The 243,793-nt window shown below is 58.5% G+C and overlaps 20 protein-coding genes, 1 long non-coding RNA gene and 4 other non-coding genes across 33 annotated transcripts; 18 read left to right on the top strand and 7 right to left on the bottom strand.

Moving 5' to 3' along the window:
• The first annotated feature begins 4,071 nt into the window (after nt 1-4,071).
• Nucleotides 4,072-11,244, top strand: TNFSF12 (TNF superfamily member 12). 2 transcript variants are annotated; one of them, XM_045984641.1, is made up of 7 exons: nt 4,072-4,314; nt 4,472-4,522; nt 5,057-5,132; nt 5,794-5,847; nt 5,932-5,967; nt 10,210-10,334; nt 10,494-11,244. In XM_045984641.1, the coding sequence occupies exons 1-7, from the start codon at nt 4,156-4,158 to the stop codon at nt 10,743-10,745; spliced, it is 753 nt and encodes a 250-aa protein (XP_045840597.1). In that variant the 5' UTR covers nt 4,072-4,155; the 3' UTR covers nt 10,746-11,244. The 2 variants fall into 2 exon arrangements, with proteins under 2 accessions (XP_045840597.1, XP_045840598.1); XM_045984642.1 differs by having other exon boundaries at nt 4,073-4,314; nt 4,475-4,522.
• Nucleotides 11,245-11,500: 256 nt separating this feature from the next.
• Nucleotides 11,501-14,465, top strand: TNFSF13 (TNF superfamily member 13). 2 transcript variants are annotated; one of them, XM_045984645.1, is made up of 7 exons: nt 11,501-11,570; nt 12,464-12,693; nt 13,057-13,141; nt 13,268-13,315; nt 13,460-13,578; nt 13,808-13,946; nt 14,167-14,465. In XM_045984645.1, the coding sequence occupies exons 2-7, from the start codon at nt 12,487-12,489 to the stop codon at nt 14,274-14,276; spliced, it is 708 nt and encodes a 235-aa protein (XP_045840601.1). In that variant the 5' UTR covers nt 11,501-11,570; nt 12,464-12,486; the 3' UTR covers nt 14,277-14,465. The 2 variants fall into 2 exon arrangements, with proteins under 2 accessions (XP_045840601.1, XP_045840600.1); XM_045984644.1 differs by lacking the exon at nt 11,501-11,570 and having other exon boundaries at nt 11,587-12,693.
• A 1,015-nt stretch (nt 14,466-15,480) lies between these two features.
• Nucleotides 15,481-23,435, top strand: SENP3 (SUMO specific peptidase 3). Its single transcript, XM_045984640.1, has 11 exons — nt 15,481-15,618; nt 16,492-17,218; nt 18,010-18,249; nt 18,336-18,447; nt 18,946-19,093; nt 19,239-19,286; nt 19,883-19,960; nt 21,985-22,122; nt 22,280-22,363; nt 22,463-22,513; nt 22,900-23,435. The coding sequence occupies exons 2-11, from the start codon at nt 16,504-16,506 to the stop codon at nt 23,008-23,010; spliced, it is 1,725 nt and encodes a 574-aa protein (XP_045840596.1). The 5' UTR covers nt 15,481-15,618; nt 16,492-16,503; the 3' UTR covers nt 23,011-23,435.
• Nucleotides 21,080-22,893, bottom strand: LOC123929222. Its single transcript, XR_006815901.1, has 3 exons — nt 22,613-22,893; nt 21,791-21,873; nt 21,080-21,352 (listed from the first exon to the last, which is right to left on the bottom strand). It is a non-coding gene; the product is annotated as an uncharacterized LOC123929222 (long non-coding RNA).
• A 709-nt stretch (nt 23,436-24,144) lies between the features above and the next one.
• Nucleotides 24,145-30,002, top strand: EIF4A1 (eukaryotic translation initiation factor 4A1). Its single transcript, XM_045985874.1, has 11 exons — nt 24,145-24,230; nt 25,533-25,581; nt 25,984-26,116; nt 26,544-26,683; nt 27,683-27,851; nt 28,121-28,230; nt 28,359-28,502; nt 28,582-28,719; nt 28,810-28,899; nt 29,154-29,233; nt 29,349-30,002. Exons 1-11 carry the CDS (start codon nt 24,208-24,210, stop codon nt 29,491-29,493), a joined length of 1,221 nt encoding a protein of 406 aa, XP_045841830.1. The 5' UTR covers nt 24,145-24,207; the 3' UTR covers nt 29,494-30,002.
• On the top strand, nt 26,151-26,285 carry LOC123930373. The gene has a single exon (XR_006816084.1). It is a non-coding gene; the product is annotated as a small nucleolar RNA SNORA48 (small nucleolar RNA).
• Nucleotides 26,995-27,133, top strand: LOC123930374. The gene has a single exon (XR_006816085.1). It is a non-coding gene; the product is annotated as a small nucleolar RNA SNORA48 (small nucleolar RNA).
• On the top strand, nt 27,897-28,029 carry LOC123930382. The gene has a single exon (XR_006816093.1). It is a non-coding gene; the product is annotated as a small nucleolar RNA SNORD10 (small nucleolar RNA).
• On the top strand, nt 28,941-29,082 carry LOC123930355. The gene has a single exon (XR_006816068.1). It is a non-coding gene; the product is annotated as a small nucleolar RNA SNORA67 (small nucleolar RNA).
• A 597-nt stretch (nt 30,003-30,599) lies between the features above and the next one.
• On the top strand, nt 30,600-32,682 carry CD68 (CD68 molecule). The gene is made up of 6 exons (XM_045985875.1): nt 30,600-30,810; nt 30,888-31,303; nt 31,461-31,580; nt 31,705-31,777; nt 31,881-32,051; nt 32,334-32,682. The coding sequence occupies exons 1-6, from the start codon at nt 30,765-30,767 to the stop codon at nt 32,465-32,467; spliced, it is 960 nt and encodes a 319-aa protein (XP_045841831.1). The 5' UTR covers nt 30,600-30,764; the 3' UTR covers nt 32,468-32,682.
• Nucleotides 32,683-34,205: 1,523 nt separating this feature from the next.
• Nucleotides 34,206-37,979, top strand: MPDU1 (mannose-P-dolichol utilization defect 1). Of its 2 annotated transcripts, XM_045983725.1 has the most exons (7): nt 34,207-34,359; nt 35,895-35,960; nt 36,150-36,282; nt 36,579-36,664; nt 36,783-36,901; nt 37,066-37,176; nt 37,292-37,979. In XM_045983725.1, the coding sequence occupies exons 1-7, from the start codon at nt 34,257-34,259 to the stop codon at nt 37,412-37,414; spliced, it is 741 nt and encodes a 246-aa protein (XP_045839681.1). In that variant the 5' UTR covers nt 34,207-34,256; the 3' UTR covers nt 37,415-37,979. The 2 variants fall into 2 exon arrangements, with proteins under 2 accessions (XP_045839682.1, XP_045839681.1); XM_045983726.1 differs by lacking the exons at nt 36,783-36,901; nt 37,292-37,979 and having other exon boundaries at nt 34,206-34,359; nt 36,579-36,722; nt 37,066-37,180.
• Nucleotides 37,980-38,047: 68 nt separating this feature from the next.
• On the bottom strand, nt 38,048-40,528 carry SOX15 (SRY-box transcription factor 15). The gene is made up of 2 exons (XM_045983727.1): nt 38,894-40,528; nt 38,048-38,377 (listed from the first exon to the last, which is right to left on the bottom strand). The coding sequence occupies exons 1-2, from the start codon at nt 39,424-39,426 to the stop codon at nt 38,209-38,211; spliced, it is 702 nt and encodes a 233-aa protein (XP_045839683.1). The 5' UTR covers nt 39,427-40,528; the 3' UTR covers nt 38,048-38,208.
• A 393-nt stretch (nt 40,529-40,921) lies between these two features.
• FXR2 (FMR1 autosomal homolog 2) lies at nt 40,922-55,358 on the bottom strand. The gene is made up of 17 exons (XM_045985786.1): nt 54,908-55,358; nt 49,233-49,285; nt 48,779-48,872; nt 48,096-48,167; nt 47,851-47,999; nt 47,514-47,607; nt 46,947-47,063; nt 44,712-44,882; nt 44,451-44,529; nt 43,813-43,922; nt 43,526-43,612; nt 43,006-43,228; nt 42,648-42,845; nt 42,358-42,558; nt 42,167-42,262; nt 41,927-42,027; nt 40,922-41,617 (listed from the first exon to the last, which is right to left on the bottom strand). The coding sequence occupies exons 1-17, from the start codon at nt 54,986-54,988 to the stop codon at nt 41,522-41,524; spliced, it is 2,022 nt and encodes a 673-aa protein (XP_045841742.1). The 5' UTR covers nt 54,989-55,358; the 3' UTR covers nt 40,922-41,521.
• An 11,360-nt stretch (nt 55,359-66,718) lies between these two features.
• SAT2 (spermidine/spermine N1-acetyltransferase family member 2) lies at nt 66,719-68,449 on the bottom strand. Of its 3 annotated transcripts, XM_045983802.1 has the most exons (6): nt 68,024-68,405; nt 67,850-67,901; nt 67,655-67,738; nt 67,461-67,562; nt 67,233-67,273; nt 66,719-67,097 (listed from the first exon to the last, which is right to left on the bottom strand). In XM_045983802.1, exons 1-6 carry the CDS (start codon nt 68,087-68,089, stop codon nt 66,930-66,932), a joined length of 513 nt encoding a protein of 170 aa, XP_045839758.1. In that variant the 5' UTR covers nt 68,090-68,405; the 3' UTR covers nt 66,719-66,929. The 3 variants fall into 3 exon arrangements, with proteins under 3 accessions (XP_045839758.1, XP_045839756.1, XP_045839757.1); XM_045983800.1 differs by having other exon boundaries at nt 67,655-67,901; nt 68,024-68,441; XM_045983801.1 differs by lacking the exon at nt 67,233-67,273 and having other exon boundaries at nt 66,956-67,097; nt 67,655-67,901; nt 68,024-68,449.
• Nucleotides 68,450-69,327: 878 nt separating this feature from the next.
• SHBG (sex hormone binding globulin) lies at nt 69,328-72,464 on the top strand. The gene is made up of 8 exons (XM_045985454.1): nt 69,328-69,646; nt 69,808-69,899; nt 70,063-70,252; nt 70,567-70,728; nt 70,952-71,114; nt 71,251-71,387; nt 71,848-72,055; nt 72,297-72,464. Exons 1-8 carry the CDS (start codon nt 69,533-69,535, stop codon nt 72,443-72,445), a joined length of 1,215 nt encoding a protein of 404 aa, XP_045841410.1. The 5' UTR covers nt 69,328-69,532; the 3' UTR covers nt 72,446-72,464.
• Nucleotides 72,465-81,131: 8,667 nt separating this feature from the next.
• On the top strand, nt 81,132-87,398 carry ATP1B2 (ATPase Na+/K+ transporting subunit beta 2). The gene is made up of 7 exons (XM_045986664.1): nt 81,132-81,845; nt 83,619-83,747; nt 84,102-84,206; nt 84,300-84,505; nt 84,734-84,790; nt 85,557-85,655; nt 85,775-87,398. The coding sequence occupies exons 1-7, from the start codon at nt 81,734-81,736 to the stop codon at nt 85,937-85,939; spliced, it is 873 nt and encodes a 290-aa protein (XP_045842620.1). The 5' UTR covers nt 81,132-81,733; the 3' UTR covers nt 85,940-87,398.
• A 4,929-nt stretch (nt 87,399-92,327) lies between these two features.
• TP53 (tumor protein p53) lies at nt 92,328-106,494 on the bottom strand. The gene is made up of 11 exons (XM_045985156.1): nt 106,338-106,494; nt 96,358-96,459; nt 96,196-96,217; nt 95,870-96,106; nt 95,331-95,517; nt 95,132-95,244; nt 94,828-94,937; nt 94,425-94,561; nt 94,257-94,330; nt 93,814-93,920; nt 92,328-93,268 (listed from the first exon to the last, which is right to left on the bottom strand). The coding sequence occupies exons 2-11, from the start codon at nt 96,429-96,431 to the stop codon at nt 93,187-93,189; spliced, it is 1,143 nt and encodes a 380-aa protein (XP_045841112.1). The 5' UTR covers nt 96,432-96,459; nt 106,338-106,494; the 3' UTR covers nt 92,328-93,186.
• Nucleotides 106,495-107,258: 764 nt separating this feature from the next.
• On the top strand, nt 107,259-117,488 carry WRAP53 (WD repeat containing antisense to TP53). Its single transcript, XM_045985154.1, has 10 exons — nt 107,259-107,965; nt 108,118-108,216; nt 108,477-108,588; nt 115,175-115,263; nt 115,485-115,575; nt 115,683-115,815; nt 116,369-116,577; nt 116,791-116,894; nt 117,021-117,155; nt 117,242-117,488. Exons 1-10 carry the CDS (start codon nt 107,586-107,588, stop codon nt 117,486-117,488), a joined length of 1,599 nt encoding a protein of 532 aa, XP_045841110.1. The 5' UTR covers nt 107,259-107,585.
• Nucleotides 117,489-119,099: 1,611 nt separating this feature from the next.
• On the top strand, nt 119,100-125,299 carry EFNB3 (ephrin B3). 2 transcript variants are annotated; one of them, XM_045983793.1, is made up of 5 exons: nt 119,100-119,730; nt 121,917-122,209; nt 122,404-122,496; nt 122,607-122,711; nt 123,962-125,299. In XM_045983793.1, the coding sequence occupies exons 1-5, from the start codon at nt 119,609-119,611 to the stop codon at nt 124,540-124,542; spliced, it is 1,194 nt and encodes a 397-aa protein (XP_045839749.1). In that variant the 5' UTR covers nt 119,100-119,608; the 3' UTR covers nt 124,543-125,299. The 2 variants fall into 2 exon arrangements, with proteins under 2 accessions (XP_045839749.1, XP_045839750.1); XM_045983794.1 differs by having other exon boundaries at nt 123,140-124,099.
• Nucleotides 125,300-131,103: 5,804 nt separating this feature from the next.
• On the top strand, nt 131,104-210,408 carry DNAH2 (dynein axonemal heavy chain 2). Its single transcript, XM_045985130.1, has 88 exons — nt 131,104-131,202; nt 132,880-133,062; nt 136,364-136,425; nt 138,240-138,410; nt 146,047-146,275; nt 146,861-146,971; nt 147,136-147,374; nt 148,476-148,667; nt 149,228-149,385; nt 149,804-149,891; nt 150,478-150,683; nt 151,033-151,162; nt 151,390-151,572; nt 152,310-152,524; nt 161,197-161,343; nt 162,098-162,254; nt 162,461-162,700; nt 162,954-163,142; nt 163,341-163,488; nt 163,918-164,110; nt 164,492-164,692; nt 164,779-164,935; nt 165,242-165,416; nt 165,791-165,954; nt 166,334-166,495; nt 166,597-166,700; nt 168,016-168,172; nt 168,302-168,384; nt 168,497-168,677; nt 169,029-169,167; nt 170,556-170,773; nt 171,059-171,160; nt 171,486-171,611; nt 171,879-171,989; nt 172,221-172,409; nt 172,727-172,830; nt 172,935-173,124; nt 173,609-173,789; nt 174,237-174,364; nt 174,631-174,783; nt 175,099-175,224; nt 175,961-176,179; nt 176,359-176,476; nt 176,644-176,780; nt 177,258-177,395; nt 177,496-177,654; nt 180,339-180,491; nt 180,609-180,700; nt 180,915-181,113; nt 181,221-181,445; nt 182,208-182,312; nt 183,038-183,226; nt 183,332-183,417; nt 183,560-183,690; nt 183,787-183,936; nt 184,203-184,370; nt 184,621-184,781; nt 184,919-185,058; nt 186,054-186,186; nt 186,288-186,427; nt 187,598-187,808; nt 188,148-188,264; nt 188,424-188,565; nt 189,238-189,407; nt 189,523-189,639; nt 197,170-197,334; nt 197,833-197,958; nt 198,106-198,254; nt 198,379-198,445; nt 198,566-198,716; nt 198,880-199,028; nt 199,165-199,298; nt 199,403-199,547; nt 199,701-199,900; nt 200,893-201,019; nt 202,537-202,723; nt 202,811-202,959; nt 203,078-203,261; nt 203,457-203,647; nt 207,437-207,628; nt 207,764-207,948; nt 208,196-208,424; nt 208,502-208,653; nt 208,771-208,885; nt 209,284-209,460; nt 209,568-209,642; nt 209,810-209,960; nt 210,099-210,408. The coding sequence occupies exons 2-88, from the start codon at nt 132,894-132,896 to the stop codon at nt 210,251-210,253; spliced, it is 13,533 nt and encodes a 4,510-aa protein (XP_045841086.1). The 5' UTR covers nt 131,104-131,202; nt 132,880-132,893; the 3' UTR covers nt 210,254-210,408.
• Nucleotides 210,409-211,482: 1,074 nt separating this feature from the next.
• LOC123929361 (basic proline-rich protein-like) lies at nt 211,483-222,820 on the bottom strand. The gene is made up of 8 exons (XM_045984924.1): nt 222,810-222,820; nt 222,414-222,708; nt 222,217-222,272; nt 221,535-221,939; nt 213,252-213,306; nt 212,660-212,853; nt 211,960-212,127; nt 211,483-211,705 (listed from the first exon to the last, which is right to left on the bottom strand). Exons 1-8 carry the CDS (start codon nt 222,818-222,820, stop codon nt 211,483-211,485), a joined length of 1,407 nt encoding a protein of 468 aa, XP_045840880.1.
• Nucleotides 215,146-232,643, top strand: KDM6B (lysine demethylase 6B). The gene is given in 25 exon segments (XM_045984719.1): nt 215,146-215,290; nt 217,837-217,953; nt 222,834-222,953; nt 223,194-223,334; nt 223,427-223,568; nt 223,787-223,885; nt 223,991-224,210; nt 224,297-224,389; nt 224,473-224,634; nt 224,717-224,779; nt 224,781-224,918; nt 225,014-225,358; nt 225,458-227,634; nt 227,722-227,848; nt 227,953-228,058; nt 228,870-229,075; nt 229,193-229,257; nt 229,340-229,411; nt 229,499-229,647; nt 229,807-229,921; nt 230,031-230,218; nt 230,344-230,485; nt 230,768-230,894; nt 230,996-231,166; nt 231,279-232,643. Coding segments are annotated over 21 exon segments (4,926 nt in total). The 5' UTR covers nt 215,146-215,290; nt 217,837-217,953; nt 222,834-222,953; nt 223,194-223,334; nt 223,427-223,431; the 3' UTR covers nt 231,303-232,643.
• A 133-nt stretch (nt 232,644-232,776) lies between these two features.
• On the top strand, nt 232,777-233,949 carry TMEM88 (transmembrane protein 88). The gene is made up of 2 exons (XM_045984720.1): nt 232,777-233,121; nt 233,229-233,949. The coding sequence occupies exons 1-2, from the start codon at nt 232,912-232,914 to the stop codon at nt 233,496-233,498; spliced, it is 480 nt and encodes a 159-aa protein (XP_045840676.1). The 5' UTR covers nt 232,777-232,911; the 3' UTR covers nt 233,499-233,949.
• A 404-nt stretch (nt 233,950-234,353) lies between these two features.
• NAA38 (N-alpha-acetyltransferase 38, NatC auxiliary subunit) lies at nt 234,354-235,419 on the bottom strand. Of its 2 annotated transcripts, XM_045986413.1 has the most exons (3): nt 235,042-235,323; nt 234,668-234,851; nt 234,354-234,510 (listed from the first exon to the last, which is right to left on the bottom strand). In XM_045986413.1, exons 1-3 carry the CDS (start codon nt 235,120-235,122, stop codon nt 234,398-234,400), a joined length of 378 nt encoding a protein of 125 aa, XP_045842369.1. In that variant the 5' UTR covers nt 235,123-235,323; the 3' UTR covers nt 234,354-234,397. The 2 variants fall into 2 exon arrangements, with proteins under 2 accessions (XP_045842369.1, XP_045842368.1); XM_045986412.1 differs by having other exon boundaries at nt 234,668-235,419.
• Nucleotides 235,420-235,620: 201 nt separating this feature from the next.
• Nucleotides 235,621-239,233, top strand: LOC123930155 (cytochrome b5 domain-containing protein 1). 2 transcript variants are annotated; one of them, XM_045986411.1, is made up of 5 exons: nt 235,621-235,937; nt 236,041-236,117; nt 236,458-236,472; nt 236,876-238,021; nt 238,097-239,233. In XM_045986411.1, the coding sequence occupies exons 1-4, from the start codon at nt 235,736-235,738 to the stop codon at nt 237,104-237,106; spliced, it is 525 nt and encodes a 174-aa protein (XP_045842367.1). In that variant the 5' UTR covers nt 235,621-235,735; the 3' UTR covers nt 237,107-238,021; nt 238,097-239,233. The 2 variants fall into 2 exon arrangements, with proteins under 2 accessions (XP_045842367.1, XP_045842366.1); XM_045986410.1 differs by having other exon boundaries at nt 236,254-236,472.
• Nucleotides 239,234-243,793: the final 4,560 nt, after the last annotated feature.

The following is a 243,793-nucleotide window of genomic DNA, read 5'->3' as shown; positions in this document are numbered from 1 at the left end:
AAAGTACAAGGCAGCGAAATCCATGACTTACGCACGTGTCTCTGGCTTCTCCTGTGCTCATCTTCTTGTTTGTTTGTCGGTCTGTGCGTGCTCTTGGTTCTCGTGGGCGTGGTGATCGTTGGTGACATTTCATAAAGAAAGACTAAGGTCGGGGCGCCTGGGTGGCTCAGTGGGTTAAGCCGCTGCCTTCGGCTCAGGTCATGATCTCGGGGTCCTGGGATCGAGTCCCGCATCGGGCTCTCTGCTCGGCGGGGGCCTGCTTCCCTCTCTCTCTCTCTGCCTGCCTGTCTATCTACTTGTGATCTCTCTCTGGCGAATAAATAAAAAAAATTAAAAAAAAAAAAAAAAGAAAGACCAAGGTATCCTGTGTTTCCTCTGCTGGTATGTAAATTATACTATTTTTCCTCTAGGGTTCTCTCTGGTTGGAAATCCTGCCTAGGAATTCTTCGTGGATTAGGATAGGATACACATCCACTGGGGGGACCTGGGGAGCTCAGGGGGTTAAGCCTCTGCCTTCGGCTCAGGTCATGATCTCAGGGTCCTGGGATGGAGCCCCATGTCAGGCTCCCTGCTCAGCGGGGAGTCTGCTTCCCCTCCCCCTCTGCCAGCTCCCTCTGCTTGTGCTCTCTCTCTGTCAAATAAATAAATGGAATCTTAAAAAAAAAAAAAAAGGAGACACATCATTAAGAGCTTCCTTTGGAGTGGAGAGGGCTAGTGATCAGCTCGCAGCTTGTGGATCACCCCAAAAGCTAGAATAAAAAAACATTTGTTCTGGATTGCCAAGGCTTAACTTTCCTCGACAGTTGGTTCTTCTAAGTCTTCGGAGACAAGCCGTCCGCCACTCTGTCCGAAGGAGAGAAATGCCTTCTGGGTGAGGAGGGGAAGTGGGGTCGTCCGCAGATGCTGTTGGCCTGTCTTGCAGACTTTCACACGTTTCCAGAATTTCACTCCCACCTCCCCCATTTTCCTTTGCCTGCTGATTGGGGAAACTGTCCCTCTTGGGCAGGCTAAGCAGGAAGGCTCCACTGGCAAACCCCCACTGTCTTTGCAGTTTTGCTTCTTTTTGTATTCTCTACCTTTCCATGAGGCGGGTGTGGAGACAAAGGACCCAGAGTCCGAAAGCCTGTTTTACTTTCTAACTGTTGCACACGCTCAGCATCCAGACAGATGGAGGCTGTGGTAACAGCTCACTCGTCAAACTCAGTGGAAATCCAGGAAATATTTATTGAGTACCAGGGTTCTGTCCCAAAGGCAGGATTTGCTTGTCTTTTTATTTTTATACTGTTTTAGTAATCTCTGCACCCAACTCGGGGCCTTGAACCTGCAACCCCAAGATCAAGAGTCTCATGATCCACCAACTGGGCCAGCCGGGTGCCCCTGCATCATCCCTTTTTCAGGTCATTTGAGTGCACCCCGATAACCCCCACATAGCGAGAAAGCCCAGAATAACACGGAGACACTTGGGGTGCCTGGGTGGCTCAGTGGGTTAAAGCCTCTGCCTTCGGCTCGGGTCATGATCCCAGAGTCCAGGGATCGAGCCCTGCATCGGGGCTCTCTGCTCAGCGGGGAGCCTGCTTCCCTTCCTGTCTCTGCCTGCCTCTCTGCCTACTTGTGATCTCTGTCTGTCAAATAAATAAATAAAATCTTTAAAAAAAATACAAAATAAATTAAAAAACCCACGGAGACACTTGTATGAAAAGGCAAGTCACAAGCTCAAAGCACAAAGAAACTTAATCAGCGCTGTGATATTACACAGATCCTGAAACTGATAAGAATTCCCTCCAGGCTTTCCACCCAAGTGTCCCGGGCTTCTTCCTCTTCTCCCTGTTACAAATGTCATCCGCCAGAATCCCAAATGAAGTATTTATCCCGTTCAGTCATTCCAGAAATACTTAGAGTGCTTCCCCGTCCGCTAGACATCGCGCCAGGCTCTGAGGATGAACAGAAGAGAAGACATATGTGGTCCCTGTCCCCTCGGAGCCTTTAGCTCAATCACCCAACAGATGTTTATTAAACATCCATTATGATCAAGTCGTTGCAGGGGGACAACTGAAGCCACCGGCCGGGGACACTTACATCTCTGTTAACATGACTGTACTTGTCTTCATTGGCATGACTAGTACTGGAAGAGATGCTTGCCCAGGAAGATGAATGTTGCCAATTAACTTCATTGCTTATTCCAGCAACTTCCTGAAAGACCCATCAACTCTGATGGAAAACATCAGCTGACTCTCGGGCCCCTAGCTAGCTCTGTCTGTAGGACTGTTGATCTCAAGGTCCTAAGTTCAAGCCCCACCTTGGGTATAGAGCTCATTAAAGAAACAAAAACAAAACCCAAACCCCACAATCAGTCAGGGATGCCTGGCTGGCTCAGTGGGTAGATTTGCAACTCTTGACCTCTTGGTCATGGTCATGACTTTGAGCTTCATATTGGGCATAGAGATTACTTTAAAAATCAGCTTATAAAATACTTAAAAAATCAGATTTTCAATAGAAGTATTTATCAAGTGACAGTTTACACCTTAAGACTGTTTGAGCCCCTCCCTTTGCTCTGTAAATTCTCCATGATTCTACGGTAACCCTTACCTGCCCTAATCAACCCCCGGCTCTTACCCCAGCTCGGAATGACCTGCTTTCACAACGTCTCAGTAAATTTCATGGGTTTGCCCACCATCTTCCTAGGAGGGTTGTAAGACCTTTGGGTCTGACAAAGTGCCAGGAACATAGTGAATACAATCCTCACAGATTTTTTTTTTTTTTAAAGATTTTATTTATTTGACAGAGAGAGGCACAGCGAGAGAGGGAACACAAGCAGTGGGAGAGGGAGAAGGAGGGTCCTGCTGAGCAGGGAGCCCAATGTGGGACTGGATCCCAGGACCCCGGGGTCATGACCTGAGCTGAAGGCAGACAACAACTGAGCCACCCAGGCGCCCCCAATCCTCACAGATCTACATTGTAGGCACAGACAACAGAAACCGGGAAATATGTCATTTTTCCTTTATAGTGTCCATGGGGAGATGGTAGCCGGATGTCATTACAAATTGTGCCCGCTGAGAAAGAGAGGGCACCAGAGGGGACAGCAGGGGCGGTTCGGATCCTCATGAGAAAAGATGGTCTGGAAAACTCTCCGAAATGACTAAGTGGGGAAGAGGGTGGTCTGAGTGTGCCAAGTAAGGAGAATAAAAGTGTTGAGGGCAGGGGGCGAGGTGGGCGGGTGGTGAGCGGATTCCAGAACGCAAAGGAAACCAACCAGGCCAGACTGCGGGAAGAGGGCAGGAGCCTTTCCAGAAACTTCCTCAGCCACAACCACCGCTTCACCAGGGCTAATTACTACTCTCGAAACACAGTGGGTTTCTGATACTTTTCACTGCAAATGTGCGGAAGTGAACGTTCCAGGCGAAATGCTTTTCTGAGGCTCTTACTGCTCACACAAGGGTTTTCATGTCAAAAGGGGTCCGGCTTTTGCAAGTCCACGCACCGGGCCCCCGGGGCCCCGCCGCGCTGGCCGGAGCCCTCTGCGTGTCAGAAGCGGCCCGCGGGCTTCCAGAGCTGCGGCGGGGGCCCCCCGCTCACCGGGGCGGCCCAGAGGCGAGCTCTCGCCGGCGCAGGACGCCGGGGTTTTCGGCAACTCCCAACCGATCCGCCGAAGGAGCGAGCACATGACTCGCGTGAATGATGTCCTCAGGCTCTTTTCCAGTTTCGTGCGCGGAAGTACCGTCCTCCGGGGCCCCGAGAAAACCCAAACGGCCTTCGGCCCGAACCCGGCTGCCGGGTCATCCCGGGGGCGGAACAGGCCCCGTCGGAGGCGCGGGGGTCCCGCCGCCTCTCCCTCCCCCCGCCCCCTCCCCCCGTACCGGGGCTGGGTGGAGTCCCCCGCTCCAGCCGCCCGGCCGGCCCTGCGCGCCCGGGGCCCCTCCCGCCAACCCGGGCCCCGCGGGCCTCCTCCCGGGGTCGGCGCGGCGCGCGCGCTCGGCCGCCCGCGGCTCGGCGCCCCCGCCGCGCCCCGCTTCCCGCGCGCTCCCCGCCCGGGCGCGTCCGTCGCCCCTCCCCCTCGGCCGCCCGCCCCGCCCGCCGGCGCCCCGGCCCCCGCCCCCGCGGGTCCCGGGCCCCGGGGTGGGGGGGGGCGCGGCGAGGCAGGCACAGCCCCCCGCCCCCATGGCCGCCCGTCGGAGCCAGAGGCGGAGGGGGCGCCGGGGGGAGCCGGGCACCGCCCTGCTGGCGCCGCTCGCGCTGGGCCTGGGCCTGGCGCTGGCCTGCTTCGGCCTCCTGCTGGCCGCCGCCAGCCTGGGCAGCCGGGCACCGCCGCCCGCCCAGGTGAGGCCCCGCGGCGCAGCCCTCCCGCGGCCAGCCGGGCGCCGAGTCTGCGGCGCGGCGGACCGGGCCGGGTGGGCGGAGGGCACGGGGCCAGGAAGATGGGTGGAGGGTGCAATGTCAGGTGGAGAGGGACGGGGTGACGCTGCCTCCTTCCCAGCAGGAGCCTTCCCAGGGGGAGCTGGTGGCGGAGGAGGACCCGGACCCGCCGGTGAGTGGCCGTGGGTGCCGGGCGCGCGCGGCGGGGCGTGGGGAGTGTGCGCGAGCCCGGGACGCGGGGTGTGCCCTGGCGGTGCCAGCTGCGTGTGTGCGGGGGTGTGCGCCGCCGTGCGGGCGGCGGGGACACGGGGAGAGGGGGAGGGTGCCGCCGCGTGAAAGGGGTTTGTGTCACCTGAGTCCTTAGTGTTTATTGGCTGGGGGGACGACGTGGGGGTATGGGATGGGGGGAGCCTGTCGCGGAGGAGGGATGCTGGCGATGCGTGCGGAGTGTGTGCCCACCGTGCACGCCGACGGGGTGTGGGCGCCGCAGGGTCTGTGCCGGGTCTGTGTGCTGGGGCGCTGGGGGCGCGGGGTGAAGGCTGGGGCCTGACCCCAGGACCCGGCCTCCCCTTGGCCTCCCCAAGACTCCGGTGCCTGCCGCTGGCTGGTGGTGCCTCTCCCGACCGGGGCCCCCTGTCGGTCTCGGTTTAGTCTCTTCGTGGCCTCCCGCAAGACCCAGCTTCAGTCCTGCCCTTAATGCCCCTAGGAACTGAATCCCCAGACAGAGGAAAACCAGGATCCTGGGCCTTTGCTGAAGAGGCTTGTTCGGCCTCGCAGAAGTGGTGAGCGCCCCTTTCTTCCACCTTTAGGAGTAATCCTAGTGGCCAGTGGCTTCTGCACTCGATGCTTTTGTTCACCCTAACAGCCTCATGGAGTGGGCAGAGCCAGCACCATCCTCCTTACTTATGGTGGGGATGGGGAAACTGAGGCACAGATGGGGTGTTGGTGGGGGTAGAGGTCAGAGTCCGGCAGCTGATCATTTCTCTCTGAAGCCCCTCCCATCCCTGGACCGATTCTCTCTTGACACCCTACGCTGGATATGAAGGAGGGGGTGGCCCAGGATTAGGAGCACCCCTAGGGTCCTGATGGAGACAAAGTGGGGGAGGCAGAGGCGGGAGCCCCGGGAAGCAAAGAGACCCGTGAATGGGACGACCAGGTGAGCCTGTGTCCAGGTTTGCGTGGGGCTGTCCCGGCTCCTGACGGTTATCTCCCTGCGATTACTAATAGCAACCGTTTTGCTCTCAGAAACAACCCAGTTTGGGTGATAAACAATGCAGTGGGTCTCCTTATGGAGGGGGGTATAGCCTGAGGCTCTGAGGCCAGGAGTCTGGACAAGAATGAGGATGCCGGGGCTCTGAGAGCAAGGCAGGGCTGGGGAGTGTCTCCGGAGCCCGTAGAATCAGGGCGAGCTATATTCCGCATCTCTCTCCCCTTGATTCTCAGCACCTAAAGGCCGGAAAACGCGGGGTCGCAGAGCAGTGGCCGCGCACTATGAAGGTGGGTGATGGGTGAGCCGTGCCCAGGGAGACGGGGCGGTAGAGGGACGGGGCAGGTCTAACAGCCCTTTCCCATGCCTTTCAGTTCACCCACGACCGGGACAGGACGGCGCGCAGGCCGGTGAGACCGCATTCCCACCCCTGAGCTCTCCCCTGACCCCCACAGCACTGGCCTCCTGGCACAGCCGCCCCTCAGAACCTTTCGCTTCCCACTGCCCTCCCTGCCTTCAGCCTGGGAGCCCCAGAAGCCAGTTCGAGAAAATCTGCAGGGCTCGCTTCTCTCAGCTCCCAGACCTGCTCTCTGTCTTGGTCCAGGCAGGAGGACCCAGGGCTCCCCACACCCAGCCACCAGCCCTCATGCTTGTGCAGGAAACATACCTGATTCTTCCCTCTTCTTTCCAGACCTACGCCCCGCCGTGGATTCTGTGCATCTTCACACTCTGACTATTTTTCTTAGAATGTTTCTGCTGTGCTCCTTTTGCATCCCCGCCGCACCTCCCACCTCAGCACCATGGCCTCAGAACCTCAAACCCGGTCTCTAGCCCCTTCCCCATCCCTTTGCTCTGTCCCCCCCTATGTTGTCGAGCTAAGGTTCTCCAAACTCACTGTCCTGATTCCATTGCTTCTCTGCCTGCCTGCATTCTCTCCGGGGTCTGGTCTCAACCCTTTTGCCCTGCACGCTCTGTACCACGTCCGCACTTGGCCTGACACCCCCTCCTAGCCAATGTGCTGCTTCTGGGTCTTGTACACACTGTGCGGTCACCTGGAATGTCCTTCTGTGGGACAGGCCGTGAGGCAAGGTGGGAGGCTGGCTTGGTCTAGGGGGCCCGGCAGCCGAGACGGAGCCAAGTAGATGGATCCGGTGTGTGGCTGGAAGGTCGGGCTTGCTTACGTGTTGGATGTGCAGGGGAAGGGAAGGAATCAAAAGCGACTTCTCGATTTGTCACTTGGGCATCCTTGGGCATAATGATGCCATTTATGGAGGGAAGAAACAGGTTGGGAGGTACGTGGATTAAGAATGGGATTTCAGATCTACTGAACGAGTGGAGAAGTGATAATAAATGAGTGAGCTCCGTGGACAGACGGCTGGACAGAGTCAGCTGGTCAGGACCCACGGCCGTACAGATGCTGTTCAGACCTCCAGGGTTAGATGAGGCACTGGGGGGAAGAGGGACCCCAAGAGTGAGGCCCTGGGGCTCCGAGACATCCCGGAGCAGAGCGGAAGAGGAGAACCCGGCAGAGACGGGAAGAAAGCCGGGGAGGACAGTGTCCTGTGATCTGCGAGACGATGTGGTCTCACCAGCGAGGGTGTGGCTGTCTGCGCCGCATGCTGCTGACGGGTCACATGATTTGACCGTGGGGGTTTGGTGACCTTAAAAGGCAGCTGGTGACCTTGGCCAAGGCTGTTTCAGTGGTGCAGTTAGGATAGAAGCCAGTGTCGTTGGGGTGAGGAGGAATGGGAAAGAGGAATTGGAGACAGGGATGGCCCTTTCCAGAAGTTTCTCTGTGATGAGCGGAACAGTGGGCCGGTGGCTGGAGGGAGATGTGGATGGAGGAAAAGTAGGGATCTTAGCTAACATTTACTGAATGTCGCATTCATCTAGACTTCCCAACGGTCCTAAAAGGAAGATACTCTGATCAGCTCTGTTTTAGAGACACAAGTTACTTCACCTGCCCAAGGCCATGACCATACTTGGTGGGTCCAGGATTTGAAACTCCCCAGAGTATGCTTGTGTGTGGACATGCCCGTGCTCGGCGCAGGGGTGGGTGGGGGGGACCCGTACGGCAGGGTCCAGGAAGGGGGCAAGGGGAGAGTTCCAGAACGAAGGGAGAGACACAGCACCCGGCATCACAAGAGGGTCAGTGGAGAATGTAAGCACAGGTCCGTTTTGGGCTCTGGTCAGGGGGAGGTGAGGGTACCCTTGTCTGATGACTTCTGGATCCTTCGGAGAATGAGCAAGATGGGCAGAGGTGCGAGGAGAAGGGGTACAAAGTCGCTGCCTCCATGAGTGCCAGAGCAGGGGCCGAGGGGAAGCGCAGGACGGCTGCCGGGCAGTGACGAATGTCCGTTTGGGGTCCGTGGTTGTGACATGGAGGGACACGGTGGTCCCGGGCACACCATGCCCTTCAGACTCCACCAGCCTTTCCTCCAGCCGCTTCCACGGTGGGGAGTGTCCTCCCTCCTCTCCCCCTGCTCTGCACACCCCAGGCCAGCCCTCCTGCCCTCCAGAGGAGTTGAGTAACCCGGACATTCATTCCTCCGCGGCCTGAACACACACGTGCTGGGAACCTGCTGTTTCAAGGACGGGGCTCGGCACCTGCCGGCAACGCCACCCAGACCTAGTCTCAAACAGTGACCGTCTGGGAGAGGAGACGAGCCTGTACATGTGGGAATTACAGTTCGCTGTGACAAGGACAATAAGGAAAGCAGCCAGAAGTGCGCGGTGACCCAGAGGAAGAAAACTTTACGGTGGAGTCAGGGCCTCCTTCCCCGAGAAGGGGCGGGGGGGGCTCGAAGCATGAGTCTAAGTTGGACAAGGGCTCAAGGACCTTCCGGGTGGAGGGACCCACTGGTGCCAGAGTCCCGAGCCGGGCGACAGCAGGGCGAGCAGCTCTGCTTGGAGACAAGTGCTCGCGGACAGCATGGGCCATGAGCTTGGAGAACAGGGAGCCAGGCCACAGAGCGAGTCTGGAAGTCATTCTGAGGTCAAGGCAGGCAGAGGCAGGCTGCCATCTGCGTTTTAGAAACCTCACTGTGCGGTCCTTTGTCGGAGCCAGCAAGAAGGCGCAAGGGGGAGTCCGCTCGGAGGAGGGACGCTCGGAAGAATCCCAGCGGGAGTGGCAGGGGCTGGGCCAGAGGAGGGAGACAGGGTCCCCCCTGCAATGCAGGTGGCAGACTTGTAGGAACTAGAAATTGGGGACTCAGATGGGTGGGGGTGCGGAAGGGCTGGGGAAGGCAGCTGCCCAGGAGAGCGGCGGTGGATCCCGAAAAAAGCCAGGGGCGTGGGCCCCGTCGGCCGACTCCCTCTGGCCTCCCACCAGTGTTTGCGGGGCGCCCACTCGCAGGGGTCCCGGTGCTGCGTGCCACGCCACAGTGGTGAAAGAGACCGTGGTTGGACCCCACACTTGCACCTGCGTAAATAACCCGGATGATTGCCAGTGTCGGGGACGGGTGTGAAGGAGACGGTGGCCGGGGGCGGGTGGTGGCCGGGGGGTGGCCGGGGGGTGGGGGAGGCAGGGCTGGGGGCCAGGGAGGGAAGGGCTGTCGCAGGGTTGGGATCTCGGTATCTGCAGGGGTGGGGTGGGCAGGCAGAGTGAGGGCAGGAAGACAGTGGGAGTCCTGTGATAGACCCAGGTGGCCCAAGGGGGACCCAGGAAGCCACCTGAGGTCACTGTCTTGTTGCTTGTCGTCTTCGCCATGACCTTAGCTCTAGATGGCTTTACTTTTTTTTTTTTTTTAAGATTTTATTTATTTATTTGACAGAGAGAAATCACAAGAGAGGCAGGCAGAGAGAAAGGGAAGCAGGCTCTCCACTGAGCGGAGAGCCCGATGTGGGACTCGATCCCAGGACCCGGAGATCATGACCTGAGCTGAAGGCAGCGGCTTAACCCACTGAGCCACCCAGGCGCCCTAGATGGCTTTACTTTTTGCTACCGTTTTATCGAGCTGCACTTTACGTACAATCCACCCGCTTCGAGGGTGCCATTCGGTGGCGTCTAGGCTTTAGTTCACACAGCTGCAGCCATCAGCACGGCAAGACACCCTGTGCCCGTTAGCCAGCACCTCTGTTTCTCCCAGCACCGCCCCCCAGTTCTGAGCACCCACCGACCTACTTTGTCTCTACGTATTCATCTGGAAATTTCCTAGGAATCTTACGTGTGGTCCTTTGGGGACTGGTGTCTTTCACTTAGCACAATGCTTTCGGTTTGCCCACCGGGGAGCAGTTTTCTCTTTTATGGCTGCATAATATCCCAGTGTGGGGCTCTCCCACCGTTTCCTTGTCTGTGCGTCGCTCAGCAGACATTTGGGGACCATTTTTTTATATTTAATGCTCGTAATCCCAGCCCCGTCTGATTCGAGGACGGTATGCGGACATTCTTAAAAAGAGGCGGACAGCAGAGGCACAAAATATCAAAGCCCCTGGCACTTCTTCCATCTGACTCTTGTCCCCGGCCGTGGCGGGTGACACCTTGCTCCTCGCCGCCCTGGTCGCAGACACGGGTCAACATGGACCACGGGCTCCCCGGCCTCGCGCCAGCTCTGCGTCTCCTGGGTAACCGGGGGGGGGGGGCCCAAGTCTTCGGTCCTCACCGGGTGTCTGGGGAGCGTGAGGAAGTCCTGATCTCCGATCACCCCCCGCAGGTGTGGACGGGACGGTGAGCGGCTGGGAGGAGGCCAGAATCAACAGCTCCAACCCGCTGCGCTATGACCGCCAGAGCGGGGAGTTCCTCGTGGTGCGGGCCGGGCTGTATTACCTGTACTGCCAGGTAAGGCCCACGCGCGGCCGCGGCGCAGCAGGGACCGGGGGCCAGAGGAGGCGGTGGGTCAGGGCCAGGGCCAACGGGCTCCCTGGGTCGCCGGGGCTTGCAGGAAACCGAGCCTTGGCCAGCGGGGGCCTGGACTCTGCCACCTGCGCCCGCCGGCAGGTGCACTTCGACGAGGGGAAGGCGGTCTACCTGAAGCTGGACTTGCTGGTGGATGACGCGCTGGCCCTGCGCTGCCTGGAGGAGTTCTCGGCCACGGCCGCCAGCTCCCTGGGGCCCCAGCTCCGCCTCTGCCAGGTGTCCGGGCTGCTGCCCCTGCGGCCAGGGTCCTCCCTGCGGATCCGCACCCTCCCCTGGGCCCATCTCAAGGCCGCCCCCTTCCTCACCTACTTTGGACTCTTCCAGGTGCACTGAGGGGCCCTGCTGGGGCCCCCACCGTGGCTCTCAGCGCCCCCCCTCCACCGTACTGCCCCCTCCGCTGCTCCCCCCGCCCCCCCCCACCTGCCCGCCCTCTGCGGGCAGCTTGGACTTGCTCATTTCATTTCCGCCCCACGTAGAGAATCCCCTTCTCCTCTGACAGCCCCCCAACCTCACTAGCTCCTGAATCCCTGGTCATTCGACACCCCCATGTGTCTCCTGACTCCCTGCCCTGGCCACAGCCGCCCCAGGACACTGTGTCTACTCTACTCTGGGTGAGGATGGGTCCCCAACCCCCCCCCCCCCACTTTGGGCACTAATCACGGCTGGACAGGAGGGAGCCCGGGGACTAGGCCAGGGGTTCGCAAACGCGAGGGCTGAGAGCAAGACAAGCTCCTTCCCTGATAACTCCCTGTGGATTTTTAAAAACAGATATTATTTTTATTATTATTGTGACAAAATGTGCCTAAGCGGATATTAAAGACAATAAACCACGGTCTCTCTCTTCCTTGGGCCTTAGGGGGCGTTTCTCGGGGTTAGTGGAGGGCCCCGGGAAGGGGGTGCGGGCATCCCGGAGTGGGGTGCGGGACGGCTGGCGTGCTGGGGCAACGTACGGGCTGGGGAGTGGGGACCCGCCTGCTTCTGACCCCTGAGGCATGAGCAGAGAGTGGAAAGGCAAAGTGCCAGGAAAAAAAATCAATGTCTGCCCAAGGTCCAGCAGCAGCTGCCTCATTTACCTAGGAGGCCGGCTTCCTCCTGCGGGTACTCCCCGGCTGGGAGGAGCAGGGCCCTTCCTCTTGGCAGCCTCGGGACGTTCAGCAGGTGCTGGCGCAAGCCCCGGCGGGGATGTGGGGTGGGAGCAGGCCCGACGGGGAGCTCAGGGGCAGGAAGCCGGACGCTGGGGCCCGGGAACGTGCGAGCCCGGGCCCCTGGGTCCAGGGAAGGAATCTGACAGTGGTAGGGTGCTTGGGGCTGTGTCCCTCTCTCTCTGACCAGGCCCCTTATGTAAGAGCTCTTCTCGGGAAACAGGAAGTTCTCCCTGCCAAGTTCAGCGCAGGGAGTAGTGCCGGCTTCATTCCAACACACCCGGCCTGGCCTTAACCCCAGAACTCAGCCAGTGTCTTGCTTCCGCGACCCTGGTTCTCCTTCCCATCTACCCCTTGCCCCTCCTTTTCCACCTCCAGTCATTCCCAGAGGTCCCCCCTGTGGCCGACCTGGAGGGTCTTCACCCCCTCACCCCAGACCCCCGAGGCTGCCCAGCTTGCCCCTCCATCCCTGCTCCTGGGGCACCATGGCCTGGAGCCAGCACCCTTCCCTCCCCCACTTCTGGGGCCGTCCCAGGGTTCCTGTGCTCGGCCGCTCCTCCTGGGTGTCACTGGCAGTCCTGTCCTTCCTAGAGAGACTGGCACCAAGTTTTCCCGAGGCCGGAGGAGGGTGTGTGTGTGTGTGTGTGTGTGTGTGTGTCCGTCCGGAGGGGGCGTCTCGAGACACCACCGGCCCCACGGCGGGTTTCCAGGAGCGCCAACAGTGCCCCTTGCTGGCTCTCCTCCTCCTTTTTTCATTCTCAAGTTCCTTTTTATTCCTCCCTTGCGTAACACTCTTCTTCCCCTCTGTACCCCCACCCTCCCCACCACCTCCCCGCCACCCCACTCCCGAGGCCGCAGCCTCCGGCGGGGTCCCCCGGCTCATGCCAGCCTCGTCTCCTTCCTTGCTAGCCCCCAAAGGGCCCCCGGGAGACATGGGGGGCCCGGCCCGAGAGCCAGCACTCTCAGTCGCCCTCTGGTTGAGTTGGGGGGCAGCTCTGGGGGCCGTGGCTTGTGCCGTGGCTCTGCTGACCCAACAAACAGAGCTGCAAAGTCTAAGGAGAGAGGTGGCGCGGCTGCAGAGGGCCGGAGGGCCTTCCGAGAAGGAGGAGGGGCATCCGTGGCCGAGCCTCCGGGAGCAGGTGAGTGAGGGGAGGGCGGGGGGTGGGGGGAGAGAAGAGGATGGGTGCCAGGGCCAGCTCGGGGCCTCCTGGGTCTAGCCCCGCGGTCTGTAAAGTTTTGAGGAGGTGCAGGAGAGGGTCCCAGGTTTGGAGGTCAAGGGAGCAGCCATTCCAGGAAAGGAAATTGTTAAAGATTAATGCTTCTCGCGCCTACCAGATCCTGGAGGACAGCCAGCACCAAGACTCAGGTCGCTGGGGAAAAGTGTATGAGTGACGTGTGGCCCCCCTGGGACACGGTCGGTGGTGGTGGGGGGAGCGTGGCAGGAAAAGCTGTCGCGGGACCCTCGCTTCTTAGCCTAACCCTGACCCTCTTTCCACGAGCAGAGCCCCAACGCCCTGGAAGCCTGGGAGAATGGGGAGAGATCCCGGAGAAAGAGAGCAGCGCTCAGGCATAAGCATAATCAGCAGAGTGAGGAGGCCTCCGGGGTGGGGTGCGGCAGGGGTGGGGGAGATCAAACCGCAGGGGGATCTGGAGCCAAGGCGAGAGGGGAAGGGACAGGTGGGCACGGCTTAGCTCTCCTCCTTCTCTCCGCAGGGAAGCACTCCGTTCTGCACCTGGTCCCCATCAACATCACCTCCAAAGGTGAGCACTAACTTTAAATAATGGCTCCGGGGGAGGGCCAAGGTCAGGGAGCTTTGGGGCTGGCAGCCGGGCCCAAGAGACTTCGGAGGTGAAAAGTCTCGGAGAATGCCCAGAAGTCCTGACGGCCACACTCCTCACCTCCAGAGGACTCTGACGTGACCGAGGTGATGTGGCAACCGGCCCTTAAGCGTGGGAGAGGTCTGGAGGCCCAAGGATATGTTGTGCGAGTCCGGGACGCTGGAGTTTATCTGCTGTACAGTCAGGTAATCCCACAGATACCCCAAGCCTCGTCTGGGGGCTGAGAGGTCTGTTCTCCGGGGGTGGGGGTGGGGGGTTGGATGCCCTGGTACTGAACGTTCCCAACGCCGCTGTTCGTACCAAACTTCAGAGACCCTCCTTCCTTCCTTGGCTCCCTCGTCCGGGCTCCGGAGGCCTCCCAGCCCTGAGCCAGGCTTTCTCACTTCCTTCAGCTTCTCCTTCATTCCTGGCCAGGTCCTGTTCCATGATGTGACTTTCACCATGGGTCAGGTGGTGTCTCGGGAGGGCCAGGGAAGGCAGGAGACTCTCTTCCGCTGCGTCCGAAGCATGCCCTCCAACCCAGACTGGGCCTACAACAGCTGCTACAGCGCAGGTGAGAGCCCCGAGGGCAGCCAGGGCGCGTGTGAGAAGAGCAGGGTTGTCTCTGACCCCTGGGGAGGGGCGGGGACGTGCGGAAGCCTGGGCGGACAGGTGGATCTGGGGGAGGGATGCAGGCCAGGAAGGAGGAGGAAGGCCGAGCTGGAGGAGGGAGGGAAGGCGCGGGGAGTCTGCGAACGGCGCTCCACGAGTGTGAATCCTCTCCCGTGTCTCAGGTGTCTTCCATCTGCACCAAGGGGATGCTCTGAGTGTCACAATACCCCGGGGAAGGGCGAAGCTCAGCCTCTCTCCGCACGGAACCTTCCTGGGGCTTGTGAAACTGTGATTACGATACGGACGGTGGTTTTGAGTTCGGAAGAGGACGGTGGGCGCGAACTGGAGACCGCCGAGAGGGAAGAGGAGCAGCGGCCTCTTCTGGGTTTGACGGTCACCGATCTCCGCCCCCTCCTCTTCCCGTCCCACCCCCACCCCCTAGACTTTGATTCCGTGGATATTAAAGAGGTGTGATACCGTGCTTTTGTCCGCCGTGCAGCCCCACATTCCCGCGGGGCCCGCTGGACCGCTTCCAGCACAGCACCCCCACCTAGCGGCCGCTCCGGAGAACCGACCCGCGCCGGCACCATCCGCGAAGCCTCCCTCCGCCCGCGGACTCGCGGTTCCCCGTGCCACAACCCCTCTGTGCCACCCGCTGCCTCCTCGCTCCGCCGAGAGCCTCGCCCCCACTGCTCTCCCCAGCGACGGGGCCCCCGTTCCCAGCACTGTCTCGGGGAGTGTTATTTTGCGGCCGTCCGCAGGGGTACCCTTTGCGGCCACGTTACTGCTCGGGCGCCAGGTTCTGCCCTTCCTGCTCGCCCCTCCCCCGGCTCGGCGCGCCCCTCCGAGCCCCTCCGAACTGGAACGAGGGTCCGCGGAGCCTTGGGTAAATCGTGCGCCCCACGCCGGCCTGCCTTCACTCCCCTGGGCTCTCCTTTCTGCTCCAGACCCGCTCAGACTTCAATAAAAGAGAATATACGGCTCCCACCCCCCTCGCGCCCCTGCCTAGCCCCGGGATCTCCCCGCCCTCCCGGCTCGCTCCCCGGCGCGACCCCTGGGATCCAGGGTCCGCCACCCCGGGGTTCGAGCCCGCAGGCGCTCCGCCGCGGGACACGCAGCGGCGATGGGGCAGGGGACTGGGGGACACGCAGGCGCAGACGCGAGAGAAGTGCGCTCGCCGCGCGCGGCCAGGAGCAGCGGGCGTGCGCAGGCGTAGCGCCGCACGGGGCTCCGGGGGCGGGGCCGGTTCCGTGGCGTCCACGCTCTCGGGTAGGCGGGACTAGGCGCGTGCTGGCCGCGCCGGCGCTGTTCGCCGGGTGTGACGCACAAATCGTGCGCCGCCAGCGCCGGTGGGCCTGGGGCTCGCGGGAGGGGAAGGAGGAGAAGGAGGAGGAGGAGGAGGAGGAGGGGGAGGCGGTGGAGGTGGAGGCAGAAGCAGAGCAGGAGGCGGCCGCGGCGGGGCGGCTCGGCGGCGCAGCGCGCGGCCCAGGACCGTTGGAATCCTGAATTGAGAGGGCTGCGCCTGAAGACAGCAGGAGTGGCGGGGCCGCCACCGTCGCCGAAGAGATGAGCCGGGAAGCTTGAGGCCGGAGACGCCCGCCCTCGGGCCCGTCCGCCCGGCTTCCCCGCTCCCGGTGAGGACGCCCCCTACCCTTCCCCCAGCTCTGCCGCGGCCTCTCCCAATTCGGGACCTCATTCCCACCTAATGGGGGCCCAGGAGGTCCTCGAAGGGGCTTCTTAAGGCCCTCGGGCGCCGAACTGTCCTGAGCCTGGAGGACCAAACCGGCGTGGGACGCATTCTGGCCCCCGGGAACGGAGCCGGAGAGGGGGCTGGGCCAGCCAAGGCTCACGCGGCTCAGTTCTGTCCCAGCGCCCTAATCCGGCCGCCGAAGCACCGACTGGGTTCTCTTTCAGTTTCCTTGAACATTCTTCCGTTTTCTTTAGATTTTACTCTTTGATCCATAGCCCTGGGATCCCCATTCCCTCCTGAGACCTCCTGATTCGACCTGAGCATGCCCATCCTCTCCCCGCCCCAGCCCCCCATTCATTCCGAGGTCGTAGAGAACTCTGTTCCCACTCCAGACCACGGTTTCCTTGTGGAAGTTGTGTCCTCCTCGGTTGTCTCTGTATCACGTCAAGGTTCTCGGGCTGAGCCATGCCCCTCCTTAGGCGCTCAGCTAGGAAACTCTTGGTGGTCTTAGGTAGAGAAGTGGAGCCTGGAAATACTGGGTTTAAGCTGGGGATCTCAGAAATAAGATTCTGGAGGCTTGCTGCTTAGCCACAGTCTCCCTTGCCTCTGTCTGGCTGGGGGACGGATGATGACACGGACTCTAACGGGCCCCTTGTGGACCGTGTTAACCGAACAGGTCGGCGGTCTGTAGGAGTTTTGCGGTTTTTTCCTCTCTGATTGTTCACATCTGATTCCAGTGATGGCGCGCTGAGGAAGAGAGGCGAGATCTTCGGGTTCAGGGTATTTGGATCCTGACACTCTGACCATTGTTTTACAGGGCTACTGGAAGATGAAAGAGACTATACAAGGGACCGGGTCTTGGGGGCCTGAGCCTCCTGGACCTGGCATAGCCCCAGCTTACTCAAGTCCCAGGCGGGAGCGTGTTCGTTGGCCCCCACCCCCCAAACCCCGACTCAAATCAGGTGGAGGGTTTGGGCCAGATCCTGGGTCAGGGACCACAGCGCCAGCCAGACGCCTCCCTGTCCCTCGGCCTTCTTTTGATGCCTCAGCTAGTGAAGAGGAGGAAGAAGAGGAGGAGGATGAGGATGAAGATGAGGAAGAGGAAGTGGCAGCTTGGAGGCTGCCCCCCAGATGGGGTCAGCTGGGAGCTTCCCAGCGGCCTCGCCCTCCCCGCCCTACTCATCGAAAAACCTGCTCCCAGCGCCGCCGCCGAGCCATGAGAGCCTTCCGGATGCTGCTGTACTCGAAAAGCCCCTCGCTGACATTCCACTGGAAGTTTTGGCGGCGCCACCGGGGCCGGCGGCGGAGCCTCGCACACCCCAAGAACCATCTTTCACCCCAGGAAGGGGGTGCGACACCGCAGGTGCCATCCCCCTGCTGTCGTTTTGACTCCCCGCGGGGGCCGCCTCCACCCCGGCTGGGTCTGCTAGGTGCTCTCATGGCTGAGGATGGGGTGAGAGGGTCTCCACCGATGTCCTCTGGGCCCCCAGTGGAGGAAGATGGATTAAGGTGGACTCCAAAGTCCCCTCTGGACCCTGACTCTGGTAAGGTGGGAGTGGGTGGAGGGAGGGGCTGGGGAGGAAACGGAGCCTCTGGCGGTGGCGACACGTGGGCTTAAAGCTAGTGGGACGGCAGAGCGAGGGGGGTCCAGGAGAGCTGGGAAATGTCTGAAGCTCCACTCTGAGTGGGAACTAAGTCTGGGGAGATAGTCAAGCCTGGGATAGAGAGTCCCCGAGTGGGTGTTCTGTGTAGAGATGAGAAAGGGAGGACGTGCGGTTCACAGAAGTCAAGACAGCCTTACATGCTTGAAATCCCTCTTCAGTTGCCCTTCCAGAATAAAGGGGCGTGTCCGTTTGCAAAGGGCGCCACCCTCCCGGCGGCGGCATGGGATTTCTCTGAGTAGTGGGCCGTGCCACCTGTAGTGTAGTGTGGCGCACACACACTCAGAATGTTTCTCTCGGGGACGGGACTCTCAACCAGACAATTTCCGGCCGTGTTTATGAGTCACTGGATGTTTATCGAATGTGTGCAGGGCGTCCTACTAGGCACCAGGTCTGCAGCGGTGGTAGATATCTCCAAAGGTTAGATCTCGCTGAATCGTAGTCGCATCTTGCTTCTGCCCTGCGAGTAGCAGAGTAGCACGTCTTCTTTTCTGTTCCTTTACAGCCTCAGACGTGCTCCTTTCATGCTTGAGATTCCATTCCTTAGCGTTTGTATTCGTCGGTCCCGTTTCGGTTCATCTTTGTCTGACGCCTGGTGCATCATTTGACCTTACCCCGCTGTTCTTTGATCCAGGCAACCTTCTCATCCCCACCCTGTTTCCCCTGTCCTGCAGGCCTCCTCTCCTGTACTCTTCCCAACGGCTTTGGGGGACCCCCCGGGCCAGAAGGGGAGCGGGGTCTGGCACCCCCTGATGCCAGCATCCTCATCAGCAATGTGTGCAGCATCGGGGACCATGTGGCCCAGGAGCTGTTTCAGGGCTCAGATCTGGGCGCAGCAGAAGAGGCAGAGCGGCCTGGGGAGAAAGCCGGCCAGCACAGCCCCCTGCGGGAGGAGCATGTCACCTGCGTGCAGAGTAAGGGACCCTAGAGGGCCCAGTCTCTTTCTCCCAGCCAGCTCCTAAATCAGAGGCCTCACCCTCTCCTCCTTCCCTCCGCTCAGGCATCTTGGATGAATTCCTTCAAACTTACGGCAGCCTCATCCCCCTCAGCACGGACGAGGTAGTGGAGAAATTAGAGGACATTTTCCAGCAGGAGTTCTCTACACCTTCCAGGTGAGGCAGAAAAGCGGTGCTTTCAGAGGCGGGGGGCTGGGACCTGAGGGTAGGAGAGAATGCTGCCGCCTTTTCTCCCATAGGGATGTGCTTGGGAGGAGGAGGGGAATCTGAGGGCAGAGTACCTACCAAGCCCCTGTAAGCTGACTGCGTTGGGGCGGGTCTTTACCTGAGCCCCCAAATACTGCGTACACCTGACATTCCTGTGCCTCTTTCTGCAGACTGGGCCTTTAGCAGGTCCTCAAAAGGACACAGGACCCAAGAAAAGGTTTAGTTTTTGTTCGTTTGAAGTAGGCTCCGTGCTCAGTGTGGAGCCCGGTGCGGGACTTGAACTCGGGACCCCAAGAACAAGGTCTGAGCTGAGATCGAGAGTAAGACGCTCAACCGGCTGGGCTACGCAGAAGGGATTAGTGTAGGTTGTTGCTCTGGGCAGTAGAAAGGACTTCCGTTTGCCCCAGCACCCTGTCTCTTGTGTGACTCCACTCTCAACCGCCTTAGGAAGGGCCTGGTGCTGCAGCTGATCCAGTCGTACCAGCGGATGCCAGGCAATGCCATGGTGAGGGGCTTCCGGGTGGCCTACAAGCGGCACGTGCTGACCATGGATGACCTGGGCACCTTATATGGACAGAACTGGCTCAACGACCAGGTGAGGAGCCGCGGGAACACGGGCCCCAAGGGGGATTTAGTGCAGAGTAAGGGACCCTTACATGAGGGTGTCTGAGGCCCTCTGGGGGGAGCCCTGTACCCATGCTGCCCCCTGCATGGCATGCTGCCTCCCGTCTTCTCCCCAGGTGATGAACATGTACGGAGACCTGGTCATGGACACGGTCCCGGAGAAGGTAGGCCTCACCTGCCCCAGAAGAACGGCTGCGGTTCTAAACAGCCTTTTCAGCCCCTTTTACTGCTTTACCCATAAAGACGATCTTTGTTTTTGGGGAGAGGTGGTAGAAGGCAGTGTGTTAAATTCAAATCTGTAATTTTCTTTTTTTTTTTTTTTTAAGATTTGAGAGAGAGAGAGAGAGAGAGAGAGAGAGGGGTGGTGGGGGAGGGGGAGAGACTCTCAAGCGGAATCCGTGCTGCTCGTGGAACCCAGCAAGGGGCTCGCTCTCTTGACCCCCCCCCCCCAGGTCACGCCCAAGCTGAAACAGAGAGTTGGAAGCTTAAGCAACTGCGCCATCCTGGTGCCCCTCAAATCTTTAACCTTGATCCTGAACTTGCCTATTCTTCTCCCCAGCGGGAGGTGGTTTTTCCCTGGGGCTAAACGCTAAGATAAGGCTGAAAAGGACTTGGTTTTTGACGCCGAGTGGAGGGGAGTGGAGGTGGTTGAAACTGGCCCTTGGAGCCTTCATGAAATGGAGCTGCGCGGGCAGAGGAGACCGGGCAGGAGGGCCCGAGCTCTTTCAGCTCCAGCCGCGCTCTTGTATCCCTGGCACAGGTCCATTTCTTCAACAGTTTCTTCTATGATAAGCTCCGTACCAAGGGTTACGATGGAGTGAAAAGGTGGACCAAAAACGTGAGTTACCAGTTCACACCGACGTGTGTAAAGCCTTGCCTAGAGAGAAACAGGGTTCTGTTTTCTAGGACCCCTTCCTCAAGCCTGTTCACTCAGTCTTTTGAATACAAACAGTCTTGTCGGGGGTGGGGGGGGTGGGGGAGAGTACCGATGAAGGCACAAGGATTCAGTATTAAATAAGGACAATTTCTTGCCTTTATGGAGTAAGAGTAAATAAGTAGGTAAAATTTCAGCTGGTGCTGGGTGCTCGGTGCTGTGATTAACGGACAAGAGTAACACAGTAGCATGGGGGGTCTGGGAAGGCCTCTTTGCTGAGACTCGGGTGATGAGAACGCCGCTGTGTGCAGATCTGGGGGAGAGCGGTCTAGGCAGGGGGAGCAGCACATACACGGGACTGAGGGCGAGAAGGGGCATTCGAGGCACCAGAGGTGTCCTGTGTGGTTGGAGCACAGTGAGCGGAGGGAATAGGGGAAGATAATCGGTCAGGATGGGGAAGCAGATCTTTATGTGCCTCGAGAAGCCACTGAAAAAATTTAAGGAGGCCCGGAAATCCCTCACGTTTTGAACTCCCGTTTCAAGAAGATTGGAAGCGGGACAAGAGAAGCGGCCAGACTAGGAGGGGAGTACGGAAGTCCAGATGGGAAACGTGGGCCAGAGCGCCAAGGGCAGAAATAGGTTTCTCTAGGACGGACGGGGTTTGCAGTTAGAGCTGGTAGTCCTTCCTGACGGGTTGGGCATGGGAATGAAGAAAAGCCAGGAAATCGGGGAGGCCTGGGTTGGTAGTAGAAGTTGCTGGGGAGAAGAATTAGGAGGGAGCGCATTTGGTGAGGGGGGAAAGAGTTCCTTTCTCCCCTCTAGTTAGTTTCCCTGCCCTTCGGTCAAAGGCCAGGAAGTCTCTACAGGGAGCTGGGAGTACCCACCGGCTCCAGCATTCTTCAGCCCCCAGGTTCAGGGGCTTTCAACTCCATGAGCCGGCAGCCTGCTTCTCCCAGTAGAGGCGGGGTGATGCCCAGCATGAAGAACTTGGCCGTCTGCATTCTTTTTTTTTTTTTTAAGATTTTATTTATTTATTTGACAGAGGAAATCACAAGAGAGGCAGGCAGAGAGAGAGGAAGGGAAACAGGCTCTCTGCTGAGCAGAGAGCCCGATGTGGGACTCGATCCCAGGACCCTGAGATCATGACCTGAGCTGAAGGCAGCGGCTTAACCCACTGAGCCACCCAGGCGCCCGGCCTTCTGCATTCTTGTGTTGAATCCCACCTGTGTCCTTTTTCCCGTGACCTTCAGCAAGTTGCCTTCCTCTGCTGAGGTGCAGTTATCTCGTTCTTCGGCTGATTGTTAACAACTCCCGCGTAGGATTGTGTGTTAACGGGCCGACCCTCCGCTGGGAAGCCTGCAGTTGTTAGCGTATTGTGGGTGTTAACTGATTGAACCCTCATGGGGCACAGAGGAGGTGCGTGCCGTTATTTTTAGCCTCTTACGCTGTAGAGAACCGAGTTATAGTGAGTTAACTGCGTAGCTTGCCCATGGTCACAAGCTAGTGAATGGAGGAGCTGGGTGTGAGCCCTGGCGTCCGGCTCCAGAATCCTGAGCCTGGGTTCATAGCTGCTCAGCCCTGGTACCTTTAAAGATTTTATTTGACAGAGAGATCACAAGTAGGCAGAAAGGCAGGCAGAGAGAGAGGAGGAAGCAGGCTCCCCACCCAGCAGAGAGCCCGATGCGGGGCTCGATTCCAGGACCCTGAGATCACGACCTGAGCCGAAGGCAGAGGCTTCACCCACTGAGCCACCCAGGCGCCCCAACCCTGCTACCTTTAATGTGTGGAAAGTACCTGGCCATCCTGGGCTCTCCGGTGTGGTCCCTGATAGGACCTTTGACCTGCCTTCTCCCGCCGGAGTCCACGTACGCTGAGCCCTGCCGTACAGTGGAGCCGCTGGACATTGTGTGCTCGGCCACTTGGCTGCTTGCGTGCGCCTCCACTCCTCCCGTGCTGTCTGACCTGACCTCTGGCACTGCCCCCCTTAGGTGGACATCTTCAATAAGGAGCTCCTGCTAATCCCCATCCACCTGGAGGTGCACTGGTCCCTCATCTCTGTTGACGTGAGGCGGCGCACCATCACCTATTTCGACTCGCAGCGCACCCTAAACCGCCGCTGCCCTAAGGTCTGAGAGGAAGGGGACAGATGGGAAGGACGTGGGGAGGAGAGCCAGTGGCAAGGCATTCTGGGCAGAAGGGCGGCCTTGGGGCCTGGGATTGCCATACTCTGGGTTCAGTCGGGAAACATAGGGCATCGCTTCCTCCTTTTTTCTGTCTCTGCAGCATATTGCCAAGTACCTACAGGCAGAGGCAGTGAAGAAAGACCGGCTGGATTTCCACCAGGGCTGGAAAGGTTATTTCAAAATGGTAAGTGTCTGGGGGGCGCGTGGTACGGGGTCATGAGAGAGGTGTGATAGGAAACAGAGTTGAAGCCACATGCCTGGGAGCCTTCTTTTTATTTTCTAGAATGTGGCCAGGCAGAATAATGACAGTGACTGTGGTGCCTTTGTGTTACAGGTAAGTAGACAGCAGCTGGGCTGACAGTTGGGGAAGGAGGTGGGGAGGCCCTCTGGCCCCGCGATCTGGCTCACAGGCACTGGACGAGCAGGGACTGACCTTGTGTGTTAGAATGCAGAGATGCGCACGTCGTTGCTCTTCTCGTGGCTTCCCCATCCCACATTGGGACTGGGTCCCTTGGTCCTTGCTCTCTGGCTCTCACGTAGGTCTCCCAGCTTCCAATGCTCGAACAGGTTTAGAGTCAGGCTCCTCTTGTCTGTGAAACGTGGAAGTTCTTGGATAGGCCCAGTGAGCTGGATCTGGCTCCAGGAAGCACGGAGCCCAGGTCCTGGCTTGGGGGGCTGCCCCGCGGGGGGGTTCTCACGGCCTGCTTTGTTAACACCCAGTACTGCAAGCACCTGGCCCTGTCTCAGCCCTTCAGCTTCACCCAGCAGGACATGCCCAAACTCCGCCGGCAGATCTACAAGGAGCTGTGTCACTGCAAACTCACTGTGTGAGCCTCAGATCCCAGGCCTCAAGCCCATTGGTCAATGGGCATGGGGACTTGGGGGACCCTTCCTTCCCGAGGAACTCCAGTTCCTCTCTTGCCTCTCCCCCTCCCAGTTCCCTATGGTTTTTCATATTTAAATGTTTTAATTGACTTCTGTATTTTTTTTTTCTTTGAGAGAATACTTGTTGATTTCTGATGTTTCGCGGGGGGGTGGCCATGGAACAGCCTCTTCTCCCTCTGCCAGGGAGGAGTTGGGCCTTGTGGCCTGGGTGGGGCGGTCATCCCCCTTCCCTGTGCAGGGGCGGGGGCAGGAAAATCTGTGCTGGGGTGGTGGGCGGGCAAAGGGAGTGTGCCTGCCAGATCTTCAAACTTTGTTTTATACGTCTATATAAACGCCACGGTCCTGCTCTGCTCAATAAAGGATCCTTTGGAGATGCGTCGTGCTGGTCTTCCTTCTGGAGGCTCTGTTAGCCACCGCTCGGGGGTGCTGAGACCCCGCGGGCCTGCCTTCCGTCGTGGGCTCGGGCAGAGACGAAGCCCCCCCCCCCCCCGGCAGGGAGGCTGGGGCTGCAGGGGCCCGCGCGCGCGCTCAGGGATGGGGGAGCTTCGCGGCGGCACCCCCAGACGCGCGGGGGCTCCTCCTCCCCGCCCGGGGCTGGCAGCGCGCCTCCGGTTTCCACCGTCTCCCGCACACTCGCAGCGGCTCGGGGCGGGGTCCGGGCTACCTTCGCGTCAAGAGACGACAAACTAAACCGTGGGTCCGGCGCTCACCCGCAGCGGAGGCGAAGGGAAGCGGCGGTCTCGCGAGCCCGGAAGTCCCTGGAGGCCGAAGCCTCGCCCCTCGCGCGCGATAGGGCCGGCCAGGCCACATGACCTGGGAGCTCTCGCCTCCGCACGTGTAGGGGCGCTGGGCCCCAAGATGGCTGCCAGGCCTCGAGGCCTGACTCTTGTATGTCACTTCCGCACCGGCGAGAAAGGCGGGCCCCACAGCCAATGGGGCTGCGGGGCGGGGCCTCGCCTGGATAGGCGTTCAGGTTGTCCAATGGTGGCGGCGTGCCGGAGAGCCTGCGAACTAACGTCACGCCGAGTCGCGGAGCGCCGGCAGGCGGGGCCGAGGCGGCCAAGCCAATGCGATGGCTGGGGCGGGGTCGGGCGCTCTATAAGTTGTCGATAGGCGGGCACTCCGCCCTAGTTTCTAAGGATCATGTCTGCGAGTCAGGATTCCCGGTAAGAAACTCTTTTGCAAAAGGTTGAGGCTGCTTGCCCTGCCGCTTCCTTCCGAGGGCCCCGCGGGGTGGGGGTGGGGGGCAGCCGAGTCCCACCGCCCCGGGCCTCCTCCCCCCGCCCCGCCCCGAGGTTATGCGGGACAGCCAAGCCGGGAGGCCCGGTCCCGGGGGTCGAGGGGGCAGGGCCGGGGCCTGGCCGGCGAGCCGGGACGTCCCGGTGTGCGAGGCCCGCCGGGAGGCCGCTCCCCCCACCCCATCCCCCCGACTCAGCGCGCGAGGCTCCGGCGCCCGAGCGCCAGGCGGGGTCGCGACCCGGAGTGGGGGACGGCGGCAGCGACGGCGGCCGCCAGCGCGCGTGGTCCGGGCCAGCGGGTCCGGGCGCCTCTCCGGCGGAGGGAGGGCTCGCGCGCTCGGGGTTCCGGGGGGCTCCGATGGGACCACTCGCTGGAGCGGGGGGCGCCCGGGTGCTCCGAGCCGGGCGCTCGATCGCGCGGAGAGCCGGGGCGGGGCGGAGGAAGCCGGCCGTTCAGTGTGCTGGTTTTCTTGACGGCCAGGACCGAGCCTGACCCCGAGGAGCGGCCGCGTGAGGCACCGGGAGCCTACCCGGCGCCGGGCGGGCGGGTCCATTTTGCCGCACAAGCCGGGCAATTGGCAAACTGCGGATGGGCAGGTCCACTTTCCTTCGGGGGTGAGCGGCCTGAGGTATGGGAGGGCGACGCCATTTCGCGACGGGGGCGGGCGGGCTGTGGATTGTTCGTGGCGGGGGGAGACGCCGCCGGGTGGTCGAGGGAGCGAGCACATGGCGGCCCGTGGGGCTCCCCTCCCCCAGCCCGCTTGGCTGCTGAGTGTTGTGCAATCTCCCCCTTCGCTAGCTCGGCTGGGGCTCATTGTGCGCGAGGCCGCCACCGCCCGCGGCCTCCCACATCCGGGCACCGCGAGGGGGGGAGCCGGGCTGGAGGGGGTGGGGGAGGGCGCGGGCGGAGTGACGTGGGGGGAAGGGGATGTCCTCCCCTCGCAGCCGGGAGGTGAGGGGCGGGACTTCCGGCGCGCCGGGGCCGCCGGGGGGGAGGCGCACGCGCTCGGGGTCGGAGCGACCCGGCCCGGGACACGTGGGCTCCCGGAGCGCGGACCCCCCTCCGGGCCCCGGGAGCGCGACGGCGTTCTGACTCGGTGGAGGAAGGGCTGTGTCCCCGGGGAGCTGGCGGGGTCGGCGTGGGAATGGAGGCCGACGGCGTGGTGCGGGCCAGCCGGCCGCGGGGAGGGTTTCTCAGCGTCTCAGTGGGCTTCTGCTTTCCGCCAACAGATCCAGAGACAATGGCCCCGATGGGATGGAGCCCGAAGGCGTCATCGAGGTGAGCTTGGGACCTCTGCGCCCCTGTCCCTGTTTCTGGGAAAGATGATCTCCACCGGTGTCCCTTAGGCTCCGGAGCGCGGTTGTCCCCATCCCGAGTAGACCTGCCCCGCCCCCGCCCCAGTCCTGACTCCTTTCTGGGGATTCGTTCCAAGTATCTGCGTCCCGGAGCGCGTACAGCAGTTCGTTCGGCCTGAGTCTGGTCTTCTGCACGGTCTGCTCTCTGGTTTACAAGGGGACTGGCACTTTATGGGGATTTCCCGGACCTTGTGTCCGGGACCCACCTGGCCTCCCTGGTGGGAGGAGAGGTGGGGGCTATGATGCTCTCAGTGAGAACGAAGATTGCTCCTCCGCGCTGGAGCAGAGCGTGGTCTGTCCTGCCATTGGAAACTCTGTCCCACAGAGCAACTGGAATGAGATCGTTGACAGCTTTGACGACATGAACCTTTCCGAGTCACTTCTCCGTGGCATCTACGCCTATGGTTTTGAGAAGCCTTCTGCCATCCAGCAGCGAGCCATTCTTCCTTGTATCAAGGGTGAGGACGCTCGGCCCCAGCACAGGTTCTGGACTGTCCCTGACCTGGGTAGAGCGGCACCTGGTTGGTGGTGCTCGTCTCATATCAGTCAGGGACAGAGCAACTCCTTGTTTATCCCAGCTCGGCTTTCGGTCTGTGCCCGTGTCTGGTTCATGCCCTGGACACACGCATTGCTGGTGTGATCTCAGTAAGGGGTTTAAAGCAGCTCGTATCTGTGTTTCTAGGCCAGCTCGGTGCGGTACTGAGGGAGCTAGCGATCTGGTCTAGTTCACGCTGTTCCGCGTGGGCGCTGCACAGCGCGGGTGGAGTCTGAAGCACTTGATGCTCGCCCCGCAGCCTGCTGGGTGCTCGCTGATGGAGCAGAGCCCTGCAAGGTCTGATCGCGAGAGGTACCGCGCTCACGTCCGATTCCTGCTGCTCTGTTTAGGTTACGATGTGATCGCTCAAGCCCAATCTGGGACTGGGAAAACAGCCACTTTCGCCATATCGATCCTGCAACAGATCGAACTAGATCTTAAGGCTACACAGGCCTTGGTCCTGGCGCCCACTAGAGAGCTGGCTCAACAGGTGAGCAAGTCCCTTCCCGGCCGGTCCTCAGGAGGCAGGGAGAGGTGTGTTCCCCGCGGATCCCCGCTCATCAGAATGAAGCACGGGCTGGGGGGACGGCTAAAGGGGCCAGCGCGTGAGGTGAGGAAATAAGCCAAGGGCTTCGGGATATCTGGAGGCTCTCGGGGTTAATTATAAGCTCTCTCTTGCCCAAACACAATAAGCATTATTTTCTCCACCCATTTCCTGAGTCAAACGAAAAGGTTGCGAGGTGGAGCCTGGCTGGCCGGGCAGGTTTGGTGGCTGTTTGGTGAACAGAGCCCCTGGCGATGGGCAGGTGGGTAGAGAGACACCTCGGCAGTGGTGGTGCGCTCCTATCAGCTGAGGGCAGAGCGGACGCACAGCCCTTTGTTTATCCTAGCTTGATGCCTGTGTTGGTGGCCAGAGCTGTTTCATGCCTGGGGCACATAAAACCCTCACGGTAGACTGTTTTCCCAACTCATGGAGGAGAGTGAGTTAGAAGCGGTGATCTCTTCAGTAGGACAGTTGCGTGGAGAAGTCAGGGTGATTCTACGCTGACTGGAATCAAAGGTACTGCAAGCTAGGGAGAGTTCTAGAAGACCTTTAGAAAGGTCTTCCTGTGTGTGCAGAGGATGCTTTTCTAGAGACTACACATGTCTCCAGCACAGGTCATGTGGCCGGCATTCGCTAGGACGCAGGTGGATGGCCTTCTGTTCCTAAGACTGGTGGCTACAAGGCCCGACGAAATGGGTTGCTGGTGGCCTAGGAAGGGGGTTACTGGTGAACCCTTGGGTTTGTAGGAGCCAGACACAGCTCAGACCCTGAGTCTGCTGCTTATGGGCAGCGTGATCTTAAACGAAGCGTCTGCCCATTCCTGGTCTGAGCAGTGAGTGTAATGGTGCCCCGTCCGGGTTGGAGAGCAAGCGTTACGTCCCAACCGTCTTCAATGGGGCCTGGCTCTGGCGCAGCTCACGTAGGGGCGCTTGTCTCCGGGTCTAGATACAGAAGGTAGTCATGGCGCTGGGAGACTACATGGGCGCCTCCTGCCACGCCTGCATCGGGGGGACCAACGTGCGTGCCGAGGTGCAGAAGCTGCAGATGGAGGCACCGCACATCATCGTGGGCACCCCAGGCCGGGTGTTCGACATGCTGAACCGCAGATACCTGTGTGAGTCCCGTCCCCCTCCCCGTCCCCCCTGCGCCGGGCTGCGCTGCTCTGTGATGAGCCCATGCGTGTCATCTGAGCCCGCTTCCCGTCCTGAGCCTGGGGGAGTGTTCTGCTTCCCGGGGCTGCCGGCTGGCTGAGTGGGTCGCGGGCGGAGGATCAACCTTCATCTCCTGAGAGCAGAGCTCTTTTCCCTTTTCTGTTGCTCATCGGGAAAGCGTGAAGTTTTCTGTCATCCTCTCATTCTGGTCTGCTGGTGTCTTTCTCGGTAGCTCCCAAGTACATCAAGATGTTCGTGCTAGATGAAGCCGATGAGATGCTGAGCCGCGGCTTCAAGGACCAGATCTATGACATATTCCAGAAGCTCAACAGCAACACCCAGGTGAGCGGCAGCTTTCCGAGCTCCCGCCGCAGCCTTTGCGCGACATGTGCTTGGTGTGACGCCAGAGGTGCCATTGAGAACGCTGGGGTCTCCCCTTGAGCCTTCTTGGGCACCGGCTTCCTTTGCAGGTGGTTTTGCTGTCCGCCACAATGCCTTCCGATGTGCTCGAGGTGACCAAGAAGTTCATGAGGGACCCCATCCGGATCCTGGTCAAGAAGGAGGAGCTGACCTTGGAGGGCATCCGCCAGTTCTACATCAACGTGGAGCGAGAGGTGGGGCCCGGGGCAGGGGGCGGGCCGGCGGGCGTGCGGTTGGGTATAGCCCCTGACTGGTCTCCCCTCCCCCTCCCAGGAGTGGAAGCTGGACACGCTGTGCGACTTGTACGAGACCCTGACCATCACGCAGGCGGTCATATTCATCAACACCCGGAGGAAGGTGGACTGGCTCACTGAGAAGATGCACGCCCGGGACTTCACGGTGTCCGCCATGGTGCGTGGCCCTGGCGTGTCCGTGCCTTACAGCTAGCTGCGCCCCTGCGCCCGCGGCCCGTGACACGTCCTCCCCTCTGTTCCGCTCTAGCACGGAGACATGGACCAAAAGGAACGAGACGTTATCATGAGGGAGTTCCGCTCGGGCTCCAGCAGAGTTCTGATCACCACCGACCTGCTGGTGAGTGGGGGCGGTCGCTGGGCGGGGAGGAAGACAGGAAAGTCCAAGCTGATTCCCTCTCCAGGGGGCCCGCTCGTGCCCCTCTTCCGGAAAGTAGCAACTTGGAAGACGATCTGGCACGCCTGAGGCTGCTCCAGGACAGGGCACGTCTGTTCCTTTGTCTGCCTTCGGCTGCCTACACTCACTCCCGCCCCTCTGGCTCGATGGTGTCCCTTCTTTGCGCTCTTGCTGACAAGTCTTCTCCCCTGACCTAGGCCAGAGGCATCGATGTGCAACAGGTTTCCTTAGTCATCAACTATGACCTTCCCACTAACAGGGAAAACTATATCCACAGGTAAGCTAGATCTGGAATGTTCCCACAGCTTGCCCTGAGCTAAAGTTCTTTTCTCCTCCCTTTCCCCTATCATCCCTCCCGCTGAGATGTTCCGGTTTTCTACCTTTGCCACCAGAATCGGTCGCGGGGGTCGATTTGGCCGGAAGGGTGTGGCTATTAACATGGTGACGGAGGAGGACAAGAGGACTCTCCGGGACATCGAGACCTTCTACAACACCTCCATCGAGGAGATGCCCCTCAATGTCGCTGACCTCATCTGAGGGGCTGTCCTGCTACTGGGCCCCCCAGGCTTCAGTCTGGGGTGCTGAAGAGGAGCAGGAGGGGGGAGGGAAGGGAGCCAAGGGATGGACATCTTGTCATTTTTTTTTCTTTTTTTTTTTTTTCTTTGAATAAATGTCACTTTTTGAGGCAAAAGAAGGAACCGTGAACATTTTAGACCCCCTTTTCTTTGGGGCAGGCTCTTGCTCCAGGCGCCGTCTCTTCTCCCAAAAACACTAATCTGTCCGAAACCTAGTCAACCTCCAAACCCCAGAGGCTTTCCCCCACCCCAGCTGAACGCCTCTGAGGATCCAAGGGGCCACAGTGTCACTCAGCCTCATTTGCTGGACCAAATCTGGAGAATCCCTGAGTTCAATGACCCAGGGGATTGTCCCCAGGTGGGGGGAGCAGGGGAGGAAAAATGGTAGCCATTTTTACATTGTTTTGTATAGTATTTATTGATTCAGGAAACAAAACACAAAATTCTGAATAAAATGACTTGCAAACTGCCTGTTTGGGCTTCTCATTTCTTGCCTCCCCTTCCTTCCCACCTGCTGCTGGCACGTGTGGCTGCGGCCCCCACCTCCCAGCTAGTCGTCACCACGCTTCCAAATTGTGCGGGATGGGACGCTCGCTGCCCCGCAATGGGCCGGACGCCAGGCGCCAGCAGAATCATAAGCGCCTCACGTGTCTCAGCCAAGAGGAAGTGACAGAATAGAAACCTTTCCCAAGGGTGCCAGGGTGGCTCAGTGGGTTAAGCCTCTGCCTTCGGCCCCGAATCTGGCTCTCTGCTTGGCTGGGGGTTGGCTCCCCCTCTCTGCCCACTTGGTGATCTCCCACTTGGTGATCTATCAAAATCTTAAAAAAAAAAATTACCCTTTCCCAACCCTTTGGCTTGCATACCCTATTTCTGGGGAACATTGGGGTATGTGTCCCCACTGGTTTTATAATCCCGTGGGACCTCCAGCAGACTTTAGATACGTTGTTCCCTGGGGAACAGCTGCCCCCAGATTCCCATCTACACGTGACCTTTTGAAGGCTGGCGGCACCCACTTGGGAAACCAGGGCAACCCCCTCAATGACAAAGGTCAGTGACTCAGGGATCAGTGGCTGGGGCTGAGGTGCCTGAGTCAGGCTGGGGGCGGACCCCCGGCGTGACGGGAAGTCAAACTCCTAATTCCTCCTTTTCCCAACCGAGGCGGAGGGCTAGGGTTGAGCAAGCAGCGGGTGCAGACAAACCCGACCCGGACAGCCCGGGTGAGGCCCGTCTGTCATGAGGCTCGCTGCGCTCTTCTTGGGGGCCTTGGGGCTGCTGGCAGGTAAGGAGAGGCCCGAGGGGAGGGGCCCCGGGAGGAGCCTGCCCGCGGGCCGCTGACCGATCTTCCTCTGCTGAAAGCCCAGGGGACGGCGAACGACTGTCCTCATAAGAAATCGGCCACTCTGCTGCCGTCCTTCACGGTGACCCCGACGGCCACAGAAAGCACAGCAAGCCCGGGGACCACGAGCCACAAAACCACCACCACAGGCGCCACCAGCCACAAGCCCACGACAGCCACTCACAAGCCCCCCACCACCCCCAGCCACGGAAACACCACGGTTCACCCAACGACGGGCAACAGCACCACCGCCGGCCCCAACATCTCCACCAGCTCCCCCCACCCAGGGCCCCCGCCGCCCCCGCCGCCCAGTCCCAGCCCGGGGCCCCAGAAGGCCATAGGAGACTACACTTGGACTAATGGCTCCCAACCCTGCGTCCGGCTCCAAGCCCAGATTCAGATCGGAGTCGTGTACCCAACCCAGGGCGGAGGAGAGGTAATGCAGAGAGACAGCGGAGGACCAGAGGGACAGGGGCGCGAGGCCACCGGCTGCGGGGCAGAAGGGGACGTGCAGGGTGGGCGTGCAGAGTCGGACAGGGAGCCTTGGCTGGCGCGACCATGTTCTCACAGCACGCTCATCTTAACTTCCGCAGGCCTGGGGCATCTCGGTCCTGAACCCCAACAAGACCAAGCCGCAGGGGCGCTGTGAGGGTGCCCACCCCCGTCTGCTGCTCTCGTTCCCCTCTGGAGAGCTCAGCTTCCGATTCGACCAGGTACCTCACCCTCCTCCCTGCCCCCGCGAGCCCTCCTCCCACCCAGCCCTCGCTGCGCTCCTGACTCGGGTCCGAGGCCGCCGCTGTCCCCGGCCGCCCTGAGCCTTCCCGGTCACCTCCCCAGGACCCGTGGCAGGACGCGGTCTACCTGAGCTCCGTGGCTCTGGAGTACAACGTGTCCTTCCCACGGGCAGCGCGTGAGTAACCCGCCCCCTCGCCGCGGGCCCTGGACGTCCGGGCTCCTGAAGGGACAGCAGCCGGGGACGGGGACAGAGACCTGACCCTTCCTCGCTCTTCCAGAATGGACCTTCTCCGGTCAGAATTCATCCCTTCAAGCTCTCCAAACGCCCCTGGGCCAGAGCTTCAGCTGCAGAAACGCGAGCGTCGCCCTGGCGCCGTCTCTGCGCCTTGACCTGCTCGGGCTGAAGGTGCAGGCTGCTCGGCTGCCTCCCTCGGGGGCCTTTGGGCCAAGTAAGATCCCTCCTTTCCCCCTCGGACAGCCCCCCTGCCCCGGGCCCAAAACCCTCCTTCCTACACCTTGAACTTCCCTTCCTCTCTCCGGCCTGCCATGGCTCTAAGGCAACCGGCCCACTTCCTCTGCAAGACTCTGGCCTCCTCCCCTTTTGTTTAGGGCCCAGAGTCTTCTAGGGGAGCCCCGCGCCAGCCTCCCACTTGCCAGCGTGCCCCCCGCGGCCTCCTCCCTCCTGGGCCTGGGCTCCACCATGATTCCTGTCCGCCCTCCCTCTCTGCCAGGTTTCTCCTGTCCCAGCGACCAGTTCAACCTGCTGCCCGTTATCATCAGCTTGATGGCGCTCAGCCTCCTCGCCCTGGTGCTGGTTACATTCTGCGTCATTCGGAGACGCCCACCCTCCTACCAGGCCCTCTGAGGATCTGTCCCAACACCAGAGGACACCACGGGGCCCGCCGTTCTCCCCACTCAACTGACTCAGAAACAAAAGTTATCTTCCCTCTCCGACTTCAAGATCACCAACAAGAGCAAAGCTAATGCCACACAGAGGGACAGAGGAGAAAGATGTTCGTTAGATGTGACCCGTTTCTCCTCTCCCAGCCCCAGAATAATAAAACCTGCCCTAACCTCTGCCCTCAGCTTCCCCTTTCTCCTCAGGATTCAAAGCCGCTGAGGGTGGCTCACACGCCTTTCTGCGCCGTCCAGGGCTGAGGCTCAGGCAGCCAGACCGTCAGGTCACAAGTGACCCCATGCCCTCATGGGTTCACCCCCCCAAAGCCTGGCACAGCTGGTGTGCCATCCGCCGGGCCCCCCTTGTCCTCTCTCCGGGGCCTCTGGCTGCTCCAGCGCCTCCTGCCCTCCAAGCCAGTTTTGCAATCACAGGTGAAGAAGATAGCAATGGCCAACGAGCGTGGGTGGGAAGGTCACACCTGGGTCATTTCCTTTCCAAGGGCTATGTGGGACCTCCTCAGCAACAAGAATGCTCTGCGCTGCCCGCCGTGGTCCGGGGAGGGTTGCACGCATCGATCAAACCCTCCTGCACCAGGGATGCTCCTATCCCAGTGCGGCAGCAGTGGGTACTCTGACCTCCACCCACAATCACCCTCGGTGCTCCCCCAGTAACAGAATACCTCCAGCCAGGGCCGCACACCCCCAGCCCCGTGCGGTGTACCTTGTGGGAGCCGGCGGCTGCCCCAGGCCGGTTGCCCCACTTCACAGGAGCCCACGGTACAATCGCCGGGGGGCCAGGATCGGGCCCTTCTACCTGCAAAGGCCCTATAAGGCCAGAGACCTGTCCCACTGCGAACAGCCCCACCACCGCGTCCCCGGACTTCCCAGGTGACCTTGCTGACTATGGCAAAGACCGGCCGCTCGACTTCATGGTCTGTGCGGCGGGCGCCAGGCCTGCCTCCCCCAGGATGGCTGGGAGCCCGAGTCCCAGCGCGGGGGACGGAGGGCATCGCTCCGCGGTGCTGGGGGATCGTCCACGCTGGCCCTTCCCAAGGGGCGCTGCTGGGCCCGGGGCCTCGCTGGCGCGCTCGCTCGGCACGCAGCCGCAGAGGGTGCACGGGTCGGCGGGTGGGAGGGAACTCTCGGCCCCGGGTCTCGCCTTCCTCCCCCGCGGCCTCCTCTTCCGCCTCACCGTCCCGGCCCAGCAGCTGCGGGCGCACCCAACCGCCAAGGCCCCGGACGAGCCGGGGGAGGTGGAACAGGGGCCTGCGCGCAGCTCGGCGCCTCCGGGGGGCTGCCTGCCCCAGGCTGTCCTGCTCCCGCCGGCGCCCCTCCCTCTGGAGACGTCGAGACAACAGGAGACAGGGAGCCACGGCGCCCCCACCCAACGCCCTTCGGGAGACTCGAGTGCCTTCTCTCTCAACTTCGAACAACGTGGAGTAGGCCGGGGGCGGACAAGATGGCGCCGCGCAGCAGGCGCGGAGAAAGGCAGGAGGCTCCGTGTTGCCTCCGAACTGGAAGTGTAAACAAAGGCGCGATAGGAGGAACTGCGCAAGCGCGCAGCCCGAGCACGCCGTAAAATTCGAACAGGGAGGTTGCGTCTGAAACGTGGTCTCTCGGCGAGACCTATTTCACGCTGCTGAAGCGGGTGTGGCTGAAGAAAGAGCGGGGAACAGGGAGGGCGGAGGCCCAGATCGCGCATGCGCAGCGTCGGTCAATGGCGGCCAGGAGAGACGGGCGGAAGCTAGTTTTGCAACATGGCGGCCGAGGCAGACGGCCCGTTCAAACGGGCGCTGGTACCGCTTCTCTTACCTGAAAAATGCTACGACCAAATTCTCGTCCACTGGGACTTGCTTCACGGTGAGCTTTATTCGGCCTCCTATCAAAGCTCTGCTCGAGCGCCGTCGGCCATCAGTGGCGCGCGACTGCGGCCCAGGCGGCGGCCTCCCCTGCCGGGCTGAGCCGGGCGGAAGTCCCTGCTGAGGGGGCGGAAGTGTCTCGGCCTCCATAGACAGGGGCTCGCCTTGTATGGGCGGGCCGCGGCCGGGAGGGGTCGGTGGGCGGCGGCGGCGGAAATACTTCTTTATGAGAGTGAGAGATGGGAAGACTCGAGCAGCACGAAGCAGAGTCACAGCCTGACTATATCTCGTTCCCGTCTCCAGTACATCGATAGGATCCCCGGGTCCTGGGATGGAGCCCCGCACCGGGAGCCTGCTCCTGTCTGCCACTCCCCTGGCTCCTGCTTTCTCTGTCAAACAAATAAAATCTTTAAAAAGATGAAAAAGGATGAGTAGGCCTTGAGCAGATGCTTCAAGGCCTCTGAGGAGTCTGGGCTCCAGGAGCACTTCAGGGGCGCCTCCAACCCTCCACGTTTGCTCATGGTCTGAGCCTGGGGTGATCCCGCAGTGCCCCGACTGCGAGGCTCCCCTCGAAGCCCACTGCGGACGTCGATTCCCGTGGGAGACCGGCCCAGCCTGCCCTTGTCCCTTCCTGGTCCCCCACTGTGTGCTCCCGGGACCCGACTGGGTCGAGCTCCTTGGGCTACAGAAGGTGTGGGCCAGGGCCTACCTGAAGGGTAACGTGAGGTCCCTGAGCAGGGGGCAAGGGAGGAAGGGTTCAGGAATGAGTGGATTGGAGACAACTGGAGTGGATCGCCTGGGTTGCCCAGATGAGGCGAATGAACGATCTGTGGACTCCTGGGCATTGCTCAGCTTTGCACAGGGAAGCGATGGAGACTCTTGGAAGTCACACCAAGAAGTTTTTTTCTCCCATATTTTTATTTGACAGAGAACGTGCACATATACAAGCAGGGGGAGCCGCAGGGAGAGGTAGAGCAACATGGGGCTCGATCCCAGGACTCCGTGATCATGACCTGAGCCAAAGGCAGACGCTTAACCGACTGAGCCACCCAGGCACCCCGACATGGAGCAGTTTAGATGTAATCCTCACGCTAAAGCCTGTTTTGGAAAAGTCAGCTGACAGTGATAGGATTTGGAGCAGGAAGGCCCGGGCCTTTTGCACCCGCCACCAGACAGCCCCAGGCTTCCCTGTGTGGGTCTGTGTGGGTCTGTCCAGGTCTTTTTTTTTTTTTTTAATTTTGTTTATTTATTTGACAGACAGAGATCACAAGTAGGCAGAGAGGCAGGCAGAGAGAGAGAGAGGGAAGCAGGCTCCTTGCTGAGCAGAGAGCCTAATGCAGGGCTCGATCCCAGGACCCTGAGATCATGACCTGAGCTGAAGGCAGAGGCTTTAACCCACTGAGCCACCCAGGCGCCCCATCTGTCCAGGTCTTAAGGAGCAGTGGCAACCCACCACAGCGTGAAGAGCCTTTAGCCCTGGGCTGGGTTCGAGAGGTGTCCGTTCTGTTCTGTTTACTCCTTTTTTTCTCTTCTCAGTCCCCTGCCTCAAGATCCTGCTCAGCAAAGGCCTGGGTCTGGGCGTTGTCGCTGGGTCACTGCTGGGTACGTACTTTGTACCTTATCTTCTTTCCCTGCTGTCAGGTGGAGGGCGGACAGCTGAGATGCCAGAAACTGGGTGGGTCCGTGAACCGGAAGTGGAGGTCCAGGCTTCCCAGGCCGCTGCCTGGCTGGGGTGGTATGCTCCCGAGGGATGCACGCCCCTCATCCCTGGCCTTCTCTTCCTGTCTCTAGTAAAACTGCCGCAGGTGTTGAAAATCCTGAGAGCCAAGAGTGCCGAAGGGTTGAGCCTCCAGTCAGTGGTGCTAGAGCTGGTGGCGGTGACGGGGACCATGGTCTACAGCATCACCAACAACTTCCCGTTCAGGTGAGGGAGCCCACCCTGGGTCCCCAAGGGCGAATGTCCACACGTCTAGTGGGGGGTAGGGCGGGGCGGGTAAAAGGGTGGCCAAGCTTAAGCCCTTCTGGAACCCTGGCCGTCTTCTGTGGTCGTGACGAGAGGAGAGCACACCACGGACGGCCAGGACCTAGACGGAGTCTGTCCGGTGGGGGCTGAAGGACGGGGGGTCATCAGGGAACTGTGGCCCCACATGGAGGGCCATGGCGGCTTGCCCCGCCCCTTTCCAGACCCGCCTTTCTTCCTCCCAACTCTTGACTCTGCAGCTCGTGGGGTGAAGCCCTGTTCCTGATGCTCCAGACCGTCACCATCTGCTTCCTGGTCCTGCACTACAGGGGACAGACCGTGCAAGGTGCTGGGGTTCAGCCGAGAGCAGGCTGTGGCTCTTGCGGGCCCTGTCGGGCACTCCGGCCTGGGGAAGCCCGAGCACTGGAGAGGCTCAGCGGGACCCCTTACCTCCCTGACCCCAGGTGTCACCTTCCTAGCGAGTTACGCGCTGCTACTGCTGCTGCTGCTCTCCCCGCTGACGCCGCTGGCCCTCATCACCCTGCTCCAGGCCTCCAACATGCCTGCGGTGGTCGTGGGGAAGGTGAGGACCGGGAGCAAAGGAAGCGTGCAGGGTCGGGGCGGGGCAGGACCGCACAAGGAGCCGGGCGGGAGCCCCACGAGTGGGGGTGCGGGTGGACCGGCAGGGGCTGGCAGCTGTGACGGACACGGGGAGAATTCAGATGCCACCGTTCCCTTCTCCCCCAGCTGCTCCAGGCGGCCACCAACTACCAGAATGGACACACGGGCCAGCTCTCAGCCGTCACCGTCTTTCTGCTGTTTGCAGGGTCCTTGGCCAGAATCTTCACCTCCATTCAGGTGAGCGCCTCTTCTGCCCTCCAGGGGGCCCTAGAACCCTGCCCTTGCACGGTGGCGGGCTTGACGCGGCTCCTTCTCTGAACACTTTCTGGGTCCCTGGCGGTCTCTCTCGCAGGAGACGGGAGACCCCCTCATGGCGGGCACCTTCGTGGTCTCTTCTCTCTGCAACGGCCTCATCGCCGGCCAGCTCGTCTTCTACTGGAACGCAAAGGCCCCCCCCAGGAAGAAAGAGCAGTAGGGCAGAGCTGGCTCCTGGACGCGGTCTGGGTCTCTTCCAGTCGTCCCCCCAACCTCGGGGTCGTTCCCATCCGGACCAGCCTGCTGGTGGGACCTCTCCTCGTTCTTCATTCCTCTGCGGTCCTGACAGCCTTGAGCCAGGGTTTTAGTGGGAATGCATGTCCTCGGAAGGGACGGCCGTCAGGATTTCCAGGCTGACACTGCACGGCCCTGTGCGTGTACTAGTAACTCATTTAATCGTTCGCACACTTCTCCAGCAGCAACCCCCAGCTATTTAGGTATCTCTGGGGCCCAAGTCGGCCCTGAGCTCCCCCAGCTCCCCCTGTGGCCCTAGAGGGCAGAGTCTGCTGATGGAAACATCTGGGGGCCTGGAGCTTCTGCCTCCCTCCCCGGACCTGGTTGGGACGGCCTCCAGGACCCCAGTGCTGGCTGGGGGTGGGGCGGGGGGATGGAGAGTGACTCAGGCAGGGCCGCAGGGTGGGGTGAGGCGGTTCCTGCTCTGGCAGGTCCAGGCGGAAGGGAGTGGAGAGTGCTGGTTCCTGCTGCAGTGAGGGGGGAACAGACACGGGGCAATAAAGACGCCAAGACGTGGTTTAATTGTAAAAACTGTGTTCATCCTACAAAAAAAGTGTGTTTTCGGGGGGAGGTGGCAGCGGAGATGGGGACCATAGCACAGGCCTCCTCTGAACTGGGGTCCAACAGAGTTCTAAAGGAGGGTTTGCAGCTTGGGGGTGGGAGGTTCCGGGTGAAGACAAGAGGAGGGGGCCCTTCCTGGGAGGTCCGTGTCCACCAGGGTTAGAGGTGGGTCAGGGGCAGGGGCGACCCGGACAGGGGAGAGTTGTACGGAGTGGGAGAGCCTGGGGGGAGGTAGGGGCTGTAGTGGGGGAGCAGCTCTCCCTGGAGCCGGGGGTTACTCTGAGGAAGGGAGCACGGCGAGGTCGTCTCGGGTTTACAGTGGGAAGAGCTGCAGAGAGAGACAGACACCGGGGTTAGAGCCTATTCCAGGCTGGGAGGGGCCGGCAGGGCCCCCCACTCACAGGTTGGGGGGCTGGACCCGCTCTGGGCAACATAGGTACGAGGCCCCTGCTGTCCGGGCCCCACTGGATGGTGCCGTCAGGAGCAGACCCCGGGACAGCTTGGGAACAGCGGCGCGGCCCTGTCGGGGCACGCTCCGGAGGGCCAGCTTGCGTGCTGCGCCTGTTTCCCTCTTTTGGGGCGGGAGGCCAGGAAGGGGCAGAGTTGGGCCTGGCCGCTCCTTGGCCTGCGGGCAGGGAGAGGAAGCCGGGTCACAGGAGGGCCAGAAGCAGGGAGGAAACGGGAAATTCAGGTAACTAGAAACAGGATCACATCCTCGGGGCCAGCACTGCGGGGATGGGATGGAAACCCGGGGCCACCAGGGCACTGGGGAGTCCTCCCAGCTGGCTCCCCGCGACCCCAGAGTGGCCCCTGCCCTTCCTCAGCCCGCTTCCCAAGCGCTCACCCGTATCCGCCGGGCAGGTAGGCTGTGGAGTAGTTGGGCGGCTGGTACCCAAAGCCTCTGCTGCCCTGGGTGGTCGCGAACCCGGGGCCCCAGACCGGCCCGCCAGCAGCCACGCCGCCGCTCCCCGGGCCGAAGTGGGGCGCCGCGGCGCCCGAGCTCTTGGCCTTGCGCCGAGGCCGGTACTTGTAGTCGGGGTAGTCGCGCAGGTGCCGGGCGCGGAGCCGCTTGGCCTCTTCCACGAAGGGCCGCTTCTCGTCCTCGCCCAGCAGCTTCCACTGCGCGCCCAGGCGCTTGGAGATCTCCGAGTTGTGCATCTTCGGGTTCTGCTGCGCCATCTGGCGGCGCTGCGCGGAACTCCACACCATGAAGGCGTTCATGGGCCGCTTCACCTTCTCCAGGGGGAGCCCCCCGGAGACCCCTGGGCTCCCGGCGCCCTCCCGCTCCGGGCAGCCCGAGGGCGAGTTGGCAGGAGTCGCGGGGGCAGGAGGCTGCAGGCTCCAGACCTGCTCGTGGGAAGGGCCGGGAAGCGCCATGGGGGCGTGGGGCGGGGAAAGGAGGGGAGCCTCGAGAGGGCGTCCTGCACGCCCTCCCCTCCGAAGCGCAACGTCGGTGCTCAAACCCCGGGTCTTTAAAATGCAAGTATCCTCCTAGTCTCGAGTCGTTCCAAAGGAACTCGTGTCCCTAAAAAGTAGGCGTCGTCCCCAAGTTCAGAGTCCTGAGAACGGAGCCCCTGCTCCCAACCAATGAGGCGCACCTGGGAGAGCCGCCGCCGGACACCCGGCACGGAGCAGGCTGAGCGCTCGGCTCCCCGACGCCGCGAGGCGTCCGGCCCAGCCCGCCTGCCACCCAGGCGCGCCCGGCCTCCGAGCGCCCCGAGCAGTCCCCGGGCCCGGCCGCCACAGCCCCTCTCACCTGGTCTCAACTTCTGCGGCTGGCGGGTGGGCCAGACCCGGGAACGGCTTTTAACCAGACTCCTCCCCCCTCCCTCCCCGCAGACCGCGCCTCCTTAAGGGCGCCAACGTCCCCCCTCCCTCGGGCAAACCCAGGTGTCGCGTTCTTCCCAGCCCCCAACACTCCCCTCGGGGCACCACGCCCCCTCCCCACCCAAGACCCAGATGTCAGGCCTTCCAGCCCCGGGAGCACGCCTTCCCCTCCCTGCTGCAGCTCCGGCAATTTAAAGTCAATTCCTGCGCACAATGGGATGGAGCACCGGGGAATCAAAAGCCCCCAGGGTCACAACTGAGCGAGGAGGAAGTTGGGAACACCCCACCCCCTACCCCAACCCCTTTTCTAGTGCCTACTGCTCCTCAAAGCCCTGACCTGCCCCTGGGCTAAGACCATCAGGAGGCAGGCTGGTTCGGTTTCCTGAGTCATCCCAGCAGGTGCTCAGGTGGTGATTCAACCCCAGGTCCAGGTGAGCAGACTTAAGCCCTCCCGACGCTGGCCCCCAAGCCTCGGTTTCTCCCCGCAGGGTGCCCTCTGCAAACCTGAGTTTGAGGACAGGGAGCCCCCCAGGCCCCAGGACAACCCCCCCTCCACCACCCCCGGAGCAAGGGGTCAGCGGCGTGGGTCCCTGAGAAGGAGCCTGGACCCAGAGCGGAGGGCGGCCCCCCCTCCCCCCCGAGCCTCAGAGGGTCTCGAGGGAGCCCGGATCCCCGTTCTGCCCCAGGCCTGGGTAATCCGATTAGGCAGCCCGGCCTTGGCTCTCAGCCCTTCGAGGGACCGGCTCCAGCTCCCGCTCGAGCACCCCGCAGCAGCCCTACCTAGCCCGCTGTGACTCAGGGGAGAGGAGCGGCCCGGCCCGCTCCCTCTCCCAGCACACCCGGGGGGAGGGGAGAAGCACCAGGACAGGCCACAAGCCATTGGGCTCCAGACTAGAAAGGGACCTGGGCCTGGGAGACAGGAATGCCAGGAATTCCCAGAAGAGAAAGCAGGTGGGGAGAGAAAGGAAACGAGGCCGGGACAGGTCCATCTGAGAAGAAACTGACGGACCCAGCTGGGGACAAGGAAGGTGCAAGGAACCACAGAGCCATTTGGATTTTTTTATTCTCTTTTTAAATACTGTACAGTGAAAAATAAATACGCCTTCTCATCCACCAGACAAGGTTGGTCCCCCCTCCCCTGGGGGACCTTGTCACCCCCCTTCATACACACCCCTGGTTCTACTCCAAAACCTTCCCCATGCCTCCCACCCACTCACACCCTTACTATCCCCGTCTTCCACAGTGATGAGGCCCCAGAGATGGGGGGTACAGGATGGGAGGAGGGATAGCAGGGGAGCCCCCCTGAACTGTCGAATCTGGGTGGGTCGAGGAGCACCCCGCACCAGCAGGCGGAGGATGGGGGTGTTCAGAGAGATCGGGGCGTTAGAGGATAAAGGCACATCCAGTCTGATGGGGAAGGAGAGAGGCTCCCCTCACCCTGGGGGTAGGGCGGACAAGAGGGAGGGGGTATGACCCTGTTACACACCCCTCCACTAGCTCCTGGAGGTTGAGGGGGACCCAAGCTGCTGTGCCACCCCCCTCCCCCCTAGATAGAGCAGCTCCAGCGCAGGTCGGTCGGGCCTGGGAGGGCCACGGTGTGGGGCAGCAAGCGAGACGGAGAAGGGAGGGATGCGGGCCAGAGGTTTTATGAAACCCCGTTCACCAAACTACCCAACTCCAGGGGCGCGGAGAGCTCCCCATTCTCTGAGGGGCCCTTAGGAAGCTTGCTGACAGAGTCGCCCTGAGGGGAAGTGGGAAAGAAAAAAGGAGAGGAAGCGAGGAAGCCGGTCAGTAGAAATCCAGGCCGTGCCCCCCACCATCCTAGTGTTCCTGGCGGCCGGCACCCCTGGGGGGCTGGTCCCAGCACTGCCGCTCTAGCGACTCTCAGAGGAACCCAGAAAGTCCGAGCCAAACCTCCCTCTGTCCTACCACACCTTCCCTATTCCACACGCTTAGCCTAAACGCCATCAGACACGGGCTCCTCCGCCAGTCCCCTGCACGCCTGCCCCAGGAGGAAAGCGCGGCGGGTACGGGGACCCCGCCTGCCTACCTTCTGTCCCGAAAGAGAGTCCTCTGAGGGCTTAGTGCGTTCCAGGGGGGGCCGCTGGCGGCTCTGAGACTCTGCTCGGGAGATGTAGTCAGCCACGGTCACTGCGGGAGGCAGAGGACCCAGGGTTTCAGAAGGAAGCAGGTTTCCAGCTCTCAGACGCCCGCTAAGCCCCAACCCCTGGCAGAAGGCACCCCGTTCCCTCTGCCCTGGGGAAGGATGCGGGCACCGGCGTTCGCCGACCTGGCTGACGGTCCCCACTGATGGAACCATCCGTCCGGTTCCCACGGTTACGGCGGCGGCGGCTCCGGTTCCGACGCTGGGGTCTCGAGTCATCTTCTGTGGGGCAGAGAAGACCCAAGGGGCGCATCTCATCTCCCGTACCTCACTTCCTGCCGGGCTCGACCTCTCTAGACCCCCGGCGCAGCCCTTACCCAGGCCATTCTCTGTCATGCTGGGCCCGTCGGATTCCAGGCCTCCGTCCATGACAGTCCGGTCCTCATCCGTGCGGCGGCGGCGGGAGCGGCGGCGCCTGGCACTGGCTGGGGGGGGTTCCCCAGGCTCTGAGTCAACTGGGGGCTCTGGTTCAGAGGTGTCCAACAGGCTGTAGGGATTACTGTCGGGATCTTTCAGCACTGGTCGGAGGAAGACGAGAAGGCGGTTACGGGGCGTCTGCCGTCCCTCCTCCGGCCCACACCCCCAGCTGTCCCACACTGACTGGCACCTGAACTGATAGACGAAGCGTTGTATCTTGTGGCAGGCCGGGGGGCAGCTGGGGGTCCCCTACCCCGGCCCCCGATCGGCCGCCTCCGGCTTTCCTCTCCCCGGGTTGGGGGGTCCCGGTCACCCGGCCCAGCTCGGCTGGGCTCCTCCCTCTTCTCCGATTCGGTCTCAGAAGCTGTGGATGGGTCCGAGCTGGGGCCTGAAGGACACGGTGGGCTTCAGTCGGGGACCCTCGTCCCTGCCCGGGATCCATCCCGCAGCCAGTCCCACCTTCAACATGTCTGTCACCCCGTCCTCGAGATTCCACCAGGCCTGTAACGCCCCCCAAGCCCCCCTGCAAGGCCCGCAGCCTCGCTTACCATAGGCAGGCCCGCCCGTCCTCCGGCCCCGGCCGCGGCCCCCGTAGCTGCCCCCATAGGTCCGCGTGGCGTGGAGGGAGGAGGAGGAGCTCTCGTCGGTGGTGTAGCCGGCCTTGTCACTGCCCCCGCCGCCCCGCCCGCTGCCGGGAGGACGGAAGCCCAGTCCTATCTGCCGGAGCTGCTCGTCGATCTGCAGCCTCTCCAGGCGAAGCTGCTCCACCTCCTGGTGGGGCAAGGACAGAGAGAGGGACCAGAGGAGTGACTGGACCCGCGGACAGCCTCCCTCACGCCTGCTTCTTCGCCCTGACCGCCCCCAGCGACCTAAACTCTTAGAAACGTGACAAAGACGTGGGCTGAACAAGGAACACTACGCGACCCAACCCCACGGCCCCAAATCCCTGCTCCGAGGTTTCCGCTGTCCTCAGAGACAAGCGGGGCACCACCGTCCTAACCCCGTCCACCAGCGGCCCCGGCCTCCTCGCTGCACCCAGACCCTCCCGCCCCCCGGCCGCCTGGGTACCTGCAGGTAGGAGAGATGGTACTCCAGCAGGGCCTGGGCGTTGCTGATGCTCTCCCGGGTGCCCACGAATATGAAGGGAACCATGCCCTGCGGAGGAGACAGGGCGGAGGGTCAGCGGGACAGTCGGGCCAAGTACCAACACCACCCCGTCTCCTACAGAAGCTCCCCCAGGGGCATCACTCTGGGCTCTGCGCCTCCCATCCCCCACACCCCGGGAGCCCGCAGAGGAGGACCAGAGGACGCTGCCATCGGCTTCGGGAGGCGTCCTCAGGGGCAGTGCCCCGTACCTCCTCCCTGGGGTTCTTCTTGTCATTGTCACCTTCTACTCGAACTCGCACCACACCGGATTTATCCACGATCTCCTGGATCACTTTCCCGTTCTTTCCAATCACTTTCCCTGCATGGGTGAAGGAGGAATTAGGTTTTGGGTTTGTTTGTGTTTAAGAAAAAGAGTAAAAACAGAAAAAAATAGGGACGCCTGGGTGGCTCAGTTGGTTAAGCAGCTGCCTTCGGCTCAGGTCATGATCCCAGCGTCCTGGGATCGAGTTCCCGCATCGGGCTCCATGCTCGGCGGGGAGCCTGCTTCTCTGTCTCTGCCTGCCACTCTGTCTGCCTGTGCTCGCTCTCGCTCTCTCTCTCTCTCTGACAAATAAATAAAATCTTTAAAAAAAAAAAACAAAAAATAGAGAAGATAAACAGTCTTCCAGCTCCTATACCCGGATTCTGTTTAATTGTTCTCCTTCTAAGTCTCTGCTGATTCTCAGGACAAAACGCCACAATCCCCAGAAACCTGTTCGTCCGTCTTTGTCACTCTTCTGACGGACTGTCCGCTCCACCCTCGTGACACTGGAAGGCCCCGGGGGTGCCAAGCCCACCGCACTGGTCCCGCCGTGCTCTCTCCTAGGCGCACACACCCACGACTCACCAACAAGGTTCCTGGGCACTTGCACGGAGTCCTCGGAAAACTCCAGGTAGCTCCGGGCCTGTCGGCACGCCTCGGGAGTCTACGAGGGGAGGAGACGGGGGCTGTTACTCAGCCCCTGACCTTCCTGCCTCTCTCTGCCTTTGGGAAAGTGTGCTGCCACCTAAGTCGGGGAGGTCCCCGGGACGCGGACATCCTCTCCACTGAGCGCTCGCCCCTCTGTAACACCCCAAGGGCCCTCAAGCACAGCTGTGTTTCGCTGACCTCTCCATAGATGCGGAAAGTGCAGGTCTCTTCGCCCAGCTCGATGGCCGTCACCCCAGGTACTTTTCGGGCCTGCTGGATGTTGGCACCGTGAGTCCCGATGGCCAGTCCCATCAAGTCCTCTCGCACGGTGAACTCCTCCTGGAAGGCGGCCGCCAACTGCTTACTTGTCTGAAAGGAAAAGGCACGGTGGGTTCCCAGCGGCGGATCCCCAGACACCTGGCCCGGGCACCTGGCGCTCTGCAGGACCTCAAGGAGAGAACAATGTGTGGAACCGAACCAGAACCACCCTGGATCCACTGACCCCCGGGACCCGTGTGGAGGACTCAGGAACCGTTCTTCCGCCCCTACCTGCTGAACACCCATGGCTTGGCGGGGAGGGGAGGTACGTGAGGGCGGAGTTTGGGCCGGAACCATGGCTCTAATCCGACCTGGTTATGGGATCCAGAACACAGCACACTCTCAGGGTCTCTACTCTGTCATCTGCTAAACGGTTACGCCTGACTGACCGCACATCCCAGACTCTCAAGAGATTAAATAAGGTTGTAATGAATTAAAACTAAATAAAATGTGAAAGGCCCTTTCGCAAAGTAAATGCACAAGTAAAGAACTACATTACTCGAACCAAACTCGTATCAACTCCCAAAATAGTAAGCAGAAAGCAAGGGGCTGAGAAAAGCACAAAAGGAGCTACGGAACGGCACGCGCCACTTAATTTCCACAGCGGGGAGCTCGGGCAGGAAGACAGGGAAGGTTCTGGAAGAGGGAGTCCTAGGTAAGAAGCACCAAAGAGGAGAGAGATCTGAAAGGGGACGCTGCCGATCCCGATCCACTCCTCCTCACAAGACGGAAGAGACTGTACTACGGCAAGGGCTTCCCTTAGCCAGGAAGAAAGCGGACACAGAGGGACAACGCTGGGTGTTCAGAACAACTGGGTCACGGAGGGAGAGATCTACAGTGATTTACAAACGTCCTATGGAGAAGTCTGCCAAGGGTTTTATTCCTTAAACTGCCTGATGGGTACAACGGTACCTACCATGTCTATCTTTTTCCCTTACATGGGCGGTATTTCAGAATAATTTTAAAAAACGGGGGCGGGGGGGGGGGGGAACAAGCTCTCTCAAAATCAGACTTTGCACCAGTGCTGACTTGGCCATCTGTACTTTCTACGAGAGTTTTAAAACTTATTTATCTGAGAGAGAAACAGAGAGGCAGGGGAGAGTGAGCCAGCACGAAGAGGAGGGACTGAGGGAGAGAATCTGGACAGGCTCTGTACTGAGCGCCGAGTCCAACGCGGGGCCCAGTCCCAGCACTCTGAGATCATGACCTGAGCCGACTGAGCCGCCCAGGTGCCCCGTATCTGGCACTCTGTAGCCGCTGATCAATACAACCAGGTCCCAGGCGATCTGAAGTCTACTTTGGTCACCAGGGAACCAGAGCAGACATACTGTGTACCATGTCGGGGTAACGGTGAATTTTTAACTGCCAGCGCCCTGAGAAGTAGCGTCCCGGAGAAGGAAAGATCGCCACGCTCCACCATCTGCACAGGCTCAGAGAAAAGCCCCCCCAGATCAGGTCTCCGGATGAACAGAAATGGATGGGCGCACACACACCCTACTCGTGTGGGACAGGACCGCGCCTAGGGGAAGGGAATCGGACCTTCCTAAGGTATCAGAACTCAGAAAGGCCTCGGAGAAATGTTGTGGTCTAACTACCTCACTGTCACAGAGATCAAGCTGAGTGGAATCAAATGATCTGCCAAAGCAAGACGTGGGATTTCACGGCCAGAGAGGTCTTTCCAGCATATAAACAGTTCTCCAATATACCCCGCCGAAGCGGTTTGATTCAGAAGTGACCTGGGGGAGGTGACCTGGGGAGATGACCTGGGGGGGGTGGTGTCCTGGGGGAGGCCGCTGGAGGTCAGGACCACCCCCTCCTCTTCTACTTCTAGAAAGCGGCCCTGGTGGACGTGTTGTAGCCACCGCGCTTTCAAGCAGAATTTCCCTTGATCAAAGGGCGCCGTGGTTAAGAACAGAGTCTGAAAACAACCGTACTACCGGAACCCGACGGAGCCCGGCATCTGGAGAAGTCTGGGCTCAAACAGCAGACCCAGCTTTAAAGGCCCAGAAAGACCTTCGTCTTTTTGTTCTGGGGACACACGAGCCGGGGTAGCGGGTAGGACAGGCAGGGGTGACAACGGCGCCGTTCAGCACCAGCAGCGCGGCCCGGGCTCACCTCCAGGTGCTTGGTGGCTTCTTCGTTGCGCGACATGAGCAGCAGCTTGGTGCGCAGGCTCCGGAAATGCATGTCCCCCAGTAGGGACGCCCGCTTCACAGGCGCTTCTGTGGTCGACTGGGGAGAAACCAATGGAAAAGTCATTCAAACGGACCTGGAACACACACCGGGGAAGGGCGGGAGCTGGGAATTAGGACGCCTGAGTCTCTGGGAGAGGACAGGGGTTAAGAAACGAAACGAGAGAAGAGGAAAATCATCGTCAGTCTCACAAGGGCCTACTATCTGGGCACCTAAGGGAAGGGACTTTAGACGGGAGAACTGTACGGTGTATCTCCTGAGAGCCCAAATACACAGGCCCGGTCCAGCCCAGACTGTGCCGTGGTGGCCAGACTAAGAAACAAAGGCAGGCCAGCCAGGGGACTACCCGGGCCCGCAGGGTCAGGAGCTGTAAGAAGCCTTCTTTGACAAACAAGCACATCTGAACTCCTTCCGTTCTACAAAGGAGTTCAAAGGGGAGAAGGAAAAATCACTGAAGGGGTTTACGTGCGAGTCAGGCAGGTAACTCACCAGGATGAAGAGCTCACTATTCGTGATGTTGAGAAAGATGCAGTTGGCGCCCAACGCTTTCTTGAACTCTTTGTGGACGTTTTCGTTGGAGCAGCTGCCGAGAAAGAAGGGTGCTCAGCGGCACAGTGCGGAGTGGGGGGAGACAGGGACAAAACCAGAAAAGAGGAAGGACCGCAGTGAGAGAACAGGGCTGAAGAAAGCAAGGAGCTGGGAGCCAGCAGGGCTTCGGAGGCCCAAGGGAGCAGGAGGGAAGACGGACACTAGGAGTGGGGCCCGGGAGAAGGAAGGGCAGACAGGAGGACCGCCAAGGGGCCCTGCCCCGACATCCCTAACTCACGCCTCTCTCAGATCCTCAGGCACAGCCATGGTGACCTTGAAGAAGCTGCCTTTGGTTGCGAGGGGATTGGGATTCACGGGCCGAAGCCGTTCCAGGGTGACAATCTCATTGTACGTGGCATCGCAGGCAGCATATTCGATGACATAGAACTGGCAGAAAGAAAGAAGGGAAGAAACAAGCGTGGATGACCTGCAGGTCGGCCTCCCGCCTTCCCGTGACGACAACACGCACGTCCCATCACTCACATCTCCCTTCATCATTCGCACCCGGGCCAGCCACCAGCCGCACGGTTCTTGCTCGTTGGCTCGAGAGTACACCTGACGGCGGAAAGAGAAGAGACACTGAGCCATCTCAGAACATCGGAACGAGACAGGCGTTCGGACACTTGGGAGACCCATTACACAGAAACAACGGGACACTTGAGAAAGGAGCTCACTGAAAGCCAGAGGGCGCGGACACCGGAGACGGAGGGAAAGTGACTGCCCTGAAACGGGGAAGCTCCCGACAGTTCGACCACGACCGTGACCAACGGGGAAGCGGGGTACTTCTCCTGCACAGCCTACCAGGCCGGGTGCAGCAGCTTAGCGCGGGAAGGAAGGAGAATGAACCAACCAGCAGGGAGCCTCGGACACTAGAATCAGGGTGAGGGAGACGCGGAATCCTGGAAAAAGTGACATTTCTAAAGGGCAAAGCACGGGCGCCTGGGTGGCTCCGTTGGTTGAGCAACTGCCTTGGGCTCAGGTCATGACCCCGGAGTCCCCGAATAGACAGCATCGGGCTCTCTGCTCAGTGAGAGTCGGCTTCTCCCTCTGAGCCTCCCCTCTCTCATTCTCTCTCTCAAATAAATAAAACCTTTAAAAACTAAATAAGTAAAAACGAGAAAAAAAAAAAAAAAAAAAAAAAAAAGGGTGGAACCGGCGGCCCTTACCTCCACTTCATCCCCTTCTGTGATCTCTTTATCATAGTCGGCTGGAGGCGGCAGCCGGACGTCCCCGAAGGGAATCTGTCTCTCACTCTGCCAGCTGCAGGGGAAACAGGGACACGAAAGCTACTCAGGCTACTGTGGTTGTCCATGTCTTCAGGAAGGGGTTACTGCCTCTGCTGGGCAATTCCCACCCGCCCTGGTGATGAGAGGCTACATTCCAGGCCCCGCCCCAGAGTGGTGTCTTTTCTTTCCCTAGAATCTAACTAAATACTAAGTCAAACGTCCCCCACCCTCACCAAGGTTTGGCCCGCTCCTCTCCTGGGATCCATATGAGTTGGCCACCCAAAGCCCTGGCTCTCCCCAGCCTATTACATGCCTCATAGGACTCAGCTGCCCCCTCTTCTCCACTCTCCTTCTAGGACCTAGTATGCTGGATTCTCTATTCCCAAGGTCTTACTTGTTTTCAAAGTAGATGGTGACAGAGTCTTCATGAACGTCCTTCACAAAGCCCTAGGACAGATTGTAGAACAAAGTGAAAAAGACAGACAGACAGACAGACAGTGGCAATTTAACACCACCAAGGGCACAGAGACAGAGACCGTTACCTTGAGTTTTAGACAGGGACACAAGCCATCCAAAGACAAGGCCAGAAAAACCCGTACTGGGTAAAGAGTAGGAAGGGGCACGGAGGCAGAGACAAAGGAAACGATACTGACATGGCGTGAGAAGTGGCAAAACCCAGAGTAAGATGACACAAATTCAACAGAACCACCGCGCGCCCGAGAACAGCCTGGAAACAGACAGGTCTACTATGGCTCCCAGAGGGGCCTCCCTATCTTTCTGCCTCCTGTTGTGCTGAGCAACTTGCCAGAGTTCAATTAAAATGCCAGCCACACTCAGCAAGGCTAAGAATATCCCATGAGAGTGCGAGGCCGTCCTGGGACACCTAGAGGACAGCAGGCTCCGCCGAGAGAGACAAGGGTCTAGCTCCCCAGCGGCAGCAAGAGGCCTGAGCAAACCTGGGCCTTCATGGGTCCTACAGAGCACTCAGAGCACTGATGATGTTCAAAGCGATGACCACGATTTACAGAAGGGAAAGCCAGGACTTTGGAGATGTGAGATTTCTTAATGCTAGACTAGGACACACTACTACGAATCTGAAAAAGATAAAAGAACCCCCAACTCAGACGACACGAGAAAGGAACAAGGACGCCTGCATATCCGGTCCACCTCCTACTGTCCATGTCCTCACTGAAGAAGCCAAAGCTATGGGCTCAGCTGTGCTCCTGATTTTTCTACCTTCTCTAGTCCTCACACACTTAAGTTCAGGGATCGCTAATTCTGAAAGTCCAAGTTGTCAATCTGTTCTTTTACAACTGAGCTTTTGGCGTCCTAGCTAAGAAATCTTTGCCGAATCCAACCCCACAAAGCTCTCTCCTATTTCTTCCACAAGTTTCATAGTTTTTATTTTACATTTAGGTCTACGGTCGCTTTGATTTAAATTCTGTACGTGGCGCAAGATATGATCAGAGCTCATTTTTTACCCACGGACAGCCAGTCTGAGCACCACTTGTTGAAAAGACAGCCCTGTCTCTACCGAACTGCCTTTTCACTTCTGTCAAAACCCGGGAAGCACAAATTACTGTATTACTGACAGAAAGCAGATCGGTGGTTGACAGGACTTTCGGGAGTGACGGAACTATCTTGACTGTGATGATGGTGTGACACAGCTACAAAGATACGTAGACAGGGATCTGTGTCAAAAACCTAACAAATCACACTTTGAACACATCTACTTCATTGTTTCTGTCTCCATAAAGCTGTTAACAAAAAGCGAGGGGTTGGGGCACCTGGGTGGCTCCATGGGCTGAAAGTCCGAGACTTGGTTTTGGCTTCGGTCATGATCTCAGGGTTGTGGGGAGCAGAGTGCTGGGCTCCAGGTTCCGAGGGGAGTCTGCTCAGGACTCTCCCTCTCAGCCCCATCAAGTAAATAAATCTTTAAAATGAAAAAAATTGGTGGGGTGCCTGGGTGGCTCAGCAGGTTAAAACCTCTGCCTTCAGCTCAGGTCATGATCCCAGGGTCCTGGGATCGAGCCCTGCATCGAGTTCTCTGCTTGGCAGGGAGCCTGCTTCCCCCACTCTCTCTGCCTACTTGTGATCTCTGTCAAATAAATAAATAAAAACTTAAAAAATAAAATGAAATGAAAAAAATTGGTGTTTCGGAAGGCTAACACACAAGAACTCTTCCTGAGCTCAGCCGCTAGGCACAACAGCTGAGCTTGGGAGAAGAAACGCGGAAAGCGCACACCCGCATCATTCCCACCCCAACCAACTGGTCAAAGGTGGGTTTACCCCACTGCTGTTGGCTTGCAGTGGGAAAATCTAACCCCGAATTTTACTCTTGCTACCAGCGGGCCATCCTTTTCTTTCGGGATCAGATCTCATTCTGGTCCCTCGCTAGGCAGACCTTTACTGTGGCCCAAGGTGCCCGGCCTCCTCCTCAGCCAGTGCTTCCCTTTCCTCTCCACTCCCCAGGTTTCCTCCGCTCTCGGTTCCCTGCACCCCGCCCATGCCTACTACTCCGCACACAAGTCTCCTGGGGCACTTTTGTCCCTCACTAGTGCCCGAGACCTTCTTCCCTTTTAGGTTCTTCTCTTAGCTCCTTCTTCATCGTCTTCCTCCTTCCCATAACCTTGAACATGGCATCCCTTTCATTTCTCCCTTTCTGAGGGTCTGTCTGGATTTCCAGAAACATTTCAACCAGCCTCTTCCGCTGACTCTATCCAATTCTTTCCCCCAAATGCCAGTCTCCAAACTGGAAAAACCGTCTGAGTTAGCTATTCTCAAAACATTTCAGCCATGAGATAAAGGGAAGAGATAGAAGAAAATCTTGTCTGTTTCTCTGCGAAGAGGTTCCCGTTCCTGACCCGCTCCCTCACGGAGGATGCGCCCGAGGCTCCAATCCAGCTCTCCCCCAACATGCCAGGGTTGGCCCCCAGGCGGAGAGAGCACTAACACCCCGTTTTTGTTTTCGGTTGCAGCTCCCATGATCCATCCCCAAGGCAGAAATGCAGAGCTCGGAATGTTTTCCCTCCCATTACTCCGCAGTTCAACCGAACGCCACACTCTTCCACTTCTCAGGTCTCCTTCCTTCACGTGTTCTCCAGAACAAGCTTTCTCCTCAACGTCGTATTCCCGCCTAGTCGCCGCTTCTTAACCTCACCCACATCACCCGTGTTTTCCCTCCAAAGACACCAGGGGTGGAACGTGAGTCCACGCTCAACAAGGGGACAGGCAGGTGAGGCCAGGGGCAGGTGAGTCAGTCTAGAAAGCCAACGAGATCCAAAGAACGACTCAATTCGGTGGCTGCGGCATATCCTGGCTGTGGCTTACAGGGCCTAACCAGAAAGAGGGAGAGTGGCCCCAAATTTCCAGATACCCAGATAGGAAATTAGTCCCCACCTCCGCCCTATCTTCTAGTCCTGGGCTCTCAAAAGAAAGGAAGGAGTTCTAGGAGAAAAGCTGGATGGATCTGGGTAAAAACCAGAGGTCGAAGACGAGGATGTTACACTCCTTAAGGCAGGAATGGGAATATGGTATCAGTCAAGGTCTGCGAAGCCGGATGACTGCGCCCTGAAAGGTGACCAGACACTTGGGAGAATACAACTTAGAGAGTAACACAGTATGCCGGCAGAAAAGGAGGCAGGCGGTGGTGGGCCAGCCACTGGGTAACGGAGATCCCAGACCTGCCACGTGCAGGGCCTTCGTGGAAGAAGAGGCACAACACGACCCAATTCTGAGACAGGAGAAGGGGCCTTCCCAAATGTATAGTTCCAGAAGCAACGTAAACACTTCTTGACCCACACCAAAGTTTGCTGAGTCATGAATATTAAATCAGTAGCAAGGTCAGAATGGCCAAGTATCTATATAGCACTGAGAGTTGAAGAAAGATTAGTTTGAATTTAGGGATTTATTGTTGTTTTTAACTGAGCCACAAGGCAGAAAATGCTAATGTGGCCACAACACAGAATCCACATCACCTGGCTTTCAGCTCGACTCCGAACTCAGCTTTCTGATTCAAAGCATCCTGTCCCTAATTCACCCAAGTTTATCACTGCCAGAGCCCACAGGGGAAAAGGGAAAGATTCAGAGAGATTCTGTCGGACACGTACACATGGAAAGGGAAACATCTCCCTTCCCATCCATCCCAGTTAATCCGAAGTGGATACCAATCTTTCCCAGCTCTGCTTAGTGCCTGCTTCCTAGAACAAAACCAAATCTCATATCTCCATCTCCAACTCAATTTAAGAACCCAGAATTGAGGGGTGGGGCACACCCAGATGAAGGCCAAGATACTGGGGGAAAATGGTTCTCAAATCCTACGAGGAAGGGCATTTCAACAAAGGCAACACCGAGTCTGAAGGAAAAGGATACAAGAGACAAACGTGATCTATCAGAATCAGAAAGGAATTAGAGACTTTTGCCAAAGAAAACAGAAACGCTAAGGAGGCAGCTAGAAGAAAAAGTATTCTGAGTTAGGAAAGTATGCAGAAAAGAGTGATCAGAAGCTTCCTCCAGACAGGGAGCAAGGCGGTTCCTGGAGGGTATACGAGTTTTAGGTAAAAACTCGAAGACTTAGGTTGACAGGATAAGTCAAGACAGAGAGATAACGGTTGCCACAGGCGCTGAAGAGAAAAAAATCTGGTGAGGGAAGCCGGGCCGAACTGGAGGCGTTTAGGGTGGGTGAAAAATCACTACCCTCCTCTGACCCGCGGAAGCCAGGGCAGAAGCCTTCTACAGCAAGGGCGAAGACGAGACCCTTCCAGTGACAGGACTTCATGGGGAAAGAGCTGGAGAAAGTCACCTCCAAGGGCATGAAGGTGGAGAGTCTTTTACAGGAGAAAAGGCCCGAAAGGAAGTGGAAGAAAGGGGGCTCTTCTCCCTCGGGATAACGAGGTACCCCAGCTCCGGCTCCTCGGGGTAAAATGAGAAGACAGGAATCAGAGAACTCTCTGCCACGATGTCAAGCCTAAAGTCCAAAGAGGTTCAAAAATAATGACAGTTACACAAAGAAGAATCCCTGAGACGCAAGAGGGGGGTCTCACTGTCTGGCTTCACCCAAATGGGAGACACCATCCTGGGAAATGACTTTGGAATACAGAAGGTGGCAGTAACAGGACTTCTAAGGGACCAAATCCTGGCAAGGGAACAGTGGAGGCGAGCAGGGACCCTTTGAAGACGGATCCCCTCCTTCAGAGAAAGGTTATCACTCCCAAACGGAGCGAGTTGGCCAGAAGTATTCGAGAAGCCGAAATCCTTCACAAGACCGCCGCCTGTGATCCCCTGATCAGAGATTACAAACGTGGGGCTTACCCTGCTCCAGAGAAGAAGCTACGGGGAGGATCTAAAGACAGCTGAGGTCGCCCCCCGGAGAACCCCGCAGGCCAGCTGGCGGCGGGGTAAAGGGGTGGGGTGAGAGACTTGGGAAAAGATGCCACCTTACGGCTAGGAGGCAACTTGACGGCTTACAACCCAGAGTTGCTGAGGTCAAAGATAGCAAATGTCATAAATGGATTTTGACCGTTTCTCCTTGGGTTGGGAGCAGAAATGCAGCATGGAAGTGGGGTGAGCCTTCCAGAGCCGGGAGTCAGAGGCCTCTCCGAGCGAGATGAAAGGATCTAATATGGGACGGCCTTCCCAAGGGGGCAATAGGGAAGAATAAAGAGAATTCTCCATGTGCTTGGACCGCGGTGGGGGGGCGTGATTAAGGTCTAAGGTCTGTCTTCCACCGGGGAAACAAGTCCACGAGAAGCTGGGAAAATGGGGTCTCCCGCGTGGGGGGGCCGGCGGGGGGGGGGGGGATGCGGACGCTGATCCGAGCACAATAATGCCCCGACGTTCGTTCTCTCCGAGACCGGGGTGCAGAGCAGGTGTAACCGACAGAGGGGCCGGAAATACGAGGAAGGGGGCTCACTTGCAGAGGTCTCCCCAGCAGGACTGCGCGCGGGAGCGGGGTCTGGGGCTCGAGGCGTCAGGACTGGGCTCCAGAAGCGCGATCCCGCCCTACTGCCCCCCTCCCTGGCGGGAGCCAGGGGCCGCACACGGGTGTCCCCAGCCGGCGCGCCGCCTCACCTTGTAGAAGGCCCCGTTGGAGCCGCGCACCTCGACGGGCAGTCCCGGCTCCACGTCCCCCCCGGAGGCCAGGCCGCCCATGGCGCCGCCGCCGCCGCCGCCTCCGACTGCCCCGGCGGCGGCTGCAGCGGCGGTCTGAGTCCGGGCCGGGCCAGGCCCCCGGCGTCTCCCCGGGGGAGGAGCCGGAGGGGGAGCCGCGGGGGGCGGGAGCCTGGCCGGCCCCACGGCGGCCCTGCCACAGCCAACGAGCAGGGGGCCGGGGCCGGGCCGCTCCCCGTCCGCCGCCGCCGCCTTGGTCTCCGCCACCGTGAGGGAAACGGCCGCCGCCGCCGCTGCCTTCGTCACCTCAGCTTCCGCCTGCCGCCGCCCCCGCTGCTGCCTCAGTCCCGGGACCCGCTGCTGCCGCTGCCGCTCCACGGCCTCCACCTCCCCCTGCCGCCGCCGCCTACTGCGCAGGCGCACCGTGCACCCGCCCGCCGCGCGCGGGGCCCCGAGGGCCACGGCGCAGGCGTCAAGGCTGGCGACCCAGCTCGCGCTCGCCAGCGCATCAGGGCTTCCACACTCCCTTTCGCTCTCGCGCGCCCCCTCCTGGTCGCTTGCTCGCGCCTGCGCAGAACGAGATGCCTCTCTTTCTTCGCCACCCCCCCCTCCCCCGCCCACATCTCTTCCTTTCCCCGCCCCACAACACTGAGAGCTGACCAATCGTGCGGAGGGAGGGGCCGAGCCCACTCGGTCGGATTGGATTTCTGCCGCTCCTGGTCAGGCCACACCCACTTCCCCGCCGCCAGCGTCCCCGGGCTGGGGCATGTTCTGGATGGGCATGCGCCTGGGTGACTGCTTGGTCACTTTCCCCACCTTTGTCTTTCTTGGTGCGCACGCTCCAAAGGAAAAAAAAAAAAAAAATTAAAAAAAAAAAGAAAAGAAAAGAGGAGTCTAAAGGCCAAAAAAAAAAAAAAAAGGAAGACAAAGCCTGGGGCGCATGCGCCGGGCTTAATCGCGCTCACGCTGGTGTAGACTCTTAGGAGCATCTCTAACTCCCGCTGTAGATTTAAGAGCCGCGTTCCTGCCCTGAGAAGTCGGTCGTGCGTGCAATGAAAGGTTAAAGGATAATTTCAAGGCGGTACCAAAAAGCAAAGGCAACTTAGATTAGCGCAAGATTTGATGTCCAAATGCTGAGGAAATTCAAAATAGGAAAAAATATGGAGTAAGAGGGTAGTCCCGAACTAAGATAAGAACTTGGGTTGTAGAGATGAATATAAAAGTAGCACAGAAGTTAGAACCGTGTTGCGCATTTAATCACTTAGCAAGTATGTATTTCGCCCTCACTGCGTTTCCAGTGGCTGTGTGCTAAGCGCTAGGGATGCAAAGACACGATGTCAAAACAAGGATTTTATGATGCCTCGGGAAGGAGGGGACAAGCAAGTTAAACCAACTCACAAGTAAGTGCACAGGGTTGGACTGAAGGTGTGATAGAGATAAGGACTCGGTATGAAGGGAATCCCGAGGAGACAATGATCCGGGGTTCTTCCAAGAGCGGGGGGAAGACGAAGTTTCAAGAACTGAGATGTGAGGCCTGAGCTGGAGGAAACATGCGGTAAGAGTATTCTTTTTTTTTTTTTTTAAGATTTTATTTATTTATTTGACAGAGAGAGATCACAAGTAGACAGAGAGGCAGGCAGAGAGAGAGAGAGGGAAGCAGGCTCGCTGCTGAGCAGAGAGCCCGATGCGGGACTCGATCCCAGGACCCTGAGATCATGACCTGAGCCGAAGGCAGCGGCTTAACCCACTGAGCCACCCAGGCGCCCCCGGTAAGAGTATTCTTGAGCTATTAGGAACACAGTGACGCAGACGAGCAGAAAGACATATCCTTTGGGGAACCACGACTAATTCGAATAGCGTTTGGCTTGAAGTAAGGAGCTGCCAGAGGGTAGCCTGTGAGGGACTTAAGGAGAAAGGCTTTTACTTTATGAATTCCAAAGAGTCCCTGAAAGGTTTTAAGCAGGAGTGTCTTTCTACAACTGTGTAGAATGGATTAAAAAGTAAGGGTGGTCTCAAGGTGTGAGACCGGTGAAAAACCATTGTGATAAGAAAGATGCTGATGACCTTGGAGGAGGGCTGTGGACAACAGAAGTACACAAAGATTGGGGCCTCTTAAATATGCTGTAGAATCAACAAGAATGGGTGGTGGGGGTGGTGTGGGGAGGGTTTGGGAACTGGTGAAGAAGTGGGAGGACCCCAAGACAGCTCTCAGATTTATACTTAGGGTCACTGAGTGAGTGGTGCTGCCAATCATGATGAAAAGAACGGCAGGCGACAAAGTTTTGGATGACACGATGCTGACTTTGAGTTTGCTGTTGCTCTGAGTTTAAGGGTCCATCGTCTACATGGACATCCCTTGTCTTCAACAGACTTCTCTTTCAACTTAAATGTAATTTCTTTAGCCTTCCACTAGGCCTTCTACCTCACACTGCGAAAGCATCCTACATGTACTCATCATAGTTGTACTCTTTTTTTTTTTAAGATTTTATTTTATTTGATAGAGAGAGATCACAAGTAGGCAGAGCAGCAGGGAGAGAGAGAGAAAGGGAAGCAGGCTCCCTGCTGAGCAGAGATTCCCAATGCAGGGCTCCATCCCAGGACCCTGAGATCATGACCTGAGCCGAAGGCAGAGGCTTTAACCCACTGAGCCACCCACGCACCCCCATGGTTGTACTCTTAATAATTTGTCCAGCGTCTGTCATCTGCCATGTAAGACATCAGAGACTGGGTTCCGGGTCTGTTTTTGCCCACCATTGTATACCCAGTACCTAGCACAGTTCCCGGCATGGCAAATATTTTTTTTTAAGATTTTACTCATTTATTTGGCAGAGAGAGAGAACGAGAGCACAAACAGAGGGAGAGGGAGAAGCAGGCTGTCCGCTGAGCAGGGAGCCTGACATGGGGCCTATCCCAGGACCCTGAGATCATGACCTGAGCCGAAGGCAGACACCTAACCAGCTGAGCCACCCAGGCGCGCGTGCACACACACACACACACACACACACACACACCCAGGTTGGCTAATATTAAATGAAAGGAAAGGATCAATGTTCTGCACGTCAACGGACACACAGGGATGTGGTTCAAAGAGGTCTTGGTTAGGGAGGTGGAGGCAAGAATCATCTAATGTATTATTCATAGTTAAAGCTATAAAACAAAAATCAATCTCTAAACAGAAGTGTAGAATGAGGAATGAAATGGTCCATGACGGAACTTGCAACTACAGCAGTATTTAAAGTACTTTACTTTAAAGTAAAGCAGTATTTAAAGTATTTAAAGCAGTATTTAAAGTATTTAAAGTATTATTTAAAGAGTATTTAAAGAGGTGATTTGGAGCACCTGGGTGGCTCAGTCAGAAAAACATCTGCCTTAGGCTCAGGTCATGATCCTGGGGTCCTGAGATGGAGTCGCATGCGGAGTCCGCTTCTCCCTCTTCCACTCCCCCTACCTGTGCTTGTTCTCTCTCTCAAATAAAATCTCTAAAAAAATTAAAAAGAAAAAAAAAAAGAAAGAAAGAGAGAGAGAGAGAAGCCTTCCAGAATCTCTGGGCATCAGTAAGTGTAGGGAAGGAGAGACAGTAAAGATGGAGAAGAGCCAGCAGCAATTCTGACAAGGAGAAGGACAGAGAGTTTGAGTCAACAAGAAGAGCAGATTATCAAACGTGCTGGCTGTGAGACTGAAGAGTTTGGGTTTGGACTCTTATTTTTTTCCTAAGAGTTTGTGTATTTATTTGAGAGAGAGAGAAAAGGAGTGCACGAGAGGGGTTAAGGTCAGAGGGAGAAGCAGACGCCGCACTGAGCAGGAAGCCCGATGCGGGACTCAATACTGGAATTCCAGGATCATGATGGGATTCCAGGATCATGACCTGAGCCGAAAGCAGTCGCTTAACCACCTGAGCCACCCAGGCGCCCCTGAGTTTGGACTAAAACAATTGGAGTGACTGAATTTTGTTTTAAAAGTGGCACCCTCGGGTGCCTGGGTGGCTCAGTGGGTTAAGCTGCTGCCTTCGGCTCAGGTCATGATCTCAGGGTCCTGGGATCAAGCCCCACATTGGGTTCTCTGCTTCATGGGGAGCCTGCTTCCCTTCCTCTCTCTCTGCCTGCCTCTCTGCCTACTTGTGATCTCTCTCTGTCAAATAAATAAATAAAATCTTTTGAAAAAAAAAATGGCACCCTCACGGACTACCAAGCCTCTGACACCAACAATCCGTTCAGGTTTATGTTTTGTCCATCTGCTGTAGTCACTGTCCATTCAGGCAGAAGATGGGAGTGGGAGAACGGGGAACAGTGTTTCAGACAGGGGAACAGCTTGTGCGGGTGGCCCAGAGGGGGAGCGCGCAGCGCTTCTGAGGTACTTACAAAGAGTCTAACATGGTGAGAACCAACTAGACAGGCAAGCTCACGGCTGGAAGGGTTGGGCCTGAGCTTGGAGAGGCTGGAACATGTTTAGAAGTTTGGATTTTCTGGGGCACCTGGGTGGCTCAGTGGGTTAAAGCCTCTGCCTTTGGCTCAGGTCATGATCCCAGGGTCCTGGGATCGAGCCCCACATCAGGTTCTCTGCTCCATGGGGAGCCTGCTTCCCTTCCTCTCTCTCTGCCTGCCTCTCTGCCTACTTGTGATCTCTGTCTGTCAAATAAATAAATAAAATCTTAAAAAAAAAAAAAAAAGAAGTTTGGATTTTCTGCTGAGAGCTGTGGGAGCCATTGCAGATTTTTCAGCTAACTTCTGGCTGGACAAGCAAGGTGTGGCTTGTCTTCGGACTTCTAAATACACAGAGATTTCGAGAAAGACAGAAAGATGGGTAGGTCAATAGAAGAATGTTGGGAAGTTACTGAAAGTGGGGACTATGTGAAAATTTACATGCTGAATGTTGACACTTGACCCAGACTTCTTCTTCACCCGGCTCTAAGGATATGGACAGCCAGACTGATGCCCTCCGACTGGGGGTCTGGAAGAGTCTTCTGAGAAAACGCATCAGGTGAGCCAAAAGACCTAGAGATACCGGCCTTAGGGGTTCCTCAAAGAAATGGCCCAGTGGATCGCCCTATAGCGATCGTCCCCACGCCTGCCACATACACACACACACAGTTTCTGATCGTTCCTTAGTGTCCCAGTCTTAATTATGAGCACGCAGCTGAGGACTACCTGACATTTGAGGAAAGTCTCTTAAATGAAAGAACTTCACATCCCACAAAAAAAAATAAAAACAGAAAAAAAAATAAAAATTTTTTAAAAGTAAGAAAAATAGAAGAAATAAAGACTGTGCAAGAAGAAAAGCATTTAAAAACAAAAAACTACAGGGGATGGGGCGCCGGGGAGGCTCCGTTGGTTCAGCTCCCGGCTCTTGATTGTGGCGCAGGTCATGATCCCAGGGGTCCTGAGATCAAGCCCTGTGTGAGGCTGCCCACTCAGCAGGAAGTCGGGTTGATATTTTCTAGCTCCCTCTGCCCCCCCGCCCCACTTTGTGCGTGAGCACATTCTTGCTCTAAAATAAATAAATAAAATCTTTAAAAATATATTTAAAAATAGGGGCGCCTGGGTGGCTTAGTGGGTTAAAGCCTCTGCCTTCAGCTCAGGTCATGATCCCAGGGTCCTGGGATGGAGCCCTGAGTCAGGCGCCCTGCTCAGCAGGGAGTCTGCTCCTCTCTCTCCCTCTTTCCCTCCGCTTGCTTGTTTCTCTCCCTCAAATAAATAAAATCTTTTTTTTTTTAAGATTTTAGTTATTTGACAGATAGAGACAGCCAGAGAGAGAACACAAACAAGGAGAGTGGGAGAGGGAGAAGCAGGCTTCCCACAGTGCAGGGAGCCCAACATGGGGCTCTGAGCCAAAGGCAGACGCTTAATGGCTGAGCCGCCTGGGCGCCCCTCAAATAAATAAAATCTTTAAAAAAAGAGCTCTTAGAAATTAAAGACATGGGGTGCCTGGGTGGCTCAGTGGGTTAAGCCTCTGCCTTCGGCTCAGGTCATGATCTCAGAGTCCTGGGATCGAGCCCCGCATTGGGCTCTCTGCTCCGCAGGGAGCCCGCTTTCCCCTCTCTCTCTCTTCCTGCCTCTGCCTACTTGTGCTCTGTCATATAAATAAATAAAATTAAAAAAAAAGAAATTAAAGACATGAAATCAGAAATAAAAATTCAATAGAAGGGTTGGAAAATAAAATTAAAGAAATTTCCCAGAAAGCTGAGCAAAAAAAGGAGATAGAAAATGCAAGAAAATTAAAGGTCTGGCCCATGCCATTAAACATCTGAGAAAAGTTCCAGAAAGAAATGACAGGAACATGGAGGGGATGAAAAAGTCCAAAAAATGACTACATATATACATATACATATTTTTTTTAAAGATTTTTTTTATTTGTTTGCAGACAGAGATCACAAGTAGGCAGAGAGGCAGGCAGAGAGAGAGGAGGAAGCAGGCTCCCCGCAGAGCAGAGAGCCCGATGCGGGGCTTGATCCCACGACCCTGAGATCATGACCCGAGCCGAAGGCAGAGGCTTTAACCCGCTGAGCCACCCAAGTGCCCCATATATATTTTTTTAAGATTTTAATTATTTATTGACAGAGATCACAAGCAGGCAGAGAGGCAGGCAGAGATAGAGGGAGAAGCAGGCTCCCAGCTGAGCAGGGAGCCTGATGCGGGGCTTGATCCCAGGACCCCAGGATCATGACCCAAGCCAAAGGCAGAGGCTTTAACCCACTGAGCCGCCCAGGTGCCCCGACAATATATATTTTTTAATTTTTTAAATTTATTTTTATTCATTTATTTTTTTTACGATTTTATTTAATAAAAAAAAGGTTTTATTTATCTTGGGGTGCCTGGGTGGCTCAGTCATTAAGCGTCTGCCTTTGGCTCAGAGTTCTGAGATCAAGACCCATGTAGGGCTCCCTGCTCAGCGGGGAGCCTAATTGTCCCTCTCCCCCTTCTTCTTCCCCTCCCTCCACTTGTGCCCCCCAATAAAGCCTTTTTTAAAAATGTTTTTCTATAACTGAAGAAGATGAGCTTCTAGATTGTAAAGACCCACTGGGTCCCCACTAAAACATTCTCATGTAAGATTTTAGAAGGCTAGGAAAAGAGAAGATCCAAAAAACTGTGATTGGGTAAAGAGAGAAGGAAAATGAAAATGGGCTTCATACATTTCATTTTCCAGAATAAGAAAAATTTCAGGCTTCTTAACAGCAACACTGGAAGCTTGAAGACAATGGAGAAATGCCCTCAAAATTCTTACTGCAAATTATTTCCAACCTAGTGTTTGATACCCAACCACAATGTCAACAAAGCATGAGAGGAGAACAAAGACATTTTCAGACTTACAAGGTCCCAACAAGTTTTTTAAGTTTTTTAAAGATTTTATTTATTGATTGGACAGACAGAGATCACAAGTAGACAGAGAGGCAGGCAGAGAGAGAGGGAGAAGCAGGCTCCCTGCCGAGCAGAAAGTCCGATGCAGGGCTGATCCCAGGACCCTGGGATCATGACCTGAGCGGAAGGCAGAGGTTTTAACCCACTGAGCCACCCAGGGGCCCCAACTTTTTAAAAGTTTTTATTTAAGTAATCTCTATACCCAACATGGGGCTTGAACCCACAACCCCAACACCCTGAGATCAAGAGTCTCATGACTTTCCACTGAGCCAGCCAGATGCCCCGAAGTCCCATCAAAATTATTTCCCAAGCACCCTTTCCTAAGAAGCTCCATCAAAATAAACTGAAAAAGATAAAGAGATATGTTGGAGATAGGTTGCAGGAAACAGGAGAATAATCCAAGAGGCGAAAAGGGAATCCCAAGATGGGTGTGGAGGGAGATCCAGCAGTGTGGACTGAAGACCAGCCTGTCGCGGCTAGAACAGGTCTAAAGGCTCTGTGAGAAAATTCTCAAACAGAAGAGATAAAATTCCTTACTTGTTTGTATATCCTTAGAACTCATTAACACACGGCGCCTGGATGGCTCAGTGGGTTAAACCTACACCTCCCACTCACGTCATTATCTCAGGGTCCTGGGATCGAGTCCCTCATTGGGCTCCCTTCCCCCCTCTCTCTGTCTACTTGTGATCTCTCTCTGTCAAATAAATAAATAAAAATCTTTGAAAAAAGAACTCATTAATACAACTAAAGGAGAATTTGGGGATAAGTTAGAGTACACAGAAAACGAACCACCAAACAAACATAAAGGACAAAGCAACTATTAACTGCAGAAAAAACAAAAATGGTTCGGGAAAGAAAGACAACTACGTCTCTCTGCATGGTGGGGCGCCCGGATGGCTCGTTCTGTTAAGTATCCAACTCTCGATTTCAGTGCAGGTCATGATCTCAGGTCAGGCTCTGTGCTCAGCATGGAGTCAACTTGAAATTCTCTCTCCCTCTGCCCCTCCCTGTGCTCCCCCTCTCTCACTCTCTAAAATAAGTAAATAAAAATCATTTTTAAAAAAAGCTATCCATAGGGCACAACTGTAAAGAGCACTTGCATAGTCATAATACTTATGATCTCTCCCTATCAAATAAATAAATAAAATCTCTTTTTAAAAAATGGCACCCTCACAGACTACCAGAGCCAACTGGAATTATGATATAATATTGGAAGCGTGGAATGATGGGAAATGGGGTTGGGATGATGGTGGAGTTGGAAAACAGAGTTAGCGGTGGGCAGTCAATAGCTAAAGTCTGAAACAGAAGGGAGGAGAAGTAGCAACATTGGCATGCTATTTTTAGTCGGAGATACACAGATGAATCCAAGACAAAACATAGTAGCACAATTCAAACATTCAGTTGAGAGTGATTGTCTTTAAAAACCGAGGGAGTTGCAAGACTGCTGTTTTTTTTTTTTTATTAGCCTCACAGAAGTATTTGATTGTTCATGTAATATAATGTGTATCTAGGATAGGAAAAAAAGTACTGATAAGCTCATGGAAGGGGGCAGTTCCAGGAGAAGGTTAGTTAAGACACTGCGGCAATTTGCAAAGATGATAGTGGAAAGAGACATAGGGATGTGCGTGGATTTGAGAGACGTTTTAGGTACGTTTTCTCTATGCTCCCCCCTTTTTTAAAAAAGATTTTATTTTTTTAAGTAATCTGTACACCCGGCACGGGGCTGGAACTCACAACCCCAAGCTCAAGAATTATACGCACCACCGACTGAGCCAGCCGAGTGCCCCTCTATGCTCCCTTTATTTTTTATTTATTTATTTTTAAGATTTTATTTTATTTTTTTTTAAGATTTTATTTATTTACTTGACAGACAGAGACTTTAAGTAGGCAGAGAGGCAGGCAGAGAGAGAGGGGGAAGCAGGCTTCCTGCTGAGCAGAGAGCCCGATGGGGGGCTTAATCCTGGGACCCTGGGATCATGACCTGAGCGGAAGGCAGAGGCTTTAACCCACTGAGCCACCCAGGTGCCCCTCTATGCTCCCTTTATTTTTTATTTATTTATTTTTAAGATTTTATTTATTTACTTGACAGACAGAGACTTTAAGTAGGCAGAGAGGCAGGCAGAGAGAGAGGGGGAAGCAGGCTCCCTGCTGAGCAAAGAGCCCGATGGAGGGCTTAATCCTGGGACCCTGGGATCATGACCTGAGCGGAAGGCAGAGCCTTTAATGCACTGAGCCACCCAGGTGCCCCTATTTTATTTTTAAATATGTTATTTATTGGGGCACCTGGGTAGCACAGTGGGTTAAGCATTTGCCCCTTGTTGGGTTCTCTGCTCAGCAGGGAGCCTGCTTCTCCCTCTCCTTCTTCTGCCCCTCCCCCTGCCCATGCCTGCTTGCGTCTGCTCTTTCTCTCTCTCCCTCTCTCTTGTGCGTGTGCGGACTCTTAAGTAAATAAATAAAATCTTTTTAAAAACATCCGTTAAAAAAAATAAATATTTGATTTAAGAGAGAGCCAGAGTTGCGGGGGGTGGGGGGCCGCAGAGGGAGAGAGCACCGCAAGCCAGACTCCTTGCTGAGCACAGCTCCCCAGCCGGCCAGAACCAAGAGTCAGATGCTTAACCGGGTGAGCCACCCAGGTGCCCCTCCATGTTCCCTCTAAAAAGCCCTCCCCCCCAGCGCCCTCCCCTTTGTTCTAGCTGCCAAGGCCAGAACCCAGGTCCTTATCGCTTCACAAGGATCAGGCCCAACATCGAATAGAATCAGCTGGCAGGAAGCTAATGAGGTGATGGGCGGGCAGGAGCCGGAGTGAGCTGGACTGGGGACCTCGGGTGAAAACCGGCCAAGACGGGGTGGGGAGGGGCGAGACAAGAGAGTAACGTGAAAACCTTAAGTTCCAAAAGCCAGGGCAAAACAAAATGGGGCAAGATAAAATTTAGCAATATTGCTTCCTCCTTTATGCCCTTTTCTTCTGCGTTCACTTTTTTTTTTTTTAAGATTTTATTTATTTATTTGACAGACAGAGATCACAAGTAGGCAGAGAGGCAGGCAGAGAGAGTGAGAGAGAAGCAGGCTCCCTGCCGAGCAGAGAGCCCGATGCGGGACTCGGACCCCGAGATCATGACCTGAGCCGAAGGCAGCGGCTTAAACCACTGAGCCACCCAGGCGCCCTCTTCTGCATTCACTTTTAAAGTATTCTATTCTGTTTTTGTTTTTTTTTGAAGACGTGACACATGGGCATGGCACAAAATTCAGGAAATTCAAAGCGCTAAGTGGGAAAAGCTGTCCCCTGGCCCCTCGGACCCTCTCCTCAGAGGGGACTACATTCCCTCGGCTTGTTTGTGCGTTTTTCTGCAAATACTGCATTCTGATGCAATTTAAGGTTAAGAAAAGCATCACTAGATAAATCGATCACACGTAAAAGCTATAAATCCTGGGGTGCCTGGGTGATTCAGATGGCAGAGCATGCGTCTCTTGATCTCGGGGTCGTGAGTTTGAGCCCCATGCTGGATGCAGAGCTCACTAAAAAAAATATATATATATATATATATATATAATCCCATTTCTACTCACTTAGCGAATTATGTGCATATACGGACATTGAAAAAAATCTGAAGGATTGATACCAAAGGGTTAATAGCGGTTAGGGAACTAAGGCTCTGGATTCTAATTTTTTTTTTTTAAGATTTTATTTATTTAGTTGACAGAGAGATCACAAGTAGGCAGAGAGAGAGAGAGAAGCAGGCTCCCCACTGAGCAGAGAGCCCGATGCGGGGCTCGATCCCAGGACCCTGAGATCATGACCTGAGCCCAAGGCGGCGGCTTAATCCACTGAGCCACCCAGGCGCCCCTCTGGATTCTATTTTGATGTTACACGTCCATTCCAGTTCTCCTACCAGAAACCCACAGCGGCTGTGTAATAAAATATTACGAAAGTAGGACAGGAGCTTGTCTCCCTTCTTCTCTCCGTGGGTCTAACGTTCTGTTCTGGGTTTGCCGAACTGAAAATAAGGACTTTGTGACTTCTGAAAAAGAAAAATTGCTGGTGAGCTGAACTGAGTTTTGGGAGTGGGGTGCGGGGGAGTTGAGGCAAGTGTTCCTTCCCAGTACCGTCGGGACTCCACCAGCAGGGGGCGGCCTGCTCTCGGTGTTGAGCCACTGGACGGGCCTCAGTCGGGGGTCCCGCACCTTGTAGTCCAGACAGGAGGCCTCCGTCTGGGTCCCAAAAGGAGACCCACCAGCCTGATGTGCCAAGCTGGCTCCTTGCTCTTCTCTTCTCTATACACTACAGCCAATACGCTGGCCCTCTGAGGTTGAACATGGTCTTGGGCCCACCTTTAGGGCCAGAAGCCACATTCCCCACCCACCAGGAGACCAGAACATTCCAGAAAGGTCTCCGGATGGCTGAACTTATCGAGTCACGCACTGGCAGTCATTCTTCTTTATTTTTCACCCTCCGCAAGGAGGTGGGAAGGCCTCTTCCCCAATTCAGCTCTGTCCATATTTTGGGTATAGTTACTCCCTCTCTTCCTTCAGAAGCCAGCGCCGGGGGACACAAGTGTCTAGTGTCTCTGCGGAGTGCTTGGGGGGGGGGGGGGGAGGAGAAGGTCCACCACCGAGATCCGCAAGGAACGGCCTCACTTTCCCGCCAACTTCCTCATGGCCTCTCTGTCAAAGCGAAAGGCGTGCCAGCCCTCAGCTTCAGTCAGATCCTGGGCTCCCAGGCCCTTGTACAAGGCCATGGCTCTCTGGTTCCAGTCCAGGACGGCCAGGCGGAACTGGGAACAGCCCTGATCCAGGGCCACCTGTGGGAGAAGACGTCGCTGACTTTTCCTTCCCGAAAGGAAAAGGCTTTCTCACCCTGCATGGTGACCCCCGTGCCTCCCACTCGTGCTCGCTTTTCCAGGGCCAACCTGGGGGTCCCCCATCCCTCTCCTCACCTGCGCCACACTTCTGATTATTTTGGAGCCAATCCCCTGACCTGTTGGGGGGGGGAGAGAAAACAAAAAAGGGGCGGGAGTGGGGGGCGGGGGAGGAGGAGGGGTTGTTTCCGTCGAAGGCACTCAGAAGAGGGCATGAGGCTGGGGTTAGGGGGCAGGGGATGGAGGCGGGGCTGGGTCTGGCTGGCTTCCCCCCCCCACACCCCCCGCCCGGCCCCACTCCGGTACCCCGATATTCCGGGGTCACGTAGATGTCTTCCAGATAGACGGTGCGCCCCTTCCACGTGCTGTAGATGAAGTAATACAGCCCATACCCCACCACGCGCGGCCCTGGGATGGAGATAGAGGAGGGCACTGGGCGCCAGGGACCGACCTCTGCGAGCTCCCGGGCGGGGGACCCCCGGAGGCCCCGCTGCTCTTACCCTTAGGGTCCCCGGGGGCGGGAGGAAGGTCTGCCACCAAACAACGGTAGAGAGGATTCTCTCCGAAGCCATCCGCTCTCAGCGCTGCGGAGGTGGGGGTGCGGCAGAGAGACAAGGGCCTGGGTGTGCGCCCGCCGGGCCCGGAGCTCGGGCCCGGGGGACCCCTCCCCCCTCCTCCGCAGCCTGGGCCCCCACCTTCTTCGCTGATCTGCACCTGGTCCGAGAGTTTCTCGTACTCGGCAAGTTCCTGGCGCGGGGACAGCGGCCAGATCAGGGCCGGGGCCCCCGACTCCCCGCGCCGCACCCCTCCCCCGGCCGCGCCGCCCGCACCCCCTCGGGGGCCCCGGGTTCCCGGCCCGCAGCCGTCACCCGAATCAGCCTCAGGATCTGTCCACAGTCGCCCTCCTCCGCCTCTCGGATCCGCACGGAAGCCATCTCGACCCCGCGGGCTGGGACTGAAGTCCGGGACCCTCCCTCCGCTCCGACGGGGTTGGCAGGGGGCTAGAAAGGGCCTACGCGCCCGGCCTGGACAGCGGGGGGCGGGGCGCGGCGGGCCGGGGCCGCGGGAGTGGTGGGCGCGAGGGGGCGTGCTCTGCGCGCCGCACCCCTGCACCCGCCGCGAGTGGGGCAGTGCTTGGCGCCCCAGGGGCGCCGGGGGCGAGGAGGGGGCGCCTCTCCGCGCCGCACCCCTGCACCCGCCCGGACGCGTCCCGCCAGCCAATCAGCTGGCAGAGCAGGCCCGCCCCGAAACCCTAGCCCTGCCCCCCACCGCCAGCCCCGTGACCGGGCCCCGGGCAGGGGTCAAGGCTGGACTGCCCGCCCCCTCCCTGTTGTCTCCTGGGTGTCCCAGCCTCTGTGGGTGAAACCCGGCCGTTCAAAAGTCACCTCCCCCGGCCTTCCCTAAGTGAAGTGTGCAGTGATTTTCGGCCGTTCTCGTCGCTCTTGCTCACCCACCCAAGGGGCCCCGCGACTCTGGGTGATTCCTGAGACCCCCCAGCTCTGAGCAGTGTCCTAGGGGTCTTGAGTAGCTCTGGTTGTCCCCTCTCTCGGGCGCTCAAGATTTTCAAAACGGGTCAGGGAGAGGTCGATGCGTTTCTACTGGTAGATGCCACTAAATCACACTCGGGGACAGAACCTCCCTCCGAGGCCGGGGAAGAGCTCAGAGCGTGCGTCATCTCAATGAATCCTCCTTCCAGTGAACCCCGTAAAGCAGATACTACTTTTCACATTTTAAGAACAAGGACAGTAGCAAGCATGGTGGAATGACTTGGCCAGACTCACCCAGCTGGATGTTTGGTACTGGAGGTCTCAGCTGTAGTCCCCGCCCCCCTCTCTTTAAGGATCTTATTTATTTGAGAGAGAGAGAGCTTGTGGGGTGGAGGGGCAGAGAGAGGGAGAAGCAGGCTCCCCGCTGAGCAGGGAGCTGAAGTGGGGCTCGATCCCAGGACCCTGGGATGGTGACCTGAGCCCAAGGCAGACACTTGACCCACCCAGGCGCCCCTTGGCTGTAGTTCTGACAGAGGATGCTTCTCAGGGTGCAGGGACTTCACGAGGGGGGAGCAGGTAGAGGCAGCCTGGGGGGGGGGGGGCAGAAGGCTTCAAGGAGCCAGGTCAGGCTCTAGAGGTGGAGAGGGGAAGAGGGGTATACTGGTCTAGTTCATAAACAGTCCTGGCAGGGGGAGTGTAGTGGAGGAACTCAGTCCCTCCCCCAAGTTGTCATCAGAGGGGTCAGAGGGGCCACAGGGTCAGTGTCCGGTCTCCTGCCCCCCCTTCGTCCCCCCGAGCAACCTTTAACCCAACACCAACTACAGAAAGGCTGTCTGCCCCCACACATTCTCCCTGGAGTTCCCTGAGCCACAGAGAGGACCGAAGCTGACCATGGAGGGCAGAGGCCCGCTGGCTACATCTCCTGGGTGGCTGTCGCTGCTGCTGCTGCTGCTACCACTTCCCAGCCACCAGGAACGGGCCCCGAGACACAGTCTCTCCGCCCAGGTGCAGCAGTCTTGGAATGGGGTGCTCCGTGCACACGCACGTGTTTAAGCCACCTACACTTTGGCTTCTGCCCCCGCCTTCCTTCCCTCCCTGCCGCCCTGCCTCTCCGTCCATCTCTGGCCAGTCCTAACTCTACCTTGTTTGTTCTTCTCCTGAGACAGAGGATCCAGGATCCCCCTGCTGTGCACCTCAGCAGTGGCTCAGGACAAGAGCCTATCACCATCATGACTTTTGACTTCACCAAGATCAGGAAGTATGAAGCTCACCCAGCCCCTTGCTGGAGTCCCGACCCTACCTTCCCTCCCTCGGATCTTCTCCTTCTCCTATCTCCCTCCCTGTCCCTCAGCCTCCCCCTCCCCACTTTTACACCCAGAGGGCGCGCTGCATGCACAACCTTTCCTTCTCTGTCCTTCCAGAAGCTTTTCCTCCTTTGAGCTTCAAACCTGGGATCCAGAGGGAGTGATTTTTTACGGCGACACCAACCCAGAGGATGACTGGTTTGTGCTGGCACTTCGAGATGGCAGGTCCGAGATCCAGCTGCACAACCAGCTGGCGCAGGTGACTGTGAGCGCTGGGCCCCGGCTGGACGATGGCAGGTGGCACCAGGTAAGCCGGCTCCGGTCCTGAGGGGAGGTGTGTCCTGAGCTGGTCCGCGGAAACGCAACAGAAAGGAGTTTTCGGGCATCTCCTTCCCACGGTCGCCTTATTCAATCCGCACACAACCTCCATGGCCTCACTGTGCCCGACCCAGTTTTCTGGAGGGCCGTCCTGAGGCTCATGGCCCGAGTGAACCAAGGATGCTAGCGGACTCCACGAGTCCATGTTTTTTCTGTGATATGCGGCTGCTCCGGAAGAAGGGGGCGGAGGCAGCCCCAGGGGCCTCTGATTGGGTTCTGCTCCTTCCTCCTTCCTCCCTGCAGGTGGAAGTGAGGGTCCTGGAGGACTCCCTGCTCCTGAGCGTGGATGGGGAGGAGGTGCTGCGCCTCAGACAGGTGTCTGGGTCTCTGGCCAGCAAACCCCAGCCCATCGTCAGGATTGCTTTGGGAGGACTCCTATTCCCTGCCTCCAGCCTCCGTTTGCCGGTAAGGACATCACAGGGTTGGGGGCTGACCGAAGCCTCCCTCCTGGCTGGCTAGGTGACCGTGGGAGTCCAAGGCCACATTTTTCACAAGAGCTGCTGGCACGTCAGCTGCGTGGGAGAAGCCAAGAGCTTGTGTCTCGGAGGGGAATCAACTGAGGCGGACAGGGGCTCCGATGTCTCGATGACGCCATCCCCGCTTCTTCCCTTCTCTCCACCGGCTCCAGCTGGTCCCCGCCCTGGACGGCTGCCTACGCCGGGGTACCTGGCTGGACCCGCAGGCCCAGATCTCGGGGTCTGTCCCTACGAGGAGCCTCAGGAGCTGTGCCGTGCGGTCCCAACCTGGAACGTTCTTCCCTCCAGGGACACGTGCAGAATTCAATCTCCAGGGTAAAGGCTGCTCTTCCCTGTGCGGCTAGCTCTGGGTCTGCCTTCCCCCGCCTCCTTCCAGCCCCGGCTGCTTCCGTCCATGAGTCCCCAGGCTTGAGTCCTCACGGGGATCTCTTCTCCCCTCACCACCACCCAGACATTCCCCAGCCTCATGCAGAGCCCTGGGCCTTCTCTCTGGACCTGGGACTCCAGCAGGCAACAGGCTCTGGCCACCTCCTTGCCCTTGGGACCCCAGAAAACCCTTCTCAGCTCAGCCTCCACCTCCAAGATCAAGTAAGGGGCGGTGTGGGCTGTATTCAGCGGAGCCCGGGAGCAGTGGGTGGGGCAGAGGGGGGGCCGGGGAGAAGGGGGACTCCAAACTGTATGTTAAGAAAACTTAAGGTGCAGGGGGGCGGGGGGGCAGAGACACATCTCGAAGCTGCCCACAGCAAGCAAGTGACATTTTATTTATTTATTTATTAATTAGATCTTACGGTTAAGGAATCTCTATACCCAATGTGGGGCTCGAACTCACAACCCCGAGATCCGGAGTCTCATGCTCTGCCAGGTCAAGCAGCCAGGCACCCCTACAAATGGCTTTTATCTAGATTGTATTGACTTGAGAGAGGTGTGGTTTATGGAATATCAAGCCGGGGAAATTGAGGCAATAAAGGATGGGGCCCCAGGGAGTGGATGTGGTTCATTCTTTCCACCCCCCCAACCCCCCCCATTCCCTGTCCCGCACACTCCGCAGAAGGTGGTGTTGTCCTCTGGGACGGGGCCAGACCTGGATCTGCCCCTGGTCTTGGGACTCCCTCTTCAGCTGAAGCTGGCTACGTCCGGGGTGGTCTTGAACCAGGGGTCTAAGAAGGAGATCCTTGCTCTGCCCGCCTTGGACTTGGCCTCCCTCCTCAAGCTCTGGGTCCGGCAGCAGGGACGCCTCTTCCTGGGGGCTTTGCCAGGTAAGACGGGGACATTCGCACACCGTGGGAAATATCTAGAGGGAGAGAAAAAGACTGGCAGGTGCGTGTTCTTAGGGGAAGGAAATCTCTGGAAACGGAGAAGAAAGGCCACAAGAAGAGAAGGGATAAGGGGCAGCGGGAGGAAGTGCTTTAAAAAACTTAAGTCAGAGAGCTGGGAAAGTGGGGGGCAGCCTGTGGGTCCAAGTTGCCCTAATGCCCCCTCTGGGCCCCCTCTGTGTAGGAGAGACCTCTTCTGCCTCCTTTTGCTTGAATGGCCTTTGGGCCCAAGGCCAGAAGCTGGACATGGACCGGGCCCTGAGCAGAAGTGAGGACATCTGGACCCACAGCTGTCCCCAGGGCCCAAACAATGGCACCGACACCACCCATTAAACCCCCACCTAAGAATCCCCTTGAATGTCTCTCATTCATTACTCAACCATGGTTCACGGTACCTTTGCAATGTACCAGGCGCCCTGCTGCGCAGTGGGTTGTACTGATGAGGAAAGGACACCCTGGTTCCTGGCTTCTTGGCGCCCACGGTCCCCCGCGGGAGGCAGGCATCCAGCAAAGACTCGCAAGTAAGTGGATGATTGGAAACCGGTAAGCGCCATAAAGGGAGGCATCGTGAGAGCTTGGAGAGACCTTAACTAGTCTGGGGTCAAGGCAAGGTTTCCCGGGAGCTGTGACTTCTCCGGCTGAGATTACAGCAGCACCAGGACACACACACACGCACACACACACCACATACAGGTTATTTTCTTCCCCAGGATTTACTCCCTGTGGAAGTTCCACTCCCCCATCCCCCCGCGTGGACCCTGCGTGGACCCAGCATGGAAGCTCAGGGTCCAGAGGGGAGGGAAGCAATGGAATTCTGTCGTCCCTGCGATGGGCCACTGCTGTGCAAGGAAGGAGCAGCAGGGGGTGCGAGAGAGCCATAGAGACGGGGGCAGGGTTCTGGGAAAAGGGGTAGAAACAGCAGGGAGGAAATGAAAAAGGAGCAGCGCCCAGGGAGAAGCAGCCTGCATCTCTCCCCGTCTTGGTCCACTTGCTGCATTCCCCGACGAATTCGTCTCTTACTCCATTAAACAAGAGCTGGTTTATGCTGGTCCCAGCTGGGAAAAACAGATCCAGGAACAACTCTGCCCTCAGCCCCCAGACCTCTGCAGAGTCCTGGTGTCCCGGCCCCTACCCAGGCACCCTTCCGTCTCAGCCCCTAGCTTCCTGGGAAGCCTTCAAGCCCAGAACCCCCAGCCCCCTAGAGAGCCCTGGGGCTCCATCCCTCCCCACCTCTCAATCCCCATCCCCTCTCTAGAGCTGATCACCCATCCCCCATCTCCAGAACCCATGGGGATCCCAGCCTCTTGGCTCCTAAAAATGATTTTCCTACCAGTCACCCAGGCAACAGGGTGAGTCACTCACTGGACCGCTGTCTCCTTCTGCAGGGATCAGCCAGGACCTAAGTGACCCCAGGGTAAGGAGGCTCCAGGAGAGCCTTTGGGGATGGAAGTCACAAAGCCCAGGCTTCTCCTTGGACCCTCCCAGTCTTGACTTTGGGGGTCTACAGCTGCCTCCAGTAGGTGGAGTGTTCTGGAGAAGCCTGAGCAGGGCCAGGAAGCCCAGATTCAGCTCGGGTCCCCTGGGCCATCGGATGTGTCCATTCAGGTGGTATTTACTGAGAGCCTACTGTGTACCAGGCACGGTTCTAGGCACTGAGGATGCATTGATGAAAAAGACAGACACAATCTCTGTTCTTTTTTTTTTTTCCTTTAAATTTATTTATTTATTTTTTAAGATTTTATTTATTTATTTGACAGAGAGAGATCACAAGTAGGCAGAGAGGCAGGCAGAGAGAGAGGAGGGGAAACAGGCTCCCTGCTGAGCAGAGAGCCCGACATGGGGCTCGATCCCAGGACCCTGGGATCACGACCTGAGCCGAAGGCAGAGGCCTTAACCCACTGAGCCACCCAGGCGCCCCTATTTATTTTTTTAAAGATTTTGTTTTATTTATTTGACAGACAGAGATCACAAGTGGGCAGAGAGGCAGACAGAGAGAGAGAGAGGAGGAAGCAGGCTCCCTGCAGAGCAGAGAGCCCTATGCGGGGTTCCATCCCAGGACCCCGGGATCATTACCTGAGCCGAAGGCAGAGGCTTTAACCCACTGAGCCACCCAGGTGCCCCTTAAATTTATTTATTTATTTGAGAAAGAGAGAAAAGGAGCATGAGGTAGGGAATGGCAGAGGGAGAGGGAGACGGAAACCCTAGCAGACTCCCACTCAGCATGGAGCCCGACATGGGCTCGATCCTATGACCCTGAGATCTCGGACCCCAGCCAAAACCAAGAGGCAGAGGCTTAAGGAAGCCGACGACACCACCCAGGCACCCCCACCATCCCTCTTCTTACAGAGTTCACGGTATGGGGGCAGGGGCAGAGAGCCCATGAAGAAGAAAAACGAGTAAGCAAGATCATTTCAGACAGTGGTTAGTGCTGTAAAGGGAATAAGATCCTGTAACGTAAGAGAGGACAGGAGTAGATGGGCAGCACTCTCTAAGGTCAGGCACGGCCTCTCTAAGGTAGTGTCACTTGAGCAAAGACCTGAATAATGAAAAGAAACCAGTCCCGTGGGGGCCCCAGATGGGAGCCAGTGGGCAGGGTTAAAGGACCCCGAACACAACTGGGTCCCCATTGAAGGGTGGTTCTGAGCAGCAGCCTCCTAAACTCTTGTCTCCAAGGATTGTCCCAGGAGCTGGCTTTTCCCTCCTCCCTGCACCCCAGCCCGTCCGGGAGTCTGCACCCCCCAACCTCTCTTTCTCCAGTCTGCCCTAGATTTCGGGATTCCTGATTACCGTCCAGAGCTGTCTACACTCTTTCATTAAGACTGACTTTGCTTTGACACACAGGCTGCCCCACCAAGGGCACCTGCAGTGCCTGCCCAGTGCCCCTTGGCTCTCCCACACCCCTACAGATCTTTCCAGAGCTTGGCATATACCCTGCAGCTTCCAGGCCCGCTCTGTCCACTCACCCCACCCTGGGTCCGCCTGTCTCTTCCCTCCCACCTTCGCCTTCTCCCTCCCTCTCCTTTCCCTTCTTTTAAGCCTTGAGTACTGGCTATCAACCATATGCCAAGCTATGTCAGGTAGTCCATGGGGACCCCCAAGATGACTAAGTCTCACTCCTCGTCCTGGAGAACCAGAGTCTTGGGAGAGAGGTAGGCAGAAGAGTGAAGTTTTTGTTTGTTTTTTTTTTTTAAGATTTTTATTTATTTATTCGACAAACAGAGATCACAAGTAGGCAGAGAGGCAGGCAGAGAAAGGAGGAAGCAGGCTCCTCGCTGAGCAGAAAGCCCAATGCGGGGCTCGATCCCAGGACCCTGAGATCATGACCTGAGCCGAAGGCAGAGGCTTTAACCCACTGAGCCTCCCAAGCACCCCCAGACCGGTGAAGTTCTTGAACAGAGACCTCTATGAAGTGCCAGGGAAACTGGCTGTGAGTTCTACCGAGGGTCGTCGAAGAGGGGAACCACCGAACGTTTGACCTTGAACAAACGCCTCAGTCTCTTGACTTTACATGATCCCCATCTCTAAGAGAGGAAAGTTCCTCTACTCCTAGGCTTGCTGTGAAGATCTCATGAACCTCAGAGCCCAGATTCCTGGCCCTGAGCTTGGCCTAGAGGAAGCGGTCTGTATATGAGAGACGTTGCATCCTTGGCCATCGTTAACCTCATGCATAGTTCTTGAAATTGATGTCTGACCTTGAGGGTATAAAAGACAAGGAAGGGCGTGCAGGGCCGGGCTGAGACGGGATGAGGGCAGGCTGAGGAGGCTCCTTGGGCCACGTGGTGAGAGGCCTTGTATGTGCTGCTGAGGAGCTGGGGGGGGGGGCTGTGGTCTGGTCAGTGGTCAGTGGCAGAACATCTGTGTTTCTCTCCTTTTTTTATTTCCCCCAGTTGTGGCATAAAATGCAATTAACCATCTTTTTTTTTTTAATTTTTTTTTAAGATTTTATTTATTTATTTGACAGAGAGAGAGAGATCACAAGTAGGCAGAGAGAGAGGAGCAGGCTCCCCGCGGAGCAGAGAGCCCGATGCGGGGCTCGATCCCAGGACCCTGAGACCATGACCTGAGCCGAAGGCAGCGGCTTAATCCACTGAGCCACCCAGGTGCCCCGCAATTAACCATCTTTTTAAAAAAAAAGATTAACTTTATTTATTTGAGAGAGAGAGAGTGAGCTTGGCAGGGAGTAGGGTGATGGAGAGAGAGAAACAAGGAGACTCCGAGCTGAGTGCAGAGCCCGACATGGGGCTTGATCTCGTGACCCTGAGATCATGACCTGAGATGAAGCCAAGACTCGGACGCTCATCCGGGGGCCCCACAATTGACTGTCTTCTAAAAAAATTTTTTTAATTTGACTCTGTTGACTACACTTTACCATCTTAACTATTTTTATCGCTCAGTGGCGTTTAAGTTTCTCAGTGTGGGGCACCCATCGCCGCCATCCATTTCCAGACTCTTCATCTTGCAAAACTGAAGCACTGTGCCGTCCAATAATAGTGCCCACCCATATCTGTGTGCTGGAATTCTCTTTCTTTGTTCCTGTCTCTGCAAAGACCTGTTTTGTTGGGAACAAGATAGCTGAATCCGTGGGATTTGGGAGGTGAGAGGAGGTTCAAGGGGGCACAGACCTCATGACAGCCGCTGGATTGGGGGGAGGGGGTGTGGGAGGTCTTATTCATTTCCTCCTTTCTGGAGATGGCTGGGTTTCAGGAAGAGGCTGGAGGTTTGTAGCGGCTTTTATTTTTTTTTTTTTTTTAAGATTTTATTTATTTATTTATTTATTTGACAGACAGAGATCACAAGCAGGCAGACAGGCAGGCAGAGAGAGAGGAAGGGAAGCAGGCTCCCTGCTGAGCAGAGAGCCTGATGCGGGGCTCGATCCCAGGACCCTGAGATCATGACCTGAGCCGAAGGCAGAGGCTTTAACCCACTGAGTCACCCAGGCACCCCTTGTAGAGGCTTTTTGACCCTCCCTCCCTTCCTTACCGTATTTCCCTGTGAATACTAATGCTGCATTTGGTAGCATGCTCCCTCCTGCCCGCATTCATGCTGACCCGCACCTAGAGGAGAAGAACATCATACATGGCTGCCACAGGTGCCTTTGGCCTCACACCAAAATGCACAGAAGGCGTTCATTCTTTTCCAAGGGAGCCCGTGTACAGGGCAGAAACAGAGCCAGAGGTCTGGAGCCTATCCCCAGGCCATGCGGGTTGAGGACAGCAGCCAGGTCTCATCTCTCCGATGGCGCCTGGGTCATTTCGATGCTCCTTGCCTGATGAAAGAAAGAACGAGTGACCTCACCTGTGGTTTTTGGAAGGAGCCGTTCCATGCTGAAGCACAAGTCAGCAGCCAGACTTTTATCTTCCATAGCTCTGTGTGTTGCTTGGGTGTCGGAGGACATATATATGAAGTCTAAGGCAAAAGGTCTGTTCTCCACATGCTCGGAGTCTCATTAGAAAAGGTAAAATACAGGGTGCCTGGGTGGCTCAGTGGGTTAAGCCTCTGCCTTCAGCTCAGGTCATGATCCCAGGGTCCTGGGATCGAGCCCCGTCTCAGGGTCCTGGGATCGAGCCCCGCATCGGGCTCTCTGCTCAGCGGAGAGCCTGCTTCCCCCTCTCTCTCTGCCTGCTTCTCTGCCTACTTGTGATCTCTCTCTGTCAAATAAATAAATAGAATCTTAAAAAAAAAAAAACAAAAAACGTAAAATACACCATGAGAGCTTTCAGCCCAGTTACCCCAGACGAAAACCCAGGCATTGGACTTGACTGCTCTCTTTCTGTCACCCCATGGTTCCTTCCAATGTAGATCCTGAACCTTTCCTCTTGTCTCCACCTGCAAACCCGCTGCCCTCATCTAGGACATCCGTGTCTCCTGTAGGGACTCCTACGAAGCCTGCCCCACTGGTCTCCTTGCTCCCCATGGTCCATTCTCCACGCAGCAGCCGTGGTGATTTCCATGAAATCTCATCAGGTCGCCTCCTGCTTAAAACCCTAGAATTAGGGGCGCCTGGGTGGCTCTGTCAGTTAGGCATCTGCCTTTGGCTCAGGTTATGTTCCCAGAGTCCTGGGACTGAGTCCTGCGTGGAGCCCTGCATCGGGCTCCCAGTTCGGCGGGAGGCTTTCTTCTCCCTCTCCCGCCGCCCTTCCTGCTCCCCACTCTGCTCACTCTTCTTTCACTCACTCTCTCTCTCTCTCTGTATTTGAGAGAGAGAGAGAGATCACAAATAGGCAGAGAGGTAGGCAGAGAGAGAGAGGGAAGCAGGCTCCCCACTGAGCAGGGAGTCTGATGCTGGGCTCGATTCCAGGACCCTGAGATCATGACCTGAGCCGAAGGCAGAGGCTTTAACCCACTGAGCCACCCAGGCGCCCCTGTAAATAAAATCTTAACCAACCAAACAAACCCTAGAATTACTTCTGTGTTGGTTGCATTAATCCAAACTACGTTCTAGACCCGTATGATCTGGTTTTTGCTTCCCTCTGGGATCTCTTGCTGTACGGATCTTGTCTACCCTCATCGTAGGCCAGCTTTCGCACTATACTTCTGTCCTCCTGGAAGGAAGAATCTTCTCCCACAGGTCCCCGTGGCTCCCTTTGGGTTACTTGGGTCCCACACTGACCCTTACACCCTTCAGTAAGGCCCTCCTGGACCATCCGGGGGCTGTCTGGAACATTACCCTGTTGTATTTTTCCTGCAGAATATTATCATGCATTATTTTATTTGTTGGCTGGTTTTTATTATTTGTTGGAATGGGAGTCCTGGGAGCACAGGGACCAGAACAGAGCCTGGCCCTAAGTTAATGCTCGTTAGCTACGCACATCGAATGAATGAATGGGAGGTGGGGCTGGGCTCGGGAGGGCAGACGTCCAGGATGCGGGAATGAAGTGGACAAAGGTGTGGAGTCAGAAGGAAGCACAGCCTGTCCTGGGAGTGGCCGGCTCCGCTCCAGGGGACGTCGCGTTGGGTCCTAGTGGGAAAGGAGGCTGGGGACACAGGCTGGGTCTATATTGTGGAATGCCCTGAAGGAGACACAAAAGAATCAGGACTCCGTCTTGCAGGCTAACAGGAAGCCATTGAAGACCTTTGAGCTGAGGAGTGGCCTAATTAAAACTGTATCTTGAGAAAATGAATCCAGAGCCTGCTGCGGAAGGCACCGAGGCAGAACCAGCTGTATAATTTGCAGGACGGAGATGTGGGATCCCCTGTTCAAAAAGCAGGGGGGAAAGTTCCATTCAAGGCACTGAAAGAGAAAATGTTTTCCTTTCTTTTTGACATTCTTTCCTTGAGGTCTCAGGGGGCTTTTGCTGTTTAACGTTGTTTGAAATAAAGAAAAACTACCATTTTTCTACCTTTGGCTTTCTGACGAGCACAGAAAGACTGAAAGAAAAGGAATTATGGGCAGCTCAGCGCTCCGCTTCCTTCCATGGCATTCTTTCCAGCTGAAGTGCTTGGCTGAGTCAGGAAGTAACTAGCTCTACCGAGAACGGTTAGAATACCATGCCTCCGTCACCCATGTCTTCTAGAACGCCATCTCCTTCTTTCTGTGTTCCAAGTAAGGTTGGCTTGGAACGTAAAGTGTGGCCTCTCGGCTCTCGGCCACGGGGTGGTGCAGGTGTGTGTATAACGCGCTAACCTTATTGCCTCTGGGCACACGCACACTCCATTGTCCCACTGGACTCGTCTTGTGAATTACAACTCCAAAGATAAAATCAGGCAGAGTTACAGGATACTGACAGCAGAGCAAAAGTCTCTTCTGAGGGGCCCTTGGGTGGCTCAGAGGGTTAAAGCCTCTGCCTTCGGCTCGGGTCATGATCCCCGGGTCCTGGGATCAAGCCCCGCGTCGGGCTCTCTCCTTGGCAGGGAGCCTGCTTCCTCCTCTCTCTCTGCCTGCCTCTCTGCCTGCTTGTGATCTCTCTCTGTCGAAGAAATAAATAAAAATCTTTAAAAAAAAAAAAAAGGCTCTTCTGAGCATCAGCCCTGTTTGAGCAGATCCCAAGTCCATGAAGCTGGGGTCCGGGGAGAGCGTTCCAGGGGGAGGCTGACAGTCGGGAAAGGTGTTGTGGAGGGCTAGAACCAAGGATGGTGAGCGAGAGTTGAAAGCAGAAACAACTCTTCAAGGGAAAGTGACAAAATTTGAAGAGATAAAAAGTGACAGATAATGATTCTTAAGTTGAGGTCTCTCGAGGCTCCCGTACCCACTTCTAGTCTGTGGGTCTCTTGAACCCCGGGAGAACTGTGACTTTGCCTCCCCAGGGCTAGAGTTGCATAAGGTCTCTTGCAGGTACTTAATAAATGTTTGTCAACCCACATGGGTAAGTGGGGAAGGGGGCTTCAGACATGGGGGCGGGGGAAGACAGGACACCTGAGCAGATCTGGATCCAGGGCTGGGGTCCCAGGGCAGTGCTAGGGGTCAGGAATGTGGTGTCTGGAAGGACTTTGCCCAGAGAGTGGGTGGGGACCTGGGGAAGCTTCTGGGCTTGGAGAAGACCAGGGGCTGTGGAACTTGTGAAGGAGGTGGGAGGGGGGGCGGTAGCTGCTCCCCAAGGGGGATTTCCCTCCTGTGGGGACCTCTCTCCATCTCTGTGTGGCCTGTTCTAACACCCTGGCTGGTGCCTACTGTTGGTCCTGGTCTCTGGCTCTTTCTCTATTCCTCTCACATTTGGCCCTGTCGGTCTCCGGATCTCAGTCTCCAACGGCCTGCCTGGGGCCCCTTCTCAGCACAGATCGGCTTCCCTCTTCCGCCCCACGCCTCTCCGGGGTTGTCGTTCCTTCCACTCCGCCGCGACACGCCCTCCATCCCCTCCATCCACCTGATCCGGTCCAGTACCTGGGGTGGGGGCAGGGGAGAGACCTCCCGGTCCCGAAGAGGCGGCAGGGGGCGGACCCAATCCCTCTCTCCATATTTGCATATGTATGAGGTCGCCCGGGCCAGCGGCGAGGAGGCGGGGCTTCTGGGGGTGGGAAGGGGGCGGACACCCCCACAGCCGCCGAGTATAAAGACCGCGCGCCGCGACCGCCGGCCCCGCACTGCTGAGGAGCGGAGCCTCCGCCTGGGGGGCCCCCCGTCCCTGGCTGTCCCCCAATTGCGCGTCCCTGCCCCACCCCCCGTGGCCGCGCCACCACTGGTGTGGCGGTCTCCGCTAGGCGGAAGAGCCTTGAGCGGTCACCCGGCCCCTCTCCATAGCCTCTTTGCATCTCGGATTTCGGGGCAGCCCCCTCCCCCACCCTCCCTGGCCTCCTTGCACCCCTATTTTTTTCTGCGTTTCGCTTGGGTTTTGCAGCCGTCTGGTTTTGCATCCCTTTTCATTTTGATTCTAGAAGGTTTTTTTGGGGGGGGTGAAGCTGCACCGCACGCCTTCCCCTTTCTATCCTCCCCTGATCTGACAGTCCCCCTTTTCATCGCAGCTGGGGGCCCTAGGATCCGTGCATCCTACGCCGCGCTGTCAGCACCCCGCAGCGCGCGGCCGTGCGCCCCGGAATTAGCAGCAGCTGCCTATCTGAGGAGGGTCTCCCTCGCCCCCGCTGCCTTTGCTCCCCGCGCGTTCCGGAGCGTGGGGGAGCTTCTGCGCGCCGCACCCCAGCTTCTCCGCAGCCCCCCGCCCCGCGCGGGACTCGCCCCCCGCCGCCAAGATGGTCATCCAGAAGGAGAAGAAGAGCTGCGGGCAGGTGGTTGAGGAGTGGAAGGAGTTCGTGTGGAACCCGAGGACGCACCAGTTCATGGGCCGCACCGGCACCAGTTGGGGTACGCAGGGCGGGCCGCACGAGGGGCGGGGCGGGGGTCCTCCGGGCGACGCCCGGGGGGCACCGGGTCCCGCCGGTTTGGCCCCAGCTCCCTTCCCAGGTCCCCGGCGTCCGGCCCCCCTGCCGGGCTCCGGCCTGGGAGGGGGCCGAATCGCCGGTCTAATCTCCCCGGCCGGCCGCTGCGGAGGCGGAGAAAGTAGGTCACTGCCGCCTTCCCGCCCCCCGCGGAGCCCCCTCGCGCGGGGGGTCGCGGGCCGTGCGCGCGTGTCCGCGCCGTGGCGCTCGCGCTCCCTCCCGGGGCAGGTCCGCTCCGCACGGCCGCCCCCCCCTTCCGCAGAAGAGCGCCCCTTCCCTCCCTCTGGCTCTCACTAGCTAGCCAAGCCCGTCTATTTTTAGCTCGTGCCCATCCCCTGGACCCTGGGAACATTCATGAGGGGGCGGGTCTTGGAGAGGTGGGGAGTGTGGGGGGTGGGGGTTCTTCACAGCGGAAGTTGTCAGTATCCCACTGCTGAACATTTGGAGCTTTGCTGTGCGGCTTTGTGGGTGGGGGGCTGTTGAGGAGGGGTGGCCCTAGGAGGTTTTGGAGATTGGATATTCGGCTCAGATGTCGCAGGCGGAGGGAGGAGTGGATGCTAGTGGTGGTGAGAGGCGTACATCATTGGGCAGAGCGTGTCTGTGGGTCTGGGGTGCCTGGAGATCTTCCCAACCCATAGCAGGACTCTAGGTGTGTAGTCGGGGGATCTGGTGCTGGGCTTGCGGGCAGGGTTGTGGCATTCTTCCAAAAGGGATTGTGAGGCTGGGAAGTCTAAGGGAAGCCTTGAATCGGGGACCCTGGGTGACACAATTTGTAATTCATCCACACCCAGTGCATACTATTCCCATCAGTGCCGCCCCCCACCCCCCCTCCCCGTCCTGGGGCCCTGGAGACGGGTCCAGGGTAATCCTTGCCTTGGGGGTAACTGGAAGCCTGGCCCCTGGGATTGGAGGGGTCCCTGACTGCTTGGGGAAATCTGGAGAAACTTCATGGGGAACGAGTCTTCTGAGATGGAAGGATTGGGGGTCCTGAGTGGTAGCAACAGCAGACATCCTAGGCTGAGGAGGGACGGAGTTCCTTGTCACATCCACCAAGCACCTGCTCTGTGCCAGGAAGGCTCTGGGACGGTCCACCTTTCCTCTCCGCCTCTGGCTTGGGGGCTATGCGTAAATTGGGGCTGGTTGAAGGTTCTGCACAGCTGAGAGATGTCGTGGGTAGGCAGGAGCCATGTGCAGGGTCTCTGCCGTTTGAGGGTGAGGGTCTGCAGTCTGAAGGATGGGCTGAGAGTTTAGGCGTGAATGGTGGTCAGAGTCGGCTTAAAAAGTCCTTTTTCTGGATGGATGGCTTTAAGCATGAGGACCCATGTAGCAGTCACAGACGTGGTGCCTTTTCAGGGCCATGAATGGTCGAGAAGTTGGAAGTGTAATTGGATGCAGAATGACTGTGGCCTATACTTGGGGTTGTCCCAGCAACGAGAATTTAGGTCTCTTGTGGCCTCGGCAAGGTTGGGCTTCACTGCGCCCTAGGACTGGAGGGGGCTGGGAGCCATGGCTGGAAGCCAGATGCAACTGCCTGTTTCTAGCTTGTCTCATTTTGCTCCCAAGGGAAGGCTCTAAGATGTCCCCAAGACTCTGTGACCCGTCCCCGTGCTGAACCTCGGAGAGAGAGACCGGTGTGTGGGGGATAGGTGAGGTCATCCCGGGAGCCTTGAACCTGCTGACCCTGTTTCCTCCTCCCTAGCCTTTATCCTCCTTTTCTACCTCGTCTTCTATGGCTTCCTCACGGCGATGTTCACCCTCACCATGTGGGTCATGCTGCAGACGGTCTCTGACCATACCCCCAAGTACCAGGACCGACTGGCCACGCCAGGTGAGTGACTCACGCTTCCCGCCAGCCATTAACCGGTTCTGTGCCCCCCAAACCTCCAAAAAAGACCTTACGGCCCCCGGGAAGAACTCACAGTTCGCAGAGGCTTGGTTCTGGTGAGCCGAGCCCTCAGGGGAGTGCTTGAAGTCTGCCTTTCTTCCCGTTGCCTGCAGCCGAGAGTTTTGTGACCTGGAAAGGTGCCCTATGTTCCCGGGAGATCTTCCTCCCATGCAGCCGATCTCTCGTCTTCACCCCACCATCCCTCCCCCTGCTGCTCCCTGGGTCCACCTTCTTCCCTCTGTGTGTGGTCCCTCCTCGTAAATACGTCCTCTCCACTCCTGCCCTGGTGGGCTATAGGCTTGATGATTCGTCCCAAGACCGAGAATCTTGATGTCATTGTCAACGTCAGTGACTCCGAGAGCTGGGACCAGCACGTTCAGAAGCTCAACAAGTTCTTGGAACGTGAGTGTGGCGGTGTGGGAGCTCGGACAGGGCATTGGAGGGCCCAGGAGGCAGAACAGCAGGCCCATGACCCTCTCTCTTCCACCGCCTTAGCTTACAACGATTCCATCCAAGCCCAGAAGAACGATGTCTGCCGCCCGGGGCGCTACTATGAACAGCCGGATAATGGGGTTCTCAACTACCCGAAGCGTGCCTGTCAGTTCAACCGAACCCAGCTGGGGGATTGCTCCGGCATTGGGGACCCGACCCACTACGGTTACAGCACTGGGCAGCCCTGTGTCTTCATCAAGATGAACCGGGTACGTGTGACCTTGATTACTGCGGAGAAGGCAGAAGGACAGGGCTGGGACCACCCTCCGCTGGCAGATGCTTCCTTTCGCTGGGGCTCCTGGGCATTAGAGAGATTTGGGGATGATGTTTGAGTGGCCGGGAGAGCAAAAGAGGTAGGCCGTGGGAGGCTGAGACGTGGGGAGGGAAGGCTGGATACGTGTGTCTCGGCCAAGCTCATCCCTCTCTCCTCTCTCCAGGTCATCAACTTCTACGCAGGAGCCAATCAGAGCATGAATGTCACCTGTGTGGGGAAGGTGAGTTTTTCTGGCCCTGCCCACCTGTGTGCCCTTCGTGGTTTCCACGTAATTCATGGATCTCTCCCTATCTTCTTTGCTGTCAGAGGCCCCGTCACTATAGGGACAAGGGGGTAAGAGTGAGTCCCCATGTGGCTCAAACTCCCCAGGGGCTACCCCCACCCCCCCCCACCGCTTCTCTTTAGGATGCAGGAGCCTCCCCCATCTGACTCCACCCAAGCCTCCGCCCCTGGCTTCTATCCCTAACCTCCACCTTCTCATCTAGTCCCTGATGACCATGACTTCCGCTCTCCCTCCTGGAGCTCACCTGTTCCTTCCTCAGTACTTTCTCAGCGTCTGGTAGTTAGCCACACCTACCTCGACTCAGTGACCTCGGACCCCACCTCCGTCGTCTCTAGAAGCTTTCTGTCCCTTTTCACTCCCACCACGGCCCCCTCCCCTGCCTACCGAGCCCTTACTCATGTGTCTGTTCTCTCTTGGCTCTGCTCCAGAAACCGATTCCTGAGACTGGGGTAAGAACGTGGTGTGGGAGCGCCGTGGGGGGCGTCCGGATCATTAGTGCCCTTCAGGACTTCCCAGTCTGATGGAGGAGGCACACACACGCAGACACACACACACACACACACACACACACACACATGGGCTCACAGCCCAAGGGAGACTGATCGGAGACAGAAATTATTTGGGCTGAATGAAGAGCAGTCTGGAGAGCTCTTGGGTTCCCGGCGCCCCTAACATGTTCCCCCCCACTCCTGTGCCCCCACAGCGTGATGAAGATGCTGAGAATCTTGGCAATTTTGTCATGTTTCCTGCCAATGGCAACATCGACCTCATGTATTTCCCCTACTATGGCAAAAAGTTCCACGTAAGTCATGATGGGAGGCCCGGACTCGTGGCACCCCTAGGGGAGCAGGGGTGGGTGGTTCTTGGGGAAGAGGCTGAGTCGCGGCGATCCTGGACCTTCGCTCTCCTCCTCTGGCCCAGGTGAACTACACGCAGCCCCTGGTGGCCGTCAAGTTCCTGAACGTGACCCCCAATGTGGAGGTGAACGTGGAATGCCGGGTGAATGCCGCCAACATCGCCACGGATGACGAGCGGGACAAGTTCGCCGGCCGCGTGGCCTTCAAGCTCCGTGTCAACAAAACCTGAGGCCCCTTCCTCCTGCCCCCACCTCTTTCCTATGGATGCTTCTGGAATGTCCCTGACCCTGCCTGATCCCTCCCTCACCCGCCCCAAAGGTATTTTTTATAACAGAGCTATGACTTGTCTGAGTCCCACCCCCCTTTTCTTTACTCGTGAACCCTGCCTGGTGATGGCCATTTGATTCCTGGCCTCCTGTCCCCGCCCTTCCTCTCCCGACTCCAGCTCGGTCAGAGGCAGGGAGATGGGATCCCAGGACGGCCCCAGAGGACTCAGGAGCTGTTCTGGTTCTGTTTTAGCTGTGAGTGGGGTGTCTCCACCCCTCCTGTCCCCAGAGAACTAGAGAAGATGCCTTCCTGCCCACCTTCATACCCGCCCACTTTCACACCTGCCTTCACACTCATCCTCCTCTCTCACACACACAGACGCACACACACTCGCATCTCAGTTCAGCCCCAGCTTGCAGACACTCCATTCCCCCTCTCTCTGTGTCTCCCGCGCCTCCTGCCTCATCCACACAGTCCCTGCCTTGGTGGCTTTTGACGTATCCTGCTCCCCCTGTGGCCTGTCCCCACATCCTCTCCAACCCCCTTCCCTCCTCTGAAAGACAACTGTTTGTCATCCAGGACGAGGTGGCTCCGTGGCCTTTTCTGTGTTTTCTGGCACGTTTGTCTTCCCACCCTCTGGTGACGGCGTGCGCTGGGAACCAGGGTCTGGTCGAGGAGTCCCTATTGGTTCTTGAAAATTCTCTTCCTGTCACCCAAATAGGCACGCCCCAGAGGGATGGGGTTGACCTAGGCTGAACGTCCACTTTGTTTTGGCTGATGGCTCACTTCTCCCTGTTTGTTTTCCCAGAATATCCTTCAAGTTCCACTTCCCTGGAGCCCTGGGGGAGGGGCAGCCGTTTTGGCCGGGTCCCCAGTGGCCACCTTGGAAACGCCAGCTGGCTATGGGACCGTTTCACCTCCTTCCCCTCTGGGCCCGAGCTGCCCCCACCAGCCTCTCTCCAGTCTCTCTTAGCACGTTAGCAGCTCGTCCCTAACTCCCTCCCTCTCCTCCGCCTGTCAGCCCGAACGTTGCAAACAGCCGCTCAGTCTAGGCTCTGAATGTCTCGGTCCCCACCTCCTCCAGACCCCTTGGCGTTTTGAAACGACCCATAGTGCCCATAGAACGTTCCACGAGGGGCCTTTGGTGTTGTCCAGCAAAAACGCCCTTCGTCTCCGCCCTCTCTAACTGTCGGTCTCTTTTCTGACACGGCCGCTCCTACACCCCACCCCCGGACGGACCCTTGCCCGCTTCCCCTCTCGCTGGATGGGAGTCTCTTCTTGGTTCCCCGTGTCCTCCTGCATTGCCCTTGCCCCCACGGTCTCTGCGCAGTTATACAATGCCTGTGTCAGATCTACTGTAAAAAGAGGATAAAGTACAATAAAAAGAGCAATTCTGTATATAAATATATATCCTACACGGAGCCCTGTGTGCAGGCTTGTTCCTTGCTGAGCCTTCGGAAGCGCTCTGGGAAAGGGAGAGGGGGTGCTGGGTGGGGGTCACTTGGGGCTTGCCCAGGCCTCCTTCCCAGCTCTGGCCTCACCGTCTGGTGTCCAAGTCACCAGATCACCCCTTCACCTGCACCGTCTTTGAGATCGCTCCACACAAGTGGGGGCAGGAAGCCCACACCCCTCTGTACAGCGACGATACTTAGGATGCGCCTGCTGTATGCGTTCTGGGCACCGTGAGGACACACTGATGAAAGAGGCAGAGTTCCCGCTCCCAAGGAGCTCCCCAGTTTAACGTGAGAGGTGAGGAGCCCACCAGACACTTTCCCACCAGGTAGACCTCCACAAACGTGCTTCCGGGAAGGGGACAAAACCAGCCACGACAAAATCCAGGGCGGTCAACCGCCTTCTATCAAGGGGCCTCCAATGGCAGGTTTCTTAGAGGCTTAAAGGATGGGGTGTTTGGGGGAAGAGAACATAGCATCGGCAAACGCCCAGGGACATGAGAGAAGCTGACCCGAAGAAACAGATCTCAGAACCGTATGAATCATTATGATCCTAATTTTGCATAAGCATGTATCCACAGAACTGTGGAGAAAAGGATGGGCGGGTCCGTATAACAGTGTTTATTGTGACCTACGGGGATGGGTCTGGAGCCAATTTTTACTTTTCTTGGGGTTTATTTTTGTTGGTCTAAGAGTTAATATTTGCCATGAAAACTACCTTTATTACACAGACACATACACGCAATTTTATCACGAATGCGTCCTACGCACCAGGATCGCTGGGGTCTGGCGCTGGTTTTGCCCGTTTGTGCAAAATTGCATCATGTTAGGTATGTTTGTGCATTCCGCTTTCTTCACTCAGTCAATTTCTTGTGCCACTATTTCACCTGGTAGAGCTCCAATTAATATATATATTTTAGACGGCTGTGTAATATTTTGTCTGTTGGGTTGTTCTTCCCTTGTTCATCTGTTCAAGCTCCTTGATAGCTGTAGATACAAAGTGTTTTCTGCATTGCAAAAATTCCCTCCAAGCCATTAATCTGGCTCTCTGTTAAGAAGCGTTAGGTCTTCAGATGGTCCAACATGCTTGGCTCTTTTGTGGTTTCTGCATTTCCAGTCACTAGGATCTACTCATATTTTCTAGACTTTTTTTTTTTTTTTTTGGTGGGAGCAGGATTTTCAATTCATTTAGACTTCTACATTCACTTTAATCCTTCTTGTGTGTGTGTGTGAGTGTGTGTGTGTGTGTGTGAACTGGGAGTCCAATCTTCTTTTTTTAGTTTTGTCAGTTTCACTTTATTTTTCAAAAATCGAGGGTGCCTGGCTGGCTCAGTCGGTAGAGCACGGGGCTCCTGATCTCAGGGTGGCCAGCTTGAGCCCCAGCTTGGGCGTAGTTTACTCAACAAAAGAATTAGTTTTTAAGGGCTCCTGGGTGGCTCAGTGGGTTAAGCTTCTGCCTTTGGCTCAGGTCATGATCTCGGAGTCCTGGGATCGAGCCCCGCATCTGACTCTCTGCTCAGTGGGGAGCCTGCGCCCCCCCCGCCACCGCCTACTTGGGATCTCTCTCTCTGTGTCAAATAAATAAATAAAATCTTTTAAAAAACGTTTAAAAAAATCTGTAATTGAGTCCCATTGAGTTGAAATGCCCCCTTCGGCCGGATAAGAGAAGTTCCTGTGTACCGAGATTTGCTTTCGGTTTTGTTACTTGTCTATGATTGCACACAAGCCATGTTGGTTTGATTTCAACAGTTTTAGTGTTTTCTGAAATCTAGCAAGGAGACTGGGTTTTCCTCCATTGCTTTTTAAATTTTTTTTAAATTAAATTAAAAAAAATTTTTTTTTTAGTAATCTCTACCCCCAACATGGGTTTCAAATTCATGACCCTGAGATCAAGAGTCTATTCCCTTCCAACAGTCAGCCAGGTGTTCCCGCCCCCTTTAAAAAAGTTATTTATCTCTTTAATTTCTAAGAATCTAATCTCTACACCCAACATGGGGCTCAAACTCATGACCCTGAGATCAAGAGTCACAGGCGCCAATGACTGAGCCAGCCAGATGCCCCACTCAGCGGTAATTTTTGAGAAGATAAAAATATACATGTGTATAAAGATTTTATTTATTTACTTGACAGAGTCAGAGCAAGAGAGGAGACACAAGCAGGGGGAGTGGGAGAGGGAGAAGCAGGCTCCCCGCCGAGCAGGGAGCCCTACATGGGGTTCGATCCCATGACCCTGGGATCATGACCTGAGCTGAAGGCAGAGGCTTAACCCACTGAGCCACCCAGTGGCCCTGTCCATCTACTGTTAATCCCAACAATTCTCTACCCTGGTCTCTTGAGTTTTTGGGTACATAACCATACAACCAAAATGAGAAAGAGATTTCACCAATACTGATTTTTTTTTGATCCTCTTGAACATGTTGTAACATTGTCAGTAGGCATGCCTGCATTGTTCTTTATTTTAACTGAAATTATCTTAGTGTTTAACCATTATAATAATACCTCCTGGTATCCCACTACCTTTTTTTTTTTTTTAAATTTGAGAGAAAGAGTGAGAGAGAGAAGGTCAGAGGGAGAGGCAGACTCCCCATGGAGCTGGGAGCCTGATGTGGGACTCGATCCCGGGACTCTGGGATCATGACCCGAGCCGAAGGCAGTCGCTTAGCCAACTGAGCCACCCAGGCAGCCCCCAACTACTATTTTTAATTAAGATTTTTTTAAAGGAGTGGATGCTGAAATTTAATCAAATTCCTTTCAGCATCTGTTGATATGATCGTATTTTTCTTCCTTAATTTGTTAATGTAATGAATTATGTTGATAGATTCTCTACTAAACAAACTTTGTAGTCCAGGAATAAACCTTTACAGTGTTAACTTCTTCTGATTCTTTGGTGCATTCTGATACCATTTTGAGAGTTTGGCATCTACGTAAGTTAATTTAGCTTCTGGGTTTTTACAGTCTTTATCAGGTTTTTCTATTAACGGAACCACAGAAACTTTTCATAAATTGGAGATTTCATTCTTTTCCTGTGGCACAGAATCGTTTAAGTAGCATTGGACCAATGGATGGTCTTTGCTGTGTCTTCCTCAATAAGCTCTGGACTATTTTTTTAAATTATTTTTAATTTTTATTAAAAATTTTTTCAAAATATTTTGAGAGGGAGCACAAGCAGGGGGAGCAGCAGGCAGAGGGAGAAGCAGGCTCCCCACTAAGTAGGGAGCCCGATGCAGGGCTTGACCCCATGACCCTGGGATCATGACCCAAGCCGAAGGCAGAGGCTTAACCAACTGAGCCACCCAGGAGGCCCTATTTTTAATTTTTTTTTTTTAAAGTTAACCTCTATGTCCAACATGGTGCTTAAAGTTGTCACTGTGAGATCAAGAGTTGCGTGCTCCACCAACTAAGCCCCCCAGGCGCCTTTCTTTTCTTTTTTAAATTAATGGTTTTTATTCCCCCTAAGCTCCTGCTTTTGGATTTACCCTTTCAACCAAGTTTGCTTTCTCTTCCAACAATTTGTATCTTTTTTAGGATGCAGCTAGGTTCCTTTTCTTTCTTTCTTTCTTTCTCTTTTTCAGAATAATAAAAGCATTTGTGGCTACGCATTTTCCTCAGAGTACATCTTTTGCTCCGTCTCATAGCTCTGGGAACCCTGTGTTCCTGCAATCAGGGAGGTAAGTTGGTTAGCATTCTGGATCGCAGTGGTACTGGGTTTAGGCTTTGAGCTTGAGGGCAGAGGCTGCGTCTGCCACAGGCAGGGACATGGGAGTCAGGGGTGCTGGACGCTGGTCAGAAGGGAGCTCCAAGGTGACCCATCTAGCAGAGTGAGGAGACGGAATGAGTTTCGAGAGCTCTGGTTTGCCAAGGCAGGAGCACCGTCTCTCAAGGAGATGGTTCCAGGTCTCCTGGGGAGTGTTTGGCATTCCCCGGTGAGAAAGAGAAAGAAGGCAGTTTTGAGGCCAGGGAGGCTGGATCCTTGCGGCAAGCCATGATGCTCCCACAGGCACTCGAAGCCTGGTTGATAAGGCTGGGAAGATAGTGGCCTCAGAAGCCTTTCCGGACCTTAGCGCCACCCCCCACCACACACCTTTAGGGAGGAGGTGGGCCAAGCCATGTTCCCACTGTCTGGCCATCCCTCCAGGCTCTGGCTTGGCCAGCAGCGGGTGACGGGGAGAGCTCGTCCCCAGCCCCCCTCCCTGGGAGCCAGCAGCACCGAGGAATAGGACAGGCGGGGGTGCTGGGCTCCCCAACCTCAGCTCTCCTCCCTACTCCAAGAAGCCCTTTGAAAGGTTTTCTTGGCAGAGTTTAAAGCTTCAATTCATTGAATTGCCTGGCGTCAGGCCCAGTTTGAGGGGATGCCGGGAAGGCCCCGGCCCCACACCCCAGCCCTCACCTTAGCCGCCCCCACTTTCCTGGGACCCCGGCTGGCAGGCCGCCCCTGCTCCCTCTCTTCATGCGACGGCGCCCGCCGCTTTTCCCCTCGGGGACCCAGGTGTCCTGCTCCTCTCCTGCGGAGCAGATGGCGACCCCAGAGGCTCAGTCTTGCTAAATCAGACATTTAAATCCCATAATCCTTGGTGAGAGGTTGACGGAGGGGGGCAGCGGCCCAATCCTAGAAGCAGGGGCAGGAGAGAACCTCGTGCCAGGCCTGGCGGGAGGGGAGGAGGGACAGTTGGTTCCCGAGTTATGAATGGAGTCCCCCCCACCCCTTGTTGTCATGCAGCCCGCAGACTGACCCAGTCTCCGGCTTTTGTTCTCCTCCGGGAGCCCCGGCCTTGGGTGCCCCCCAGCCCACGCTCCCGGGACACTCAGGTGGCTGTCTCCCAGCGTCCCCTCCTTCCTCACCCCTGCCATGCGGCAGGCCCCACGCAGCCAGCCCAGGTGCCCGCCCTGCGGACGCACAAGTGGTAATAAGTTTTATTGTAAAATGAGACATCGGTACAAAAAGGGGATATAAAAGGGGAAGAGGAGGAGGGGGTACGGGTGGTGAGTGCAGAGTGCAGAAGAAATTCACCCCGAACCATGGCGGGGAGGCAAAAGCCCTCGGCAGATACAGGCCCGACACCGGGGATGGAATCAGTCCTCCGGGCTGCGAGATGGGATGAGATGCTGGGGTGCCGGGGCTCCCCAGGAGGCTAGACAGGATTTGGCCGGGCCAGCAAGGAGGGGACCCCTCGCCAGCTGCCCCCGTCACAGAAGCTGTCACCCCACCCACCAGCAGGGACAGGGAACCGACGACACCCACGAAGGCACCAAGGCACAGGCACCATGGGAGAAAAGGGCTGTTTGGGGGGGTCAGACATACATCATCTCATTCACCCTCACAACGAACTTCGTGAGGTAGGTACGGTTATCAGAATTTTATAAAAATGGGCTGTGAAATTAGGAAATTTCAACCACTGGCTAAAACGGTAGAGAACTGGGCTCAGAGCCCAGTCTGTGATGGCTTCAAAAACGCACCTGACTTTCAGGAACACTTTCCTACCTTTCCCATGGTTCCTCACAGTAAAAATCTTTAAAAAACAAGCTGGATCGTTCTACGTCCCCCCCCAAACAACTGACCTTGGAGGCCACCTCCTTTAGGAGCGCGTTAGGGCAAGGCGGATGGAAGAAGCCAGGACTTCTGTGGGGTACACCTGTACCAAAGCAGTCAACACACCAAGCAGGTGTTCCCAAGTCCCCAAGATGCCAGGGAAGGAGGGCGGGGGGTGGGGGGGGGAAGGGTCAGCGGGGGCGGGGCGGGGGCCGCAGGAAGCCGGGGACATCAGTCTGAGTCGGGCCCCTCTCTCTTGAGCATCGGCTTTTTATGGCGGGAGGTAGACTGCCCCTTCTTAGCCTTCAGGTGGCTGTTGGGAGACAAGGCGGGGACAGGCGACATCAGCGAGTGGGAGGCTGGGGCTCCTTGTCCTAGGTGTTGGCTAAGGGGAAGTTCAGTGAAAACGGCGGCAGCCAGCTGCACTTCCCTGTTTTCTCTCCATCTTCCCCCATCCCCTCCGACAAGCAAGGAAACGGAGCCCAAGTAGGGCAGTTGCAAGGCCACACGGACCTGCTCGTACTTGGCCGGGCTAGGGGGGGTCTGTCCCGACCCCGCTGTGTCCAATACTGCCGCATGGTCATCAGGCCCCTAGCTGAGACCCCAGCTCTGAGCTAGAGGTTGCTGGAAATGACAAAGAGGTACCCCACTGTTCACCCCTTGAGGGGTCTGGGGACCTCCCAAGGCTGGAACGGGGTTGCGGGATCCACCTGTGGGAGACTGGAAGCAAGACCATGGGCCCCACCCTGAGGGCGTCAGCTCCCTTTGACCTTGAAGGTAGGATGAGAATGGACTCCTGTGGCTTTCCAAGGTGCGAAGGCAGGGGACAGGGGCTTGGAGAGTACCGTGGTCACTCACCTGGAGTGAGCCCTGCTTCCCTCTGGCTCCTTTCCGTTCAGGGCATCCTTCAGCTCCAAGGCCTCATTCAACTGCCTGAACATGTTGTAGCGTTCAAGGCCACGGATCTGTGCCGGGGAGGAGGGGGAGAAAAAAGCGTGAAGGCAAAGCCCAAACACCGGTGGCCTGAGGTAAGCTGTAATCCGCAGCGAGGGAAGGCTGTCCCTTGAAGGCAGGGGGCCTAATTGCAGGCAGAGCCATTCAGAAAAAAGCCAGCATTCTGGGCACGGGGTTTGAAACCCATCTTCAAGCCGGCAGTATTCACTTCCAGGATCAGGGACAGGAGCAGAGGGAAGGATGGACAGAAGGACCAGGGCCCAGCCTCCCATCTGCCCCATTCAGTTTTTCTTCCCTCCTCCGGTCCCGCTGAGTGGGAGCCTGCCCGTCCCCCCGAGACTGGGTACCTGAAGGGTGAAGTACTCCCCATCCAGCCGCTTCTTCTTTTGTGGGGGAGACGAGCTGGTGCTGGGAGGCAGTGCTGGGAAGGAGGGGAGGGAAGACAAGAGAAGGTGCATTGGGAGCCGAACTGCACCCTCCTGTGCTCCCCGCCTCCTCTAGTCCTGCCTGCTCACCTCGCTTGGTGCTCCCGGGGGGCGGCTCGGGGCAAGGCTCCCCCTTCTTGCGGAAATTTTCCTCCTCTGTGCGCCGGTCTCTCCCGGGACAGGCACAGACGCGTACCTCGAAGCTGCTCCGTCCCAGCACGTTACCGCTACCCCAGGCAAGAAGACAGAAGCAGGCGGCAGTGAGGGAGGGGAGCCCTCTCATCGAGCCCCCCAAAATCCCAACCGCCCTCATCCTCTGTGGAGCCTGAGCCAGAGGAATATGAAGAAGCCACAGGGCCAGAGAGGTTCCGGAGCCACAGAAAGGAAATTGGGGGAGGCGGAGGGCGCGAGGGGGGCAGCCGGGAAGAGTCCACGTGTGGGCACGGGAATGAGCGGGAAGGACAGGGGTCAGTAAGGCAGGAAGGGGCCTTACCTGGAATCTTCCAGAGTGATGATGGTGAGGATGGGCCGGCGGTTCATGCCCCCCATGCAGGAACTGTTACACATGTAGTTGTAGTGGACGGTGGTGAAGTCGGAGCCCACCTGAGACAGCAGACAGGCCCGCAGTCACTGCAGGCCTCAGTTTCCCCCACCGCGGAATGGGAAGGACCCATCTGGCTCTGCAGCCCTCAAGGGGCCGTGGGGAGGTTGAGTAAGGAGGAGAAAGCCCCCCTATGTCCCACCCGACGAACCCCTCCAGCCCTGCCCTCCCAGAGAGCTCAGACACCAAAGCGGACCTCGGGCGGCTCGTAGGGCACCACCACACTCTGCCGGAAGGTGTTCCTGTCATCCAGGTACTTGGCCCGCAGGTTTCCCTCCACCCGGATGAGATGCTGAGGCGGGGCCAGACCTGCAGGCAGAGCCATCGGGGAGGAGTCAGGGGTCTGAGGCCTCGGGACACCGGCCCTGCGGGGTCTGTGCCCCCGCCCCGCTCACCATCACTACTGTCCGAGCAGCGCTCGTGGTGGGGGCAGCGCCGCACCACCTCCGTCACGAACTCCGACTTCTTGTAAATGGCCATGGCCCGGACGCAGGTGTCGGCTGGGGGCGGCGAGCTGACCCACAGCTGCACCGGGCAGGTCTTTGCCAGCTGGCAGAACAGCTTGTTGAGGGAGGGGGAGTACTGCAAGGAAAGGAGAAGGGTCAGGGGACGGACCAACTGCCCAAGCACCCCCGGAGGCCGCGAGCGGAGTGCGGAGTGCGGAGGACGGCTAGACACCGCCGGGCGGGAGGGTCTGCATCCTAGAAGCTTACTTTAAAGAACCAAGGGCTGAATGAACAAAGGAAACCGAGCGAGAGATCCAGGGCCCCATAGGATGGGAAGGGCGAAAGCCCAAGGTCCTGGACTAAACAGATCAGACTGACAGCAAGTGCAGACTGGAGAGGCACCCCAAAGTCCTGAACAGAAAAAGCCAGGGGGCGTGTGGCCAGGCACCCAACGTTCACATGGAAACCGGCCCCTGAGGGCCACTGACCGTGCAAGTAACAGACTTGGCTGTCCCGGAATGCAGGAACCCCAGACGGAACCCATAGGCGCCAGGGTAGGTCTTCGGGGAAGGGACAAAGGATGACAGGGGCCAGGACGGGGCGGGTCCGGGGGCCGCGGGCGCAGGAGTCGCCGGCATCCTGGGAGCGTCATCGGACCCTTCTCCCAGCCAGTTCACGCCTTCTGACAGCAGGATTTCATCCACTGCGGGGGGCAGCTCGGAAGACTGCAGGTGTGGAGACAGGAGTTGGAGGGCCAGGTCCCCAGCCCCCGGCCCCACAGCCCCCCACCGCCCGCCCCACATCCCGTCCTTACCAGAACATTGTTTTCAGGAAGCCTGGAAGACAAGAGCAGGAAGTCAGCGCTGGCTTTTGCCCCCCCGCCACGGGCTTCTATCAGGGGGCTGGGGACCGGGGTGGGTGGGCAGGACGGGCGGGATGGGGCAGTGGTGGGGAGCCTGCCCCGCCTTCCACTTACAGGTTCCACAATTCGGAAAATGTCTCCTGGCTTAGAGGGGGGTCGATGGTGAGCTCGGACTGTGGGTCCTGCATCGTAGCTCCTGGGAATGGAGTGTGGCCACTGGGGAGAGCAAAGTGGGGGTTCCAGTTGAGACACACCCAACCCCGGGACCCCCAACCCTGAGGCAGGGCGGACACCTCCACCAACACCATACCGGGTCCAAGATGCCATGGCCCCGGCCTCAGCCTCCCCAGGAGCCGGGGGGGGGGGGGGTTGCGCCTGCCCAGCCCCTCGATGGCGCAGCCCAGCCCCTCTGTCCTCAAGGCACAAAGATAACCAGAGAGGGAATTCCAGGATTCCCAACATGGGGTCCACAGCCTTCCTGAAAGGGTACCCTACTTTTTTTTTTTTTTTAAGATTTTATTTATTTATTGGACAGACAGAGATCACAAGTAGGCAGAGAGGCAGGCAGAGAGAGAGGAAGGGAAGCAGGATCCCCGCCAAGCAGAGAGCCCCATGCGGGGCTCGATCGCAGGACCCTGAGATCATGACCTGAGCCGAAGGCAGAGGCTTAACCCACTGGGTCACCCAGGCGCCCCAGGGTACCCTACTTTTGCCCTCCGTCTTGGTAATAAGGATGAAGCATGTCAGCCCACATCCCCACCTGACCCCCTTTATCACGAAGCTTCCTGAAGGACCGCCATCTCCACTCCACCCCGGCTCAGGACTCCCCTGCCTGCCTCTCTGACCTCATCTTCTAGCACTCTCCAGCCACTGGCAGCCTTCTCTGGTACCAGACACAGCCGGGTTTACCCCGCGCTGGTGGTTCCCTCTACTGGGAACCCTGGGGTCGGCCACTGTCTCGGCGGAGGCACGTTCTGGGACCTCATCTTCACAGCTCCTCAGGGGTGTTTGCCCAGGTCACCCAAAGACTGCCGGGTCGGGCTCCCTGACTGCGGTGAGTTCCCAAAGACTGCCGGGTCGGGCTCCCTGACTGCGGTGAGTAGGTGAACGGCTGTGCCCAGGCCGTGAGCCGGGGTTGTCCACGGAGCAAGCAGTTCACAGGGGTGGTCCCAGCCCCAGCCCGGGCACTACCAGGCTATGCTTCCACCGCCTCCTGACATCTCCCCCAAGTTTGACATGAGTTTTGTGGAAAAAACACGCCCCCTGTGGATGTCCCTGTTCATGACCTCTGTGTCTTGTAGAGCGGGGACAAGCCCATCACCGCTACCCCCGCGGCTCCTCCCATGATCACCCTCCCCCACCCTCCCAACATTCACCTGCTCCTGGGCCTGATTTCTTATGTACTCAAGAGTTTGTGAAATCCATTCCTGTGTGTGAATTCATTTGTCCCGAGAACCACACTGGCCGCCCTAGGCAACCTCCCCCCAACAGGTGACCCCCACAGGTGAGGAAGCTGCGTCTCAGAGAGAGGGGAAGGGATCCGCCCACAGCACGCACACAGGTGAACGACTGAGCTTCTGTTAAAAATGACCATTCAGGAGCGCCTGGGTGGCTCAGTGGGTTAAAACCTCTGCCTTCGGCTCAGGTCATGATCCCGGGGTCCTGGGATCGAGCCCCACGTCGGGCTCTCTGCTCAGCGGGGAGCTTGCTTCCCTTCCTCTCTCTCTCCACCTGGTTCTCTGCCTACTTGTGATCTCTGTCTGTTAAATAAATAAACAAAATCTTAAAAAAAAAAAAAAAGTTCTCCAGTGAGGAGGTTGGCAAAGGGCTCCTTATCACAGCCGCCAACGCTAACTGGCGGGAGCGAGGGATGGACAATGCCCATGCAGCGAGGAAGGCAAGAGGGGGCAGCAGGGGGAGTGATCCCAAACATTTGCTTGGTGGGGAAGGACCAGGACCTCGCCCCCCCATCAATGATCAAAAGAACTTTGAGATTTTTATGGAAGGGAGCTACAGAAGTCAAAAGCCGTGGGTTTCACATTGTACTGTTACCTAACATTTGCGGGCCAACTTCCCCTACCCTAAGGGCTAGCCTTTCGGCTTTCTCACATACAGGCATGGAGTTCTGCTCATCTCTGTGTGCTCAGTGAAAAGTACCCAGGACCGGAGACAGGAGCAGTAGGCTAGGCCTGCATCCCAGGCTCACCACCTAATCGCTGTGTAATTTAGGGAGGTTACTTAACCTCTCTGGGCCTCAGTGTCCTCTGCTTTAAAATAGTACCCTACTTATTATGGGTGACGTGCAGAGCTGAGACGAGTGCCTGGTACATAATAAGAGCTCAACAAACGTGTGTGTTTACAGGACTGTCCCATTTTATTAGTTCTATACTGTAGACAGAATCACTAGAACACCTTTTCAGAGCAGGTTCCTTCCCAGGGGTGAGAATCAAGGGCCATTAAATTTTCCAAAGCTGAACCAGACTTTCCAAACGGTTGGGGAGGCAGGACCATCCCTGGTGGGAAGGCCACCAACTCCGCCAAGACTCTCCTCCGAGGCGCCCAGCCCACCACGGTCCCAACGACTGGGGATGCTGATCATCCCCCCAGGGGCCCACTGCTCCCAGTGGCTTATCCCATTAATCCTCTCAAGAAGCCAGTACCCTAGGTATCATCTTCAGCTGCAGAAACGCAGGTTGAAGGAATGAACTCGCTTACCCAGGTTCAGAAACCTCTCCCTGGGCAGGGCGAGGGATTTGAATCTGGGCTGTCCAATGCCACACCCAAGCTCTAAATAATTAGGCTTCTAAATACATCCAGAGTCTGGTGAAACAAACTTTCTTGGCTGAAAGCTATGACCGGAAAACAAAGCGCAAAAAACCAAGATGATTCTGCAAAGTAATAGGGCAGGGTCTGGCAACTTACTATTTCGCAAAACCATGTCTTGGCAGACCCCCACAGAAGACTGTCGCGTGGGGAAGCATCACGAGTCTTTCACAAATACGTTGATGCCAGTGCTCTTCTCCGGGAGATGATGAGAAAGTTACTGTGTATCGGTAGGGAAACACCTACTACATGAAATGCCCGGAAGACACATTGCAGTTTGAGGAGATGAATTTACCTGTGTATATGGAACTAGACATAGCTCAGACACAGGCTGATTAAAAAATAGTTTGCAGGGGGACAAAAAAAAAAAAAAAGCCAAATACAGTAATATAAGTATTTCATGTGAATTACAAATGCAGAATGACTGCATTTGACCCTTGAACAATGTGGCAGTTGGGGGCAGCGTCCCCCTCTGCTGTTGAAAATCCATGTGTATCCCTTGAATGCCCCAAAATGTAACTGCTGACAGCCTGCTGCTGAGCAGAAGCCTTACCGATAACATAAACAATCAAAGGGCGCCTTAGTGGCTCAGTGGGTTAAAGCCTCTGCCTTTGGCTCAGGTCATGATCCCAGAGTCCTAGGATCGAGCCCGGCATGGGGCTCCCCACTTGGTGGGGAGCCTGCCTCCCCCTGCCTCTCTGCCTACTTGTGATCTCTGTCTGTCAAATAAATAAGATCTTTAAAAAAGAAAAACAATCAATTAACACATATTTTGTATATTTATTATATACTAGATATATTTTAAAAATTTATTTATTTATTTATTTAAAAGATTTTATTTATTTGACAGACAGAAATCACAAGTAGGCAGAGAGGCAGGCACAGAGAGCCCGATGCGGGGCTCGATCCCAGGACCCTGGGATCATGACCTGAGCCAAAGGCAGAGGCTTTAACCCACTAAGCCACCCAGGCGCCCCTATATATATTTTTAAAAATATTTTATTTATTTAACAGGGAGAGAGGGAGAAGCAGACTACCTACTGAGCAGTCCAATGAGGGGCTCCATCCCAGGACCCAGAGATCATCACCTGAGCCCAAGGCAGATGCTTCACCAACTGAGCCACCCAGGGACTCCTTATATACGATATTCTTAAGGTAGCTAAAGACAGCGGTGCCTGGATGGCTGTCAGTGGAGCGTCTGCCTTTGGCTCTGGGATGGAGCCCCCTCTTCAGGCTCCCTGCTCAGGGCAGAGCCTGTTTCTTCCCCTGCTCCTCCTCCTTCTCATGTTCTCCCTCCCTCTCCCTTTCTTAAATAAAGAAATACATACATAAAATCTTAAAAGAAAAAAAAGTAAGCTATAGATAATACTATAGATAATCACAAAGAAAAAAGAAAGACATTCACGATACTGTATTGTATTTATCCGAAAAAAGCCATGTGTAAGTGGTCCCATGCAGTTCAAACCCATGCTGTTCAAGAGTCAACTGTATTTATTGCTTACTAACATATATATGTGAAAATATGAAAGGCAAGAATAAAAACAAACTTACAAAGCTATGACAGTGAAGCTCTCAGAGAGGGGGGGATACGTATGCTCATGGGACTCGGGGTACTGGTCAAAGGGTTCTAGCTTGATTAACGAAGAAAAATAAAAAGGATGGTATTCATACATTACTTGTAGATTAAAACAGGGACACGTATAAGAGAAAATGTTAAATGTTATAATTATTTGGTGAGACTATGAGTGTTTTGTTATTCTCATCAGTGTTTTTCTAAAAAAAACAAAAAAACACCTGAAAAAGAAAATTGCATAAGACCTATTATGGATAATTTCAAACACATAAAAAAGTTAGAAAACCATTTGACTACACTTATGGGTCTTTTCCTGGGCTCTCTTCTGTTCACGGCTGTTGTCCTACAGTAGCTTTATAGTAATCTTGAAGTCAGCGAGCTGAAGACCTCCAACTTTGTACTACATTTTCATTTTGGAATCAGCTTGTCAGTCTCTACAAACAGACCTGCTAGGATTTTGATTGGGCTCAAATGAAATGATTTTGGAGAGCCTGACATCTCACCAATATTGGGTGTTCCATCCATGATTATGGTAGTCTGTTATTTAAATCTTCCTTAAATCCACACAGCAATAGTTTGCAGTTTGAATATAGAATGCTTGTCTGTCTTTTGTTCAATTTACCCCCCGGGTACGCCATGTTTTTGGGTGCTTTGCAGGTGGTGTCGTTTTTATAATTCATTACCCGACTTCAGATTCAATGGTTGCTATTATATAAAAATATAATTCATGTATATTGCTTTTGAAATCTCTGACCTCGCTAAAATCACTATCACTCGTGGTAGTTTTTCTTTTCAAGCTTTTATTTTTAAAGCAGTCTCCACCTCCAACGTGGGGCTCAAACTTACAACCCCGAGATCAAGAGTTATACGCTCTGACAACCAAGCCAGCCAGATGCCCCTCATGACCGTTTTCAATGGAACTTCTATGAGCCTTTTTAATACCTTCGGTATAGTATTGAAGGGATGAGAATCAAATTCTTTCCTAGTTCCTGATCTTAGAAAACAAGCATTCAGTCTGTCACGATTATGTGCTGATGGTAACTTGATTGGGGGTGCCCTTGATCAGACAGAGAAAGTTTCCCTTTTCCTATTTTGCTGGGAGGTTGGCTTCTCTTTTCTTTTTTTTTTTTTAAATATTTTATTTATTTATTTGACAGAGAGAGAGGTCACAATAGGCAGAGAGGCAGGCAGAGAGAGAGGGAGAAACAGGCTCCCCACTGAGCAGAGAGCCCGATGCGGGACTCGATCCCAGGACCCTGAGATCATGACCTGAGCCGAAGGCAGAGGCTTTAACCCACTGAGCCACCCAGGCACCCCACCTCTTTTCTTTTTTAAAACACGAATAGGTGTTGGATAATGTCAACTGCTTTTTATGCATCTGTCGAAATGATCATAGGATTTTTATCCTTCAATCTTTTTTTTTTAAAGAGTTCATTTATTTACTTATTTGATAGAGAGTGAGAGAGAGAATGACAGGGGAGAAGGTCAGAGGGAGAAGCAGACTCCTCCTCATGGAGCTGGGAGCCCAATGCGGGACTCGATCCCGGGACTCCGGGACCATGACCTGAGTCGAAGGCCCAACCAACTGAACCACTCAGGCGCCCCTATCCTTCAATCTTTTTTTTTTTTTTTTAAAGATTTTATTTATTTATTTGACAGAGAGAGATCACAAGTAGGCAGAGAGGCAGGCATAGAGAGAGGAAGGCATAGAGAGAGGAAGGGAAGCAGGCTCCTTTCCGAGCAGAGAGCCCGATGCGGGACTCGATCCCAGGACCCTGAGACCATGACCCGAGCCGAAGGCAGCGGCTTAAACCACTGAGCCACCCAGGCGCCCCTATCCTTCAATCTCTTAATGTGGCAAATTACACTGGCTGATTTTTAAAACCTTAAAACCTTACTGCAGTCTAGAGTTTACCTAGAGATAAACTCTACTTGGTCAGGATGTATCTACCATTTTTATAGATTATCAGATTTGATTTGCTAAGATTTGTCAGATTTTTGCATATATATAAATACTAGCAAGAATGTTCTTTACTTTTTTTTTTTTTAAAGATTTTATTTATTTATTTGACAAAGATCACAAGTAGGCAGAGAGGCAGGCAGAGAGAGAGAGAGGAAGGGAAGCAGGCTCCCTGCTGAGCAGAGAGCCGGATGCGGGGCTCGATCCCAGGACCCTGAGATCATGACCTGAGCCAAAGGCAGCAGCTTAACCCACTGAGCCACCCAGGCGCCCTACTTTTTTTTTTTTTTTTTTAAAGATTTTATTTATTTGACGGAGAGAGATCACAAGTAGGCAGAGAGGCAGGCGGAGGGAGGGGGGAAGCAGGCTCCCGGCTGAGCAGAGAGCCGGATGCGGGGCTCGATCCCAGGATCCTGAGATCATGACCCGAGCCGAAGGCAGAGGCTTATCCCACTGAGCCACCCAGGTGCCCCAAGAATGTTCTTTACTTTTAACATCCTTGTCTGGTTTTGGTATCAGGATTCTCAGGATATCATTAAATTAGTTAACTAATCATGAAATTAGTAAGATTGGTATTGTTTCTTCCTCAAATGTTTGAAAAGAAGAACAAAGAAACAGAAAATAGGGGCACCTGGGTGGCTCAGTGGGTTAAAGCCTCTGCCTTCGGCTCAGGTCATGATCCCAGGGTCCTGGGATCGAGCCCCGCATCCGGCTTTCTGCTCAGCAGGAAGCCTGCCTCCTCCTCCTCCTCTCTCTCTCTCTCTCTGCCTACTTGTGATCTCTGTCTGTCAAATAAATAAATAAAATCTTAAAAAAAAAAAAGGATTTAGTGGGGGAAAGGAGGGTTGTTTCAATCAGTGGAACTAGAAGAATATGATACCCATATGGGAACCCCCCAAAAATAGAACCCCTACCTCACATCATGATAAAAATTATCTTAAAATTAATTAGTTAATTAATTATGGCTCACAGACCTAAGTATAAAACCTAAAACTGTAAAGGTTCTAGAAAAAAAGTATCTTAGAGTATCTTCATGATGTTAGGGTCAGCAAAGATTTTCTAAACAGGTCACAGAAAACGTTTGAAAGAAGATGAATCTTCTGTTGCTCCTTCTTAGACCCTGACAGGCAAGCAACAGGTCAGGAGAAAACGCAGATATTGACAAGAGACTTATCCAGAATATATAAAGAACTGCTCCGCAGTGGAACACAATTTATAAAAACAAATAAGGGCGCCTGGGTGGCTCAGTAGGTTAAGTCTCTGCCTTCAGCTAGGGTCATGGTCTCAGGGTCCTGGGATGGAGCCCTGCATCAGGCTCTCTGCTCAGCAGGAAGCCTGCTCTCCCCCCCCCACTTGTGATCTCTCTCTGTCAAATAAATAAATTAAATCCTAAAAAAAAAAAAAAAAAAAAAAAAAGAAAGCAAACAAATCAACCAAAAAAAAAAAATGGGGAAAAGATTTGAAGAGCCTTTTCCATGATGACATAGGAATGGCCAATAAGCACGTGGAAACTTCTCCCAGCTAAGAGGATTGCAGATTAAAACCACAATGGTGGGGCACCTGGGTGGCTCAGTGGGTTAAGCCTCTACCCTCAGGTCGGTCAGGGTCTCAGGGTCCTCGGATCGAGCCCCACATCAGGCTCTCTGCTCAGCGGGGAGCCTGCTTCCCCCCCCCATTTCTCTGCCTACGAGTGGTTTCTCTATCAAATAAATAAATAAAATCTTAAAAAAAACCAAAAACCCACAATGATGCGCCACCTTAGAAAGACTGACAAACCAAATGTGAGGAAGGACGGCTCTTGCTGGTGGGAATGGAACACGGGACAACCACTGCGAAATATGAGAATTTAAAACATCAAGTTTAGATCTCCACTCCTACCGAGCAATTCCACGCCCCATGCCCAAGCAGTTACCCCCAAAACAGACAAAAACAAACAAAAACAAAACGTGAAAACATAGGACTACGAAGAGAATTGTACAAGAATATTCACAGCAGCTTTATTCGACATAACCCCAAAGAGGAAACCACTCAAATGGTCACCGAAAGGAGAACGGATAAACGATCCACGCTTTAGTCCTGCGATGAAATGTGCTAATACAAAGGACCAAGAACACCGACACACGACGGACAGGTTCAGGGACACGGAGGGACATCGCAGGCCCGGTGCTGCCCGCCGGAAGCCTACGCCAAGAAGCACAAACGGCGTGGGTCCATTTACACGACGCTCTCCAACCGGCAAAACCCGTGACGGAACTCAAAGTAAAGCCGAGGGTCTGCGGCTGACTGGGGAGAAGCACGAGCACCTTCTCGGGGGCGATGAGAACGTTTATTTTGACAGGCTGGGAGTGAGTTGCCAAAACTCGTCTAATTGCAGTGGGTGTAAATGCGGCCTCGATTTCCGAACGAGCTGCACAGACACAGCGCAAGCACAGGCGGGCACCGAGCAGGTGCGCAGCAGGTGCGCAGGTGAGCGGGCTCAGGCTGGAAGCACCCCGCCGGGAAGGACGCACGCGCGGGAGGCCGGACCGCCGCCCCTCCGGCTCCCTTCGGCTCCCTTCGGCTTCGCTCGACACGGCGGGCCCCGCCCCCTCCAGGTCCGCCCCTTCCGCCCCCAAGACGTTCGCGCTGCGTCGGAAATCGGAATGGCTGAGCCCGCGAGCCGGATGCCAAAGAGACCGGGTCTCGGCCACAAACAAACGGCGCGTCGTCGCACTGTCATCAGTCAAGTGTCAAACGCACCCGCTCTCTAAAACCCCCGGGGCCTGCCGCCGGCGCGCTGTCTGAGAGCCCCGTCCCTCGCAGTGGTCGCGTCCGCGCGGCGGAGCCGGCGGGGCGGAGCGCACCATTCACAGAGGAGGAGGGACCGAGGTTTGCGTCCAAACAGACCCTCCCTCCCGCCCAGACTGACAGCGGAGTGGTCCGGCGAGGGGGCAAAAAAGTAGAGGAGGGGGTGAGCGGTTCCCGTCCGCGCGGAAGCGGAGCCCGGCTCCGTGACATCTTCTCTGCTTCCCCGCAGTCGGGGGACAGTGAGCCGCTCCGGAAAAAAGAAACCGGAAGCGCTGCGGCGCAGGCAGGAGTGTAGAGGTGCAGCCGCACAATAACGGGGCTCGCGGGCCTCCCGGGCCGGGCCGTGCCCCCGGCTGCGCGGGCAGGGCTCGCGTGGGGCACTTCCCACTCCCGCGACGGGCGGTCCGGCCGGGTTTTCTCCGTCCGGCGGAGCCGGGGCCGGCGGGGAAGCCCCCTCCGGGAAGGACAAAGGTCCGGAAGTTAGGGGACCTCCGCAGCTCGGGCTTCCTGCATCGGCCCCCGAATAACCACAGCGGAATGGAGCTCGGGGTTCCACCAGAAGGGGGGGGGGCTCGGCGGTCTGGGGCCACGGGTCCCCGGAATTCCGAGATCCGAAAATCTCAGATCCTGATGCTTTGTGCGTCTTGTTTCAGGGCTTCCCGCACCCAGCTCTGGGAGGGGTGGGGCGGCGAGGCACCCCTTAGGCCGCTGCAGGTCCCACTGTCCTGTCCAGCCGCGAGTCCGGCTGGTCCTAACACCCCCATCAACGCCACCCAGGCCTCCCCGCACTGCATTCCTAGCCTGTTGCCGCCAGCCAAACCTCCAGCCCCCCAAAGCACTACGTCCCCAGTGCCCCACCCCCAGCCCCCCATGACTCTCCCGAGCTGAAAACACACGGAGCCGAGAGCCGGTGACTCAGAGGGGACTCATCTGGCTCAGTCAGGAGCTTACCCGAACCTCGGGGGAGCGTGTCACCGTCCCGGGAAGCACGCTCCGAGGCCGGACGCCCGGTGACCCCGGAGCCCAGCGGCCACCTGCGCCCAGGATCGTGGCTCTGGACTTTTGAGAGGCTCAAAACTTTTAGCGCCAGTCGGAGCACATGGGAGGGGAAAATCCCAATCCCAGCAACCCCCGCGAGGCTCCTGGCACAAAGCTGGACAGTCGCCATGACAAGTAAGGGCACGCCGCTCGCCGGTGGGCGGAGGCGGTGGGAATGGAATCCGAGAGGAGGGCGGGGACACAGTCGGGCTTCGCGCAGGGCGGGTGCTGTCGCCGCTCGACGTTGCGGGTGGGGAATTTCGGCAGGCGGGAGCTGCGAGCGCAGAGTTGGTGGACACCATTTTAGAAGACTCCTGCCACCGTGTCACGTGCGAAGGTGGAAGGAAGAGGGTCCTCTGCACTTGTCATTTCTCTCCCGGCAGCTAAAACGTCACCTGTTAGGAAGGACTTCCTCAGTATCCGAATCCAGCGAATTCCTTCAGATGCTCTGCATCACCCCATCCTGCTGACTTTCCCTCATAGCCCCAACCGTTCTCCGCAAAGATTTCTCCTCGCCTTAAACTCACAGCAGCGTGAGCCTTAGGGGCAGAGACCTTGTCTCCCATCTTATCCATTGTTATCTCTCCCTGAACGAATGAATGGAAAGAGATCGAAGTCAGGAATTTGGTGGCATGAGAAGCAAAACAGGGTCAAAACCTGTAAAATCAGATACAGCGCTCGCGCCCTCTGCCGGTGAGGGGGGCAGTGGGAGCTTTAAGAGTGCGCGACCGAGACTGCAGGGGCCGCTCAGACACTTCTCGCCGAGGCAGAAGCTCTTGGACTACAACACCCGGCAGCCACCAGGAGCCCCGCGGCTCTATGGGAACGAGCCTGCGTGACCTGTTGCGTGCCTGCCCCGCCCCTCCCGTGGGTCGCCCGCGAAATGTGATCGGGGATGCGGAGGGCCAATGGAAAGGTGAGGCCAAATCCCGCGAGAGTGAGGGGCTCTCGGCGACCGGCGGGGCTGAGGAACGCTGTGCTTGCGGTCTCGCCGCGTCCACCGGTCTGGCTTGCCTCTCGGGGGTCTTCCGCGCCCTCCCGGAAGAAGGCGGAAGGCCCCGCGGGCTCTCAGGTCTGCGTCCGGGAGCCGAGCGAACTTCGGTGTGAGTCCAGCGGGACGAGGGTTGCGGCCGAGTCCGGCGCCCGCGCTTCCTCCGCAGCATGAGCGCGCCCGAGGCGCCCGGGTTGGCCGCGGACTGCCTTGCTGCGGACCAGGCCCCCGCTCCGGCCTCCCCGGCCGACGGAAGTACGGATCCCTCCCTGCTGCGGTCACCGTCCCCCACCGGGGATGACCCGCCGCTCCCGTCCGCGGATCCAGCGGCTGGTTCCCAGGAGGCGGGGGCGGGCGGCTCCGCTTCTGCCTCCCCCGCCCCGGAGGCGGGCCTCGCTTCTCCTCGCGAGTTGAGCCCTCGAATCGAGGAGCCCGAACTTTGCGAAAATGTGAGCCTTCCTGCAGAAGAGTCGAACGCGCCAGAGTCGGGGCCGGGGGAGGCCGGGGAAGGCCTGTCTGAGGACCCCGCCCCGGAGGACGAGGGATACCCGTAAGTGGGGATGGGGGCCGTCGCGGCCAGAGGAGGTCAGGAGTGGGAGATGCGTGGAAGTGCACCACTCGTCCTTGGCCCCGCTTGTGCAGGCCCACTTCCTCCTTGCTTGCCGACCCCCTTCTTGTCCCCCTCCCCCATCTTCCTTCCAGTACTTGGAACTACAGCTTCTCCCAGCTACCTCGGTTTCTCAGTGGTTCCTGGTCAGAGTTCAGCACCCAACCCGAGAACTTCTTGAAAGGCTGCAAGTGGTAAGTTAGGATAGTGGGGCCGGGAGATAACCGTAGGCATGATTTTCACCATAAAATAAAAACCCCAGTTATCTGGGAGAAGAAGTAAGAGGTCCTCTTGGACTGAGCTCACGTTTCGTGTAGAGTTCTGTGTCTTCTGCTTTCCTCAAGGCCTTGCGCGGAGTGGGAGGCTTACCTGCACCAGGCATAGGCTCAGTCTTAGCCCTGCGCTTGGAAGGTAGCGCCCTGTCCAGCTTTCTAACTCTTCCCTGTTCCCACAGGGCCCCTGATGGTTCCTGCATCTTGACCAATAGTGCTGATAACGTCCTGCGGATTTATAACCTGCCCCCTGAGCTGTACAGTGAGGGCGAGCAGCTGGAGTATTCGGAGATGGTAAGGGCAGGAGCTACCTGTGCCCCTCACCGGCTGCTGCACATTTTGGTCCCTCACGTGGGTGGAGAAAGTTGCGTCCATGCGTTTCTTGATCACACACAGGACGTTTTTGCGTGTGTGCACACAGGTGGCACTTCCTGTCCATGCTGTGCAGATGTTTAAGAGGCGTCCAGCTTTCCTTTAGTCGGGAATACGTGCGCTCCGTAAGAGAGTAGCGGCTTTCTCAGGCTAGCGTTTCAGTGACTTACGGATGTTTATGGAATCGCTGCTGACGTATCAGTTACTGTATCTGCCGCTGGGATAAAGGGCGGAACGTGGCAGATGAGTTTCTTTCTTGCTTTCCCGTGGGGAGCTCGATGACACACGTGCAAACCGATAAAGAATGAGGTTCATCCTGCATAGCGATACATGCCGTGGAGGAAAGAAACGGGATGAGGAGGGACTGGCTGGGGGAGATCACTTTAGGTACAGTGGTTAGGAAAGGGCCCTCTGAAGAGACGTTTGAGCGGAGACGTGAGGGACGGTGCGATGAGTCACGTGGAGGTCTGTAGAAGGAGCCTCGCAGGAAGAGGCAGCCGCACTACCGAGACCCAGAATGGGGCAGGAGCTTTGTGTGTTCAGGGAATAGAAAGGAGGCCGGTGTGCGTGGAGTGAGGCCAGTGAGGGGGGAATTGAGGATGGATGCCGTGGCCCTCGCTGTGTTGCATCTGGTGGGTCGGCCGTTTGGAGTTGGGAAACCAGAGGAGAGTTTTAAAACAGAAGAGCGAATGATGGTGGAAGTTTAAAGAATGGATCATGGTCAGCAAAAGTGAAAGCGTTTGTCATGGTCTGGGTGAGAAGCAGTGGCGGCAGGAGAAAGGGCGAGGCGTGGATGGATCCGAGGTGTGTTTTGTAGGACTTGGAGGTGCAGGGAAGGAGGCAGTCAAGGGTCCAGGTGTTTGCAGCCGGGTAGGTTGACTCAGGAGGAAATGGATAAGAAGACGTATGGGGGCAAGTCAGGGGTCCTTAGATCTGTGAAATGTGACGCTGAGGGAGACGTTGGGGTTGGGGGTGTCGTTTGGGAAGCGGAGGAGCGTGTGGATGGCACCGGGTGTTTTGTGAACGGATCCAGTCTGGAGCGTAGCTGGGGATGGAGGAGCCTAGCAAAGCCCCAAGCGCTCCAGCAGATGGAGTGGAGGGCAGGAGGGGCGGCAGAAGCAGCGGCAAAGAGTCAGGTGTAATGCTGTTGAGGCTGAGACAAATTGAGAGAATGACCCAAGAAGACAGTGACCTTGGCAAGAACATGTTCCAAGGAACGAGAGCGGCAGAAGCCGAGTAGAGAGCGGGGAAGAGAAGGTGGAGACAATTCTTTGGAAAGTTTTCTTGTGGAAGGGAGTTGAGAAGTGGAATGGTGACTGGAGGGAATGTGGGGCCAAAGAAGGGCTAATGGGGTGCTTCTGCAGGGTCGGGAACAGGCCGGGAAACAGGGGAGAATTGGTGCTGGGAGGGGCGGGGAACAGGTCCCTGAGCGGCAGGCTGAGGACAGGATCCGCAGCGGAGCAGAGGACCTTGTTAGATGCAAAGTCCTCCCCCAGAGTAGGAAGAGAGGCAGCTCCCTGGTGGTTGGAGGATTTCCACATCATCTCGCTTGGCATAAAGGGAGGTTAGCAGTTGAAGGAAGCAGGTGCATTGGGTAGCGGAGAAGGTGTGAATGATTGGTCCTGGAGATGGTACTGTGGCTGTTCTGTGTTCAGCGCCCCCTGGAAATTCGCTGCCACTCGTCTAAAGGGAGGCCCCGAGACTTCATTGTGCACCTGTCTCTCCGCAGCCAGTGAACGGGCTTATTTTCTCGGTTGGTAAAGTGAGGATGGGCGTCATGGCGCCCAGCTCACAGAGTAGCTGGGAGAATTAAAGGAATTAACGTAATATGGACGAATCGGGGCCTGTTTTGTATTCAGTAAATGCTAGTTGTCGGTATTAGTTGAGTCAGGCCTGGAATAAGGGGCTCATGGGGCTGGGCTTGGCGGCAGAGAAGGACAAGGGGGTCCTGAGAGCCTCTGCGGGACGGGCTGTGTAGTTGGTTGTCTTGAATGTAAAGCAGGCCAGGAAGTGGACTGGAAATGCGCTCTAGATGAAGCAGAATAATTGTGGCGGAAACAGAGCAAGTCAGCTGGGTGGGCGGGAGATGGTAGGCAGAGGCTGGGGTGTGACAGGGCGGGGGACTCGGCAGTGGGAATGGCGGCCAATGACAAGGGAAGGCCGTGGCTGCCGGTGCTCCCAAAGGCGAGCCCCTGGGAGAGAGCAGTGTTGGAGGGACCCACTTGGTCTTTCGATGATTCCTTTGGTGAACACATTTTTGTGGAGCTCATTCTACGTGCCGGGCCCCGTTTCAGGTGCTCAGATTAGTCGGGAACACGGACACACACAAGTCCCCGTCCTCTTTGCAAGATGGCTAATAATCCAGGGCAGGGAATAGGGAAAATAGAAATGAGCCAGTAAACGGTTTACCTGGCAGGTGCCGTGAAGAAAAATAAAGCGAGCAGGGGGACCGGGCCGCGGACTGCAATTTTAAAAAGCACAGTTGGGAAAGACCTCGCTGTTAAGGTGACATTTGAGCAGAGATGTGGAGGGAGGGAGCGAACCGAACTGACATCCGGGGGTAGAACGCACTGGGCACGGAGAGGACTGAGCTCTCGGGTAGCAGCGGGAGTGAACGTCACCGAGAACCTTGGAAATCTTTGGGGAGTGAGGCAGGGAGCGGGTCCCGCCTCCCTGCACTTGCCCCTGGTTCTTGAAACAGAAACCAGTGGGGTCTCGGGGCGGGACAGGTGTGCTGGGCTCTCCCGCAAGAGCCCAGGAGCAGGGCTGTTGAGAAGAGCGTCTGGAAACGTGGCTGGCTGGGAATGGATCGCACCGGCCGGTTTACGAGGAACGGGAATGCTCGAAAGGGAGAAAGCCGTAGTCATCAGCCACCGCTCTACAGAAGTCAGCCCTTACCTTTACCTGTCCATTTTTTCCAAGCTTGTACCCCTTGGAAGCCTTCTCCAAGGTCGTGAGCCTGTAGACGATGGTTGTATGGCCGCTGTTTTATTTCTTAACAGTCGCGTCCCAAGTGGTCTCCACGGTCTGTGTCCCCGTGTCTGATGCTGCACTGGGGGCCTTGGGTCAGTCATTCCCGTACCCAGTCCCCTGTTTCAGACAGTCGGGTTTCCAGGAGGTTTGTATCATAAATTGTCCACTGGCCACCTTCGCGTGTTTTGATGGACATTCTTCTCATAAGAGAGAGATCTTATGAGCAAGAAAGACCCCGGGTCGGTAGCTTTGGTATTTGCTTCGTGTCCTGCGGCACGGAGAGCAGACGTGTTTTCCAGAGCTCTCGTGCCCTTTGTGTTGGATACGCTGTTAGCGTGAATGTCCAGGCCCGTCACAGCTCCGCTCCGTACAGAATCTCACTGGCTGTGTCTACAAGCTTAGTGTGTGCAAATGGACAGTTATCGGGCAGGGACGTTGGGGGAGGCCTAGTTGGAATGTTCCCGATACGCGTTTCTTCGTCCCAACGTAGTCTCCTAATTCCTCTCCTCCCGTCTCTGACTTTTCACAGAGCTTTCTGGAACTCCCGTTGCTAACTCCCCGGCCTCGGCCCTGAGTGTTCTCCCTACCCTGGAGATCTTGCCCAAGGCCTTGCCCTCTAGCCCTACCCAGGGGAGACCCCACATCCTCTGTGCCCTGCATATCTCAGGTTCGGGGTGGGGGCTGTCCTCGTTCCTAGAAGCTGTACTTAGACCACTGTGCCCTTCCCTCGTAAAGACTTTTCCTTCAAGGCTTACATTGTCTGACTCTCCTTCATCCACCAAGGACAGGGGCACGTCATGGCTTTCCTGTGCACCCCAAGTCTTTCCACCATCTTGGTGACTTGGGGTATCCAAACCAGGAGGCCGGGTCTCATGCTTTAATCTTTCTTTTCCCTGACCCCCCCCAACCTCCAGCTAATGGCCAGATTCCATCGAGTCCCCCCAGCTTTCGGATCCATCTGCTTCTGCGCACGCCGCTGCCCCTGCTTTAATTCAGGTCTTATTATCGGGGCCTTATGTTACTGGAACAGTTTCCTGTCTTTGCTCATTAAGACGTTTGGCACTGACTGCCGCTGATACACTGGCTGCCGGGGAGACAGGGGTGAGCCAGACAGGATCCGCGCTTCCTCAGACGGGAGCGGTGCGGGGTGAGGGGCACGGAGGGCTGTAGGAACCTGGAGCGGGGCAGCTTGCTCTGCTGAAGGGTTAGGGAGGGCCTCCCCGTGGAAGAAGCGTCTAAGAGACCAGAAGGGTGATTAGGATTCAACCAGAAGAAGTTGTTGAGGGAGGTGAAGGGAGAACCTTCCAGACCTGGACACGAGTGAAAGTCTGCAGGTCGAAGGTGGGGTGAGTTGGCACCTTCTGGGGACTGGGAGTCAAAACGGGAGGGAGATTTTATTTTATTTGGATTTTCATTTTTATTTATTTTTTATTTTTGGGAGGGAGATTTTAGAGGAGTGAGTCCGGAGGGATGAGCTGTGAGAGGGGAGCAGGGGATAGTCCCCTCATAAGGGGTTATATATATATATATATAAAATCTCATAAGGAGGTTAAGGCTCGCACTGAGGGTATGCGGGCTCGCTAAACATTTTAAGCAGGAGCGTGTTGCCGGACAGAATTCCAGCTTGGCACGGTCTCTGGAGCGTGCACCTGGCTGCAGCGTGGAGCGGCCTGGAGTACTTGCCACATCGTCGTGACACGGGCAGGACGGCAGCGGCTTGGCCTGGCGCCGGGAGGGAGCGCACGTGTTCTGGAGAGCCGCGGGAGGCGGGCCTGGCAGGGCTTGTGTCGCCAGCAGCTGTCCGGTCGCAGACAGGCTGGACCAGGAGGGGAGAGGGAGTGAAGAGGTTGTGGTCAAGGCTGGCGCTCAGATCGGAGGCATAGACGTCTGGTTGCGGAGCCCAGGGCGAGCGGAAGGTTCAAGGAGGCGGGAGCCGGGTCCCTTCCAGACAAGCTGAGTTTCATGGGACACCAAGCAGCAGGCAGCCCCGGGCTGCCGATGGGTGCTTCGGCCCGAGTGCGACCGCATCTGGTGGAGGGGGCGACGTGCACGCCGCGGAGCTGGCCTCGCACACGTGCTCCAGGACGCTCCGAGCACGCCCACCGGAATACGGAGACCCCGGTGACTCAGCAGAGGAGTGGAGAGCGCGCGCCGCTGTCCGGTGGCAGAGGGGCCCAAGTTAGAGCTCACGTGGCGCTGTGGTGACGTCTCCCAGTCGCAAAGGGAGGTCACCCGTCTGGCACCGTGGGTGCTAAACGGAAAGGCGTCCCAAGACAATGGTATACTTGGTGTTGGGGGTGTTTTTCGTATGAATGTAGTTTTTCTTAAAGATTTATTATTTGTTAGAGCTAGCGAGTGACCGTGCGTGCATGTGCAAAGAGAGAGAGATTAAACAGACTCCACGCTGGGGCGCCTGGGTGGCTCAGTGGGTAGGGCCTCTGCCTTCAGCTCAGGTCACGATCTCGGGATCCTGGGATCGAGCCCCGCATCGGGCTCTCTGCTCGGTGGGGGGAGTCTGCTTCCCTTCCTCTCTCTGCCTGCCTCTTTGCCTACTTGTGATCTCTCTGTCAAATAAATAAAATCTTTAAAACAAAACAAAAAAACAGACTCCACGCTGACCTTGGAGCCCAACACGGGGCTCGATCCCGGGACCCTGAGACTGTGACCTGAGCCCAAATCTGGAGTTGAACACTTAACCCAAAGAGCCACCAGACGCCCCAATAAGAACGTATTTTTAAAGAGATGTATGAGAATGATGAATTTGTTTGCCTCTGAGGGAAGGTTTCCTTGGGAAGAAGTTTGAACTGTTATATTTTACTTTATAAACTGATTGGAGGAGTCACAAGTTTTTGAAAAATTCTTCTTTGCTGGGCAGCCCTGTCCAGTCCCCTCCCTCTTCAGGGGTTTTGTACCATCGCTCCATAAACTTTGTTTTGCTGTCTTACCAAAAAAGCCCCCCAAACCAAAAAAACCTTTGCATGTTTGGACCGCTTAATAATTTTTTTTTAAGTTTTTAAAATTTATTTGACAGAGATCACAAGTAGGCAGAGAGGCAGGCGGGGGGCGGGGGGGAAGCAGGCTTCCCGCTGAGCAGAGAGCCCGATGCGGGGCTCGATCCCAGGATCCTGGGATCGTGACCTAAGCTGAAGGCAGAGGCTTTAACCCTCTGAGCCACCCAGGCGTCCCAAACCGCTTAATAATTTTTTTAAAGGATCGAGTGGGATCTAGTAGGCACTGAGGAAGCATATCAACAGTTGGTTCTTGGTTTTTGTGTGGGGATGTTCTTGGCTTCTTTCTAAGTGTTTAAAAAGCAAAATGATAAACCTGTGGGGCTTTTGGCGGCCCACATCTGACCTCAAGGTCTGAGCTGACCCTCGGACACAGAGATCAGGATTCTGTTCTTCCTGTTAACCCCGTCTGCCTTGTGCCTGGTCAAGTGCCGACAGACAGCGCCACTCTGTCCTGACCCTGCTAGAGGCGTGACTCTGCCCCCTTTTCCTGCCAGTGACCCAGGCATCCCTGCATCTCTGCGCAGGCCCCTGTCCTCCGCATGGTGGAAGGCGACACCATCTATGATTATTGTTGGTTTTCTCTGATGTCTTCCGCCGAGCCAGACACCTCCTAGTAAGTGACGTCCTTTGCCTGCCCCCTGCCTTCCCTTCCCGTGCTGTCCCCCACCTCCCTTTCAAGGGGACCCTCTACTGAGAGGGAGCTATGGGCCGCTAGGGGTTTCTAGGGGAGGACAGCTTGGTGTACCCTTGAGATGCGAGCGGAGAGGGCCGGTCAGTTGGCTTCCTCCCCTTCCTTTGACAGCACCGGGACCTCAGTGTCCGTGTCTCTCTCAGCGTGGCCAGCAGCAGCCGGGAGAACCCCATTCACATCTGGGACGCATTCACTGGAGAGCTCCGGGCTTCCTTTCGGGCCTACAACCACCTGGTAGGGAGCTCCCCGCCCAGGCCCAGGGCTCAGCCTGGCCCTGCTCTCCCTCCATGGGGACAACGGAGGCTTTGCTGGGCCTGTTTGCAGTGCTCTCCTGCCCCTAGGACGAGCTGACGGCCGCTCACTCGCTCTGCTTCTCCCCGGATGGCTCCCAGCTCTTCTGTGGCTTCAACAGGGCTGTGCGCGTCTTTTCCACTGCCCGGCCTGGCCGTGACTGCGAGGTCCGAGCCACGTTTGGTAAGCATCTGTGCCTCACAGGGGAGGAGGAGGAAGGGCACTGCTGTGTCCAGAGGGGCCTTGTGCAAGCCAGGGGACCAGGCATGGCCCATCCTCTTGCGGACAGCCCAGGGAGGCAGGTTGTACTCCACGTGCAGAGGAGAAAGCAGGTTAGGGAGAGGGTGGAACCTTCCCAGGGTCAAGCTGGGAGGTTAAGGAGCTCCTTCCCTCCTGAGCCCAGACCCTGTCGGCCACGTCCCTTTCGCTGTCCAAAATCTTGGTATATCTAGGAAATTGGCAGTGAAGTTGATTCATTCTTCTGTAAGCCTTCAGCTTTCCATTCCTCCAAGAAGACACAGATTTGAGAAGGAAGAAATAAGTCTTGAGCGTTTAGGTCCTTTATGGGGATAGAAGGAGCTGGGGAGCCTCAGAGGTCTTTATCCTGCTGTGACAAACGGGACAGGGGAGGCATTGATTCTGGGCTCACGGGACAGGAGACGGAGTGCGCCTCTGAGTAGCTTGGTTAATGCCAGCAGTCCTGCCCTCTGCCCAGCTTTGTTCCTTCCCTCTGTAGCCAAAAAACAGGGCCAGAGTGGCATCATCTCCTGCATAGCCTTCAGCCCCGTCCAGCCCCTCTACGCCTGCGGCTCCTACGGCCGCTCCCTGGGCCTGTACGCCAGTGACGACGGCTCCCCTCTTGCCTTGCTGGGGGGACACCAGGGAGGTGTCACTCACCTCTGCTTTCACCCCGATGGCAACCGCTTCTTTTCAGGAGCCCGCAAGGTAGGGGGTCGCACCCCGAGAGTCCAGAGAGGGTGCACAGAAGGCAGGGGTGGGGATGTCGTCTGTGTTGTGCTGGGGGACAGCCGTGGGAAAAAATTCAACCCGAGCTAAGGGAGCGTCTGTAAACCTTGCGGGAAGCAGGGATGTCTTAAGGGGTGGAGGGGGTGGGCAGGGGAGGGCCGGACTCCAGGCCCCTGTGCTCTGTGTCTCCAGGATGCTGAGCTGCTATGCTGGGACCTTCGGCAGCCCAGTCACCCACTGTGGTCCCTGAGTCGAGAGGTGGCCACCAATCAGCGCATCTACTTTGATCTGGATCCGTGAGTGACCGGGTCCTTTCTGCCTGGGGTCCCAGTGCCCCTGGGATGCCAGAGCCCCTGGATGTGATGGGTCCCTGTCCCGGGGGGGGTGAGGAGTCCATGTCACCAAGCGTCTCTCTTCCCCAGGACGGGTCAGTTCTTGGTGAGCGGCAGCACTAACGGGGCTGTGTCCGTGTGGGACACCAGCGGGGCTGGACCGGACGGGAAGCCCGAGCCAGTGCTGAGTTTTCTGCCCCAGAAGGACTGCACCAACGGAGTGAGGTGAGCCACTACCATGGATCCTGGGGCTCGGGGTGGGGAGGGCGGCGGGTGGCTGACGCTCCCCTGCCGGCCTTCTCTCCCTGCAGCCTGCACCCCAGCCTGCCGCTGCTGGCCACTGCCTCGGGTCAGCGCGTGTTTCCGGAGCCCGTGGAGAGCGAGGACGAAGGGGAGCAGGAGGTGGACCTTCCCCTGCTTTCCATGCGCCACGTCCGCCTTGAATGTCAGCTTCAGCTCTGGTGGTGTGGGGGGGGCCCGGGCGCCGGGGTGGCCGATGCTCACCAGGGCGAGCAGGGCCAGGGAGGGACCCAGGAATCTGGGGGCGAGTTTCTGTAAAAAAGGTTTTATACGGTACGCGAGCCTTTGTGTCTTTTTTGGGGGGAGGCGCATGATGGAGATGGGGCTGGGAGGGGTACCAGTGGGCTCCCCTGTCCGGTAGCGCAAGGGGCTGGCATATTGTTCCCCAAACCAGGGTTGAGAGGTGGGACTAGGCAGGAGCCAATGGGGCTGCCGCGCTCGGTGTGAAGTCAGGGGGGCGGGGGTGGGGCTCCATGCCATTGACTGGCGGGTTGCTAGGCGACTTGGTAAACTGAAGGGGGGAACCTGTTTGAAATCTCACTCCCAAGGTGGGGGCGGCAGGGGTCAGGGTGAGCGTGGCTGAGCAGGAGTGGCAGGCGCTGTGTGGCAGACTGCGGGGTGTGACTGCGTGAGACCGTGCAGACGGTGACAGACAAGACACCCGCTCCCTCGCGCTCCTCGCTCGCTGCCACCACCCAGCAGCAGAGGGACCATTACTCAGCTCTGGGGGAAGGGGAGCAGGAGCGCCCGCCTCTCCTCCCCTGGACTCCCCCAGGAGGCAGGCGACTGAGTAGCCAGAGTCAAGGGCACACACGAGGGAGTAAAGGTGCCGAGAAGCCACAGACGTCACATTCCGTATTCCCGCTAGACGCAGGGTCCGGGCGGGAGCGGCTCAGTCAGCAGCTGTCACCGGTCCTGTGGTCTCCATTTATCTGCGCGCTTCGGGGGTGGGGGCGACTGTGTTATTTCGGGCAGTGGCCGCTCCCCGCCCCCACCTCGCCGGGCACTGAGAAGGGGGCTCTGCAGAGCCCGCGGGCAGGGGATCTGACCGGGACCTCACCGTCAGAGCGAGGCGACCGGAGGCCTGCGCTGGGCTGGGAGAGGAATGTCACCTCTGCCCAGAGGTGCTGAAAGCGAGGGTTCTTACACCCGAAAAGGCAAATCCTCCTCCCTTCCCCCAGGATAATTGGAAACAGCCCTTCCGGCTGATGTGGGTTTGGGGCTGTAGGTACTCCCTTTCCTCTCCCCCGGCTCCGGTTCTCCCCGCCGCCAGGCAGCGAGGGCCCCAGTTTACCCCTGAACTCTTGCCTCACGCCCCGTCCCAGGTAACGCGAGAGGGCCTGGGGGCTGGAGTGCGGCGACCCGGGCCGGCCCCCTGTACCGCCCACTCCCCGTGTGACCTTGGGCCGGTCTCGGCACCTCCCCCCTCAATCCCGAGCCTCAGTTTCTCCATCCCTACAATGGGCGCCCTGTGGCTCTGCCCCTCCCACTTCGCACAGGTAGTCGTGACGACCAACTCAGCCCACTTTGCGAAGTGCGGAGCCTTCAAGGTTATGACTATCCTCCCCAGACCTGCCGGGAGCCGCAGCGGCGTTTCGGGCTGGGGCGGGGGGGGGGGGGGGCAGGGGGAGGAGGCTGCGGGAGCGAGAGGGGCCGGGCTCCTCGGGGCGGCGAGGGCGAGCGCCTTTCTGGATTTGGGCGCGGAAGGTTCCAGCCGCGCGGGCGGCCACCGGGCCGCAGGGCAGACGCGCCGGGGCGGCGGCGGCGGCGGTGGCGGGGGGGGAGGGGTGGGGCGGGGACGGAGGGGGCGCAGGGGGCGGCGGCGGCGGGGCGCGCGGGAGGTGCGCGAGGTGAGGGAGGTGCGGGGGGCGTGGGCTGCGGGCTCCGCCGCCGCTCCGCCGCCGGCTCCAGCTCCGGCTTTTCCCTCCGCCATCCTCTCCCCCTCCCCGCCACTCCTTTAACTCCCCCCTCCCGGGCTCGGCACTGGTTTCCTCCCCGAGCCCGCTGCCCTCAATCCCGGCGAGGCTGGGGCTCCGGCTCGCGCCCCTCCCTCGCTCCCTCGGCCGGCTCCCCATGCCGCTCCCGCCCGGCCCCCGGCTGCCCCAGTCCCCTACTTAGGCCGGCCCCGCGATCCCGGGGTGCCGGAGCGCGGGCCGGGGGCATCGGGCGCCCGCGGGCGGCCCCTGGAAGGGCTCTAGCGGGCTAAGCGCTCCGCGGCAGGGGCGCGGGCAGAGCAGGAAGCGGGTCCGCGTGGGAGCGGGGGGCGGCCGCCGCCGGGGTGGTCGGGGCGGAGGAGCCGGGCCCGCCGAGGCAGTCACCGCAGGGGGCGAGCGACTTTGGGGGAGTTGGTGCCCCGCCCCCCAGGCCTTGGCGGGGTCATGGGGGCCCCCCGTTCTGGGCCGGGGGGCGTGCGAGTCGGGGCCCTGCTGCTGCTCGGCGTTTGGGGGCTGGTGTCTGGTCTCAGCCTGGAGCCCGTCTACTGGAATTCGGCGAATAAGAGGTGAGTGGCCCCGGGCTGGGGAGACCCCACACCCTTCGGGCAGGGAGTAGGGGCGTATTTGGGGATTTGGTGGGTGGGGGGGGGGTCTGGTTCTCGGAGCTGGGAGGAGGCCGGAGGGAGGGGTGCTGGTGCTCTGATGCGAGCTGATGGGGAGCAAGACAGAGGTGATCTTGGGAGCCAGACTCCCTCCCGGGTCGCAGACAGATAGAGCTGGATGTGGTGGCGACAGCCATGTGTCGGGAGTTGGAAGGACCCCACAGGGGCAAGGATCTGAAAGTTCCTGGGTAGCCGCTGGGAGGCCGGTGGAGTGGTTATTTGGGTTTGCGAGGGACCTGTGTCCTGTCGGGGGCTGGGCTTGGAGGGAGCCTGGTTAATGTCAGCTCTCGAGAGAGCCGCTGAGTAGGTGCCGCGGAGCGAGGAGGGGAAGGGCAGGGTGCCTCCCTCCCCAGAAGGGACTCGGTGCAGAGGAGGGGAGGGAAGGGGGCTCCGTGTGGGGGCCCTGGGGACAACTCACCCAAGGCTTCTGGACCGTCTGTTCCACACCGTCTGTCCCCTAACTTGCCCACAGCCAGAGGGTCAGTGAGCCCTTGGCGGATGGCGTCCCCAACCAGAAGATATTCCTATATTCCTGCCTTCCTGGCTTGGATACTTTTCTTTTTTTTTTCTTTTTTTTTTTTCTTTTTCTGGAAGAAGCCTGGAGCCCCTTTTTTCTCTCTTGCTTCTAGAGTCCGGAGGACTCCCTTGCCCCCTCCCCCATCCTTGCTGCAAACTCTTCCACCAGACCCTCCCCTGGCTTGCTTGCTTTGCTCTGAAAAAAGGCCAGGGGTCACATGAAACTTCAAGTCACGCTGGGTAGGACGGAACCCTTGGGAGGTCATCCAGGCCCCTGGCCTCCAAGCGGAGCCCGCTCCCCGGGAGCAAAAGAGTTCTGTGTTTTGCAAACTTCCCACTTCCCCGGGGGGGAGGCTGTATGAGGCCACGGGAAGGGGAAGGGGGTGGGCTTGGAGCCCACCGCATCCGAGGGCTTAGTCCCAGCTCTGGTGCTCTCAGCTGCGTGGCCTTGGGCACCCCACTTAACCTTTCTGAGTCTGTATCCTCAGTCCTCCCACCTTTTATGAGGATTAGAGAGGTAAGGTGTTTGAACGTATGACATGCTCATTGAAGGAGAACTAGGATTATTGTTTGTCTTTTCTTGACTTCCCAGCCTCTCTCCCTGCTGTGTCTCTTTAGGGATAACCCCAAACATCTTTTCTCAGTCTGCTACCCACCAACTCCCAGCTGCGGTCTGAGTCCAGCCCGAGGCTGTAAGTTAGGCTTATTCTGATAGGGTCGAGCCGAGGGAGAGGTAGGGTGTTCTGGGGGCTCCTTGCTATGGGGGGTGGGATGGAGTGGTCATTTAGGAGTTTGGGAAGATCCCGAGTGGCGGTCCTCCCCGGGAACCCTGCTCTGAGACCCCGTCCCCATTCATGTACAGGGAGAGGCTGCAGTCATGGGCAGAGAAGGTATGGGCTCCTGGAGGCTGTGGTCAGCAAAGTCAGTCCCAGAGCAATAGGGGACTTTCTCTAGGAAGTCTGAGCCCCAGGGCAGGAGGGGTCGTGAGCAGGGAGATGTCTGGGGCAGCTGGCCCCCACACCCTGCTTCCCATTAGCCTCATTGAGGGCCATTGCCAGACCAGGCATTTAACTCCTGTCACATTGCCTGGCTAACTTGGGACACCGGTCCAGATTACCCTCCACACTGGGTAACCCACCCCTCTCTTGCCCTGAGAGCGCTCAAATTCAGGGGTGCCCTGGGGGAGGGGAGGCTCTGCCCCCATGGTTGACTGCCATGGAATAGTGAAATCACCTGGGATGGGTGGGCTGTGTGGTTCCAGAGAGGCCGGCTCCTTGGTAACTGGCATCCCGTTGCCATGGCAACGGGGCTGGTGATGGAGCGAGCCATGGTAGTGTGCGTGTGGCGAGGGCGGGCTGGAGAGTGCATTTGGGCACACCAAGGGGCCAGCGACCTCTGAGCCTGGCTTCCCGCTGCTGCTGAGTCCTTAGTGCCTGCCCTGGGGGAGCAGGCCATGCCCACAGGCGAAGGCTGGCCTGCAGGGATGTGCGGGTGAGGGAGACGAAGCTCTGGCGGGGGCGGGGTGGGGGGACAGACCTCTGACACCGCTCCTTGTATACCTCACCCTCTGACAGGTTCCAGGCAGAGGGCGGTTACGTGCTGTACCCTCAGATCGGGGACCGACTAGACCTCCTCTGCCCCCGGGCCCGGCCTCCCGGCCCCCACTCGTCTCCTAATTACGAGTTCTACAAGCTGTACCTGGTCGGGGGTGCCCAGGGCCGGCGCTGTGAGGCACCCCCTGCCCCCAACCTGCTCCTCACTTGTGACCGGCCGGACCTGGATCTTCGTTTCACCATTAAGTTCCAGGAGTACAGCCCTAACCTCTGGGGCCACGAGTTCCGCTCGCACCATGATTACTACATAATTGGTACTGCTGGGCAGAGGGCAGGGTCTGGGGGAGGTGCCCCCGAGACTGAGGGCAGAGGAGGAGCCCAGAGAGACCCCCGATTCCTCCCCATCCCCCCGCCCCACCCCCGGGGAGCTGTCTGGGTCCAGGAATGGGGACAGACCAGGGGCTGGACTCTGGGCTGCCAACCTCTCCCTCTGGCTCTCCTCTCCCAGCCACTTCGGACGGGACCCGGGAAGGCCTGGAGAGTTTGCAGGGAGGCGTGTGCCTTACCAGAGGCATGAAGGTGCTTCTCCGAGTGGGACAAAGTGAGTGGGGGCTGGGGCACACCTCCCAGGAGCTGCGGGAGGTTGGGGTAGGCCCACATTGATCCGGGGCTGCCGTCTCAGCGCCTCTCTCTGCTCTTCCCCATCTCCAGGTCCTCGAGGAGGGGCCGCCCCCCGAAAGCCTGTGTCTGAAATGCCCGTGGAGAGAGATGGGGGGGCAGCACACAGCCTGGACCCCGGGAAGGAGAACATGCCAGGTAGGAGTGAGGGGTCCAGCCTCCTGCCTCCCCCACCCCCGCCCCCACCTCCTGTGCTCTTGGACCCTAGCTGCCCCGCCTTCTGCCTTCATTTTTGGGGGGGGGGGGTGGGGGGTGATACAGGAAAGAAAAGAGAGGACGGGAGGGTGGGAGGGGAATGGAAGCCAAATGAGGAAAAGACTCGATTAGAACTAATTAGCCAATTCAATCAGAGCTGCGAGAGAAGTGGGGAAACTGCTTGGCACTGAGCTGAAGGGCCGGACACACCTGGATTCGGAGTGGGCTTTAGGGGAATGGAGGTGGGGTCCCCAGGGGGGCTTGGGCACTGCCGGGGAAGCCCATGGGGACCCCCGAGGCTGGGTGTCCAGATGCCCAGGTGGCTCCTTCAGCCCCTCCCCCTCTTTCCTCCTCCACCCCTTCCCTGCCAGGTGACCCCACCAGCAATGCAACCTCCCGGGGTGCTGAAGGCCCCCTGCCCCCTCCCAGCATGCCCGCGGTGGCCGGGGCAGCGGGGGGGCTGGCGCTGCTCTTGCTGGGCGTGGCAGGGGCTGGGGGTGCCATGTGCTGGCGGAGACGGCGGGCCAAGCCTTCGGAGAGTCGCCACCCTGGTCCTGGCTCCTTCGGGAGGGGAGGGTCTCTGGGCCTGGGGGGTGGCAGTGGGATGGGGCCTCGAGAGGCTGAGCCTGGGGAGCTAGGGATAGCTCTGCGGGGCGGTGGGGCCGCAGACCCCCCGTTCTGTCCCCACTATGAGAAGGTGAGTGGTGACTATGGGCATCCTGTGTACATCGTGCAGGATGGGCCCCCCCAGAGCCCCCCCAACATCTACTACAAGGTATGAGGGCTTCTCCTCCCTGGCTCTCCCGGATCCAGCCCTTCTCGGTGGGCGGGGGTCCCCCTCCAGTGAGTCACAGCTGGAGGGACACCTCTAGCGTCCCCTCGGCCCCTCGCCCCACGAGCTCCTGTGCCCCTGCTGTTGTGGACCCCTCCCCCACGTTTAGGACTCCCCACGACTCCCGCCCTCGGTTGGCCTTGCGTGGCCCCCCCGCAGAGACTCAAGTGTCCTCTCTGACCGTGACCCAGTGACCAGCCGTCCTCGTGCCCCCAGACACCCAGAGCTAGGGGCGGGGACAGTCTGCCTTTTGGTTGGCACTTCCTCCTTTCTGCCTCTCACTGTTTTTCTCTTCTTTTCTCTTCTCTCTCTCTTTCTCTCTCTCTTTCGGATTCTCTCTCTCTTTCTCTCCTGTCTCTAGGTCTGTTCCTCTCCCTAGCGACCCCTCCCTGCGTCTCCTTTTACCCTCTTGGCTTCCTCTCCTCGGCCTCTCCCATCTCCCGGGTGGGGGGACGCCAGCACCCCGCCTCAGCTCCCCCTTCTGACCTCTCTCACCACCGGCTCCCCTCAGTCTGCCAAAAACGGGGGCCTTATGGGGAAGGCTTGGGGCCTCCAGCCCGGCTCCGGGCGCGGGCAGCGGGGCCTCCTCCTCTCCAGCCCGTCTGGGGTGGTTGGGTCGTGACAGCTGCCACGAGAAGAAGTGTCCTGTTTTGTCAGTGGCCACTAGCAAGATGCGACCCGGTCGGGACACGCGTGTGGATTGGGTCTGACGCCGACGGGGCCCGCTTGGCCCGGGAAGTGACTTGTCCAGACAAGAAGTGCCCGGGGGGGCTCCCCCTGGATGGACGTGGCCTGGCCAAGGGGGCAGGAGCGGTGCCAGCGGGCGCCGGAAGTGCCTTCATCCAGGACAGGAAGTCGCGCTTCTGGAACAGGAAGTGGTCTGGCTGGAACGCCAAGTGGCTTAGTCTTGGGGGGCGGGTGTGGGGCGGCGGATGGTTCTGATTCTCTGAGGTGTGGGGTTGGGGGGGCAGGAAGAACTTCCTGTTTCAGGAGGAAGCTGGAACCGACTGGTAGACGACAGAGTGGCCTGAGGACGGTTTCCCCTGGTCTCCGGTGGCACTTCCCGGGACCTCCCTTCCCTGTTCCCTGGGCTGCTTGTAGGACAGCCAAGGTGACTGCCGTCGGCTGGGGCAGGCCCAGTTTGTCTCGTGCTTCCCTCTCCCCGGCCCAGTATAATCTCTGTTAATCAGCAGGACTATCCCCAGAACCCACGTGTTGTCCCCAGTAACCCAGAGGGCTGTCTTGTTCGTCACATCGTACACTTCCTCGTCCCTTCAGACCCGACACAGCTCCCTTCTCAGTGACCAAAATGGTGGCCTACTGACTGGTCGAGGGACGGTGGTACTCAGCCTGGTACTCAGCCGCTGCCACTGTTTCCATAGCGACCAGCGCGTGCCTCTCTCTACCTGCCCTGTAGTGCACAAATCGGGTGTTGCCTTCTTCTCCTCCCAGCTCCGTTTCATGAGATCAGAGCTGCCCCTGGGCACCGTGTCGGCCACCTCGGTCACCAGCCACGATGGTCACTTTGTCCGCCAGAGCTCCAGTCATCTCTCTGGTGCTGTAGTTCCCAGCTCCTTCCTGGTTTTTCTAATCGCTCCTTCCAGAGAACAGGAAGTTGGTATTGCCATGGCGGGAGGTGGCGGGGTATGGCCAGTCGCCTCGATAGTTTTACTGTAAAAGGGAAATTTGAACAACAAAAACCAAAAAAATAAAAAAAATAAAAAATAAATAAAAAACTTCAAAAGTTGACGAGAAGGCTGGAGAATGACTGGGTTTGAGTTGGGAAGGGAGGGCAGGTAGAAAGGGTTTCAAGATGAGAGTTGGGTCCCATGGAACCAAGGGGGAAGGGTGGGGAGCCGGTTGGGCTGGAGGGGTGAGGTAGGCAGTACAGGCGGGCTGGAGGGCTGAGGTGGGCACTGTGTGGGGGGCGGGATGCCAGGTTGGGTGGGCTGGAGGGCTGAGGTGGGCAGTATGGGGGGGCGTGGGATGCCAGAGCTGGGTGAGAAGGCGGAGGAAGGCAGCCAGCTCCAGGGGAGGGAGAGAGGAACCCATGCTGGGGCAGGCGTTGCCGAGACATCCAGTGGGGACGTATGTGAGCCCATGTCCACACGTGCTGTTGCTGAACCAAAGCGCCAGAGACAAGGCAAGTCGCAGTCAGAAGCAGAGTGGAGAAAACATGCTCAGGGGTTCAAGTGTACCCCCTACCACCCCTGCCCAAGGCACCCCGACTCGGGGAGTTCTGCTGCCGGGGACCAGTGTGGGCAGAAGTGGCGTGACTACCCAGAAGACTCAGGGACCCAGGCACCAAGCCGCCTGCCTCGCGGCTCCACGTGGACCCATACCCCAGGCTCTTCCTCCCTAAAAAACCCTGGGTGCCCAGCCCCCTAGACCCAGCCCCATTCTCCAGCCACAAAAGCAGCAGTCAGAAGTACAGAGCATCTCCGGAGCCAGTCGGCAGGGGTCACAACCTCTGCCCTACCTGCCCCTCCCATGACTTTAGGTCCCCTCCCGCTGTCTCCCATCTGCCTGGAGGTCAAGGGGTCCTCCTGCCCCACTCTGTCCAGTGGGACCCCGGCCCCTCCCCCTGTCTGAGCGGGATGCCCGGGGCCTGAGAGGTGCGGGCGCTCCGGGAGGGGGAGGGGAGCTGCCGACTGAGCCCAGGTGCTGGGCTGTCTGGAATTTACTCCTGTCCTTCGGAGCCCGCGCTGGAGCCGCCCGAGGTGGGGAGGCTTGAGGGGGGGTGGAAGGGCTGGTCCCTGCCCCTTAGTGGGGGTTGGTTGTCATGGCGACATCCCCTTCTCCACACAATGGGAAGCCCCCCTCAGCCTCCCGCGTGGATGGAGCCGACAGCCCCATCGCTGGCTATCCGCCTCAGGGACTTGGCAACCGTCACTATGGCAACCCAGAGCCCAGCAACAGGGCCCAGTGAGAAAGGGAGGGGTCCGAGCCCCGGGCAGGGCTGCGTGTGTGTGCGGGGGCAAGGGAGCCAAGGGAGAACCACCCCCCACCCCCAACAGACATCCAGGGGCACAGGTGGGGGGACACGAGGGAACAGAAGGGGAGATAAACAGCCTGGGTGACAAACAGCTCGCCCAAGCAGCCAAGACATCACAACACGCTGAGCGACAGGAAGACACCTGGGGACAGACGCGCAGCTGGGGAGAGGAACAGTGTGTTCCGCACAACATCCCGGGACACACCCCCTCGGAATGCGGGCGTCTCTGCACTCTCCCCGCTCCGCAGGCACGCGGTGACAGCAGGGGACCCGCAGCCCGCCACACGGGTGGCTCTCGGGCTATTGGAAAGCACCGGTGACTTCCACACAGAACCACACATGCCATCCTATTCTCTTTCTGGGTCCAAACACGCCAACGCGCTCCCCGGGTAACGACTACCTCGAAACCAACAGAGGGCCAGGAAGGCATTCATTTTGGCTGTTGTCGTTTCCTCACTCAACATCATATTGAGTGTCTACTTTGTTCCAGGTCCTGTTTTGGGCCCTGGGAATATAGAGTAAATGCAGCAAAGTCCCCGCTGTCGCCAAGCCCACCTTTGGGTCAGGGACAACCTGGTCACAGGCAGTGACAAGTGACATAGACAAATCAGAGTAACAGGACAAAGGGGACGGAGAGTGACAGGGTAGGTGCCTCAGGTTAGGAGGTTGGGAAGGTCCCACCGAAGGGGTGACATCTGATTCTGACCATGAGTGATGTGGAGGGAGGCAGGCACTCTGGGAAGGGCACACCCGACAGGGGGAACAGCAAGTGCAAAGCGCAGAGCTGAGATCTTGGCACGTCCGGAAGAGCGAGGAGGACCTCACAGCCTTGCAGACACCCCAGCTGTGTCGCATCCTTCTGCAGCCTCAGCCTGGAGGGAAGCAGGTCACGCAGGGTCTAGCATCCACATTTAGGAAGTTGGTCTAACTCGGTACTCCTTTCCTCGCCTTTGTGTCTTGTGCGTGCATTGTGTTTTCCTCAACTACATTTGAAACTCTGGGAGGGCAAGGAAGGTGCTCTGAGCTTTGTGGGGACGGTAACAGGGTGGGACAGGGTCCAGAGAGGGCAGGCAGAGAGGAAGTCAAGGGACCCAGAGAAGGGACCGCAGAGGCTGAAGCTGTCCCCATCCTCATCCCAAACAGCAGAGGCTGTCCTGGGACCTGAGCTACAGACAGAGACTCACACTTTGCAGGATGTGAATTAGGTGTATGTGTGTGTGTGTGTGTGTGTGTGTGTGTGCGTGCGCATGCCTGTGGTTTATGTTGGGGGTGGGGTCAAGAAAAGGGGCACAGAGCAAAGGGCTCCAGTGGGAATTTCTGATGGGAAATGGTCGACATCCCAAGGGGAATTTCAGTTAGAATGAAAAATGGAGCTTCCTCAGGGGCTATCTGGGGAATCACGAACTTTCCCTCAGGGAAAGTTTCAAGATTTGTAGGCAGGCTGGGGGAAATGCCGCAGGGTGGCTTGGAGGCAGGGGGCTGGCTTGGATAGGCTTGGAGAGTTCGGGGCAGCACGGAAAGGAGGGGCAGGAGGAGGAGAGATGCCTGAGAGGTAGCGAGGATGGGGAGGCCCCAGAGGAGTGCTCAGGGACCCCCCGATCCTCATGGGAAATTGAAGGATTTAGGGTCCTGGTTCTCCCCCTCCCCCGCCACCCTGCCCATGCCCTCAGAAACTCAGGCACTGGTTCCCCCCAACTCCAATGCAGGGGCTGCTGCTGCTTCTGCTGGTGCTGGTGAGACTAACAGCCTCGGGGGGCGGCAGCTGGTGAGTGGGGAGGGAATCTGTGTGCTCAGCAAACAGCAGCCTCAGTGCCCGGTGGCTGCCTCCTCCCTCATCAATCAGCCCCAGCCAAATGTCCTTGGATTCCCACCACCCCAAGGGGACTGGGGCTGGGCCAGGGTCCCCAGGGGAGTGAGATGGGGATGGGTGGGGGGAGGCGGGGGGGTGGCGCTTGGCTCCCCATCTCTTGGCCTCTGTTCCTTCTCTTCTCTCCTGGAAGCTCTCAGCTCTTCCTGTCTGGAAAGGCTCTCTCCTGGCCCCGACCATTGTGAGGGCATCAGCTACAAATCACCTGTGGGGGTCTGCTGGGGGAGAAGGGGGGAAGAGGGATGAGGCAGGGCTGAAGAGGCATCTACTGTGGTTCTCACGGACCAGCCCAGGGCACAGTCCGCGGGAGGCTGCTGGCACAGAGGCCCTGCCCCACCCCCCCACCCCCGCCCCCCAGCTTGCCTCTCCATCCCTGACAGATGCTCTGGACAACAGGCTGAGACCCCGACCCCCGGAATGTCCTTTCTTCCCACCTTCTCCTGGGCCTGCAGCCTTCACTCCCTTTCCTTCCCGCCAAGATCCAGAGGTCCAGCCCCCGGCTCACCCCAGATCTGCTGCTCCCCACTGGGGACCGAGGCTTCAAGACCTTAGCCTCTGGCTCGCTCTCCCCGCCTCAGCCCTTGCTCCCCTCAGGGACCCAGGCTTCCTGCCCACTCCCTTCACCATAACAACCATCTGTGGGAGTTGCTCAAGACTTTAATATCATTTCATTAAGTCAGCTCATTGGAGAAGGTTGGGGGCACAAAGAGACTGGGGTGGGCAAAAGACGGCCAAGGTAGGGGGGAAGCAAGGGAAGAGTCCCCCTCTCTCCGTGGAGATGGCTCTGAGACATCAAATATTGACAGTGAGAGAACAGAACTTATTAAATCTGGGGCAGGGTTGTGTGGGGGGAGCTGTGGGAATGGCCGGATGCCTGGGTTCTGGGGGTAACGAAGGTCTGGGAGGAGGGAAAGCCTTGAGGTTGGGGGATGCAGTAAGGGTAAATGTCTCACGGGTACAACCCTCTCTCCCTTTCCTTTGGGGGGGTCCTTCGTCTTGGTGCCCTGGCTGGCCCCTGGAGCTCCTAGGGACAAGACCCCCACCCCAGCTGTGGTTGGTTCCCCTTCAGCCCTCCCCCCCACCCCTGTTGATGAGCTTCAGCAGCGTTTAATCGGATTGAGCGGTAATTAGCAAAGCGAGATGTTTGATTACCTATTTAGCATAATGTAGGGGGCTGGGATCCCTAGGCACAGCCAAGGTTGGGGGTGCAGTCAGAAGAGAAGCGGGGTCTACACAACGTTCCTTTCCTGTGGGAGCCGGGAGCCCTGCCTCTAAGACCTCGCGTCCCACGCCTCCCCTCAAATCTTCGCTCCTTTGGGACTTTTCCCAGGGGGATGGGCCCAATCGTGTCACCTCGAGGATCACCCACTTAGTACCACTTGCAGTGCAGCCGGTTTGGGGCGTGGCAGGACCCCTCACAACTTCAACCCTTGTCTTCAGCGGTAGGACTTTGGCCTGGGCTAGGGAACCCCAAATCAGAGTCGCCCAGACGCCTACCCTAAGGAAAAAGGGGTGGGGGGGAGGGGAGTCCCGAGGGCAGGTGCTGTTCATTCTGGAAATCAGGACAGGTGGGATGGCGGGGTCAGGGTTGGGTGTGGATGGACCCAGGGGCCTTCAGGAGCCCCCCGAGGCCGCAGAGCCTTGTGGGGCCAGACTGGCATGTCAGAGACCCGTCAGGTGTGAACACCAACCAGAAAAGGGGGGATCTGAGGTGCCAGCTTCTCCCCCTCCACATCCAGCAAAGAAAATGTCATCAATTTAGCTCCTCATGGAAATGCAATCAGTGGGCTCGCTGCTGGCTTTGTCTTAATTAGGCACTATTGATGGAAGCAGGGAGGGGGCCTTCCCATCCCCCGACTCGGCTTCCGCGCTCCAGCTTCTCCCGCCGCAGGTAGGGCCCAGGGTTCCAGGCGGCCCCTCCGCGGCCCCGGGCCCGCAGCGCCCCCTAGCCCCAGCTGCGGTATGCCCCCCCCCACGCCCCTTCTCCTCTCGCTTCCCCAGGACTAAGCCTTTGTTCTCACGCAGAGCCGAGCCCCTCCCCGGCCCGGTCACCTTCCCCAGGGAGTCCCCGCCTCCCGTTCCCCCCAAAACGGGCGACGCTTCCCAGAGCCAATCCCCCGGTTCCCGGAATTCCAGTTCTGTTCTTCCCTGCGCTCCCCCGCCCCGCGCCGCCCGGCGCTGCCAGACCCCGGTCCGAGCGCCGGCGAGGGAAACGGGCGGGAGGGCAGGGGTGCTCCAGCCCCGGTTTTTCCCCCGGACCCAGCTGCAGCCGCGGCTGCCTTGAAATCCTGGAGCGCCTTCCAGCCCCGCGGCGGGACCCCGGGCGCCACCTGCCGGCCGCGCGCGGGAGCGAGCCCGCGGACCCGGGCGCCGGGACGCCCCCGACCCTTCCGGGGTCCCGCGGCAGCGCAGCTCGTGCTCTCAGCCCCAGCCCCGCCGGCCCGTGCTCGGACAAGACCCGGCCTGCCGGACGCGGTGGCCGGCCCTGCCTCGCCGGCCCTTGCGGGCGCGGGTCCCCGCGGGGCGCACGCGGGCTCGGTCGGGCGGCCGGGCGGCGGAGCGGGGCTACCCTGCGCCTGCGCCGTGGAGGCTGGGCTAGCTCCCCGGCCGCTCGCCCCTCCCCGCGCGGGGTTGCCTTGGCGACGCGTGCGGGCGCGGGCGGGAGCGGGGCTCGCTGGGCGCCTTCCCAGCTGGAGGGGCCGGTCGGCCGGCCTAGGGTGGACAGGGTCGGCGCCGTGAGGTGTGTGTCGGGGCCAGAGAGGAGGAGGGGAGACGTGGGAAGCTTTGGGGAGAAGGGGCCGTGGTGGGGGAAAGGGACAGCCGGGTTGGGGCAGAGGGCGGGGAGGGGCAGGTGTGTGGGGAGGGGAGAGGAAGGCGCGCTGGGGTCGGGACGGCTGGGCGCGGCGGGGCTGGACCGTTGTGACCGTTGTAGGCAAGGTGGCCGCAGGGGAGCTCGCTGGAGGACAGGGCCGCCCCACCCCGGGCGCTGGCGCGGGTCCCCAGGCCGGCCGAGCAGCCCTTCCCGGCGGGCCGAGGGAAGAGCCCCGAGGGTGCCCCCTCGCCTGGCCTGCGAACGCCCCTGGGGCTGCAGCCCGAGGCCAGGAAGTACCGGCGGACGCTTCTCTGGAGACCCGCGGCGCTGCTGCTGTTGGTTTTATCGATGCGTGGGCCCAGTAGGACGTTTTTCCTTCGAGCAAAGTCCACATCCTTCACGTCTGAAACTCCTAATCTGGGATCCCTGCCTGGGGCAGCCCGTGGGGCGGGAGGACAGCCACAGGTGGCTGTCGGCCTGAAGCTGGCTGCAGGAGGAATGCCTGGCAGCCGGCCCCACGTGGCCCCAGGGCTTCCCACAGCCAACCGGGATGCTCCCTCTTTCCGATGGAGGCCTTCCTCCTTCCCGCAGGGCCTTCTCCGGCAGACACAAGGCAGAATTGCATCTTGGGTGACTTTCCTCCTTGCTACCCCCAGGCTGTGGCCCGGGGAACGAGAGGGTCTTGGTCTTCCTTGCTGGTTGGCCCGGAGGATGGGGTCAGCTATGCCCAGAGATCTCCTCAGTACACGCAAAACAGGGTTCATTCCCCCTACCCCAGCAATGAAAAAAACAAATTTTTTTTTTAAAGATTTTATTTATTTGACAGACAGAGATCACAAGTAGGCAGAGAGAAAGGAAGGGAAGCAGGCTCCATCCCAGGACCCTGGGATCATGACCTGAGCCGAAGGCAGAGGCTTAACCCACTGAGCCACCCAGGCGCCCCCAGCAATGAAAAATTAAAGCGACATGTCACAAATCCGGTTTTTCTCAGCTTAAGGAGGTTGCACATTTTGCTGTGGGTAGGGGGAAAATTTTCCATCTCCCCATTCCACCCTTGCAGGAGGTTATTAGTAAGCTGGGAGGAAAGCAGCTACTTGGGAAGATTGTCCTGGTGTGTTTCGTGGACTTGACGCACAGACACAGGGCAGGGAGCCCAGGGGCAGTCTTCCCTTCCTCGGGCCTTGTCTCCCTCACCTGAGGCCCTGAGGGGTAAGGCGATTGAAGCCTAAGCAACACCACAGCTTATATGTTTTTTCCCTCCTGATCTGTTCTCACACTTCTGGGCAGAGAGACAGGTTCCTAAACCCTCCGTAGCCGGGTGTCTGTTAGAGGCTACCGTCTTCGGCTTTCATTCACTCCCGAAGCCTTAAGGGACTGACTGCTTTTGGACCCAATGCTCTGAAGAAAGTGCGATTCTCCAGGGAAAGGAGTGAGGTCTGCAAGGCCCCTTGTGGTCCACGGCGCAGGGTGCGGGTATCCCCAGATGAGATTATGATACGAAGTGGGGGGTGTGTCTCAGTTTGTGTACTCAGAGCGGACAGGGCATGGGGGGCCGGGGTGGGGGTGGCTCAGGTGGTCGACCCCCAGCTGCCCGCATGCCTGCAGGTCCTGCCCACACCATGTCCAGCAAAGCGGAGAAGAAGTGGAAAGTGAGCTCCCGGGGAAGCGGTGGCCGCGGAGGCACCCGCAGGAGAACTACCCGGGAGGTGCTGGCCTCGCAGGCTGAGGAGAGCTTCCTGCCCTCTGCGGAGCCCCAGCCGGAGCCTGAGGCCCTCAAGGAGGAGCCCGGTGGGTACCTGCTGGGAAGGAGCTCGGAGGCAGAATGTTTGCGTTCAAAGAGGGTCTGAGGGCTGTTGCTTCTGGGTTAGAAGCTGGGGGTTCGATGGACTCTCAGGCCTGCTGCTGGGGTCCTTCTTCTGTGTCCCCCCTTCCCCGCAAATGCACCAAGAGCTCACCAGCCGGTCCTTTAACTTGGCCGCTGCCTCGGGGTTCCTCCTATCACACCGAAGAGGGTTTGATCTCTTCCTTCTTCCCATTTTCACCCTGGGTGGCAAAACAAATAATGTTTTTCTCCCATGAAGCCCATCACCATGGAGACAGCCTGCTTTGCCTCCCTTTGAATCCTAAGCCTGACGGCAGCTTTCTCCCATCTGTTTCAAGCTCTGTAGCCCTGCCTTCCATTTTGGCAGGGGCGTCGGTCGGCTCAGGAGGTCGGGTTCAGGGCCACGAGAAAAGCAGCCTGATGTCTCCATGGGGGTGGGGGAGAAAAGAATTTAAAGAGGCTGCCTCCTGCGGCTTAGATCCGAGGGACTCCGGCCCTGTGGGTTGGAAGGTTTGGTGTCCCTGGGCTGTCCCTTAGAGCGCCGGCCCATGCGGGTACAACTATGTACTAAGCACAGGCCTCCTCTTTTCCATGGGGCTTCTTTGCACGGCTGGCAGCTTGACGAGATGGAGAGGGATGGAATCTCCTTTTGATATTAACGGTGGGGAGATTAGACCTGGGTGTGGGAGAAGGGTCCGGGATCTGCGCGGGGTCCCTAGGATCCAGACGCTAGAAACCGGCAGTTCTCTCGGAAGTATTGCAAGGGGGACTAGCTCCTGGGTGCCTGGAGCAGAGCAGGGAAGCAGGAGACGCAGGAGGTTCAGTTTGGAGAACCCTCCAGTGGCGGAAGGGAAGGAGATTCTAGATGAAAGCACTAACCAGCAAATACAAAGATTCTGAGGCTCCCCGAGCTCTAAGCCTGACGCTCAGAGAGGCCTGGGGCCTCCCTGCCAGCCCCAAAGAACACGGCAATCCCTGTCACCTTTGGGGCTGGGGAGGGATTGAGTCCTGTCCCACTGGAGACAGGGGGCCTGTCATGTCCGAATGTTTGTGGTCCCCTCCCCCCAACAGATTCGTTTGTTGAAATCCTACTGCCCAATGTGATGGGATTAGTGGGTGAGGCCTCTGAGAGGTGTGTCTTGGGAAGTGCTTGCATCACGTCAGGGACGGGATAAGTGCCTTAGGAAACTGGTTCTGAGATCCCTGGCCCTGTCCTTCCGTGTGAGAACACTACGAGAAGCCTGTGTCCCAGAAGAAGAAGGCTCCCAGGGACCAGGCCGGCATCCCCATCTAGGACTTCCGGCCTTCAGAAGCGGGAGAAATAAGCCACCCGGTCTGTGGCATTTTGTGATAGATGTTATCTGCTCTCATGGATGGGTGGAAGGAGGGCCGAAGACGCTTCTTGGTAAAAGTAGGCCAATGGTCTGTATTCCCAACCTTTCCTTCCTTAAGGGTTTCTCCATTCCCATTAAGAAAAGAAGAAGGAGGGGCAGCCGGGTGGCTCAGTGGGTTAAGCCTCTGCCTTCAGCTCAGGTCATGATCCCAGGGTCCTGGGATCGAGCCCCATATCGGGCTCTCTGCTCAGCAGGGAACGTGCTTCCTCCTCTCTCTCTGCCTGCCTCTTTGCCAACCTGTGATCTCTCTCTCTCTGTCAAATAAAGTCTTAAAAAAAATGAAATATTAAAAAGAAAAGGACAGGTTTATAATTCCATATTTCTAATTTGAAAAGCTTTTTATTATTTATTTTTTTTAAAAGATTTTTAAAATATTTATTTTATGGCAGGTCACAAGTAGGCAGAGAGGCAGGCAGAGAGAGAAAGGAGGAAGCAGGCGCTCTGCTGAGCAGAGAGCCTGATGCAGGGCTTGATCTCAGGACCTTGGGATCACGACCTGAGCCGAAGGCAGAGGCTTTAACCCACTGAGCCACCCAAGTGCCCCTGAAAAGCTTTTTAAGTAAAGATTCTATTTATTAGAGAGAGGGAGAGCTTGAGAACAAGCAGGGGGAGGGGCAGAGGAAGAGGAGACACAGACTCCCCGCTGAGTAGGGAGACTGATGCGGGGCTCCATCTCAGGACCCTGAGATCATGACCTGAGCCGAAGGTAGCCGCTTTACCAATGGAGCCCCCAGGCGCACCTCCCTCTTAGTGTTTCTTTCTGGAAGCTGGAGGGTCCTGTCCCCCAAGGTTCTCTGGTTCCATCTCATTTCTTCTTTTTAGCCACGGCAGATGGGAAACCCACCGGTTCTACCCATCTCCCGTGTGAGCTACAGATCTGTAGGTAAAAAAACGCCCTTCTGGGGACTACTGGTGAGCAGAGTGGGTGCCGCGGGAATGAGTGCCCTTGGCCTGGTCTTGGTTTGGAGAGGGGCCGCTTTCTGTGGGCGGGACTTGTCCGAATGGGAAGATCAAGGAAGGCCGGAAGCTGAATGGGGGGGGGGGATAGAATTCACTTACTGTAAAACCCACCCCTTTCAAGACCATTTACCTGATTTAGGGGGTACGCAAAGCTTTTCAACCAGCTCCCCAAAGCGTACATTTCATCAGCCCCCCACTAAGAAAGCCACACCAAGCACCTTGAAAAATTGGCACCAGATAACCCGATATGTGTTTGTTTTTGTTCCGGAGACCCAGTGTGCGTGTGTGTGCAGGAGGGAGGGGGGGACCTCAAGCAGGCTCCACGCCTAAGGCAGAGCCTGACAGGGACCTCGATCTCACCACCCCAAGATCATGACCTAAGCCGAAATGGAGAGTCGGATGCTCACCTGACTGAGCCACCCTGGCGCCCCTGGGTGACCCTGTGTCCTCACCGACACCAGAGCCCAGGCTTTTTTAGCAGCCCCTCCCCCACAGAGCCTGCCAACCACCAGTCCACTTCCTGTCTCTGTGGCTTTGCTGATTCTCGACATTTCACACAAACGGAGTCACCCAGCACGCGGTCTCTCGGGACTGGCTTCTTTCACCTCATGTCACGTTTTCAAGGCTCGTCCGTGATGAGGCTCGGCGGCAGACCTCCGTTTCCTTTCATAGCGGAGTCCCCGTCCACCGCCCTCTGTAGACCCCTTGTCCCTTGATGGGCGGTTGGGTTGTTTCCACCTTCTGGCTGCTGGGAAGGATGCTTCCGGGAACAGGGAGCTCAGAGCGGCTCTTGGAGTCCTGCCTCCAGCGCTCTCGGGGACACACCCAGCAGTGGAGTAGGGGAGGTCATGGGGTGACCCTGGGTATCGGTTTTGAAGGAATGCCTTCATCTTGGAAATTTTATTCTTCCCAGAGTCACCGTTGGAGGAGCCCAAGGTTGAGAAGGAGGAATTCCAGGAGCCCGAGGTGGATGTGGTAAGTTAGGCTTTTCCGCCGAGATATATATATCTCCCTGATAACCGGTGAATCAGAGGCCCGGTTGTTAAAATGGGGAACGAGGAATTCTTTTTTTTTTTTTTTAAAGATTTTATTTATTTGACAGAGAGAGAGATCACAAGTAGGCGGAGAGGCAGGCAGAGAGAGAGGAAGGGAAGCAGGCTCCCTTCCGAGCAGAGAGCCTGATGCGGGGCTCGATCCCAGGACCCTGGGATCATGACCTGAGCCGAAGGCAGACGCTTAACCCACTGAGCCACCCAGGCGCCCCAGTACAAGGAATTCTGTTCAGTCTGTCACTTGCTTCTGCTTACTCTCTCCTGCTCACCATAAATCCGGTCCGCTGAGTAAAGGACAAAGTTGTCCGTGCCCCGCCGTCCCCCCACCCCCCCGCAGGAGGAAAAGGGCTTTAAGTGAGGGACAGTTCTCACACCTTTTGCTTCTTTGTCTCTGCACCTGGAGTCACACTGGGGCAAGCTCAGTGTGTTCCACTCGGCTGTCTTCCAGACCAATTCCACATTCTGGCCTCACGGGCGCTGCAAGCATTTTCCAGGTCTGCGTGTTAGCAGTGTAGCCATAAACACCCTATCTTTGCTATTTTTAATTGTATTTCTTTGATTTCAAGTGAAATTGGACGTTTTTTCATACTTTTGCTTTCTGAGTTCGATGACGTGACATGACTCACACCTCATGGGCTTGTCTGCGTGTTTATGTGGGGCCTTCTTAGAGCACCGATTTCTTGACTTGGAAATGTTAAGTGAAAGAGACTTCCTTCTCGTCTTCCAGGAGAACTGGGAGAAGGACAAGGTGACTCCCCGTTCATCTGTGCGTCTTCTAGTTTCCTTAAATATTTAAAGCTTATTTATTTTCTTTAGTAATCTCTACATCCAAGTGGGGCTTGAACTCATGACCCTGAGATCAAGAACCCTATGTTCCTCTGACTGAGCCAGCCAGGCACCCCAAGTTTCCTGAATTAATTAGTGGAGCTCTACAGATGAAATTTTTTCAAGTCACCAGTTATCATTTATTTTTCATTGAGTTGATATGTTCTTTGATGTTTCCCAGTCTTGTCTTTTCCCCTCCCTTCTTCCTCTCTGCTGTGCCAGTTGGCTTTCCCGGAATATCTCCTCTTACTTCGGTACCCCAGAGAGGCTGCGTGCAGCCTTATCCTTTTTTTATCCTTTTTTAGCCTTATCCTTTTTGTGGCATGCCATCTTTGCTCCTGGTTGCTTGCTTTAGGCTAATATCCTACAGGTTCCCTGGACTTAGTTTTACTTTGAAGTTGAGGATTGCTTGACGATGAGTTTTTACAACGACAGGCATAAAGGAGATCTCTCGGAAGATACTATCCCCCACTTTCCGTCTAGTGATCTCGTCTAGTTTTACTTGCAGAAGCAAGGGAATCTGATTGTCTTGTTTCTTTAGAAGCTCGAAGCCTTGGGGCGCCTGGGTGGCTCAGTGGATTAAGCCGCTGCCTTTGGCTCAGGTCATGATCTCAGGGTCCTGGGATCGAGCCCCGCATCGGGCTCTCTGCTCTGCAGGGAGCCTGCTTCCTCCTCTCTCTCTGCCTGCCTCTCTGCCTACTTGTGATCTCTCTCTCTGTCAAATAAATAAATAAAATCTTAAAAAAAAAAAGAAGCTCGAAGCCTTTCACTCAGTTCATCGTCAGCCTTCTGTTCACACCATTCCGGACCCCTCTGACTTCCCGTCTCCCATGTCCTCACGGGCACTTGTGAGTGGGAGAAATGACTCATCCTAACAGCTGTACCTGCCTCGGCTCTCTGCTCCTCCTATAGAAGCCCCTTTTCCGGTCCCGAGCTGTGCTGACGGGACTAGCGGATGCCGTCTGGACAGCGGAGCACGACGCCGTTCTGGAACACTTTGCCCAGGACCCTTCAGAGGTCATCCTTACCATCTACATCGACCCCTATATGGGGCTGAAGCTAGATCTGGGCATGCCTGTGCAGGTGGGTATCCCGCTCCCCCGACCCCGAGGCGGCCTGCCGGGGAGCTGAGGGTCGTGCGTATCTCAGTCATCTTGGAGTCTTAGCTCCTGGACCAGAGGTCTCTTGAGTCTCAAGGCGTGTCAGGAACCCGGCTTGGCAGTGGGATACAGAGGAGAAATGAGGTGGGTTCTGGTTTTGGTGATCTCGTGGTCTAGTGGGGAAGACGGACACGTACAGAATTTTGACTGTGTTATGATGCCATGGGCAGGGCTTTATAGGAGGTTGATGGGGGCAACTGAGAGACCCAGCAGACGGCTTGCGGGGGCTCGGTGACGGAGCTGGCATTTCAGCTGGAGAGAAAAGGTAAATAGGGTTTCAGCGAGTCTGGGTAAGAGCTGTTCCGGTAAAGAACACTTCATGTGCAAAGAAGAGCGTTGGGATGTGATCCTGAAAAGGTGGGGGGGGCAGTTTGTGCACAGCCTTGTACGTTAGGCTGGGGGTCCGGCCTCGCTCCCCGGGGGAGCTAGCGCCGGCCTGCCCGGATTAGGTAAATAACCGTTCGACAATGTGGAAGATCCGTTAGCGAGGGGCAAACCACCAGGAGGGAGACGGACAGGTGGACAGTCGAACGTTCGCCGTAGGCTCTGGGCGGCAGGGGTACAGGTCGTTACTGTTAAATTCTCATAACTCTCCGACGTGTTTGGTATTTTTGAAATAAAATGTTGGAAAAGAGAAAGGCTTTTGCATTATTTTTTATTGGCAGCACAGTACGAAAATCGGAACGATAAAGAACGCGAGTGCGGCCCAGTGCGGTGACCTAACCTGTGGAATGTTCTGGATTAAACAAGAGCAAAAACAGACTGTGGCTTTTTCCTCTCCACGGCCAATCGTCAGCTATAAGATGACATGGGAAAAAAGAGAAACAAAAAAAGATCCCATTCATAAAAGGAACAAAAATTTGCAAAAATGTGTAGGATTTATATGAAAGAAAGCAACTGTGTTGCAGGCCTTGTCAGAAAATCTGACTACACCGTGAGCCATATCCTGTTTCTAAGTGGGAATCTTGATTATAAAGATCATTCCATCCAAACAAATGCACCATTTTAACGCAACTCCAATCAAAGTGCCACAGTCCCCAGATTTCTTGTGTAAAGATTTTAAGATACCATCCAGAAAAATTCCGGAAAAGGACAAAAGAACATGATGAAGAAGGAGAGCATGAAGGAGAGCTGTGAATATGGAAATCTCGTATTTAACTGTAGTGATTAAAACAGAGTTGGGGCGCCCGGCAGGCTCAGTTGGTGGAACACGTGAGTCCATCTCAGGGTCATGAGTTCAAGCCCTGTGCTGGGCATGGAGCCTCCATAAAATAAAATAAAATTAATACAAGATAAAATAAAAATAAAACAGAGTTGTCCTGGGCCAGGAACATATATCATATTTACAACATTAAAGACACAAAGTATAGACTGCATATATGTAAGCATTTTCTATAAAAATTCCATTTAAAAATCTGTGGGGAAGAAAGGATCATTCAATGAATAGGACTGGGAGATTTGGAAAACAAAGTTTCCCGTTAAAAATCTATTTAGCGGGGCGCCTGGGTGGCTCAGTGGGTTAAGCCGCTGCCTTCGGCTCGGGTCATGATTTCGGGGTCCTGAGATAGAGTCCCGCGTCGGGCTCTTTGCTCGGCGGGAGCCTGCTTCCTTCCCGCTCTCTCTACCTGCCTCTCTGTCTATTTGTGATCTCGCTCTGTCAAATAAATAAATAAGATCTTTAAAAAAAAATCTATTTAGCTGGGGTGAGGGGGAAACAAGGAGATGTTGGTCAGAGGGCGTGGAATTTCTGACACCAAAACCAAAGGCAACCAAGCAAAACCAAGGAAGTGGGACCACATCAAATCAAAAAGCTTCTGCCTAGCAAGGCTTCCTTCACCCACAAAATAGAAAGGCAACATAAGGCATGGGAGAAAATATGTACGAATCCTAGCTCTGATAAGAGGTTAATATCCAAAATATATATTAAAAAACTCCTACAACTCAGTGGCAAAGAGAGCAAATAATCTGATCAAAAAATGAGCAGAGGGCTTGAAGGGACAATTTTTTTCAAAGAAGACACAGAAATGGCCAATGGGTATTGGAGAAAGCATTCCAGATCACTCATCAGGGAAATGCAAATCAATTTAAAAGTAGAACCACCCTATGGTCCAGCAATCCACCTCTGAGTACACGGCCAAAGGAAATGAAATGACTGCCTCAAGAAGTTCATTGCGGCGCTATTCACAACAGCCAAGGCATGGGGACGGCCCAAGTGTCTGTCGATGGATGGAAGGATGAACAAAATTCTGTCCACACACAGTGGAATAGTATTCGGCAACGAGAAGGAAAATCTTGCCATTTGCAACAACCTGGATGGAACTCGAGGCCATTACGCTAGAGAGAGACAAATGCTGTAGGATCTCACTTACGTGTGGAATGTAGGGAAAAAATAATACTGTGTTACACATGATGTTTACTAAGAGGGTGAAAAGTGTTCTCACTGCACACACACACACACACAGGAAAACACAATGGGACCTCGTGAAATGCTGGATGTATGAATTAGCTTGATTGCGGTGATCCTTTCACAACGTTTATGTATATCAAAACGTCAAGTTGTACCCCTTAAATATATACAGCTTTTTATTTGTCAATTCTGCCTTCATGAAGCTGAAGAAAATTTATTTGGTGTGCTGAAATATACTTAAGATCGTGGACTTCCGGGTGTACTTTTGGGATAAGACGGCCCATTGAAAGTTCCTTCAAAAATTATTACTCTTGATAAAATGGGCAAGAAGTAAAACCAGAAGAAGAAGAGGAGGAGGAGGAGGAAGAGGAAAGAGAAAGAGAAGGACACACCCAAGAGTAGAGAAGAAGCGTGATCTAATCTAATCAGCTTAAAAAGGGGGTGACCAATGAAAGGTCTGTGCACTGAGTTAGGGACACTGTCCTCCCCACAGAAATGGTGGACCCCCAGTGTTCCCCCATGGGAACTTCAGCTGGACATTGAACAAAATCTGGAAAGGGAGAAGGAACCCAGATATTTTTAACAAAGATTTTACACTGAGATGAGCCTTAACCCCCTGCCCATCCTGTCATGCAGTTCTCTTAGGCTAGAGAGAAGTGAACAGGGCGTAAAAGACCCAGTCCTTTCCCTTTCACTTTGAGGGGGGAGAAGGCACTGGGTTCTCAGAGCGGGACATCAAGGAGTCACCCACCAGACTCAGAGCTGAAAGGACGGATTTGCGGAGCTGCTCAAGCATGAGGACAGAAATTACATGGCAACTGGAAGCATATTACATCGAGGGCAAAAACGTGGAACAAAGCAGGCAGAGGAGAACAGGGGAGCAGAAGGAAATCCAGCAGCATTCACGCTCACTAAGAGCGTGAATTCAATTTTTCAAACACAGACAAAATGCTGCCACATGAGAGAGAGATAAAAGGGAGATTGCAAATCTTAGGAAATAAAGCCACGTGCTCGCAAACTCGTGGGTTAGAAACATCAAGAACTGACCGGCTGTTGCTGTGAGTGTGAGCTGCCGCAGAAGGGAGGCTCGAGATAATTACAGGGCGCGGGGAAGAGAAAGCCAATGACAACATAATTAGGGAACAGTTAATGAGACAGGGTGATCTAATACAGAGCGCCGAGGAAGGAAACAATGTAAGTTTCAAGGTAAGATACAAAGAATGTCCCAGACCCAAATCGGGGGCTTGAAAGCAGGTACTTCCTTCCGCAAAATTTGTTTTCGACGTGTCATGCCAACACACATCTTAGGCAAGCGCTAAACTCCAAGGAAATTAATTCTTTAGGAACATCACCAACGCGGCATTCCTGCCAAGAATATTCAACTTGAATCGAATAATGAGGGAACAATCAGAGGAATCCAAATCGAGGGACATTTTGGAAAATAACCAGCCTGGACCCTCGGAAAGATCAATGCCACGGAGGAAAGACAAAGGCTCGAGGACTGTAGAATTTGAGGGGACCGAGGACAGATGACCACGTGCGATCCTGGGTTGGGTCCAGGGTGGCAGAGAACAGCTGCAGACGACATTGTCTGGACCGCTGGGAGAGCTGAGTATGTCTGGTGTATCGTGTAAGGCATTATAGGAAGTTTAATTTTCTGAGTGTGGTTTGACAGTGTTGGGTATATTGGAGAAGATCCTCATTTCGGGCGGCCGTGTGCTGATGTACTGAAGGATGCAGCGTGGCACGACATCTCCCTCTCTAATAGCTCGGTGGGGAGAGGGAGAGAGTAAGGGAGCACAACGTGGGGCAAAACGTGAACGTTCGGTGCATCCAGATGACGGGCATGTTCACTGCACTTTTCTTGCGGTTGTTCTGTGAGTCGGAATTGTTTTCAAAATAAAAATTTGGGAAAGAATTATTTAGCCCTCTAGTCAAAAATGCAAATGGTCTACCGAGAGGAGGCTGGTGGCAGACTTCTCCCATCTCCCGGAGAGCAGCCTCGCAGAGTTCTTTCTCCAGGAGGGGCAGTGGGCCCCGACGTTTTCATCCCCAGCCGGGATGGTCAAATACGAGGGCAACAAACGCGCCATCATTTTCAACCTTGAAAGAACCCTGCAGTATAAAACAGAAATGAAGTAATCAGTGGAAATCTAGTCCATTCAGCCATGAACCAAACTGGAGGGGTCGCGGGCGGGGGGGGGGCCTGCCTGGCTCCGTTGGAAGATTGCGCAACTCTTTATCTCGGAGTTGTGAGTTCGAGCCCCACGTTGGGTGGAGAGACGACTTAAAAATAAAATCTTAAAAAAAAAATGAACCAAATGAACTTGAGAATAGAGAATCTATGAGCATTCAATTCCTTTAAGTAAACACCAGTACTAAATGACCACCAGCATTGGGGTTATGCTGTGGCATGCAAATGCCGCCGCTGGAGGGGGTCAGTGTAACAAAATAACACGCACAGAGCAGGGCTGAGCGGGTCTTGAGCGGGAGACCCGGGGTGAGGTGCTGGTGTCCTCCTTTCTCAAAGCAGCCAGTCACTAGGACCTCACGTTGAAAGGCAGTGGAAAATGAACCTCAAAAATTCTTAAAGGTTTTTATTTACTTATTTAGAGTGTGCGAGCAGGGGGAGGGGCAGAGGGAAAGAAGCGGACTCTGGGCGGAGTGCAGACCCCACTACGGGGCTCGATCTCATGAGCTCGTGACCTGAGCTGAAACCAAGGGTTGGATGCTCAACCGACTGAGCCATCCAGGTGCCCCTGAACCTCAATATTTTTAATCTCATATGATTTTAGAAAGAGGTCTTTCAGGGGCGCCTGGGCGGCTCAGGGGGTTAAGACTCTGCCTTCAGCTCAGGTCATGATCTCGGGGTCCTGGGATCGAGCCCCGCATCAGCCTCTCTGCTCGGCAGGGAGCCCGCTCCCCACCCCCGCCACCTGCCTCTCTGCCTACTTCTGATCTCTCTTTGTCCAATAAATACATCTTAAAAAAAAAAAAAAAAAGGAGGTCTTTCAGAAAGAAGTCTCTCTCGTTGGTGAAGAAACACTATTGAAGCTCGGTGATGCCTGTGTTTTATTCACACCGGAGTCTTTATTCTATTAAATCCAAGTAGGGACACCTGGGTGGCTCACTTGGCGGAGCGTCTGCCTTTGGCTCAGGGTCCTGGGATCGAGTCTCGCACTGGGCCCCCCACTCAACGGGCAGTCTACTGCTCCCTCTGCCTCTGTCTGCCGCTCCCCCTGCTCGTGCACGCTCTCTCTCTGTCAAATAAAGTAATACAATCTTAAAAAGAAGGGAAAAAAAATCCAAGTAAAATTAAATCTAATATTAAAAAAAATTTTATTTATTTGAGAGAGAGATAGAGGGTGAGAGAGAGCATGAGAGGGGAGAAGGTCAGAGGGAGAAGCAGACTCCCAGAAGCTGGGAGCCCGATGCAGGATTCGATCGTGGGACTCACGGATCATGACCTGAGCTGAAGGCAGCTGCTTAACCAACAGAGCCACCCAGGCGTCCTGAATCTAATACTTTTATTTATTTATTTATTTTTAAAAAGATTTTATTTATTTATCTGACAGAGATCACAGGCAGGCAGAGAGGAGGAAGCAGGCTTCCCGCTGAGCCGGGAGCCTGATGCGGGGCTCGATCCCAGGACCCCGAGATCATGACCTGAGCTAAAGATAGAGGCTCAACCCACTGAGCCACCCAGGCGCCCCTAAATCTAATACTTTTAATAAAAAAATAGCACAATCCTATTCTGCAGTGACCTTGAATTTGTTCTGTACGTGTCGGTCTGTAGAAAGATGTCTAGAATAACATTTTCTGTAAAGCGAACAGCATTGTGTCCGGGTGGTGGAATTTTAGATGACAGTTTAACTGTCATACTCTTCTGTATTTCAGTTATTTATAATATATGTTGTCATTTTTTAAATGACAAGGCTTCATTTTTATTTAGTTTTATTTATTTTTATTTTTAAAGATTTTATTTATTTGACAGAGAGGCACAACAAGGGAGGGAACAAAAGCAGGGGGAGTGGGAGAGGGAGAAGCAGGCTTCCGGCTGAAGCAGGGAGCCCGATGAGGGTCTCGATCCCAGGACTTTGGGATCATGACCTGAGCCGAAGGCAGACGCTTAACAACTGAGCCACCCAGGTGCCCCTAAACACTAAGACTTTAAAAATTTTATTTTTGGGTACTCTCTACACCCAGTGTGGGGCTCGAACTCACGACCTGGAGACCAAGACTCGCCTGCTCCTCTCACTGAGCTGGCCAGGAGCCCCAAGAGTCTGTTTCTTGGTTTCTCTCTCACACTTTTTCCCCTTTCCTCGTTTGTTTTGTTTCTTAAATACCACCCATGAGTAAAATCATATGGCATTACATATGTATATCATTTTAACAGAAATAATGGTGTTAAGCTTAAAAAAAAAAAAAAACTCGAAATGCCAAAATTTAACTCTGGGTAGTTGGGAAGATGGGTGATTATTAAATTTCTTCTTTGTGCTTTATTTTCATTATTAAAAATCACATACATTATAAAGAACCGGTACAAAAGCAGGCACCCACGAGAAGTCAACCTGATCTTCAGGAGGCATGGCCTTTCGAGGCATGCAGAAGTCAGAAAATTTAAGGCGATAACAGGAAGGTCACACCGTGTCTGAATGTGAACCCCAGCACCAGCCACACAGTCACCAGAAACCAGACCGAGGGGTGAATGAGAAATTGGGCGGCAGGGGTGTGCCGCCGAAATGGGAGACCCCGGACAGCGGCCTCTTTCTTTCTCGTTCCCGCCCTTCCTATGGCTAAAAGGGCTTCCTCCATTCTGTCCTTTCCCTTCCATCCGACCCACCCAACATTCACTGAGAATCTAATACGTCCCAGTCAACCGTGCCAGGTTCTGGAGTCAAGCAGGGCAGAACACACAGTCCCTACCTTCAAGGCGTGGGCTCTGCATTTCCTCCCCGCGGGTCTGGGTTTGAACTCCGCTGTGTCCCCCAAAGAATCAGGAAGCCCCTTGCGCTCCATTTAGCGAAGGCTCGGGATAGGCTAAGGGGATGTGATGAAGGACTCAGCCAGGTGTTCCTGACGGTGCCCCAGATTCCGCTGGGTGCCATGCGGGGGCCGGAGACCGATCTCCCATCTACTGTCTTCCGCGCAGACCCAGAATCAGATTGTCTACTTCATTCGCTGCTCACCGGTTCCCATCACCCCGGAGAACTTTGAGGCAACTGTGCAGTTTGGGACCGTGCGGGGCTCCTACATCCCAGCCCTCCTGCGGCTGCTCAGTGGGGTCTTTGCCCCCCAGATCTTTACAAACACGACCTGGCCCGAAAGCATCCGGAATCATTTTACTTCTCATCTGCACAGATTCTTGGCCTGCCTGACAGGTGAGCAGAAGACCTCGAGGGCCTCCTTTCTCTCCAGTGTTGCGCCGGCAGGAGGGCGAAGGAGGCGGGTGGGAGCGTCATCCTGGGGACCCGTGCGCCGTGGGGCGGAGAAGGCACCCATATGTGCTTGCTGAACGAGTGGCTCAGGGAGCAGAACCTGCCTTCCAGCACAGATGCAGTTTTCTGCTGTAGAAAGTGGGCCAGACCTGCCCCAAAGTAGAGTTGGATATTTCCAAGAGTACCAGTGGGGTAAGGGGAGATGCAGGCGGTGGGGGGGGGGGGTCCTGGGGAGGGGGGCGTGTGTCACACCAGAGAATGTGGAGGGCGTGGTACAGCTCTTTGACCTTATTTTGCAATCATCTCTTATTTACCTCAATGAGGGTTCCCTCTTGCCTTCTGTCCTTTTCCCTCTTGATAGCATCCCCCCACTCCAAAAAAAAAAATGCTGAGTCATTGTTTGTTTCTCTTGGCGGGTCTCCTGAAATCCGTGTCCTAGTGGGGCCCCAGTCCATGAGCTGTGATCGCGGCTGGGGTGGCATGAACTCATCCCCTCCGTGAACTTCCGTGGTCCTGTCCTGTCCTTAGATACTCGGTACAAACTGGAGGGGCACACCGTGCTCTATATTCCTGCGGAGGCCATGAACGTGGCGCCCGAGGTGGTGGTGAAGGACAAGGAGCTGGTACAGCGGCTGGAGAGTGAGTGGCCGGCAGTGCCAGGGTGTCGCGGGTCCTCGGGGAGAGGAGAGGGCCCGATGCAGGGAAAGGGGCTGGGTTAGGAGAGCTGCTTTGGCGGCAGAGGGAAGGACAGGACTGGGGAGCAGCACAGAGAAATGCAAGGGGTTTTTCACTCTCCCCTGCAGCCTCCATGATCCACTGGACCCGGCAGATAAAGGAGGTGCTCAGTGCCCAGGAGTCTGTGGAGACAGGAGAAAATTTGGGTCCACTGGAGGAGATTGAGTTCTGGCGCAACCGGTGCATGGACCTGTCCGGCATCAGTAAGCAGCTGGTGAAGGACGGCGTGAAGCACATCGAGGCCATCCTGCATCTTGCCAAGTCCTCCTACCTGGCGCCCTTTATGAAGCTGGCCCAGCAGATCCAGGTGCGTGAGCGGGCCCAAGGACGGAGGCTTAGCGCCGTGTGGATAGCGGTGGGGACGGTTGTTAGTCGGGGGCAAGCAGAGGGAGCCAGCGGAATCCTCCACAGTAGAGGCGGGCCCCCCAGTGTTTGGACCTGCACTTGGGGAGGGTACAGATGTGGTGGGACGCGGGGTCCCAGGGAGCTCACGGAGTCATTAGGGAGACTCAGCCAACACGGAGCATCCTCCTTGAGCCCAGGCCGTACAGTCCAGCTCAGAAAACCAGGCTTGCACAAAGCAGGACCCCCAGATGGCACAGGGTCACAGAGGAGCCCACAGTGGTCAGCCAAGAGATTTGTAAGATAAATACACAAAGCACAGATTTGAGGGGTGCCTGGGGGGCTCAGTCGGTTGGGTGTCTGTCTTCAGCTCAGGTCATGATTCCGGGGTCCTGGGATCGAGCCCCGCATCGGGCTCCCTGCTTGACGGACAGCCTGCTTCTCCCCTGCCCGCTGCTCCCCTGCGTCTGCTTTCTCTCTCTGTCAAATGAATAAATGGAATCTTAAAAAAAAAAAAAGAATTGATTGGCACATCATCATATAAGATACCAACAAAAAAATAAAGTCGATGAAGTACGACAAGTGTTGGGGACAGCAGCAGGCAGGGTGCTCTGTGGAGTGTGGGCGTGGAGGGCTTCCCTCCCCCGGAGGGCTGTGGCGCTCTGGGGTAAGGGAGCTGAGCCACAGCAGGTGGAGAAGTCTAGAAGCTGGGTGAAGAACAGGATAAGGGCTCTGGGTGAAACGGGGCGAGCGGGGGTGCTGGTGAGTACAGACCGTGCGTGGGGTTCTGACATCGGCTGGGGAACCGGAGGAGTGGACACAAAGCCCGAGCTAATGGGGTCTGACGGGGGGACAGGCTCACCACGAGAAGAGTCACAGGGACACCGTGGCGGGAACTAGCTCGTGCATGAGGGCGGAGAGCTGGACGCCCCGGTCCGGCTGAGATGCTCACTCCTCAGTTTCGAGAGAAGCCACTCAGGGCGGGTCCCCTGGGTCAGCGGTGCTTGCTTTGAACTGGTTCTTGCCGAAGGCCAAGTCTGCTCTCCCCATCCTTCCTCACCGCCAGGATGGTTCCCGGCAAGCGCAGTCGAACCTGACGTTTTTGTCGATCCTGAAGGAGCCCTACCAGGAGCTGGCCTACATGCGGCCCCGGGACATCTGCAGTAAGCTGCCCAAGCTCATCAGTCTCATCCGCATCATCTGGGTCAACTCTCCGCACTACAACACTCGGGAGAGGCTGACCTCCCTCTTCCGGAAGGTGTGTGTGTGCGGGGCGGGGGGCGCGGGGTCCATGAGCGGATTAGCCGGAGACCCGGGAGTTCACGCAGGAGGAAGCGTGTCGCGAGTGCTGGGGTCAGACAGAGACCACGGGCTTCTGCCTGCTTCTCCCACCTGAACGCTCCGGCTTGGGGCCTGGGCCGCACAGCTTGCTTCGGGGTAGCCAAGGCGGGAGGACGGACCCCAGGCTGAGTGCTCGCTGGGACGTGAGCTGGGCTGAGTTGGGGGGTGCAGGTAGAGCCCCGAGGGGTTCCCCCCGCTCCCTGGCCCACGCCTGCTGGGTATCAGGAGCCCAGTCAAGCCTGGGAGGCCGAGGCCCGAGGGAGGCGGGGAGACTCGGGCCGTGAGCGGGGCTGTCCGTCCCTCCTGCAACGAGGCTGTCCGTCCCTCCTGCAACGGGGCTGTCCGTCCCTCCTGCAACGGGGCTGTCCGTCCCTCCTGCAACGGGGCTGTCCGTCCCTCCTGCAGTGGGGCTGTCCGTCCCTCCTGCAGTGGGGCTGTCCGTCCCTCCTGCAGTGGGGCTGTCCGTCCCTCCTGCAGATGAGCAACGAGATCATTCGCTTGTGCTGCCACGCCATCTCTCTGGACCGCATCTTCGAGGGCTACGTCACTTCCAGCAGGGAGGACCTGCAGGGCTGCATCACCTGCTGTCAGGCCTGGAAGGATCACTACCTGCGGGCCGTGCAGATGCACACCCAGTGAGGCGTGGTCCCCGCCCGCGGGCCGAGTCTCCTACCCCCACGGCTCGTCCTGGGGCCGAAGTGACCCCTTTCCCTTGCACTTTTCAAAAGCCTCCGGATTCCGCTTCCCTAGACCTGGTCCCCGTTTCCTCTCTGGGTACAGCTGTCCCAGCTGCCCGTCCTCCGTTCCGCGGCTTCTCGTAACCGTCCTCCCTGAAACTCCATCACGTGCAAACCTTCTTCCCGAACCAAGATGCCCGTCTGCTCATCTTGCCTTTCTTCCTCGGTTCTGCAGGAGAGCTGCATCTCGGGGTCCCTTTTTCTAAGCCCCCCCCCCCCCCACCCCGGACTCCTGGTTCTAGCTTTGCGTAGGGAGGCTGGTCCCTGGCATCCCTCCGCCTGCATTTGGTCTGTCTTTCTGTTTCTGCGAACGCAGGTTCTCCAGCAGGGGCTGGGTGCTGGATCAGACCAGCATATTTGCCCAGGTGGACGCCTTCGTGCAGCGCTGCAAGGACCTCACTGAGGTAGGCAGACCGTCGGGGAGGCAGAGCAGAGTCGCAGGGGGCTCCGGACCCGGCTGGGGGCTGGGCAGACCCCGCAGGCTCTTTCCCGGGATTGTGCGCGGGTGCCGCGCTCTCAGACTGTTGCGGGTCTCAGGGCCCTGGCATCTCGCCGTTCGTTCGTCAGCCAAAGCTCCTCCCGCAGCTCCTTGCTCTTGGTGGTCCTCCCTGGTGTTGGATTTATTTATTTTTTTAAAGATTTTATTTATTTATTGGACAGAGAGATCACAAGTAGGCAGAGAGGCAGGCAGAGAGAGAGAGGGAAGCAGGATTTATTGGACAGGAAGAGAGAGAGGTCACAAATAGGGAGAGAGGCAGGCGGGGGACAGGGGTTGGGGAAGCAGGCTCCCCGCGGAGCAGAGAGCCCGATGCGGGGCTCGATCCCAGGACCCTGAGATCATGACCTGAGCCGAAGGCAGAGGCTCACCCCCCTGAGCTCCCCAGGCGCCCCGCCCCTGGTGTTTTAGACCCTGCGGGCCGGCCGCGCACAGGCCCGACAAGGTCAGCCGAGGGAGCAGCGTCCCGCACCCTCACGCGGGCCTCGATTCAGGTGTGCGACTGCCAGTACCACTTTGCGCGCTGGGAGGACGGCCGGCAGGCTCCGCTGCCCTGCTTCTGCGGCGCCCAGGGGCCCCAGATCACGCGGAACTTGCTGGAGATCGAGGACATCTTCCACAAGTATCTCGGTATGCTGCGGGCCGTCCGCGGGGGCATCCTGGACGTGAAGAACACATCCTGGCACGAGGACTACAACAGGTGGGGGGCCCGGGCGGCTGGGCAGGGGTGCAGGGAGGGAGGCAGGGGGTGAGCGCTGAGCAGTGCGTGGAGGTGGCAGGGTCGGGCAGGAAGGAGCGGCCGCTCAGACCGGGGCAGCCCGTCCCTCCGTCAGGCCCGTCGCCTCGTCTAACAAAGCCACCGACGGAACCCGTGACACTGTGCCATTCTGGGGCGCAGACGATGAACGCACCGAACGCTCGGTGTGCCTGGCACGGGGTGGGGGGGGTCGCGCCTGGCTCCCGGGATTCTTATTTGGGGGCGGTGGGGGCGGGCTGACGTCAGGGCCCGCAGCGGTGCAGCCGGTCCCCACACTCCTCTGCCCCTGCAGGTTTCGTCATGGAGTCAAGGACCTGGAGGTGATGACTCAGAACCTGATCACGTCTGCCTTCGGGCTGGTCCGGGACGTGGAGCAGGGAGTGCTGCTGCTGGACACCTTCCACAGGCTGGCCACGCGGGAGGTGCCGCCGCCCGCCCCGCCCCGCCCCTGCCACCTCCGCCCGCGCCCCCTGTGCGCCCTTCAGTCCCAGCTCCCTGTGTGCCCTTCCCCGCGTCCTCTGCTCCCCCCCCCCCCCCCCCCGTGTCCCCTTCGGGACGGTTAGGGAGCGTGTCTCCGTGGGCGGCCTGGGGAGGGAGGTGGGACCCCCAGGCCGCGTGGTGGCGTGGTCAGGCCCCGCCCCTTCCTCAGGCCATCAAGCGCACCTACGACAAGAAGGCTGCGGATCTCTACATGCTGTTCAACAGCGAGCTGGCCCTGGTGAACCGTGAGCTGAACAAGAAGTGGCTGTACCTGGAGCCCTACAGGGCCCAGTACTCGGGGCAGGCCTACTGGATGCGGATCCTGCGGCATCGCATCGACAGGGTCATGAACGTGAGCGCTCGGGGAGCCCGTGGAGCTTGCGCACCGCGCCACAGGCCGGCAGGGGCAGGGCGGGGGGGCCCCCCTGGAGTTTCCCCGAGAGTCTTCCCAAGGGGCGGGGGGGGCGCCAGGGCCGGCAGGGAGGGGGCCACGGCTTCATGATGGCGGGTGTGGTTGGCGGACCCGGGTCATGGCAGGCCTTGGCCTTCGAGGCGGGGAGGAGGAGGAGGGTGGGCCTCCAGGAAGCTGGGCCACCAGGAGGGGTAGGCCATGTCCTGCTAGAAGGAAGGAACACACACGCACAAGGAAGCAGGAGAAAATGCCCCTGAACGGCCTTTTGGGGAATGTAGTTTGCAGGCTACCGAGGGGCCTGGCGTCGTGTAATTGGTTCTGGGTGAAAATAAGCTGTCATCCCGGTGTCCGAGCTTGGACGGTGGTGACCAAGGGCTCATACTGGATTTCAGCCTTGTCCTTCTCCAACCCTCACATCCTGTAATGTCCTTTCTTTGCCAACTTCTGCTGAGCTGAATCTCTGCTTCCCTTCATGCTGCCACTCCCTCTCTCTCGTGCCCTGGTGTCCTCCTCTCACCCTGCTGTGTGGCCCCGCGGTCCCCCCGAGTGGTCAGAGCGTGGTCAGAGCGGGCCTCCCCAGCGAGCCGCAGGCCTGGTGGGTGCGTGGTGTGGGAGACCGGACGGCGGGGGGGGGCGGTGGCTCGTGGGCTCCGGCCACCCGTTGTCCCTGCCCTCAGTGTCTTTCCGGCGCCCACTTCCTGCCCCACATCGGAAGCGGAGAGGAGAGCGCGCACACCTACCAGCAGATGGCTCAGGCCATCGACGAGCTGGTCCGGAAAACCTTCCAAGACTGGACGCTAACAGTGGACAAGGATTGCATCCGGCGGCTGGACACGCCGCTGTTACGAGTCAGCCAGGAGAAGCCGGGCATGCTGGACGTCAACTTTGACAAGTACGAGACCCGGTGGGATTCCTTGCCCCGCTGAGCGCGTCCCCTGCTCGCCCCAGAGCGCAAGTCGTCTCTTGGTTCCACGTGCTGTTCTGGTTTCCAACTCTCGTGCGCCTGCAGCACGAGGGGACACCACTGGCCTCTGATCCCACCCTTGGTTCTCCAAAATAACCCATCCCAGGGACCCACCGGCCCCGTGATGGAGGTGTGCGGCCACTAGATGGCCTCGGCGGCCCAGCTAAGTCACCCCGGCCACAGGCGAGGACCTGGCGGGGTTGGCGGGTCACGCCGTCTCCCACAGCTTTCCAGGTAGGACATTTTCAAGTTCCAGTCCCTTATTGCGTGACTGATTCCCGTACTTGCGCCGCGAGGGCCTTCCCTACGCTGGGACCCGAGGTCGGCGCCGGGAGTGGGCGGATGGCAGAGCCCTGGCCCTCGGCCGCGCTTCCGCTTGCTGTGAGATGCAGAAGCGAAAACGAAGGCAGGCGCTCTGTAAGACATCTGTCTACAGAGATGGCACGCCGTCTGGTGACAGTTTTTCCTAATTGGAAGGAAATCACTTTCCACTTGATTGCTTTTGGCTCTCCGTCGTCATCAGCCGGGCCCTGGAACATGAGCTGCCTCCTGGGCTCCCGGGCTTGTGGTGTTGGCTTCGACTCCTAGGCCGTCCTGATCTGCTGGTCCCGGGCAGGAGGGGCTTTGCTAGAAAAGGCCTGGGGTGGGGAGATGGAGGCCAGGGGACAGGGGGCACCAGGGCGAGAAGACACGTCATGGTGGGGGGACCGGGGTGCGGGAGCAGTGCCCCGTGTCAGGGGAGGCGGGGGCCGTTGTGAGGAGCACGGAGACGCCGGAGGGCGGAGATCCATCCTTGGCCAGGCAGCGTGTCAGAGAGCGGCCCTGACAAGGCCAGCGGGTTCTGGAGGGACGGCCAAGCTGCTGCCCGTCCCAACGGCTCCGTAAGTCAACCCTCTGAGCCTGGGGGGCAGAAGACGAGGCCGGTATTACCCTCACTGCGACACTGTGTAAGACATACTGTCCCGCCGAGCGGGGTGCTCCCCAAGGTGCTGTGCTTGGAGTGACCCCGGGGCAGACGGACGGACGGATGCACTTGCAGTGACATCGACATGAATGTGCACAGCCCAGAAGCTGCCTCGTTCCTCCGGAATCAGAGGGTTGTATCCCGGAGACAGAATGGTTAGCACCATCGATCCGCATTTACATTTGAAGTTGAAAGGAGACAGAGGTCCCGTGAGAGACTAAGCGTGTCACAGTCAGCCACCCGCGGGCTGAGAGGTAGCCTGGGGCGGCCTGTGCCTCCTCCCAGTCCTCGGGGCTGAGTCTGAACCCTGGGGTCCTCAGGCCTCGCTGTGTGACCTCGGGCGGTGGCGGAATTCCTCTAAGACCAGTTTCCTTATCCTTATCCCTTTTTATCAAAAAATCCTTCCCTGAGCCTGTCACGAGGCACGATGGCGCGTGTGGAAGTCCTCACGCAGCCCAAACAGTCCACAAACCCCATTCCCCTCCAAAGGAACTGCCTGGAAAAGCTGTGGGAGCCCAAGAACATTCCCAGCAGATTTGGCAAGGTGATGGGATCTCTCTGTAAATGCTCTGCATCATCATTTTTTTAAAATTTTAAAAAAATTTTTAAAAAAGATTTTATTCATTTATTTGACAGAGATCACAAGTAGGCAGAGAGACAGGCAGAGAAAGAGGAGGAAGCAGGTCCCTGCTGAGCAGAGAGCCCAATGCAGGGCTCGATCCCAGGACCCTGGGATCATGACCTGAGCTGAAGGCAGAGGCTTTAACCCACTGAGCCCCCCAAAAGCCCCTGTATCATCATTTTTAAAAAATGGTAAATTTTACAACAGTTTCACCTTTCATAGGGGGTGATCGAAGGCCCATGTTACAGAACTCCAAAGTTACACCAGGGTAGGGAGGGGAAAGTCGGGCTCCCTGGCTGTGACTCAGTTTCTCTCCAAGGAGTCTGAGTCCTGAGTCTTGGGGAACCTAGTCCAGCGATAGGCGTGGATAGCTACGCAAATAGCATGCTACGTACACTGTGCATCCAAAGTGTTTTCACAATGATTAATTTCCCATCATACAAGTTTGGACGGTTTTAGAAAACTTGCAGAACGCAGGAAAGTAGAAGAGAGAAGAAAGTCTCCCCAGCGAAAACCACGCTTGGTGGTTTGGTCTATCCTCCCCCCCTCTCTTGACGCTCCTACTTCGTACATTTGTTTGTCTTTGATTTAAAAAAGAAAAAGAAAACCTTTAGTGGGTATTTTAAAATTTAAACTAAAAATAGGGCCTGCTCACTGTAAAAAAAAAAAAAAAAAAGGACGTGGACGTATACACAGGAAACAGTGAAACTCCAGCAGCCGTCCAGCTCCCTGGAGGTCCTGTGGACCGCAGAGAACCCAGACTACCCGCCGCGCACAGGATGGGAGCACGCTGTAACCCGGACTGTCGCAACTGGCTTTTTTCATGGTCACCCATACCCGCGTGTGGGGGAGGGGCGGATCCCAGTCTGTGTGGGGGGAAGGCAGGCCATGGTCGCTTGCGTGGTGTCTGCTGTGCCGTGGGTTGTACTGTGGCTCAGTCCACTCTGAACCGACGGACTTATAAGGGTTGCACATGTCTGCACGGTTCCTGAGTATTCTGTCCCCGGGGATGTCCAGCGGACTGCCTGGACCTTGTGCCTTTTTCCCGTACCGTGGTGCATTTGCTGGACGTTGGGGCGGGATGCCCGCGGAGCTTTGAGAGGCGTAGGAGAACACTTGCCTGTCTGCTGTGACCGTCTCCCGTCAAGGAGCACGTGAAATAACTTGACACACCACTTGCATGATCTTTACAGCAGCACAGCCTACCAGACCAACTCTGGGCCAAATCTTTATGGCCCGGGTTTAAGCGAAACCCAAATCAGGGCCAGAAGCTTCTTGCCGGGGAGTGTTTCTGTCCCTCCGGGGTTGTTTACTAGAAGGATCTGCTGTGAGCTTCTTTACATTTTTGTGGTTTCAAGATAAGGCTGCCTCTGCCCAGTAAATTCTTTATGGGGAAGGAAAAAACAAAACAAAACAAAACCCAACCCACGATCCCAGGGAAGGACTCTGCCAAGCCTGGGCTCTTCCCACCGGTAAAAAAATCCAAGAACGTCCCCTGTACCAAGTGCTACGGGGGAGGTGCAGATGGCTTTATCAGCTGACCCTTCTGTGCTCAGGGGTCTTGATAACATCTCAAATACGCTTGCTTTTCAAGTGTCCTGAGTGTTCTCGGAATTACCCAACTCCCCTGAGTTTTCGGAGCCTTCCAGGCCCCGAGAGTCTGTTTTATTTCACAAGGGGCTTTCTTATCCCACCTTCTATCCCAAACATTGGGGCTCTGAAGTCCCAGTGGGTTTTTACCACGTTCCACGGCCAGACCAGCTTCATCGACTGCCTGTAGCGCAAATGTGTTCCAGATGTCGTCTCTTCCCCGGCTGAGGACAGACGTGCGGTCCCTGTGTCCTGCGCCGCCCTGTGCTGCCATGCGCCCCCCGCCCCGCCCTGCCAGCAGGATTGGGGACACGGGGATGGACACCTGTCGGTCTTCTGTCCGTAGGGCCTGCACTCCCTCCTTGTCCCCCACCCATATAGGGGCTTTCTCTGTGGGGTCAGCTCACTCCGGACTGTCACCCTAAACTCCGTGGGCTTTCCTTTCCTGCCTCTGTGGCCCAACCACGGCTCTGACGATCAATGAGGAAACACCTTCCAGAAATAATTTCCCAGGCTGATTGTTTTTTTTTTTTTTAAAGATTTTATTTATTTGTTTGACAGAGAGAGATCACAAGTAGGCAGAGAGGCAGGCAGAGAGAGAGAGGGAAGCAGGCTCCCTGTTGAGCAGAGGGCCGGACGCGGGGCTCAATCCCAGGACCCTGAGATCATGACCTGAGCTGAAGGCAGAGGCCTAACCCGCTGAGCCACCCAGGCACCCTGATTGGTTTTTTTTTTTTAAGATTATTTATTTATTTGACAGACAGAGATCCCAAGTAGGCAGAGAGGCAGGCAGAGAGAGGGGGAAGCAGGTTCCCCGCTGAGCAGAGAGCCTGATGCGGGGCTGGATCCCAGGACCCTGGGATCATGACCTGAGCCAAAGGCAGAAGCTTAACCCACTGAGCACCCAGGCGCCCCTGATTTGTTTTTTTAAGGAAACTTTATTTGTTGGGGTGCCTGGGTGGCTCGTGCGCCTGGCTCTTGACTTCAGCTCGGGTCATGATCTCAGGGTCGAGAGATCGAGCCCCATGTTGGGCTCTGCACTCGGCAGAATCCACTGCTCTCCCTCTTCTCCTGCCTGTGCCCGTGCTTGCTCACTCCCTCCCTCTCTCAAATAAATAAGTCTTTAAAAAAAGAGATTTCACCTGTCAGTAAAATAAAATGTGCGTTCTGGACATTAACTGACACACTTCTGGCCCCGTCAGAACCACAACCCTGTGCTCAACATCAAGACAGTGTCTTCTAAGTCCATCCTGTCGGCCAACACGTTAAAATCTGAAGACAGGCCTTCAGTTGCTTTGCAGATCTTGCCAAAATGACCAAATGAAGAGACATTTGAGTGGGGTGCCGGGGAGCACCCTTGCCCACGTGGGCTGGTCGCGGTGCTGATCAGGGAGACTGGTTTGGGGTCTCTAGTCTGAAGAAATGCTCAGACCCCGCTCTCTGGCGGGCGCTGCTCTCACACCAGGTTTGGGGTTAAGTCCGTATCTAGTGCTTAACTTAACGTGACCCTCTCAGGCTCGTTTGTGGCTGGATGGAGGGGTTTCGTGGTGATGCTTCTTTCCTTGGCGTGTCTCATGTTTGCTGTTTTCAGGACCGATAATCTCCTTGTTATTTTTGTTAACACGCTGTTTGCTGTCGTTAATTCTCCCAGACCCATCACGTTTGTCCTCACTCTCTGACTGGCTTCCTGTTTTTCTTAGAGCTATCCCCTGCTTGAACTCCCTTTCCTCCTGAGTCCGTAGGGCTGGTTGGTTTCAAGGCCTGCTATGAAGGAGTCAGCCTGGAACTTTCCCCCGCACCTGGAGCGTCCTTTGTCTTCCTCTTTCTTGGGTTAGGCCCTCATTTTGGTGGAGTGCGTTTCTCAGTAGCTTTCCCAGAACTGGTGCGCGGCAGGGAAATCTTTTGAGTTCTCGTGATTGGCCACGGTTGTCTTCTGCCCTCCCCTTATTGGACGTTTGGCTGGATTTGGAATCCTAGGGTGAAAGTAATTTTCCCTGGCTTTGGCCTCTCTCTCTCTTTGGAGGGTTTCCTTCCATGCCTGGTAATGCACTGTTCACTCGTGTGAGAGAGGCCTGTTCACTTGAAAATAATTTCCCTTACTGGGAGTTTCCTCTCCAGGGAAGGTGAAATTAGGACCCTTTGCAACACCTCAAATGCGAGATCATTTCTTCTTCTGTTATTTCAGCTGTTGCCTGTAGATCAGACACGGAATGTTCTGGAATTTTCTTCTCATTGTGCTTCCAAGGAGTATTTCAGTGATAGAACTCGGACTTTCGTGAGAACACCTCCAGATTGTGGGGGCTTTGGGCTGTGATCAAAAAATACACTTTCCTTAAAAAAAAGAAAGAAAAGAAGAAAAAAAGACAAAAGAAAAAGAACAATAAAAAAAGAAACCACACCGATTTTACAAATCACCTGATTTTTTAGTCAAGCCTTTTTTTTTAAATTTTGAAAATATTCTATATTTTCTTCTGGCATTTCATGATTTAATTTGTTACATGTAGATGTCTGATCTATTTGAAACTTAGTTTCATGTAGGGAGAGAGCTACACATGCGGCTGGGTTGTGTGCTTTAATCCCAGATGGCTAGCCCGCTGACCCGATCTCATTTATATAACATAACAAATTCCCACGGAGAGTCGTGTCTATTTTGGGATTCGCTTTTCCGCGCTGGTATGTCTGTCTGTTCACGTGAAGGAACCAAACTGCTTCAATTATTGACCTCATTCCTCTCCCTTTGCCGAGTTTTTGGGGGATATTTTTAATATTTATTTCCCATAAGAACTTTGGAATCAATCTGTTTAGTGCCCAAAATAGTTCTGTTCCTATTTTTATAGGAATAAAGATTGGGTTAAATTTATAGGTTAACTGAAGAAGAATGAACATCTTTAAGGTTTGAGTTTTTCTACCCAAAAATAACACTTTTTCTTTCAATGTAGTTAAATCCGTATAAAATGTCTATAAATCATTTTTCCATATACATTGACCAATGAGCAAGAGATGTCATTATATATATACACATCTATAAATTTGCATACAAATGTTATATACAAACATCACTTGTTAATTGGTTAATTTGGGTATTTTATTTTTATGGTTTTAATGGTCATGGGTCTCTTTTCCTCCCTGGGAATGTTTAACTGGTTACTGGTTTTTATATTGGAAACTAGTTCCGCGTTCTGGCCTCGCTGGAGAGCTCGGACGCCGCAGTCACGCCGGGCGCGCTCCTGCACGTGGTGGCAATTCCCCAGCGCCTTCGCTCTTTGGGACGGGTGGAAAGAGCCCCACGCTCTCTTGATCAACTTTAGGCCAATATCCAGTTGCCATTTCGCATCCCGTTAGGGTCACAGGTGCCTTGGAGAAAGCGGAGTTTCCGAACTTGGCTTTGCTTCCAAAAGCCCAAGGAGGTGGTAGTGGGTGCTAAATTCAGAAGCACACGTGCCTGTGGAGCGCATCCCGGGCAGGCAAGGCCGGGAGCTTTCCAGGGTGAGAGGACAGAGCGCCAGGCCTGAGGAGGCCTGCGGGGCTTGGGGACAAAGTGTCCCGGGGAGACTTGATGAGGGCAGTTGTGGAGGTGAAGGGGGCAGCTCTCAGCACAGAGGAGTTCGTGATGACAGCGCTGCGTGGAAGGCACACGGTCGATGGGAGTGTGGGGCGCAGGGCCCGCGGGGGGTTACGGAGTCCCGGGGGGCTGGGTTTGGTTTGTTTTTTTCAAGATGGTAGAACCTTGGCCTTCTTTGACTGTTGGCGGGACGGAACTACAGGCTGAGGACAGCGGGACGGGCTGCCATCCTCCGTGTCAGGACGCGGAGCCCTGGAAGAGGCCTTGGCCTTGGGTGGGGGGGAGGGCCCCTTCTGTCCTAAATGGCAGAAGCTTTGGGTGGGACTCAAGTCCCCGTGAGAACAGGACGGAGGGCAGCCTGGGGAGCCCTCGGGGTGCTCATCGATGTGGCCCCGCCCTGCTGGGCCCCCTGCATGGGCGCACGGGGCGGGCGCGTGGCAGCAGACTGAGCCAGGCTGGGGTTCCGCCAAGTGGCTTACGCCACGGAGCCACTGAGGAGTGGCAGGAGGGCCGCGGATGTGACAGATGGCAGGGTTTAGGAGCAGGGGTGTCTGAGGGGCTGATCTCAGACAGCCGGGAGGAAAGGGGGAGAGCTCGCCGGATGGGGGGCCACGTGTGCAAGTCCGATTCCTCTGGTACTGCCCCCAAGAGAGGAACAAGAAACAGCTGAGATCCGTTTTAATACCCAACCTGGTGCCACGCTGCGTCTGATCATTCCAACATGTAATAAATATAAAGATTACTGCTGGGGAGTTTTCTGTTCTTTTTTTCATGCAAATTCCTCTGCCTTCCATCTCTGTGTCTTTTTCTCTACTTTCTGAGAGATTTCTGTCGATTTCATTGTTAATGGGCTTGTTTGTTCGTTAATGTCTCTCCTCTAACTTCCAAGAGCTCTTCTGAGTTTTGGGTTACAGATGCTCCTTTTTTGTCCGGGCTTACTTGGTGCAGATGGCCTCCTTTCTGCCTCCTTTCTGTGCGGCCCATCCCCTCGTCTCTCCTCGCATTTGCTTTTCTTCTCTTTGGTTGTTTTGGCTCCTGCCTTCTGTGCTCGAAAGGACAGAGACCAATGTTTTGTGATCCTTGGTCATCCATCTTCAAGGGCAGGGAGATGGAAAGTGGACCTGAAATTCTGCTGAGCGGGTTGTGGGGCTCATCAGCTGTGGGCTGCTTCCAGGGGACCCCTATGGTGACTGTCCTTGGGACTCACCCCTCAGGCTGGCCAGGGGCCACGGAAAACAGTCCTCCAGGCCTTGTTCTGGAGGGTGTTGGTCCAGCTGCCCAAGCCCGGGTAGTGGGCGGATAAAGAAGCTTGGGGGGGTCTTAACAGTCAGTGTGTGTGTGATCCTAAATGTCCCTTTCTCTTAGTACACTCCCTCCTTCAGCCGGGCCCGGGGTCCCCAGTCCAAGACCCTCTGTCGGTCTGTCTCTGTACGTTTCTCCAGACCAGAAGCCTTCCATCTTCTGCTGGGGTGACAAGGGCACTTGCTTAAGTGTGCAGAGTGGGGGTGGGCACAGGTGAGTGCTGTTTCCACAACCTTCCCTCCCGAGACACTCGGAGCCGCCAGCCTGGGCCTCAGAGAGCCCCACGGCGCGGATGGAGTGGCCTCTTAGTGCTCTCTGTCCCCAGCTGAGGATGTCATCTCTGCTCCTTGCCCCTGGGCCCCTCCACTCCCTGTCGGTCTCCAAGGGCTCATGCCCTAAACACACAGCACCCCACTCCCCACCATTGTGGCGGTTTGGCAGGGAGTCCCGCAGCCTTCTTTACCGGGACGTTCTGCTTCATTTCTCATCTGTGTCTGCGCCTGGGGCCGCGGCCAGGCCCTGCAGCAGTCCTGCGAGTGGCCTCGCTCTTTCTCCCCGAGGTCCCTGCTGATTCTCTTCGTGGAGATCGACTACTGGGAGCGGCTGCTCTTTGAGACGCCCCACTACGTGACGAATGTGGCAGAGCGCGCCGAGGACCTGCGCATTCTCCGGGAGAACCTGCTCCTTGTGGCCCGAGACTACAACCGGTGAGGCCACGGCCCTCCGTGTGGCCTTCTGTGCGCCTTCCGGGCCTCCTTGGTGTCCTGTCTGTCCCGTGATGTCACCTGTCTCCTGCAGGACCTCTCCTTTACGTCTGACCATCTCAAAAAATGCTTTCTCCTCCTCTCTTGCATGGCCCTGCGGTTTTTCCTGTTCCTTGCACGTCTGTCTTCTAGCTTCAGGGTAGAGAGCCAAAACACCCCCGCCAGCTCCCCTCCGGCTCCACAGTGCGCCGGGGCCACGCAGACTGTGGGCTGGGTCGCTTCTCTAGGAACGCATGGTTGGGGGGGGGGGGCATTAGGATCGCGGAAAGCATCAGCGGTCCTGAACCAGGGCCCCCTGCCTGGATCCCTTGGTGCTTATCTCTGCACCGAGGCTCTGCTCCAGGTTGGGTGCTGGTCTCAACCCAGGTAAAGTCCTCCGGTGGAGCCAGCGGTGTCCTCTGGCGTCTAGAACGATGCCGTCCGATACAGCGGCCCCCAGTCGCGTGTGTCTGTGTCTGTTTTAATTACTTACTTGGAATTATGTGAAATCTTACAGCTGAGACTCATGGGCACAGGCCACGTTTCTGGTGTGGCATGGCCACACGTGGTTGGTGTGTGGCCAGCACAAAGTGCAGAGCGTTTCCGCCGCGGGCGAAAGCTTCCTCGGAAAGCTCCAGATGGCCCCACCGAGTTTCCTGGCACGGGGGGCGGCCTGCAGAGCTTGACGTATCTGCTGCCGGTCCCCTGTCCTACACAGGATCATCGCCATGCTGTCCCTCGACGAGCAGGCCCTCTTCAAAGAGCGGATCCGATTCCTGGATAAGAAGATCCACCCCGGACTCAAGAAGCTGCACTGGGCCCTGAAGGGGGCCAGCGCCTTCTTCATCACAGAGTGCCGCATACACGCCAGCAAGGTGCGTCCCGGCCACTCGACTCGGCTGACCCGAGGGCCAGAGCGTGGACGGTCCGTACGGAGCCCAGGGGGTGTGGGAAGGACACGAGGCGTGTCCGCGTGCGTTGTCGTTGACGTCAGCAGCTCTGGCTGGAGCACAGGTGGGAGGTGAGCACGGAGCCCAGAGGGTCTCTTCCCAAACTGAGGCCCCCCCCGGACCGCCTCCAGGTGCAGGCTATCGTGAACGAGTTCAAGACCTCCACTCTGACCATCGGCTGGCGAGCGCAGGAGATCTCCGAGACGCTGCTGGTGCGCATCACCGGCAAACGGGTGTACCGGGACCTGGAGTTTGAGGAGGACCAGCGGGAGCACCGCGCAGCTGTGCTGCAGAAGCTGCAGTGCCTGCACCGGGACGTGGTGGCCATCATGACCAACTCCTACGAGGTCTTCAAGAACGACGGCCCGGAGGTGCGGCTCCTGGGGCCCGGCTCTGTGACTGCGCGAGCCCCCCCGCCTGCCTGTGGCCGTCAGAACTTTCTCTTGGTTCTTCCCCTCCATCCTCTGGGGTGGCTTCTCACACGTCTTGCTGTCATCTTGGGCTCACCCGACCTTCACTCCCTCAAACCTTCCTTTGGGGCTCTGCATCCCACCTCTCTCTTTCACCTGCTCCCACCCCGCGGCACTGTCTCCCTGAGGCCCCCCCTTCCGCCCGCGCCCCCAGGTCCAGCAGCAGTGGATGCTGTACACGGTCCGGCTGGACCGCATGCTGGAGGACGCCCTGCGTCTCAACGTGAAGTGGTCGCTGCTGGAGCTGTCCAAGGCCATCAACGGGGACGGGAAGACCACACCCAACCCCCTCTTCCGAGTCCTGGTCACTTTGCAGAACGACGCACAGGGAGGTGTGGCGCAGGTGGGGACCTTTACTCCTGATGTTCCCAAACTGTCCCGCTCTTGTTTCCGGTTCCCTCCGTCCTTAAACTTGGCCCTTGGCCTTGACTTCATCCTGCAGCCTCCGGGGCTCCCTTAGGGGTCCGACCCTCTCAGTCCCGGGGCCAGTCTCCTCCACGGCCATGCTGAGGCCCTCTCCGCTGTGTCCGCCCGCCCCCAGGTGGAGTTCTCACCCACTCTGCCGACTCTGGCAGGCGCGGTCAATGACATTGGCCGCCACCTCTTCTCCACCATCTCTGTCTTCCGCCACCTCCCCGAGATTCTCATCAGGCGCAAGTTTCAACGTGACCCCATCCACGTCATCGTGGGTGAGTGCGCGGCAGGGAGGGCACTGGGTTCTAGGGCCATCAGAGACCACGGGATGGGCAGCGCCGGGAGGTGAGACCAGGGCCGTCTCCAGACATGGGGGTTGGTCATCTCTGTGATGCTGGGAAGGCCAGGTCGGGAGCCGGAAGGGGGAAGGGAGCAAGCGTGGCGGGGAGAGTGGATGGCAGGTGACTCACGGTCAAGGCGTTCATTTGGGACTGAGATGGCGGATGCGGAAGGACAGTTTGGGATGGAGGCAGGATGGGAGGCACCCACCTCAGTCCTCGCCCCCTCTGCTTTCGAGTGCTCATGGCTGAGCCGTATTTCTTCGGAGACGTGGTGTTGGAGAGGAGGGGTTGGGAGCCGGGGGCCCGGGCTGGAGCTTGCGCTGGCCTGGGAGTGAGTGACGAGCATCGTGCCGGCTCTTGAAGAGCGAGACGAGGACATCAGGAAGACCCAGGCCCAGATCAGCAGCGGCATGACCAACAACGCGACCCTGCTGCAGAACTACCTCAAGACCTGGGATCTGTACCGGGAGATCTGGGAGATCAACAAGGACTCGTTCATTCGCCGCTACCAGCGCCTCAACCCCCCCGTCTCTTCCTTCGATGCCGACATTGCCCGGTAAGGCGGGAAGGTGGCAGACCACGTCCCTCTCTCGCCAGCCTTGTGGTGTGGGTTCTGTTGTTACCGCCGTGTTGTAGGCGAGAGCTCGGGGCCAGAACAGTTTCGATGACCCGAGGTCACAGGGCTGGGGGGCAGCAGTGGGTACTCAGATCTGTGCGTCCCTAAAGCCTCGAATGCCAGCCCAGGGGGTCTGCCTGCTGTCTCGTGGGCAGGGCTTGGGGAAATGATAGGCCCCCGGCCGTGGGGCTGGGACAGCCCGGGAGCAGAGGAGCACCGCCGTCCGGGGCGGGGGCGCTGGACACCAGAGCTCGAACTCGCGGCAGGGCAGCGGGCTCAGCTGCCGAGGGACAACCGCCCCGGCGACCCGGGCCCTTGCAGCTACACGGAGGTGGCCAACAACGTGCAGAAGGAGGAGACGGTGCTCAACATCCAGTTCGTGCTGCTGGACTGTTCCCACCTCAAGCTCTCGCTCGTGCAACACTGCAACGAGTGGCAGGACAAGTTCACCACCCTGCTCAAGGAGATGGCGGCCCGGCGCCTGCTGGAGCTCCACACCTACCTGCGGGACAACGGGGAGAAGTACGGGCTCCCCCTGAGGTGGGGCAGGGGGCGGGGGCAGGGGTCCTCCCCGCTCGCCCACCGGCCCGCTCTCCGCCTGCCCTCAGAATCAGCCGCCCTCCCCAGACGCTGGAGGAGCTGGGGGTCAGTTTGCAGCTCATGGAGACCCTGCAGCACGACCTGCCCAACCTGGAGACCCAGATCCCCCCCATACACGAGCAGTTCACCATTCTGGAGAAGTACGAGGTGCCGGTTCAGGAGAATGTGAGTTCCCGCGGCAGGCCGTCCCCAGGGTCCGGCCCGTGGTGGCAGCGGCTTGCGGAGGAGGCTCACCCCGACATCTTAGGTCCTGGGCCGCCCGGCGGGATGGCAGGAGAGTGAGCTGGGCCGAAGGTACGAGATCCCAAGGCCTTGGAGAGCCAGAGAACTCAGCTGATAGCTTGGGTCGGGTTCTGGATTTCTGGTAGGCTCTAAGCCTGTGGTCCACAGGGTCAGAAATGAGGTCCTAAGAGCGTGGCGGGGGCCAGACCTCCTGCTCATGGGTCACGGTGCCCTCCTGGATGTCCTCAGGTCCTGGAGATGCTGGACAGTCTCAATGGGGAGTGGGTCGTCTTCCAACAAATCCTGTTGGACAGTGAGCAAATGCTGAAGAAACACAAGGAGAAGTTCAAGACGGGCCTCATCCACTCGGCAGACGACTTCAAGAAGAAAGCACGTAACCTCCTGGAAGACTTTGAAACCAAAGGTAGCCGCTCCCGAGCCCCTGTACCTCTGCTCTGACCCAGGGTCTCAAAGCCTTGGTCCCCAGGTGGCAGGGACAGGGATGAGCGGGGAAGGATGCTGCTCGGGGGAGGGGACGGAGGCCTGGCGCTTCTGGCCGCACCGCCCAGCTCATGGCATTTCTAGTTTTCTTCCTTCCCCATGACCTGCCTGGTTCAGATTCTCACGCCACGTGTAGGAGTTTTCACTAAAGCATACCGTCATCCTTGCCGCACACTCCCTCGTTTCCCTTCCCGACCCTGCCGGGTGAGGAGAGAAGGGAGATCTGCCCCCAAGGGGGTAGGAGAGCCGGGACGGGCCTTCCCGGGGACGAAGGCCTTCACCTGGGACTTCCCGCAGGCCCCTTCAGCAGTAGCGTGGGGCACCCGGGAGCCCTGGAGCAGATCGCGCACATACGGGCCATGCTGACCGCCATGCGGGAAGAAGAAAACAGTCTCCGCTCCAACCTGGGCATCTTCAAGATCGAGCAGCCGGCCTCCAAGGACCTGCAGAACCTGGAGAAGGTGGGGTGCCAGGCCAGGCCTCGCGCTGGGCAGGGGTGGGGGCCGCGGGCCGGGCCAGGAAGATGGGAACGCCAGGACCTTTAAAAAAAAGGGAGGTAAAATCCAGGTAACAACATAACCGTTTAAAGCAAGCGGCATCTCGTACCTTCACGACTCACAGCGAAGTCAACCCCTCTGGCTCCAGAAGCCTTCGACGGCCCGGACGGAAGCCTGCGCCCTCTGCCCTCAGCCCCTGTTGACCTCTGGTCCATCTTCTGTCTGGATTTGCCTGTCCCGTGCGCCTGTCAGGCCTGGCCTGAGTCCCGGCAGGAAGGAGGAGGAGGAGCGGGGCCAGCAGGGGCCTCCCGCTCACCGCTTCTTCCCGCTCTCGGCCCCGAAGGAGCTGGAGGCCCTGCAGCAGGTGTGGGAGATCACCCGGGACTGGGAGGAGAACTGGAGCCAGTGGAAGACCGGCCGTTTCCTGATGCTGCAGACGGAGGCCATGGAGGCCACGGCGCACGGGCTGTTCCGCCGGCTCACCAGGCTGGCCAAGGAGTACAAGGTGCTCTGGGCCCGCGGAGGGGCGGCAAGGCAAGCCCGCGGAGGAAGGGGACGGTGCGGGGATGCTGGGCGGGGCTGCTGACGCCTCCCGGGGCCGCCCAGGACCGCAACTGGGAAATCATCGAGAGCACGCGCTCCAAAATCGAGCAGTTCAAGAGGACCATGCCGCTCATCTCGGACCTGCGCAACCCGGCCCTGAGGCAGAGGTGAGGCCGCTGCCCGCTCCTCGGCGGGCCCCTGGCCCCTGGCCGCCTGGGCCTCGTGCTGTCCCCTCCCACGTCCGCCCACAAACACGTGCCCCGGGGAAGCCGCCCCTCAAGCCTGCCGTGTCCTCCGTCTGCCTTCCTGCCTCCCCCTACGGCTCCCAGCACTCTGTTCTGTCACCACTCAGCTTGGTGTCTTCTGTCTACGAAAGGTTTTATTCTCTTTTTTAAAAACAGATATTATTTATTTTATGTTTTGGGCGGGTAGAGGGAGAGGGGGAGAGAATGTCAAGCACACTCCGCCCTGAGCTCGGAGACTGACACGGGGCTTGATCTCAGGACTCTGAGATCACGATCTGAGCCCCAAACCAAGAGTCGGACACTTAACTGACTGAGCCACTCCAGGTGCCCCAGAAAGTTTTATTCTGATTTCGCCAAAAGTATCCCCTTCTTCCTTCCTGGTCTGCGCTTCTGGGCTTCGCCTAAGAAGACGCCCCGCCCCGAGCTCAACCTGCATTCTCTCCGTACTTCCCTCTAATACTCTGTAATTTTCTTCTGCAAGTTTATTTATTTATTTGACAGAGAGAGATCACAAGTAGGCAGAGAGGCAGGAAGGGAGAGAGAGAGAAGCAGGCTCCCTGCTGAGCAGAGAGCCCGATACAGGGCTCGATCCCAGGACCCTGAGATCATGACCTGAGCTGAAGGCAGTGGCTTAACCCACTGAGCCCCCCAGGCGCCCGTGCAAGTTTACTGTCTTGATGCACGTGGACTCTGCACGTGGAGGGAGAGGAGGGCTTTGAGGCCGTGGAGGACGCGATGCGCTCTCCTCCAAATGCTGTAACGATCATCCATGTAGAAGGAATTTCACTTCTTCCGTGTTGCGTCCGGGACGGGGTTTCCAGCAGGTTCGCCCTCACGCGTCCCGTGGCTAAGTGTCACCCGACCACTTCGCCCGCTTCAGGTGTCCAACCCACGAGGCTCAGGTTCCTCGGGTACAGGGGACCCGGGGCTCCTCGCTGATCGCGGGCATGTGAGTTGGATGAGCTCTGCCGGCTCGGCGCCGGCCCCGCGCGCAGTCTGTGCACCATGAACCCGCAGCGGCCGGTCTGAACCCCCTCCAGAGTCAGCCCCTCCATCTCTGAACTCCCCGCAGTGCCCGGGGGGGGGCGTCTTAGGGCCTATTTAATGAATAATATTGATACACATACAGACTCACCCTGTCCCAGTTGGGGAGAGGAAGCCTGCGGATCGACGCGAACACTTACCAGTACACCCCGGTGTCCGGCCTCGTGGTCTGACCTTCTGTCCCTGGCTGCAGGCACTGGGATCAGGTCAGGGATGAGATCCAACGGGAATTTGATCAGGAATCTGAGAGCTTCACCTTGGAGCAGATCGTGGACCTCGGGATGGACCAGCACGTGGAGAAAATCGGGGAGATCTCTGCGTCAGCGACCAAAGAGCTGGCCATAGAGTTGGTGCGTCAGAGTCCCCTCCTGCCTCCCCCACACCCTGGCCAGCTTTCAGAATCCCACGGCCCCTCCCGAGTTCTGGTCCCTTTGGGGACCGAATACTGGATGGTTCTATCCCCCGGTCTCTCCCCACAGGCGTTACAGAACATTGCCAAGACTTGGAACGTGATCCAGCTGGACATCGTTCCCTATAAGGACAAGGGCCATCACCGACTCCGGTACAGAGGGCTTTGGGGTGCGGGGCGCGGGGGGCCGTGCGCCCTGGGCTGCGGGGCCTCCCGAGGTCTGGCAGACAGGGATGGACTGGAATTTTGGTGCTTTCCGCCCCAGAGGCACAGAGGAGATATTCCAGGCCCTGGAAGATAACCAGGTGGCTTTGTCTACCATGAAGGCGTCCCGTTTCGTCAAGGCCTTTGAGAAGGAAGTGGACCACTGGGAGCGCTGCCTCTCCCTCATCCTGGAGGTCGTGGAGATGGTGCTGACCGTGCAACGCCAATGGATGTACCTCGAGGTCAGGACCCACTCTGGCTCCTTTCTCGGCACACGACCTACATCTCCATCCTCTTCTCAGCCGTGTTTTCCTACCTCTCAAGTCCTCCTTCCTCTGGGTCCCGAGTGTAATAGTGATGACCCGTCCCGGTCACTTCCCTCCTTGAAAGTCCTGCTCTCCTTCCGTTTCTCTTCTCGGCCCCGGGGGTCTGGCCTCCCGACCCCAACTTTCCTTCCAGAACGTGGGCATTTTGCCCTTCGGTTCTGATGCGCCTTCTCTTCCCCTCGGCTGTCGTTCCTGGTCTGGGAGTGGGGAGCAGAGCGTGGGGCGCGCGTGAGAAACAGCCTCTTGCCCCAATTCTTGGCCCCCCAGAACATCTTCATCGGAGAGGACATCCGTAAGCAGCTGCCCAATGAGTCAGCCCTGTTCGACCAGGTCAACAGCAGCTGGAAGTCCATCATGGACCAGATGAGCAGAGACAGCAACGCTCTGCAGAGCACGCACCGCCCAGGTCTGTCGGCTCCGTGGGCTCCCGTCCCGACGGGGGCTCGGTGGGTGCGGAGTGCGCGCGAGGTCACGGCCATGGGCTTCATTTATCAAAGGGCCATTGCGCCTGGCCCTCCTGCCAACACCGTCGCCTCTTCTGAGCGTGAACAGTTCAGTGAACGAAACCCTACAGATCCACAAATACTCGGGAGGAGTAGAGGGTAGTAGGGTGGGGTGAGGGGGTGGGACGGAGACGTACACGGAGAAAGCCTGGTTGGCCGTGGGGGATTCCGGTAAAGAATTGGGAAGTGAAGTCTGGCCCGGGCACGGAGAGGGGGATCCTGAGGAGAAGAGCTCTGCCTGGGGGCCATACGGCCGACTTCTTTGTTTTGTCTTGGGCCAACTAATGGTTCCTGTTTTCCCAAGAACCTTGGGGGTATGTGCTAAAAAGCCATTCTAATTCTGATAAAACGTCTGCCGGAAGGTATGCAAAGTTGAGGGACAGCATGCATTTGTCGATCATTGGCAAAATTACATTTCGGAACACATTCGAAGCAAAGCCATCGAAATGCGCACCCGTTTGGGGAACATAGAAACCAAGTCCGTCTCGCCCACGGCTACCGGGTCAGCACCCGGAGGCCCGGCGGCCCGCGGACTCTGTCCTTGAGGACGCAAGGATCGCGTCAGATTCCAGGGCGTCCAGACTTTCCTCAGAAGCTAGAAGCGGGGGAAACAGGGGACTAAACCAGCGCAACCAAGGCTGGGAGGACTCTGAGATGATTGAGAACCCGTCACCGGGAATCCACTGTATGCGGTACCTCGGGCATTTCTGAGGCGGACGGCGCTAGCGTCGTACCCACGAGGAGGGGAGCGCTCAGCGAGCGTCGTGGGCCTGCTGGCTCGTGGGTGAGCAGTCTTTGCCTGGCCGCGGTCTGTCCCTCTGTCCAGTGTTTTTTTTTCCCTGCGCCTCGGGGGACACCGGCGCCCCCGCCCGTGCTCGTGGCCCCCTTTCGATGTGTGCACGAGACCTGTGTTCAAGTCTAAGAGCTGCACACTTGGGGGCATGTGTGCGCGGAGCCGTCTCTCCCTCCCAGAAGCTCTTGGGGTGGCCGGCAGAGCCTCAGGAATGGGACCGTCTAGGACCGGAGGGAGGTGAGACGTCGTCGTCGTAGTGGAATCCCGTACGCCGAACGCATGTCGTACAAAACGCGCACCCGTGTGTGACGAGCCCTTGTGATAAGTAGGAAGAGCCGGGCTAAGCGTGGTAGAGTGATTTGGGGACACTTCTCGGCTTCCAGCCACGGTTAGGGCAAGACGCGCCCCACGTCCGCGAGCCGGCCCAGCGGGCGGAGTGGCGCGCTCTGAGCCGCTCTGGTGAAGCGTCCTCAAGTGTTCATCGCTGTCCTCCCTCAGGCCTCCTGGACTCGCTGACACAAATGAACACGGTTCTGGAGGACATTCAGAAGTCTCTGGACATGTACCTGGAGACCAAGCGCCACGTCTTCCCCCGCTTCTACTTCCTGTCCAACGATGACCTCCTGGAGATTCTGGGCCAGTCCCGCAACCCAGAGGCTGTGCAGCCGCATCTCAAGAAGTGCTTCGACAATATCAAGTTGCTGAGAATGCAGAAGGTCAGCCGAGCTGGCTGGGCTGGGATGAAGGGCGGGGGGGACGGCAGTGTCAGGGGATTCGGGGGCCTTGGAGGGGACCGTGGCCTCCCAGCAGGAGGGGACCGTGGCCTCCCAGCGGTGGAGGGGGCATGAATGCTTCTGGATTATCTGGGATAGAACTGCTCGGACTTGGTAATATTGGGGTCAGGGGAGAGGAACAGAGACTCCCCTTGAAGAGCCCAGGGGCCTCTAGGTGGCTTGGAGGGGCGGGCGGGCCGGACCGCTCCCAGCTCCCTGTTTTCGCAGGTTGGGGGACCCGGCAGCAAGTGGGAAGCCGTGGGAATGTTCTCGGGTGACGGCGAGTACGTTGACTTCCTCCACCCCGTCCTTCTGGAGGGGCCTGTGGAGGTGAGTAGTGGTGAGGGTCTAAGAGCTGAGCTCATTCTCCTTCCCCTCGGAAAGTGTGCTTGGCTCTGTGAGGGGAGAGCGCCTCCACGAAGGGACCCTCCTACCATCACTGAAACCCCCACCCTGTCCCCTGACACTGAAAAGCAGACCGTCTGCCCCCTCGCCTCCATTTCCCTCTGGGACCCGAGCCAGCTGCCGCCCAGCTCCAGCTCGTCCCCCCGGGGCCCAAAGACCCAGAGACCTCCCGAAGCCCCTGCCCGCCGGGGATGCTCATCTCTGGCCCTGAGGCCCGGCCGTCCGGCCCTGTCCCCTCCTCCCCCCCCAGTCCTGGCTTGGTGACGTGGAGCGGACCATGAGGATCACCCTGCGGGACCTGCTCCGGAACTGTCGCCTGGCCCTCAAGAAGTTTCTTAACAAGAGGGACAAGTGGGTGAAGGAGTGGGCTGGCCAGGTGAGCGCGGAAGGGTGGGAGGGAGCCGCAAAGGTCAGGACAGAATCATGAGTGTCGCCAGACGCAGGCCTCTTGCCCCCTGTTCTGGGTGAAGGCCTTGCTGGCCTGCATGCTGGACCCTTAGCTCCTGCCCGTAGGCCCGGGCCCCACGTGCAGGGCAGAGCGAGCCCGCTGAGAGGGCCCTGGCGCCCGGGGTCAGGAAGAGGCTGGGCCTTGGGGGCTGGACTGCGAGCGTGGCCCGCGGACGCAGCCTCTGCGTGGGCCCAGGTGGTGATCACGGCCAGTCAGATCCAGTGGACGGCCGACGTCACCAAGTGCCTGCTGACGGCGAAGGAGCGGGGAGACAAGAAAATCCTCAAGGTCATGAAGAAGAAGCAGGTGGGGGGCCCTCCAAGGGTGCAGCGGGCCTGGGGGGCCTTGGAGGGACACGCTGGGGCCCGGGTCAGGGCCATGGCGACGGTGTTTTGTGGCAGAAGTCCTGCGAGGCAAATCCAGGGGGCCTGGAAGGGCTGGGGGTCCGGAGTTGTGGGGGCTGGAAGCCGGGAGGCGCCCTCGGGCTGTGCCGGCCTTGCCCCGCCCGGCTCTTCCCCGCGGCCCCCTGTCCCGCAGGTGTCAGTCCTGAACAAGTACTCGGAAGCCATCAGGGGGAGCCTGACCAAAATCATGCGGCTGAAAATCGTGGCGCTGGTGACCATAGAAGTCCACGCGCGGGACGTGCTGGAGAGGCTGTACAAGGCCGGCCTCATGGACGTCAGCTCCTTCGACTGGCTCAGCCAGCTGCGCTTCTACTGGGACAAGGTGCCCGGCCCACGCTGCCACCCACGCCCTCCCGGCGCCGCCCGCCCGGGCCTGGTTCTGCTCTCGGTCCCGTCCCGTCCCATCTCCCCAGGCAGGACAGCTCACCGCGGGGGCAGCTGATCGGGCCCTGGAAGGCCGCGGGCGGTCGTGTGGCCTGAATACCACCTTCCGCGTGGGCCTTAGGCCCTTCCCTCCACGGTCCGGACGGAACCCTGGTCTCATAACTGCAGCCTCCCAGTCCCCACAAACCCTCAACCCCCCTGTCGGCTCCTCCTCCAAGCCAAGCCCGTCTCCCTTCCTCTGCCCTGTTGCCCCAGGATCTGGACGACTGCTTGATCCGCCAGACCAACACACAGTTCCAGTACAGCTACGAGTACTTGGGGAACTCTGGCCGGCTGGTCATCACTCCGCTGACGGACAGGTGGCTGGCACGGTGACAGGGTGGTGGCCTAGGGAGCAGCAGCTGCTATGCGGGGGAGGGGGCGCTCACAGGAGTCCGACTGGGGTCCTGCCCTCGATCCTCAGGTGTTATATGACTCTGACCACGGCCCTACATCTGCACCGGGGGGGCTCCCCCAAAGGCCCGGCGGGCACGGGGAAGACGGAGACCGTCAAGGACCTGGGCAAGGCCCTTGGCATATACGTCATCGTGGTCAACTGCTCCGAGGGCCTAGACTACAAGTCCATGGGCAGGATGTACTCGGGCCTGGCCCAGGTCTGTCCCCCCCGCCCTGCCACCCCCTCCCAGTCCGGTCCCCAGCTTTGTGTAGCGTACAGCACTCCCTGCCCTCGGTGCTCACGACTGTGGAAACCCCTGCACCTCCCCGAGCTCTGCTCGAGTTCATTTTTGCTTATTTGGAACTCAGGGCTCAACGGGGTCACGCACGTGTACATACCCACCCCAGGCGCAGGCCTCCGGGCTCACCAGTTCCCTCCCCGGGGTCTCTTTCCAGCACGTACCGGCTCCGGCCGTCCCCGAGGTTGTCCCTGAGGTTGTCCTGTCGCTGGAAAGCTGTGGGCCAGGACTGCCCCCGGGGTTCCCTGCCCCCACCCCCACCCAGACAGCACACGAGCTCTGGAGACCCCACACCTGCCGGGACCTTTCAGGCGGGGCTGCCCACCCCGGCCCCTCGGGGCTCCCTGCTGGAGGGGCCGGTGCTTCTCTGGGCCCCCAAAACTCTGCCCCCCCCCCCCCACAGACCGGCGCCTGGGGCTGCTTCGACGAGTTTAACCGCATCAACATAGAGGTGCTGTCCGTGGTGGCCCAGCAGATCCTGTCCATCCTGTCTGCGCTGGCCGCCGGCCTCACCCGCTTTTTCTTCGAGGGCTTCGAAATAAACCTGGTGTGGTCCTGTGGGATCTTCATCACCATGAACCCGGGTACGGGGACGGGCGTGTCCAGGGCATCTCACCGTCCGCCCGCTCCCCCTTCCAGGCCAGCGGGTTCAGCCCAAGGGGAGGGCGGTGAAAGACAGCGCCTGGAGAGGGAAGGACAGACACCCAGCTTTCTGGGAGAAGGGGAGGCGGTCTTGCCGTAACCTCTGTGTGTCTGTACGTGCCCCGTGTCCTTTGGGATACTCTGCCGTCTTCTCCGGCTGGGCCGGCCCCCAGGTCCTGGCGTGTCCGCCATCCCGTGTGCAGGCATGGGGACTCTCGCCAGCACGCAGGGCCTGGGCTGTGTCATTACCGTGTCCCGGGAACGGCTGGGGGAAGGGTCTGCGGGGAGACCAGGGAAGCGCGAGCCAGGGTTGGGGAAAACGGGGCTGCGAATGGGCAGGGGTCCTCAGGGACCCGTCTGGGTTCTACACGGACGGCGCTGTCTTGCAGGCTATGCTGGCCGCACAGAGCTGCCAGATAACCTGAAATCCATGTTCCGGCCCATCGCCATGGTGGTGCCCGATTCCACTCTCATCGCCGAGATCATCCTCTTCGGGGAGGGCTTTGGCAGCTGCAAGGTATATCAGCAACGCTCTGATGTCCCTTCCGGGACGAGTCCCCGGACAGAGGCATCTCTGAGGGAGGCGGGCTGCGGTCAGGAGGGTGTGGAGCCCCCCCTGCCCCCGGGAGGTCCCCAATCTGCGGCTGCACCATTCCCGAAGTCTTCTGTTGGGATCGTCCCCAGAGCCCGGCCTGGCCTGCTGGAGGCCCGGGGCCCTGCTGCGTGCGTCTGTCGCTGTCCCCGCGTGAGGCCGCGGTTTCCTCCTCGGTTTTCCTTCCGCAGATTCTGGCCAAGAAGGTGTACACGCTGTACTCGCTGGCCGTGCAGCAGCTGTCCCGGCAGGACCACTACGACTTTGGCCTGCGTGCCCTCACCTCCCTTCTGCGCTACGCCGGCAAGAAGCGTCGCGTGCAGCCGGACCTGTTGGATGAAGAGGTAGATCGCCTTGGGCCCGACCTCTAGGGTCCCTGGTCCTACCCGCCTCCACGGACGCTTTCCAGCTCCTCTCCCCAGACTGGGATCCCCACCCTGCAGCCCGTTCCCTGCATCACCCGTCCCCTGAGTCGCCTGTCCCCTGCATCGCTGTCCCCCGTGTCACCTGCCCCGTGTCGCCTGCCCCCTGCGTTGTCTCGCTCAGCCGTCTGCACTGTTCTTGCCCCCTGCCCCTCAACCCTTTGGACAGGAAAGGGGGCCGAGTGGGCGCCCGGGACCCCCCTCCTCAGGCCAGAGGCCCCCTCGCTTCCTGGGCAGGTTTTGCTGCTCTCAATGCGAGACATGAACATCGCCAAGCTCACCTCTGTGGACGTGCCACTCTTCAACGCCATCGTGCAAGACCTGTTCCCCAGCGTCGAGCTGCCCACCGTCGACTACGGCAAGGTGCCCACCCTCGCCCCTCCCCCTGACCTCACCTGTGCACTCGCGGGCCTGGCACTCGGCTTCCGGGCCTCGTCCTGCCGTCCACGGGCTGTGACTCTTTGCGGGTCCGCTGCCCTCTCTGGGCCTCCTTGTCTACGGAATGGCCTAGACCTATTCAAGACACTCCATCTCTGGCTGGATCCCCCACCCCCGGTGCAGCCGGCCTCTGCCTCTCTGGTGCCCTCAGAGCCCTTCCTGCCTTTTTTATACCCACCGGCCCCTGCTGCCATGTCAGAGCAGTGGCATAGAAGGGGTGGGCAGGAGGATTCTAGGAAGTTCTAGAAATTCTAGAAAATTCTATAGGAATTTTCTTCTCTGGGGGAGTGGTGGTTCAGATACCCGGAAGGATCCTTCTCCCTTGAAACCCCTAAAATGTTAGCTAGAAATATGTCTTTACAAATACATCGCTAGAGAGAAAAGAAGAATTCTTGGGCCAGTGCGGGGAGGGGTGAAAGCAGGGATATCACAGGATAGTCTGCCAAGGAAAGCACCCTCATCGTGCCCACTTAGCAGATGAGGACACTGAGGCCCAGAGCAGTCCCTGCCTCAGGGTCCCTGGCTGGCTGACCCCAGAGCCCAGCCTTGCAGCTCTGCAGCGGCCAGGGGGCTCCTGCGTGAGCGATGGCCGGAGTGGGGGGGCCCTGGGTGCCACGGCAGCGGGGTTTACTGGCCTCCCGCCGTCTGTCACCCCTCTCAGCTGCGGGACACCATCGAGCAGGAGATCCGCGACATGGGCCTACAGAGCACACCATTCACCCTCACCAAGGTCATCCAGCTGTACGAGACCAAGAACTCGCGCCACTCCACCATGATCGTGGGCTGCACAGGCAGCGGCAAGACCACCTCGTGGCGTATCCTCCAGGCCTCCCTGTCCTCGCTGTGCCGTGCAGGAGAGCCCAACTTCAGCATGGTCAGGGTGCGGACCGGGGACGGGGATGCGCCTGCCAGAGACCGGGGCACAGGCGGGCGGGGCCAGCCAGGAGGGCGTGGCTTGGCCCAAGGGCACCCGGGAGAGACCAGAGACCGGGAGCAAGTCCGGACGGCTGGGAACAGGGCTGACCTGGGTGTAAGCCAAGATCTCTGTGTCCCTTTTAGGAGTTCCCCTTGAACCCGAAGGCGTTGTCCCTGGGAGAGCTGTACGGGGAGTATGACCTCAACACGAACGAGTGGACAGACGGCATCCTGTCCAGCGTCATGCGGACGGCATGTGCAGGTACCGCGTCACGGGGAGGGAACCCCAGCAGTCTGGGGGCGGAAAGTGGGGTCTCGCTTGGGAAGAAAATGCCGGGCCAGAGTGTGCTCGCCTGTCCGAGGAGCGGAGCGTTGCGGGGGGGTGGTCTGGGGAGAAGGTTCTAGCTTCCTGACCGTCCTCCCACCAAGACGAGAAGCCGGATGAGAAGTGGATCCTTTTCGACGGCCCCGTGGACACGCTGTGGATCGAGAGCATGAACTCGGTCATGGACGACAACAAAGTCCTGACCCTCATCAACGGGGAGCGCATCGCGATGCCTGAGCAGGTGTGACCCTACGGGGAGGAGCGGGAGAGGGGGGCCGGGGCCCCCCAGACGAGGAGCTCCAGTGGGAGAGGTGAGGAGGAGGACGCCGGATTCAGGGAGACCTGTGTCCGAGGGAAGAAGGCCAGGTGAACCGTGGGCGTGGGGAGGAGCGGCTGGAAGGGAAGCCCGGTGCACAGGAGTCGGCCCTCTGGCAACTCTGTGGCCGACTTCCCCCTCTGCCCGGCCCGGATTCATGGGCTGCGATGCCCACCCTTTCTCATCCACTCAGTGTGAGCGAGAGGGGTTTTCCGGAAGCTTCACCTCGAATAAGCCCTAAATTCTTTATAAAAAGCAAGTCCTTTGTAAACCTTTGTCTTGGCACATCGTGCCATGCTCGGTGCTCGGATAGAGGCACTTGGGGACATTGGGGGCTGCGTGTTTCTCCCCGTGGAGGCCGGGCGACAGGAAAGACGGAGCTCTGACCAAGTGTCTCCTTAGGTGTCCCTCCTGTTCGAAGTAGAGAACTTGGCCGTGGCGTCTCCCGCCACCGTGTCCCGCTGCGGGATGGTCTACACCGACTACACCGACCTGGGCTGGAAGCCCTACGTGCAGTCCTGGCTGGAGAAGAGGCCGAAGGTGGGGGCGGGTGTGGAGCTGCGGGGGGCGGGGGGGGGGCAGCTGTGGGGCCCTGGGGCGGGCGGAGCACGGAGGCAGAGCCCCTTGTCCCGGACTCCAGGCGGAGACAGAGCCGCTACAGCGCATGTTCGAGAAGTTCATTAGCAAGATGCTGGCCTTCAAGAAGGACTACTGCGCCGAGCTCGTGGCCGTCCCGGAGTACAGCGGCATCATCTCCCTCTGCAAGCTCTACTCGGCCCTGGCCACGCCGGAGAACGGGGTGAGCGCGGCCGCGGGGGCGGGACGGGCTGCGGCCTCGCGGGGACAGCCCGAGCGCAGCCGTGTGTCCGAGGCCCGGTTTGAACCCGGGTGCGAGTGCAGCAGGGACCCTGAGGGGAGGTCTCATGGACCACGGAGCCGTGCGGGCACGTGTCCACGCGAGGCGGGATGCCGGACTCAGGACTCCCGGTCGCTTATGGCACACGGCGAAGCCTCGCTCTCATTTCCTACCGTCGTCTGGGACCTGAGGGTGGTTCATTTGGTTCCTCGTTTCTCCATCCTTTAGAAAAATGTCTATTAAGTTTTGGTATATGGGAGGGTTTGGGATACCATTTCTGCTGGAAGGAGCTCCCGGTCTAATCTGATGACGGGGTTTTGGAAATTTTCAGGTTGAGCCTTGGGCTCAGGTCATGATCCCGGGGCCCTGGGATCAAGTCCCGTGTCGTCGGGCTCCCTGATGGGCAGGGAGCCTGCTTCTCCCTCTGCCCCCATCCCTCTGCTTGCAGGCACGCTCTCTCAAACAAACAAACAAATAAATAAATCTTTAAAAAATTTTAAGAAAAAAGGAAATTTTCAGATTGGCTGGCACTTAAGAAAAATGTTGTTCAGTTTAGAATTGTGGAGTGAGGACCAGAACTGGATATTTTTCTGTTGAGATTAAACCTCTGCCTCGCAATGGTTCCTAGTGTTTTTAAAGACATTGCTAGATAACCGAACCATTCATAGGCCGCTACAGGACCATGACGGTCTCTAACAGCGTGTGTCGCTCCTGGCGGAGCCAACGCACGCGGAAACTCTACAAATGAACTTGCAAAGTCACGCGTGGGATGAAGACAGTCCTGTAGTCTCCGTGCACAGGTGTTGAGGAGGCGGGCGGGGGGCAGAGCCTGGAAGGGGTCGGGGGGAGTTGTGCCGCATCTGGGGCGAGCTGGAAGGATGGACTAAGGTCTCTGCGTTGAATACGGTAGATAGTTAAGTCTCAGCACTGTTTCCCACCCGCACCTTGTGATGGGGGATTGTGCTGACCCCAAGTCCGATATCCTGGACCGGACGGCATCCTGTATGTCGCGTTATCTGTGGTTCTCAGCATCTTAATTCAGAGCCTCCCTGCTCCCGGCCTGTGGCTGTTTCGTGGTGGCAGGTGAGAGATGGGGCGAGCGCTGCTGAGTTAGCTGCCTGTGGGCCCCTGTCGCCGAGACAGCCCTGTGTGGTGCACGCACCCTGCTGAAGGCACCTGCCACGTGCTCTCGGGGGGGGGTAGTTGAGAGCAGGAGCCTGGATACGCTGTTTCCGGGGGGCGCCCGGCGGGCTGAGTCGGTGGAGCGCGTGACGCTTGATCTCCGGGTCATGAGTTCAGGCCCCACGTTGGGCATGCGGCTTACTTAATAAATACGCATGCTGTTTACCGTGAACTTGGTGCACTGTAAAATCTCATTTTTTTAAAAATTTCATGATTAGTTACACAAGTAATAGTTGAATCTCATTCCCCTTTTAAAAAAAAACATTTTATTTATTTATTTGAGAGAGAGAGAGAGAAAGAACGTGCGCACAAGAGTGGGGTGAGGGGCAGAGGGAGAAGCAGGCTCCCCGCTGAGCAGGGAGACCGAAGCGGGTCTCAGTCTGGGGACCCCGGGATCATGAGCTGAGCTGAAGGCAGATGCTTCGCCAACTGAGCGCCCCCAGGCGCCCCCATCACAGACCTTTTAAATACGTATTTGCCTGCAAGCCCAGACATTGCCATAGAAAATGTATCTAAAACCCATATTCTGGGGGCGCCTGGGGGCTCAGTCGTCTGCCTTCGGCTCAGGTCATGATCCTGGGGTCCTGGGATCGAGCCCCGCATCGGGCTTCCTGCTCAGTGGGAAGCCTACTTCTCTCTCTCCCACTCCCCCGGCCTGTGTCCCCTCTCTCAGTGCATCTCTCTGTGTCATAAGTAAATAAAAACCTTAAAAAAAAAAAAAAGGTACTGTTATGTACCACATTCGCAATATGCTTACTAAGCAGTGGTATGGTTTTGAGTTCCGTGTCTCTGAGTGTAGATTAATTTTATTGCTTTTAGCCCTTGGATACTATCCCACTATGGAACACAACATATTATTTTTCTGTCCCTCTATCGGTGGACATGTGGGTCTTCTCTGATTTTTTGCGCTTAGAGAGAAGTCTCCATGAGCGCCCCTGGACCTGTCTCCGTGAGCGCCCCTGGCCCTTGCTCAGGGTACACGTGGTGTGGCTGCGTCACTTCTGTGTCATCTTCCTCTTCTTTTTCTAAGATTTTATTTATTTATTTATTTGAGAGGGAGAGCGAGTGGGGGAGGGGCGGAGAGAGAGGGGGAGAGAGACTCTCCGCTGAGCGCAGAGTCCGACGTGGGACTTGATCTCAGGACCCCGAGATCATGACCTGAGCCGAAGTCGAGAGTCGGATGCTTCACCAACGGAGCCTCCCGGGCGCCCCGATGCCGTGTCTTTATAAAGTAGCGGAGACGAGACTCCGGGCAACGGCCGATCTACCTAAGTTTTGGGTTTATCTCCCTGTTTTAGATATAGGGTTATCTGTAATGACACGGTTTCCCGAATGGAGCCAGGGAGGGAGGCGAGCTCCAAGCCTTTGTGGCCATTTGCCAGAATTGCCCCCCTGCCCAATCCATCTCCTATATGACGAGGCTACTCCCCTTGTCATCCGTCCAGGTGAACCCGGCGGACAGTGAAAACTACGTCTCCATGGTGGAGATGACCTTTGTGTTCAGCATGATCTGGTCCGTGTGCGCGTCCGTGGACGAGGAGGGACGTAAGAGAATTGACAGCTACGTCCGGGAGATTGAGGGCTCCTTTCCCAATAAGGTGGGGACCCTCGGACCCGCCGACTTGGCTGTCCTTCCCCCGGCAGCCTGTGAGCGCTTGCGCCCATGGGGGGAGCGGACACCGGCTTCGGCAGCCTCACACGCCTTCCCTCCCTAGGACACGGTGTACGAGTACTTCGTGGACCCCAAGATGCGGAACTGGACATCATTTGAAGACAAGCTACCGAAGAGCTGGCGCTACCCTCCCAAGTGAGATCGCGGCCTGGGGCGGGGGGCTGCAGACGGCGGCGCCTCTGGAATGGAGGCAGTGCGATCTGGAGGGCCCCGGACAGGGTCCCTAAGGAGGAGGCAGGACGCCCCCATCTCCAGGCCCCTCAGGGGGATGTGTGAGGGAGGCAGGCGGAAGCTGGGTTGAGGAGGGGCAACCTGGGGCCCTTGGCCAAGGCTCCCTTTCCTTTCCCAGCTCCCCCTTCTATAAGATCATGGTGCCCACGGTCGACACCGTTCGCTACAACTACCTGGTGAGCGCCCTGGTGGCCAGGCAGAACCCCGTCCTGCTGGTGGGTCCCGTGGGGACCGGGAAGACGTCCATCGCCCAGAGTGTCCTGCAGTCATTGCCCTCCAGCCAGTGGTCGGTGCTGATCGTCAACATGTCCGCACAGGTGCGCCGCGGGGCCCCGGGCTCCGCCTCTCTGGCCCCGGGCTCCGCCTCTCCGGCCCCGGGTCTCTCCCGGCGAGGCCCCGCATTCATGCTGTGTCCCTTCATCAGACCACATCCAACAACGTGCAGAGCATCATCGAGAGCCGGGTGGAGAAGCGAACCAAGGGTGTTTACGTCCCGTTTGGAGGCAAGAGCATGATCACCTTTATGGACGACCTGAACATGCCCGCGAAGGACATATTCGGGTCCCAGCCCCCGCTGGAGCTGATCCGCCTTTGGATCGACTACGGCTTCTGGTACGACCGCACCAAGCAGACCATCAAGTATATCCGAGTAAGCCTCCCGAGAAGCCGCTCCCTGCCCTGGAGGTTCAGCTCCTATTCCCTGGGGTCCATCCCGGCGTCCTGTACTCCCCTGCACCCACATAGCCCGCTCCGGCATCATCGTGCCTCTGGCCCGTGCTCCCGGCCGCGCTCTGTCCGCAGCTCGCATGCCAGCCCTGCCGCTTCCCGGAGTGGCCCATCGTGCCCAGGGTCCCTGACTCCTGTCCCACCTCCCTGCGTCCCCCCAGCATCTCCCTCCAGGCGGGCTCTGCGCCCATGGGATTCTGAGCGTTTTGGTGGTTTCTTTCTCCTAAATCGATGGGTGGCAGCCCTCCCATCTTTGCCGCGGGGGTGCCCGTCCATCCGGCCCCCAGAAACTCCACCAACAGTGTGTTCTCCTGTTTCTGGGAAAGAGAACAGGTGTGCACGCACACATACACACACGCACGCGTGCACACACACACACACACACACACACACACACAGACAGAAGGAAAAGAAGAGTCTAGAAAACGTTCTCGCCCTGACCTGTATTTTCTGGTTTGGGTACGTGGATCATAATGAAATGAAAACAAACACGTCCCTTTGCTGGTTCTCAAGGAAATGGCCCCGATCCCTTCCTCCTGTTCTACCTTCCCTGCACCCTTATTTCCCATTTGTTCTTCTCATTCTGTCCCGGGCCCTCTCCCGTCCTCGCTCCCTCCACTCCACTCCCGAGCCCTGTCTTGTCCCTCTCCCACCTGTCCCAGCCCGCCCCTTCTCTGCTCCCCAGGACATGTTCCTGATGGCCGCCATGGGCCCCCCTGGGGGCGGACGGACTGCTATCTCCCCCAGGCTCCAGAGTCGGTTCAACATCATCAACATGACCTTCCCCACAGTGAGGGCGCGATGGGGCCGGCGGTGGGGGGGCGGTGCGCTGTAAGGGGCAAAACTGACTGCGTCCCAGAGAACTGAGCGGGCACATCGAGGAGGGCTGGGGAAACCCCTGAGCAGAGGTGCGTCCGGGGGCTGTCACGTAGGGAGGGGGCCACTATTGTGGGAGCTCTAGCTTCTGAGCCCCAAGGGCAGCAAGAGGCAAGTGTAGCTTCGCCTTGTGGAATGAGACATGCGGCGGTGGGGGACAGAGAGCTCAGGGGGCCCGCATAGCCGAAAGGAAGGTGGATCCGGCAGCTGAGAGCCGAGAGCAGCGCCCGGATTCGGGGAGCTGAGCGGGGCCGGCAGTGGTGCCCCCAGAGCCTCAGTAATCAAGATAAAGCACAGCTGAATGCAATCTTAAAGCAGCTAATGCCAAAAATAGAGGATGCACAAACACCCCAGTTTTGCATAAATGCATGCGGTCGGCGCGTGCCGAGCGGTGTCCCAGCCCCGGGGTGGGGTGCGGGCAGCAGGCCCGGGCGTGGCCATCGCTGTGTAAGCTGTCGGTGTGCGGTTGTCATACACACCTGCTGATTTTTGAATATCGCACGAACACCTTATTGCTCTCGACTTTGGGGGGTTTTTGGTGCCCCCCTAAAGCCAGCTGCCTCCCCAGGGTCCCGGGGTCCCGGGGTCAGGCAGGCGGGCCAGGAGCTGGCCAAGGCGAGCATCAGGGCCTGTCCCTAGGAGTCGCAGATCACCCGAATATTCGGCACCATGATCAACCAGAAGCTTCAGGACTTCGAGGAGGAGGTGAAGGCCATCGGCAACGTGGTGACCGAGGCCACCTTGGATGTGTACAACACGGTGGTGCAGCGCTTCCTGCCCACGCCCGCCAAGATCCACTACCTGTTCAACCTCCGGGACATCTCCAAGGTGAGCCGCCGTCCCATCCCGCCGGGCCCTTGCAGCCCAGCCTCCCCCTGCTTCCCTCTGCAGCCGGGGGGTCCCTCCCTGCCCACCACCACGCCCCTCCCGCAGGTGTTCCAGGGCATGCTCAGGGCCAACAAGGACTTCCACGACACCAAGTCCAGCATCACGCGACTCTGGATCCACGAGTGTTTCAGGTGAGATGCCTGTGCCCCGCTCGAGGCCGAACAGACACCCCGGACAGACGCTAGTCACGGGCCTCCTGGGCCTGGCACCCAGCTCCTGCCGCAGGGCCCTGTCCCCTGCTCTCCTGAGGCTCAGCCCCCTCCCTCCCAACAGAGTCTTCTCGGACCGGCTGGTGGACGCGGCAGACATGGAGGCCTTCGTGGGCATCGTCAGCGACAAGCTCGGCTCCTTCTTTGACCTCACGTTTCACAATCTGTGTCCCACCAAGCGCTCTCCCATCTTCGGTGAGCGGGCGCTGCGGCCGCCGCGGGTGTGGGAGGGGGCCTGGGAGGAAGGCCGGGCCAGCCCCTGGAGGTCTGAGCCCTGCTCCCCGGGCCCAGGGGACTTCATGAGGGAGCCCAAGGTGTACGAGGACCTGACGGACCTGGCGGCCCTGAAGGCGGCCATGGAGGCGGCGCTTCGCGAGTACAATCTGTCCCCCGCGGTGGTGCCCATGCAGCTGGTGCTCTTCCGAGAGGCCATCGAGCACAGTGAGCAGCCCCCCGCCCGTCCCGCCGGCACCCCAGGGGCGGGCTGTTCCCGAGCACGGGCACGTCTGGGAAGGTGCCTTCCTCTTGGGCCCCAGAGGGCTTGTCCTCCCCAGGGGTGGCTGCTCGAGGTGCCCCAGGCCCCAGCCTCTCCCCACTCTTCTCTGCCGGGTCCTTCAGTTTCAGGCGGCCCATCTCCAGCTTAGGGCCCTGGGGTCCCCCTCCCCCGGTGGCTCCGCGGCCTCACTGCCCGGGTCCCTCCTCCCCAGTCACGCGGATCGTGCGGGTCATCGGACAGCCTCGGGGCAACATGCTCTTGGTGGGCATCGGGGGCAGCGGGCGCCAGAGTCTGGCTCGCCTGGCCTCCTCCATCTGCGAGTACATCACCTTCCAGATCGAGGTCACCAAGCATTATCGCAAGCAGGAGTTCCGAGAAGGTGCAGCCGCCAATCGAACCCGGGGTGGGCTGGGGGCTGGCGTGAAAGGTCAGGGGCCCGCCTTCCTGCGGAGACAAGAGCAGGAGCCGTGGAGGCGGGAGCTGAGCCCGCCAGGCCCGGTGGGCGGAGGGCGGCGTGGTGCGCGGGTTGCGGGCCAGGGGACACGGGAAGGGGAACAAGGGACCAAGGGACGGGAGGGCGCGTCTGACACCCGCCTGTGCCCTCTTCCTCCTCCCCTCCTCTGGCCCAGATATCAAGCGCCTGTACCGCCAGGCAGGAGTGGAGCTCAAGCCCACGTCCTTCCTTTTCGTGGACACCCAGATTGCTGACGAGTCCTTCCTGGAGGACATCAACAACATCCTGAGCTCAGGGGAGGTCCCCAATCTCTACAAGGCTGATGAATTCGAAGAGGTGCAGGCCCCTCCCTCCCCCTCCACCAGTGACTGCGCCCCTCTGACCACCCCTCCCTCGCATTGGTGCCGCAGGGGCCCCGCCCCCTGGCCCTCTAACTGCAGCCCTGCGAGCTCTGCCATGTGGCCTCTGTGCAGATCCAGACGCTCATCGTGGAGCAGGCCAAGGCGGAGCTGGTGTCCCCGTCCTCCGACAGCCTCTTCGCCTACCTCATCGAGCGCGTGCGCGACAACCTGCACATCATTCTCTGCCTCAGCCCTGTGGGCGACCCCTTCAGGTGACCCCTGTGACGGCCTCTCCCCCAGCCCCCACCCTTCTCCGGCCCCCCTGCCTCCTGGGAGGGGGTCTCCTCAACAGCCCTCCGTGGGCCGCTCCTTTCCCTAGACCTCGCCTCTGTCCCCAGTGCTGCGGCTTACAGAGGAGGCGGCCCCTCCCTTTCGTTAGGACTAGAGTGTCCTGTTGTCGCTCTGTGTTTCGTTTTTAAATTTTTAGTTGTCATTCTACAAAAACAAAATAACATCAAAATTTGCCATCATAACCGCTTTGCAAGCGTCCCGCTCACGTGGTTAAGCATGTTCACGTCGTCCTGCAGATTTCTAGAACTTCCTCATCTTGCAAAACTGAGACTCTATGCCCACTGGATAATTCCCCATTTCCCCCGCCCCCCCCAACCCCTGGCAACCACCGGCCCCCTCGTGCTTCCGCGAGCTGTTCGCTCTGGGGTCTGTGGTATGTGGTGTGTTTACTGTGCCCTGGGCACTCACCCCGCGTCCCGTGACAGCCCGGGTTTGTGTCCCTGTTAGTCCCATTTTATTTTATTTTTAAGGTTTTATGTATGCACTTTTTAGAGAGAGAGCAAGAGAGAACGAGTGAGGGGAGAGACAGAGGGAGAGAGAATCTGAAGCAGACGCCCCACTGAGCGCAAACCCTGAGGCGGGGCTCGATCCCACGACCCCAAGATCAAGACCTGAGCCGAAATCAAGGGCTGGACGTTCCACGGACTGAGCCCCCAGGGCATCCCCATGTTACTCCCATTTTAGGGATAAGGAAACTGATGAGGGAAGGGTTAGCGCATCTGCCCGAGATCCACAGCTAGAACCAGAACCCGTTCCTACGTTCTACACTGAGCTGGCCCTGAAGGGAGCGGGGTCAGGACAGGGACACACAGGAGCACGGGGATGGGACACTTAGGTTCCAGGAAAGCAGACGGACCCTGGGGAGGCCGCCTGCCTCCATAAAGGGGCTTGACTGCCTCTCGAAACCCCTCCCCAGGAACTGGATCCGCCAGTACCCGGCCTTAGTGAACTGTACCACCATCAACTGGTTCTCAGAGTGGCCCCGAGAGGCCCTGCTGGAGGTGGCCGAGAAGTACCTCGTGGGGGTGGACCTGGGGACGCAGGAGAACGTGAGCGCCCCCCACCCCCGGCACCCAGCCCCAGGCCCCCGTCTGCGCCCCTCTTCCACCCGCCCTCACTCCGCGTCTCCGTCCTTTCCCATGGGCCTCAGATCTGCAGGAATGTGGCCAAGATCTTCGTCACCATGCACTGGTCGGTGGTACGGTACTCCCAGAAGATGCTGCTCGAGCTGCGGAGACACAACTACGTCACCCCCACCAACTACCTAGAGCTCGTGTCCGGGTACAAGAGGTGTGCAGAGGCGTGGAGGGTGGGGAGGCCCGGGGAGCTCGGTGACATGATGAAGTGGGACATATCCAGGGCTGGCCCAGGGGGCCAAGGAGCCAGGCGCCCCGAGGGGGAGCGGCCGAGATGTGGGGGTCTCATTCCGCCCCACTGGGGGGCAGTGAGAGAGAGCCGGGGTTCGCATCTCAGAGCCTTGGGGCCGGGACTCCTCTCTATACCCTCTCTGCTCTGTGTTTTCCACAATGCCGTTTCTTTCTCCAAGTGCAATACAACAGTGACGGTACCGTGTACGCCCGCAAGGCAGCGACCAGTCCTCTCCTCTCCAACCTCTCCTTGACTTTGCACCATTCTCGAGAATCAGACATTCCTTTAAGTTGTATCGGGTGCCTAATTTGCTTCGAAAGACCTAAGACAAATGGAAAAAAAAAAAAAGCCCACAAAACCCACCTCATTGACTGGATTCTGTGTCGTGATCAAGGCGAGGAAAAACCCATTTGTCATAAGAACGATCCCCTGCACCTGCTCATCTGTTTAATGTACTTTCTGAGCATCTGCTAAGTGCTGTGTACCATTCCGGGCCCTGGCAGTCCCACCGTGAGCAAAGAAAGCTCTTGCCTTCCCTGGGTACCTGGGTGACTGGTGGCCAGTCGCTGTGCTCATGCATGCTTTCTCACTTGGTTCAGAAAATGATCCTGCATAGATTTTTTTTTTTTTTTGCTGGGGGTAAGAGGAGGTGTAGGCTGGGCTGGGCCTGTACAGTGTTGAGAACTTTTTGAGTAAGTTGCTAACTTTTAATGCAAGAGGCTTAGTAAAATCCGGATTTCCAGGTTTTCTTTAACAATCAGAAATCGTATCAAAATGGGGTAGAGAGGAGGGGTGGCCACCCCCTGGGGACAGGCTGGTGTGTGCTGGTTCACAGTAAGAGCAGGAGTGGGGAGCGGGTGTGAGGACCGCAGCCCAGCCCGTAACTGGTGCTTTGACGGCCCCGTGCGGAATAAGCGGGAGGGATGAGAGTCAGGAAGCGGGGAGCCAGCTGGGGAGCTGTTAGCTCTGATCCAGGCCGGATGCTATAAATACGTCACGGTGCAACAGAAAGCGAGACGGGGACCCATGCGGGGTGCTCCCCTTTCCGGGGGCCCGGCCTCTCCAGGCACAGTCTCCTTTCGTGTGCCCCAGGTTGCTGGGAGAGAAGCGGGAGGAGCTGCTGGACCAGACCAACAAGCTGCGGACCGGACTGTTCAAGATCGACGAAACCAGAGAGAAGGTGGAAGTGATGTCCCTGGAGCTGGAGGACGCCAAGAAGAAGGTGGCTGAGTTCCAGAAGCAGTGCGAGGAGTACCTGGTCATCATCGTGCAGCAGAAGAGAGAAGCGGACGAGCAGCAGAAGGTGGTCGGGGCCCCGCGAGCTCTGGTCCCGCCCTACGCCCCTCCCACCCTGCGGGCTGTGGCCCCGCCCCCCGCCCCTCCCACCCAGCAGTGCTGTGGCCCCGCCCCCCGCCCCTCCCACCCAGCAGTGCTGTGGCCCCGCACCACGCCCCTCCCACCCAGCAGTGCTGTGGCCCGGCTCCACCCGCCCACAGCGGCCAGCGCCCCCAGGCAGGGGCTTCCAGGTTGCCCTCTGGGACCAAGTCAGGGGACACTCAGGCCACTGCTCAGACTTCCATCCTTCCCACCAACACTGTCCCCACCTTCGCCCAAGGCCCAGACGAGTCCTCTCCATCCCTAGGCAGTCACAGCGAATAGCGAGAAGATCGCTGTGGAGGAAGTCAAGTGCCAGGCACTGGCTGACAATGCCCAGAAGGATCTAGAAGAGGCCTTGCCAGCGCTGGAGGAAGCCATGCGGGTATCAGAGCGGGAAGCCCTAGGGAAGGGAACGGGACCAGCCTGCTTTGTGCTCCAGAGCCCGAGGGAAGCGAGAAGGGGCGGGCCAGCCTCAGCTGGGACCTCTCCTGCTCCCTGAGTCCCCTTGGGCCCTGCGCCCTGAGTGAGTCCCTTTGCCCAGGCCCTGGAGTCCCTGAACAAGAAGGATATAGGAGAGATCAAGTCTTACGGACGGCCCCCCGCCCAAGTGGAAATGGTGATGCAGGCCGTCATGATTCTTCGAGGCAATGAGCCCTCGTGGGCAGAGGCCAAGAGGCAGCTAGGTAAGCCAGAGCGCACGGGGTGACTGACGCCTGTCCACCGCACTTAGCCGTCTGCTGTGCGCCGGGCACTCGGGGAGACAGATGAGCGAAGCGTCCCTCCCACCCTCAAAACCGGGTATAGTGCGGAGGAGGAATGTAACTGGCAGGTTCTTTGGTCGTAAGTGACAGAAAACAACTCCTCTTGATTGAAAAAAAGAAAAGGAAATCGTCATAAAAATACCGGAACATATCTCAGAATCCAAGGGCAAGAATGCCTCAGGGCCCCCCAAAAGGACAAAAATCAGAAAATGTGAAACCGGAGGCTTGGTAGGATAAAGCATGCAAGCTGTAGGTGGGGGACTCCTGCCCTGGAAAGTCAGTGCGAGGCATACAGAAGTGATGGTGTGTGTGCACGCGTGTGATTGTGCGCTCGTGTGTGCACGCGTGTGTGTTGGGCGGGAGGAGGATTAGGCTGCGAGTCTCCAAGGGAAGTGGTAGCAGATGGGGCCAGGACCACTGGGGAAGGCCCTGGGGCCCTGGGGCCTTGGAGCTTCCAGAGACGGAGGCAAGGTCTGCGGGGGACCTCGGGATGAGGCCGGGTGAGCCAAGCCGGGAAGAACATGGCTGTGTCTGAGCTGTGGAGGTGAAGCTGGAGAAGGCTTCCGGCTGAGGCCCCCTGTCTTCACCCCTCAGGGGAGCAGAACTTCATCAAGTCCCTGATCCACTTTGATAAAGACAATATCTCAGACAAGGTTCTGAAAAAGATCGGGGCCTACTGCGCGCAGCCCGACTTCCAGCCTGACATCATCGGCCGAGTCTCGCTTGCGGCCAAGTCCCTGTGCATGTGGGTGCGGGCCATGGAGGTGAGCGGGGTGCATGTGGCGTGGGGGGGAGGCTGCGGGAGGCCCCGCGGGCGTGGGCGGGAGAGCGGGTGGGCCAGCGGTGCACGGCAACCGCAGCCGGGCTGTCTCCCCACAGCTGTATGGGCGCCTGTACCGCGTGGTGGAGCCCAAACGGATTCGGATGAACGTTGCCCTGGCCCAGCTTCAGGAGAAGCAAGCTGCGCTGGCCGAGGCCCAGGAGAAGCTGCGGGAGGTGAGCCTCAGGCCCGTCTCTTCCATGCGGACCCTGTCCCTGATTTCTGGGGTGCTGTGGCCATTTGCTCCCCCCTTCTGTCCTGTGCCCCTGCAGGTGGGCTGCCTCCGGCTCAGAAAGATGTGTCCCTGGCAGGGGTTGCAAAGGCACGGGGGCCACTGCCCCGACGAGCCCCTTCAGACGCTGAACTGGGGGCTGGCAGGAAGGGGAGGGAGCCACTCTCTGCCAGCCAGTGACATACCCAGGTGCCCTCCTAGCGGACTTGGGGACAGCACCTCCCACGGGGCAGAGCGGGAGGGGCCCTCTCCCCAGGTTCCTGCCCCTGATTCAATAGCCTTTACTATCCCACATGGTGTGAAATTCCAAAGGTACAGGGAGAAGCCAGGGAGAGGCCTCGCTCATGCCTGGCGCTCCCCTTCCTGGAAAGCGGCCTCGCTGACAGCTTTCTGTGCAGCCGTCCAGGGCTGTTCTCTGCTGTACAAGCACATTTTTGTCATTTTTTCCACGTTATACACACTGCTGTGCGCCGTCCGGCCTCGCGTAGCTGAATATGTCGAGGCTGAACTTCTCTCTGACGCTCGCCAGCTTGGCTCCGTTTGCTTACCTGTGTCCCTTTCTGACGGAGATGCTCGTCCCTCAAAGCTTCTGGTCTTCGCCTGTCCTCAAAGGCCGTTGGCACTAACTGTACCCGCAGCGAGGTTTTATGTTTTTATGGAGCCAAAGCTGGTCACGCCATCCCAGAGCGTTTCCTCCGAAACTGCCAAGGGAGAAGGTGCGGGTCTTAGTCCTGGAATGGAATGAGGACCCCAAGGTTCGGTGAGATGAAGTGACTTCCCACTTACCCGCAGAGCCCACACTCCGGGGCTCCAGCCCCGCTCTCCCCGCCGTGGACATCCTCGCCATTGGAAGCGCAGCTGCTCCCGGGGCCTCTCTGACTCCCTCCGAGCAGGGCCAGGCAGGCTGGGCCAGCGGCTTCAGCCTGCACACGCGCCCCCTCCCCTGCCCCGTCCCCACCGCGTGTCCCCTCCTGGCCGCTCTCACAGCAGCCAGCCTTCTCCTCTCTCTAGCAAGAGTGAATAATCACGAGATGACAGCTTATTTGGAAAGGTCTCGCACTCATGATGATTCATATCCTGGAATGAACAATTAGGAACTGTTCCCCTGACGTGTGAAAACCCGGGCCCGCAGCGTCCGCTGCCAACCATGTCATTCTCTGGACAGGCGTCCGTAGGGCACCGCGTGTCAGGTCTCTTGGGAGCCCCTCGCTGATGACAGGAAGCAAACAAGGACCCCACGTTTCCCCTCCGTCACTGAACCGCTTGGAAGTTTCCGAGCCGCGTGTCCAGCCTGCCTCACCAGCCACGTGCGGGCACCGAGTCTGGGACAGCCTGGGAACGAGCATTTTGAAAAAACGTCCCTGTCAGAGCCAGCCGGGGCCGGAGAGCCTGGATGTAGCCAGGGCCCAGGGTGCTGGAAAGAGGCCCAGAGCTCCGCTATAGGGCGTGTCAGTTCAAATCCTGAATAAACAGTTTTAACCTTGACTCCCCTGCTTGGGGACCTGAGAAGACATTTCCCCTGGCCGGATTCTGTCTTTTGCAGGCAGGAATGGAACAGAACCCTGAGCGGGGGGGTGGGGTGGGGGTGGGGGTGGGGAGGGGGGACAGCGCATTTCAAAGATTAAGTCCCCGCGTGAACTAGAGCCCAAATAATCTGAAATCGTCTTCTTCTGAGAGTTCAAAATCGAGAAGCCAACCTTGTCGAGTTAACGTCCCCAGACCCTCTCAGTTTCTGCTCAATCTCCGCCGAGGGACCCCCAGCATCGGGGGAGACCCCGTGTCCTCCAGTGGCGGCCCTGGCGGTCACTCGGCGGAAATGGGCCGCCTGTGGGGCCTCAGAGGCTGTCACGGCTCCGATCACGTCTCTCTTGAGCAGCGTTTGAACATCAAAAAAATCAGAGGCCTTAAGGCATGCGCGGCTTCCAGATAAAATGACGTTCCTGGGGACCAGCTGTTCTTGTGGTCCCCGAGACCACATTAAAAATTTGGTGGCGTCTGCAGGAGGAAGGATGCTCAGAGATAACCCTGGTTTAGCTCCACCAGAACGTCGCCGATCTGGAAACCGCAACCTGTGAACTTCCAACAGGGAGAGCCTCCCACAGCAGATCGATTTGAGACGGGATCTGACCTTGGCTGAACCGGGGGACAGTGCAAGGCTGAGCGCGCGCGCGTATGTTTCGCAGCGGGCGGTCACTGGTTGAAATACACACAGGGTTGACCTCCGCAGACCCTCCGTTGCCCGTCGGTGGCATCGAGACATTGGCCATGTCCTGCAGCCACTGCCAGCATCTAGTCCAGAGCCTGGCCTTGGCGCACACGGAAACCCCAGCTGGGGCCTTTCAAGTTCAAGTTCCTGCTCCATGTCTTAGTGAGGCGCGGTCAGCCCACCCCGCAGGGGTGCACCGCTGGCTCCCTGTGGACTGGCTGAGGCCCACGAGGGCGGCCTCTAGCCTCGTCCCCTGCTTATCCTCGCTGGAAAGTGACCTTCAGTAGAGTCCTGAGCTGCGGCTGCTGTTGATGCTGCTGACGTCTGGGGCCTGGCAGGAAACCAGCCCGCTGCCATCCGCGTCTCAAGACACAGCCACCCTCCCCTCTGGAGCCCCCCCCCCAGATTGCTCAGGCCTGCTCCCTTAAGGCACAGGTCACACCCCCATGCCATCTGCCATAACCGCGTGGCCTGGAATCTCAGCCCAAATGCAGTCCCCGTGGCCCACAAGCCTGTGGGCAGACCGCACGGATTCAGGTCCATCCCGCCACCATCGCCTCCTTGGCCCGGAGTGTGAGACGCTGAAGCCCGGGACAGCTGGTCCAGGGCCACATGGGCCTGGCCATCTGCGCAGAGCCTGCTGTCCTGCCCTTGAAGCTCCCCCAATGTCGCACTCTGTCTGCAAGCGCCTCAGACTCCGCCCCCGCTGCCCCCTAGCCTGGTGGCAGGCCCTTCTGTCGCTGCGGGAGCTGTCATCCTGGGCCGCCCACCCTTGCAGCCCACGCCTGCAAGCAGTCCTGCCTCCCCAGACACGGCCACCCACCTGTGGACAAAGCCACTGTCACCTGCCAAGGTCAGAGTGTCACAGCAGGTTGGCCTCGGTGCAAAGACCCACCAAGCCTAGCGGGGCTCGATCCCAGGACCCTGGGACCATGACCTGAGCCGAAGGCAGAGGCTTTAACCCACTGAGCCACCCAGGTGCCCCGCCTGGACAGATTCTTTGTCGCAAAACCCGCGTCTGTACCTGCAAGGTCCATGCGTGGCACCCGCCCCTGCCCCCAGCTTCTCAGTGGTGTCCCGGTCTGCACTCTCTCGAGGAATCTGAGAACGAGCAGCCTTCTTCTGTTCCTGGGGTTCTAAACACATAAAAAAATAAAACAAAAGGAGTTTGGCCAAAATATCACCGTTAGAGACTAGGTGAGAGGATGTGGCCGACACGGTGGGCCAGTGGTCGCCGTAGAGGCGACGCTGTCATCAGACAGGCTTGCCCGGTGTTGGGCGTTGTTGGGGGGGGGTGGGGGGGAGCAGAGTGGGAGGGACCGGAGGGTCCAGAGCATTCCAGCTGCCTGCGTCAGTCAGATCAGCCACGCGAGGCCCCCCGGAGAAGGGACGCGTGAGGACAGGAGGAAAGACTTCCAACAGAACGAGGGAGCGGCCAAGATCAGAAACTGTAACAAAACATGGCCCCAGAAGGAAAAACAAACCCAGAGATAACTCAGGTTCGGGAGAAGCACTTATTAAAAAGCAAACCAAGGTAAACACGGCTGTCGTCAGAGGGGGTGACGGAGGAAGGACCGACACCTGGAGAGCAAAAAGAGGACGTTGAGAGGAAAAAAAATTGCAAAAATAGAGAGAATCCTGGGAAAATTAAAATTGCTTCAAGGCCGACAGCCAGCAGAAGGACGGGAAGCCTGAGTTAAGGAGCAGGAGCAGCAACCGCAAACCCAGCCCCGCGGGACAGACCCAATCCAACCGATGGGAATTTCTGCAAGAGAAAAGCTCAGCGTCAGACACGTCGGGAAAATATTTCACAACCGGGGCAGCGGGCACGGTGACCCCGTTCGAAGGTGCCCCAGCCACAGGCGGCTCGGCCAGTCACCATGGACCTCCAGAAGACCGGGACTGCTGAGTGGGAGCGTCGTGATCAAGCTCCACCCCATAAAAATGAGAATGGGGCTAAATAGGTGGGGGGCGGGGTGGGTGGGGGAGGGGAAGGACTGGGCAACCCTTGTGCGGGGAGGGGGGGGGAGATCAGATCAAACAGGGTCTGGAGATGTTATCAGCATGATTAAGGTGACAAGCAGCAGCCTTAGAACAGGTGGGAGAGGGGCACCCGGCGGGGGCTGTCAGTGGAGCACACGACCCTGGGTCTGAGGTTGTGGGTTCGAGTCCCACGTAGGGTGTAGAGATGACTTCAAAAAAATAAAATGAAATCTTTTTTTTTTTAAGTAAAATGAAATCTTAAAAAAAAAAAAGTAGGAGCAGGGACAAAGCAGTGGTGGCGTGGAGGGTGAGGGTTGACTCCTGTCTCCCTCGTAGCACAGACGTCATAGAAATAGTTTCGAATGGAGAAACCAGGAAACAGCCCTGTGGAATGTACTCGAATGAGTGCAAAATACCTCTGGAGGGGTGAATATTCAAGAAGCAGGTCACTGGGCTGGGGCAGCAGGGAGGACCAAGGGCAGGGCTGGGACACTTTCCAGGCCCTTGTGCCTTCTGGATTTTCAAGTGACTTGTTCACCAAGTAAACAAAAAAGAAACAGCCGTGTCAAAATGTGCTTACGCACGGACGAGGACGTTCGTCCTAACATGGTTAAGAATAGAAAATGTGGGAAAGACACACACGTCTATCAGAAGGAGGCTTGTTATATAAATTATGGTTCAGTCATTCACAAGCGGGTTTTGCAGCTGTTAAAGAGAATGAGGCAGCTTGACGCGAGCCGACTTGGAGACAAGGAAAAAATAGTAAAGCGCGTTAGTATGCCAGCGTTTATCCTCATGAGAAGACTCACCCAGGCACCAACCGTCTCCTGAGCGCGGGGCAGCCTTCTTAGTGTAGGGATCTAGCCGGGGAGGAAGGCCCTACCTTCACGGGGCTTGTATTTACTTTATTATGCATTGGCTCAGTGCCCAACCTGCCCAACTGGACTCCGGAAAGCTTTCCAAGTGAGCACAGGCATGGGGGGCTGGCTCAGGACCTGGAGGAAGCCAGGATCATCCCCCTGTGTGTGCTCTTCCTTCCTTTTGATTGCATTCACTCTTTACAGAAAGATCTAGAAGATGAAGATGATTATTGTTATTTTTTAAATTTTTATTTTAATTTTTAAAAAAAGATTTTATTCATTCATTTGAGAAAGAGAGAGCGTGAGAGAGAACATGAGAGGGGAGAAGGTCAGAGGGAGAAGCAGACTCCTTGCAGAGCCGGGAGCCTGATGAGGGACTCCGGGATGGTGACCTGAGCTGAAAGCAGTGGCTTAACCAACTGGGCCACCCAGGCGCCCCTGTCGTTACTTTTTTTTAAAGACGACGTTGTGGTTAGGTGTGATAATGGGGTTACTGTCATGTGGGGAACATCCTTGTTTTGTTCCCGGGAGGCATTAGGAAGTCTGGAGGCTGGAAATGTCATGAGTTCGTAACTTCCTTTAAGATGCTTTGGCAAAACACCAGGAGGTGAGATTAAAAATAGCAAAATGCAAACAACTGTTCAATGTGACGGGTATAGGGGGGTTCGGCATGTGATTCTTTCCCCTAGGTTTGCAGTTTTTCCACTGTTTTTGAATTAAAAAGATTAAAACTGCGACCATTTAAAAAATGCAAACAGATGAATATATAGGTATGTATGTATTCAAAAAAGAAAAATAGCTTACAGGGGCGTGTGGATGGTTCAGTCAGACGACTGCCTCTTGATCTCAGCTTAGGTCTTGATCTCAGGGTTGTGGGTTCGAGCCCCGCGTCGGGCTGTGCACTGGGCATGCAACCTACTTAAAAAAAAAAAAAGAGAGAGAAGAAAAGAAAAAAAAAAAAAAAGAAAACTAGCCTAAGTATAATGGCCAAAGATACAGAGGCACCTGCCAGAAGACGTAAGAGGAGAAACAGTTACAGAAGGACTTGCTGCGGCAGGTGGGGTGGGAGCGGGCGAAGAGGCAGCTAAGGGACTCTTGCTGGTCATTCCGACCGCTTCTGTGGTCTCATTTAGGCCTTTCACCCTCTGCACGCATTTCCTGGATACAAAATAGAAACACTGAAGACAACACCACGTGCAAAGCCAGTAATGAAATACAGCAGAGTCGTGGGCTGAGCTTCCCCGCAGACATATCCCGGCGGGAAGCCTAGTTATAATCAGGGCTGCTGACGAGCGCGCAGACCGGGCGCGGGGAGGCGGTCACGTTCACCGCCCCGGGGTGAAGCCCACACGAGCGGGGGTGGGGGGGGTGGGGGGGGCGGGGGGGTTGGGCAGACAGGGTGCCCCTCCCCTTCCGCCCCCCCCCCCAGCCGGTGTTTCCTCCGCTGCATGGCCCAGCTCACCTCACCCCTTCTTCCCTTAGCCCTTACTGCCTTTTAACACATCACTCCAGAGGCTCGCGCTGCCCCTGAAGGTGACGTTGATTTAGGGACAGTAACTTGGGGGGTCATGTGTCGCATTTCCAGGATCTTGGGGGGTCGGCCCCTGGGCTTGGGCTCAGGTGCTGCTCCTGGGTGCCAGGCCCCATGCGCTCCAACAACCCGCGCGGGGCCGGTCAGGGAGGCAGGCGAGGTCGCTTTCTCCACACAGTCACAGGCTGCAGCTCCCGGCAGGGGCAGCAGGAAGGGGACGGACATCTGTCGTGTGCACGCTACGTGCCAGGCACTTACCAGCCTGCCGACCCCGTGTTCCTCATGAAAAAGGCGGCGACAGGTGTGCGCTGGACATGGTCACTGCTGGCCGGTCAGGCACACGTTCGGGGCTCGCCAGTCCTGTGCTTCGGATCAGAGCGACACATCCTGGGCTGAGCAGAGCCCGGGGAGGCGTCTCGAGGAGGGAAAGCCCCTCCAGGTCCCCATCCTTGCGTGGGTCCTCGGACTTGGGCCTTTTCTCCCAACGGTTTCTGGGCTCACTTCTTGATTTTCTGTTCTCTCTCCAGGTCTGCCTTAGGCGCATGCCCTCTGGTACGGACAGGCAGCCGCATCTCGTGTTGCTTATTCTGCTATAAGAGATGTGTCTCTAGCCCGGCCTTGGGTTTCATTACAAGCCGTTTCCAGGCTCGGGGAAACTGCGGCGGAGGGAAGGGAGAGAAAAGTCATCTCAGCGCTCGAACTTGATCTTGCTTTCCCTCCACGACTGCCCCGTAGTACGGGCGTCGGGACGGTCCATTTTGCACACCGGGAAACTCCGGCGAAGGAGATGGATTCATCCCAGGCCATGGGGGCCCCGGACGGCAGACTGGAGAGAGGGACCTGAGCAGTCTGCCCCCACGCTGGGTCTGATCCCTGGGCTCTGGTCCCTCCCAGGTGGCGCAGAAACTGGAGATGCTGAAGAAACAGTACGACGAGAAGCTGGCCCAGAAGGAGGAGCTCCGGAAGAAGTCGGAGGAGATGGAGGTGAAGCTCCAGCGCGCGGGGCTGCTGGTGTCCGGGCTGGCCGGCGAGAAGGCCCGGTGGGAGGAGACCGTGCAGGTGAGCCGGGCCGCCCGCTGGCGCTCCTTCCTCCCTGCGCACCTGCCCGGAGCTGCACCTGCCTCCAGCTGAGGGATGGCCAGGGGACATGGGGTGTCAGTGCGTTCTCCCCCTCCCACTTCAGGAGAAGAGTGGAAGGAAAGACTTTGTGCCATTAGGGGGTCTGCTGCCCCGTAGGCCAGGAAAGCTCATGCCAGGGCCCCTGATGGGGGCGCCGACCTGGTAGAAACAGCCCCGGGGGCGTCTTGTCTCTGCCTCTGTTGAGTTCCAGGCTTCAGGAGAGGCTCGGGCCTTATCACCGGAGTGTAAACAGAACTGCTATTAAAGATGGGGAGCTCAGAAGTAACTAGAACCAGGTTAGAGCTTTCAGGGCCAAAGGTTCAGGAGAGGGGAAGCACCTCTTTGATCTAGAAAGTGTCCCCAGGAGAGTGCCTTCAGAGCACTCCCAGTGTGTCCCCCCCACCCCCCCGCTGGATTATACCCCCTCCCGCCCCCCAGGGCCTGGAGGAGGATCTAGGCTACCTGGTGGGTGACTGTCTCCTGGCTGCTGCCTTCCTGTCCTACATGGGCCCCTTCCTGACCAACTACCGGGACGAGATCGTCAACCAGATCTGGATGAAGAGGGTGAGGCAGCGGTCAGGTGTGAGTGATCTCTTGGGCCGTGAGACCACAGCCTCTGGGAGGAACCCAGGGAGATCTGGCAGGGGTTGGGGCTGGGGGGAGGACAGGCTCGGGTCTCCGGGCTGAAATTCGGGGCTCTCCCCCACCCAGATCTGGGAGCTGCATGTCCCGTGCTCACCCCGCTTCACCTTTGATAACTTCCTGTCCAATCCTACCAAAGTTCGAGACTGGAACATCCAAGGGTTACCCTCGGATGCCTTTTCCACGGAGAATGGCATCATCGTCACCCGGGGCAACAGGTCAGGACGCTGCCGGGGGCAGGGGTGGGGGGGCATCATCGTCACCCGGGGCAACAGGTCAGGACGCTGCCGGGGGCAGGGGTGGGGGACAGCGCCCGTGGTCTGGCTGACTGTCCTCCCGCAGGTGGGCGCTGATGATTGACCCCCAGGCCCAGGCCCTGAAGTGGATCAAGAATATGGAAGGAAACCAGGTATAAGGCTGGGGGGGAGGAGGGTGCTCCCCAAGCCTGTCTCTTCCCGAGCCCCTACCCATGAGCCTGGTTTTCCTTTGGTCCCTCAGTGCGCCTCCCACTGTTTCCCCTCCTCTCTAGGGCCTCCAGATTATCGACCTGCAGATGAGTGACTACCTCCAGATTCTAGAAAAGGCCATCCAGTTCGGATACCCCGTGCTGCTCCAGAATGTACAGGAGTATCTGGACCCCACCCTCAACCCCGTGCTCAACAAATCTGTAACTCGAATCGGTGGGCGTCCGAGAGGCCAGCCACGTGGGACCCGGGGGACAGAAGGGCTGGTCCCCAGGCTGGGGGGCCTCCCTTCAGACAGCCCCGGGGGAGGGGGCCCTGCAGCACGCTGACCGCAGCGGGTCCCTGCCCTTGACCACCCTCCCCCGGCCCGCGGCTACAGGTGGTCGGCTGCTGATGCGCATCGGAGACAAGGAAGTGGAGTACAATCCGAATTTCCGGTTCTACATCACCACCAAGCTCTCCAACCCCCACTACAGCCCGGAGACCTCGGCCAAGACCACCATTGTCAACTTTGCCGTCAAAGAACAGGTGGGTGGGGGCAGGTGCCGGACCTGACGGAGGCCCCTGTCGTGGGGTAGCAAGGGACGAGGGGCCAGGAGATGTGATGGGGCGACAAGAGTGAGGTCCCCAGAGTGAGAGTGTCCCCCTGCACCCGTGCTCGCAGGGCCTGGAGGCTCAGCTGCTGGGGATCGTGGTCCGGAAGGAGCGGCCGGAGCTGGAGGAGCAGAAGGACTCCCTGGTCATCAATATCGCTGCCGGCAAGAGGAAACTCAAGGAGCTAGAGGACGAGATCCTTCGGTGAGAGCGGCCTCCGCGCCCACCCCGACGCCAGGCACTGGGGGCTGTGGAGGAGCGCCAGGCCCCTCACCTCTGCATCCCCGCCCCTGGGGACCTCCTTCCAGGCTGCTGAATGAGGCCACAGGCTCCCTGCTGGACGACGTGCAGCTGGTGAACACCCTGCGGACCTCCAAAGTGACAGCCACCGAGGTGACGGAGCAGCTGGAGACCAGCGAGACCACGGAGATCAACATAGACCTGGCCCGGGAGGCGAGCAACCGCCCGAAGCGGAGACTCGGGGAGGGAGGGGGTTCGGCCCCGCCCCGGCCCGGCCCCACCCCACCCCGCCACTGCCGTGGTCCTGACTCCGCCCCCCCCGCCCCCCCACCGCCGTGGTCCTGACTCCGCCCCCCCCCCCCCCAGGCTTACCGCCCCTGCGCCCAGCGGGCCTCGGTGCTGTTCTTCGTGCTCAACGACATGGGCCGCATCGACCCCATGTACCAGTTCTCGCTGGACGCCTACATCGGCCTCTTCATCCTCAGCATTGACAAGAGCCACCGCAGCAACAAGCTGGAGGACCGCATCGACTACCTGAACGAGTACCACACCTACGCAGTCTACAGGTCGGCGCCCCGGACTCTGCGTGCCCAGCCCGGCGTACACTGAGACACAGACCTTCTCGCTTCACCGGGCTGTGGCTCCTGGTGCCCCGCTCCCCTCTCCCTGCAGCTTCCCTGGGCAGCGCGTCCACCGAGGGTCTAGCCCTGCCTGTGGGCCGAGAGCCCAGCAGTAGGAATCTTGGTAAAATCCGGGATCAGATTCAGCGGGTCTGGGGTGCGGCCTGAGGTCGTGCATCTCTAGCCAGCTCCCTGCTGGTCTGGGGACCAGGCTCCGAGGAGCAGCGAACTTGACCTCTCCACCCAGAGGTCCCACAGCCCCCTTGAGCTCAGCTCATTTCATCTCAAACCCCTCACCCCCCCTTCCTTAAGGGTCCTCACCCCCAGACGGCACCGACACCCACCTCCCTGTCCCCCAAGCCAGGAATCAGAAGTTCTCCTTGACCCTTCTTCTCCCTGACCCCCGGATCAAGCACCATGGTTTGCTCACGGGTCTTTCAGCAAAGGCCCCTGCCTAGGTCTGCCCACCAGGCCCTGCAAGCCTCTGTTTGCCTAGGCTCCCCGTTCTCTCTGGGGTCCTCCCTGCTCCTCCTCTTCCACAATGCTCATGACTCCTGCCCCGGAGCGGCCCTGTCCTGCGATCCCCCAGCGGCGCGGCCGCCCGGTACAGGACCTGTCAGTTCACACAAGAATCCCCGGGCTGGCTGGCTATCCTCCCTCTCTACCCGACTGCCTCCAGGACAGAGTCTGGGGCTCATTCACCTTTGTGTCCCTGGGACCTGGCCGAGCGCCTGGCACAGAGTAGGGGTCCCACCAAGGCTGCGGGCTGTTTGCTGGAAACGAATGACTGATGTCGCCAGTGGGCCCTCCAGGTCCCTGTGCACGCGGCTGTTTGCGGGAGGCTCGGCTTAGATGCCGACCCGGGCCCTCGTTGTGTGTCAGGCTCAGTGAGCATTCACGTTGGCTTCCCCACACCCTCTCCTGGCTCCGTCTCCCAGGTACACCTGCCGCACACTCTTTGAGCGCCACAAGCTGCTGTTCAGTTTCCAGATGTGCGCCAAAATCCTGGAGACCTCCGGCAAGCTCAACATGGATGAGTACAACTTCTTTCTGCGTGGGGGCGTGGTGAGTGGGGCAGAGGCATCCAGGTCCAGAGGCGTCCAGAGGGGCCAGGGGGACGTGAGACAAGGACTCCAAGCCAGCCCACAAGGCCCACGGCTCTAGGGCATGAGCTAAGGAAAAGCACCAGGAGCAGGCGCCCCCCCCCCCCCCACCAGGGTGCGGAGCGTTCACCTGCCATGGGCTCCCTTGCTTGCCTTATGGGCAGAGCTTTGGGGCCCCTCCTCCCTGGGTCCCGCGGATTGGTGTGATCTGGCCTCTTTCCCTGCTGCTCGAGCACTCCTCCCCCGGCCTGGCCGCCACGATCACATCCATCCACCTCTCTCCCTCCTGAGCACCCTCCCCGCCCACCCCCATGTTGCCTTTGCTCCTCAAAACCCCAGTCTGGTTGGATCCCGCCCTCCTGCTCCCGATGGGCGGCAGTCCCGGCAGCAAAGCACGCCCACGCAGGACAGACTCACTTGAAATCTCTAGTCCCTTGGAACTGGCAGATGCGGCCCACCTTAGTGCCCCTGTGTCCCCCGTTCCTTCTGCCACAGGTGGGCGTGGGGCCCTCCCTTACCTCCTCCAAGACTTGATTCCAATCCCACCTCACTCACTGGGACCTCCTTGACTTTCTTTTTCTTTTCTTTAAGATTGTATTTATTGATTTGAGGTGGGGGGAAGGGCAGCCGAGTGCTGAGCCGGATGTGGAGTGGGGCTCGGTCCCCCAGACTCAGAGATCAGCACCCCTGCTGAGGCGGAGCGTGGGAGGCTCAGCCAACTGGCCCACCCAAGCGCCCCTTCTTTTTTTTTTTTTTTAAAGATTTATTTATTTGACAGATAGAGATTACAAGTAGGCAGAGAGGCAGGCAGAGAGAGAGAGAGGAGGAAGCAGGCTCCCAGCCAAGCAGAGAGCCCGATGTGGGGCTCGATCCCAGGACCCTGGGATCATGACCTGAGCTGAAGGCAGAGGCTTTAACCCGCTGAGCCACCCAGGTGTCCCCCAAGCGCCCCTTCTTATTTAACACTCCAGCACCCCTCCCAAGCCCCCAAGAACTTCTAGTCTTTTTTATCCTCTTCAACTTTGTTTCTGCACGGCATTGCCGTCTTTAACCTACTAGAACATTTAGTGATCTCTCCCGGGTTTTGGCTCATCATCTGCCCTCCCATTTTGGACACTAAGCTCCTCGGGGCGAGGACTCTGTCCTTTTACGCAGTGATGTGTCCCAAGCGCTGAAAACACATGGTGGGTGAGCAGTAAGTATTTGTTGAAGAAGGGAACCCACAAGCCGCCTGGAGGGGTGAGGCCGCCCACTGAGAGCCTGGGGGGGGGGGGGCGAGGGACAGTAATCCCGGGAAACCACCAGAGGGCGCCAGCTTCCTAACTTTGCACAGCGAGCCCCGGACCCCCACACCCGCTGTCCCCAGGCACAGCAGATTCTGTCCTCCTTCCTTCATCTGGCCATCCCGGCCAAAGAAAAAGAAAAAAGTGATTCTCGGGCGGTGTTCCCGGTCGATCCCTTGCCCTCTGCCCGGCGCAGGTCCTGGATCGGGAGGGCCAGATGGACAACCCGTGCACCAGCTGGCTGGCAGACGCCTACTGGGATAACATCACCGAGCTGGACAAGCTGACCAACTTCCACGGACTCATGAACTCCTTCGAACAGTACCCCCGGGACTGGCACCTGTGGTACACCAATGCCACCCCCGAGAAGGCCATGCTGCCAGGTACCGGCCGCCCCCTGCCCCGCCCCACGCCGCCCTCCCCGCAGCAGCCCTGCAGCTACCCGGGCTAGAGCCCTGCGCCGCCCGCAGGTGAGTGGGAGAACGCGTGCAACGAGATGCAGCGCATGCTGATCGTGCGCTCCCTGCGCCAGGACCGCGTGGCCTTCTGCGTCACCTCTTTCATCGTGTCCAACCTGGGCTCCCGCTTTGTCGAGCCGCCTGTGCTGAACATGAAGTTGGTCAGTGGCTTGGTTTCCTCGCCCGCCGCCTGGGGCCCTCCGTCCCTCTCACGGCTGCAGGGGCGTCCCGGGGTGGGGCGCCCTCCTGCCTGAGGCCGCGCCCCTGTGCTCCCGACAGGTGATGGAGGATTCCAGCCCGCGAACCCCGCTGGTCTTCATCCTGTCCCCCGGCGTGGACCCCACCAGTGCCCTCCTGCAGCTGGCGGAGCACACGGGCATGGCCCAGCGCTTCCACGCCCTGTCGCTGGGCCAGGGCCAGGCCCCCATCGCTGCCCGGCTGCTCCGGGAGGGTGTGAGTCAGGGTCAGTACCCTTCCTGCCCCCGCCTCAGCTCCGCTCTGTAACCACAGCCACCCCCCTTCCCCGGAAGGCCCCTGCACGGCGGCCGAGATGGGTGGGGACCCCCGCCCCTCACATATGTGCACACAGACCCGGGCAGAGTGTGGGACAGCTGGGGTTCGGGGACGGGTTCCCACTGAACCCCGCATCTCCTCGCAGGCCACTGGGTGTTCCTCGCTAACTGCCACCTGTCCCTGTCTTGGATGCCTAATCTGGACAAACTGGTGGAGCAGCTGCAGGTGGCAGAGCCCCACCCGTCCTTCCGCCTCTGGCTCAGCTCCAGCCCGCACCCCGACTTCCCCATCTCCATCCTGCAGGCCAGCATCAAGATGACCACAGAGCCCCCGAAGGTACGGCGCCCGCAGATGGCCGGCTCCAGCTGGGCCATCTGGCCCCGCGGGTTCCCTGCGAGCGTCTGCAAGATGTCCGGCCATAATGACAGCACCGCGTTTTAGTTCTGCTGCCTTCTAGAATATTCCATCTCATTTCTTTTCTCTACATGCCAAACTCTTAGAGCCTAGTAGTAATATCTAAACATTTCTTTTTTTTTTTTTTAAAGAATTTTATTTGTTTGTTTGAGAGAGTGAGAGACCACAAGCAGGGGAAGAGGGAGAGGGAGAAGCAGACTCCCCACTGAGCGGGGAGGCTGATATGGGACTCGATCCCAGGACCCTGGGATCATGACCCGAGCCGGAGACAGACACTTGACCATCTGAGCCACCCCGCTGCCCCAATATCTAAACATTTCTGAGTACGATCATGGCTCAGGCATCGTTCATTTATTAACTCATTTAAAACGCACACCCCCATCAGTACCGTTCCTCGCATTTTACAGAGGACAAATAACTTGTCCATAGAACCTTCCTGCCTCACGGCCTTTCCTTGCATCTCTCCCTGATGCCACACCCGCTGGACCCCAACCCCTCCCTCCAGCTCTGGAAAAGGTGATCTCCGTATTACGAAGTCACCATCAGCGCAACTGTCCTAATCCTTCAAGATCGGCTCATGTTCCCACATCCCACCTGTTCACCTCTGCGTGAACGGTTTTGGTAGCTTTCCACTGCTTTTAGCCAAGACCAAAACCTGTATTAGCACTGCCCGTACCACCCCCACCCCTGGCTACACCCATCGCATTGTCCCCCCCACCCCCCGCTACACCAAAAACGTTGTTTCCCTTTGCTTTGTTCTACGTACACCATTAATTTTTATAATGCCTTGTCCATCTTCCTACAGACTCTGTACTCTTCCCCCGGCTCCCAAGGCTTCTAGAAGCCCCTGTTGCTGGGCCTACATCCTCCTCAACCCCTCCTCTGCCGCTTCAGGCTGGGGACCATCCTCACTTCCTCAAGAAGCCTCTGCCCTCCAGGTCTAGGCCAACACACATACAATCTCCCTGCTCCTGCTACCCCCCCAGCCCGCTGCGACACTCGACCGTGTGGGATGGGTTGGGAACCCGATGCTGGGACCCTGGGACCATGACCTGAGCCAAAGGCAGATGCTTAACGACTGAGCCACCCAGGCGCCCCCAATTCCCCCACTCTCAAAGCAAGTTGCCAGCCTGCCACCAGAGAGAGCCTTTGCACCCCATCTTTGTTAATGGTACCCCTAATTTTTTCATTTTCCTTTTTTAATTTTTGCGAGAGTGAGCAAGCAAGTGGGGGGGAGTGCAGGGAGGAATAGAGGGAGAGAGAACCTTAAGCAGTGTCCATGCTCAGTGTGGAGTCCGACACCTGAGATGATGACCCCAGCAGAAATCAAGAGACAGACGCTTAGCTTACAGAGTCACCCGGGCATCCCTGATAAAGTTTTAACCTAAATCTATTACATATTTCCGATTTTCCTCAGTGACCCAGTCACGCCCTTTATAAAATCCCCCCGCAGAACCTCAGCCCCCGGGTGCCGGTCGGAGGACGGCTCTTCCCCACTCAGTATGATGTACGTACTCGACGTTCATTCATGCTCACGGTTCCTGGTTCCTCGATGCGCTCCCCGTCCGAATCCGTCCTCCATCATGTGTCTTGTCAGTTGTCTCTTTCCTTTTTGTTATTTTTTTTCATGAATGGAGATCCTTAATTTTTATGAGGTGGAATTTAGCTCTTTTCTTCTTTACGGCTTATGCTCCTAGGTGTTCAAGAAATCTTCGCTTACTCTAAGGTGGTGAAGGCAGTTTCTCACGCTTGTCTTCAGAAGCATTTATAATTTGACTTTCCCATATGGGTGCTTTAACCACTTGAAGTGCATTCTCACGAGTGTGGAATGAGTAGGGGTCCAGTATTTTTTTCTGGCCACACAGATAACCAGTTCTCCCACTACCGTCATTGAACAGCGCACAGTTACCCTTCTGGTCTGCAGGACCTGCTAAGCCTTAACTCATGTTTATACACGTGTAGGTTTCTGGGACCTTCATTCTGTTCATTGGCCAGGTCGTTCATATCGGGGTCAAAAGACACGGTCTCAGTGACCCTATAGCTCTGTAATAGTCCTTGCTGGCTGGTACGGCAAGTCTCTTTTCCACATTCTTTTTCAGGCCACTCATGGACTTTTATTCTGCAACAGAATTGCTGGGATTAGCTTGTTAAGTTCTACCAAAAAAACCCAAAAATCTCTTGATCAGTTTGGAGGAAATCAACATCTTTCGTATATCACGCCTCCCCATCCATGATTATAGTATATCTCTCCATGTAGTCTTTATTTCAATCAAGTTTTTTCATTTTCACTATAAAGATTTGTGCATTTTTACTTATTCCTGGAAACTTTACATATTTTGGTGTTGTCAATGACAGTATTATTACTCTAATTTTTTCACTACGTTCTGTCTGTCATGGATGCATCGTCGTTGTCTTCTTTTTTTTTTTAAAGATTTTATTTTCTCATTTGAGAGACAGCTCACGCAGAGGAGCAACAGAGGGAAAGGGAAAAGCAGGCTCCCCGCTGAGCTGGGAGCCTGACATGGGGCTCAATCCCGTGACCTGGAGACCATGACCCGAGCCGAAAGCAGACACCCAACCCTCTGAGCTATCCAGGTGCCCCAATGGATGCGTCTTCTTAAAAGCTCTGTGTCAACAACATATTGCTGTCCTGCTCAAGGCAGAAAGTGGCCAGGGGCACCAGGCGGCTCAGTCGCTGAAGCGTCTGCCTTGGGCTTAGGTCATGATCTCAGGGTCCTGGGCACAAGCCCCCGCATCAGGCTCTGTGCTCAGGGGGGAGCCTGCTTCTCCCTCTGCCTCTGCCCCTCCTCCTGCTTGTGTTCTCTCTCTTGCTCACTCTCTTTCAAATAAATAAAATCTAAAAAACAAAAAAACAAAAAACAAGCCCCAAAACAGAAAGTGAACCTCTGACTCCTGGTGAATCAAGTCCTAATGGCTCCATTTGGTCATAGCCCTTCTGACCCCACCTGGGTCCTTGCCCTTGACTTCAGTTAGACTCATCTTCTCACTTATTCTCCGCTTTGAGCTTCTTTTTTTTTTTTTTTAGAAAGGAAGCATTTTTTAAAATATTTTATTTATTTATTTGACAGAGAGAGAAGTCACAAGTAGGCAGAGAGGCAGGCAGAGAGAGAGGGAGAAACAGGCTCCCCACTGAGCAGAAAGCCCGATGTGGGGCTCAATCCCAGGACCCTGAGATCATGACCTGAGCCGAAGGCAGAGGCTTAAACCACTGAGCCACCCAGGCGCCCCTCTCCGCTTTGAGCTTCTATCCCTTCCATTCTTTCCATCTCCACGAAACCAACGCTATCCTGTCAGCCTAAACATCTCTTTCCCCTCGGTGAGACTTTGCCCACATTGACCCACGAGAGTGTTCACAAAACCTGAAAAATCTATCACACAGATGATACGCTATGACCCCCTTAATCTACCCCAAAACTTTGCATATGGCAGTGTATAGATTTTTGCTATTAATAGTTGCATGTATTATCAAAACAGCGCTCGTGTGCAGATGAAAGGAAGAAAGGCACCTACCCAGTCCTGTGAATTGGTGCACATCCTGCATGCAGATCAAGGGCTGGATTTCAGCTTTCACTCCCCCCTTCAGCCAGTGTCCTTGTGCAGTGAGCAACCTCCACAACCGTACGTGGTGGTGCCAGCGGCAGGGCTTAGCATGATGCAGGTCGTCCCACTTCTGTCCTGCATTGTCCCCAGGGCCTGAAGGCCAACATGACGCGTCTTTACCAGCTGATGACGGAAGCACAGTTTTCCCGCTGCGCCAAACCTGCCAAGTATAAGAAGCTGCTGTTTGCCCTCTGCTTCTTCCATTCTGTGTTGCTGGAGCGCAAAAAGTTCCTGCAGCTTGGCTGGAACATCATCTATGGCTTCAATGACTCTGACTTTGAGGTTTGCACCAATAAGGGCCTGTCACTCCAGGCCTGCCCGGTAGGGTCCTGGTGGGAGGAGTTGTGGACAGAAAGCCCTGTTGGAAGAGTTCCTGCCCTAACTGCGTGTGGGCGCGGGGACGGGGCCCGCGCACAGGTGTCGGAGAACTTGCTGAGTCTCTATCTGGATGAGTACGAGGAGACCCCGTGGGACGCCCTCAAGTACCTCATTGCCGGTGTCAACTACGGTGGGCACGTGACGGATGACTGGGACCGGCGCCTGCTCACCACCTACATCAACGACTATTTCTGTGACCAGACTCTGTCGACCCCCTTTCACCGGTGAGGCAGGGAGGGGGCACGGACATGGGCCCAGAGAACAGCAGTCGCCCGAGGGGGCAGGACTGGGGACAGCAGGGGGGTGTTTGAGAAGAGGCGGGGAGACTGGCAGGAGGTCAAGTCTGTGGGGTCCGGAAGGGAGCAGGAGCAGGGGCGGCACGAAGGGGCCGCGCAGAGTGGCTGGGGTCCTGGCCTGGCGCTGAGCCCCAGAGGCCCACAGCGCGGTGACGGTCAGGCCGGGGGCCTTCAGGTTGTCGGTCTTGGAGGCTTATTTCATCCCCAAGGATGGGAGCCTGGCCTCTTACAAGGAGTACATCAGCATGCTGCCGGGCATGGACCCCCCCGAGGCCTTTGGCCAGCACCCCAACGCGGATGTGGCCTCCCAGATCACAGAGGCACGGACTCTCTTTGAGACTCTGCTGTCCCTGCAACCCCAGATTACTCCTGCCAGGGCTGGAAGCCAGAGCCGGGAAGAGAAGGTAGGAGCCGGCCAAGAGCTACGGGAGGGCGAGCGAGGAGGCAGAGAGGCCGCCACTCAGGGCTCCTGCCGTGCCAGGTCCTCGAGCTGGCTGCTGACGTGAAACAGAAGATCCCTGAAATGATCGACTATGAGGGGACCCGAAAACTGCTGGCCACGGACCCCTCCCCTCTCAATGTGGTCCTCCTGCAGGAGATCCAGAGATACAACAAGCTTATGGAGACCATCCTGTAAGATGGAGGGGGCAAGAGGAAAGGGCTTCCCCCCCAATGCTCCCCAACCCCGACCCCCAGGGATGGCTGTGCTAGGCCCCTCCCATCTCTAAGCTCCCACCTTACCCTGCTCAGGTCCTCACTGACAGACCTCGAGAAAGGCATTCAGGGCCTCATCGTGATGTCTACAAGCCTCGAAGAGATTTTCAATTGCATCTTTGATGCCCATGTCCCTCCACTCTGGGGAAAGGCAAGATTGCATCGCTCTCAGACCCCTGTGCCCTCCATCCCCTGGTTCTGGGAGGCATATGGCAACACGCGCTGTGCCTGGGTTTCGGAGCCAGAGAGATTCAAGGCGGAGATCCGGCTCTGCTATTCACAGACTGGGTTGCACCGAGTAATTAACCTGGAAACTTGCGGCAAGTTCCTTGCCTTCCCCAAGGACATTTCAAGGATGCTTGGTACTGTGCGTCCCTCTCAGTTGGTGCGTCTTTCCTGGGAGCTGGCTTTTGGAGAGCTTGGCCCGGCGGCAGCTGGGAAATGGGCTGACATGGCAGATTTTCTTCCCAGGTCTGCGCCAAGCGCTCGAGATCAAGATTTGAGTGCACGAGTCAATGAGTACATAACACGCCCTGTTTCCTCTTCCAGGCATATCCCTCAGAGAAGCCACTGGCTTCCTGGACCCGGGACTTGGCCATGCGCGTGGAACAGTTTGAGCTGTGGGCCAGCCGTGCCCGGCCTCCCGTGATCTTCTGGCTGTCTGGTTTCACCTTTCCCACCGGCTTCCTCACCGCGGTGCTGCAGTCCTCAGCCCGCCAAAACAATGTGAGCGAGTAGAGTAGCGTGGGAGGCGGGTTGGGGGGTGGGTGCTGGGGGTGCGGATTTGCTCTGCTCCTTAAGGGTCCTCCCTTATGCTCCCCTTTAACCCCCAGATTCCGGTGGACAACCTCTCTTGGGAGTTCATTGTTTCCACCGTGGATGACAGCAACCTAGTGTATCCGCCCAAGGTGGGAGCAGAAGTCTGGGCGGGGGGTGGGGGGTGGGGGGTGGTGGTGGTGCTGCTGGGAGTAAACCGCAGGAAACAAGTGGTTAAGAAGGGAGAAGAGAGGTAGCAGCTCAGGGGTGCTGGCAGCCAAAGGTCTCCACTTTTCCAACCTGCAATGTGTCTTCCCAGGATGGAGTCTGGGTCCGTGGCCTGTACCTGGAGGGCGCTGGCTGGGACAGGAAGAACTCCTGCTTGGTAGAGGCAGAGCCCATGCAGCTTGTCTGCCTCATGCCCACCATCCACTTCAGGCCTACAGAAAGTCGAAAGAAGAGCGCCAAGGGTGGGCTGCCTTCCGAGTCCTTAGTTAGGATCCTAACCCATCCTGGGCCCCGCCCCTCCCCCACACCTGCCGGGACCCTGCTTTCTCGGAGGCGGCCCCGGGGCTCTGACTCCTGACTCCTCCTCTCCTTTCCCCCAGGTATGTACTCCTGTCCCTGCTATTACTATCCCAACCGGGCGGGCAGCTCAGACCGAGCCTCCTTCGTCATCGGCATCGACCTCCGGTCGGGGACCATGACATCTGATCACTGGATCAAGAGGGGCACTGCTCTGCTCATGAGCCTGGACAACTGAGAAGGCCTCCTCTTGCTCCCGGCTTGAGGGAGGGTCGGGGACGGAGGCTGGACTTAACGGGGGCCACAGAATGGGGGCCGGGAGACAGTTCGGTGTACTTGCCATAAAGGTGGAAGAATTGTATAGGAACTCAGAGCAGTAAAACGCTTTCAACCATAAGCCCCGACTGAGCCTCTCAATGGGGTGCCGGGAGTCTGGGGAGGGAGGAAGCCCTGGCCTTACGGAGGAAGGTACTCCCGCGGGCGGCTAAAAGACGGGGAAGGAGCTGGGGAAGTGGGAGGCCGGGAGAGGAAGGGGGCGTGGCCTTGAGCGAGGGGCAGGGCGGTGGGACCTGATACGGGAGGGGCTAAATTTCGGGGCTGGCCCTGAGCAGGTGGGGCGGGGCTTACTTTGGAATGGCGCGTGATCCGAATGGAATAAGGGTTTGTCAGGCGGGGCTCGGGTCTGGACCCGGTACATTGCACCCCAAACCCGGCACCCCGCATCCGGCATCCTCCTGGCACCTGCGCTGAGGCGAGTGGGACCCGCAGAAGGCGGGGCGGGGCCCGAGAGAGGGACTCCGGCGCGAGGAGGGGCGGGACCAGGGGGAAGGGGGCGGGGCTGGGGCGCAGGGGGGGCGGTGTTTGTGTTGGAAAATCCAACTGCGCCACGGGGCGGAGCGGCCCCCCCGGCCCTGGCCTGGGAGAGGGGGGGCCCGCTCGACCCCCTGGGAGACCTCGGGGAGCCTGAGCACCTGGGACTCCCCAGAAACAGGTAACGGGGAGCTGCGAGGGCGTCTGAAAGGGGGAAACCCATCTCCGCGAAGGGGGGCGGGACGCCCGAGTCTCAGGACCGGTAGAGCCGGGGATGGACGTTTGGGTCTCGGCAAAGGCACTAAAAGGAGACCGGGGCGCAGGACGCCAGGGTTCCCTAGAAGAGTGCGGGGTGGGGTGGGGTGGGGTGGGGGAAGAGCGGGGAGGCAGAAGACTTGGGGGTGCGGGTGTCCAGAGGGGCCTGAAAGGGCGCCCAGTCCCCCTCGGGCTGGGATTCCCCTCCCCGACCCTGGGCGGGGCGGGGCGGGGCGGGGCGCGGCGGCCCCTGACAGAAGGGCAGGACCGAAGGTCAGGAGTCCGCAGCTGGGCTGTTGCGACCACCCCCTGAGGTCGGGCGTGGCCAGGCAGGCAAGGGTCTCCCGGCCCGGGGCCACCTCGGGTGTCCCTCCGGTTCTCCGCACGGTGAGGTGTGTCGCCTCAGCCTTGCCCCTCAAGGCGGGAGCGCCGGCAGCCGGCCTCCCCGCCGCGGCCTTCGCCTCCATCCACTCCGCCGCACCCCGCTAGCCCCTCCATCCCTGGGCCGACCCCACTCGGCCGCTCGTCGCCCTCGCCGGGCCCGGCTCCGTGCGGACCTTCCCAGCGCAGCCACGAGATGGCGAGGGCGAGACGCGCAGCCCGATCCGCGAGAAAGGGGTGGGCGCTGTGGCCCGGAGGGCGGCCGAAGCCCCCCGCCCGGCCCGAGAGAAAGGTGGGCGGGGGTGCGCCTCTGGTTTCCTGTCATCTCGGCCCCTCACAGGAAATTGTGGGCGGGAGGGCGAAGCGCAGAGGTGGGGAGGGGGCTGGGACTCAGTCTCCGCCTCCCCGGGCCGTGGTAAATAGCGGGGAGGGGGCACGCGGCTTGGTTACTAAGCAACGCAGATTCGCTTCCTGTCTGCTGCGGCTGGTGGCCGTTACCTGGGGACGGGGCGTGGGGGGGGCGGTCTGTGGCGAGCGGGGGGCGGGCCGACCGCGGGGAAGGTCGAGGGCGGGACGCCTGCTCCCCGGGACCCGGAGAGCCCGGGAAGGACGGAGGGGACGGCGCGAGCCGCGCTGTCGCAGAGGAGGGCGCTGCGACCGTCCGGGCTGGGGGGGGGGGGAGGCGGGACCCAGGCGCGGCCCGAAGCGCCACTCCGCTGGCCCTCCCGGGGGTTGCTTGCCCTGTTGCCGGAGTAACTGGAGAGCCAGACTCGGGAGCCGGATTCCCGAACTCTCGCGTCCGGCCAATCTGCTCGGGCGGACGGCCCTGACATCAGGGCCCTGGCAGCCAATGTGCTGGAGGCTTCATAGAGCCACAGGAAAGGGGCGAGGGGAGGGGGAGAGGAGGAGGAAGCGGGGGGGAGCTGCTCGGGACCCGCACGTGCACTCCCACACGCTCGCGCCCACCCTCCTCCCTCCTCCGCACGCGCCCGGGTGCCCCCCTGCGCCTGCGCGGCGAGTCGGCGCTTGCCGCACACGGTCCCCCCACCCCCATTTGAGTCTGTGTTTGCAAACTAGCCCGGGGCTGCGCTCCTCAGCCCCTGGGGACCCGGGCGTCTGGACTCGCCGGCCCTCTCGCTGGGTCTCGAACCTTAACTGCCCAGCCCTGCGTGGGCGGGGCCGGCTACCTGTTTCCCACCGATCCCCCAGCGGGCGCCCCACTCTCCCAGGTGGGCTGGGCGGAGCTGCGGTTTCCGGCCCCTTAGGCTCCGCCGCCGCCTTCCCGGGCTCCGGCTGAGGTTGCCTCCCCAGGGGGAACGGAACGGGTGTCTGCGCCCCTTCCCGAAGCTTCACTCGCTCGGGCTCAGCTGCTGTAGGCGGCGGGGGAGGGCGCTGCGGGGAAGCCCCGGACGGCCCAGGTGACTCTTGCGGGCCCTGACGCCCCTGCTTCGCGGGAATTCCTCCCCTCAACTGGCACACCAGAATCCTTTCCATCCCCAACGTTTCCTCCCCGCTCGCCCCCGTGCTCTTTGCTCTTTGCACTTCTCGGGGGGCTCCCTCCGGGCTGTGTGTCCCGGTCTCCACTCGTCCTTCTCGGCTTCTCCCGGTTATATAACTCTTCCTCTCGCCGTGTCCTGGTTTCAACTCCACAGACTCCGCCCTGGAACAGCGCGGGGAGGGGCAGGAGAGCTGGGGACCCAGACAGGTTCCGGCTGGCGGCCGGCTGGGCCACGGGGGATCCCGCAGATGGGAGACGGAGCCCCGCGGGACCCGGTGCCCCCGTCCCTCACCTTCCGCCCCCGCCCCCCGGCCGCGATCTCGCCCAGGAGAGAGAAGGCACAGTATCTGCGAGAGGCGTGTCGGGACTCCGGCAGAAATGTGGGTTGGGAGGTCAGGGCTGGAGGCGGGGAGGAGGAGCCTTAGCAAGCCCGAGTCCCGGGGACTGGAGCCGCATTGGGGGTAGAAGAGATAAAGGCAAGCCGCCGGGGTTCCTTCCCTCCCCTGCTTTTTGGGCTCCCATAATTCCTAAGGCTATTTCCCAGGAAGCTTAGCCAAAGGCCCCTTTCCGCCCCTAGGGGTCAAAGGTCTGTGCTAGAGGTGGCCTGGGATGATGTCACCAGTGCACGTGCCCTGGGACGGTTGCCAGGCTGGAGGCCTCCTCCCCTTAACATCCCGCACCCCCCGCCCCCCAACCTCTGCCCCGAGTCCGGTTCCAACCCCGTGCCATCTTTTCCCCCTCTCCCTTCCCTTGGCTTTAGCAGCCTGCAGGTGGGAAACCCTGGCCTGGAGTCTTGTGAGGGGGAGGGGCACGGGTGTGGTGTGGCCCGAAGACTTTGCCCCTTTGCTGGGCTGCGGGAACCCTGCGGCATTTTGCCCCAGATCGGTGGGGAGAGCTTCCCTTCCCAGCTCCGCCTCCCCCTGAAAGAGCCTCCCAGCCGCCTTTCTGTTTTCCCACCTGCTGCATTGCCAAGTGTCCTGTTGCCCCTCTCCCCATTTTGAGTTGAAGGGGGAGTGGTTGCAAGATAGCAATCCCGGGAGAGCTGCGTGTGGTGTGGGAGGGGTCACTGGACCGCAGCTCCCCTCTGATCTGGATCAGTGACACCCCAGCAGTGAGGAAGAGGGTCAGGAAACAGTATTAGACTGAAAACTCAGGGTCTTTATTTTGTGTGGGTGGGTGGATCTTTCCTGAGGGAGGAGGGCTCCGTTGATAGCTGCCGGGGCTTTTCCCTATTGAGTTAAGTCCTGGGGTTTGGTTATGATAATTGGAAAAAAAAATTCATTTTTCTTGTAATGCACCTTAGAGCTGTCAGCTCAGACCCGGATTCCTTTCTCAGCTCTGCCACTTAGTGGCTATAGGGACTTGGAAAGGTCACCACCTCCCAGAGCCTTATATTCTTAATCTGGAAAATTTAAATATCAATACAGACCTTCTAGGCCGGGGGGGGGGGGGGGGGAGGATGAGATAATTTATGCAAAGCACTTAGCACGGGGCCTGGCACAGAATAAATACTGAACGAATGCTTGTTAGGGAAGACTCATTCTCGTTAGATGTGGATAGTTATTTTTACGATGATAGTTGTTCCACCGGCTTCAGCCCGGCCAGGACCTCAGGAGTTGGTTAGGGAGGAGCGGAGAGTTGGTGTTAATTTGGTGGGTGGGAGGGAGTGGGGCTCGGGATTAGCTTTCCCTGCGCTGTGCACTTTATTTGATGAGGGCTTTAGTCAGATTTGTATTGCTTTCTTTAGGATTATTATTTTTCTCTCTCTCTTCTTGGAGAAGAAACAGCTCAGACTATTCCTCTGGCCGTGAAAATAAAATAATTGTATTGTGGTTCCTGATTTTTAAGCAAGACCCAGGTCCCCTACCCTGTTGTTCTCTGGGGCCTTTCCATTTAGCTGAGGGACTCTACAGTTTTCTTTGCGGGGACCGGGCTTGGCTGAGGGGTGTGTAAAAGGTTGGGTGGGTGGGTGGAGAGAGACTAGTGCTGGGGGCTGGGGGGGGCGGGTAGTTAAAGGAAGAGACCGGAAGGGAGGAGGAGGGAGCCTGCTGGTGGGGAGGGAGGGAGGGGAGGAGGAGGTGGAGGAGGAGGAGGAGGAGGAGGAGGAGGGAGGGGGTTGGGGAGAGCCTGCTACAGTTCTTTGTTTGACTCCGGGACTCAGGGACGGGGAGGAGGAGGGAGGGAGGCAGAGGCTGCAAGCGCCGGGGCAGGCCCAGGAGGCAGAGGAGGGACCGTCTCCCCCGCCCCCCCAGCCCCCACTCCCCCCCCCTGCTGCTCCCCCCCTCCCTACCCGGACTCCGGGGGCACCGCCGGGGGACAGACACCCAGCAGGTAACCCCGGCCTGGCTCGCCCTCCCTTCTCGGATTTTCCTCCACACCCTCCTGGATGACCCCTTTCCCCGATTCTGTCTCCCCGTTTTCCTCCGGCCTTGCCTCTTTTCCCCTGGCCCTCCTCGTTCCATCTCCCCCACTTGGGCTTGCTGGCCGCGCCGCTGTCTCGTGCAGCCCGACTCCCTTCCCCTCGCCCGGCAGCCTCTGCGCCCCAGGTCTGCCTGCGGCACCTTTCGGGGCTCTGTCTTGCTGCTTCTCTGGGCTTTGCTTTCCTTCCGACCTGTCCCCTGGGGCTCTGAGTAAGGAGGCAGTCCCTGTCCTTTTCTCGCTCCCCCTGTTCCCCGCCCCCCAACTCTGGCCCCCTTTCTCCTTCTAGCAGTCTCTAGGGGTGGGGAGAGAACCGGAATTTGGGGGGCCCTCTGGAGGGGCAAGGGGCTGTGTGTCGCTGGGGAAAGGGTCTGTGAGTGTGTGTGGGGTGGGGGTGGGGGCACTTGGAGACCTGGCTGCCTCCCTGTTGTCCCTTTAAATGGCCCTCACATTTCTGGGGACTCTTGGGGGGGGAGGTGGCAAGCTGCCTGCCTGGGGGGTAGGGCCCTCGGTTTGTCCACACAATCAGGGGTGGTAATGATTTAAAGGGACAGGCTCGGTGTGGCCACTGCCACCCCGAGCCGGCGGGAGGGGGAGCCGGCAGGCGGTGTCAGGGGAGGCTGGGCCGGTGAGCAGGGCATTTGAGGCTGGATCTGTAGTGGGGCCTGCCAGGTCCGGGATGGTGTGGCTGAGACCTGCAAGGAGGGGTGACAGCTTGCGGGGGGAAGGGAGGCACTCAGCCTGGGCCTTCTCCTGGGCCGCACCTTTGGGTGCTCAGACTCCTTGGCCAAGAGCCCTTGAGTGCAGACTACGGAGTCTGTGGGCCATCAGGTGGGGACCGCTGGTGGGTCTGCAGGTCAGCAGCCTGGCCTGGGCACATTGGAGCTGGCCTCCCAGCTTCCCCTTTTGTTGTTTGGCTCTGTGCACAAGAAAGCCCCAGCCCCTCCCCCAGCTCCCCCTTCCCGTCCACATGCCCCCCCCCCAACACACACACCCACCCCAGCTGTTGGACAGATGAATTAGAGCCTCCGGCTTGGGGCCAGGGCTGGTGAGGGATTAAAGCTCTGCGGCTGGCCCTTTAAATGGCTGTTGGCCCCTCCCCCCACTCTGGTGTCCAGACACCCCATACACACTCCTGTGACCCCCTTGGCTGCCCCTCAGTCCTTCTTTGGTGTGTTCTGAGGCTTGCCACTCCCCTCTCTCTAGGCTTGACCTTCCCCTCCAACACAACCACATACACAAACACTACATACACACACACACACAGACACACACACACTCTCCCTCCCTCTCTCTCTCTCTCTCTCTCTCTCTCTCCCTCCCCCTCTCCCCCCACATTCTCAGCGTCTCTGTCCTGGAAGGTTCCTTTTCCAGCAGGAGAACTTTGCCTGTCTGGCCTCCCTAGCCTGCAGCTGCCGGAGACCTGGCGCACGGAGGGGCCCCCCCGCCTGGGTCAGGAGTCGCATCTCCCTGGGGCCGTGTCGTCAGCAGCCCGGGCACCTTGCTCCACATTGCATCATGGAGGCTGGGGGCTGGAGGCCTGAGTCTCTGGGGCAGGGGGAAGGATGTGGTCTGGAGGGAGAGGGAATGAGAGACTGGACGGGGAGCCTGAGTGTCTGGGACCCTAAGGGCCGAGCACCGTGGCTAAGGAGGCAGAAACCATGGGTCCCTAAGGAGGACTGAGTCTGAGGCTGAGGACGGGCAAGACTTAGGTCTCACCCGAGGTGGACACCTGATTCTTGGCCCTTGACTTCTGTTAAAAGACCTAGCTGTTTGTTTGTGACAGGAGGGGAGGGGGTGGGCCTCTGTCACCTTCTTGGGCCACATAGAGGAAGGAGGTGATGGAGAAACAGGATATGGCCTTGAGGGGTGGGATGGAAGGGAGGCTTGCGGCAGAGGCCACGTCCAGACCCAGGCCCGGAGTCAGTCCTTGTTCGGAGAGAGGCTCCTCCCCGCTCGGCCCGTTCAGCTAGTCTGGCCACCTGTACTGCTCACAGAGACCTGCCTGCGCCCGCCTGGGGGAAGGGGAGGGGGCAGAGTCCAGAGGGTGGGGTTGACTGGCGCGATAAGGTGAGGGAGGAGGCCGAGCTGAAGGCCGGGGATGTGCGCACCTGGGGCGGGGATGGAGGCTGACTTGGGCGCGGAGGTCGGAGGCCGAGGGGGCTCCTCTGGGACCCGGGACTCAGCGGGAGGGGTCAGTCCCAGGAGGCGTCAGGAGTTGAGTGTCCACCGCGGACCTGCACAGATGCCATTGCCTGCTCCAGGCTGCTTCCTAAAGGGGAAGAAGGCTGGAGGACCACTTTGGGGATGGCTTTTTCTGGTTGCCACGGAAACAGGTTCTCCCATCCCATCTGACCACCAGCGGCTGGTTGCTCTTCAAGAAGACAGGGAGCACAGAAAGATTCTCCGGCCTGGGAGACCCCACTTCTAACTGGCTTTTTTTTTTTTTTTTCTTTTAGGTTCCCCCAGGCACCATGCCAGCCCCGTAGTACCACCCATTCCACCCACGGTGGTCTGCTGCACCCCACTGCTGGGGCACTGGTTCCAATGAGACAGGACACATCAGATTCCATCTGGTAAGTCCTGCCCCCGAGCAACACGTCCCCCCACCCGCAACAGTCCAGCTCGGCGCCACATGCTTGAGGAAGAGTGGTACGATCTGGATCATGCCCACTCCCCAGAATGGTCCAGTCCAGCTCGCGGCATGCATCCCCCCACCATGTGGTGCTGGAGTGGTTCAGCCTTCCTGGTTTATGGAGCCCCCCTCTGTTGCCTCTGAGTGGTTCAGCCCGGTGCTTCAGCAGCCTCTCCACTACCACCAAGCCCCCCCCCCCCCCAGTGCTACAAGTCAGTTGCTTATTGAATGGACTTGAGCTAGAGTTCGCAAGCAGCGCGGTAGAGGTGAGCTACCCTGGAGGGATTTTTTCTTGGGGTGGGGGGTGCCCTAGAAGAGTTGTTGAACAGTCTGGTTTGTGGATGGTGATTGGAAATTGATTCCGAGAGGTAGTGGCGGCCCCTGGCACAAGCGCCTGCTGTTGCCATGGCAATCGTGGCATCTCACCTTTCCTTCCAGATCCCTTTCTGTTCCGTCCTGTTCTAACTGCACTACAGCATTTGCCGGGTGCCCAGCGCCTTAAGTCTTACTCCTCTTCTCCTGGCCTCTTTCTGCCAGTTCTCTGCCTGAGGCTCTGTAGGCCAGAGCCTCCATCCCTCATTCTCTAGGAGAAAAGATTTTACCTAAGCCGGAGACTTGAGTTCTCCGAGCGTGTGCCGCTCTTCTCCACTACTCACTGAGTTTTTGAGTGGGACTGTTTTCTTCTCTGTGTCTCTGTTTGGCAGGTCGGTTTGCACATTGGGTTACCTCAGTGGAATTGTGTTGAATGAATGTGTTAACTGAATGCGCTCTCTTGCCAAGAAAGCAATGGCTTCTGAGATCTGCTACACAGTCTCCTGCCCACACCTGCTCTAGAGGACGTGAGACATTTGGGATGGTAGAGACGCCTGGGGTAGAACCCCGGGGGCAGGCTGACCCAAGAGATGGCCTGTGAGGATAAAACCAAGGGATGGAGACTAGGACAGAGGCCTTCTAGAAGAGTGCAAAGAGTTGAGGCCCTGGGAAGAAGCCCAGCCCTTCCGCTCTCTTGCAGAGTGAACTTCACGAAGTTACCTAACCTCTCTGAGCCTCAATTTCCTCATCTGTAAAATGGGGTTTAAAAAAAAAAGTACCTCCTACCTTAGGTTTGGGGTGGGGGGGATGTTTTAAAAATGTATATGAAGTGTTTAACACAGTGGCAGGCATGTAATAAGTATTCACGAAATGCTAGCAATTATAATGGGAGCTGCAGGGAGCTGTGAGGATAAGCAAGGACCTTAAGGAATAGGACAGAACTTGATTGAAGGCAGACAGGCGCCCAAATATTTGACTCAAACAGAAGGATCACTGATCCAGCAAGCGTCAGGATTCCGGGCAGTGAGGCGAGGAGTCAGCAGGGTCAGCCTGCTCCAGTGTTTCCCAGACTCTGTTCAGGAACATGAAGGCAAACCCAGAAGGGCATGTGCAGAGACACACGTGATCACGCAAGTGATGCAGAGGCAGACCCAGACAAAAGACCGAGACAGGAGCCAGGCAGACACACAGACAGAGACAGCCCCTCACAGTCATGTAGACAGGCATAATGACAGGAACGCATCTGACGCAGGCCCTGAAGGAGACAAGATGAGCAGATATGCAGGTGCACTGAGACAGACACCGGGACCCACACACAGCCGACCTTGTCAGACACACTGGGGAACACAGCGGTCCAGTCAGAGGCAGACACAAGGCTCGCAGTGACACATAGCGGGCCGGGGCCGGCACTGTCACTCCTCGGTGGGGGGCGGGGAGGGGCCAGCGGCGGGGGAAGGCTGGGGAAGGGAATCCCGAGCGGGCGGCCTGCCCGGGTGGCTGAGTCACAGCGGCGCCCCAGCCGGCGGCCCTCCCCTCCGCCTCCCCCTCCCCCAGGTAAGAAGCGAGCCTGTAACCCCTCGCTTCCACCGGGCCGGAGGAGGCCTGGCGGGGACCGGGATGCGGCGGGGTTCCGGGACCGCCCCCCCCCCCTTGGCGCGCGTGGCGCGCGTCTGCCGACCGCCTGCCGGAGAACACCGTGTCTGCGGGGTCTTGTCTGTGGCCGGCATGGAAGTCTGCGTGCGGACGTCTGGCCCCTCAGCCCGCGCGCCCCGAGCGGCTCCAGCGCTGCGCCGTGGGGCTTCTCGGGCTCAAGCCCGCAGAGGGTTAAGTGGGTGTGATTGATGGAGTGGGTCTCTCTCCGGGCTCCAGGGGGAGGGGGTCGGTTAAAGTCCCTGAGTCCAGAGCCCGGATGGAAGGGGCGGAGCTGGGCTCAGCCGGGAGTGCCCGGATGGAGAGGGCGTGGCCTCGGCAGGAGAAGAATTAACCCTTTCTGGGCGGCTGGGCCCCGGGACACCGGGCGGGCGGGGAGAGGCTGGAATGGAATGTCTGCCCCAGAAGTATACCGTCCTCCCAGCCTGGCTCCGGCCGCGTGCGTCTTCCTCTCATCTGCCTTCGAGGAGTCTGTGGGCGTCTGTCTTTGTGCCTGCCCGTGGTTGCCCCCTCTCTTCGGTTAGTAGGGACACCGGGAGTCGGGGAGGGCTATTCCTGCCCCAAAGCGAGAGTGGAGGTGAGAGTGGACCGCGAGCCGCCTGCGGGAACAGGTGTGAGCGGGGCGTCGAGGCTGGCGTTCGCGGGGAGGGGCCGTCGTGGGGGAAGACGAGAGGGGAAATTCCGCGGGACCGGTGGTGAGCGGTGTGTGGGCTGAGTTGTGTCTGCCTCTGACTGTGTGTCTGTGTGTGTTCAGGGAGGCGGGGACTGAGTCAGTGGGAATAGGGGAAGGTTTTCTGGGTGACTCACGCTCCCCCCCCCACCCCGAGCCTGAATCAGACCCCGAGGGAGGTCTTTGTACGGGAGGCGGATGGTGTGTGTGGGGGGGTGGCGGGGGGAGTCAGGCGCCTGGGTCCCGGGAGGGGACAGGGATCCGAGGTCGTTGGCGAGAGTGAGTGTGTGCTTAGTGTACAGGAAGTTTTTGTTGTCCAGTGAGGGCTGCTGTGCTCTGAGTGCCGGCGTGGAGGGTTGCGGACAAAGGTGGAAACGGGCTTGGGGGGACGAGGCTCAGTGCTTTAGGGAAAGCTGAGTCAGTTCCCCGTGGGAAAGGGGAAGTGGTGGAGGGGAAGTGTCATCATCGCACTAGGGGAAGCTGCATTTCCTGGTAACTGGCGGCGCCCTGGGCGCCCCTTCGCAAGCGGGGATCTGTTTCCCTGATGCCCGGACCCCCGGTCTCCCCTCCCCACCCCGTCTTCCCTTGCGTGGTGGGGGACTCTGGCCGGGGCTACACTGGGACCGCCGTTAAGCGCTCTGCTCGTGCCAGGGCTTGGGAACTGAGAGAAAGTCTGTGTGGCGAGGAGAGAGAGCTCGGGGCAGGAACCCGCCAGAGCCGCGGAGAGGGTCCGCAGAGCCCGGGCGTGAGCCGGCCTCGGCGGGGAGGGCGCGCCGGGACCTGGGGGGTCCGAGAGCTAGCATGTAAACAGACGACCTTGCCTCGCGGAGGGAGGACTGTTTTCACTAGAAACCCGCCTGCCCTTGCGGGCTGGGTGGAAATTTCCCCACGGCGCAGACTTCTCTCGGCGAAGGCGAACTTTCCAGCCGCCCCCAGCCCCTCGTCGCGCGCTCTCCCCCGGCTTCCTGCCCGGCGCGAGCTCCAGCTGGAGCGCTGGCCCCGCCCCCGCCGCTTTGTACTCTACGCTCGCCTCTCGCAGCTCTTTGTACTCTAGACTCTCAATGGACCGATCCCGGGAGCGGAGCCGGCGCCCTACCTGCGGGGACGCGGGGTAGGCGACGGGGAGGCGCGGGGACGGGGAGCTTGGGCTCAGAGAGGCGAGAGGGAAGAACTGGGGCCAAAGGGAAGGTGCCCAGAAGGCGAGCGAGGCGCCCGTCGTGGGTCGAGGCAGCACCGACGGGAAGGGGCGGGAGGGGTGGTGGCGGTGAAGGAGGAAGTGAAACGGGTTCTGGGTTCTTTAAGGGAGTGGGCGGTGAGAGTGGGACAGGGGTGATGTCACCGCCTGTCGGGCCCCGCCCTCCTCCCTCCCGAAGGACCCCCCCTTACACTTACACACGCCGCTTCCGCTGCGCAAGTAGCCACGTCACGGGCAACCCCCGAAATCCCCCCTCCCTTGGGGGGCGGGGGCCACGTGGGCCGCGGGGAACCGCGTGGCCCCGACGGGGAAGGGCACAGAGGATACGGGAGCCACGCGAGAGGGGCCACTCGGGACCGCGGTGCGCGACTTCTCACAAGTTGGGGGGATTGAAGGGAGATTTTGGTTTGGGGGTTCGGTTGGCATCGAAGGTCTGGAGAGGCGAGGAAGCGGAGGAGCTCAAGGAACTGGGTACGAGGCTGGGAGCCTGACCGTGGTTTTGGGATGGGGTCAGGCGTCGGGGATGGGGCGCTCAGGTCGCGGCGCGGGCGGGTCTGGGGATCGGAGAAGTCACCGTGACCGGCCAGCCCTCCGCAGCTCCCGGAGGCACTCGGGGTGAGAGGCGAGGCAGTGCGCGGGTGAAGTGAGGAAGGGGAGCGACCCCTTTGTCTGCGCGGGGCGTCCATTGGCCGTCAGTCGGTCTCACGGCGGCGGGGCGCGGGGCGGCTTCGGGCGGTCGCGCCGGGAGCACCGGTGGCTCCGGGGGTGCCTGGGACTTGCGGTTAGCGCCGTCCTCCAGGCCGGCCCGAGCGTGCGACTCGCTGCCTTCACGCGCCAGGGTCCCGAGCGCCGGGCCCGAGGTGGAGACCCTAGGTGGGAGCCACGGGGTCACACCGGGGTCACCCCAGGCCGAGCCCGTCTGACCGGCTCCGCCGCCCCTCCTCCCCCGGCCGGCCGCGGCCGGGCTCACCTCGCTCTCATTGGTCCCGGCCAGGCTGTTACTGAGGCGGAGACACGGGTGATGATTGGCTCGCTGGGGAGAGAGGAAGTCCTGTGATTGGCCAGATCTCGGGAGCTCGCCGACGCCGGGAGAGGACGCTCCCACGGAGGCCGGGTAAGCCGCCGCGCCGCTGCCCGTCCGCCCCAGTGGCTCCCGACTGCGAGCTGCCGCCGGCCGGCCGGGCCGTTCCCCGCCGCCGGTCCCGGCGCCTCGCCGCCGCCCTGGGCCGCCGAGGGCCTCCCCTCAGGGAAAGCCTGGGCGGATGCCCAGTGCAGATGATCGCCCGGCCCAGCCCCGGGCCTCCGCTGTGTGCTGGCCGGTTCACCTCACTCCTTCTCCTCCTCCCCTCTGTAGAATTGGCTGTGAAGGGCCCTGGGTGGCCGTCTGGGGGCAGTGGGCACTCCTGTCAGCGGCTGGAGCGGGACCGTCGCCCCAGAGAGCTGGGGCAGGGGGCCGTGCCCGATCTCCAGGGCTCCTGGGGCCACTGCTGACCTGGTAAGAGACAGACCGGGCCGGGTTGGCGGTGTGCAGGCTGCTGGCTCAGGCTGCCCCCCCACTGAGACCGTAATCTCTTTTTCCTGGCTCAGGCTGGATGCATCGGGCAGTGGACCCTCCAGGGGCCCGCGCTGCACGGGAAGCCTTTGCCCTTGGGGGCTTGAGCTGTGCTGGGGCCTGGAGCTCCTGCCCGCCCCATCCCCCTCCTCGTAGCGCATGGCTGCCTGGAGGCAGGTGAGAACTTGGGAACGTGGGGCCTCTCTCTGTCTCCAGGCACCCTTCTTCCCATCCCCTCGACTCCTCAGTCTCTGTGTCATTCTCTGGGTTTCTGCCATTCTGTGGACTTCAGTGCTGTCCTCGGCTGCTCTTTCTTAGCCTCAGTCCCCTCCTTCCTAGGTAGGGACAGGACTGCGTAATGTTGCTGTGTGTTAACAGACCCCTTCTCTCTCCAGGTGCTCTGCCAGCATCGGGCAGCCCCCACTTTCTGCACCCCTACCCCCTTCACATGGCAGTAGTTCTGGGCACCCCAACAAACCGTATTATGCTCCAGGGTGAGTGAGGATTCAGACGTGCTGGGGATGGGAGGTAAGTCTGGGGCCCGGGAAGAGTTTCCCGGAAGCCTGACCCCAACACCCGCAACCCCTTCTGCTCTGTAGGACCCCCACCCCAAGACCCCTCCATGGGAAGCTGGAATCCCTACATGGCTGTGTGCAGGCGTTGCTCCGAGAGCCGGCCCAGCCAGGGCTGTGGGAGCAGCTTGGGCAGCTGTACGAGTCGGAGCACGACAGTGAGGAGGCCATCCGCTGCTACCACAGCGCCCTTCGATACGGAGGAAGCCTGGCTGAGTTGGGGCCCCGCATTGGGCGACTGCAGCAGGTAGGGATGAGGCAGCCCCTGGGAGCAGGGCAGGATTGTGCCTCCCCGCTCAGTGCCCTCATCTTAATGTGTGCTTCTGCCCTCAGGCCCAGTTCTGGAACTTTCATGCCGGCTCCTGCCAGCACCGAGCCAAGGTCCTGCCTCCCCTGGAGCAAGTGTGGAACTTGCTGCACCTCGAGGTGAGACCGGGGCCGGCTGGGCCAGGGAGGAGGCCGGGCCAGGTATGGAGCTGTGTCATTCTCTCTCCCCTTTCTGTTTTCAGCACAAGCGGAATTACGGGGCCAAGCGGGGAGGTCCCCCAGTGAAGCGAGCCGCTGAACCCCCAGTGGTGCAGCCCGTGCCTCCTGTGGCACTCTCAGGCCCCTCGGGAGATGAGGGCCTCAGCCCTGGAGGCAAGCGCAGGAGAGGCTGCAGCTCAGAGCAGGTACGGTTGTGTGTGGGCAGGCAAGCAGCCGGAGGACCGGACTGGGGGACGGAGTGGGGTCTCACGCTCTCTTCCCTTCTAGACCGGCCTTCCCCCAGGGCTGCCGCTGCCCCCACCGCCACTGCCACCGCCGCCGCCGCCACCGCCCCCCGCCGCCGCCCCCACCCCTGCCTGGCCTGGCCACTAGCCCTCCTTTTCAGCTGACCAAGCCAGGGCTGTGGAGTACCCTGCATGGAGACGTCTGGGGCCCCGAGCGCAAGGGTTCGGCACCCCCGGAGCGCCAGGTGAGCTCCCGTCCGTTGCCCCTCACCTCTTGGGTGCCAGGCCTGCGTCCTCTGTCCTCCGTCCCTCATTGGCGGCCCTCCTTCCTCTCCCACAGGAGCAGCGGCACCCGCTGCCCCACCCGTATCCATACCCGGCTCCGGCCTACACCGCGCACCCCCCTGGCCACCGGCTGGTCCCGGCTGCACCCCCAGGCCCCGGCCCCCGCCCCCCAGGAGCAGAGAGCCATGGCTGCCCGCCTGCCACCCGTCCCCCCGGAAGTGACCTTAGAGAGAGCAGAGTTCAGAGGTCGCGGATGGACTCCAGCGTTTCACCAGCAGCAACCACCGCCTGCGTGCCTTACGCCCCTTCCCGGCCCCCTGGCCTCCCCGGCACCACCAGCAGCAGCAGTAGCAGCAGCAGCAACACCGGTCTCCGGGGCGCGGAGCCGAGCCCAGGCATCGTGAGTGCCGGCGGTGGGCGCAGTGGGGCACCGGCCCGGGTGGGGGAGCTGGAGCGGCACTCTGACCACCCCCCTGCCACCCTTATCCTCCGCTCGCAGCCCGGCGCTGACCATTACCAGACCCCCGCGCTGGACGTCTCCTCTCACCAAGGCCGCCTGGGGCCCTCGGCACACAGCAGTCGGAAACCGTTCCTGGTGGCTCCAGCTGCCACTCCTCACCTGTCCCTGCCGCCCGGGCCCCCCTCACCTCCTCCGCCACCCTGTCCCCGTCTCCTGCGTCCCCCACCGCCCCCTGCTTGGCTGAAGGGCCCGGCCTGCCGGGCAGCCCGCGAGGACGGGGAGATCTTAGAGGAGCTCTTCTTCGGAGCTGAGGGACGCCCCCGTCCTCCCCCACCACCCCTCCCCCACCGCGAGGGCTTCTTGGGGCCTCCGGCTCCCCGCTTTTCTGTGGGCACTCAGGATTCGCACCCCCCTCCCGCCCCCCCAGCCACCAGCAGCAGCAGCAGCAGCAGCAGCCCTACGGGGCCTGTGTCCTTCCCCCCGCCTCCCTACCTGGCCAGAAGTTTGGAGCCCCTTCCCCGGCCCCCCAGCCCCACACTGAGCCCCCAGGACCCACCTCTCGCACCCCTGACGCTTGCCCTGCCCCCAGCTCCTCCCTCCTGCCACCAAAATACCTCAGGAAGCTTCAGGCGCCCGGAGAGCCCTCGGCCCAGGGTCTCCTTCCCAAAGACCCCCGAGGTGGGGCCGGGGCCGTCGCCAGGCCCCCTGAATAAAGCCCCCCAGCCTGCGCCGCCCAGGGTTGGGGAGCTGCCTGCCCGAGGCCCGCGGCTCTTCGACTTTCCCCCTACCCCGCTGGAGGACCAATTCGAGGAGCCGGCCGAGTTCAAGATCCTCCCCGACGGGCTGGCCAACATCATGAAGATGCTGGACGAGTCCATCCGCAAGGAGGAGGAGCAGCAGCAGCAGGAGGCAGGCGTGGGCCCCCCGCCCCCCCTGAAGGAGCCCTTTCCATCTCTGCAGCCTCCGTTCCCCAGTGACACAACCCCGGCCGCCGCCGCTGCCGCCGCCACCGTCACGGCTCCCACCGCCGCCACAGCCACCCAGGAAGAGGAGAAGAAGCCACCGCCAGCCCTGCCGCCGCCTCCGCCTCTCGCGAAGTTCCCGCCCCAGCCCCCGGCCGCGGCCGCCCCGCTGCCCCCAGTGGCGGGTCCGGCCGGCCTGCTCAAGTCTTTGGCCTCCGTGCTGGAGGGACAGAAGTACTGTTACCGGGGGACGGGAGCAGCTGTTGCCACGCGGCCCGGGCCCCTGGCCGCCACTCAGTATTCCCCCGGCCCCCCATCAGGTGCTACCGCCCCACCACCCACCTCAGCGGCCCCTGGCGCCCAGGGCTCCCCGCAGCCCTCCGCTTCCTCGTCATCTCAGTTCTCTACCTCAGGCGGGCCCTGGGCCCGGGAGCGCAGGGCGGGCGAAGAGCCAGCCCCGGGCCCCATGACCCCTGCCCCGCCGCCCCCACCCCTGCCTCTGCCCCCTGCTCGGTCTGAGTCTGAGGTGCTAGAAGAGATCAGTCGGGCTTGTGAGACCCTCGTGGAGCGGGTGGGCCGGAGCACCACAGACCCGGCGGGCCCCGTGGACGCGGCGGGCCCGGTGGATGCGGCGGGCCCGGTGGACAGTGGGACTGAGCGGCTGCTGCCTCTGGCCCAGGCCCGGGAGGAGAGCGGCGGGGCGGGGGCAGCGGCAGGAGCAGGCAGCAGCAAGCGGCGGCAGAAGGAGCACCAGAAGGAGCACCGGCGGCACCGGCGGGCCTGTAAGGACAGCGTGGGTCGGCGGCCCCGAGAGGGCAGGGCGAAGACCAAGGCCAAGGCCCCCAAAGAGAAGAGCCGCCGGGTGCTGGGCAACCTGGACCTGCAGAGCGAGGAGATCCAGGGGCGTGAGAAGGCCCGGCCCGATCTCGGCGGGGCCTCCAAGGCCAAGCCGCCTGCAGCTCCGGCCCCTCCACCAGCTCCCGCACCCTCTGCCCAGCCCATGCCCCCCTCTGCCCCTGGGCCGGGGAAGAAGGCCCGGGAGGAAGCGCCAGGGCCACCCAGCGTCAGCCGCGCTGATATGCTGAAACTGCGCTCACTCAGTGAGGGGCCCCCCAAGGAGCTGAAGATCCGCCTCATCAAGGTGGAGAGCGGCGACAAGGAGACCTTCATGGCCTCCGAGGTGGAGGAGCGGAGGCTGCGCATGGCGGACCTCACCATCAGCCACTGCGCCGCCGACGTGGTGCGCGCCAGCAAGTAAGCGAGGGGCCAGCGGCCGGGGATCCCCTGCCCCCACCGGCTCACCCTGGTAGCCCTGCCCTCATCTCTCTGTCCTCCCCACAGGAATGCCAAGGTGAAAGGGAAGTTTCGAGAGTCCTACCTGTCCCCTGCCCAGTCTGTGAAACCGAAGATCAACACTGAGGAGAAGCTGCCCCGGGAAAAACTCAACCCGCCCACCCCCAGCATCTATGTATGTGGGCCACCCCTGCCATCGGGCTCGTGGCTGTGCTGGGGGCCGGCGGGGGGCCGGGGGGTGGGCCCCGAGCCTCACCCCTGCCCTGTCTCCTGCTGCAGCTGGAGAGCAAACGGGATGCCTTCTCGCCGGTGCTGCTGCAGTTCTGTACGGACCCTCGGAACCCCATCACCGTGATCCGGGGCCTGGCGGGCTCTCTGCGGCTCAGTGAGTGTGGCAGGGGATGTGGGGCAGAGCCGTCTGAGGGCCCCTGAACCTGGGGACCCCCAGCCAGTGGCCAGCAGCCAGCGCAAGCCCTCCTCAGTCCTACGTAGGCCATACTCTGAGTGATGGGTCCGCCGGTCTCAGGCTTTTCTCCCATTTGTGTGTCCCCAGCAGCGGGCAGAGGGGAAGGGATGAATCTCAGGACCCGGCTGGAGTCCCTTTCAGTTTTCTTGGCAGTGAGAGTGAGGGCACAGATTACACAGAGCCTCGGCCAGCCCATGGTTTGAGGCTTTCCCTCTGCCAGTCCTTTATTGTGCAGAATTTCAGACAAAGTTACAAATGTAGGAAGGGAAACCACACAGAAGCATAAAAATCACGTCTCCTGTGTACCCAGAGCGTCCTCTCCCCACATAGTGTCCCTTCTCTCCCCACATAGTCTCCCTTCTCTCTGCCGAGCTCCTGGAAGTACTTTCTAGGCTTTCACTTCACCCCATCTCCTTGGATCCAGTGAGGACTTAAGGAAACTTCCATTCATTGAGCACCTCTTGAGTGCCAGGTGGTGTGTGCCTGTGGCCCTGTGCACACCTGGGGACACGGCCGGAGGGGCCCCGGCTCACGGCAGCCGTGGGAGACGGCGTTGGGGGTGACCCAGATGAGAGCCAGGTCCCGGGAGGGCCATCCATGCCGGCTGCCTGTGGGGCCGGCCTCGTCACCTGTCCTGGGCTGAGCCTGCGTCAGAGGTTCAGGGAGTAAGAAGGCCCGCGCTCCCTGCCCCTGCCCCTGCCCCGACGCCCTGCTCGGTCCTCCCTTGCAGACTTGGGCCTCTTCTCCACCAAGACGCTGGTGGAGGCAAGCGGCGAGCACACGGTGGAGGTGCGCACGCAGGTGCAGCAGCCCTCGGATGAGAACTGGGATCTGACGGGCACGCGGCAGATCTGGCCTTGCGAGAGCTCCCGTTCCCACACCACCATTGCCAAGTACGCGCAGTACCAGGCTTCGTCCTTCCAGGAGTCCCTGCAGGTGAGGGGTGCACGCCTGGCCGGACCCAGGGGGTCAGGATCTGGGGGCTGCCGTGGAGGCACCCGGGGGCGCGACGAGCTGACCCAGGCCTGTGCCCACCCCTCTGTGGCCGAGCAGGAGGAGAAGGAGAGCGAGGATGAGGAGTCTGAGGAGCCGGACAGCACCACGGGGACCCCTCCCAGGTAGGTCCAGTTAGGCCCTCCCCTTCCCGGCTACTTGGTTCTCGTGCCTCTCCACCAACCCTTGCGCTCTTTGCCCCGGCAGCAGCGCGCCCGACCCCAAGAACCATCACATCATCAAGTTCGGCACCAACATCGACCTGTCTGATGCCAAGAGGTCAGTGGGGCGGGGCGGAGCGCCGCCTGGTGGGCAGAGTTGGGTGGGGGGTAGCCTCTCACTTCCGTGGCACCTTCGCCCTGGCAGGTGGAAGCCCCAGCTGCAGGAGCTGCTGAAGCTTCCCGCCTTCATGCGGGTCACGTCCACCGGCAACATGCTGAGCCACGTGGGCCACACCATCCTGGGGATGAACACGGTGCAGCTGTACATGAAGGTCCCCGGCAGCCGGACGCCAGGTGCGCTCCTGGCGGGGGCGTGCTGGGCGCGAGGTGGGGGGCCGGAGGGCGGGGCTGCCGCCGGGGCCTCCGCCAGCCAATGAGGGCGCGAGGGCGGGCCGGGCACGGAGCGCAGGCTCGACCCCGGCCAGCCACGCTGTTCTCTGTCGCCCCCTGCAGGCCACCAGGAGAACAACAACTTCTGCTCCGTCAACATCAACATCGGCCCTGGCGATTGCGAGTGGTTTGCGGTGCACGAGCACTACTGGGAGACCATCAGCGCCTTCTGCGACCGGTGCGCGCCGCCCTGCCCCCCTCCCGTCCCCCCGTCCCCACCCCCTCCCCCGCAGGCCCGGCCCGGGATCCTCAGACTTTCCCCCTCTGACCCTGTGGCCACCCCGCAGGCACGGTGTGGACTACCTGACTGGTTCCTGGTGGCCAATCTTGGATGACCTCTATGCTTCCAATATCCCCGTGTACCGCTTCGTGCAGCGCCCTGGAGATCTCGTGTGGATTAATGCGGGCACCGTGCACTGGGTGCAGGCCACCGGCTGGTGCAACAACATCGCCTGGAACGTGGGGCCCCTCACCGGTGAGGGGGTGGGGCGCGCGGTCAGGGAGCGCAGCCCGCTGTGAGGAAGGGGCCTGTCCCCACCCCCTCCGCCATGGTCCTGGTAGGCGGTGTATTCTCAGTCCCCCCCCCCCTCTGGTCCGCAGCCTATCAGTACCAGCTGGCCCTGGAACGATACGAGTGGAACGAGGTGAAGAACGTCAAATCCATCGTGCCCATGATTCACGTGTCCTGGAACGTGGCTCGCACGGTCAAGATCAGTGATCCGGACTTGTTCAAGATGATCAAGTGAGGGCCCCGTGTGGGAAGCAGTCCGTTCCACCCAAGCAGGCCCCGCTCTAGTGTTTCCTGCCCAGGGCCACCGGGCTCCCCCACCCTTGCCCCCGTGTCCCACACTGTGCCTGCGCTGGGATGGCCATGGGCCCCGGCTCCCAGGCGCTTTTTCTCTGATCCAAGTAGACAAAAGCCACACAAAATGTCAGCTGTGACAGATGCCCAGGTCAGGGGCTGTGATCCCTACCCCCTCCGCCCCCTTCCGGGCCTCACTGCGCCCTCCCCCACCGTGTGCAGGTTCTGCCTCCTGCAGTCCATGAAGCACTGCCAGGTGCAGCGCGAGAGCCTTGTGCGCGCCGGCAAGAAGATCGCCTACCAGGGCCGCGTCAAGGACGAGCCCGCCTACTACTGCAACGAGTGCGACGTGAGTGCGCCTGTCCCCGGACTGCCCCTCCCCGTCCATCCCCGGGACTGCCGCCCCCCCCCCCGCCCCGCCCCGCTGACAGCCGCCACTCTGGGTCCCAGGTGGAGGTGTTCAACATCCTGTTCGTGACCAGCGAGAACGGCAGCCGCAACACGTACCTGGTGCACTGCGAGGCGTGCGCTCGGCGGCGCAGCGCGGGCCTGCAGGGCGTGGTGGTCCTGGAGCAGTACCGCACCGAGGAGCTGGCGCAGGCCTACGACGCCTTCACGCTGGTGAGGCCCTGGTGGGCGGCGGCGGGCGGGCTCTTACCCCCTCTCCACCCCCGGGGCGCGCCCGCCGCCGCCCAGCCCACCGCTGAGCCTGGCGCCCGCTTTCTCCCCGCAGGCCCCCGCCAGCACGTCGCGATGAGGCCGGACGCCCCGCGCGCCCGCCCGCAGGGCGCCGCGGGGCCACCAGCACACGCCTGGGCTGGACCTAGGTCCCGCCTCTGGCCGGGAAGGGGGTCGGGCCCAGCCCTTCCACCCCATTGGCAGCTCCCCTTCACTTAATTTATTAAGAAAAAAGTTTTGTTTTGTTTTTTTTTTTAACAAATAAGAGGAAAAAAGGAAAAAAAATGGGAGACGGGGGAGGGGGCTGGCAGCCCCTCGCCCACCAGCGCCTCCCCTCACCGACTTTGGCCTTTCTAGCAACAGACACAAGGACCAGGCTCCGGGGGCGGCGGGGGTCACATACGGGTTCCCTCACGCCTGCCAGCCGCCCGCCCGCCCGGCGCAGACGCACGCGGCCCGTGCATGTACATAGACGTTACGGCAGCCGAGGTTTAATGAGATTCTTTTTATGGGCTTTACCCCTCCCCCAGGACCTCCTTTTTTACTTCCAATGCTAGCTGTGACCCCTGTACATGTCTCTTGTTTATTCACTTGGTTATGATTTGTATTTTCTGGGTTTTGTTTGTTTTTTAGGGGTTTTTTTTTGTTTGTTTTTAATTTATAACAGTCCCACTCACCTCTATTTATTCATTTTTGGGAAAACCCGACCTCCCGCACCTCCCCTTCCCCCAAGCCATCCCGCCCGCCCCTCCGGGGACCGCCCGCCCGCCGCGGGGCTCTCCCTGCGCCCCAATGTGTGTCCGGGCCCGGCCTGTCCGTCTCCGCCCGCCCGCCCGCCTGCGGCGCCAGCCGGGCTCTCATGGTGCTCAAACCCGCTCCCCTCCCCGACGTCCTGCACTTTCTCGGACCAGGCCCCCACTCCCGACCCGACCCCAGCCCCGCCTGAGGGTGAGCGACTCCTGTACTGTAGGGGAAGAAGTGGGAACTGAAATGGTATTTTGTAAAAAAAAAAAAAAAAAAGAATAATAAATAAATAAAAAAATTTAAAGTTTTAAAGAAAGAACTATGAGGAAAGGAACCCCGTCCTTCCCAGCCCCGGCCAATTTTAAAAACACGGACCTTCCCCTCACCCCCCACCCCGCCTCCCCTTTTCTTTTTAAGCGTGAACCAGCCCAGGGCCAGGGCCTCACTGGGGCAGGGACACCCCGGGATGAGTTTCTCCGGGGCTTTATTTTTGTTGGGTCGGTGGTTTTTCTCTCCCACGCTGGGGCTGCGGAGGGCTGGGGGGTTTACAGCCCCGCCCCCTCGCACTGCACTGTCTCTCTGCCCCAGGGGCAGAGGGGTCTTCCCAACCCTACCCCTATTTTCGGTGATTTTTGTGTGAGAATATTAATATGAAAAATAAAATCAGAGAAAAACACCCGGTTTTGATAACGTGCTGGAGCTTGCGGGGCGCGCGCACGGGGGAGGGCTGCGGGGCCCGGCTGCGCAGACCCCGGCGGGGCGAGCCCCTCCCTGAGGCGCCTGTGGAATGTCCAGAGCGCTGGTCTGCTCCTCGGGCTGGGGGGTGCCTAATCCTGGAGCCGCATTCCAGGATAAGGGGGGGGTGGGGAGAGGCTGGGCCGGGGGAGGGGCAGGAAAGAGGGCTATAAGGGCCGCGGCCCAGGCGGGCGGGAGCCAGGCAGGCCATGGCGGATGTCCCCGGGGCGCAGCGACCGGCTGCCGGCGGCGGCCCAGAGCCTCGAGACCCCCTGGACTGCTGGGCCTGCGCTGTGCTGGTCACGGCCCAGAACCTGCTGGTGGCCGCCTTCAACCTCCTCCTGCTGGCGCTGGTGCTGGGGACCATCCTGCTACCCGCTGTCACTATGCTCGGCTTCGGCTTCCTCTGCCACTCCCAGGTGAGCTCGGCCCTGCGTGCGGGGGTGGCGGTGGGGGTCTGCGGGCCGCAGCTCCCCGCCCGGGCTGTCCCGCCGGCTTGGGCCTGACGCCTGCTCTCCTCCCACAGTTCCTGCGCTCCCAGGCACCTCCTTGCACCGCGCACCTGCGGGACCCGGGCTTCACGGCCCTGCTGGTCACCGGATTCCTGCTCCTCGTGCCGCTGCTCGTGCTGGCCCTGGCAAGCTACCGCCGCCTTTGCCTGCGCCTCCGCCTGGCCGACTGCCTTGTGCCCTACAGCCGAGCCCTCTACCGGCGCCGGCGCGCCCCGCAGCCCCGGCAGACCCGGGCCCCATTGGGGGCCCAGGCCGCTCCCACATCAGGAAAGGTCTGGGTCTGAGGATCCGCGAATCAAGAACCACCCGACGACTGCCCCCACTTCCAGTCGGCCCAAGGACTTGAAAAAACGGGGGGGGGGGGTGTCTCCTGACCTACTGCGCTGCCTGCCTAACCCGGGTTCCAGCATCCCCTCGGGGGAACCGGAGCCTCCGTGGACCCAAAGGTGGCGGAAATCTGCCACACCCCGGAAAATCCACTTTTCCTCCCTGAATCCTGAACATCTGGGCTGGACCCTGCCCACCCCCACCCCCCCTCCCGTCCCTCAGGACAACTGAACCTCGTGTGGTCCCTCTGCTGGTGCAGCTCCTCCAGGATCTACCGGCTGAGGGGGCGACATTGGAGGGGGAGCCACCGCACATCAATAAAGAATGAAGTGAATGTGTCCCTGGGATCCTGTGAACAGGGGGATGGCACAATTCCTGTCGCCCCTGCCCTCTGCCCAGAAGCAGGAAACAACATAGGGCCGGGGCTCCAGAGCGCATCCTTCAGCCTCCCGGGGGCCTTCCCTTATCGCGGTGGCCTGTTCTTCCTGGCCAGACCCCAGAGCTCTGTCCCTGACTCTCAAGTCACCGCCCCCTCAATAGAGTGGAGAGGGCCCGGCCTCTATCGCCTGCCCTGCTCCCCTTGGGGACCCGAGCCCGTTCTCTGACCCCAGCTTGGAGGAACTTGGTGTTGCCAGGCCGGGGAGGGAAACAATGGGCCTTCCGGAGCAGGATGACACCCCCTCCAGGCGCAGTCCTGGAGCAGTGGCGTGGGAGGGAAGATGGAGGGGCCCACCCTGGGGCCTGCACGTCGAAGGTGGGGAAGGCGGGCTGACAGTGCTCCTGACACGCCGGCTACATTCGGACACAAGGCACTTTGTTCCAGGTTTAATGGTCTGCCAAGTACGCGCGGCCGCGGTCAGAGATAGGGAGGCCCCGCCAGACTCTCCCGCTGCACCTCAATAGAAACGATGTGGTGGCCGGGTACCATGGCCAGGCCCAGTACTCGGGGCTCCCCCGCAGAGAAGGAGTCTGGAAAGAAGGGGCAGAACGTCAGGGAGGCAGGCCGGCGTCGGTCCCGCCCCTTCCAGCCCCAGAAAGCAGGGGTGCAGCCAGACCGTGCGCGGGAAGCGCCTCCCAGGAGGGAGCGCCGCCGCACCAGGTGGGCGTGCATCCCCCAGACACTGACCCGACGGCTTGAGGAACTCCTGCGCCGAGCCCAGGATGACATTGCAGTCGCGGTCGGTGCAGAGAAAGCAGCCGACCAGGGTCCGTCCATCTGTCATGCGAATGCGCATCGTCTTGTTGAGCAGCGCCTCCAGCTGCTGCCGGGCCCGCGCGGCCGGCGAATCCTCGCGCTCCCCGTCCGAGTCCTGCGCGGGGCGGGACACGCGCTGAGACGGCACCGCCCCCCCCCACGCCCCGCCGCGGAACCACAGCTCCCGACAGCCCGCGGGGCGCTCCCACTCAGCCCAGAGGCTGCCGGGAGCTGTGGTTCCCCCTCTGGCCCCCCATCTTGCTCCCAGGCTGCCCCTCGATCCCAGAACCCGAGCCCGCGCTAACCCCGGCGCTGGAGCTGCTTTGACGCCGGCTGCAACAGCCATTCTCCTCTCGTAGCAGCATGGCTGGTCCAGCCCCGGCCATTTGTCCCGGGGCCTCTTCAGGGCCCGTCAACTTCCTAAAAACCTTTCGAGTCCGGCGGTCTGAGATCTCGCGAGTGCTCCCGGCCTCTTTTCTTTCACGAGATCACCTCTCTTCCTCCTCCTCGTCGTCGTCTCCGGGGCAACTGCAGAGATCTCGCGAGCTTCTCCCACTCCTCCGGCGCCGGGGCTCACTGCGGCCTATGGCGCCGGATGTCTTAAGATATCGCGAGAAGTTTCACCGCTTTAGTTTCATACAGCTCCTTCAGGAGGCCTGGAATTTAGCGGAACGACCTCCTCTCGTAATCGCACTCCACCCCATCCTCCCTTGCTTTTCTGCCTCGCGGGTCAGTCCTAAATATCCCCTCCAGCCCAGACCACTCTGAAAACGGGGGCGTTCGCTTTCCCGCGGACCCCTGGAGGAGGGAACTCAGTTACTTGAAAGCCTGACTCACACTACATTTCCCGTGAGCGCGCACAGCTCCCGCCCTCCACCCTGGCCCAAGTCCGATCTCAGTAGACGGTGCCCGGAAAGGGACAATGGTTTCCATGTCAGCGGACCCACGCGCTCGCCAGGGGGTAGATGCCGGGAGTGAGCGAGTGCGTGCTGAAGGGCGATGAAGCAACCAGAGATGCTGGTGGCCGGTAGGGCAAGAGCCATGCCGCGCCGGGGCCTCGTGGAGGGGCCAGACTTTGAGTTTTTCCAGCGTCGCTATTTCACGCCAGCCGAGGTGGCCCAGCACAACGTGCCGGAAGACCTGTGGGTGTCCTACCTGGGATCCGTGTACGACCTGACGCCGCTGGCTCGCAAGTACAAGGGTCAGGGCCGCGCCTTGCGCCAGGGTCAGGTGTGCGTCGGCGCGGGGGGAGCGGGTGCCCGGTCCTTGCGCGGCTGGCACTGACGGCGGCTGCTCCTTCCCAGGAGACCTGCTGCTAAAACCCATCGTAGAAGTTGCGGGCCAGGACATCAGCCACTGGTTCGACGCGAAGACCGGAGACGTGAGTCTTGCCGGAGCCCGGGGTGGGAGGGCGGAATCGGACCGCGGGAGCGCGGGACGGGGCGGGGGGGAAAGGCGGGAGCTGGCTGGAGCCGGAGATCGGGGGAGATCGATCTCCCCCGATCGCTGCTTTAAAGATCCGCAAGCACGTCGATCCGCTGACCGGCACCCTGAGATACCGCACCCCCCGGGGCCGCTTCCTGCACGTCCCGCCGCAGCTGCCGCGTTCAGACTGGGCCAATGATTTCGGGACGCCCTGGTGGCAGGGGGTGCGTTATGCGGTGGGGCGGCTGTCTGCCAAGACCCGCAACATCCGCATCATTAACACGCTCACGTCGCAGGAGCACACGCTGGAGGTGAGAACCGGGCCGCAGCAGGTCGGCGGGAACTGGGAGTCCCAGCGAATTTCGGAGATCTTTAGACCATCGGCTCCCCATAACCAGTGGGAGCTGTGTTTTGGGTAGCATTTGCAGTAGGACTCTTATTAATGTCCTCTGAGGAAGGGATGGGGAAAGGGGGCAGTGACTTTGACCCTTCAGGGCCATCCGTTTGTTAGAAGTGGCTGCCACAGAGACAGGTGACACTTGGGGGCTATTCGCTGCACGCTGACGCTCTGGCTTCACTTGGGGGAGGCTGCCAAGGGAGGCACGCCCGTCCCCGCACTACCATCTGTGCTCCTGGCCTTGGCCTGGGGCCCACGCGCACCTGTGTGAGTCCCATCCAGGATCCTGGGTGGGGGGGCACTTTCGTGTTTTGCAGGTGGGGGCCCAGGAGTCCATGTGGGAGATCCTGCACCGCTATCTCCCCTATAACGCGCACGCGGCCAGCTATACATGGAAATACGAGGGCAAGAAACTGAACATGGATTTCACCCTGGAAGAGAACGGGATCCGGGATGAGGGTGACGAATTTGACTATCTCAACATGGACGGTGCCCTCTACATACCTGCCATCCTGCTGTACTTCAGTGACGACCTCACAGAGCTGTAGGAGTGGAGCTGAAAGCTTATGTAGACTCAGGATGTCTTTTGAGTTTGGCTATTTCTGTGCCCTGGAAGCGGGGGGAGGGGGCGGAGTGCGGGACAGAGACCTCCACTCTACTCTGGGAACTGGCCCGTGGTTCCCGTGTCCCTCTGAAGCAGACAGGTCCTACTTCCAGGCCCACTATGATTAGCTCAAAGTTAGGGAGAATGCTAGAAGCACGTTCATTCATTCTCAGGAGTGACATGAAAAGATGAGGTATCTTGGGTTAGGGAGACAGCCAGAGCTCAGGCAGAACTTTCTGACGGTCAGAGAGGGAGAAGTCCTACACAGGGATGAGGGATGGGAGAAGTTTCATGGCAGTGATGGGAATGGGGACGGCTGCAGAAGGATGGGACTGCCACAGACAGGAACGGGAAGTGTCCATCACTGGCCATACGGAACTGGCTGATCTGTCTTCTGAACTTGACAGTTGAAACCCCAAAGGGAAGAAAGGAAGTGAAGGGGTAGTCGGTAATTCAGGCTGTATCTTCTGGTACGTGCCTTATACACCCTTTTAAATACAACTACTCCGAGAGATGGGCACCACTGCCAAGACTTTACACGATTTTTAGACATCTTTTTGAAGCTTAAAAGATTTTTTTTCCGTATTTGGCTTTAGTAAGCGACTGATGACCCCGGGCAGCCTCCCATCCAGCAAGTAGAGGGAACTCCCGAAGCTCAGCCAGATTTAGTGGCAGGAAGACACACTAGTTAGTGGCCAGGGTGCAAACTCAAGTCTAAATCCGAAGTTGATGTTCTTCCCGTGTAGAGAGGCTCTCCCCATCTGAGGCTGGTCGCAAAAGACAGCCACCTCGGAGGGGAGAGTGGCTGGGTTCGTCTCCTTTAACCCCGGCAAGGGAGGGGAATGAGGATGACAGGCAGGTGAATTTCCCCCGAGAGTGGCTGGGTTCGTCTCCTTTAACCCCGGCAAGGGAGGGGAATGAGGATGACAGGCAGGTGAATTTCCCGACAGTCTCGGGCCAGAAAGGATTGGGGAGAGAGGTGCGTGGGCCTGCTTGGCCAGAGCGGGGGCAAGGGGGAGGAGTCGGGGGGAGCACCAGGGCCCAGGCAGGGGAGAGGAAGCACTGGGCCCGCTGCCCAGGCATTTTCTGAGGGGCTGGCCAGGAAAGGCATGGCCAGAGGCGGAGACGTGTCCCAGCCTCAGCTCTTTCTGAATCACAGGAGATCGAGGGCTTCCACTCAGGCCCATGTGATGCCAGAGGCCGTGAATTCACAGAAGCTTTCTGATGTGCAGTCAACTCTGCAGTGGTCTCACGTGTATCTTGTCCTCTCAGTGACACCCAAGCTATGCTGCTGCTCCAGCACCAGCCTCCGGTCTGCCCAAACTACCCTCTGCGCCCCCAGAGTCTCCCACCACAGCGCCTCCTGCCGAAAATGTACCCCTCTCCTCGCACCCTGGTCGCTCTCCAATAGACCCCAGCTCCGCAGCCTCTGGGACGCATTCTCTTCCTCTCGGCTGTCATCACCGCTTGGCTGGACTGCCCTGCACCCGTTCCCACCAGCCTCCCACTTCCACATCTGCCCCCGCCCCCCATGCAGCAGCCTGAGTGAGCGCTGAGAACCAAACCCAGGCATATGACTTTCCTTCCTTCGGAGTCTTCAGTGCCTCCCGGGTGCTCCGGGAACAAAGTTCCGTCCGTCTGTCCGAAGATGCTGCACAAACCAGAGGGTGCCCCCTCCCCCTGATGCCTCCCCTGTTCCCTGTATCCCAGCCACACGGGCTGTCTCGCAGCCCACGGAGTGTCTCCATGCCCCAGAGTCCTCACACACACTGTTCCCTCTGTCTCCACACGCTTCCTGCCATCCCCCATCTAGCTGACCCTACATGCTTCTTCCTCCGGCGCTCTTCTGACTCCTCGGTGTAGAAAGCAGTGTTTTCTATTAGATTGTCTCTTAGCATCACACTTATTTCAGAGTACTAATCAGGTGTAAATTTTAAGATTACGGATGTGATCGGCTGGCTGGCGGCTGGACTCTAAGCTCACGAGGGCAGAGCCCATGTCCATCTTGGTCACCGCCGTATTCCCAGTGTTGGGCACACAGCGGCTGCTCAATAAATTTTGATGGAATGTCCTCCAGTGTTAAGTGAATTCATCTGTCCATAAGAACGAGTGTGGATGGGACGTTGTGTCCTGGGAGGCAAGGTGAGACCGAGAAGCAGGACATCCGGTTCCCACGCTATCACAGGCTTCCCTGTCCCCGTTTCCTCAGAAGGAAGACCACACACTGGAGGCCTTCCCCTCTTTCCCCTTTTGGGGGGAATCCACCTGCCATTCCCCCATATGGCCACCAGGTGGCTGTCACCGCCCACAGAGGCAGGTTGGGGGGGTCCGCAGGGGGGCAAGGGAGGGAAACCCCCGCCCAAGCTCTAAAGAGGTCAGAGCACAGGTGGGAGGAAAGGACCCAGAAAAAGGAAACACTACGTGGCTACTGTTTCATTAGCGTTAGGCCACATTCTGGTCTAGGTTTTGTCGGCAAGCAGGAAAGGAGTCCAGTTTGAGGGATAAAACCCACCGGATGGCACAGGTCGGGGCTCTGATGACAGGTGCGGGTGTGTTTAGGGCGACGCGCAGCGCTGTGGAAGGAATACAGAGCGCGCGTTCAACAAGGATATGGTACAGTCCCTTAGTGATACTTATCGACGTATGTGTGTGTATGTGTTTGTGCAAGCAAAGCTTTTCACCAGACATTCCCCTGTTCCCTACACATCCAAGGCCGGCTCTTTGCAGGAGGAGAATGTAAATAACGCCTCACCAGAAATCTAGAAAGTCCACAGCACACAAGTGTGGGCTCCAAGTCCTCTTGTGGTGACCTCCTTCGTTCTGCAGCGGGGTGCGGTGACAGGCGGAGTGACAGGCCTGTCCTCAGTCAACCACAGCGATGTCAAGGGACTCAGCTGGCTGAGATTTCCCACGAGCCGCAGTCCCTGCGAGCACGGATCGCTGAGGAGAGTCAAGACCCTCACGTCCTTGCAGGGGCCGGCCTGCTCTCAGCAGGATAAAACCCAGGCACGTGGAAGCTAAATGAAGACGGTACCAGGCCACGGAGTAAGTCTTGGTCTGGAAAAGGTTTCCACCTCAGGGCAAGTCACAAGAGGATGGCCCAGGTCTCGCACTAACTCAACTGCCTAAGCGTCTCCTTCTGCTGAGTATGAGGACTGACACAAAGCACACCGGACCATAACAACAGTGATGAATGGAAGGACGAAGGGACATGTAAGATAAGACTCATCCTAGGGGCGCCTGGGTGGCTCAGTGGGTTAAGCTTCTGCCTTCGGCTCAGGTCATGATCTCACGGTCCTGGGATCGAGTCCCACATCTGGCTCTCTGCTTGGCGGGGAGCCTGCTTCCCCCTTTCTCTGCCTGCCTCTGCCTATTTGTGATCTTTGTCTGTCAAATAAATAAATAAAATCTTAAAAAAAAAAAAAGACTCATCCTAAAGCAAGCACACGTTCTGTCTCATTGAGCTGTCTATCCTACCGCTGCCGCGACTAAGCAGTTGCCTGGTGAAGCTTCAGTATTTTCCCAGCGGTCCTTGGCCGACCTCCGAGCACAACTGAGAGGACGCAGGTAGCACAGGACCCTTGGCTGCGAGGGAGGAGGGACAGTGTTTTCTGTTGACGCGCACGACAAAGGCAGGGGCTGCCGCTGCGGAGGGACCCTACAGACAGCGGGTCGGAGCCGGTCGGGACCGGGTGCCTTTGCACGTCTCGTGCAAGCGCTGCGCGCGCACTCATTAACCACACAGTTATCACGCGCGTCGCGTGCGGGCCTGCTAAGGGGCCTGTGGATGCATGAGTGAGGGTGGGGCCCTGGGCTCGGCCGTCTCGTGGGATAAACTGTGAACGCAAAGACAACACCCCGGCACGTGGGACCGAAAGCGGATGCGGCAGATGCGTGCGCGTGCGCACAGACGCGCGCACACACAAATGCGCACGCGCGCAGAGACAAGCACAGAGACGTGCACGCGCACGCATGCACCTGCTTTAAAACCAGAAACGCAGCCACTCCGCAGAGCCACCGTCAGCCGCCCCGAGGCTTGTCCCGACGCTGCCACGGCCGGTCTGTGTTGCCTGGAGGTCTGCGTTCGCCTGCGCTCGTCACTTACTCCACCACCCGCCCTCACAACAAACGGAAACACTGTTCTGTGCACACTGGGGAGCGAAGGACACGGAAGCAGAGAGAGATGAACGAACTTGCCAAAGTTCACACAAATACGTGGTGAGTAGCCTCGTTGGGCTCCCAACCAAGGCCTGGTGAGGGCTGCCCACTTAGCCACCAAGCTGCGCCACCTGCTACCCGCTGCTGGACACACACAGGACACCAGCTGGTCCAGCTGCCAGTGGCTGCTGCTCAAAGCCAGCCCAAGACTTGGGAGCCTTCATAGGGCCCCGATCTTTATTTTGCTAATGGACTTGGGATGTGGGCAGAGCCGTGGGGAGCCAGGCCAGTGGCACGTGGAGCGGCAGGATTCACCTGCAAAGTGGCTCAGGGGCACTGCCCCCCAGGTGCTGTTGGCGGTGGGCACCCCTCCGTGTGCCCCCCCCCCCCATGAGGCAGTGTGACCTCCCTCCCCGGGTGGGGGCGAGATGCTAGAGCACGAACTCTGGACAAGCAGGAGGAAGCCAGAAGTCAGAGTTACGTTGTAGTAAACCCGGGCTGGACTCGAGATCTTCTGAAACCCCCCAGGCTCCCTTCTGGCAAGGCCTTCTCCCTCCCACCCCTCTGCTGTCCCGAACACTCCACCCCCCCACTCCTGTCTTGCCCAGCTCCTGTCCCCTAGAAGCTCTGCTCAGTGTCACTTCCTCCAGACCCCTCCAGCCACGTCAAATATTCCTTCCCTCTCTCTCAATGCAGTGGAAGTATTTAGTGTCATTCAGTCTAGTGTCCCTCTCCTCCCTCCATAGACTTGAAGCTCCGGGGGCAGACAGCCCCGCACCTCCCTCCTTTGGTGCTTAGCCCAGGGCAGTCACTCAAAGAGGTGATAAATGCTACAAAAAGGCCAAGATTAGACACGTCTGGGGAGATCAGTGAGGGCATCTGGGAGAGGCATCACCGGCAGCTGAGAGCGGAAGTCGAGGGAGGAGCAGGAGAGGACAGAAGGCTTCCCGCAAAGAATAAACAGCACGCACAAGGCAGAGTCTAGGGTAAGAGACAGAGGCCGGGGAGGGTGGGCGATGAGGGGTGTGGAGGCCAGACCGGGTCTGCTGAGGCTTTCCGAACCTGGCTTTGGTTTGTTAGTCGGGCTGTAAAATTCACCCTTCGAACCGCTCTGGGGTTACGGGTTTTCTAGGGAGAATGGCACAGTCAGAACTGCATTATAAAGCGGTGACTTGCCTACGATGTCAAAAGAAGGGACGGGGCGGAAGAAGAGTGGGGACGGTCTGGAGAGGGATGGAGCTGGCGGGGACTAAGCTCAGGGCCGTGGGGGTCAGGGAAGGGGGACCGGAGTGAAGACAGCATCGCCCAGCTCCGTGACTACCTGGGGGCCGATGCGGGGCAGAGGGAGGAGACAAGGATGACATCCCGTTGTCTGGCCCCAGAGAAGAGCCTGGAAATGGGGCAACTGTTGGGAGCAGGAGAAGCTACAGGCAGCCCTTAGGTCCTCCAGGGTAGGTGCTGTTCGTACCTCAGGCTGCAAATCCTCTTGCCTTCAGTTGCGCTAAGTGAATCTCTGCACCGTGAGAAATGCCGGCCGTGGACGGGGTGCTTTAGGGTGACAGCTACCAACGGTCCCGCGTCTTACAGCCCGCGCTCTCTGCAAGGTAGCTCCCCTGATCCCGACAGCCTTGGGAGGGAGGCCCTCATGTCCCTGTGTCTCTCTCCTTCTGCCCTCTCCCTGCTCATGCACATGCGTGCTCTTTCTCTAAAGTATGTAAGTAAATCTTAAAAAAACAAAAACAAAAACAACCCAAAACAACAACAACAACAACAAAACTCCCCCCCCCCCCCCCCCCCCCCCCCCCCCGCAAAATGACTCTCATTGTCTGGAAAGCTAGATGGCGAAAAGGCCCAAACCCAGCCAAGGGGCAGGAGAGAGCCAGCTTGGGGCTGGCATTGACCGTGACACATCTAGAATCTGAAAGACAGTTCATCAGCCGGGGAAGGTGTCAGGCAATCCTGCTCACAGCCGGCTTCACACTAGATGGCATTTCCAGCCGGCTGGGCAGGGGAGCAGTGTGAACGCACCGCTAAAAGGCAATGTCGAAAGAGGGGAAAGGGTTGCTTTTGGCCATTTCGTAGCAGGACCTCTCAGCGTCCCTGACCAGCGGTGCGGGTCTGAATGGATCGGAGAAGAGAAAGACCAGTGATTTGAGGCTTCGAGCTTCTTCCGCAACCAAGAGCAAGGGGACGGACTTCGCGAAAAGCCCGCAATAGAAGTGTAAGCAGATGTGAGATCACAGAAGCCACGCGAGGACTATTTCAAGAAGGGGGTGGCAAGGGAAGGACTCAGAAATAGCTTCTGTATTGGCAGCCCGGGGGCTGGGGGTCGCCTGGCGGTAGCAGGTGCCAACAAGCTGAGATGCGAGGAGGCCACAGACAGGGAGGCAGGTCGTTCCTTCAGGAAGCGTGGCTGTCGGTGGGCACAGGGAGGTGGGGGGCAGTGGGGGGTGGCGGGGGTCCAAAGGACTTT

Source organism: Meles meles, chromosome 18, assembly GCF_922984935.1.
Source record: "Meles meles chromosome 18, mMelMel3.1 paternal haplotype, whole genome shotgun sequence".
Lineage (NCBI taxonomy): Eukaryota > Metazoa > Chordata > Mammalia > Carnivora > Mustelidae > Meles > Meles meles.
This window is presented reverse-complemented; position numbering and strand designations above follow the sequence as displayed.

Coding starts and splice junctions, on each gene's coding strand:
- SOX15 (XM_045983727.1), bottom strand. CDS start 39,426: ATGGCGCTTCCCGGCCCTTCCCACGAGCAGGTCTGGAGCCTGCAGCCT. Junction 38,378..38,893: donor TACCTGCCCGGCGGATACGG/GTGAGCGCTTGG, acceptor CTCTCTCTGCAG/CTCTTCCCACTGTAAACCCG.
- TP53 (XM_045985156.1), bottom strand. CDS start 96,431: ATGCAGGACCCACAGTCCGAGCTCACCATCGACCCCCCTCTAAGCCAG. Junction 95,518..95,869: donor CCAAGTCTGTTACTTGCACG/GTCAGTGGCCCT, acceptor CTTTCCTTGCAG/TACTCCCCCTCCCTCAACAA. Junction 93,269..93,813: donor GGAAGCAGGGCTCACTCCAG/GTGAGTGACCAC, acceptor GTCTCCCAACAG/CCACCTGAAGGCTAAGAAGG.
- NAA38 (XM_045986412.1), bottom strand. CDS start 235,082: ATGGCTGTTGCAGCCGGCGTCAAAGCAGCTCCAGCGCCGGGGTTAGCG. Junction 234,511..234,667: donor GGAGTTCCTCAAGCCGTCGG/GTCAGTGTCTGG, acceptor CCTTCTTTCCAG/ACTCCTTCTCTGCGGGGGAG.
- SHBG (XM_045985454.1), top strand. CDS start 69,533: ATGGAGGGCAGAGGCCCGCTGGCTACATCTCCTGGGTGGCTGTCGCTG. Junction 70,729..70,951: donor CCTCCAGCCTCCGTTTGCCG/GTAAGGACATCA, acceptor CACCGGCTCCAG/CTGGTCCCCGCCCTGGACGG. Junction 71,388..71,847: donor GCCTCCACCTCCAAGATCAA/GTAAGGGGCGGT, acceptor CACACTCCGCAG/AAGGTGGTGTTGTCCTCTGG.
- WRAP53 (XM_045985154.1), top strand. CDS start 107,586: ATGAGCGCGCCCGAGGCGCCCGGGTTGGCCGCGGACTGCCTTGCTGCG. Junction 108,217..108,476: donor TTCTTGAAAGGCTGCAAGTG/GTAAGTTAGGAT, acceptor CTGTTCCCACAG/GGCCCCTGATGGTTCCTGCA. Junction 115,576..115,682: donor TTCGGGCCTACAACCACCTG/GTAGGGAGCTCC, acceptor TCCTGCCCCTAG/GACGAGCTGACGGCCGCTCA.
- FXR2 (XM_045985786.1), bottom strand. CDS start 54,988: ATGGGCGGCCTGGCCTCCGGGGGGGACGTGGAGCCGGGACTGCCCGTC. Junction 47,608..47,850: donor CCTGAGGATCTGAGAGAGGC/GTGAGTTAGGGA, acceptor CTTTCTCGGCAG/CTGCTCCAACGAAAACGTCC. Junction 43,229..43,525: donor ACCATCTCTCCTACCTGCAG/GTACCCAGGCGG, acceptor TTGCCCCACCAG/GAGGTGGAGCAGCTTCGCCT.
- SAT2 (XM_045983800.1), bottom strand. CDS start 68,089: ATGGCTTCCGTGCGGATCCGAGAGGCGGAGGAGGGCGACTGTGGACAG. Junction 67,902..68,023: donor AGATCCTGAGGCTGATTCGG/GTGACGGCTGCG, acceptor TCCCCGCGCCAG/GAACTTGCCGAGTACGAGAA. Junction 67,563..67,654: donor CGCCCCCGGGGACCCTAAGG/GTAAGAGCAGCG, acceptor TCTCCATCCCAG/GGCCGCGCGTGGTGGGGTAT.
- EIF4A1 (XM_045985874.1), top strand. CDS start 24,208: ATGTCTGCGAGTCAGGATTCCCG. Junction 26,684..27,682: donor CTAGAGAGCTGGCTCAACAG/GTGAGCAAGTCC, acceptor CTCCGGGTCTAG/ATACAGAAGGTAGTCATGGC. Junction 28,720..28,809: donor ACTTCACGGTGTCCGCCATG/GTGCGTGGCCCT, acceptor GTTCCGCTCTAG/CACGGAGACATGGACCAAAA.
- EFNB3 (XM_045983793.1), top strand. CDS start 119,609: ATGGGGGCCCCCCGTTCTGGGCCGGGGGGCGTGCGAGTCGGGGCCCTG. Junction 122,210..122,403: donor CCATGATTACTACATAATTG/GTACTGCTGGGC, acceptor CTCCTCTCCCAG/CCACTTCGGACGGGACCCGG. Junction 122,712..123,961: donor CGGGAAGGAGAACATGCCAG/GTAGGAGTGAGG, acceptor TCCTGTCTCTAG/GTCTGTTCCTCTCCCTAGCG.
- TMEM88 (XM_045984720.1), top strand. CDS start 232,912: ATGGCGGATGTCCCCGGGGCGCAGCGACCGGCTGCCGGCGGCGGCCCA. Junction 233,122..233,228: donor GCTTCCTCTGCCACTCCCAG/GTGAGCTCGGCC, acceptor CTCCTCCCACAG/TTCCTGCGCTCCCAGGCACC.
- SENP3 (XM_045984640.1), top strand. CDS start 16,504: ATGAAAGAGACTATACAAGGGACCGGGTCTTGGGGGCCTGAGCCTCCT. Junction 19,094..19,238: donor AGAACTGGCTCAACGACCAG/GTGAGGAGCCGC, acceptor TCTTCTCCCCAG/GTGATGAACATGTACGGAGA. Junction 22,514..22,899: donor GTGGTGCCTTTGTGTTACAG/GTAAGTAGACAG, acceptor GTTAACACCCAG/TACTGCAAGCACCTGGCCCT.
- MPDU1 (XM_045983725.1), top strand. CDS start 34,257: ATGGCGGCCGAGGCAGACGGCCCGTTCAAACGGGCGCTGGTACCGCTT. Junction 34,360..35,894: donor CCACTGGGACTTGCTTCACG/GTGAGCTTTATT, acceptor TTCTCTTCTCAG/TCCCCTGCCTCAAGATCCTG. Junction 35,961..36,149: donor TGTCGCTGGGTCACTGCTGG/GTACGTACTTTG, acceptor TCCTGTCTCTAG/TAAAACTGCCGCAGGTGTTG.
- ATP1B2 (XM_045986664.1), top strand. CDS start 81,734: ATGGTCATCCAGAAGGAGAAGAAGAGCTGCGGGCAGGTGGTTGAGGAG. Junction 81,846..83,618: donor CCGCACCGGCACCAGTTGGG/GTACGCAGGGCG, acceptor CCTCCTCCCTAG/CCTTTATCCTCCTTTTCTAC. Junction 84,207..84,299: donor GCTCAACAAGTTCTTGGAAC/GTGAGTGTGGCG, acceptor CCACCGCCTTAG/CTTACAACGATTCCATCCAA.
- LOC123930155 (XM_045986410.1), top strand. CDS start 235,736: ATGAAGCAACCAGAGATGCTGGTGGCCGGTAGGGCAAGAGCCATGCCG. Junction 236,118..236,253: donor TCGACGCGAAGACCGGAGAC/GTGAGTCTTGCC, acceptor GCTGCTTTAAAG/ATCCGCAAGCACGTCGATCC. Junction 236,473..236,875: donor CGCAGGAGCACACGCTGGAG/GTGAGAACCGGG, acceptor CGTGTTTTGCAG/GTGGGGGCCCAGGAGTCCAT.
- CD68 (XM_045985875.1), top strand. CDS start 30,765: ATGAGGCTCGCTGCGCTCTTCTTGGGGGCCTTGGGGCTGCTGGCAG. Junction 30,811..30,887: donor GGCCTTGGGGCTGCTGGCAG/GTAAGGAGAGGC, acceptor CTCTGCTGAAAG/CCCAGGGGACGGCGAACGAC. Junction 31,581..31,704: donor TCAGCTTCCGATTCGACCAG/GTACCTCACCCT, acceptor TCACCTCCCCAG/GACCCGTGGCAGGACGCGGT.
- DNAH2 (XM_045985130.1), top strand. CDS start 132,894: ATGTCCAGCAAAGCGGAGAAGAAGTGGAAAGTGAGCTCCCGGGGAAGC. Junction 172,831..172,934: donor ATCACTCCGCTGACGGACAG/GTGGCTGGCACG, acceptor CTCGATCCTCAG/GTGTTATATGACTCTGACCA. Junction 176,180..176,358: donor CCAACTTCAGCATGGTCAGG/GTGCGGACCGGG, acceptor TGTCCCTTTTAG/GAGTTCCCCTTGAACCCGAA.
- LOC123929361 (XM_045984924.1), bottom strand. Junction 213,307..221,534: donor CGCCGAGAGAAGTCTGCGCC/GTGGGGAAATTT, acceptor CGCCTCTCGCAG/ATACTGTGCCTTCTCTCTCC. Junction 211,706..211,959: donor CCCCCACGCCCCGTCCCCAG/GTAACGGCCACC, acceptor TCCGGGCCACAG/CGCCCACCCCTTTCTCGCGG.
- TNFSF12 (XM_045984641.1), top strand. CDS start 4,156: ATGGCCGCCCGTCGGAGCCAGAGGCGGAGGGGGCGCCGGGGGGAGCCG. Junction 5,133..5,793: donor TGTTCGGCCTCGCAGAAGTG/GTGAGCGCCCCT, acceptor CTTGATTCTCAG/CACCTAAAGGCCGGAAAACG. Junction 10,335..10,493: donor TGTATTACCTGTACTGCCAG/GTAAGGCCCACG, acceptor GCCCGCCGGCAG/GTGCACTTCGACGAGGGGAA.
- TNFSF13 (XM_045984644.1), top strand. CDS start 12,040: ATGGCCTGGAGCCAGCACCCTTCCCTCCCCCACTTCTGGGGCCGTCCC. Junction 13,142..13,267: donor GCATAAGCATAATCAGCAGA/GTGAGGAGGCCT, acceptor TTCTCTCCGCAG/GGAAGCACTCCGTTCTGCAC. Junction 13,947..14,166: donor CAACAGCTGCTACAGCGCAG/GTGAGAGCCCCG, acceptor CCCGTGTCTCAG/GTGTCTTCCATCTGCACCAA.